We start from the raw sequence: 239,742 nt of genomic DNA, 5'->3' as shown, positions 1-239,742 counted from the left end.
TTATTAGGGGCTCATACAACTCTTATCACAATCCATACTTACATCAATTGTGTAAAGCACATTTGTACATTCATTGCCCTCATCATTCTCAAAACAGTTGCTCTCCACTTAAGCCCCTGGCATCAGGTCCTCATTTCCCCCCCTCCCTCCCCGATCCCCCCTCCCTCATGAACCCTTGATAATTTAAAAATTATTATTTTGTCATATCTTTCCCTGCCCGATGTCTCCCTTCACCCACTTTTCTCTTGTCCATTCCCCAGGGAGGAGGTCACATGCAAATCCTTGTAATCAGGTCCCCCCTTCCAACCCACCCTCCCTCTACTCTCCCAGTATCACCTCTCACACCACTGGTTATGAAGGGATCATCCGCCCTAGATTCCCTGTGTTTCCAGTTCCTATCTGTACCAATGTACATCCTCTGGTCTAGTCAGACTGGCGAGGTAGAATTGGGATCATGATAGTGAGGTGGGTGGGGGAAAGCATTTAGGAACTAGAGGAAAGTTGTATTTTTCATCATTGCTACATTGTACCCTGACTGGCTCATCTCCTCCCTGAGGCCCTTCTGTAAGGGGCTGTCTAGTGGCCTACAAATGGGCTTTGGGTCTCCACTCCGCACTTACCCCCCTCATTTACTATGGTAAGATTATTTGTTCTGATGATGCCTGATACCTGATCCCTTTGACACCTCGCGATCACACAGGCTGGTGTGCTTCTTCCATGTGGGCTTTGTTGCTTCTGAACTAGATGGCCACTTGTTTACCTTCAAGCCTTTAAGACCCCAGATGTTATATCTTTTTATAGCTGGGCACCATCAGCTTTCTTCAGCACATTTGCTTATGCACCCATTTGTCTTCAGCGGTTGTGTCGGGAAGGTGAGCATCATAGAATGCCAGTTTAATAGAACAAAGTATCCTTGCATTGAGGGAGTACTTGAGTGGAGGCCCAATGTCCTTCTACTACCTTAATACTAAACCTATAAATATATGCACATAGATCTATTTCCCCATCCTAATATATAAACATATGTACATGTCTTTATCTAGACCTCTATAAATGCCCTTTGCCTCCCAGCTATTTCCTTTGACTTTCTTCCTGTCCCACTATCATGCTCAGTACCCACCAGGCTTGCAGTGATTCCTCTTGGTTAAATTACCCTTGATCAGGCCTCCCACACCCTAAGAGGAGTTCTACAGCTATCACCACAGCCATTTTAGAACATTTCATTTGTTCTTGGACTCATCGTTGTTACTCCCCACCTCCCCCAACCTCCCCTGCTACTGTCTCTGTAAATTTCGTGTTGAGTTTTTAAAAGCAATATGGAGATGTAATTTATATACCTTACAATGCACACGGTCACAGTATACAATTCAACATTAAAAAAAATTATAGCCACGTACTTGTGCATCCACCTTCTGATCTAAATACATATTAAAACATTTTCCTCATCTCCCAGGTTAAACCCACTAGCCATTAGCTGCCACGATCCATCGCCCTGCTCTCCTCTCCCACTACACCAGAGCCGTCGCAACAGCAAGAAACGCACTCCAGCCACACCATCTCCTCCTCCCAGTGGGCTCCTGCTCATGCCACCCCATGTGTGATCGGCTCGGTTGAGTTTTCTTGGCTGTGATTTTCACAGAAGCAAATCGCCAGGCCTTTCTCTCACGGTGCTGCTGGGTGATTTCAAACTTCCAGCCAACTTGGAGCTTAGCAGTTGAGTGCAGACCTCTGGTGCCACCAATGGACCATACCCTAGCCACAGGCAACGGCTCACCTGCGGCCTGTCTCCATGGATTTGCTTTGCTGGAGATTCCATGTAAATGCAACCATACACTATTTCACCTTTTGTGTCTTTTTCCCCCCCAAAGAAACTGGTTTTTATTCATCTTCCGCCTCCTCCTCCTCATCTTCTTCATCATCATTTTCTTCAGCTTCCTTGTCCACTTTTTCCCGGGTAACTTGGGCGGACCCTGCGCACCGTCACACTTTGCCTTAGCCTTACAGTTGGTAGCTTCTTTTAAAATTCTCCGTCAGCTTCGCCGCCTTGTGGATGTAAGGCTGCTTCTCACTGTCACTCAACTTATCCCACATCTCACCCAGCCTTTTGGCCACGGCACCCATGGAGATGCCAGGGTTTGTAGATCTGACCTTGGGGTGGAATTCCGAACAGAAGAGGAAGAATCCTGACAGGGGTCGTTTGGGAGCATTGGGGTTGTCCTTGCCGCCCTTAGGTGGCCCATAATCCTTCATTTCCCGGGCCTAGCGCACTTTGTCCGTCTTTGCCATCTCATCAAATCTGGTTTTCTCCTTCCCAGACACGGCCTTCTACCGTTCAGAACACTTCTTGGAAAATTCGGCAAAATTGACAGGGACTTCCAGATTTTTCTTCTTGTGTTCCTCTCTGCACGTCTGCACAGAGAAGGTGTGAGCAGACAGCTGGCCCTTTGGCTCCATGGGGCCATCTTTCGCCATCCCACCTGTATCATTCAGGCTTTGGGCAGAGCTGACCTTTTGCATATTATTTCACTCAGCATAATGTTTTTAAGGTACATCATCCTTTTTTATGGCTGAATACGATTCCGTTCCCTGGGCATACCACGTTTTATTGATCCACTTATCCATTGCTGGATAGGCTTGGTTGAGTTTCCGAGTTTCTGGGGTTGGGTTGAATGGGGTCAGATGGGATTGGGATGGACAGAAATTGTTGGGGTGAGTGATCTCCCAGAAACAGGGACGACTCCCACTATGTCTGCCACCGAGTCTGTCAGGCCACCTGGATACTTCCACATTCCTTCGTTCTTTCGATAAATATTATTAAGAGTTATGACTTTGTGAAGGGTGTTGGTGCCCAGAGATTAATTAATTAGTCCATTCATTCATTCATCCACTCATTCAGTCCCCCCCCCCCCAAGGCACTATTCTAGATAACTTGAGATAGAAGAAAGACATGGTTTCTCCTCTCGCATCTCACTCCGGAGAGAAACACATGATATCCTGTGAGAAGAGTGAGATTCGCAGAGGAGGGAGGAGCTCTATAGATAGCCCCCCTTGTCAAGCAGGTCATTGTAAATTGCTCTGATATAAGCAGGACGCCCACTTTTCTGTTTGTTTTCATTTATGCCTTTTATCGTCAGTATCTTTATAACCTTGGTCTTTCTTCGTCCTTGTGGTTGGCATCAGCATGGTGGTGTTGGCATTGTCAGGTGCCATCGAGCTGGCTCTGACCCAGAGCAACCCTGCGCACTGCAGAAGGAAACCCTGCGTGCTCTTGCTCCATCCTCAATTGTTCCTGTGCCTGAGCCCAGTGCTGCAGCCTCTGTGACCATCTATGCTGAAAGCCTGCCTAGGTTTCCACTGCCCCTCGATCAAACATGATGGCCTTCTCCAGGGACTGGTCTCTCCTGACAGTATGTCCAAAGTCTGTAAGACGAAGTCGTGCCATCCTTACCTCTAAGGAGCACTCTGTCCGTACTTCTTACAAGAAAGTCCATGGTACTGTCAATATTTGTCTCCAGTCCCACAATTCAAATGCATCTTCTCTTCTAAGGTCTTCTTTATTCCATGTCCGACTTTTACATGCATATGATGCCATGGAGAAGACCATGACTTGGGTCAGGTGCACCTTAGTCCTCAAAGTAGCATCGTTACTCTTCAGTACTCTAAAGGGTCTCGTGCAGCGGATTGACCTAATGCAATAAATCTTGATCTTTTGCCTCCTGCATCCACGAGCATTGACTGTGGATCCAAGTAAGACGAACTCTTTGACACCTTCAGCCTTTTCTCCCCTTATCGTGACATGTCACCTATGGGTCCTGTGGTGAGGATTTTGGTCTTCCTTAGGTTGAGCTGTCATCCAGACTGAAGGCTACATTCCTCGATCTTCATCAGCAAGTGCTTCAATTCCTCCTGACTTTTCAGCAAGCCAGGTGGTGTCATTTGCATCCCACCAGTTGTTGATGATCCTTCCTCCACTCCCAATGCGGCGTTCTTCTTCAAGAAACCCAGCTTCTCGGAAGATTTGCTCAGCATACCGATTGAACAAGCATGGTGAGAGGATGCACCCCTGACACACCCCCTTCCTGATCGGAAACCATGCGGTGTATTCCCTGTCCTGGTCACCTAACTGCCTCTCGAGTTTTGAATGAGCACAATGAAGTGTTCGGAAATTCCCATTCTCTCCAAGGCTATCCATAGTTTGTTATGATCCACAGCCTTGGATGTCTTGGCCTAGTCAATGAAACACAAGCAAATATCTCTCTGGTGTTCTGTGCTTTGAGCTACGACCCATCTGACACCAGCGATGACATCCCCTGTTCCACGTCCTCTTCTGCATCCAACCAGAGAAAGCAAGTGATGGCCTGAGACATTGTATTCAGTACGTGTTACTCGTGATAAGATGTACAAGCCAACAGACACCCAAAGGACGGTCCTGAGTGTGGTTTGTTGTACCTCAAATACGTCCTACATCAGGGACAACTTGTATAGCGTCATCTCCGTTGGCAGTAGTTACTGTGAAAGACAATCAAGCTGGCGGTGGGGTACAGAGTGACGGTTGGAGAGCCAGTTTGAATACAGTGACGTGGGGAGGCTTTCCTTAGGAGGTGACATTTGAGCGGAGACACGAAGGGCATGGGTGAAGAACCATGTGGCGTTCTCAAAGAAACAGCTCACGTTTGGGGATCAAAGCCTCCCAACGCCAGCGAGAGCTCTTAAGAGCCAGGGTTCCTCTTGGTCCTCCCTGTTCCTAATTTGCTGCTTCTGCTGATTTCTTCGTCCTGTGTTCGCGTCGGTGGACCTCAATGTACACCTGGGCCTTCTTGTTCTTTAGTTTCTCCTGCAAACATCCTGAACACAAAGAATTCCCTTGACAACACCAGCGATATGTGCTCTTTCCCGAATCAGAGGGACACCTCCTTGCGAACACGTTTCCCAGCTTTCCTGACAGCTCTATGGGGACCCTGTGAGTCTTGGCCACCAGGATGTGAGTGATTATAAAGCTCCCGGTGTGACCTTTCCCCTTTTCCATGGTGATCCTAGTGATCACATGTGTAACAGGGGAGTGTCATGCTGGAACAAGAAGAGGGCCTGGCTCCCCGAGTCACAACAGGGGGCTGCCAAGGAGACCCCATCAGATGGTGATAGGTACAAAAAAGCCTGGATTATTTTTAGCCTCTGAGACTTTGTTTCCCCAACTAGTTTTATTGGCACCCAATTTACATATCACAAATCGAGTAGTTCAGTCATATCAAGGGCAATTGTACAATTACTACCCCATCTATCTTAGAGCATTTCCTCTGGGCCCCATGGTTAAATAGACTTCCAAATGAGTTGTGCAGTCATGATCGGTTCTAGTGTTCCCTCCCTGCTCCTGCCCTCATATCAATTCCTGAAATCCCCTTTCCTCCTTATTGCCTATGCTCCACCCTGCATTCCCTATCTCACCTTTGTGTTGGTCTGGGTGGACTAGAGAAACAAATTCATAGACACTCGTGTATAAGAAAGAGCTTTATAAAAAAGAGCAATTGTATATTAAGAAAATGTCCCAGCCTAATCTAGTTCAAGTCTGTAAGTCCAATATGAACCCATGTGTCCTATACCAGTCTATGAACTACTCTTCAGACTCATGCAACACATGCAATGTGGCCGAATGCAGGAAGATCACAGTGCAGTGGGTGGAAAGTCTTGTGGATCCAGTGGTGGTGGAAGTGTCTCGCGCACTGGGATGGGGCTCCATGTGGCTCCTCCAGCTCCAGGTTCTGGCTTCATTAGCATGTAGCCCCATGTGGCTTGTCAACAGGAATGTCTCGCAGGGAGACAAGCAGAGAGTGTGTGTCCCGCCTCCAGTGAGCTATTTATCTCTGTAGAACCTCCAGATAAGGTCATCAAGCAGTGACCTGATGGACAGGCTACACTCCACCCCTTCACTCTTAATAGTCTCAAGTTGGCATCAGATTATGTAACTACCACAACCTTGTATCGGTTTGCCATCATTATACATCCATTCCTCCTGTGCTTCACTGCAGGGAATCCCAAAAGAGAACAATGGAAACCAGATCGCACTAAGGAGGTAAGGATAGGATCATTTCAGTGTAAAGATCAAAATAGAAACAATGTGTGAGAGGGAGAAGACATCCCCACTGCTCCATCAACATTCAAAAAGCCAGGGAAGAAATTTCTGTCATGGAACAACTAAGAGATGCTCGCACCCAGAACAATGGCACAGCGTGTCTTTGGGGAGGTCAACTGGCAAAGTACCATGTTCGATTCAGCATAACCAGGATGGCAGTGGTCTCTGCCTGATAGTAAGGCTGATTGGGACTCTTGCCCTCAGCCAGAGCTTATCTGCCAGCGCCTCGGTCTTACGTGATACTCTGCAGATGGGTGTGGGGTCCCACTGACCTGCACAGCCTGCTACAAAAGGGATGTTCATAATTCTGGCCCTGATACTTTTCACCATACTCAAAATGTGTACTTGTCATCTTTGGATCACACAAGCCGGTGTGCTTCTTCCTTGTGGACTTAGTTGACTCCTCGTTTAGATGGCTGCTTATTTTCTGATTGGTAACCGGGCACCATCTGCTTTCTTCACCACACTTTGCGGTAGCACCCTTATCTTCAGTGATCATTTCATGAAGGTGAGTATGGAGCAGGGCCGGTTGTTCTTAAGTTGGAGCTAAAGCGTCTGAGATGTTTAATGTTGCTCGTTATAGCAGAGCCATCGTTAATTATCCTGTACGCATCCACTGCCATCCAGTCGATTCTGACTCATGGTGACCCACAGGACAAGGTACACCTGCTCTTGTGCGTTTCCAAGACTGTAACTCTTTATGGAAATAGAAAGCCTCATCTTTCCCCCATAGAGTGACTGGTGGTTTCGAACTGCTGACCTTGCAGTTAGCAGCCCAGTGTGTAACCCCCTCTGCCACTAGAGCTCTTTAATGATCCTACATAATGAATGGATCCAACTTTTACCACATGCTGGAATGTGAATGGAACAAAGTGGACCAAGTTTCAGTGTGGGAAAGTCAGCGCATTAATATTTAACATCGAATATTCAGAAGACTCCCACATGAATTTCTCATTGGAAGTGTGTTCTTCCCATGCTCTGATCTCTTATCACCACCACCCTCTTTCTCCTCCCCTTCCCTGAAATCTCTCCTTGCCTCCCCTCCTCACCCATCTTCCTCTAAGGCTCCACAAAACAAAACTCACTGCCATCGAGTGGATGCTGACTCATAGCGATCCTATAGGGCAGGGTAGACCTGCCCCTGTGAGTTTCTGAGACTGTCTAACTCTAGTACTGTCTAAAGCCTCCTCCTTGTCCCTCAGAGAGGCTGGTGGTTTCAAACTGCTGACCTTGAAGTTAGCAGCCCAGTGCATAGCCACTACCCCATCAGGGCTCAGCGTTTTCTTTATTTTGTAGGCAGCGCCATTCTCCCCACCTTTCAGTTTGCGCTTTCACTGGAGACCAGACCTTGAGTTTCATCCACATGCCCACACGACCCCTGATGAGTTCAGCTAACACCGTTGATCGTGATAATGGAGAGAGGGGATAGATCGCTGGCCAGTGGTGCCCTTTGGGCCTGTATCATCTGCATGATGGTCCGTCCGCCGCCTCACCAGGTGTTTCCCTTGACAGCCTCCTTGGCCTTTGACTACGCCCAATGGGACGGCCTCCTTTAGGGATGGGTCCTTTCGGGTGCCCGGTTGTGAGCCTTGAGACTTTCATGGTGGACTTTTCAGAAGGAGATGGCTGAGCCTCATTTCTTAGTCTGACTTAGGCTAGACGCTCCCCTGAATCCTGCCCACCAACGGCCTTCTGTCCTGCCACGCAGCAAGTCACAAACCATGAAAGCCCAACAAGCGGACAGACACACGGTGGGTCGTGATGCCAATGACCAGTTATTGAGCATCGACTCGCCGCGTGTTCGACCTGGACCGGTGGGTTGACTCCTCACTGCAACCCTTGGGGAAGGGTCTAGTCCTTGTTTCGCCACTCAGAAGGATGGACGGACAGAGAGGCAGAATAGCTTGCCCAGAGCTCGAAAGTGAGGGAGCCCATGGACAGAGTGTACTATGCGAAATGTACCAAATGCCACCCTCTTCCTTAGGGGACTTTCTGCCACTTAAAAGAGAATTTTAAAAAAATGTGTATCTAGTGAAGGCTTACACAACATGTTCGGTACCTATCCAACAGTTTCCACACAAGTTATTCGGTGACATGGGTTGATGGTTTAAAATATTACCTCCCCAGTGAATGGACACACAAGCACTTTACACACATTCTTCTCTTTCTTCATGACCACAGCCCTCTTGGTGGCTGCTTCTCTGGTCCCCATTTTACAGAGAAGGTAAGAAACCGAGGCTGGGGGCGGTGGGGGAGGCTGCCCCGCACCTGCTCCTTCCTCCCTGTAGACCTTTCAACTCCGAGCCCCCTCTCTCCCTGCCGTGGACTGGATTCCAACTAGGAGCTGCCAGAGTAGGACTGCCCGCCCGGTGGGCATCACCTCACTCTGGAGGGGGCTTTTGTTGGGGGATGGGGAAGAGACAACTAATGAATCATTTCCTGAAGATGCTTTAATTAGCCAAAAGCTGGTTAAAGAAGGCGGAGCTGGGCCGTGCTAAATGAAAGGGAAATTGACAGAGGTGTGAGGAGGGAACTTGGACCTGGCCGCCTGGACTCCCTAATGTATGGTCTCCCTCAGCTGGGCTGGCTGGAAGCTGGGAACCACCCCCCCCAGCAGATTTGCATATTCCACGGCCATAATTAATCACTGCCTGTGCTTCCGGAGCAATTACCCACTCCCAAGTGTTGGGGGATGGTGCAGGATGAGGCTGCCAGCGCCAGGACTGTGAGAGGCTCTATCCAGAGATGCGTACAGGGGGTAGGTGGAGATACTCACGCACAATGACACCCGCAGACCACGGAATCAGACCCTCATTGTGCCGCCCCCTCCCACCCCCGCAGCTGCTCAGTCATGTGTGGGCCCAAATCAGACCCACCCTTTCAGTCTCTGCCAGATTCAGGCTGGCAGACCAACAGAGACCACCGCGTACACCAGGGTCTGTGTCTGTTCCCGTGCCCCTGTCTCTCTCTCTCTCTCTCTCTCTCTCTCTCTCTCACACACACACACACACACACACAAAACGACAGTGCCGCCAACACCCCTAGCTACAGCCACAGGTCTGGATACACTCCCTTCTGATGGATCAGAGACACCCCTCACCCCACACCACTTACTCATTTGATTGGCAAATATCTACTGAGCACCTATTGTGTGCCAGGCACCGTCCTAGGCTCTGGAATTCCCACAAGTCCCTTTAAAAAAAAAAGAAAAAACAAAACCCTTACAAATTTGCTATCGAGTTGATTCTGACTCATCGTCCCGGAGATGCCCCACGGGACAGAGTCAAACTGCCTCCCAGGGTTCCCAAGGCTGAATTGCGACAGAAGCTGACGGCCACAGCTTCCGCTGCAGAGCAGAGGATGGACTCCACTGCCAACCGCTTAACCACGGAGCCACCAGGGCTCCTCTGGTGTGAGAGAGCCGAGCCGTGTTCCGTGGGGTTGCCAATGGCTGACTTTTATTTCCCTGAAGTCAGTCAGTCCTTGCTTCCAGGGTGCCCCCGGTGGACTCAAACTTCCCACCTCTCCGTGGGCAGTGAGCTTTTTATACTTTTGTACCTCCCATCTAACCCCAAACCAGACCCGTAACCACGGAGTTGACCCCAACGCCCAGTGACCCTGGAGGGCACAGGAGCACTCGTCCCACCGTGGAAGCTGATGGCTACCTCTTTCTCCCGGGGAGCTCTTGGTGGGTTTGAAATGCCTACCTGTGGGTTAGCAAGCCAAGAGCTTCATCCCTGAGCCACTGGGGCTCCCAGGCAGACGTGATATCGGGTCAATTGCAAGGGTTCCCCTCTTGTCAACGCACATGCACCTTGGAAGAAGGAGTCCGTTTCTAAAAACCCAACCCAGGAGATGAGCCAGTCAGGGTGCAGGGTAGCAACCATGAAACATACAACTTTCCTCTAGTTCTTAAATGCTTCCTCCCCTGACTACATGATCTCAATTCTACCTTACAAATCCGGCTAGAACAGAGAATGTACACTGGTACAGATAGGAACTGGAAACACAGGGAATCCAGGGCGGATGATCCCTTCAGGACCAGTGGTGTGAGTGGCGATAATGGGAGGGTAGAGGGAGAGTGGGGTAGAAATGGGGAACTGATTACAAAGATCTACATATAACCTCCTCTCTGGGGGACAGACAACAGAAAAGTGGGTGAAGGGAGACGTCAGAGTGCAAGCTGTGATAAAATAATAATAATTTATGAACTCTGAAGGATTCATGAGGGAGGGGCAGCAGGGAGGGAGGGGGAAATGAGGAGCTGACATTAAGGGCTCAAGTAGAAAGAAATGTTTTGAGAATGATGACGGCAACAAATGTACAAAGGTGCTTGACACAATGGATGGATGGATGGATTATGATAAGAGTTGTACGAGTCCCCAATAAAATGATTTTAAAAAACACCCCAAACCCAACCCAAGTCTATTCAGAGTCATGGTGACCCCCATGTGGCAGAGGCTCCAGCATCTTAGGAAGCCCCTCGGGCCTTCATCCTGCACCCTATAAGACAGAGCCCTTCTCAGATGCACTGTGGAGAGGGGCTGGCCGGGAGGTTCTAACTCATAGCAATCCTACACACAAGCGAGCGTAGCCCTGCCTGGCCCTGCCCCAGCCTCTCAATGGGCGTGTGAGCCCATGGCTGCAGCCGCTGGATCCATCCACACCCGCCGAGGGCCTTCCTCCTCGTCACTGCCCCTTTGCTTTACCAAGCAGGATGCCCTCCTTCAGGGACGGGTCTCTCCTGACAACATGTCCCTAGTCCGTGGATGAAGTCTCGCTGTCCTCGCCCCGCAGGAGTACGCAGCAGGCTGTAGTTCTGAGACAGGGGTACCGGCTCCTTTGTCAGGCTGTGATCCTTTCAACATTCTTCCTCAGCAGCAGCGTTCAGATGCACGGATTCTTCTTTGCTCTTCCTTAGTCAGGGTTCACTTTCATAGGCAGATGAGGCAATAGAGGATACCACCACTTGGGCCAGGTGCTCCCTGGTCCTGAAAGTAACATTTTTGCTTTTTCAACTCTTTAATGTGCTCTGGTGCCGCAGATTGACCCGGTGCAGTGCATCTTTTGATCTCTTGATTACTGCTTCCAGGAGTATTGATTGTGCATCCAAGCAAGAGGAAAGTCTTGTCAACTTCAATCTTGGCCTCATTTATCATAACGTGACCTATGGGTCTGAGATAATTAAAGTTCATTGTGCCAACCTGGCCGATAAGCACAGGTGGGGTTAATTGAAGGGCAGAGAGATAAATGGCTCGGTGAGCCTCGCCTTTTTAGTTCTCGGGTCTCTTGATCTCTGATGGTGGGACCAGAGTGCAGCTGCCTCAGCCAGTTTCTGCTTCAGCTGGCAAGGCTCACTTCCTGCAAGACATCCCTGAGGAGAAGCCACATGGACCTACCCTGATGCAGCCCTGGGTGTTGGAGCAGCCATGTGGAGACCCCTGTCAGCGCTCAGATGCTTACACGTTCACTGATTTGGCTTTCCTCCTGCAGTCAGTATGATTGTGTGTGTTTTGTGAGATGGAGGAGGACTTTGTGGATTGGTGTCAGATGTATGGGCTAATGTTGGACTTGTGGGCTTGGGTAGCACTGGGTTGGGATGTTTTCTTGATGTGCACTTACCCTTTATATAAAACTCTCTCTTATGCATATGAGTTTCTGTGGATTTGTTTCTCGAATGCACCCAGACTCACACAGGGTCCAGCTGTGAGGATTTGGGCCTTCCTTATATCAAATCGTAATTCACACGGGTGACATCCTTGATCTTCATCAGCAAGCACCTCAAGTCCTCCTCACTTTCAGCAAGCAAGGTTGTACCATCTGCATATCGCTGGTTGTTAGCAAGCCTTCCTCTAATCTTGAGGCCACATTCTTATTCATAGACGCCAGTGTCTCTGATGATTGGCTTGGCGTACACTTTGACTAAGTAGAGTGAGAGGATACCATCCTGACGCACCCCTTTCCTGATTTCAAGCCGTGTCAGTATTTCCTTGTTGTGTTTGCACAACTGCCTCTTGATCGATGTACAAGCTCCGAATGAGCATAATGAGGCGTCCCGGAATTCCCATTCTTCTCAAGGTCATCCATGGTTTGTTGTGATCCACACAGCCGAATGTCTTGGTCTAGTCAATGAAACACGGGCAAACATCTCCGGGGTATTCTCTGCTTTGAGTGAAGATCCACTCGACATCAGCAATTTTACTTGGATACATGTGGGGTCACCGTGAGCTGGAATTGACTCGAGGGGACTATGTTAATTATTATTATGAAAATGACACACTTTACAATGAATAATATAATAACTTTATGATGAATGTGCCCACCACCCAGCCTAAGAAGCCGAGTGATGAAGCGCACACATAATTGATGTCTCCAGCCGTGTTTCTACCAGCAAGTCGCTCATCCTTTCCCCACCTGCGGGAGGTGTGGGACTTAAAAGTCCTCAAGAGCTTTCCCTCTTTTGTTGTGCATGGGGCTGATTCCACACCACACATGGCAGGTTGTTATAACCAGTCCCGTATTGAGCGTGTCCTTTTGCGCCTTGCTCTGTCAACGCCGGTGGAAGGCTTTGTGTGTGCATGCGTGTGTGCGTGTCTGTGTGTGTGCGTGTGTGTCTTCTCTGAATGCCATCTTCCTTAGATGCAAGGAGGGTGAGATTTTCTCACACACTTTGGACATCTCACCCGAAGGAACCAGTCCCTGGAGAAGGACTTCAGGCCTGGTAAACTAGAGGGTACCGGTGTACAGGAGGAAGACACTCACAGAGCTGGACTGACAGTAGATCAGACCTGGTGGTGACTGGGACGATGGGGCAGAAGAGGGCGGCGTTTTCTCCTATGGTTCACGGGTCACTGTGAGTCCGACCTGACTCGAAGGCCCCTAACAACTCGTCGCAGTGGCCTTGCCCCCCATGGAGCTATCCATTCTCTCACGGGTGAGCTGTTAGGGGGTTCCCAGTTTCCTCCCACGATCATCCTGGCCTGCGTCTCCTTGTGCACACTGATCAGTGTCTCGGCTACACATCTAGGATGGAAAATCTGGCTGACGGGGAGGTGTGTCTTTGCTGGGTATAATCTTCAACCGTACTGCCATTGAGTCAATGCCATTTCGTAGCGACCCTATAGGACAGGGTAGGCCTGCCCCTGTGAGCGTCTGAGATGGTCACTCGTTACAGGAATTGAAAGCCCTAGTTTTGAACCACTGACCTGGTGGATCGCAGCCTAACTCGTCCCTCCTGTGCCAACAGGGCATCAAGCTGGTTGCTTAAATCTCACCCTGTCCCTGTCCTTTTCAAGAGAAAGTTCAAATCCTGGTGACTCTGGCTTCTCACGCTGGGCTCAGCTGCCCCACACCTTCTCCTTCCAGCCCTCAGCTACTGTGTCTATCTTCTCTGCCCACTGTGCTGTCTGACCAGTGCTTATCCAGCTCAAGTGTTCTTCCTCAACTCTGGGCCCCAGGCTGGCTCGGCATCCCCAGACTACCCGCATGGGCCTGTCCCACACTCTACACTCTAAGGTACGTGAGGACCGGGTTGCCGGATTGGCAGCTCTGGATCCAGTGGCAGCTGGGCCACACGGTGAGCCTGTCTCCACGACTGCTGTCTGAAAGCGGAGTTCTTGCATCTACCCAGGTCTGGGGCCAGGGACACCGCAGACCACATCTAGGCCTGGTTCCGGGACCTCTCAGTGGGAGGAACTGCCTCGCGTCTGAGTCAAGTTGTAGGCCCCTGACCTCGGGTGAGGGCCTTGCTCCTTCCCGTCTTGGCAGGGCTGGGAAGTGGTGTTGGCTCTTCCTGTCCCGCCAGCTCATCCCTCAATTCCCAGACCCCTAATGGGAACCACATGCGTTGGCCTTCCTCCCGCCCGCCCTCCTCCCCTCCTCCCCAGAGAGGCCTCCTGAGTCTTCGCCCATCTCGCCCCTCTCGCAGCCTCATTCCCACGCTGCCCAGGCCTGGAGTTAGTAGTCAGAGGCCCCTGTGGCTGTTTGCGGTGATTTTTCTGCCTGTGCTGTACATGCATGTGCACGTGTGTGTGGGAATTGGGGGGTCTGTGCGTGTGTTTCATATGCACCCCGTGTCTCCACTGTGTGTCCGTGTGTGTCTGTGAACTGGCTGCCTGTTTTGTGCAGCTGTATTGTGGGTTTGGGGTGTGATATCGTGCCTTGACTGCTTCTGTATCATGAGTCTGTGTGCGTGTATTGAATGTGTCTGTGTGACTGCGTTGTGGAAGTGTGTCTGTCTGAGGGATCTCTGTGCCTCAACTGGGTGCGAGCTTGTAGTTTGTGTGTGCCCGTGACCTGGGGGGTAGATCAGCTGTCCAGGCGAGTGCTTTCCCTCAGGCATCGGGACTATCTTGTCTCTGAGTGTCCTTCAGCCCCTGGCCATGGGCCACTCTACCTGGACTCCATTATCAGGCAGTGTGCAAGGTGTGACTGAGTGTGCTGGTTCTGTGTGATTGCTCCGACTGGACTTGACCTTGGACGAAGACAGTGTATCCTGTACATGGTCCCAGACAGCCTCTGTGCTGGTTTGGTATGTGTGTCAGCTCACTGGAGAGCATGCCTGGGTCACTGGGCAGCAGCAGATTCACATCCCCAGCTGAGTCATTCAGTGTATGTGTGCATGTGCGTATTTGTGTTTGTATGTGTGTGTATGTTTGGTGTGTGTATGTATGTGTTGTGTATTTGGTTGTATATGTGTGTGTGTTTGGTGTATGTATGTGTGTGTTGTGTAGTTGGTCTGTGTACATGTACGTATGTGTTTGGTGTGTGTTGTATATTTGGTCTGTGTATGTGTGTATGTTATATGTTTGGTGTGTGTTGTGTGTTTTGTGTGTGTTGTATGTTTGGTCTGTGTATGTGTACGTGTGTGTTTGTTGTGTGTTTTTTGTGTGTATGTGTACGTGTATGTTGTGTGTTTGGTGTGTGTTGTGTGTTTGGTGTGTGTGTGTGAGTGTGTGTGTGCTTGGTGTGTGTATGTGTGTGTGATGCCTGGAGGCAGGGACTCCCAGGGGTGGTGCAGTCAGACAGGGAGAAGTAGAGCAGGGCCCAAGCAGGAGTAAGAGAGGGCTGCATAGGGGGACCAGAGGAGAGCCAGGAAGACTGAAGGTGGAGCTGAGACCTTATTTGGGGACATTTTCTAGAACTTGGGAGAGCTTCTTTATGGGTAAGCCCTGCGGGGGAGGATGAGGAGGCCTGGACCCCGCTGCTGCTGACTCAGAGGAGCTGGGGAGGAGGAGACCTGCAGGGCCAGGCCTTCGTGAGGTACATGGAGGCCAGGGTCTGGTCTGGGAATTCCCCGGGAGCCCTGTGGCCCCACCTGCTGTGCATACTCCGGTCAGAGTAAGCCAATTACCGGGCTAGCTCTTTGTGTCACTGTGAGCCTCACCTTCTCCACCAGAAAAAAATGGGGTCAGAATAGATGCTGTTGGTTTGCTGCCTGTATCCTCTTGGCCCTGTTTCCGAGCTCGCTTCTGAGCAGCCCGAGGGCTGTCACTCACACCAGGAAAAGCCAGAGCTGCTCTGAGCCGATGACCTCAGCCTCGCCCAGGACAACATAAAACCCGAGAATAAAACCCGGCTCCCCCATCCTGCGGTGGGATGGCTCCCCAGCAGGGCAGAGCCCAGCTGTGCACATGGTCACCTGGGTGAGTCACAGGCCCACCTTGCTCCTGTCTGGATACTTCCCCATTTGGGAACTCCCTAGGGTCACCTCCCAAATAAAAACCACGCTCTGCTTCTGGGGGACCTGAGCCTACGGCAGGCTGTACCTTCTGCCCAGGAGGTTGAGAGTTCCAATGAGCTGATGGGAGCAAAGGCCCCGGTGGCTGACACGTATGTGGGACACGCTTGACGCCCTCAGTGAAAACCGTGGGCATCAGCAAGTGGCCTGGGGTGGATAGAGAAGCAAACCAAAGCCTTTGGCTCCTCTCTGGCTGCAAGCTGAGAGTGTGGCACCTCAAAGCACCGTGCTTGTGCCCAGACTGGTGGTGCTCAGTGCTCATTAGGATCGCCTGCGGCAGGGCGCTGGTCTACTCTCTACACTTGGCACAAAACTCGGGCGCTCTAGAAGAGCACTAAAGGTTTTCCTTTTCTGGCCCTTTCAGGCTGGGTTCAGCTGCACTCCATGAAATATTGACTTAAAGAGATTAAACGTTTAAATGACTGCACACTATTGACACAAAACAATGGGAGTTGGTGATGGGGCAAAGCTTCCAGGAACACTTAGTCATGGCAGAACCATGCCTGTATGATTAATACCTAGCATTTAAAAAGGCAAAGTCAATCAAACAACAACAACACTAAAAAAACTCACTGCCATCGAGTCGATGCTGACTCCTAGTGACCCTATAGGACAGGGTAGAACTGCCCCAGTGGGTTTCTGAGACGGTAACTCTTTACACATACAGGAGTAGAAAGCCTGATCTTTCTGGAGGGCATTAAAATAGTAAATATTTGCTAGTAAAATAGTAAATATTCACTGGGCACCCTCAAAGCAAGGGATCCAAACCAAAGCCCAGCGACTGCCATTTCTTTGACCTCAGGATAGCGGTCATCTGCTGCTTCCCAGAGGGGCATTTCAGTCTTAAGTTCAGGGGAGACTGTCAACTCCATAAACCTGCTACAGGTGACATTGAGGTAAAGCCCAGTTTCCTCAGTGAGGTTTCCACATTGAATCCTTCTGGGGTGAAGAATAATACATTTCAAAAATTTTAAAAACATAAAACCTTTTCCCCCCTCCATGGCTGAAATCAAGTTGAGAAATATTAAAAAGACAAGTGAAAAACTCAGAACCCACTGCCAGGGAGTAGATGCCTGCTCTTAGCCACCTTCTGAGACAAGGTAACACTGCCCCTTCTGGGTGTTCAAGACATGAAATCCCTGTGGGAGTGGACAGTCTCATCTGTCTCCCATGGAGAGGCTTGGCGGGTGCGAGGCCCTGATTTTGTGGTTAGCAGATCAATCTGTAACACACAACCCTGCCAGGGCCCCAATAACCAACGTGGGGTGTTAATGTGCAATAGTTCCATTCAGACTATAGACCAGCGGGTCTCACTCTGTGGGTCACAACCCCTTTGGGGGTCGAACGACCCTTTCACAGGGGTCGCCCGATTCATAACAGTAGTAAAAGGAGAGTGATGAAGTAGCAATGACAATAATGTTATGGTTGGGGGGGTCACCACAACATGAGGAAGTGTATGAAAGGGTCGCAGCATGAGGAAGGTTGAGAACCGCTGCCCTAGACAAAGGCTTGGTTTCTCTGGTCTATAAAGAGCTACAACAAATCAAGAATTTAAAAGGGTTTTTTAAAAGAATCTCCTTGAAACGGGCTGTTTTGCTGAAAAGGAAACACACAGGGCTGTTGATTACGGGAAGGACCCCATTGTCTCTTTCAAGAACGGAAAAGGTGTGTCCAGGTACCATTTTTCACCTATTGGATTGTCAGTCATGAAAATGTTGGATGGCCCACAAAATTAACAAAGGCTCAGGGAACCAGACACCCTGATTCATTGTGATGAATTTTGGCGTACATGTACATATCATCTGACCCAACACATCCGATTCTGGTCATGTATCTTCCCAGTATCCTTAGTCCTGTAGGAAATAGCGCACTCTTGAGGTTGTCCACCGCAGCACGGTTGTAATAACCAATGACTGGCATCACCGCAAACCCCACTGGTCGTGCTGATTACACCATGAAATACACTTTCTAATGGAATACGTTGAGGAGGACTAAGGGGCGCCTGACCATGCCACGGTATTTTCAATCACCTCATGTGCATGTGCAAATTGGACCTTAACTAAGGAAGACTGACGGAGAATCGATGCATTTGAATTGCGGTGCTGGTGAACAATATCGAAAGTCCCATGGACCAATAAACCAATCTGTCCTGGGAGAAGTACAGCCAGAATGCTCCTTAGAGGCAAGGATGGCGAGCCTTTGTTTTACATGCTTTGGACATGTTACCAGGAGAGGCCGGTCCCTGGAGAAGGACATCATGTTTGGTAAAGCAGAGGGGCAGTGACAAATGGGAAGACCTTCGAGAGGATGGATTAGCACAGTGGATTAGCATCGATGGGCTCAAGCACAAGGATGGCCCAAGACGGGGCGATGTTTTGTTCTATTGCACGTGGGATTAGGTCTCTATGGGTCAGAACCGACTCTATCACACCTAACCACCACAATGGAATGCTGGGATCAAACAGAACCATTGTGAGGCTGGCTCAGGACCAGGCCGTGCTTTGTTGTGTTGCACACAGAGTCAGACAAGTTGGAGCTGACTTGATAGTACCACCTAGCAACAACAACAACAGCAGCAGCAGCAACAACACTGGACTCCTGGAGTTCGATGATACATCTATGCAAAATAGCACATGGACGTTGTTAATGTATGGACATGAACTCATCTCTCAGATACAACGTTGAATGTTAAAAAAGAAGCTGCAGAATACACTTTATAAAATGCTACCCGATGTCAGAAAAAGGAAGGGGGGAGAACATTTGCAGCACGGGTAGACCCCAACGCAGAGGGCTAGTGGTTTGGAGAAGGAGTGGGTGGAGACTCCACGGTCTCCCCTGTTGTGCCTTTTTAAGTGTGTTACACACTCAATACACACATTTACTCGGTGAAATATTCAAGGCAGAGTTTCAGATCCACCAAACCCATAGCCATCGAGTCGATTCCGACTCTTAACAACCCTCTAGAACAGAGTAGAACCCCATTTCAGGTGTCCAAGATTTTTCACATTTATGGATGTCGACAGCCTCATCTTTCATCCTTGGAACACTGGTGGGTTTGAATCACTGACCCCTGCGGTTAGAAGCTCAATGTGTAACCCAGCACAGCACCTGAGCTCCTAATGATTCAGCCACTTGAATCTTATTCCTGGAGGTTTTAAAGAAACAAGTCTTGGAGAGGGATATTCAGGAAGCACCCCAGGAGACTGGTCTAGAGTTTGAGGGATTGCTTGGGGGAAGGGGGATCATTTCCCCCCTCAAAATGCATTTGATAAGACCTCGTGCGAAAATTTCCAGCCCAGCTTTGCTAAGCCAAAACGTTCAGGCCTTGGTCAAGAGATGAAGGCAGGGAGAGAGTGAACAAGCATAGGGCCATCAAGATCCCGCTCTGGATCTCTGTCAGAAGGGGCAGGAGCCCAGACCAGAGGCAACAGAGACCGTGGCATGGAGACTATGGGAATGTGAGACACGCAGGCTTCGTGGTCCAGGAAGGCAGAGGCCAAGGGACCACGTGACTGAGAGGTTGAGGGCCAGAGAGAGGCTTGGTTGCTGGCTGAAGAGAGATGTTTCTATGGATTAATGACTGTCTCCTTACTGTGGACTGACCCTGGATTTTGATAACCTGCTAACTTCCTTTCATCATGAAGAAGAAGGAAGAGGGAGGAAGGTAGGTCAGCGCATCTTCACTTGTCCAGTGGGTTAGTGGAATCCCCTGAATTCAGACAGATGTAGAGATGAGGCCTGTGGAGATGAGCTAGAGTTGCTTCCCATGCCTGAGAAGCTCCTGGTTTGGTGGGGAAGGAAAGCTACCCAGCAACAGCCTAGTGACCATGGAGGTTTTTCCATGGAAGGTGCTTGAGAAGCTGATCTCGGCTCTGAGATGGTCCATAATACTGAGCCCTGCACTACAGAGCCAAGATGTCATTTTGAGGACGAAGGTGGACCTTACTCAAGCCATGGTATTTTCAATCGCCTCATATGCATGTGAAAGTTGGACGATGAATAAGGAAGAATGAAGAAACACCAATGCATCCTATTGATGGTGCTGTGTTAGTCTGGGTGGACCAGAGAAACAAATTCATAGACACTCATATGTGTATAAGAAAGAGCTTTATATACAAGAGCAATTGAATGTTGAGAAAACATCCCAGCCCAGTCTAGATCAAGTCCATAAGCCCAATATTAGCCCCTATGTCTGATACTGATCTATAAGGTCCTCTTCAGACTCAGGAAACACATGCAATGATGCAGAATGCAGGAAGTCACAGACCTGTGGGTGGAAAGTCTTGTGGGTCCAGTGGCAGTGTAGGCATCTCAGCACTAACATGGGTCTCTACATGGCTCCTCCAGCTCCAGGCGTCTAGCTTAGCTCCATGTGTCTTGTCAACAGGAATGTCTCACAGGGAGCAAGCATATCCCACCTCCAGTGAGTTATTTATCGTGCCTCCAAATGAAGTCATCAAGCGGAGACTTGATTGACAGGCCAGATTCCACCCCTTCCTCAAGTTGACAGATTATGCAACTGCCCCAGTGCTGGTGGACAATCTTGAAAGTAGCATGGCCTGCCAAAGGAATAGTCAAATCTATCTTGGGAGAAGTACAGCCAGGAATGCTGATTAGAAGCAAAGATGGCGAGACTTCATCTCTAGTCCCTTAACCCCTTTATCAGGAAAGAATCGTCCCTGGAAAAGGACATCATGTTTAGTAAAGTGGAGGAAAATAAAAAAGGAGGACGATCCTTCTGGAGCTGGATTGACAGTGACTGCAGCGTTGGGCTCAAACATAACAAGCGTGTGCATGCCACAGGCCCAGGCAGTGTTTCGTGCTGTTGGACACAGGGTTGCTATGTGTGGGAGCTGACTTGACAACACCACCAACATGGACTACAGAGAAAGAATGCTGCTTACTCATTTGTGGCATTGACCACCATGCTGACCTTGAAGCTGACAAGAGTACAAATAAGACACTGACCATGACTCTGACCACAGCATGACTTGACCGTAATGTTGATCAGAGAAGGCCAGGCCATTGTCCAAAGAAAGCTCAGGACAATGACCGCAACATGACCAGGACATTGACACTGAGCTGGCACAGCCCATCCTGGAAGCTCCCCACAGTGCTGATGACCATATTGACCACAACACAACTCGGAAGGGCCAGCGGTCGCAAGACTGACCACACTGCTGTCCCCAGCTGAACCTCAATGCTGACAGCAGGGCAGATGATAGTTCAACAGGACACACACGTCAGAGGAATCAGGACACTGGTCATACCACTGACCGCATCAGTGGTCATAACCATGACCCTGATGATATTGCTCGGGATCCAGTCTGAAAAAGTGATGCACACAGGAATTTAATACGGGGACTTGGTCACAGAGGCGTAGACAGGCTTCAAGAGCAAATAAGAGAAGGTGAATTGCCGTATTTGCTTGTGTATAAGCCAAATTTTCCAGCACATTTTTAATGCAGTTTTTGTTGTAAAATTAAGTGCCTCGGCTGATATTCAGGTCAGCTTATACTCGAATATATACGGTATTTCTACAACAACCAGCCCCTGTCACCTTCCTAAGGGCTGGAGGCACAAAGGGAGGAGATTGGGAGCTGAGTCAGGGTGGGGATGGTCCAGTGGGGCCAAGACCCCAGAGAAGACACAACAGCCACTGCCAGACACATCTAAAGTGGAGTGAAACACACACACACACACACACACACACAGCTATTGAATCAATTTCAAATCATCACGACCCTAAAGGTCCAAGTAGAACTGCCCCACAGGTTTCCAAATCTTACGGCAACCTACTACCACATCTTTTTTCCCCATGGAGCAACTGGTAGAGTTGAACTGAAAGCAGCTGAGTCCTTTCAGTAAAGAAAGGGGGTTTCGTTCTCCCTCCCTTCCCCCAGTCTCCCTCTAGGCCTCTCATTAGTTGAACTGAACCAGATGCAATGGAGCTTAGAACATGGAGCCTCTATGTGCCATCTCTTTTGTGACACCGAGCTAGGAGAGGGGTGTGCATGGACCGCACGTAGCCTGACCACAACAGTGACCATCTGGATTACCCAAAGGGGATGCCGTCATGGCTTTGACACACCGCTCTGTCCAGGGTGAAGCTCTGTAATAAAGAGACAAGCAGGGTCCGCCTACTCCCTCACCCATGACATTACTGACCACAACCCTCTTGGTGGGTGTCTCAACTTGTGGATGCCTGAAACCCAAATCCTTCTGCTACCCCACACCTACTGTAGGCTTGGCCTGAGAAGTCAGCAAAGACCACCTCCCATCTGTGGAAAAGCGGTAAAAGACTGGATGGGCCGCCTTCCCAGGCTCCGACTCTGCTCCCTACATCACACATCATGTTGTTACTGGTTCCTGTTGAGTCAGTCTTGACTCATAGAGAGCTTATAAAACTCTGCCTGGTTCTGTGCCATCCTGACTGCCATTGCTGCTTTGTTTGAGACCGTGTTGTGGTCAACATTCATCTTAGCTAAGGCCTTAGTTAAATTCATCTTAGTTAACATGCCCAAAGTACCGGAGACTTAAAAGTCATTCTCACTTTTAAAACGCATTCTGGATTTATTTCTTCTGAGATCGATTTATTTGGTCTTTTGGCAGTCCACACCATATTCGGCATTTTCCCAAACACTAGTGCGTTGATTCTGCAATCTTCCCTATTCCCTGTCCGGCTTGCACTTACGTTCGAGGTGACAGACAATGCCACGTCTTGAGTCAAGCTCACCTAAGTCCTCAAAGTGACCTCTTTTGATTTCGAGCACGTTAAAGGAGTCTTTTGCGGCAGATTTGCCCAGTGCAATATGCCCTTTGATTTCTTCTTGACTGGTTGTGGATTCAAGTAAAATGAAATCATTGACAACGTCAATCTTTTCTCTGTTTATCAAGATGTTGCTGGTTGGTCCGGTTGTGAGCATCTTTATTTTCTTTATGTTGACGTGTAATTCATACTGACGACTGTTGTCTTTGATTTCACCAGCAAGCGCTCCGAGTCCTCATCGTTCAATAAGCAAGCTCGCTCCACATGTCACGTTCTTCTTCATAGAGCCTCGGAGACCAAATAAGCATGGTGAAGCGATGCCACCCTGATGTACCCCTTTCACGATTTCAAACTACATGTTATCTACTTGTTCTCTTCAAATGACTACCTATCCACAGGTCACACATGCACACAATTAGGTGTTCGAGAATTCCCATTCTGTGCAATGAAATCCTTAATTTATCATGATCCACAGAGTTGGGTGCTTTTGCAGAAGTACTGAAACACAAGTAAATGCTTCAGTCCAGCTGCAACAAGGTCCGAGGGTCCTTCAAGGTGGGTCACGGCGTCGGCGAGTGGGAGACAGAAACCTCATGACTCAAAGGTTGCTGTGACTGTTCCAATCTTGTTCATGCAAAGCTTCAACTTATATATTCTTTTTCTTCCCTTAAAGCTTACGGCCTGAGGTCATACATCAGGAAATTCTCAGGCCACAAGACCGTAACAAGTTACATCAGTCACATCATGATTCTTGGTTACAAATTAGTACATCTTGAAACTAAAACTTTCTCATACAAGGGTGATAGACATAAACCTTCTAACAATAACTGAACACACTTCATCCAACTAGAGCGCATTGTCCTAACTATGAAATCAATAAAACATTAATACATTTCATCATCACAAATTACTTGACAGGCTTTGGCTGTTCTTTCTGTTCTTTCTTGGGCTGTTCCTCTAGGGCTTTCATTTCTTGTTCTTGCTTTTCCACTAAGTTCCCATAAATTAAACCCCCATAAGTCTTTCTGTACCAAGGCATGAGTTGCCTCACAACAGGTAGCTTTGCTGCAGTGGACTTCAAACATCACGGAGGCCCTCTTCTTGCTAACCATTCCATAAAACTTAAACTACTAAAAGGAATTTGTACACCTTCTTTGTTAACTATTCTTATGTCATTTTCATTACAAGCCCCTGAATAAGGTAAATCAGGGCCAGGAACTCTATTTCTCTTTGGGTTATTTCCGGGAGGGGGTGCCATATTTTACCCCCTATGCGGTAACCAAGATAAGGGAAAGGAAAAACCGTGGGAAGAGGATGATAAACTTTTTTAGAGTCTTGCACAAAAGCTTCCAAACGAGCCTCTGAGATTTTCATGGGTTTCAGTTGCAATAGCTCAGCCTGCTCAAGATCTAACATAAATTCCTTAAGGGGGGTTCTGGCTTCCAGTTTCTAGTTTTATTATACAGTACACGTTGCATGCAGTCAGGACATAGATCTTTCAAAGCCATAGGAAGGGGAGTAACCTCAACTTCTGGGACATATTCATCAGTTGACATCAGTTGTTTCCCAAAAGGGGAAGTGATCAAAATTATCAAGAACCAGAGAGCAGCTACAATGATCAATAATGATATCAGGCCAATAATTTCAAAGGGTTCACGGAAGGGACCTTCCTTGGTGGAGCCTTCTTTGAATGCTCCTCCTCCATGCGCTGACTTTGTCAAGGCCCGTGGTTGGAAGTGGTCTCGGCAGGTAAACATCTTCCTGGCATTCTCAGCTTTCAGCCAAGACCCATCTGACGTCGGCAATAATATCCCCCATCCTATTTCTGGCTTTAATTCTGGCTGGTCCCTGTCAATCTATCACTGCAATCATTACAAAATTACCGTCAGCTAAAATGGACTTGCATCTGCTAGTAATGCTAGTGTTCGTTTCCTCGGTCTGTTGAATCACACTTTTGTGAACAGGGCAGGCACACAGAGCTTGTTGAGTTGCTTAGGGAGGTGGGTGGCTGTCTTCCAAATTTCTTGGCAGGGATGAGTGAAGGCTTCCGTCGTTGCATCTGTTTGTTGAAACATCTCAGTTGGAGTCTGTCAATTCCTGGAGCCTTGTTTTCAGCAGCGCCTTCTGTGCAGTTTGGACTTCGTCCTTCAATACCAGCCGTCCTTGATCATAGGCTATCTCCCGAAACAATTGAAGGTCAACCCTCCTCCCCAACTTCCCCACAGAGAATCCCTATGCATTGCTTCCATCTTTTTCATGCTTCCTGCCTCAGTCAATATTTTGCCTATGGAATGCTTCAACGTTGCACTTCAAGGCTTGAACGTTTTCTTCATTTCTTTTGGCTTGAAGTATGCTCAGGGTGTTCTTCTCTTTGGGTTTCTAACTCCAGGTCATTGCATATGCCTTTGCAATACCTTGTCTTCTTGAGTCACTCAGTGAAATCTTTTGTTTAACTCGTATACTTCATAATTTCTTCCATTTGCTTTAGAGATTCTGTTTCAGAACGAGTTTCAAAGTCTCTTCTGACAACGATGTTGGCCTCCCCCACCCCATTTCTTGCTCTTTTAACAGCCTTTTGCTTTCTTCATGTATGATATCTTTGTTATTATCCCACAATGCATTTAGTCGTCCATAATTAGGCCTCAGTCCCTGAGATGAACTCTAAATACCCGGGGTCTGTCAAACAAGCAAATCTGTCTTGGAGGAAGTACGGATAGAATGATCCTTAGAAATGAGGATGGCAAGGTTTATCTCATGTACTTTTGAACATGTTGTCAGGAGGTACCAGTCCCGGAACAAGGACATGATGCTTGATAAAGCAGAGGGGCAGGGAAAAAGAGGAAGGCTTTCAACGTGGATGGGCACAGGGGCTGCAGCAATGGGCTCGAACATCACAACTGTGAGGCTGGCACAGAATGGGGTAGTGTTTCAGTCCGTCGTCCCTTGGGTCTCTGTTTGTCAGTGTTGACTTGATGACACCTCATATCGTAGCAAGGTCATTGTCGGCTCTCTTGACTTGCTTTCATCTTCTTGGGCCTCCACTTGAGCTTGCATATGAGCAGCTGACGGTACCCAGTGTCTCTGTTGGCTCTTTCTCCCCACAGGTATTGTTGATTAGATTCCTATGCATGCTTCTCTTTTATCTGATTTAATTCCATTAGATTTCTGTCTACCCCACTGGGCAAGGTCCACATGTATAGTTGCCATCTCTGTTGCTGAAAAAAAAGAGGGGAAAAAAGGTATTTGCAATGAATAAGTTGTTGGTCTTGCAAAATTCTATCATGTCATCCTCCTCCTGGTTTGTACCACCGAGGCATATTTCCCAACTACCAATCCTTCTTCCTTTCCAGTGTTTACATTCTAGTCACTATTAATTACCAACGTATCCTGATGGCATGCTTGATAATTTCTGAATACAGAAATTGGTACAAGCTTTCAATTTCTTGATTTTTGGCGTTCAAGGTTGGGGCATCACTTTGAGTAACAGTCGTAAGAGCTGCTTTTCCCTGCTGGCATAGGAATGTTACCCTGGCACCGGTAGCGTTGTTCTCCCACGTGGATCTTGAAGTGTTCTTTTGTACCCTGGATGAAATGCCACTCCTTTAAAAAAATTTTTTTTATTGGGGGCTCATACAACTCTTATCACCATCCATCCATTGTGTCAAGCCCATTTGTACATTTGTTGCCATCATCATTCTGAAAACATTTGCTTTCTACTTGAGCCCTTGGTATCAGCTCCTCATTTTCCCCCTCCCTCCCCGCTCCCCTGCCACTCCCCTTTGATGTCTCATTCTTGACCATTAAACCCTATGACTATGAGTTGAAAACTGCTAATACTGTTTGTTGCACTTCACAGAAGGGCCTAGAGAAATGCCACTGGATCTCCCTCTTCTAAGAGTGTGATCACCTGACACTCACTTTTTATTGTTTTTAAAAAATAAGTAATCAGATGTTTTTGCATTTCCCTTTTGAAGGGTGGGGGTGCTGGTTTCTATTTCTTGATGTTTTGGGTTAACTTCTTTACCACTCATCCTTCTGTTTTATGTTCAGTGTTTCAAATCCAGTTTGTATTTAAAGCTTTTTAAAGTATCCAAACTGTGAGTGAGTCCAGTGAGCTGTTTCTAGTATGATGTTAATATAACCCCATGAAGTGTATCGAAATTTCAATTTGATGATTGACAAACATAACATGTTTACAAATAAACTGTACTGTTGATAAAAAATCAACAACAACAACAGCAAAACCTGCTGATACCAGTCCCTTTGAGCTCACTAATGCCTTGGATATTGATCTTTACATGTTCCAATTAATTTTTGATGACTTCTCTTTTTTTTAATTAATTTATTTTTTTTAATTAATTTAAAAAAACATTTTATTAGGGACTCATACAACTCTTATTACAATCCATACATAGATCAATTGTGTAAAGCACATCTGTACATTCTTTGCCCTCATCATTTTCAAAGCATTTGCTCTCCACTTAAGTCCTTTGCATCAGGTCCTCTTATTTTCCCCTCCCTCCCCACTCCCCCCTCCCTCATGAGCCCTTTATAATTTATAAATTATTATTTTGTCATATCTTTCCCTGTCCGATGTCTCCTTTCACCCCTTTTCTACTGTCCGTCTCCCAGGGAGGAGGTCACATGTAGATCCTTGTAATCGGTTCCGTCTTTCCAACCCACTCACCCTCTACCCTTCCAGTATCACCCCTCACACTCCTGGTCCTGAAGGTATCATCTGCCCTGGATTCCCTGTGCTTCTAGCTCCTATCTGTGCCAGTGTACATCCTCTGCTCTATCCAGACTTGCAAGGTAGAATTCGGATCATGATAGTTGGGGCGGGGAGGAAGCATTTAGGAATTGGAGGAAAGTTGTATTCTTCATCGGTGCTACATCGCCCCCTAACTGACACATCTCCTTCCTGAGACCCCTCTGCCAGGGGATCTCCAGTGGCCGAAAAATGGACTTTGGGTCTCCACTCTGCACTTCCCCCTTCATTCACTATGGTAAGATTCCCCCCCCCCATGATGCCTTATACCTGATCCATTCGACACCTCGTGATCACACAGGCTGGTGTGCTTTTCCACGTGGGCTTTGTTGCTTATGAGCTAGATGGTCGCTTGTTTACCTTCAAGCCTTTAAGACCCCAGACGCTATCTCTTTTGATAGCCGGGCACCATCAGCTTTCTTCGCCACATTTGCTTATGCACCCGTTTGTCCTCAGCAATCGTATCATGGAGGTGTGCACCCAATGATATGATTTTTTTGTTCTTTGATGCCTGATAACTGATCCCTTCGGAACCACGTGATCACGCAGGCTGGCGTGTTCTTCCATGTGGGCTTTGTTGCTTCTGAGCTAGATGGCCCCTTGTTTATCTTTCAGCCTTTAAGACCCCAGACGCTATCTCTTTTGATAGCCGGGCACCATTAGCTTTCTTCACCACATTTGCTTCTTCACCCACTTTGTCTTCAGCGGTTGTGTTGGGTGAGCATCATAGAATGCCAATTTAATAGAAGAAAGTATTCATGCATTGAGGGAGTACTTGAGTAGAGACCCAATATCCTTCCGCCACCTTAATACTAAACCTATAAATATAAGCACATAGATCTTATTCTTTTTTATAAATCATTTTATTGGGGGCTCGTACAACTCTTATAACAATTCATACATACATCCATTGTGTCAAGCACATTTGTACATTTGTTGCTATCATCATTCTCAAAACATTCTCTTTCTACTTGAGCCCTTGGTATCAGCTCATTTTTCCCTTCCCTCCCTCCCTCCCTCTCACGAACCCTTGATAATTTATAAATTGGGATTATTTTTCCATGTCTTACACTGTCCGACGTCTCCCTTCACCCACTTTTCTGTTGTCCATCCCCCAGGGAGGGGGTTATATGTAGATTCTTGTAATAGATTCTCTTTTTCTACCCCACCTTCTCTCCACCCTCCCGGTATCACCACTCTCACCACTGGTCCTGAAGGGATCATCTGTCCTAGATTCCCTGTGTTTCCAGCTCCTGTCTGTACCAGTGTACATCCTTTGGTCTAGCCGGGGATCATGATAGTGGATGGGGAGGAAGCATTTAGGAACTAGAGGAAAGTCGTGTGCTTCATCGTTGCTATACTGCATGATTGATTTTTTTGTTCTTTGATGCCTGATCCTGTGGACACTTCATGATCACACAGGCAGGTGTGCTTCTTCCATGTGGGCTCTGTTGCTTCTCAGCTAGATGGCCACTTGTTTACCTTGCCCCTTTTTCTTAACTGCAGGCTCCATCCATCCACATTCCAGTTTAAATGGATCTCTGCAGCTGCTGCTTCTCTTTCTGAGCCATGCCACACCAGCACAGGGAGGTCCAGAAAACCTCAGCCCATCGGCACCGTGCAGGCAGAGATGGAGACGCTACCTTCTCATCTGAGAGGCTCCTCTGCTGGCACTGTATCCGACAATGGTCCGCTGCTCTTCATGAGGCTTCACTGGCCAATTCGTTAAGAAGTAAACCACCAGGTCCTTCTTCCTAGTCTGTCTCAGTGTGGAAGCTTCACTGAGACCTGGCCCCATATGGGTGAGCCTCCTGGGATTGGAAATACAGGAGGCATAGCGACCCTGCAGGACAAGGTAGAACTGCCCCTGTGGGTTTCCAAGGCTGTATGTAACGCCTAGTGGGAGTAGAGAGCCTCATCTTGCTCCAGCATGGCAGCTGGTGGTTTCAAACACACAACTCACCACAGCACGGAAAACTCCTGAACGCTCCCTCCCCTCAAAAAACGTTGTGGGGGAAACTCCATTATCTCTGCATTCCAATTTTCCCACGAACTTTTGGAAGCTCCCTTGCCCAGTGGCCCTGTCTCTTCAACTGTTCCCAAGCCGCCATTGAGGGGCTATGTGCAGAGGAGGGAAGGGGGGGGACCTGATGGATGATTGAGACATGGGGGAGACAGGCAGGGAGGTGGGTGGTGGGGCTGGGCCAGGCCCTTCTTCATATGCAAATGGTTTGTGGAGGTTGAGTTCCTATTGGTTCTCTGGGGATCTGGTCTTTCATTTGGGGCTATTGAAACCAAAGCAATGAGAGATTACCCAGGTGTGGAGGGAGAGGAGAGGCTTTTAGTCCCAAATCGGTGGGCCTGAGATGCGTCCGTTGGGGGCTGAGCCCACCCACCTGGCCTAGGTCTTTCTCTGCCCTACCCTGCTGTCCTGGTAGCGACCCTGCCCTTCAACTCCAGTTTGTCAGCCTGCCTCCGTTTCCTTGTTGTTTCTTTACAGAAGGGGGGGTCCCTCAATTTCTTTTCTTGGCTACCAGACTTTTCTCCTACTCTCCCCTGCCCGCCCCCCGGCCTTCCCCACAGGGTAAAATTGACCAGCACGTGATGGGCACCCCCCCCCTCCCCGACCCACCCGCAGAACGTCCGGGGAGGCTGTCGGAGCCCATCGCCTCGCCTGGGTCCCACGTCTCACCTTCCCCGCCCCGCACAGCACCCCGCGCGGTCGGTGGGTCCCCGAGACGAGCTGGGGGCGGGGCCGGGGGCGGAGCCCGCAACAAAGGCAGGGAGCGACCGAGCGAGGGGGCTGGGGTGGGTGGAATCCCGGCCGCCGGCGAGGCGGGGGAGGTGGCGGCGCCGGGTCGCCCGGCCGGGAGGGCGGGGTCGCGCATGGTCGCGGGCCGGGCGCCAAGGCGCCTCTAGGGCGGGCGGGGGGCCGGGCGCGGGCCGGGGGCGCGTCATGTGGCGGCTCACGGTCCCGCCGCTGCTGCTGCCGCTGCTGCTGTGCCCAGGCCTCGCCGGACAGGTAGGGGGCCCGGGGCAGGTGTGGGCTGGGGGTGTCGGGAGCAGAGCGGGGCTGGGGTGCAGGGGGTGAGGGTGTTCCTGGAGAGACTGCAGGGCTTGCTCCGGGAGGGGGGTCGCAGCGGGGGAGAGGCGGGGATGGCCTCCCCGGATGGAAGGGGGTGAACGAGGTGGAGGTGGGGGCGCCTCCAAATCCTACCTGAAACCTGAGCTTGACTTGGGGGCCGCCTGACCTCGGCTTCTGGGGTTCTCAACCCCTCAGTGACCCGGAGCCCACCCCACACCCCGCCATGTCGCTGGGGGGGGCAGAGTTAGGGGAGAAACTTCAGTGTCACTTAACCCTTCACTGCCCCTCCATCATGGCGGGAGGTGTCAGACGGGGGGGACCCATCCTCGCGCCGCCTGCACCCCCAGTGTAGGCAAGGGGGTGGGACTCACGTGTGAGTGACTGACGGGGCTGGGTGTGAAGGGGTGCGGTGCGGAGGGAGCCAGTGTGGCTGGTGTGCCTGGTGGGGATTTTGGGTGTGTGGCTGAGAGGTGTCTGGCGGCCGGTTGTGAATTGGCGTGTGATGGGCAGAGCGTGTTTGTGCCCCCCTCCCGGCGCGTGTCTGTGCGTAACAAGGGGGTGACCATGGGGAGGCCTGATGTGACACTGTGAGACTTAGCCCCCTGCGACGGGAGTTGTGTGTCGGTGCGTGACAGGCCGGGTGACTGGAGATCTTTCCGTGGCCGTCACCGCGTGTGGAGGGCTGTGGGGGACAGGGTCCCCCCGCGGCCGTGCCTGGCTGTTGTACAAAATGTCTGTGACCGGGTGTGTGGCGGTGCGGGAGCTTGGGAGCGACCCTGTGTCACACTTGCGCCCAGAGACAAATCGTGCTGAAAAGGGGTGTGAAAAATGAAGGCTGGGCGTGTCAGCGTGTGCCTGGTGGTGCACGTGTGCGCGCGCGCGTGTGCACCCACTGAGCATTGAGATTGGTGCCTCGTACCGCGCCCCCACACCCCGCCATGCATGTTCTCACGGAAGCAAGTCTTCCGGGGTACTCCACCCCCTTGGGCGCTTGCCATCGTATGTGATATATGGGGGAGGGGAGAGGGCAGGGGGGTCCAAGTTTTCTTCAGCAATTGGGAGTCCTTTCTGGTCTCCTCCATCTTGGGGACCGGAGCCCCTTCATGATCGCTGACCTGTAGGTGAAAGGGAAGCTGGGATCACACATCAGCAAAGGTATTGAGCGTCCCTGCGTGGTGCCTTCCGCACGGGTGGTGCGTGCATTTATTCCACCCGCACCGACGATGGACGCTGTTGTCAGTCAGCCTCATTTGACAGACGCAGAAACGGGCGCAGGACTGTTCGGGTCACTGCTTGGGCTCGGGCTCAGGCGCGGCAGAGCTGGGGTGGAAGGGAGGCGCTCTGGCTCCTGAGCCTGTGTGTTTACATTTGCGAAAAAAGAAACCACCTCCCTGGGTCTGGCGCACGGGGTAGGATCCTTAGGTGCCCTGGTGAAGTAGAGTACCAGGTCAGCGGTTGGACTCCACCAGCAGCTCCCTGGAGAAAGACTTGGCTTTCTACTCCGGCAAAGACTCCCAGTCTGGGGAACCCACAGGGGCGGTCACTGAGTTGGAATCCACTTGATGGCAGGGAGTTTGATTGGGGTCATGCCAAGGGCTACAGTGCCTCCAAGTGGCCGCTATGGGGATTATAGGATCACAATCACTTCTGCCCCTACATTTGCCCAACCTGGCATCCCAGGAAAGCAAGGGGCAGGAGCAAGGGTGAGGTAGGATGCTCTGCCCCCCTTTCACCTCCTCCATCACTTCCCAGAGCTCCTTCTCTCAGCCCTTCAAGGCTCCCCCAGAGGTCCCTTCCTTCTACAAGTCCCTCATTGGCCCATCATCACATATTATTAAGCTCTGGGGCTATAGCTGAACCAAGGGGTCAATAGTTTTGTTACCCGTAAGCTGACCTTCTGGTAAGGGATAATGGCAGTCACTTCATAAATACATCCTACACTACAAGTGGCATGTAGGATAGTGGACAGGACAAAGGGACGAGACAGAGAAGTATTTACTAGTCTACGCTAAGGTATTTGGAGGGCAGCTCCCTGGCGAACCACTTGGGAGAGATCCATCTTCGTAGCGACTCCAAAGAAAGGCGGTCCAACCCAATGCAGAACTTACGCAACGATACCACTGATATCACACGCAGGTAAAAATTGGCTGACTACATTTCAAAGATGGTTGTAGTACTCTTAACAACACAACTGGCAGGAATGCACAGCTGGATTCAGGGGAGGATGTGCAATGAGGGATGTCTGTCATTCCAAGGCCAGGAGGATCTCAGCTGCGAGCAAGGAACAGCAGAAAGCTGTTTACTTATGTGTTCGCGACTGAGCCAAGGCATTTGACTGTGTGGCTCATGGCCACTGGTGGGCAGCCTTGAGAAGAGTGGGCATTACAGAACCCTTCATGGTGCTCCTGGGGAACCCATTCACAAGCTCAGAGGCAGCTGTCTGATTGTGTGGTTTCAACTCAAGAAAGGTGTGCGTCAGGAGGGCTCTATGCGTCCACCATCCTTGTTCAATCTGGACGCTGAGCAAATAGTCTGAGAAGCGGGAGTGTAGGAAGAAAACCGCAACATGAAGGCTGGACGGAGACTCCTTACCCACCTGCATGATGCGGAGGACACAACCTTGCTGGCTGAGAGAGGGTTGAAGGCCCTTACTGATGAAGATCAAAGCCGGCCGTCTGCAGTTTGAAGGGCACCGGACGGCATCAAGAAAACACCATCCTCCCAGCTGGGCCAATAGGCAGCGACCTGGATACACGGAGAAAAGATTGATGTTGTCAAGGAGTTCATTTTCCTTGGCCGTCAAGAACTCAAAAGACGGATTTGCATTGGGTCCAGCCGCTGTCCCCGGGGTCTCTTTCAAAGCGCTGAAAAGCAGAGATGTTACTTTGAAACTCCGATGCTGCTGACCCGAGCCCTGGCATTTTCAATCACACCTCATCTGCGTGTGAAAGCGGAACCCTAAGTAAGGAAGATGAAAGAAGAATTTGGTGTATTTGAATTATGGCCTTGCCGCAAGGACTGTCCCACCACCAGCCAGAAGAACAGACTCTGTCCTGGAAGAAGTACAGGCAGAATACTCCCGGGAAGGGAGGCCAGCTAGGCTTCCTGGCCCATATTTTGGCCATGGTCTCAAGAGGGACCAGTTTCTGGAGATGGATGTCCCATGGGAAAGAGGAAGAATCTCCATAAAAGGGGGTGCCCAGTGGCTTACGTGTAGCCGTCATGGCCAGGATGGTGCAGGATCCGGCCATTGCGTTCTGTGGGCTGTGGGGTCAGGAGTCAGAACCGATTCAATGGCACTTAAGGATAACAACGACAAAGGGGAATTCGAGAATGGTGGACGGTAGTGCTCAGACCAGGTGTGTTTAAGGAGGTGGCATCTGAGGGGACACCCGAAGGAGGGGAGGGAGAAAGCCTTGTGGCTCAACCGATGCAAAAATCCTATTGTGGGAATGGATTTGGTGTGTTTCAGGAGCAGTGGGGAGGCCAGTGGGAGTGGAGGGGAGTGAGAGAGGCGGTGGGCAGAGATGAAGGCAGGGGAGGCAGGAGGAGCCAGACCCCACCTATGCGCTGTGCGCTGGAGTTTAGATTTGTCTCTGAAAGGACTTATCCAAGGCATTGTCCACCTACCTGCCCATCTATCTAGAGTCTGTCCAACGTGTTCTGCAATCTGGCCCCAACGTGACCTGCGAGCTGCCCCAGGACTTGATAGCTTACAGTCCCACCCACTGACCCTTGGGAAGTTTTTCTGAAGATCTAGCTACATACATCTGAGCACTCGTAGGGTTTGAGGGTCCTCCCCTTCCTTGGGTCCCCACAGAGTGAAGAGGAATTCAGTTGGGAGTCAAGGTCTTAGGGCCTTTGTACTTGACATTCCTTCTGCCCGGGATGGGGCACTGTTCTCCCAGGCTAGCTATGCCTGTGTGTGTGTGTGTGTGTGTGTGTGTGTGTTTCCTCCAGCAGGTCTCTGACCTGACCAGTCTTCTTGAATATCTGCTCCTCTCCCCCACATCACCACTCTCTGCCCTCTTGTCCTAGGTTCTTTTTCTCCATAGTGTTGGCTACAACCCCTCCATGACTTGATTGTTAATCCATTGTCTGTCTCCTCTCCAGAGGTTTTTGATGTGTCCCAGTGCCTAGAACACAGCCTGGCACACGCTCCCACTCAAACTCACTGTCATTGAGTCGATCCTGACTCATCCCCACCCTGTAGGACAGGGTAGAGCTGCCCCTGTGGGCTTCTGCGATTGTCATTCTTGATGGAAGTAAAAAGCTTCGTCTTTCTCCCAAGGAGTGGATGGTGGTTTTGAACTGCTGACCTTGTGGTTAGCAGCCCAACATGTAACCACAATGCCGCTAGTGCTCCTTGGCACACACTTGTTTGACTAAATGAACGCATTGCTAGTTACCATTAAGTTGTCTGTGTGCCGACATGTACAACCGGTTGAACTGCTGGCCTAGCATGGCACCGTCTCTGGGCACAGTGCATACCATCTGTAGTCATGGCCTCTGTGTAGTTTGAATGTCTTCCCCCTTGGGATCCATCTTCCCATGTGTGCCACACAGCATTCTGCTGTGATCCACAAGGTTCTCATTGGCGGAATTTTGGAAGTAGATCACCCGGCCTTTCTTCCTCGTCTGCCTTAATCTGGAAGCTCTGCTGAAACCTGCCCACCACAGGTTGACTCTGCTGGTATTTGAAATACCAGTTGCATAGCTTCCAGAATCTTAGCAATGCAAAGGCACCATTGTACAATGCACTGACAGGCTGTGGAATACACACAGGTACACCCATGTACACCTGTGTAGACACAGGTACACACACACATGTATGCGTGCATGCACACACACAGAGGCATACAGAGTTGTTATCTGCCCAGCATCTTCTTTCTCAAACTGCTGTGATCTTGTGCCCAAAGGTCGGAGGAACAGCCCTTCCCTCGGACAAGGCTAACTTTCTGTGTGCTTCAAGCCTGCTGCCACTCCTGGGTTGGAAACATCAGGAAAACCCATTTCCCCCACCTGCACCTGACATGCCACCATTACTTAGAAGCAAAGACCAAACTCATTGCCATCATAGCCATTCAGACTCAGAACCAGCCTGTGCGTTTCAGAAACTGTTAATCTTTTATAAATATTTTAAAGCAGCCTTACTGGCATCTAGTCTGCAAACCATATAATTCAATAGTTCAGTCACATCAAGAAGAGTTGTACAATCGTCACCACCATCAGCTTTAGAACATTTCACTCATTCTTGTATGTGTCAATCTAGACTACAGAAACAAACCCATGGACCCACACGTGTATAAGAAAGAGATTTATGTACAAGAGCAATTAAACATTGAGAAAATATCCCAGCCCAGTTCAGAGCAAGTCCATAAGTCTGATATTGCTCATATGTCTGATACCACTCTATAAAGTCCTCTTTAGACTCATGAAACACATGTAATGACACTGAATGCAGGAAGATCACAGGCCAGTGGGTGGGAAGTCTTGTGGATCCAGTGGTGTTGTAAGCATCTCAGTGCTGGCAGGGGCCTCTCTGGCATCTCCAGCTTCAGAAGTCTGGTTGCAGCATTGTAGCTTGTCTAAGCTCAGAGAACTAGAGAGACTCTCCTGTCTCCAAAGAGGAAATACTGGATATCCCAGAATTCTCAGGAGAAGGCCATGCCCATTGGTTACTATCTGATTGACAGGCTAGACTCCACCCTACACTCTTAATCCTCAAATTGACAAATGATTGTACTTATCGTCATTAACTCCCTACTTCCCCCGGCCTCTCCTGCCATACCCCCAAGGAACCATTAATCCAGGTACTGTCTCTGTAGAGTTACCTATCCTGGATTTTACAGACAGGGGAAACGAAAAGAAGCTAACAAGAATAACAAAGCGAAATGGATTAAAACCTCAATAGAAAAGATAGCAGAAAATATTAAAAAATTTAACACATTTGAATGGATCATAAGGGAGATCAAATTATAGAGTGAGGCTGTCATATTTTTATCATTATTATTATTGTTGTTATTAACTCTTTACGGGAGCAGAAAGCCTCGTCTTTCTCCCCCAGAGCAGCTGGTGGATTCAAACGGGTGACGTCGTGGTTGGGAGCCCACGACGTCAATGCCCCAGGTGGAAGGAAATGAACGAACATCTGAAGGACCGGAGGGAATACATACATAGGGAGGAAGACGAGGCTCTCTGCTCCCCTATAGACTCACCCTTTGGAAGCCCCCAGGGGCGCAGGCCCGGGACGCGGACTTGACCGCAGCGGGCCTTTGAGCTCCGTTCCCGGGCAGAGCCGCGCCGGCCGGAAACCGGGGCTGCAGCGCCACCTGGTGGAGGAGCGGGCTCCGCGCAGGGGCCGTGTGTCCCGCGGCGCGGGCGCCGTGCGTGCGTGCGTGCGTGCGTGCGTGCGGGGTCACGTGTCTGGTCATGTGTCGGGCCTGGCCCGGGTGACACGAGGAGGAGCTGCTCGTCCCGGGCGGGATCCGTAAGAACACTCGGCCGATGGAGAAACGTGCAGCCAAGAAAGGAGCAAGCGATCCCAATGGCCACGCGAGACAACGAGGAGCGCGCACAGGAGGGCGGGAGGGGCCATCGAGTGCCTCTGACCTCCGGCCGCTGCGTCAGTCCATCTGGGAGCGGGGTCTTTGCATTTCCCCCTGTCCCCTCGACTGGACAAGCGCGATGTCCTCGTCCAAGAAGGGGCCCCTCCTGGTCACAGGTGCAAGGACAGGAGGTGTGTGTTTGAGCTCGGCTTCTCCCTAGACGGCGCACCCACACCACCATTCAAACGCACCGCATGTGCCTGGACCCTTGTTTCTCCCAGATGTGTGTTTGCATGTGTGTGTCGTCGTTGCTAGCTGCTGTGGAGTTAGGCCTCGAATCACGGTGACCCCACAGATGGTTGTGATCCGTTGAGTTTCTATGAGGTTTTTTTTGCAAGGGGATTGCCTGGCCTTTCTTCCGCCTGCGTCCGAGTCTGAAGCTCTGCTGAAACACGGTCAGCATTATGGCAGCCTGCACTGACAGATCTGCATACACTGGCTGCAAATGAAACCCAGAGCTCTCTCACGGAACCACCGCCGCCTCTTAACGGTGGTAAAATCTGCAGAGCAAGTGCGTGTCGTTTCAACCCTTTTGAAGAGTAAAGCTAAGTGAGTTGATGGATATGCCCTGTATGCAAAATGATGGCGCTATTTTAGGTTCGTTCCCACTTGCTAAAAAACTATTGCATTAAAGTGTTATTTATCTTGAGTACGGAGGGGCTCTTGTTCCCCAACCCCTTACATCGTGACCCCCAGGCAACTGCCTCGCTAGACACCCTGGTCCCAGCTGGGTGTGGTGAGACGTGTGGGGCACATGTGAGCAGAGCCTACCTCTCCGTGTGCAAGTAGTGCTCTAGGGAGGGTGTGTGTGTGTGTGTGTGTGTGTGTGTGTGTCTCCAAGTTGAGCAGAGTGTGAAATCACCCCTTGTGTCTGTGCACATGGAGGCTCTGTGTCCGTGCATGCAGACCAGATAGGGGTATGTGGATGTCCCGCAGCCCCACAGCTATGTGTGGGCGATGACAGGGCCACCCAAGTTCCGCGAAGGGCCCGGGAGGAAGTGACTGGCATGCTGCCTTGCTCATATGTGTAAGCTTCCATCTAACCCAGTGCGGGTGGAGAGGAGTCCCACTCGAGATGGCCTGTGTGTGTTGGAGGAGAGCCGTGTTCTGTTCTGTTGGGTTTGGGGTGGCTGCTTTGATTTCAGGAAGAAATCGCCAGGCCTTTCTTCCGAGGTGCCTCTGATGTCCTCGGACCTCCCCCAACCTTCCTGTTAGCCACTGAGCCTGTTCCCCATTCCCACCAGTTCAGGATTCCAGGGAGTCATCTAGACAACATGTACTGGGAGTCCTCCTCTGTGCCTCATTCCAGAAACCAAGGTCTAGGTGACAGCCCACCCTTCCAAGGGGGGTTGGATGGGAGTGTCATTTCTCTGGAGGAGTTGAGCCTGGGCATCTTGGGGAGAGGGGGTTTGTGAAGGGAGCGGGAGACTTTGGCCCCACTCTTAGGGGACCCCTGTCTGAGAACACCAACATGATGTCTTCCTCCCTAGGCTGGAGGCCCAATCTGTCTCACCACTTCATCCACCCAGAACGTAGCCACAAGCCAAGGAGACACCAGGAACCAGTGGAGAGTCATTAGACTCTGTTTCTTTCCTAAAGTCTGTAGGCAGAAAAGCTTGTCCCCATCTGTTTTGGGACCCACCCCCCCAACCCAATGGGATCTTGGTGCCTGCAGACACTTACTGCACACCCAGTTCTAACGTCCTGGCAGGGGTGGGGCGGGGGCACGGAAGCCGTGCTCGGCAGAGGACACTACATGAGAAACCAAAAACCAAAGTGGGGGTGCGTGGCTGTTGACGGGAATGGCAGGTAGCTCCTCACCTTCTAGACCCCAGAGGGTCACGTTCTTCCCAGGAAACATGCCTCGTGAGCGCACGATAAGCCAGATCCAAGCCATTCCTGATTTGTCTGATAATTTAGTGGAAGATATGGATCGAGGCCCTGGAAGTGTGGAGAGATGCAGCAGAGCCCAGCTAGGGAGCGGCCCTCAAGGCTAAGCCCAGGAGGTTCAGCTGGGAGACAGTGCAGCAGGGTCCCAGGACTCTGCGCGGGATGTCAAGAATCACCCAGGCTACAGGCATACGATGGGATCTGATGCTTCAGTCAAGAACGGTGACGACTTTCTAAAACACAGCAACACAGGGACAAACCCGGACAACATTATGCTTAGCAACACTCGTCCGTCTTCTAACTGGAGTCATCTCATAACACCCCCATTCGAAGGAAGAACAAAGAATAAGAAAAGTGGTTTTTCACACCAAAAGACCCCGAGGAGGCTTGGGATGGGGGTGGGCTTAGGGAGAGGGCAAGGATAGGAAATTATAGTGTTAGGAAGGGCCGAATAAAACAGAACCACATTTATGGGAATTTAAAGAGATTGTATGACTAATTTCATTTGTTTAGACGTAGACTATGCTACCTTAAGTGTAATCCACTAAATATATATTTTTTAAATGAGAGTGAAAGCTCACAGCCTTAAAGCCCCTCCGGATTCCTCGACCCTGGGACGTACATCCTGATCCGAGTGGCTGAAAAAGGAGGAAAGTAAAGCCGCAGTGCCCTTGGAGTCTTCAGTGACATGCAAGTTCATTCCAAACATGAGAGAAGGAAGAGAGTCAATCAGGCTTCCTAGAGGAGGCGCATTTGTGTTGGCCTTGAAGGACGAGCGAGTGGAGATTTGGGAGTGGATTTTCCAAGTAGAAGGCAATCACTGGCTAAGCAACAAGACCCGAAAGGCCAAACAGAGCCTGGCCTGGATGGAGGGCGGCCGGTGTGTCTGGGAGGTGAGACAGGAGATGGGCTTGGGAAGGTAGGTTGTCACCTAACTGTTACAGTCTTGGAAGATGTGTTGCAGATGTTAGACTTTATCGAGCTGGCCATACGGAGTCATAGAAGGGTGTGTGTGTGTGTTTGTGTATGTGTGTGTGTGTGTGTATGTTGTAGAATATTCTAAGCCACACACAAAATGTGGTTGGGCTTGAATGTATGTGTGTTCTGTAGAATACTCTTTTTATTTTTTAAGTCCCATTAAAAAATCATTTTATTGGGGCCTCTTACAGCTCTTATCACACTCCCTCCATCCGTCATCCATCCATTGTGTCAAGCACTTTTGTACATATGTTGCCATCATCATTTTCAAAATATTTTCTTTCTACATGAGCCCTTGGTATCAGCTTCTCATTTTCCCTTCCCTTCCCACCCTCCCTCCCTCCCTCATGAAACCTTGATAAATGATAAATTATTGTTTTAATTTTTTACATTGTCTGATGTCTCCCCTCACCCACTTTACTGTTGTTGGTCCCCCTGGGGGTGGGGGGTTATATGTCAATCATGGTGATCAGTTCCCTCTTTCTTCCCTGTCCTTGCCCCTACCCTCCTGGTATCGCTACTCTCATTATTGGTCCGGGGGTGGGGGGGTTCTGTCCTGGATTCCCTGTGTTGCAAGCTCTTACCTATATCAGTGTACATGCTCTGAATTAGCTAGATTTGTAAAGTAGAATTGGGGTCATGATGGGTGGGTGGGGTGCAGGAGGAAGCATTAAAGAACTGAGGAAAGTTGTATGTTTTGTTGGTGCTATACTGCACCCTGAATGGTGACTCTTCTGTAAGGGTATGTTTACTTGTCTGCAGATGGGCTTTGGGTCTCCACTCCACACTCCCCCTCATTCACATGAATGTGATTTTTTGTTCCGGGTCTTTGAGGCCTGGCACCAGATCCCATCGACACCTCATGATCACACAGGCTGGTGTGCTTCTTCCATGTGGGCTTTGTTGCTTCTCAGCTAGATTGCCACTTGTTTATCTTCAAGCCTTTAAGACCCCAGATGCTATATCTTTTGATAGCCAGGCACCATCAGCTTTCTTCACCATGTTTACTTATCCGCCTACTTTGTCTTCAGCGATCGTCTCAGGAAGGTGAGCATGACAGAATCCCAGGTTATTAGAACACAGTGTTCTTGTGTTGAGGGAGTACTTAAGTAGAGGCCCAATGTCTGTCTGCTGCTGCCTTAATACTTAACATATTAGTATATGCACATAGATCTATTTCCCTATCATTATATATAAATATATTTACATCTGTACACGTATAGAAGTATTTAGACCTCTATAAATGCCCATTTGCCTCCTACTTGTTTCCTCTATTTCCTTTTATTTTCCTCTTGTCCCACTATCATGTTCGACCTTCGTTCGGGTTTCAGTAATTCCTCTCGGCTACATTGCTGTTGATCAAGCCCCACCAGGCATCCTCCGCCTTCCTTGCCATCGATTTTAGATCACTTGTTGCTCCCTTGTCTCTGAGTTTATTGACACCCCCTTTCCTTCCCCCACCTCCCTCTCTCCTGTGCCCCTGTCCTAGAACCATCGGTCCCATTGTTTTCTCCTCTAGGTTGTTTATCATTGTAGAATATTCTAAGGCATACACAAAATGTGGTTGGACTTGAATGTGCATGTGTGTGTGAAAGAGAGGAATGTATGTGTGCATGTGCGTGTGTGCGTGTGTGTGTGTGTGTGTGAGAGAGAGAGAATATCCCTTTGGCCATACATCAAGGGCAGACTAAACATATAAAGGCAGAATTATTTCAGGAGCTAACCAGACTGGAGGCAAGCGAGTGGCCGGCAGAGAGAGTGGGGCAAACACGTGAGGGTTCCTGGCGGGAGTGGGTGAAAGATGCATCTCTCATTGTCCATGTCTGAGGTCCTCAACAATACCTGCGACCTCCTTTCCAACCTCCAGGAATGCGGAACCAAGCGGGGAAAAAATAAGATGTCAAGAGAGCCAAGGGGCTAAGAGACTTCCCTGGGGTGAGGGTTGGGGGCAGGGGGCAGAAAGGGAGTGGTGGCCATGCCGCAACACCACTTTCACCAACTAGCTATAATGGAGAACGCAAGTAAGCCCAGGCACAGGCTCGAAGGCTAGCAGTGTGTGTTGGCTGTTTGGTGTGCCCGCACAGGACCCCCTGCCTTGCTGGGGGTCAGAGGGAAAGATGGCCCCGCTTGACAGAGGGAAGTAAGACTTACTGCACTCAGCTCTTAGTTTTGCTTGGCTTGTGCTTTCTAGTTGATTGCAGAGCCCGATCATCTTTACCTGCTGGAAAGCAAACCGGAGATGTGATTTAGGCTTTGTAATTGACACCCTAACTCTCACTTTCAAGTGAGCGTTTTTATTGATGCGAAACATCTGTGGGAACCACAAGGCTGCGTGGCTTGGAGAAACAGGGTCAGGAAGCGATCGTGCGCTTCCAGCACCAGATCAACAACAAAGAGTCCAGAAGCCCCTCGCTGACCCACCGAGTTGCTCCCCACCTACCTCCACCCCCGAGACATCTCCCACCATGGATTGGTTTAGCCTGCTTCTTAGCTTAGTTCTCAGGGACACTTTGGTACCTGGTTTCTTTGGCTCCGCCTTAGGCTTGTGAGGCTCCTCATATTATTGAACCATGGCAGAGTGTGTGTTTTCTGTGCTGTACAGCGTGCTACCATATGTCCTTTTTACTGTTTGGGGGCACCGAGTTGGCTTGCACTTGTGGCTGATAGCAACAGTGCTGATAAACGCTCTCGGACGTGCCTTGTAATGAATTTGGATTTGCATTTCTGTCGGGTGTGTGCAAAAATACCCCGGCATGGAGTTGGTGGGCTTCATTGCTGTTGCTGAGCCCTGGTGGTGTAGCGGTTATGCATCGGGCTGCTTACCACAGGCCCAGCAGTTTGAAACCAGCTGTTCCAAGGACGAAAGATGAGGCTGTCTGTTCCCATAAAGGTGTTTAGTCTGGGGAGCCCACAGGGGCAGCTCTACTCTGTGATGTGGAATTGACTCGATGGCGGTGAGGTTTTCTGTCTGTCTGTCTGTTTATTGGTGGCGGTGGTGGTACCTTACAATCCTTGCTATGTTTGAGCCCATGGTTGCAGCTACTGTGTCGATCCATTTCGGTGAAGGGTGTCCTCTCTTTTGTTCACCTTCTACCTCATCAAGCATGCCAGCCTTCCCCAGACGGCGTCCCTCCTGATAACATGTCCAAAGGCTCGCCCGTCTCCCTTTTAAGGAGCCTTCTGGTTGTATTCGCCCAAGGCAGATTTATTGTTCTTCGCCAGAACCATGATCAAAGGTGGTGATTCTTCTTCATTCAGTGTTCAGCTTTCACATGCGTACAGAGCAATGGGAAACCGGGCCATAGTTTGGTCCCAGTGCCTCTGGGTCCCCAAGGTGCTGCCTATACTTTTCAGCAGGTTAAAGGGTCTCTTGCAGCAGACTAGCTTATCTTGGGTTTCTTGGCCGGCACTTCCGTGGGTGTGGATTATGGATCCACAGGAAATGCTGTCCTTGACCCTCAATCTTTTCGTCCCTTGTCATGGTGGTAGCTTATGGGTCCAGTTGTGAGCATTCGGGGTTTCTTCTGGTTAAACTATTCATACTGAAAGCTGTCCTTAGACGCTGATCATCCTTGATCTTCCTCAGTAAGTGCTGCGAGTCCTCTGTTTTTTTTTTTTTTTCCAGCAATTACGCCTGCATCGTCTGCACATTGCAGCTTGTTAATGAGTCTTCTTTCAATTCTGTTTGCCTCGTTTTCCATCTAGTCCACCTTTGCAAAGTATTGGCTCAGCATCCAGACTGAATAGGTGTGATGATGATGACAGGATGCCACCCTGATGCCCACCTTTCCTGGTTGAAACCCCCCAGTGTCCCTTGTTTTGTTGGAGTGTCAGCCTCTTGGTCTAGGTCAAAGTCCCACTTCAGTTCAATGAGGTGTTCTGGACTTTCCATTCTTTGCAGTGGTACCCGTAATTTGTTATGATCCACGCAGTCAAATGTCTTTCATAATCAATGCAGTCTGGGCAAACTTTTTATGGGGTTCTCTGCTTTGTGCCCAGCTCTATTTGTCAGCAGTGATAACCCTGGTTCCATGTCTTCTTCTGAAGCTGACTTGAATTCCAGGCAGTTCTCTGCCAATGCAACTATTTGTAAATGATCTTCAGCAAAACTTTACTTGTATGTGACATTAATGATGATGATCTCATGGATAATTTCCGCATTCTGTTGGAATGGACACAATATGGAACTCTTCCTGTTGGTCGGCCAAATAGCTGTTATCCAAACTTCTTCACAAAGACAAACATGCCCTCCCGGTATTACATCTGGATGGTGAAATATTTCAATTATTATTCTGTCCTTTCCTGGAGTTTTGTTTTTTGGCCAATGTCTTCATTGCAGCTTGGGCTTAGCTCCCTCCTGAAATGTTTGAACACCAGCTAAATCTTTGGCTCTGTGTATTCCTTCCATCTTCCCTTGATGCTTCCTGGATTGTTCAATAACTTGTCCCTAGAATCCTTCAGCACTGTAAATCAAGACTTGATTTTTTTCTTCAGTTCTTTTCGTTTGAAAAATGCGGGGGGTGTTCTTCCCATTGGGTTATCTAGCTCCAGGTTTTTGTATAGTTCGTTATAATATTTTGCCTTCTTGAGTCACCCTTGGAAACCTGTTTAGGTCTTGTACTTTACCTTTCCTCCCTTCATGTTAGCTACATTACATGCCAGGCAAGTTTCAGAGTCTCTTCTGACATTCATTGTGTCACATCTATTGTGGAGATCGTCTCGAGATTCAGGTGAGATATGCTCAAGGCCCTGCTTTCATTCTCACGGATTTGCTTTCATTTTGTTCAGCATCAACATGAGCTTGCATATTGCATCTGACGGTCTGTGTCCCAGTCAGTGCCTGTCCCTGTTTGGGTGATGAGATTGAGCTTTGCCGTCACCTCTTCCCGTAGGTGTCGTCCACTGAATCTCTGTGTACCTGTCGCTGTGAGTTGGAATAGATTAGAGGGTTCCCAACAAGAAAGCATTGCTAACTTTGCAAAATTCTATCATGTGATCGCTGGCATTGTTCTCTTTTTCTTTTTTAATCTTTTATTGGGGCCTCCTACAACTCTCATCACAATCCATACGTCCACCCATGGCGTCAAGCACATTTATACATGTGTTGTCCTCATCATTCTCAAAACATTTGCTTTCTACTTGAGCCTTTGGTATCACCTCCACATTTTTCCCCCTCCCTCCAAACCCTTGATAATTTATAAATTATTATTATTTTTTCTTGTCTTACACAAACCAATGTCTTCCTTCACCCGCTTTTCTGTTGTTCATCCCCAGGAAGGAGGTTATAGGTAGATCATTGTGATCGGTTCCCCTTTTCTACCCCACCTTCCCCCGCCACCCTCCCAGTATTGCCACTCTCACTGCTGGTCCTGAAGAGATCATCTGTCCTGGATTCCTTGTGTTTCCAGTTCATATCTGTACCAGTGTACATCCTCTGGTCTAGCCAGATTTGTAAGGAAGAATTGGGATCATGATAGTTGGGCGGGGGGCAGGGAGGAGGAAGGAAGCATTAAAGAACTAGAGGAAAATTATATGTATTCATTGGTGCTATACTGCACCCTGACTGGCTCTTCTCCTCCCCATGGCCCTTCTGTAAGGGGATGTCCAGCTGCCTACGGATGGGCTTTGGGTCTCCACTCCACACTCCCCCTCATTCACAATGATATGATTTTTTGTTCTTTGATGCCTGATACCGGATCCTGTGAACACCTCGTGATCGCACAGGCTGGTGTGCTTCTTCCATGTGGGCTTTGTTGCTTCTCAGCTAGATGGCCACTTGTTTATCTTCAAGCCTTTAAGACCCTGGATGCTATCTCTTCTGATGGCCGGGCACCATCAGCTTTCTTCATCACATTTGCTTATGCACCCACTTTGTCTTCAGCAATTGCATCAAGAACGTGAGCATCACGGAATGCCAGTTTAATAGAGCAAAGTGTTCTTGCGTTGAGGGAGTACTTGAGTATAGGCCCAATGTCCATGTGATACCTTAATACTAAACCTATAAATATATGCATATAGATCTATTTCCCCATCGTCATGTAAAAATATACTTACATATGTACATGCCTGTATTTAGAGCTCTATAAATGCCCTTTGCCTCCTAGTTCTTTCCTCTATTTCCTTTTACTTTCCTCTTGTCCCACTATCTTGCTCAACCTTCATTTGGGTTTCAGTAATTCCTCTCAGTTACATTGTCCTTGATCACGTCCTACCAGGCCTCCTACACTCTCCTTGTCATCGATTTTAGATCACTTGTTGTTCCCTTGTCCCTGTTTGTTAACACCCACTTCCTTTCCCCCACCTGTCTCTCTCATGTCCCCCCAGAACCGTCAGTCCCATTGTTTTCTCCTCCAGATTGTTTATCCCACCTATCTTATCTAGATAGACTTGCAGAGATAATAATGTGCACAAAAAACAAGACAGAGAAAAACAAAACAACAACAAAAGGCCTGCAAATAATTCAAGGTCTCTTTGTTTACCTTCAGGAGTGTTTTCCAGTCGAGTCTGTTGGGGCGCCAAGCCCTGGCCCCAAAGTCTATTTTTGGTATGTCCTGGGGACTTCATTGCTCTGCTCCCCTTGCTGTTCTGTTGCATGACCTTAGTGTTTCACCTCGGTGTGGTGGGGTCACATCGGGCACAATTCTCATACTGGTCTCCATTGTTGTCCCCTGTAGCATTATGGGGACAGTTTGTATTTTGTGGTGGGGCCAGCCCTATAGTCCTCTCTGTGCATTGGTTGCTCTGAACAGGGATATCATCCTCAGGGCTTGGTGGGCCAGGATGTGCTCCACTCTCTTTTCCTCCCACTTCATTTGCTCCTGTGTGCTCTGATCAGATGTGTCCCTCTCCCTGAGCTGTAGCTTCAATGCTGTCCTCTGAGGTGAATTCTTCTCGGGGGAGGGGTGGCTGTCCACGTAGTGTGGATTGGGGCTGGCCTCTCAGACCTCTGTATTGGTTCCCTGCTTCATGCCAGTCTGCTGTATTCATGTCTTGGAGCACTGGTTGAAATCTGGTCCTTCTTTCCCTGTGGAGATATAAACAATACCCTCCCCTTGGGTGGGTTAGTGTATGGCATTGTTCTACATGCTGTTGTTAGATGCCATCAAGTCAGCTCTGACACATAGCAACCCTCTTCACAAGAGACGGAGACACTGCTTGGCCCTGCACCATCCTCACAATTGCTCCTATGTCTGCGCCCATTGATGCTGCCACATGTCAATCCATCTCTTTGAGGGCCTTCCTCTTTTTCACCGCTCCTCTACTTTATCAAACATGATGTCCTTCTCCAGGGACTGGTCTCTCCTGAGAATATGTTAAAGTACGTGAGGTGAAGTCTTGCCATCCTTGCCTCTAAGGAGCACTCTGGCCTTACTTCTTCCAACTCAGATCTGTTTGTCCTTTTTACAGTCCACGGTACTTTCAATATTCTTCTCCAGGACCAAAATTCACATGCATCCATTCTTTTTCGGTCTACCTCATTCAGTGTCCAACTTTCACATGCATATGAGGCAACAGAGGATACCGTGGCTTGGGTCAGGCGCATCTTAGTCCTGAAAGAAACGTCCTTGCTCTTCACTACTCTACAGAGGTCTTGAGCTAAGTAGAGTCAGCTATACTGATGCAGCTGGAGTAAAGCCTTTGGGACCTTCATTTGTTGATGGAGCATAATTCAAAATAAGAAGAAACAGCTGCAACCACCAATTATTAATCGGAACTTAGAAAGTACGAGGTATGAATCTAGGAAAATTGAGTCATTCAAAATGAAAGTGAACATATAAAGATCGAGATCCTAGACATTACTGAGCTGACATGGACTGGTCTTGGCCATTTTGAGTCAGAAAATCATAATGGGAATGTCATAATCAAGAGGAACGGTGTTGCATTGATAGCCAAAGTGGACATGTCAAGAACTATCTTGAAGTGCAGTTTGGTCTGTTGTAGGATAATATCAGTGGACATACAAAGAAATTCAATCAGTACAATGATTACTCAAATTTGTACACCAACCACTAAAGCTAGTGAACCAGAAATTAAAGAATTCCACCAGTGACACCAGTAAGAATTAGATCACCCACGCAATCAAGATGCATTGATAATTGTTGACAATTGAAATGCAAATGTTGGAAACCAAGGGGGAGGAAGAGGAGCTGGACAATATGGACTTGGTGATAAAGTGACGCTAGAGGCCAAATGATAGACTCTTGCAAGACCCATGGCTTGTTCACCTTTTCCAGCAACACAGAAGGCATGTGGATTTCCCCAGATGGGATACACGGAAATCAAATTGACTGCATCTGTGGGAAGAGACGATGGAGAAGTTCCATATCAGCAGCTAAAAGCAAGCCAGAGACTGACAGTGGAACCGACCATCCATTGCTCACCTGTGAGTTCCGGTTGAAGCTGAAAAAAATGAAAACAAGTGCACAAGGGCCGCAATCCAACGTTGACGCTCTCCCACCTGAATTTCCAGAACAGCTCAAGAATAGATTTGATGCCTTAAATACTAACGAGAGAAGACCCGACGAGCTGTGGGAGGACATCCAGAACATCATCTAAGGAAGGCAAGATCAAAGTGAATGTCAGACGAGACTCTGAAACTTGCTCTTCACCATAGAGCAGGTAAGGTAGAAATGATGCAGTCAAAAAGCTGAGCAGCCACAGAAGACAAAGTACCGTGTATACTCGTGTATGAGCTGAGTTTTTCAGCACATTTTAAATGTCGTTTTGTGGTAAAAGTAGGTGCCTCGGCTGATATTCAGGACGGCTTATACTCGAGTATATACGGTAAACTAATATCATGAAATGTGCAAAGACCTAGTGTCAGAAATCCAGAAAAGGAAGAACACACTCAGCATATCTTCAACTGGAAGGACACAAAAAATATTCAAGCCTCGAGTTGCAATATGGAATGATGCTATGAGCAAAATATTGAATGATGCCAGTAGCATCGGAAAGAACTCACTCAGTCACTGTACCAAAATGAACCAGTCGACATTCTTCCATTTGAAGAAGCAACATAAGCAAGAAAGAATCGATGATATTGAAGGAAGAAGTTCAAGCTGCAGCTGCGCTGAAAGCATTAGCCAAAATCAAGACTCTAGGAATTGGTGGAGTACTAATTGAAGTGTTTCAACAAGCTGATGAATCACTGGGAGCGCTCACTCACCTAGGCCAGGAAATTTGGGAGATAGGTGCTTTGCCAACTGCCTGGAAGAGATCCATATTTGTGTCCATTCCCAAGAAAAGGTGACCCGACAGAATATCGAACAATATCATCGATATCACATGCAAGTAAATTTTGCTGAAGATCATCCAACAACCATTGCAGCAGTACATTGACAGGGAGCTGCCAGAGGTTCACGCCAGGTTCAGAAGAGGATGCAAAACAAGGGATATCATAACTGATGTCAGATGGATCTTGGCTCAAAGCAGAAAATACCAGAAATATATTTACTTGTGTTTTGTTAACTATGCAAAGGCATTCAGCTGTATGGATCATAATAAACTATGGATAGCCTTGAGAAGAATGGGAATTCCAGAACATTTCATTGTGCCCATGACGACCCTATACATTGATCGAGAGGTAGCTCTGTTAACAGAACAAAGGAATAATAAATCATTTAAAACCAGGAAGTGTGCATCAGAGTTGTAACTTCTCACTCGACGTAGTCCATCTGTATGCTGAGCAAATAATAAAAGAAGCTGCATTATATGAAGAAGAATGTGGAATCAGGATTGGAGGAAGGCTTATTAACAATCTGCGATAAGCAGGTCTCACAACTTGCTGACTGAAAGTGAGGAGGAATTGAAGCACTTGCTGATGGAGATCAAGGATTGCAGCCTTCAATATAAATTATAACACACTGTAAAGAAAACCAAAATCCTCACAACTGGACCAGTGGGTAACATCATGATAAATGGAGAAAAGGTTGAAGTTGTCTAGGATTTTGTCTTGCTTGGATCAACAATCAATGCATATGAGAATAGCAGTCAGGACATCCAAAGACATGATGCACAAGACCTCTTTAAAGTGTTTAAAGTTAAAGTTTGACGACTAAGGTGCACAAGACCCAAGCAGGGCATTCTCCATTGCATCATATGCGTGTGAAAGTTGGACATTGAATAAGAAAGACCGAAGAACTGATACATTTGAAGTGTGGAGCTGGAGAAAAATATTGAAAGTACCATGGACTGTTATGAGAATAAACAGATCTGTCTTGGAAGAAGTACAGCCAGAATGCTCCTTTGAAGCAAGGACGGTGAGACTTCATCTCAAGTAGTTGGGACATGTTACCAGGAGGGACCAGTCCCTAGAGAAGGACGTGTCATGCTTGATAAAGTGGAGGGGCAGTGATGAAGAGGAAGGCCCTCAATGAGACGGATGGACACAGTGGCTGCCTCAGTGGGCTCAGGCACAGGAACAGTTGTGAGGATGGCATAAGATGGCATAGTATGATGTGGTGTTTCATTCTGTTGTTCAGAGGGTCGCTACGAGTTGGAATGGTTTAGATGGCGCCTAACAATAATAACGATGAATAAGTTGCCAGCTTTGCAAAATTCTATCATGCGATCTCTGGCATGGCTCTATATGTTGTTCTTAGGGCCATCAAGTCAGCTCTGACCCATGCACGGCCCTGCGCCGTCCTCACAATTGCTCCTGTGCCTGAGCCCATTGATGCAGCCACTCCTACTCGGAGGAGTGCGTTCCTGAAGGGCTCATTGTCTGGCACTGGATCAGGCAGTGATCCACTGTTATTCATAAGATTTTCACTGGTTACATTTTTTTTATCAGCAGACCGCCAGGTCCCTTTTTCATATCTGTTTGAGTGTGGAAGCTCTGCTGAAATCTGTCCCTTCCTGGCATTTGAAATACTGGTGGCGTAGCTTCTAGCATCACAGCAATGTGTAAGCTACCACAGAATGGTAAAGAATGACTTCTCTTTTCTTAAAAAACAATTTTGCAGGGAACCCGTAGAGAGGTCTGAGGGGCGGGCCCCAATCCCAACTATGTGGACAGCCGCCCCTCTCCAGAAGAATTGAATTCAGAGCTACAGTTTAGGGAGAGGGGCAGGTCTGATCAGAGCACACAGGAGCAAATGAAGGGGGACAAAGACAGAGTGGAGCATATCCTAGCCCACCAATCCTTGAGGATGATATCCCTGCTCAGAACAGCCAATGCAAAGAGTGGACCATATGGCCGGCCCCACTATGGGGCACAACATCCCTCACTGACCCATAGCACTACAGGGGACAACACTGGAGACACAGTGTGGGAATGGCACCCGATCTGACCCCACCACACTGAGACAAAATACTAAGGGTGTGCAACAGAACAGCAAGGGGAGCAGAGCACTGAAATCCCCAGGGAATACCAAAAATAGACTTTAAGGCAAGGTGTGGCACCCCATCAGACTCAACTGGAAAACACTGCTAAAGGTCAACAAACAGATGTCATTGAGGTTTTTGTTGTTGTTGTGTTTTCTTTTGTAGCTTTGTTTTGCTCTGTCTTGTTTTTGTGCATATTATTATCTCTGCAGGTCTGTCTAATAGGTGGGATAAACAATCTGGAGGAGAAAACAAGAGGACCGATGGTTCTGGGGGGACCTGGGAGAGAGGGAGGCAGGGGCGGGGGTGAGGGAAGCAAGTGGTTGTTAACAAACCCAGGGACAAGGGTACAACAAGTGATCTAAAATTGGTGGCGAGGAGAGTGTAGGAGGCCTAGTAGGGCTTGATCAGGGCAATGAAACCGAGAGGAATTACTGAAACTCAAATGAAGGCTGAGCATGATAGTGGGACAAAACAAAAGTAAAAGGAAATAGAGGAAAGAGCTAGGAGGCAAAGAGCATTTATAGAGGTCTAAATGCAGGCATGTACATACGTGAATATATTTATATATGACGATGGGGAAATTGATCTGTGTACATATATTTGTAGGTTTAGTATTAAGGTAGCAGATGGACATTAGGCCTAGACTCAAGTACTCCTTCAATGCAAGAATGTTTTGTTCTATTAAACTGACATTCCATGATGCTCACCTTCCCAACATGATCGCTGAAGACAAAGTGGGTGTATAAGCAAATGTGTTGAAGAAAGCTGATGGTGCCTGGTTATCAAAAGATATGGCGTCTGAGGTCTTAAAGGCTTGATGATAAACAAGCAGCCATTTAGCTGAGAAGCAACAAAGCCCACATGGAAGAAGCACACCAGCCTGTGTGATCATGAGGTGTTGATGGGATCAGGTATCCGGTGTCAAAGAACAAAAAATCACATCATTGTGAATGAAGGGGATTGCGAACTGGAGACCCAAAGCCCATCTGTAGGCAACTTGACATCATCCCCTTACAGAAGGGTCGCAGGGAGGAGATGAGCCAGCTGAGGTGCAGTGTAGCAATGATGAAACATACAACTTTCCTCTAGTTCTTTAATGCTTCCCCCTGCCACTATCATGATCCCAATTCTACCTTACAAATCCGGCTAGACCAGAGGATGTACACTGGTACAGATAGGACCTGGAAACACAGGGAATCCGGGACAGATGAATGCCTCAGGAACAGTGGTGAGAGTGGCGATATTGGGAGAGTGGAGGGAAGGTGGGGTAGAAAGGGAGAACCGATTAACGAGATCTTCATATAACGCCCCCCTGGGGGACGGACAACAGAAAAGTGGGTGAAAAGAGATGTTGGACAGTGTAAGACACGACAAAATAAAAATGAAGAGCTGATACCAAGGGCTCAAGCAGAAAGCAAATGCTTTGAGAATGATGACGGCAACAAATATACAAATGTGCTTGGCACAATGGATGGATGTATGGATTGTGATAAGAGTTGTATGAGCCCCCCATATAAAAACAAAACAAAAAACATTTTTGTTGGAGTCTAAGTTATATAACATTCACACATTTCAACGTAGATTCCAATGACTTTTGGTAACTATAGAGGGTTGTGTAACCATCATCGCAACCTATTTTTAGGCTATTTCCACCACCCAAAAAGCATCCATCATTCTCACTATCATTCAATCCCTACTTCCTCCCCCAGATCCAGGCAATCAATAATCTACTTTCTGTCTGTATTGATTTGCCTTTTCTGAGCAATTCACACAAATGACTCATAAGCTGTGTGGCCTTTGGGCCTGATGTCCTTCATTTAGCGAACTACTCCGGAATGCCATTCACAGAGCATGTCTCGGTTGTTGTCGTTGTTAGCCACTGTCAAGTCGATTTTTGATGCTTACTGACTCCGTGTCCCAGGAGAACTGCCTCGCAGGGTTTCCTCGCTACAATCTCTGTGGAAGCAGGTTGTCAGATCTTTCTCCCACAGAGATGCTGGGTGGGGTTGAACCACTGACCTTCTGGTATCAGGAGTGCTTCATGCACCGGTAGTTCAGTCCTTTAAAAAAATTATTCAGCTACGACAGAGGAAAAAGTGGTTTATTGTGCAGGTTGCAGTGAATCATAATTGAGAAGAGAACTAGTCCAGAATGTCACAGGTCCAGGACAAAGGACCGAACTCGGGCTGATTAGGTCTGAGCAAAGTGGGCCTCTCAGATGCTCGGGTGGCAGAGGAAGTTCTAGACCCATAGACATTCTAGACAGTAACTTGCAGTCAACAACTTGTACCAGAGGCCTGGCCACAGCCATTCAAAACGTCTGCTGCTGTGGCTTCCAGGGGCGCACACACGACTTTACTTAGACCCGTCTTCTCTGGAGCTTCAGCCTGCACATCTGCTTGACTCTCATCGTTTGGAGGTTTCTGCCAAGGTGGCACTAGGGCTGGGAGGGAGCCAGCTCCTTTTTATTGACGAAGGGCATTTCACTGTATGTGTGTGCCACAATTTCTTTCCTCATTCACCCACGGGTGGGCATTTGGATTATGGAAAATCCTCCTATTCATGGTCACATGGCAGTCTTTTGGGGACCTGTGCTTTCAGTTCTTCTCGGAGGTAGATGGAATGGCTGGATCTTATGGTAAACGGATGAACTTTTTAAGAAACTGCTTAACAGTTTCTCAAGGTGAGAATTTTATATTCTCACCAACGGTGTAGGTGTTTTTTATTTTTTTCCCCCTTCCTCGCCCACACTTGATATTGTCTGTCTTTCATTGAGGCTGTTCTAGTAGATATGACATACTGTTGGCGGTGATGGTGGTGATGACCGTCGATAGCTAACTCGTTTCAGGTGACCCCATGCACCATGCAATTAGACTACTGTGACCCAGAGGATCTTCACTGGCAGAATTTCAGGAGTAGATTGTCAGGCCTGTCTTCCAAGGTCTGGCAAAGTCTGGAAACTCCATTGAAACCTGTTCATGGGCGTACGCAGCTTTCACTTGACAGATGGGTGTTGGCTGAGCCTGAGGGGCATTGGGTTAGGATTAGAACTCAGGTCTCACACAATAGTCGTCGTTGTTAGGTACCATTGAGCCAGCTCTGACCCATAGGGGCCCTCTGCACAACAGAAGGAAACCCTGCATGGTCCTTGCCATCCTCACATTTGTTCCTCTGCCTCAGCCCATTTGAAGCAGCCGCTTGTTAATCCAGCTTGCTGAGGGTGGTCCTCCTTTTTGGCCACCCCTCCACTTTACCAAACATGTTGCCCCTTCCCCGAGTCTGGTATCTTCTCACAATACGTTCAAGGTATGTAAGACAAAGTCTTGCCCTCCTTCCCTCTAAGGAGCACTTTGGCCTTGCTTCTTCCAATACAGATCGGGTTGACCTTTGGACAGCCCATGGTATTTCCAATATTCTTCTCCAGCTCCACAATTCAAATGCATCGATTCTTCTACAATCTTCCTTAGTCGATGTCCACTTTTCACGTGGCATATGATGCAGTGGAGAATATCCTGAATTGGATCAGATGCACCTTAGTCCTAAAAGAAGCATCTTACTCTTTAACACCGTGAAGAGGTCTTGTGCAGCAGATTTACCTAATGCACTACATCTTTTCATCTCTTGACCGCTGCTTCCATGAGCACTGATTGTCGATCCAAGTAAGATGAAATCCTTGACAACTTCAACCTTTTCTCCATCTGTCTTGATGTCATCCATTGGCCCAGTTGGGGGGATATTGATCTTCTTTATATTGAGCTGTAACCCATTTCGAAGACGGCAATACTTGATCTCCATAATCAAGTGCTTCCATTCCCACTGGAAGGTGTGAATTCTGCAGTCTACCTTGAGCCACCACGACCCTCAACATACCATTAGGAATAATCCTTTCAGGGTCTTGAGTTGACGTTTCCTATGACACTCACAAGCGGAGAGCAGGAAAGAGATGAACGCGGGGTCTGAGTTCAAGGTGGGGAGCTGGGGACATCAGCACAACATTGAGAAATCTCATTTCAAGATTCACGCAGTCAGTAAAAATGTCTTGAGCGCCTACTATGCACCAAGCGCTGTAACAGACCCTAAGGATACCGCTGTGGGTACCCTCGTGGAGCTGACAGTCTGCTGGGGAGACAGAGCAGACATAACTAAAAGTGTAGGATGGGGTCATATCGCGAGAAACGGAGCTGTTAGCTGCCATTGAGTTGCCTCCAATTCATAGATGCCCTGTGACCAACAGAAGGAAACGCTGCCCTGTCCCCGCGCCATCCTCACGATTGCTGTTTGAACCCGTGGTGAGAAATACAATTTTAAAATAATGTAGGGTAATGAGAATGATGGGCACTGCTATTTTCCATGAGGTGGTCAAGGAAGATCTTTCAAATAAGATGACCGTATCATACAGAGGTTAGTCTAGGGGGAAACACACACACACACACACACACACACACACATATACACGGAAAAGTTAATACAGGGAATTGATTAAGAGGGAGATGGAAGAGTCAAGAAGCCACGTAAGATGATAAGAAAAGCTAGCAGTAAGCCAGATCAGAAAGGTGCTGGAGGGACACAGGGCAGAGACAGTCTGCTGAGGGTCCATATGGGAGCTGGGACATGGGGAATTGCAGTCACTGTCTGAGAACACCCTCCCCGCCTCCTAGCAGAAAAAGGAGAAATACCTTAACTTCTTCCTTCGTCCCCACTCTCCAACCTCCCTTCAGTGCTTCCCATGGGGTGGCCCTAAGAGGAAGCCAGGGTGCAAAGATTCCTGGGAAAAGTGGTTTTCCAGAAGAAAACGGGACATGATTCCGACATGCACACTGGCTAAGCAGAGAAATAAATGAGTCAAGTAAGAAGCCATTTGGGCATCGAGTAGTAAGAGGGAATGGGCAGTGCAAAGGTCCCAAGGTGGGAATGTGGCAAAACCTTGGGAACGGGTCCAAGTAGTGAAGAATTAGTGGGGGGGAGGGGGCGTAGGGGGGACGGTGACCTAGGCCAAAGCCCCAGACAATACATTTAGGGAGTTGGCAGGAAACGGACACCCAGAGGGAGGCAGTGATGAAGGAGCCAGAGAAGTAGGAGCAGAACTAGGAAATGATAAAGTGTCACATCAAAGCAGAAAGTACCTACAAGAACGAGGGGCGGGGGCAGACAGGGGACGGACAACATAACTAATGTAATTAATACTAGGAAGTTGTACATGTGGAATGTGTTACCTTGATATATACATATACCGTATATACTCGAATATAAGCTGACCCGAGTATAAGCTGAGGTACCTAATTATTACATGGGAAACCAGAAAAACTGATTTACTCGAGTATAAGCCTAGGGTGGAAAATGCAGAAGCTATTGGTGAGTTTCAATAATCAAAACAAATGAAAATAAAATTACTAAAAATTGAGACATCAGTGGGGTAATGCATTTAAATATTTATTTTAAATAAAAAACATAAATAATAGGGCAACAAGTCATTTAACATTAGTAAACCAGCACAGTAAGTGGAAAATAGGTTCAACAAAAACAATAAGGTATCCACAAAGAGACTTTAAGAGTACTATTCCCTGAGCTTAATCAGCAACCAAGCTAAAATGTAAAGAGTTAAAATCCTTCAAAACTGGATTCCTCATCATCATCCGTATCCCAATGCAGAGCTTCAGCTGGTGTGAGGTCATCATAGACGCTGTCCTCACTGAGATCGCCATCATCACCATCACTGCTATCGTTTTCATACAAAGCGCAGTCTTCACTGACCCGTGTATAAGCTGAACCCCAGTTTTTCAGCACATTTTTTGTGCTGAAAAACTCGGCTTATACACAAGTATATATGGTATATCATGCATACACACACACACACACACACACACACACACACATATTCCTCCAACTAAAACTAAACTCACTGCCATCTAGTCGATGCTGACTCATAGCGACCCTGCAGGACAGGGTAGACCTGCCCCCTCTGAATTTCTGAGACTGTAACTATTTACTGGAGTAGAAAGCCCCGTCTTTCTCCTCCACAGGGCCTGGTGGTTTCAAACTGCTGACCTGGCAGTTAGCAACCACTATGCCACCATGGCGCCTGTATGTATTCTTGCAACAATGAAAATTTATACAGGAGATCCATGGAGATTAACCCATTCCCAGAAAGACTGGAATGAGGGCTGGGATGAGGCCGTGCACGTAGCAAATCGGAAAGCCTTTCACACCAGGGTCAGTAAGTGTCCATGCGGAGTGTTGGCTCATCCCAGGAGAAGCTTGGCTGTAAAGACTAGAGACGTTTTGTGCAGTACCAATGGCAAGAGGAAGAAGAAAAAGAATATAATTGGGTTCTAAGTTCTCTCCACCTGGGGACCACAGAGCCCAGGGGTCGTATGGTCTGAAATCACACAGACCTGGGTTCCAATCCTGGGTCTCCACTTAATGGCCCCATCTCCTTGAGCTGCTCCTAGCTCCTGTTTCCTCACCTGCACATAGCATCTTCACCACACGTTTCAGGTAGCAACGGCAGCAAAGGAGAAAATAATTTGCCAAGTGTCCAGCACTCCCAAATGCAAGCTTTAGTGCAATTAGGCCAGGGAACATCGATTTTGAAGGCTCATTTATCAGTTGCAAATAATAATAGCAATAATAATAATAATGACAGGAACTATTTATAAAACACTTACTATGTCCCAGACACCCCCGCAAAGTGCTTTGCAAGCTGTACCTCCTTCTTCTTTCCCTTTTGGCCCACTCTACTCTAACCACACTGGCCTCCTTCCTGGCTCCTTGGAATGTCACTCACGCTCCTGCCCCCGGGCCTTTGCAGGGCTGTGCTCTTCTGCCTGGAATTCTCTCTCCGAATAACCTCCATCACTCCTTCACATCTTTGCGGAAATATCACCTTCCCCAACCACACTGTTTAGAGTTAACTCTCCCTTAAGTCTGCTTCTCGACTCTTTCATCCAAGTTAGCCTTCAGCTCCAGAGAGGCGGGCATAGGGACAGCGACTCGACCGGGCAGAGCGGAGGTGCCCCTGGGGGCTCCCAAGACTCTCACTCTCCAGGGAAGTAGAAAGCCTCCTCACGATGGTTTCGAACTGCGGACCTTGCGGTTAGCAGCTCAACGCGTAACCACGGCGCCGCCACCAGGGCCTCTTACGGAGGCGCTCAGCCCTTTCGCGGTCGGGAGGCCGTGGTTTCTCCTCAGCCCACTTCGCAGGTGGGGAGACTGAGGCAGAGCAGGGCAGCGCTGGCCGGAAAGAGAGGCCCCGCGGGGGCGGCGGCACCTGGGGTCCCGCAGACCAGACGCCGCCGGCGGAAGCCCCCTCCGGCGACCCGCGCTGCCCCAGGGAGCCCTCCGCGGGGGCCGCCGCCGCCGCCGCCGGGAAAGCCCTGAGTCATCGCTGCCTCCAGACGGCGGCGCCCGGGACCGGCGGGCGCGCGAGGTGACGCGGGGACGCCAGGAGGGGGCGCGAGTGCAGGGGAGCCGGACCCGGAGCCCGCCGGCGCCCTGGCGCCCCCTGCCGGCCGCCGCCCGCCAAGGCCCCGCGCCCCTTCGCTCCCCCGAGGGGGCGGCGCCCGAGCGGGTCCCTGGGGAAGGGGCCCCTGGCGGACGTGCCCCCCCACCTCGAGTTCCAGCGGCGAGCGCAGACCCATCTGGGACTTTCCGCCGCAGGCCGGCCGTCCCGCGCTGCCCGGGGCCGTGCGAGCGCCGCCTCGGCCCCAGCGACCCCAGTGCCGCACCGGGGACGCCGCCCCACACCGCGGGCCGTCCCGGGTCCCCAGCCACCCTGGGGTGCCCTGAGGAGTCCTGGCCCCGGGGAAGCCCCTAACCCAGGGAAGGAGCTCCCTGGCTGCGCCCGGGGTCCCGGCGGGAGAGCGCGGGGGGCGGGGTGTCGCTGCCCTCACCGCAGGGAGCCGGGACCCGCAAGCCCTGGCGCTCTGGGGGGTCGGCGTGCGGCCAGGGCGCCTTTAAGCGCGGGCGGGCGGCGGGGTGCGGAGGGGCTGCGCGCCGGGGTGGCCCGGGAACACCCGGGGGGCGGGGCCGGGAATGCCGCGGGGGTGGGGGTGGGGATGGAGGGGTCCCCCCGCGCCCCGGGGGGCGGCCCCAGACGGAGGGGGGGCAGTGCGGTCCGGGTGCCCCCCGCCCCCCGCGGGGCCCAGGCCGGAGCCGTGACGTCAACGGCGGCTGGAAGTGCCCGGCGCGGGAGGGGGCGGGGGCCGAGCGGCGCTTTATAAGCCGAGCCCGCCAGCGCCGAGCCGCAGCCGCGTCCCCGAGCCCCCGCGTCCCCGCGCCCCGCCGGCCGGGCCCGGCCCCCCGCTCGCGCTCGCGCCCCGGGCGCCTGGGTGGCGAGGGAGCGGAGCAGGGACGCGCGGCGGGCGGCCGCGGGGCATGAGGCGGCAGCGCGATGTCGGTGCCGCTGCTCAAGATCGGGGCCGTGCTCAGCACCATGGCCATGGTCACCAACTGGATGTCGCAGACGCTGCCCTCGCTCGTGGGGCTCAACAGCACCGTGTCCCGCGCCGGCACCTCCGAGAAAATCGTGAGTGGCTGCCGCGCGGGGGGGTGGGGGCGCTCCCGGGGGGCGTGGTGGCCGCGCCGCCGCAGCCCGCGCCCCGCGCCCGGCCCCAACTTCCCCGCGCCCCCCGGGACCCCGCGGTGCCCTCGCCCGGGTGGCTTTGGTGCGCTCGCTGTGCCGGGCAAGGCAGGTGCGGCGAGGCTCACGCCCGCCGGGAGCGGAGGCGGCCGGGGCTGCGGAATTGAGCCGCGTCCGAGCCGAGCCTGGGCAGAGCGGGAGCCTGATGTCGGGGTGCCGGGTGGCAGCTCTGACAGCGAGTGTCTCAGGCTCCCCGCCTGTAGGTGTCTCGTCTTGGAGAGTTCGGCGCCGCTCCCTCTGATTTTTTTCTTTTTCTTTTTTTCCCCCCGCGCTTGCTTCTCCAGGTCTCTATGTGCGTCTCTGGCTCAGCTCTGTTGAGCTGATCTTTCGCTTACCTTTCCTCGCCCCCTGCGCCACCCCTGGGGCCAACCGCCACCCCACCCCTGCTGGGAGGCCCTAGGGTTTCAGACAGGGCCAGCAGCTGCCGCTGTCTCCGGGGATCAGAGATGAACCACCCACCGCCCAGTCCCCTCCATCACCTTCCTCTGGGCTTAATTAAGGAGGGTGGGTTTGGTGAGGGGAGAGGTGGAGGGGGCTAGCAAACTTCTCCAGGCCTCCACCAACCCCTGCCCCTCTGGTGACACTTCCCTGTCACCAATGTTTTGGGAACCTCTTCCTACTACCTCCATCTGGGATGGAATCAGCTTTCTCTCTTCTGGGGTGGTGGCATTTTTCCCAACTTTGCTTGCCCCCCTTTCACACCTGATGGACACTTTTGACACTGCTTCTGTCCCTTCCATTGCTGGAAGGGACAGCCAGGCTTTGCTCCCAAGGGTTGCAGGCGTGTGTGTGTGTGTGTGTGTGTGTGTGTGTCTAGAGCTGAGTCCAGTCCATGTGCGGCACAAGTGAGTGCCTTCCAGCCAGTGTTTCACACTTGAACTCCATGTATGTGACGGTGTCTACCTGTGCGTCCCTCACACCGTTTGGCCAGGTCCTGGGGTGTCACATCTGTGCGTGTGTTTCTGCATGTGTGTGAGGGGGGGTGGAAGGAGAAAGTAATCGTGTTTTGCCATGGTGGGGAGCCCCTGGGTGCGAGGGTGTGTCCCTGAGTGAGTGTGCATCTGCAGGTTGGTGGGCATCACATGAGTGTGTGCACATGAGGGTGACACTAAGGAGGGGTAGCTCTGGCCCTTTGCCTTCTGAGGCTGGGTGGTGCGGGGAAGATGGAGTCTCCTGAAAATCAGAGGCCAGGCCCCCCTCCTCCCTCCATCCAAGAAGTGTGAGCCTCCGCAACGGTGTGCACCCGCCGTGTGCAAGTGTGTGCGACCGTTAGAGTGTGTGATGTCTCATATCTGGGGCTGAGAGTGCTTTCACGGGTGTGGTTTTTCATGGGTGCTTGTGTTTCTGGGCAAGCAAATACAGGTGTGTGGATGAGCACTTCCAGTGTGCGTTAAAGTGTGCACGTGTGTGCCTTGGCAAGGCCATGAGTGTGTGTGTGTTTGCCGTGTGTGTGTATGTGTGTGTGTGTGTGTGTGTGTGTGTGTGTGTACACACTGAGACCTGGTTGCCACTGTAGTATACCTCACTAACAGCACCTTGATCCCTTGCTTCCTTGAAATCCCCTACTGAAAAGCTAAGGGTTCCCCTGGACAATGATCCCATCCAATCCCTCAATCTCACCAGGCATAGCCAAAGAGCGTGACCTATAAGAGGAGAGTGACCATCCCTACCTCACAGACTGCTGTGGGCAACGGAAATCTGCCAGCCAGCTCTCCCATCACTCATTCTTCTTTTGTCTTCCATCATGCGTTCACCCATCCAACCATCTCCCCACCTGGCCTTCCACACACCCATGCTTCTAGCCAGCCAGCCAGCCTTTCATCTCCTGTATGAATCCCACAGATGATCAAGTGTCTCCCTTCCACCAAGCATGTCTTTCCCTGGAAACCCCCAGCATGGTGCTTGACATAGTAGATGCTCAACTAGACCTGAGTCACACGTAGCTGGGTATGAATTCAGGCCTCTCATGGACTGGTTGTGTGCCCTTGGGGAGATGACTTAATCTCTCTCGACTCAGTTTCCCCTGCTATCCATTCATGGTTAGGGGGTCAATTCTGGCTCCTAGTGGCCCCTATGGGACAAAGTAGAACTGCCCCCATTTGGTTTCCAAAGACCGTTCATCTGGTCAGGAGGACCCTGTCTCATCTTTCTCCCGTGGAGCAGCTGGTGGGCTGGAACCACCAGCCTTCTGGTGAGCAGCCGAGTGCTTTAACCACTGTGCCACCAGGGCTCCTGTCCCCTCATGCGTCTGAAGGAGACTCGAGAGTCCCCATTAGACGCATAATCCATGAGTCTATCTCCGTGTCCTACAACAGCATTGAACCCTAAGGCTTGATGCATAGTAGGCGCACCATAAATATTTGTCAAGCAACTGAATCAACAACTACACCTTCATAGGGATTTGTGGATTCTACCTTCCGATGAAAGTAAATGGCTGGGCGCAGAGTAGGTCTTCCATACGAAGGGACCCACCCCCAAACTTACCATGGTGGCCAAGCACATAGTAGTCTCGGAATAAACATTTCTCAAGTGTCTAAATCAAGGATTGAGGAGAGCACATGGAGCAGGCAGGTGCGTAGTAGGTGCTCAGTGAGGAGGAACTGTAGGAAAATGGTGAGTGCCGACATAAGGAGGTTGAGGAGTTCAGCAAATCCAGTGCTGTGGATTCCCAACGTCCAGGCCTCAGCAGGTCGGCTACACAGGCCCTAATGGTGGGGTGGGGGTGGGCCCAGACTCTCTGGCTTTCTCTTCCCAATCCAGAGAAACAATTTAGCATTCTTGTGGTTACAGATCATCTCTGGGAAGGAGGTGGGGAGGGGGAAGCTGCCACCACGAATACCTTCAGCCAGTTCCCCCCATAAACCATCTCTGTGGGAGGGAGCCTTCACAGAATGGCCCCTCACCTGGGGATCATCAATCCAGGTCCAGACTAAGAGCTGTCAGCCCCCTTGCCAGTGGCTGCCCTCATTACGGAGCCTGATGTGATTTACCTGCACGCTGTCGCTTACCTCCTTGCTGCCCCCACCCGCTCCTTGAGGATGAGGAGGGAGAGAAGGGGCTTGGGTGTTCTGTTTTAGAGAGGATCCTGCCTCTCATGACAAGGGTCTGAGCCGCTGTCATGTTCTCATCGAGAACTAAAGCTCAGGCTCCTGTTCTGGATGTGCTTCTGGGGGAGATTCTCCGCATCTGTCACGAGCAGCTGAGTTAGCCTGTGGTGAGGATGCGCCTCAGCTCCCAGTGGTCTAAGACAGTCCAGGTTTAGTTCTGACTTGCCCTGTGGTGTCTCTGTCATTGGTGGGTGGGCGGGCAGGTGGGAGAGGAGAGCTCTGTCCATGGAAGCTGCTCGGGAGCCCCCACAGGATCCAGGCTCCTTCAGGACAGAAGGGAGACATCATCAGTCACACGGCAGGTGCCACATGGTCCGCCTCACGTTGCCGGGCCATACTTAACTTCAAAGATGGGGAGCAGTGTGGCTGGATAGAGACACCAAACAAAACACCAAACGTTTCGTCATGGAACCCCTTGGGCTCCCAGCAGCGCTGGCGGGCATAGTGGAACTGCACCCCCTGCGTTTCCGAAGCTGTAAATCTTAACGGCAGTAGAAAACCTCCGTCTTTCTCCTGGGGAGTGACTATGTGTTTGAACCGCCACCCTCGTGGTGCTCAGTACCCTGGGGCATAACCGCTACACTAGCGGAGCCCCAAAGGATGGAAAGCAATGGCCAAGTGTTTGTGCACAGTTCACTCAGCTATCTCGCTGCTTTCCGAAGCACCAAGAATTCCCAGGAAGGTCGCCTCCATTCGTTCACTTACTCGTTTACTTCCTGAGACCCGTGCCTGGAGAAGAACATCAGGGGGGCTTGGCGGACTAGAGAAGGCAGTGACAAAGAGCAAAGACGCTGGACAAGATGGCAGGACCCAGGGCGACGGTGCAGCACGGGGCTCAAATATAACAGCCACTGCGAGGCCGGCATGGGGGCAGGCGGGGCTCTGTTCTGTCGTGTATCAAGCTGTTATGAGTTGGAACCCACTCAGTGACACCTAACTGCCGCCGCCACCACCAGAAAAGGGTCAGGACCCCTGGTGGTGCCATGGGTTAAGCAAAGGCTGCTCACCATGAGGTCAGCCATTCAAACCCATTAGATTAGAAGGCAGAGGAATGAGACTGTGTGCTCGCCTAAAGATGTAGGGGTCTCGGGAACCTGCCAGGGCAGCTCTGTTCCGTCCTATGCGGTGACACGAGGCGCCGGCATCAACTCGACGACAGTGGGGAAGAGGAAGGTAAGTAAGGAAACCACACAACCTGCTAAAAGACCGCAGACACCCGTATGAAACCAACAAACAAGAAGGCGAAGTGATTGCTTCTCAACACATCCTCCATCCAGGTCCACGGGCTTCTGAAGGCTGCGTCTCCGTCCGTCTGTCCCTCTAGCCCTTCCCCCGAAGGATCCTGCACGCTTCGCTTTAAATCACATCCCCAAAAGGCCGCTTGGGGATCTTCAGTGACTCACACCATGTTGCCTTTAAATGTTCTTTGAACTCTGGGGGGATATCAAGTCTGAAGGGGCAAGAGCCGGGCAGTCGGGTGGATGGGGTAAAGTTTCCCAAGGAAACTCTTATGGAACAGCCCCCACTACCTTCCAAGCAGGAACGGTAGCATTGCTGTGATTGGGGGGAGTGGGGGAGGGAGAAATCCCCTGACACAGATTTTCCAGTCTTTTCCTCCCTGATACAGGTTTCAATTTTCTTAAAACTTCTTCCCTGTGATTGACCCGAAAATCTCTCACTATGGAGTCTCCAGAACCTTCTGTGCCCACCTCACGGCTTTGAATGTGACTGGCCCAGCAGAACCCCTCAGAAGCCATTGTTTGGGATATATATATATACACATACACACATATATACCTTTACGAGACTAAGCCAAGTGCATTACCGAGAGAATGACAGTGACCGGTTTGAACCTGTTTGGTCTGGAACAAACCCGGTGCATCTGTGAACTGGAACCGGTGTAGCAGTGCTTTTTTTTTTTTGACTCACCATCAATTCTACCACGGACGGTTCTGGGGACGAGGGATGGCGCCGCGAACAGAACAGTCAGCAAGCCTGTCCTCATGGAGCTGGCGTGCTAAGGCATGGGGGGGGCATCAATAGTATGATCTAGATAAGAGTATCATGTGTCCAGTGGCAAGAAGTGCTGTAAAGAAACTGAAAGCCATCAGGGAGACGGAGAACAGCGGAGGACCACTTAAGATTGAGTGGCAGCAGGCGGTGACATTGGCACAGACACCTCAAAGAATTGAAGCAGGGGTGGGGTGGGCCTGGGTGTCTTCTGGATAGCCGGGGAACAACAGCAGCCCCAATAGAGGGAACAGCCCAGAGGTGAGCATCTGCTTGGTACATTGGAGGCCAGTGAGGAGGCCAGGGTGGCTGAAGCAGAAGGAGGGGCAACATAGGAAGAGACAAGGAGAGGGACAGGAGCCACGTCGTGCCTGGAGACCTGTAGGGACTATGGATTTAAGTGGCAGCTCCTTCTGCACCCCCTTTTCACCGTTGATTTTTCTCCACCCCACTTTTCACTTTTTAATAGATTCTATAGGAGTCTGAGGGGGCACTGCCATGGTGCATTGGATAGCTAGCCATGAGGTCAGTGGTTCGAACCCACCAGATGCTCCCGGGGAGCAAGATGAGGCTGTCTGCTCCAATAAAGGTTTCCCGTCTCTCGGAAACCCTGTACAGAGCTGCTGTGAGTTGGAATCAACCCCCCAAAAAAACATTCTGAAAGCAACACGATTTGAATCCTTGAAGATGCCCAAACAGCCGCCTTGATGTGTCCATCAAGGAGCACAGAATTGTTCAGGGGGGAAGGGCTGAGGGAAGAGAGAGGGAAACAACCGTCAGTGCGTTTGGTCTGGGGTTTGTACGCAATACAGACAAGTTACTGTCTCTGTTGTCTGATGCTCTCCGCCACTGTGTCAGCTCTGGGAGGTCAAGGTCACTTGAAAGTCTGTTTCTATTGACTGTGGTAACCCAAGTGCCCAGCCCATGGTCGGTGCTTCTTTAATACATCCTTGCTAAATGCATACCTTGGCGGCGAATAAATGTGAAGGGATGCAGGGGCCTGAACGGACAACGTCAAGACTCGACCCAGGCATTCACAGTCTCCTTCCGACTGCGTGAGAGGAGGGGAAGATTGTGGGTGAAGAGAGGAAAGGCAACTGCCCTGGCCCACGTGAGCCGTGATGGCGCTGGACCATGGGGGGCGGGGGGAGGGGACAAGGGGAGAGAGAGAAGTAAGTGTGTTCTAGATCCGTACCTGCTTTCAGTCCTGGACTTCCAACTTGAGAGGTAAGGAAACATTTATTGTGCACCAGCCTTATACTGAGCAAGATACTAAAAAAAAAAAAAAGAAAGAAAGAAAGAAAAAAAAGTTGCCATTGAGTGGACTCCAATGACCAGCTTTTTCTTTGGTAGAAGAGCCCTGGAAGAGGAGGCTGCTAACCGCAAGGTCAGTGCTTCAACACCACCAGCCGCTCTGAGGGCGAAAGGGGAGGCTTCCTATTTCCATAAAGAGCTGCAATCTCAGGAACCCACAAGGGCAATTCTACCCTGTCCTATAGGGTCTCTATGAGTCCCCTGGGGTCTCTGTGTGTCGGGATCGACTCGTTGGGAGGGAGTTGTCCAGTTTCGTGGGTGGCTGAGTGCTTACCAGGCATTCTCCTGGTAAAGAGCCAGACTACAGGATGTAAAGACATATACGGTCCTGACTTCGCTTTGGTCACAGTCTCTGCAGCAGCACGCGTGACACCACACGGTGGGTGGGATGATGGAGATATTTCTATGGGGTCGGAGGGGGCATAGAGGAGGGGCTCCCCAGCTGGGAGTGGCGGAGGTCTCCTGGTGACAGTGAGGCCCAAACTGAGTATCAGAGTTGAGAAGGAAGTGGCCCAGGGAAGGGGGGAGCAAAGACATCCAGGCAGAAAGAACAGTGGATAAAGGTTCAGAGACGAGAAACATTCTGGAGGGCAGGAAGGCAGGGGCAGGTTCCTCCATGAGCAAGGCAAGCAGAGGCTTGCATATGCTTACTTACTAGCTGGGGGAGCCAGCCCCCATCCAGATGGATCCTAAGGAACGGTTGTGTCATGGAAGGGAAGAAATACAAAGACAGACAAAAGTTTTGGGGTGCTCACCTCCTCCCTGTAGCCAGGTCTGAGCAGGAGAGAGAGAGAGAGCATGTATTCTTCCACCAACATATAGTCTCAGAGCACGCAAACCCCCAACTACCCATGTAACAGGTGGGCAATACCTTTACCTTGAAGTCCCTGAGTTCATTGGGGCAGTAAGCTAACACCAGTGCTGGGGGAAGGTAGAGGGGAGTGCCTATTCTCTGGGGAGAACAGGAGCAGCATGTCTGCTCCTATCGATAAAGCTGCCGGCCAGATAGTAACCAGCCATGAGACTAGCAGAGGTAGCACTATTATGGGGGACACTGTGGGGATTCTTGTTATTTAGGAGAGCGTGGCTGAGACGCTTTGCCAACTCACAGACCTGAAGGCCTCCTTCCACTCAGAACCCAGGACTCCCGGGCTTCCTCAATCACGAGAATGGAGAATCTGCCTGCAGACACTCTTCCCGGCGCTCAGTTGCCCACAACTAGCCTGCAGTGAACAACTGCACACCCCCCTCCCTGCAAACGCCCCCTTCCCCCTGCTCTGCACCTGTCTCTCTCCCGAGCCCACAGCACCTTCCTGCAGGATCAGAGCCTCTTTTCAGACGGACAGTCCCTGGCAGGGACGGAGTGCCCACTGAGCAAGGTAAGCCTTGCGTCTACTTAGTTGTCTGCCGGGAAGGGGCACATGCTTCCCACCACCCTGATGCGGCCGGATCCAGGTGAGACGTTCCCTAAGGAGGAGCAGGCAAGCACAAGTAAGCCCTTGCCTACTGGTCCGCTGCCCCTGCTGGAGAGACCTCAGGCAGGGCTAGGTTGGGAGGAGAGGGGAGGGGCCGAGGCGGCCAGGAGGATCCAGGCCACAGAGGAAATTGGTCTGAGATGATTGTCCTTCATCCGGGGCTGGAGAGCGGACGCTTTGAAAAGGCTTGGAACAAGGAACGAGTACCAGCCGTCCGTGCGTTTCTCAAAAGAACCCGATTGTCAGAAAGCCCTTCTGGACCGAGAGTTTGAAACATGACCCTTTTAACCGGTGCTCGCCTCACTCCGACCCAATCCGAGTCTCCCTCGGGCCCATCGTGTTGCACCTCTCCTTCTTGATCCCTAAGGTGGAGCGACGAGCAGGCTCCGTGCCTGTAGAGGTTCACTGTAAGCGAACAGACAGACCCATCTTGGAAGAAGAACTGCCAGGATGCTCCTTCGAAGCGAGGATGGGGAGGCTTTGCCTCTTCCTGTGGGCCCGTTATCAGGGGAGACCAGTCCCTGGGGAAGGACATCTCGCTTGGGAAAATAGCGCGTCAGCAGCAGCAACGAGAACAGGAAGTCCCTGAAGGAGGTGGCTGGACACAGTGGCTGCAACCAGGGGCCCAAACACAAGAATACTTGTGAGGAGAGGGCAGGGCCAGGCAGTGCTCCGCTGTGGTACACAGAGGGTCGCTATGGGCCGGGACCGACTCCATGGCACCTAACAACCACCTAGCTAAAAGGCTGGCGGTTTGCACCCCCTCCCTGCTCGTTGGGAGAAAAGAGCTGGTCATCGGGTCCCATAGAGATGGTGAGCCTAGGAAACCCTGTGGGGCAGCCCTCCTCTGTCCCATCGGCTTGCTGGGGGCCACAACCACAGCGCGGTGCTTCAGCGGTACAAGGCTCCCCTTCCATTCAGGAGCGCCAGGTTCACTTCCTGACCAGCGAACTTCCTGTAAAACCATCCGCGCCCCTCCGTGGAAGCTTGTAGGTTGCTGTGCAGCTAAGCGGGTGTCCCTGGCGCCCCTAGAAACGCAGCCAGCGAGGAACGCGGAGGATCACAGTGGTTGGGTGTGCCAATCACCATGAGGCTGGTTTCCATTGCGGGGGGTCACCGTGAATTGGGGGGCTGACTCTATGGCAACTAGCCACAACACCATGGCTGTCGCTGTCACGGCTGTGATCCTGGGCATCTCTGCTCTCGAACCGATCTTCCACCTGGAGAAACAGGGCCTTGCTTCCCCCACCCTGCCTTCAGCTCACCCTCGCCACCCAGCTCATTCTCATCCTCCAAGCCCCAGCCCAAATGTCACCTCCTCCTAGAGCCCTCCCCTGGCCACTGCAGCGAAAGGGACTCGCCCCTATGACAGGAACCTGCTGTTCCACTTCCGCTCAGTGCTCACCACCAGGTGAAACCGTCCTGAGGATGACAGTGCCGGGCCATCGGGGGCCTTGTCTCTCTTGTGCTTCCCTGGTGGCCTTCCCGTGCTGTTGAGGTTGTTAGTTTCCAGCACGTTCACTCCTACTCATGGCGCCCCAGGGGTGCAGCCTCAAACTCAGGGTCTCCTGCACTGTCGCTTTCTCCCGAAAGCAGCGTGCCGGACCTGTCTTTCAAGGTACTTCTGGGGGTGTTTAACCCCCAATCTTTTCTTTTTTGGCTCATAGTTGAACACTTAACCATTCGCAGCATCCAAGGATGCCTTTCCTCTTTCTCGGGTAGACATTTCCTGAGCGGTCTCCGCTCTGCCCTACACGTCCTCTGCCCCTTCACCTTTGAACCTGACTGAGACTCTCTGTGCCCACTGAGTCATCTCCCAGGGCCCCGAAACACCCCTTCATATGGTTTTCCCTATCCTGGCTGGTTCATCCTTCCGTGGTTGAATTGCTCTACAATGGTCGTACGTGCTGTCAACGACCTCTATAAAGGTGCCGACCCAAGTGGTGTTGCCACTGAAGGATAGAGTCCCCTCCCTAGCTGTCACAGAGTGGCCTCTGCTGCCACCGCCTGTGCTGGGGGCTGGAAGGTGGTGGCGAACAGACACACGTGCCGCTTCACGTGAAGACACGGTGAATATATATATTATATATATACTCATGCAAATGACTACCTACAATGTTAGTGTGAAGGCCACGGAGGAGAAGCAACGAGAGCATTTGGAAGCAAGCGAGCGTGTGGACGGGAGAGCTTCCTTGAGGGGTGACGGTGCAGCTGAGGCAGGAAGGATGAGTCAGAGGAAAAACCGAAAGAAGCCAACCTCATGGCCGCCTGATCCATCCGTCCTCCTGACGGTCCCCTGAGCTCCCGAGCAGGACTGCTCCGTTTTCTTTGCTGTGAACGCTTCCAGGTGAACTCAAATCGCCAACCCCTAGCTAGTTGTTGTTGTTGTTAGCTGCCGCTGAGTCAGTGCTGCCACCGCACCACAAAACAAAACCCTGCCTGGTCCTGCGCCCTCCTGACCATCCTTCCTGTGCTTGAGCCCATTGCTGCAGCCGCTGTGTCCACCCAGCTCCAGAAGGGCCTTCCTCTTGGTCGCCGCCCCTCTCCTTTACCAACCGCCATGTCCTTCTCCAGGGACCGGACTCTCCTGACAACGTGTCCAAAGTATGGGAGACAAAGTCTTGCCATCCTTGCCCCTAAGGGGCACTCTGGCCGCACTTCTTCCAAGACAGATTTATTTGCCCTCTTGGCAGTCCAAACGCATCGATTCTTCTCCGGTCTTCCTGATTCAATGTCCAACTTTCACATGCACAGGAGGCCGTTGAGAATACCCTGACTCGGGTCAGGGGCACCTGGCTCCTCACAGTGACACCCCTGCTTTTCAACGCTTTAAAGAGGTCTTGTGCAGCGATTCACCCCATGCCGCTCGTCGTTGCAGCTCTGGGATGCTGCTGCCAGGAACACTGATTGTGGATCCCAGCCGTTGAGTGCAAACCCTTTCTACCACTCGGGGACCTTGGGTAAGGCAAAAGCAAAGGCAGTGAGAGCAAGAGGTCCAGAGAACAGGTGTGTGAAGGTGTTGGGGTCGAAAGCAGGGGTTGTGTTTGTGGGTCTGGTGAGATAGGCTTTTGCCTATCGGCCTGGTGCTGACCATTTCCCTGGACCCGGCCCACAACGCCACAGCCTGCTGCCTCGGTGAGTGGTCTGGGCCATGGACCATGCCGGCACTGGCTGTCTCCCCTTCTTTCTGGATCTTGCCGGAGCCTTTCAGGGCCCCAGCATCCTTCTCACCTCTGGCCCTGGGCACTGGCCCCTTTGTGGAGGAAGGCAGGGAAGCGGGGCAAGAAAGAGGAGCAGCTGTGTTGTAGGGTCGGTGTTTGTGCAAGGGAGCGGAGGGGCTGTCATGGGAGACTGAGGAGTCAGAGTGGAGAGGGGACTGAGGCCATGCATGGGGCAGGGGGCTGGGGTCTGCCTCGGTTTCCAGTCTTCATCCATCTGTCTCATCCTTTATGTCTCTGTCTTTGAAGTGGCCCTTGGAATTCCTCGGCTTTGCTGCCTCCTCTTGGTCTCATCAGCTAACCTTAATCCTTCTCCGTGGCTTCGCTGTATCCGCAGCACAGCGAATGTTTGTTGAATGAATATCCAGGGCTCTCTCTGCTTGTGTCTTGATGCCTGCCTCGCTTGCGTACCATTCTCTCGATCTTACCTCTGCCTCTCTCTTTCTCTCTCTCTCTCTGCTCCACCCTCTGTATCGGAATTGGTTTCATCTCCTCTTTGTGTGTGTGTGTCTGTCTGGTTCTCTGTCTGTGTGCATCTCCTTTGTCGCTAACGCAGTCGCCTCTCTCCTGATATTTCTGTTCTATCTCATTTTCATCTTTGTCTGGGACTCAGTCTCCAGATGGCCCAGATGGCCCATCGTGTCACAGTTAGGGCCCTGATGACAGGGGAGGGGTGTGGGGAGCGCACAGAGCCGGAGCAGGGGCTGGTGGTAGGAAGGATTCAATGAGGGAAAGATGTGCCAGACCGGCATGAGCCTTCGAAGGTCCCAGAGAAGACTGGGTGTCTGCACCCTTGGTGATGCTGGGGCTGGGAGCCAGCACCCAGGCTCCAGGCAGACACCCTCCTCTTCCACTTTTCCCTGCCACCCAGGAGGGCATCCCTCTAGGACCCAGCCGTCAGGCCCCATTGCCAGTCCAGGATGGAACAGCTGTCTGGGCTGCAGCTGCAGAAGCTCATTTCGAACAAGGGAGATGATTGCGGGGGTGATCGGGGGAGGGAGAGGGAAGGGAGGGGAGCTGGGGCCAAAGAGGAATCAGGCCTGATTGTTGCTGCTGCTGCTGCTGCTGCTGCTGTTGCTGCAGTGGGTGGTTTGCCCAGGAGATGGGGAGGCCAGGGTGAGGTGGGGAAAAGGCAGAGGGAAGTCTGTCTGCCCAGCCGTCAGTCCATCTGTCCCTACTTCTGGCCCTTCCTATCATGAAGTTTCTGTCTCTCTCAGAACTGGTCTCCGGTGTGTCTTGTCTATCTAGCTGTCTCTGGGCCTCCCTGCCCGTGTCTCTCTGTGCCTGTCACAACGTCTGGATCGCAGAGTCTTCCTGCCCGCACACCCCCCACCCCACCCCCCAGTGCCCCTGTCATTGTCAGAAGCGCACAGTGAAGGTTCAGCGGCCTTTGGAGAGCTCTCTTTTCTTGTCATTTCTATAACACTCAAGGGCTGGAGACAGATTGAGGCGGCAAATTCCCAGGAAACGGACGGGATCGTGTCCTTCAATAAAATGATATTTACAAAGATCTCTCCATTAGGACTAATTAATTAAGCGAGCCACTTTCTCTGCCCTCTCCCCCACCCTGCGGTCCCACGGCCTTCTGGGAGAGGACCAGCCAATGAGTGGATGGCAGAGCCCTGTGCTCAGATGGTGGCTCCATGTTTAATTTATAACTTCTTCTCCCCGCCGCCCCATCAATCCATCCAGAAGGGCAAGGTGGCCACGGCGGGTGTGCAGGCTCGGGCTGAGCTGGAGGGCTGCCTGCCTCCCAGAGTGTGCCGGGGTGAACGCGGGTGGGCTGGAGGCTGGCCCAGAGTGATCTTCGCGGGAGCAGGGATGTGCCCCTGGGCACGTCCCAGCCACACGGCATGTTGAGGCAGTCAGAGAGCTTTCCTAGTGGGAGGAATGGCTGAGCACAGGGAGGCATGCCTGTGTCCAGGTATGATGGGGCATGCATGCAGGACACACGCCAGGGCCTGGCATGGTGTGACTCCTTCCGATTTAAGACCTGCTCAGGCAGGAGAAGCTTCTTCTCAAGGTATGTCTTGGCAGAGGCCCCTGGCAGAGAGCGGAGAGGTGTGATAGCAGCTACTGTTTCCAGGAGGAACTGGTAAGACTCCCAGCTCCAGGCATCTCGTCTCCCCCAACACTTCAGCAGTGGTGCATCCAGAGGGAGGGGTTCCAAATCATGATCCACAGTTTCCTGCTCTGTGGTCACCCTCCCCCCAGGGCATGGCTCCAGCCCCATCCCCACCCCCGGTTTCCCATCACTGGCATCTCACCAAGACCCTTAGGATCACTTCCCACCTGTGCCTCCTCCAGCATTCGCCACACAGGAGTGGCGACTGCCGGCCAAGGAAGACATATTGTCCTCAAATTTTACTTTCCAGCCTCAATAATAGAGTGTCCAGCCACCGTTTGGGGCCGCCCTGATGATTCAGCCTTTGTGCAGACAGGTCTGGTGAGGCAGCCGTCAGGATAAGGCAAGTCTGGCGATGCCGGGCGATGCCTCCCTCGCTGTAATGCCCACGAGAGTGATGCTGCCTTCAGGACTTCAGGGTAATGACCAGTCTGGGGGTGCTGCCTTTGTGTTATGGCAGGGTGGTGCCGGGGTCCCACACCTATCTCAAAATGTGACTTAGAGTTGGAAGACAGGCCCTGGCGGGGATACTTGGTGCAGTGAGGAGGAGGGAGCTTGTCTATCTGGTCAGTACACTCCAGGATTCCCTGGCCGCACTGGCTGGCACTGGTTCCATTATCCCTGATAAGTGCCAGGTGACCTCAGATGGACCTCAGCCTTATGAGCAAAGCGTCAGTTCTGCAGGAACATTTCAGGACCGACTGCAATGCTAATTAGTCAGTCGGGGAGACCTCAAAGGGCAGCTGCAGAGCATCCCCAGACGTCAGTTGCTACTGCGGGCAGCGTAGCAGTGTCCACAGATACGGGCAGTGGACACGATGGACAATTACATGGGGCAGGGCATGGGTGTTCTCGAGTGCACCCAGACGTGTCACCTGTATGCAGCGTCTGCATAGACACATGCCTGAATCCGTGGCTGTTCAGAAAGGCAGATCGACAGCCATGGATGTTTGGAGAGAGGTGTGCACCTGGGCTTTGGGTTGTGGATCTAGGCCATGTGTACTTGCAAACACAGCTCTAGAATGGCAGACGGTGCAGATGGCTAAGGTCAGAGGCAGACAGACGCAGAGGTAGGCAGTGCGATACAGAGTGGCTTGTGGGCTCACAGACTCTATGCAGAATATACGGAAATAGAGTGCTAGTGAAACTGTCTGGATCAAGATACACACACATGCCCTTGTCCACTGGCACACAGATGTACTTGGATACACACGGACATGCACACAGGTGCATGTCTAGTCATAGATGCTTCCAGGTGTTCACAGGAACCCGCAGCTAAGCCGGGCTATCCACGGTCATAAAGCCCCTGGATCCCCCAATCTCATCGGCTGGCATTTGGAGGCATGAGTGACCAAATCCCCAGAAATTCCTGGACTTCTGACAAAGCGCGCTCTCAAGGCTAACAAGGATGGCCTCGTAACTGGCCCCAGCTGCTTTCGGAGGACCACAGAGGCCAAGGGCAGAGCCGCATGGACTCCTGGCTTCCCCAGAAACGCCGTTCAGGATTACACAGCCTTGCTCACCTGGGTACTTAGTGAGAGTGTCCTGTTTACTATCCCCACTCCCTTCCATACGGATGACAATGCAATGTACGGAAGACCCATCTCCTCACCCGTGGTCCAGTAGGTAACATCATGAGCTATGGAGACAGGGTCGAAGTTGTCAAGGATTTTGTCTTCACTTGGATCCCCAATCAATCAGCGCTCATGGAAGCAGCAGGCAAGAGATCAAAAAGGTATTGCATTAGGTCAATCTGTGGCATGAGACCTCTTTAGAGTATTGAAGAGCCAGGAGGACTAAGGTGCGCCTGACCCAAGCCACGGTGTCCTCCCTTCCATCATATGCACGTGAAAGTTGGACACTGAATCCAGGAGACCAAAGAAAAATCGGTGCATTTGAGTTGTGGAGCTGGGGAAGAATATCGAGAGTGCTACGGACTGCTAAAAGGACAAACCAAATAACAACAATAATATGTAATTGATCAAGGATTCACGAGGGTGGGAGGAGGGGGCTGGGAAAGAGGAGTGGATACCCCAGAGCTCAAGTAGAAAGAAAATGGCAAATGTTGATGGCAACATATGTACAAGCGTGCTTAATACAATTGAATGATGGATTGTCATAAGATTTGTAAGAGCCCCCCCAATAAAATGATTAAACAACAAACAAAAAAGGCAAACCGATCTGTATTGGAAGAAGTTAGGCCAGACTGCTCCTTCGAGGCAAGGATGGCAAGACTCCTTTTTTTGTTGTTGTTTTATCATTTTATTGGGGCTCATACAACTCTTATCACAATCCATACAGACATCAATTGTGTAAAGCGCAGTTGTACATTCATTACCGTCATCATTCTCAAAACAGTTGCTCTCCACGTAAGCCCCTGGCATCAGCTCCTAATTTTTCCCCTTCCCTCATGAAGCCTTGATAACTTATAAATTATTATTTTGTCATGTCTTACACTGACTGATGTCTCCTTTCACCCACTTTTTGGTTGTCTGTCCCCCAGGGAGGAGGTTATATGTAGATCCTTATAATCGGTTCCCCCTCTCTACCTCACCTTCCCTCCACCCTCCCGGCATCGCCACTCTCACCACTGGTCCTGAAGGGATGATCTGTCCTGGATTCCCTGTGTTTCTAGTTCCCATCTGTTACAGTGTACATCCTCTGGTCTAGCCAGATTTGTAAGGTAGAATTGGGATCATGATAGTGGCGGGGGTGGGAGGAGGAAGCATTTAGGAACTAGAAGAAAGTTGTATGTTTCATCGTTGCTACACTGCACCCTGACTGGCTTGTCTCCTCCCTGATACCCTTCTGTAAGGGGATTTCCAGTTGCCTACAGATGGGCTTTGGGTCCCCACTCTGCACTCTCCCTCATTCACAGTGACATGAGTTTTTTGTTCTTTGATGCCTAATACCTCATCCCTTCGACACCTCATGATCACACAGGCTGGTGTGCTTCCATGTGGGCTTTGTTGCTTCTGAGCTAGATGGCTGCTTGTTTACCTTCAAGCCTTTAAGACCCCAGATGCTATATCTTTTGATAGCTAAGCACCATCAGCTTTCTTCACCACATTTGCTTATGCACCCATTTGGGCAAGACTTCTTATATACTTTGGCCCTATTGTCAGTAGAGACCAGTCCCTGGAGAAGGACGTCATGCTCGGTACAATGGAAATGCAGAGAAAAAGAGGAAGGCAGTCAAGGAGACGGATGGACACAGTGGCTGCATCAGAAGGCTCAGGCACAGGAACCATGGTGTGGATGGCACAGTGTTTCGTTCTGTTGTGCATGGGGTCGCTATCGGTCGGAGCACACTTGATGGCCCCCAACAACATCCCCCCTCTCATCAAAGCTCATCACAGAGGTTAAGCTCATTGAAAGGAGTCCTGGTCACTGCTGACCAAAAGCTTAGTGGTTCAAGTCCACCAGACGCTCTACCAGAGGACAATGAGGCCATCTGCTTCCCTATGGTTTGCAGCCTTGGAAACCCGGTGGGACCGTTCTCTGCCCCATGGGGTTCCCGAGTGGGAGTCAAAGGGCATACCATCTCACTAGCCATGCATGGGAAGGTGTCAAAGTGGTACCTGGAGCAGGGACGTGCCCCGGGAGTGCCAGGCACCTTGGTTATGATTGAGTGGACTCGTTGCCGTCACTCTGAGCACGGTGCTGCACAGCTGAGATCCTGGTCCTTCCTGTCTGCTCTCCCAGCCGTGTTTTCCTCACTCCAGCCTGTCCTTGCCCCCACCCTGGCGCCTCCGTCGTCTTCCCGCCTCCTCCGTTTCTCTCCCGCTCTCACTGGGGAGAGTCAGCCCTTCAAAGTCATCACTCCCCTCCCTACCCCAAGTTTCTTCTCCCACCAGTTGGCTCTTCCCCGACACCTCTCTATTCCCATTGCCTTCAAACATCACAGCTCCCGCTGTCTGCCTGGGGGGTAGGTGTGCTTGTCAAAGCGTCTGTTAGGAATAGAAAAGCTGCCTAAACCGGCCCAGGGAAAGCAGGGTTTTATGTAAGAAACACAGGGACTCAAAACCCCAGTAGCTGGGGCTCCAGGGACTTGGAAAGCATCCGTACTCATTCAGTGATCGATTCAAGGAGCAGATACATTGTTTTCACCTACTCCGTGCCTGGTAAGGTCCTTGGGTGGTGGGAATGGTTTGCTCTCCTCTACTAACCGAAACATTGGCAGTTCGAGCCCACGTGCCTCTACTTCCCGAAGAGGTTACAGGTGAGCCAACCCCATGCATCAGTTCTCCTCTGTTACCCCTCGGGTCTTTGTGAATCAGAACGGGCTCAACAGCAGCGGGCTTGACTCTGGGTTTTATGTGCCAGCTAGGGGACCGGGGCTGGGTGGGGGTTGGGGGGAGCACCTTCAGCTGCCAAACTGAGTGTTGGAGGTGTGAGTCCATGCAGCTGCACCTTCGAAGAATGGCTGGGTGATCTGTGTCTGGAAATCTTACCTGTTGAAAACCCTGCGGAGTCCAGTTCTGTATTGACCCCTATGGAGTCACCATGCATGGGGATCCATTGGTGGTGCGTGCCAGGTGGACAAGACAGACAGGCCCTGGCCTTCATGGAGCTGACACTTGAGTGAGAAGAAACAAAACACAAACACACAAGAGCTTAATCCACTGTGATTGTGCTAGGCTGGGTTGGCTAGAGAAAAAAATCCAGGGACGCCATTGTGTGTGTAAGAGAGAGCTTGACATCAAGAAGTAATTGTATATCAAGCAAGCATCCCAGACCAGACCAGATCAAGTCCATAAGTCCGATACAAAACCATAGCTCCCTCTTTCAGACTCACACTGCCACATGCAATGATGCAGAATGCAGGAAGGTCACAGGCCAGTGGGTGCAAAGTCTTGCAGATCTAATGGCGGTGGACGCATCTGCAGGGCCCTGGCTGCAATCCGCATGGCTCTTCAACAGGAAGATGATGCTAAGAGAGGGCAGGGGAAGTTCTCAGGACCCTCCTTATGAGGAGGTCATGCCCACAAAGAGGCAACATCAGGCTGTGGCCTGATTCACAGGCTAGACTCCACCCACGTCTTCTTATGGTGCCATCTTGGAATAAAGAAGCTAACTGTCACAGTCATGAGTTGGTCCCAAGTCCTCGTGATTGCACTATAAGAGAGAGTAGAGCTAGTCCGTGGGGCTTTCGAAGCTGTAAGTCGTCATGGAAGGAGACTGCCTCTGCCAGCTCCCACCGCATCACTAGGGCTCCCGCACAAGAAACTGTCAGCCAGCAATAGCACTGGGTGGGGAATTCGACCCTGGGGAGGGCTGGTGGTGAAGGCTGGGCAAGTTTGATTTAGAGCCTCCAGCTCCTGCATCTCCCACTGACCTGTCCCCGTGGGCTCCTTCCTGGGTCCCCTGGGAAAATGTGGTCATGGAAGGCTGATATTTGGTAGGAGCGTTCTCTTAGCAGGGGCACTAGGAGAGGAGGCACTGATAGACTCAGTCACTGATGGACCCATCAGCCATTTGTTCACTCACTCACTCACTCACTCACAAACGCTGACTGAACACTGAACGTCTACCAGGTAGGTGTCAGGACACGGCTTCAACGGCCTCAATCTTGCAGTGCACAGATTATACTGAAGACACAAAAGAAACACGTGATCACACGAATACACATTCATAGGTGGGTCCAGAGACAACAGGGAGATGTGAGAGGGCCAACTTGCAGTGGAAGAGTATCATGACTTGATTTCTCTTTTAAAAGGCCTCTCTAACTGTTGTGTTAGTGAATGGCTACCAGGGGGAAATGGTGGAAGCAGGGAAACAAAGGAGGTGGTGATTGCAGCCGTCCGTCCAAGGCAGAGTCTGGGCCAAGGTAGAAGCAGCCAGAAAAGGGAGCCCTGGCAGAGTCAGCACTTAGAGGTGGCAGGACTGACCGGACGGCAGAGGTGAAGGCTTAGAGAACAGGGGCATGAGGCCGAGGGAGGACTTTTTAAAAGGCAGAGGAACCAAAGTAGACTCAATATCAGCTGGCCACCTGACCCCTTACTAGCCAGAAGAGAAAATGACCTGAACTCTCATCTCTGCCTCCAACCTCTTTCTTTGGCCTAGCTCTATATTTCCACTCAGACACGTGGGCCCTTTATTCTCTGCTCAGATGTTTACCTGAATGGAGAGCTCAGTCACAACCATGAGTCCCCATCAGGGAGGTCCTTGAATGCCAAGCCAGGTCCCTTGTACTTGAGCGTGAAGGCTGTGGGGTCATCCATGTATTTGTTAAGCAAACATCACTGAGGACCTATTATGTGTCCACGATCACTGTGCTCTTCGTGGGAAAGGAGCTGGGGAGCCAAGCAGGTGTGGTTGTACAGGGCTCCCTGCAAAATGGGGAGGAAATGATCCAATCATCCCAAAGGCAGGCAAATGGCAGATGCGATATCTGATCCTTCGTGCTATGTGATGTTCTAATAAGAGGATTTCATCTGGAAGGTTGGAGGAAGCAACACATAAGCTGGGATTGGGGTGGTCTGAGCAGAGGGAATTGCTTATGCAAAGGCCCTGGGGTAGAAGTGTTGAAAGTAGGAAGGGAATAAAAAAGAAAATAGGACCAATAAGCGAGGAAAGGATGCTGGATGAAAGTGGAGAGGTAAGTGTGTGTTAGTCTGGGTAAACTAGGGAAACAAATCTACAGAGACTCATTTGTATAAGAGAGAGTTTTATATAAAGGGTAAGTGCACATCAGAAAATATCCCAACCCGGTGCTGCCCAAGCCCACAAATCCAACATTAGCCCATATGTCTGACACCAATCCACAAAGTCCTCCCAAATTTCACAAAACACACACAATGACACACAAATTTCACAAAACACATGCAATGACACTGACTGCAGGAGGAAAGCCGAATCAGTGAGCATGTAAGCATCTCAGCACTGGCAGGGGTCTCCACACAGTTGCTCCAGCATCCAGGGCTGCATCGGGGCAGGTCCATGTGGCTTCTCCTCAGGGATGTTTTGCAGGAAGTCAGCCTTGCCAGCTGAAGCAGGGAACTGGCTAAGGCAGTTGCACCCTGGTCCCACCATCACAAAGCAAGAGACCGGAGAACTAGAAAGGCAAGGCTCACCGAGCCATTTATCTCTCCGCCCTTTAATTAATCCCACATGTGTTTATTGACCAGGTTGGCACAGTAAACCTTAACTATCTCAAGGTGAAAGACAGAACCTGGACTCACATTAGGGAGTTTAAATGATGCCCCAAGAATGATAGGGATCCACCAGTAGGGTTTAGTCCAATGGATGATGTAATCCAATGTCTTGACAAAATCCCTGGTGAACGGAGAGCAAAAGATGGACCGGGCGGAAAACCCCGGGAACTGTCCAGGTGAAAGGTGAGGGCAGCTTGGGCCAGCTGGTGATGATAAAGGGTTAGAGCCATGCATACATTCTAAAGGTAGCTAGGAGGTGGCTTCAAAAGACACCCTGGTTAAAAGAAACAACCAAAAAACCCCAACATCGTTGCTATTGAGTTCATCCCAATTGGCAGTGACCCTGGCTTTTCCAAGGCTGTCATCTTGACAGAAATAGACTTCCACACCGTTCTCCCACTTAGAGGCTGGTGAGTTCAAACTGATGACCTTGAGGGAATGGAAATGGAATGAGGATCGTGCCTGGGTGTCTGATGCACTGACGTAGATGGATGGAGATGGTGGCAGGGAGTGCTGGACGACAGCCGATCAGAAGAGAAGATCTTACTTCTCATTTTGCATATGTTGGGACTGAGATGATCTGGAGACATTCACGCGGGGGGTCAAGGAGGCCAAGGAAGACACTGACTTGGAGTTCTGAGGACGTAGGTGCATACCAGTCATGGTGGAGCTTTGGGCAAGGCTTAGAACTCCAGAGAAAGCATGAGGTCAAGAGGTAGCTCGAAGCTGAGTCTAGAGCAATGCCTCTCAACCAGAAGCAACTTTGCTCCCACCATCCCTGGGTGGTGCAAACAGTTAACGTGCCCAGCTGCTAACAAAAGGCGCCCGACCAGGGACAGCTCAGAAGGAAGGGTAGGCGATCTCATGCTGACGACTCAGTCATTGCAAACGTCGGTGGAGCCCAGTTCTGCTGTGACACATGTGAGGTCACTGTGAGTCAGAGTCCACTCAACATCACCTGGATCTGGAACTGTGTGGCTGTCACAACTGAGGGAAGGGGTGCTGTTGCTATCAAGGGAGCAGAGGTCAAGGGTTCTGTTTAACAGCCCACAGCACACAGAACTGAATTATAATTAGCCTTAAACATCAGGGGTGCCGAGGTTGAGAAACCGTGGTCTAGAGAAACATCCACTGGCCCAGTGGAGGAAGATGAATCTTCAAATTAGGTAGAGACAGGTTGGAGGAGGGAACTAGGCAGGCGTGGGTCACAGGGGCCAAGGAGAGAAAACTTATTAAGAAAGAGGGGTCAGTCAATGGTTGAATTCCCTGGGAGGTGAAGAAAGATATGGAGAGCTGAAACACACCCACTGAGTTTAGAAGCCTGGAGGCCACTGGTGGACTTGGCAGGCGCTGGGCTGGTGACCCAGGGAGGTCGGAGACCAGCTGGGAGATGGTGGAGGGGGAGCTCAGAAAGCGAGGAAGTGGAAGCCGTTCGTGTGGGCAACTAAGAAGCCGAGAAGGAGAAGACAGATGGAAGGAGTCAAGTCAGGTGTTTTGTTTTATAATAAGAGAGACTTGAGCTTATTTTTAAAAAGTTCTACCGTAGAGAAGGAGGTTGAACATGCAAGAGAACGAGAGGGTGTGGATTGTGTAAGAGTACTGAGAAGGCACAAGGGGACAGAGGCAACGATGGGCTCAGGAGCTTTAGGAAGAGAGATCCCTTCTCCACTGGAACAGGAGGGAGGGGCCTGGATGGGTCAGAGATGGGTGAGCTGCTATGGGCGAGAATGCCGCTTGGAGGCAAGGATGGCGGGCGTTTGTCTCACGCACTGTGGACATATCAGGAGAGATCGGTCCCTGGAGAAGGCGTTTGGTAAAGCAGAGGGGCAGTGAAAAAGAGGACGGCCCTCAAGGAGGTGAGCTGACACAGTGGCTATACTAATGGCCTCAGACACGGGCATCATTGTGAAGATATCGCAGGACTGGGCAGTGCTTCGTTCTGTCATCCAGGGTCGCTCTGAGTGGGAACTGATTCCAGCACCTAGCGACAGCAACATGGGGAGAAGAGGGATTCCATTGTATGGAAGCTTGGAAGTGAGGCGGGGAAGGTTGGGGAAGAATAGGGGCTCTCCTTTTCCCTGTTTCGCTCCAGCCACCCCACAACACACTACACTGGCTCCCCGGCTCCCCCCCATAAAGCATGCTGTTCTTCAAAGCCCCCTCTTGAACTCCTGGCCTGAGGTTTGGCATCTGAGCCCGGGAAGCTCAGTTGTGGGGTGCCCAAGAGCAGTATTGATGAGATAAGACTCATGACCAGTTCTCATAAAGTCCCCAATTCTTGAAGATTTAACGTTGTTTGAAATAGCCCACCCAGATAGCCGTATAGCCCATACAATTCACTTTAATGAATTTTAGATAATGACATTGAAAAAGAAAGAAAGAAATCCCATGACTCTCATTAACCCTGGAATTTATTAGTCATTTGCGGTGGATGTTCACCCTCGAGGATCTTTCCACTTTGGGGGATGTGGCTCTGCACATACGGAGATGCTCGGGGAAAGGAAACCTCAGTCATTGACTTCTCTTCCTTCTGATTGTGAAAGCTGAGCTGGGACAAGGTGGACCCCGGCCTGGCTGGTGGGGAAGTGGATTCCGAGATAGACCAAGCTCAGCTCAGGTTCTGAGTTGGGGGACCTGGGACCATAACAGGGACACACCCCTGACTTCATAGATGACTCAGACAGATTAGAGTCAGTCTCAAGATGGAATGGACCAAGACTAAACTTGAGACGACCCTGGTCCTAGGCAAGCCAAATCCAAGTTCAAGGTAGATCCGTACAATTATAAAAGGCGTGAGATAGACAAGGCCATCCCTGGACCAGGGAGGCATGTGGGCATTGGCATAGACCAGAGTTGGACTTGGGTCTTGGGACGGTCCAGGACTTGATTCACATCCTTTGATACACCAAAGCAAGCCCCTGAGCATAGAACCAGAAACCGGGCTTATCTTGGGGGAAGTTGAGCGGAAACAGGTTTGCTCTGTGGAGGTCTCCATAGTAGTTGGGTCTTCTCTCAAGCTGTGGGGTGTCTCTGGGACTGATAGCCATCACAATGACTTTCCATGTCCCGGGATCAAGGAAGGGAAGAGAATTTTATTTTCCAGTCCAAGATCATCTAGAGTTGGGCCCAGGGACCCATGGGCCTGAAATACACTCACCTGAGTCCATAGTGCAGGCGTATGTAGGAAGGATGGCTGGCTGTCCATCCTGCCCACATTGTCTGAGACTGCTCTGATCCAGACGTGAGTGGTGTCTGCATCACGCCTCATGTAGGGAATCACACCTTCCCCCAGCAACAGATACAGAACGTATAAATCCACACGCCTGGACGTGCACTCTGACACAGCAGTCGCACACAGACCTTGTCACATCATAACCTCCCAAACTGTGATGCCTCCGTACTCATGGTTGTGAGGTGCCATCAAGTCACGGTGCCCGTCTGCACACCGGAACGAAACACTGCGCGGCCCTGCGGCAGCCTCACGGTGGCTCTTATGCCTGAGCCCACGGATGCAGCCGCTGTGTCCGTCCATCTTGTCCAGGGCCTTCCTCTTTTTTGCTGCCCTGTCACTTTACCAAACATGATGTCCTTCTCCAACGACTCGTCTCTCCTGACAATATGTCCAAAGTCTGTAAGAGACAGTCTCGCCATCCTTGCCTCTGAGGAACACCCTGGCCGCCCTTCTTCTGAGACAGACCGTTTGTCCCTTTAGCAGTCCGTGACACTCTCAGTAGTCTTCTCCAGCCCCACGATTCACATGTGTCGATTCTTCCACGATCCTCCTTCATCAATATCCAACTTTCACATGCATCGAAGGCAATGGCGAATATCATGGCTTGGGTCAGGTGCACCTTAGTCCCCACAGTACATCCTTGCTCTTCGTTACTCTAAAGAGGCCGGTGCAGCAGACTGACCATACTTATTACTGGGTTACAGCTGTGAGGCACCTGGTCTCCTCTGAGAACAGTGCCCTGACCCTCATGTCCATGTTCGCACATGCATGTACACGTGGGTACACATGTGTGTACCCATGCGCTGTCTTACCCACACACACACACACACACACACACGCCACTTCCCACATCTCAGATGCTGGCATGCTTAGCCCTAGCAACAGCCATACATTCATGTGTGTTCTTGGCACACGGACACGAGTGCCCTGCTGTGCCTCCCACCAATCTCACCCATCCCCAGGCTCACTGCCAGTCAGCACAGGCGAGGCTCTGCTGCCTAACACGCAGCCCCCTCGCCCCAGCGGAATATCACCACCAGAGTGCGGCTTTTGCTCACGCTCCCTGCAGGTTGGCAGGAGCCTCTCACGCTCCAGCTGGCAGAGGCAAGGCGTCAGCACACGTTTCCAGGACTGCTGAGGCAAGAACGTGGCCAATTGCCACTGGCCCTTAAAACTTTCGCCCAGAAGTCGCTTCAACTCACACGGCACTGGCTAAGGGAAGTCACGTGGCCACGCCCAGTGGACTTAGTTGGGACTGGGTAAACCCAGGCCTAATCTGTGCCCAAGAGAGCTGAACTTGAAAAGTTATGAACAGCGCTATGGACCCTCCCGGCCCTTACACATTTGAAGAGTTACACACACCTCCATAGTTCTAGACATAAGCACATCGGCATTTTGATTTCTTCCCCTTTGGACCGGGTCCCTTCCGGGATGGGGGGCATCCCTGCCCTAGGCTCTGCCTCCCGAACCCTTTACATCTGGCTACATCGGAGGGGCTTCTCCTTCCCTCCAGAGCGGGGGTCCCAGGGAACTGGGTTTCCCGGCCAGAGCTGGAGCAGGAGCTGAGAAGACAGCGCCGACATCTTCTCTGCCCCCGGAGTGGGCAGTATTTCTCCATAGCCACCGGGAAGAAGAGTAGGCTCTGGTAGAACTCCTCATCTTGCCAGCTGCAGCGGGTCCGACAGGATGGGGCAGCTCCAGAGAGAGCCCCTTCTTCCCACCTGCGCCCGCCACCGGGGACCCTCTCCTTTCTCCTCTTGCCTAGTCCCACTGCTCCTTCTGACTACTTAAACATTCCAAGGCGGGAAACTCATGAATATTTATAAGGGCCTGGCAGTGAGGGAGATAAAAAAAAAGCATTCGGAATTTATGAACCGGGATCGTCTATAAATAACAGGCCTAGGGCTGACAGGGTTCTTCCTCACCCACTACAGCCCTTCAACTTCAGCTCCAGTGGCACTCAGCCCCCCCCCCTACACACAAACACACACACACACATAAACACACACCGTGCACACGGTCACTGAGAGAAGCTTTCACACCTGTCTGCAGTCTGGCCCCCGCCTCCTTCTTGCACCCAGACACACACACACTGAGTCCCCTTGAACAGGGTGACACAGGTCGTGTGTGACATTTGGGCACACACGGAGCCGCTCGCAGTCACACCCAGGCAGACACTCCGGGTCCCAACTCCGGGTACCACCTCAGGAAGGACGATTCCCCTTCGCCGAGCCTCAGCTTCCCTATCTGCATAAGGGAGGGTGCACACCTCAGAGTGCTTTGGGGAGGATTTACACACACACACACACACACACACACACACACACACATGGATAGTGAGTACCTGCTGTGGGCAAGGTGCTATTCTAGGTACTGGCGACGCAGCAGCGAACAGAAGCTGTTATAAACCCCCACCTGCCTGGCATTCTAGAAGGGAAGAACAATAGTCCACAATATTAATGTACAAATGATGTAGCGCACTGGAAGCTGCCGAAGCAGGGGAGGGGGTGGAGAGTGCTGGTCAGGGTGGTCAGGAGAGGCCTCTTGGAAGTGACATTTGAGTAAAGACTCCTAGGAGGTGGAGGAACATTCTAGAAGTCCCCGGGCGGTGCAGATGCTCAGGACACTCTGCTAGCTGAACGGCCGACAGTCCGAGTCCATCCGGAATTAGCTCCGAAGAAATGCCTGGGAGCCTGCTTCCAAACACTGAGCCACGGACAACCCTGTGGACCACAGTTCTACTCTGACAACATGCAGGGGTTGCCATGAGTCGGCGTCCACCAGATAACAACCGGAAGAACATTCCAGGCCGAGGGAGCAACCGGTGCAAAGACCCGATGCAGTGGCCTGCTAAGATGTTGTAAGACCAAAGGGGAGGCCCGGTATGCCTGAAGCAGAGATCGAGGAGGAGGAGTGAGAGGAGATGAGGGGTGGGTAGGGGTGGGGTGGGTAGATTCTGAAGGCCAAGCTACTGGTATTTTCTGATGAAACCATGTAAAGAAAAGAAGAGTCACGCTATCTCTAAGTGATGGGATAAAGGATTAAGTGTTCAATGCCAGAAACGTTCCTTGAGCACTGACTAAGCAGTATTAGTGTGGGTGACCCCCTGTTGGTCTGACTCCTAGTGGTTCCATGAGTCACAGAAGAAAACACTGCCCAGTCCCATTCTCGGGATTCATGTCATGGTTGAGCCGCTGTGTGGTCCATCTTAGTGAAAGTCTTCCTCTTTTTTGACTGAACCTCTCCCTGAGCAAGCAGGATGCCCTTCTGAAAAGGCTGGCCCCTCCTGATACACACGCCCAAGGTAAAATTAAGTCTCTCCATCCATGCTTCTAAGGAGGATCCTAACTGTACTTCTTCAGAGACAGATCTATCCATTTGCAGGTGGTATAGTCAGACGTTTCTGTCAACACCATCATTCAAAGGCATCGGTTCCTCGTTGGCTTTCCTTATTCATGGTCCCTTTGAGACCGCCAAAAATATGATGACTTGGGCCAGGAGCCCCATGTCTTGAGGTCACATCTTTGCTGTTCAATACTTTAAAAGAGATCTCGTCAGCAGATATGCTGAGGGCAGCACAGCCTTGGGTTCTTGACCGATGCTTCCAGGGGTGTTGGTTGTGGGCTAAAGTAAAGCGAAACCCTTGGTAACTTCAATATTGTTTTCATAATGTTGCTTATTGGCACAGTTATGAAGATCATTGTTTCCTTTATGTTGAGGCGCAAACCCCACTGAGGGCGCAAACCCTCCTGAAGGGCTGTAAACCCTACTGAAGGCTGCCTTCTTTTACCTTTGTTAGGAATTGCTTCCCATATCCTCTCGGCTTTCACCACATAAGTTGTATCATCTGCATATCACAGGTTGTTAATGAGTCTCCCTCCAACCCTGATGTAACGTTCTTCTCAAATGATGTGATCATCGAACACATTGCGCAAGGATGGTGGTAGAACACAACCCTGATGCACACCTCATTTTAAACCACAAAATCCCCTCCGCCTGCAAATCATACCAGCGAATCCAACTATTACTCAAATATATGCCACTAATTTATGCCAACCACTAATGGAAAAGATGAAGTTTTTTTTGTCAGCCTCTGTAGCCTGAAAGTGATCAAACATGCAATCAGAAAGCACTGATAATTACTGGTGTCTGGAATATGCAAGTTGGAATCACAGAAGGATCAGCAATAGGAAGATGTGGCCTTGGTGACAGTAATGACACTAGAAATCACGTGATAGAATTTTGGGGAATACCATTTTTATCAACAGCATAAATGTTGACTCACCAGGTAGAATACATCCGAACCCAATAGACTATATTTGTGGAAAGAGACAATGGAGAAGCCCAATATCAACAGCTGCCAAACTAACTGCTAACAGACCATGCATGTTCATATGTAGCTCCGAGGGAGAAAGACAAAGCTTTCTACCTTTGTAGAGTTACAGGCTCAGAAAGTCACTGTACTAGTTTGCATCTGTCTGATAGCATCAAGGAGTCAGAACTGACTTGACGGCAGTGAGTTTGGTTGGAGAGTTTGGTTGGAGAGTGCTATGTAGCACCCTGACTGACTTGTATCCTCCCTACAACTTTCTGTAAGGGGATGTCCAATTGCCTACAGATGGGCTTTGGGTTTCCACTCTTCACTACCCCTCATTCACAATGATGTGATTTTTTGTTCTGGGTCTTTGGTGCCTGGTACCTGATCCCATTGACACCTCATGATCACACAGGCTGGTGTGCTTCTTCCATGTGGACTTAGTTGCTTCTCAGCTAGATAGCCGCTTATTTATTTTCAAGCCTTTAAGACCCCAGATTCTATATCTTTTGATAGCCAGGCATCATCAGCGTTCTTCACCATATTTGCTTATGCATCCGCTTTGCAAGACAGTAAATCTTGACAGGAGCAGACAGCCTCATTTTTCTCCCTGGACGTGGCTGAGGGTTTTGAACCACTGACCTTTCGCTTAGCAACCCGATGCTTATCTCACAGAGCTGCCAGAGCGCCTTTCGAATGACATGGGAAACATTCAAAAGAAGATGGAAGAACCATCTAGAGTCCCTGGACCAAAGAGAACTGGTCGGAAGTCCAATCTATACTGAAGGCATTGAGATGTGCAACAAATAGGTGGAATGGTAGGAGCCCTCACTTTGCCTATGCCAAGAAATTTGGAAGACAGTTAACTGGCCAACCTCCTAGTACCAGGCACAGTAATCAACAAGGAAGTAACAACCCGACCCCTTGGGGATCTGACCGCGTAATGGGGGAGAGAGACAAGAAAGAAGATCAATTTCCACGCAGAGAGCGATGAGGGCTGTGCATGTAGATCTCGCGGACCAGGCAGAATCTGGGATGCATTTGGAAGCTGGCACAGCTCTCGGGATTGCCTGATGGATTGGAGGCTTAGGTGGAAGTGACAAAACGCAGCGCCTGTCTGTGAACGTGAGCTTGAAGGGACAGCCGCATAAATCCTCTCTTACACGGAGTGTTCATCGTTTCCCCTCTCTTAGGTTGGGTTCCCAAGAAGCAGAACCTGAGACAGAGATTCAGAACACATTATTGATGGGAGGAAGTGGCAATGGAGAGGGAAACAGGACTGCGATGAAGGACAGATAGGTCAAGATGGGCCGCCTTAGGTCAGATCTAGCCTTGGCTTCATCCACAGGGGCGGTGGCCCTCTGGAGTGCAAACTGCACCATGAGACAAGGGGGCAGGCTTCTGTCCTCCCCCATCCATCTGTAACTGGATAGCAGACACCTCCCAGACTTCTCCAAAAGCCAAGGGCAGTTCTCTGAGAGTCACAGGTGTCAGCTGTGAGCCTCTGAGCTCTGCAGCTGGGAGCGGAGGACAATGTTAGTCAAGGGGTGTGGTCAGGGCCCCAACAGCAGCTCCTACCTTCCACCCTAGCCCTGATAGGGGGGACTTGCAGGATTGCCAGGTGTTTCTGCCAATCACAATACGGATGTCTGACACCAGAACCTGTGCTCGACTCTCTTGGGAAGAAAACCAGGCCAACTTGGCCCAGAGCTCGGTCGACACAGCTGAGCTCCTTTCCGGATCCTTTAATTGCCAGAGCCACCGTCCTCTGCAGCCGGGCTGGCCTGGGGATTGCAGACGGGACCCTGGGTGAGGAGGTGCTGCCCCTGAGCCATTAGAAACGGCTCGTTTAATTAGTCTACAGCATGAGGAAGACTTGCATTCCCGTTTTGCAGTTGAGGAAACTGAGGCTCAGAGAATTTCAGTCACTTGTCCAAACCACAAGGCTGGAAAAATGGAGGAGCTAGGGTTTGAACTCAGGTAGTCAGGCACTATGGTTCATACACTTCAGTTACACTCAAATGCCCATGGCCCCAGAACCTCTTCAAAACACAGAGCACCCCACTGCCCCCCCTCCCCATGTCCTTTGAGAGGGGAGAGGAAGAAGGGAGGGGAAGCAGGCTGAGAGAACAGGTCCAACTATGTGGGCAGAATGGGGGAGAAAGAGTGACAGAGAGAACTCGGAGTGGGAAGGAAGCATTCATTCATATCTTGATGCCTCCTTAGTCCAGCGCGTGCTGGAGCTGTGGCCACAGCAGGAAATGACACAGACCCAACGCCTGCCTTTTGGGTGCTCTCAGTCACTGCGCACCCAGGTAAGGAGAGGAACTAAATGTAAGAGCCTCTGGGATGGGGAGAGGCTAGTAACTCTGAAGACACACACAGGGGGAAACACCGACATGGCTTCAGGATGAGGAAGGCTTCCTAGAGGCAGCGATGTTTTCTCTGAGCCCTGAGGGATGCATGGGATTTGGAAAGCCCTTGGGCAAATTGGGAAGAGCTCCGGCGCCTTAGAGATTATGGCGTTGGGCTGCTAATCTCAGGGTCTCCAGTTCAAACCCCCAGCTGCTCCTCAGCAGGAAGACTGGGCTTTCTACTCCTGTAAGGGGTTATGATCTCAGAAACTCACAGGAGCAGTTTTATCCTGTCCTACAGGGTCTCCATGAGATGGCGTTGACTCGGCAGAGAGGTGGGTTGGGTTGGGTTTTGGTTTGGGGGTAAGTGGTAGGAGAGAGGCAGAGAAGTAACGCCAGCATTGTCTAAAACCAGGGGTCTGGACTCCAGTCCTAACTCCACATATCTGACTCTGAAAGCAAGCAGCATCGCCTCTAGGACACACGCACACGCACACACACACGTGCAGCTCACTGAGGCTAAAGGAACCCTCGAATCTGTGGCCCTGGGAAAATGTTTGATCCTTGAGCCAAAAGCATCCTGTGAAGTCGTCTTCAGACTCAACAGAGGTTTTGCTGAATGAGGAAAGAAAGTTCGCCTGGCACCTGGCCCTCTGAGGCATGATCTCGCTGCGCTCAGCTTGGTAGCAGTAAAGCTCAGACGCAGCTCGGTGGGGCGGTGAGCTGACGTTCATCGTGGTGAAATAAGATGGGGAAAGATGGTGAGGCTGGGGACACAGTAACCATGTCATGGAAATGGTCTGTGGAGAAATTATTGAACGGATGTGTGATCCGCTGGATACGTTGCCACCAGAAAAGAAAACAAACTTATAAACACGCATGGAGCACCTACTGTGTGCCGAGCGCTATTCTGGGTGTTTGGGATATGGCAGGGGGGAGACCTGAGGTCCTTGTCCTGGTAAGCGTCCTGTCTAGTGGGTCCTACTCATACACCTGCCCATGAATGTGTGGCTTCTGTCCAGAGAAGGATCGGGTGGAGAGGTGGGGCCTGAGAAGGATTTGCTAAAAGGGGCTCCTGCGGTCACTTTCAAACTGAGTTCTTACCTGGAGACAAGGACCCGGCGTTGTCATCATCTTCTCAGAGCCTGTTGTGTGCATGAAGTGGGCTAATCGTTGGCTGAGCAAAGGCTGCATTGTGTGTAGCTTGGTGGTTAAGACAACGTTGAGAAGCAGCCACGACGGTGAGCCGTTTGTTCTTTATTTGCGCCCCTCAGATCAATTCCCTGTCCCGACCCCCACCCCACCCCCCTACACACTCTGCTCTGAGTACAGGCGGATCAGTCCTTCTGTGGGAACTACATTTCCCAGCCTCCCTTGCCCACTAACTTCCGTTCTAGGGTCAACCAATAGGAGGCTGCAGTGAGAGTTTTGGGGGGTGGGAGGCAAGGAGAAACCAGAAGTTGTCTCCCTCTCTGCCTTGCCTCAGATTCTCCAGGAGGATAAGTGGCTTAGGTTCAAATCTAGGGGCGCTCACTCCTGGACCCTGGTAACATCCTCTCCTCTCCTTGCACCCCAACTCCAGGATGATGGTGGCTTCTCTCTTCACGGTGTTCCCTCTGCACTTCCGGTGCCATACCCTCCACAGACCCATCTGGCATGGCTCCTGTTTCCTTAATGAACCCTGATGGCTCACCAGGCTCTGCCCCTTGACCTTTCCTCCCTGACATCACACTGAATTACGATGACCAGCAGTCATCCCATCAGTAGTTGACTTTGTGGCTGTCGTTGCCTTTAATGCTTAAATTTGTTTCATTGTTTCACACTGTGAGTTGGGTGAAGGTTCACAGAGCAGATTTGCTTTCCCTGGAACAATGCAGACCCATTTAGTTTTCTCTCATCCACGGTCATCTCCACCATGTGCCACCGCTTATCCCAGGGCCCCTTGTATTTTCTGTTTACATTCTTTCTCCTTTCCTGACCCTTTGGAACTTTGACCTTACGTAAATGCTGCCCTTCTGATAGCAAATGGTTAAGTACATACACCTCTAGTATGATTGTTCTCCTGTCGACCTGCCTGTTGTTGGGCTGACCATTGAGCTATGGGGGCGATTTCATTTCCAGACTTGAGGGGTGACTAAAGACTGTAACTTCAGGGGTCCCACCCGCCTGGTCTCTTTTGTGATTTTGAGTTTTATTCCACATTTGTCTCCCACTCTATCTGGGATCTTCTAATGCGAGCCTTTTCATTGCAGTGGCTCGCGGTAGCCGGGCACCCTCTAGTCCTTTCTGGTCTCAGGAGCCTGGAAACAGATGTTCACATGGCCCCTTAGTCCGTTGGATAAATTTTATCTATGCACCTTTGCGTTCCTTTACTCTTATTTCCACCGAGCTCGGAGAGACCAGTGTGCATTAGATGGCCACTCGCAGGCCTTTGAGGCCCCTGTCACTTCAGTAGCTGGCTCGTACACAGTATTTGCGATGTATTTTCAGCACTGCCAGGAGGGCAAGCACCTCTGTCTTGGGGAAGAAGTCCAGTCAGATGCTCTTTAGCAGGGCGGAGGGCTAAGACTTCCTCTCCCCTGGTTTGGACATGTTGTCAGGAGAGACCAGTCCCTGGAGAAGGACATTATTTGGTAAAGTAGAGGGGCGGCAAAAATAGAGGATGCTCTTCCAGGAGATGGATCCCCACAGTGGCTGCAGCAGTGGGCTCAGGCCTAACCATGGTGAGGATGGTGCCGGGACGGGCAGGGTCTTCTTCTGTTGCCTGCACGGTTGCTATGAGTCGGAACTGATGTGCCAGCCCCTCACAGCAGCAGCAGCAACTCAGGCCTCTCTCATTTAACCTCCACAGCAACCCTAGGAGGTGGTGAACTGCAGATGGGAAACTGAGCCCCAGTGACATTGAAGTCACTCGCTCAAGGCCATACTGAGAGGCGGCAGCACCATGAGACTTCTCATACATACATCACCCATGCCATAGGCCTGGCACACGAGCTGCTGCTGCTGCTGACAGCTGTTCTACGCGGTGATGCCCACCCCCACCCCACCCCCAGGCCAGCAGTAATGTCTATGTCCCTCCTCAGCTCCACTCAGGCGCCGGTGGCCACAATGCACATCGATTGGAGGCCCTCTGTGCCCCGGCACCTGGCAGAACAATCCCCCCCATTGGCCGCTGCTGGCTCCACTCCTGGTTCTGGAGGGATCAGCTGCTCTGTGCTCAGCCAGGATCGATTTCCCTTCAAGTGGCCCATATTCTCACTAACAAAGGCTCTGGTGGCCCAGGTGACAGTCATTGTCCCCTCCCCTCTGAGCCTCCCGGCAGGAGCTGCTTTCTGTCTTTGAGAAGTCTTTCCTGGAAAACTGCAAAGGAAGAGAGGACTGGCGGGGAGCCCCCATCGGGCGGTCGGCTTTCTCTGCCTCTTCCCATCTTGCTCCTCGCCATAACCTTCCCAGCGGGCTCTTTCTTGGCTTTGTGCGGCTTCCTGCTCCACCTGACACCTTTCAAGACCCTGCGTGCGGAAGGGGGTCCTGCCTGACATCTGAGCATCCCTGGCTCGGGCAGGGTCCCACAGCAAGGCACGTGGCATTCCCAGAGAGAGGAGGGAACAATTTTCAAAGGTTAGGGGCAGCTGAGGGAGGCTGCGAGCCGCAAGGCTTTAGGCTCGAGTCCGTCCATCCAGAGGTGCCTCAGAGGAGAGTGGGGGCCAACACCTTCCAGACAACCTCGGCCCCTGAATATCTGAGGGTTCTATTCTGACACCCACAGGGGGTCTCCGTGAGTCACAACCGGCTGGGGCGGGGCTGGGAGAATGGGCAAAGGTGTTTTGAAAACTCTGGGGTCAGCGACCCAGCGTACAGTGACCCCCCTCAGGCCAGAGAGGGAGACAAAGCTGTTGATGGGGATGCCTGAGGAGCTACCCGCTTCAGGAGAGGGCCACCACTGCTGCTGCCACAACCACCACCTCGACCACCATCTCTACCACCAGCTCCTTCTTCACCACCACCTCCTCCTCCTCGACCACCACCCCTCCTCCTCCACCTTGACCACCTCTACCTCCACCATCACCACTGCCCCAACCACCAGCTCCTCCACCTCCACCACCTCCACCACCACCACCACCTCCACCACCACCACCACCTCGACCTCCTCTACCACCACCACCTTCAACACCAAAACACTGCCTGGCAGGAAGAAAAGCTGTGGATTAATCTCCCAGATGGTCTCTCCTATCCTTGGTGGCACTGTACTTAGGCCCTCAGCTGCCAACCAGAAGGTTGGTGGTTCCAACCCACCCAGCATCTCCGCAGCAGAAAGAACTGGCTGTGTGCAGCTCTTCTCCATCGCCGTGAGTGGACAGAAGCCCAGGCCACAGTGCCCACCACCACCGCCATTTTTGCCCTCCAATCCCTTGGCTGCTCTCATTGGTCTGATTCATCTGGAAGCCCGAGGGCAGGGGTAGTGGTGCAGTCCACGGGGATCTGTCTCTGGGGCACTGAGGGAACAGAGATGTAGGGCGAGAAGACCTGGAGGACACTCGGACTCAGCTCACCTCCCTGCTTCCCACAAACCCACAGCTCCCACCACAGCCTAACTGCTACGGGGACGGGGATCCTTGCCCATCATAGCATCTCCACTGACCCCAGTGCCCAGGACAGTGGCTTGTAGTACACTCAAAACCCAAGCTTGCCATCACCATGCCGTCTCAGGATGACCGTCCAGGACAGGGTAGCAGTGCCCCTTGGGTTTCTGAGACTGGGACGCTTCCCGGGAACAGAGAGCCTTGTCGTTCTCCCCGGGAGCAGCTGGTTTGCAATTGCTCACCCTGCAGTTAGCAACCCGACACATTGCCACAGTGCCACCAGGGCTCCTCTGGTCGAGTGGGCACTCAGTAGGGCTCTGAGGGGCACATGGGTGCTCTCTTCCTCTGGGCCTTCACCACGGCTCTTCCCTCTGCCTGGAGCACCCTCCACCCCACCCTGCTGGCCCCTGCTCAGCCTTCAAGCCTACTTAGCTAGTGCTCCTACCAGGCAGCTGTCCCTCCCCCGCCCCCCCCCCCCAAGCCAGCCAGCCTCTGCACCCACAGTGCCCTGAGCACGTGTCACACCGGCTCTTCCTTGGTAATCTATGAGCCCTGGGGTGGCCAGGGTGGCGCTGTCCTACTTGGAGAAGACAGCAGCTGACATTTCGCGATGCTGGCATGAGCTGCTACTTTGAGTGCGTCAAGTATATTCACTCATTTGACACTCACGACAGGCCCCAGGAGGTGGCTGCTGGCACGGTCATCACAGCCGTTTGAGAGACGAGGCACCAACTCACTCACTCGCTGCCATCCGGTTGGTTCTGCCTCATGATGGCCCCGTAGGGCAGAGTTAGAACGGCCCCTGTGGGTTTCCACGATGGAAACTCCTTATGGAAGCAGCATGCTTTCTCTTTCTCCGGTGGAGCAGCTGGTGGCTTCGAATTGCTGACCTTGGCAGGTAGCAGCCCAGCATGTCACCTACTAGGCCACCAGGGCTTCTAGAATAAGAAACCCAGAGCCAAGATCTAAACTGACCGCGCCCACCTGCCAGACAGGCCCCTGGCTGCCTTTTTTGTGTTCGCACCGGCAAATCTTCACCTACTTTTAATCCATATTGAGTCACCTCACGCTAACTTGCACAAGGGGGCTTTAGAAATGAAGAAATGTAATGGGAGGCCCGGTGGACAAAAGGAAGGGAAAGATAATGGCATTTTCCCATGAACTCTCTGAAGCTCCCCAGGTGTGTTAGGCTGGTTTGTCTAGAGAGAAAGCAACAACAAAACAGTGGCATTCATCTATGTACAAGAAAGAACTTTTTTATTAAGAAGCAATTTTATGCCAAGAAGGCGCCCCAGCCCAGTCCACCTCAAGTCCACTAAGTCTGATGCTAGCCGGGGCCTCTCCAGACTCACAGGGGATCACAGAGGCCTTGGATCCAAGGTCCGTGGAAGCATGGCAGGGTGTAGACAGCCCTCAGGGTTAGGTGATCCATGCAGGGCCACCCCTGGAGGCCAACATATTCCCCTTGAAAGTCCCAGAGAGGAGGCAGGTTAAATGGCAGCGAGAACAATAGGAGGTCCCAGTTTCATCCTTATACACAGGCCACGCCCCCAAGGAGGCGTCTCCAAAGCTGTGATTGGCAGGTTGAATTCTGCCCCTAGCCAGAGGTGCCTCACTGACATCACCTCTCACTACCACACTTGATATGTTCGGGTGCGTGCGAGAAGTTGGATTAGGAATCGCCCCAGTGACTGACGTTGGTATCATCAGCCATCTATTACAGTTGGGAGGGGGCCTGGTGGTGCCATGAGTTAAGCATGGGGCTGCTAGCCGCTGGTCACCCACCAGCCACTCCACAAGAGAAAGACGAGACTGTCAGCTCCCCAAACATGTGCGGTCCCAGAAAACCGCTGGAGCAGTTACTGCTACTCCATCCTATAAGGTTGCTGTGCTCGGGGGACTGAGGCTCCAAGTCATTCAGACCTTGTGCAGCAGAGCGGGGTTTGAAGCCCGGCACCCTGGTTTTGCAGCCTGCGCTGGAGGCCACTGTACACTGCTGCCCCACCGCACGGGAGAAAGCGCTGCCTTTGAGGCATCTCTGAGCCCTGGAAAAGCCAAGCCCTGCTGCCTCCGAGTCTTTGATTGTGCCGGAAGTTGACCGCTGGCCTTTCTTCCACGTGAACTTCAATTTCCCAGTCCTCCTCTAGTGGCCAAGGGCCAAGTTCACTGTTGGCACCACGCAGGGATTCCCACTGAGCCAAAGGAACAAAAAGCTCGTGGCAGCGCCTCCTGTGTGCCATAGTGGAACTGTGTGCCCCACCCCGGGTGCTCAGCGTGGGCTTTTCAGAAGCAGACAGCCAGGCCTTTCTTCTGAGGCACCTCGGGAAGGACCTGACCCACCAGCAGCCAGTGCACCAACTGATTGTGCACAAGGTGACAAGCCAGTGATGTAAGGCAGGAAGGACGTGGGTCTCCAGGCAGCTCCGGAGCCCGGCTGTCTGCCTGTGGATGAGTTATTAGCTAGCAGGTTAGTCCCCTGCCATCTCATGGCCAACAGAACCTCTGTTCTCCCCGCACCCACCCGGGAGCCCGAGGCAGAGACACCTTCAATTTGGTGCAGGGGTGTTTCTGGCCACCGAAGCGAAATGCTTCCGCCAACCCCGGATGACAAATTTCCCCCATGACCACCTTTGCCTCGCACCGATGCATGGATTTCTGAAATCTATCCCCAGCCAATACGCCCAGCCCCCTCCCCCGCCCCGGCACGGATGGCTTCGGATTTATGCCTGAGCCAGAAATTGGATTCCTGCAAGTCGCGGAAAGTGTCTCAAAGGCTCACCCCGGCTCATTTTCACTCCTGACAGACTTCAGGGGAGAGATTAAACCTGGGTCACTGTCTTCCAGCTACGGGGCCGTCGCGGTTGGGAAATTACCTCGAGCTGGGCATTTTGCTGACATTCCCTGCCCTGTGCTTGGCCTTGTGGGGCTGGCCTGTGCCAGCATGGAAGGGAATCCCCCCTTCTGAGCAGCTACTTTAGCTCCGCGAGGTTGACTCTGTTGTTGACTGAATTCCCCATCCACTATGCTGGAGAGAGAGGAGGGTGTCTGCTTCCGTGAAATGGCTGCTAACCGCCAGGTCAGCAGTTCAAAACCACCAGGCTTTCCTCTTCCTAAAAAGAGGTGCAGTGCAGACATCCCCAGGGGCCATTCTACTCTGTCCTCTAGGGTCGCTAGGAGTCAGCATGGACCGGATGGCAGCGAGAGAGACTGAGCTTCCATAAAGGAGCCTTGGGGCACCATGGGCAGGCATGTGCTGCATTATACCATCAGGTTGGTAGGTTCTAAACCCACCAGCCTCTCACTGGGAGAGAGAAGAGGCTTTTTGCCCCTGTAAAGATTTACAGTCCTGGAAATGGAAAGAAGCCGTTCCACTCTGTCCTGCGGGGTGACTATGCATCAGAATCAACTAAATCGCAGAGGGCTCTCTGCTTGTCTGATTGACCACCTGGAAAGCCCTGCTCTACCCTGTCCCTTTGGGTCACTTTGATGGCGGAATGCACTTGATGGCGGCGGGTGAGGTCCGAAAGGAGGCGCACCAGAAGCCTGACTCTTAGCCCCTTGTGGCAAATACTGAGCTGTTCCGAGGGCCAGCGAAGAAAGCAAGCTTTTAATTCATCTCCATCGCCAGCCAGGGGTCTCCGTAACTTTCCGAGATTCTAATTAATTTGGCTGTGGCAGCGAGGGCCTCCCAGTGTGAGGGTAATTCCAGACAACTCACCCCCCCTTCCTGGCCCCCTGCCAGGAACTCAAAGACTGGGGAGGGGGAGGGCAAGTGACAGCTCCCGGATTAAAGAAGCCCTCATCTTGCAGGGGAGATCGCTCTCGCTCGCCCTGAAAAATGAGACGTCTGATGCAAATGTGGCTGCTTCTCTTTGGCACAAAAGCCCCTAAATATTAAAGAAATGAATCCTTGATGTCTACAAAGAAAAGATTAGAACCGGGACTTTCTGAAAGGAGACAGGCTTTTATGTGAACTTCTCTCCGGTCTAGCCTGTGGCGAGGATGTCTGCAGAACATAGGGTGGGGGATGGTAACCGGGGTGGGGGGCAGATAAAGGAGTCAGCCAGCTCAGGGTTCCTTCACTCAGGAAGAAGCTTCTCGGGGAGGTGCCACTGCACGGCAGATGCTGGGGGAAGGGAGAAGACACAGGGTGGGAGATGCAGGCCCCCTTCGTAACCTTAAAAGCCAACCAGACATTTGAAAAGATATCTGGCCAATAGTCTGAAAGTGTCAAGGTCATGCCATCACAGGCCAAGGGCAAACGGAGCAGGCAGATGATGACTGAACGCAGGGAGAGGTCCTGGGCCAGAAAAAAAATCTCATCGATGGGGAAAAAACAGGTGACATCTGAATAAAATCGGGCATTCAGATCTTAGAATTGTACCAAATGTTGGCTTCTTTGTTGTTCTTCTCAACTGCCATTGAGCCTCACCCTCTACCCCCTCCGTCAACTCAAGGGGGGGGGGGGACTCAGCAGATCAGAGCAGACTGCTGGGATCCAGAGGGTTTTCATGGGCAGGGTTTTCTAGAAGTAGACCACCAGGTCTTTCTTCTGAGTCTACCTTAGCCTGGGAGCTCCTCTGAAACCTGTTCCACGTCGCAGCCACATGCAAGGCTCCGCTGACAGATGTTGGTGGTAGCTGTGCTGGAGGTGAACTGGTTGGGAACTGAGCCCGTGTCTCCTGCCTGGAGGACGAGGATCTGACCACTGAGCCACCGCTGCCCTCTTCAGTGGTGCCAAGTGTGCCGTGGGTATGTGCGCTGTCAATAGCAGGGGAAGCTGGGTGAGGGGGTGTTAAAGAAATGCATGGAGGTGGGCAGCTTCTGACCTCCTCCAGCTTCACCAGGAGAAAGGAGAACCCGCATCGACATCAACCCAAAGCAGACTCCTAGGAGGTATGCCGGGATGCTCCAACTTTCTTTAGTCTGACACCAACCACCCCTCCCAAGGTCTTCTCTGCGTCTCTGCTGGCTTCCAAAGTTCATTGCAATGGCTACACAGCAGATACACAAGTGTATACTCACAATTATCGAGTTTCTTCAGGAGGCTAACAAGTTACAAATGTTTAAGAGGGTGAGGGGAAGTACTGATAGGGTTAAATGATTCAGTCAGGAGCGACTATTAACATGGTTAATTGTGAGGGCCATCCTGCTGGGTATAAAATGAGCCCTATCAGAAACAGGAATTGTATTACCCCCAAGAGAGAAGTACAGGTAGATGGGACCCCTAGGTTACAGTGCGCTGAATCTAGTACAGGAAGCAGCTGTGACTCCAATGGCGGAAAAGAGGACTGGCAAGGACCAAACAGCAGACGAGCCAAGAGCCAGAGCATTAGACAGAGTAGTAGACCTCCCAGCGCACAGAGCAGGTAAAACTGCGTGCCTTCCAGCAGGAGTCAAACTGTTATCTGTGGAGTGTGAAGACTTGAAGAACTGAATTTGGGGGAACTAGAGTTGAGTGCCTTCAGGAGGAGGCTTCTGGGGGAGTGGTGTTCCCTGTGGGTATTAATTGGCAGTTCTACAAACATTGTAATGCTGCCCAAGCAGGACAGAGGCCAGGGGGATGCATGACTGAGACCAAGGATGAGAGAGCGGCTTGCCTCTTGCCTGTGGGCATAGCTGAGAAGAAGCTGTCCTGCCCAAATAACCGTATCTTAAACGTTTGGTGGGAGTAAGACGTCTATGGCCTGAAGACACACAGCAAGTGCATTTCGTACCACAGGATTAGAAGGTGATTCTGCACTACTACCTTTGAAACATTTTAAAAGCCAGGTCTGATGGGTGGGCAATGAACAGTTCCAGAACAGTGTCTGTTCTATGTGTTGACCATAAGCCCCCCCACACACACACGTTTAACTGTAGGTGAGGAAGCTGGGACGCTAAGAGAAACCCAGAAAGATGCCGGCCCATGCCTCGGGTCACACAGAATGCAGCAGACCCGAATTTAGACAGACGCAGCTTGCGCTCGGAAACTCTATAGCTGCCTCTTTAGTCACAGGGCTTTTCGTAGGGCTACTATGTCCCTCAGGGTCTGGCCAGGGAAACACAAGATTTTCTCCTCCTGAGCTTTAATTGGGGTGGGGGGCAGTGGTCACACAGATGATGGAGGACTGAGTCTAAACAGAGACTAGAAACAGAAGCCAGCAACAGCAGAGAGCCTCTATCCCCCTAAGACTGGGGAAGGGAGGGGTTTCAGAAGGAAGAGGTGAATAAGTGGAGGCCAGTTACCAGGACCACCAATGGGAGCTGAGCCACATAGGAGATGCAGCCACTGCCAGAGTCCAGGAGGTAGAGAAGCGGGGTATTGACCCTTGCTTCTCTCTTGGTCCTGCCCTCTGATCTGCCATTAGCACCTCCCATTGGTAGAATCTTCCTAGATGTCAGAGAGCAAGGAGTTGTGGGCAATGTAGTTCTCCATCATATGGCTCGGGTTGGGGGAGGAAATGTGAGTGTGCTGGCAGGGGAGTATCCCTGTTCTTGTGTACCGGACGCTGCAGCAGTGGATGGAGCAGACGTCTCTGCCACCATGCATCTTAGCCATCAGTGTGTGTGCACCTTGTGGTGATGGTTGGGGAACAGCTTTTATCCCTCTTTTACAAGGGGAAGGTGGGAGTAGAAAGGGGGAACCGATCACAATGATCTACATATAACCCCTTCCCAGGGGGACAGACAACAGAAAAGTGGGAGAAGGGAGACAGCGGTCGGTGTAAGACATGGAGATAAAAATGTATATATATAAACAAGGGTTAACGAGGGAGGGAGGGAGGGAGAGGAGGAAGGACAATGAGCTGACACTAAGGGCTCGAGTAGAAAGAATATGTTTTAAAAACGATGATGGCAACATATGTACAAATGTGCTTGACACAATGGACATATTGTATGTATGGATTGTAATAAGAGCTATAAGAGCCCCTAATAAAATGATTAAAAAAACAACCGCCACCACCACCATATCAGAAGTCACAGAATTTCCCAGGAGAAAAGCGGCAAGTTCACCGTACATGGTTCAACCTCACGGGGTACTTGTGAAAGTGGGGGAGCAATCAGCTGCAAACCACTTAGCACAGCACCTGGCTCAGAGGAGGGGCTCAAGAAAGGTCAGCTGTCATTGCTTACGATGCTTATGCTGCTGTGCTGAGGAAACCCTGTGCTCCGCAGTGCCCCCTCCTGCTGCCATACGAGTGCATGTGTGCGTGCGTGCGTGTGTGTGTGTGTGTGTGTGTGTTGGGGAGAGTGTTACAAATTCAGGACAGTAAGCCCTCTCCACACTGTGTGTGTGTGTGTGTGTGTGTGTGTGTGTGTTGGGGAGAGTGTTTCAAATTCAGGACAGTAAGCCCTCTCCACCCCATCCCTGTACTGACAACTCCTGGGTAAAAGTCCATGAGACATGGAAGCCAGTTGCTTCCCTCCCCCATCTCTGGGGGAAAAAAAACAACAAAACAACCCTTGAATTGATTTGAGCCATGCGGGTGCTGTGATGTCAGAGCACAAAAGGCCATCGGCTGCCTGGAGAGGGGCTCAGTGGGCGATGGGGTGGTCTTGAACGTTTAGGCTCTGGCGGCTTCCAAGAGCAAGGTTTGTACTAAGCTGCCTGCCTCTTGGAGCAAAATGGGTTTGTTGTGTTGGGAGGGAGAAAGGAAGGGGATGAATGAATGAATGAATGATCCAGGACTCCTTTTGAGGACTGGTAGTCACCCCACTTCCCCTCCCACCTATCCCTCCCTGACCACAAGGCTCTCAGCAGGCGAAGACCAACTGCTCGTGCTTTGGGAGGCGCCTGATGACTCCCAGCCGTCGCGCTCGGCCCAGGCGAGCTGATACCTTCTTAAAGGCCTGTCAAGTTTCTCACTCGGGGGATTTGCCCAATATCTCGAGGCTTGACAAGGGCAACCTGCTATTATCTCAATGCTCCAAAGGGACACGGACCCATCACAGCTCCGGCATGGCAGACAAGCACATCCCTGCTCGTCCATCATGGTCCTGAGGCCATCTCCAAAGTCAGAGCGCCACTTGGGGTATCTGAGAAGATGTTTGTTGATAGACACTCGTTGTGCCCAGTCATGGGGACTCCACGGTGAACAGAACACCCAGCCCTCACGCCGTCTCGGATCAAGTTGTGGAGGCAGGTCTTGAACCAGCGGTCCTTCCAATGAGATTCTAGTGGCCACTGTGGTCAGGGATTGAAGGAGTAGGATGGGAGAATAGGATTTAACATGGTAATGTATGCCTTGTAGCCAGACCACCAGTGGCCCAGTTCCAGCTCCATCTCTGCAGGCTGTGAGCCTTGGCCTCTCTGTGCCCGAATTACTCCTTATTGTAATGTGACTATGACAATGAAGTAAGTGACTTGGCTCAGAAAACTGCTTGACACGCAGTAAGAAGCTGTGGTGCACTGCCATGAACTTGGCCCCGGACTCACGTTGGCCTGGTGCACGCCCGAACCTGCAGACGTGTTCCTGAGGCTGTAGGTTGATTGCCGATTGGGTCTTTGTGATCCAGGGAGTGTTCATCGGCTGACCCTCCGAAAGGAGACTGAGGGGGGTTCTTTTCTTCCTAGTCCATCTTAGTCTGGCAGCTCTGCAGAAATCTGGTCAGTATCACAGCGACACACAGCCTTCACAGACAGACAGACAGACAGACAGACCGTGGCTGTGCGAGAGGTCCTTTGGCCGGGAATCAAATCGGAATCTCTCAAAGGGAAGGTGCACATCCTACACCTATGTCTTAAGAAATGTGAAGTGTTCCTCTCTTGTTAGATCCACCCATCTTGCCTTCCATATACAGAAAAACATACAAAACAGAGACAAAAAGGGGATGGGGAACCCAGCAACCATGGTCACAGAAAACAGAGAAAACCCTTAAGAGAAAAGAAAGCAGAAGATATTAAATCAGTAGAATAAATTCGAGTGGGTCAAGACTTACTACCCTCTCCCTGCAGCTGCTAAACTACTTTTTGCAATGTTCTAAGTCTGGTATGTGTTAGGGCTATTCACATTCCTAGACTACGTACGGTCAGAGGGGCTTCGCCGGGGACTCAATCCACGTAGGTTCCCTGAAAAAGAATTGGGGGGCTTCTACCATCATCCATTGGTTCCACAAACCAGGTGCTTAGAATCACCTGGGGACACGGAAGGGGAGGTTATGGGGCAATGGGGGAGCCAACAGCAAAGCGTACCAGAAGAAAGAAAATGTCCCGAAGTCGATTGTGGTGATGGCTGCATCACCCTTCTTCCTATGATTGGACTAAGCCCTGGTGGCGTAGTGATGGCGAGTTGGGCTGCTAACTACAAGGTCAGCAGTTCGAAACCACCAGCCGCTCCTTGGGAGAAAGATGAGGCTTTCTACTCCTGTAAAGAGTTAGTCTCAGAAACCCACAGGGGCAGTTCTACCCCATCCTGTAAGGTTGCTATGAGTTGGATTTGACTCCATAGTAATGAGTTTTTTAAATTGAATTGAATGATAGGCTAACTATATCTCAATTAAAAATAGATCTATTTTAATGTAAGCATTCAGGGAAAGTTCAGGATGCCTCAAGAGCTTCTGGGACAGAAGTAGCGTAACTTAGGGCAGGGACATTGAAGGCTGCATTTGGACGAGATGATGCTGGAGCCCAAAAGGGGGAAGACAGGAGAGTGTTGATGGTGGAGGCTCCAGTGAGTACAAAGACCTAGAGGTGAGGAAGGTGCCGACTTACTCCGGGAAGACAAGGATGCTTAGCTGGGATGAGAGCCCGAGACAATGTCAACCTGACCCCAACATGACATCCTGAAGATGTGAGCATCGTGCAAGAGATAGAACCTCCCCAGGCCATGTTCCATCCAGGAGATTCTGTAGGACAGGAAGCTGTTTGGCCTGTGTGAACCTAGGGTAGAGTGAGTGCCTTAGACCCTGTCCTCGGGGGTCAACGCAGGCATGTCTTGTCCCCCTGCCTCCATAACTGTGCTTCCTCTACGTCCTCATTGTCTGGCCACCTCAGCCCCACCTCCACGGAACATTGAAGCATGAGAGGTTCACCCCCTCTGTCTCAGTTTTGACCCCCAGGAAGAGTTAGTGGCTGACTTGCTTGTTAGGGTTTTATGAGGGTTCTCTGACCACGACCAGTGAGCGACATGAGTGTAATGGCCCTTGTGAGGTGTCATGGGGCCAGCTGTGACTCAAGTCCATCTCACGGAGGGCGCCCCTGGTTTCCTCCGACCCTCTGCTTGACCAACCAGGATGGGATGTCCTGTCCTAATGATTGGCCTTTGCTGAGGCCACGTCCAAAGTAAGGAAGGTCACGCTGGCTTCTGAGGGGCATTCCGATCATGTCTGCTCTCGGCTGATGTGTTCGTGTCTTGGCAGCGGGTGTGGTGTGTTCGATGTTCTTCACCAGCCTCACCGTGCGAGTGCATCAGCCGTTCCTTGTCTTTGGTTTCCGTTGTCAGAGGTGACGGAGACCATCGCTTGCATCAGCTGCACCTCAGCTGTCAAGGTCGGAGCTTTGGCCTTCGATTAGTCATCGTGGCGCGCGTGGGGGCAGGGCATCCTCCGTGCTCACGGCGGTGTGAACTGCGCACGATGCTCATTCGGTCACTCGCAAGGCGGATGCAGGAATTGACTCCACTTTACCCAGGAGGAGACAGGGACCCAGAGAGGCTAGCCCGTTGGGACCCACAAACCCATGGTCTGATCCCGGGCTCTGCTCTCCATCCTCTCGCTCTACTCTGCTATCCCAAGTAGGGGTAAGAAGTAGAGAAAAAACAAAAACCACCCAAGCTGCTTCTATCGTAAGGATGCTGTCCGTAAGACGCTGGTGACGTCACACAGAAGCCTTTTTGGGAGGGCCGTGGGAGAAATCCCTGCCTGTTCTTGGTACCCGAAATAGTTCCTCTTTCTCCTGAGCATCTGGCCTGCTTTTGTTTTCGGACTCCAGGGATCGCATCAATGACCAGCTTTCCCTTTTTGAGTTGGCTGCTAAGGAGCGGGGAGCCAAATTTATGGCCCAGCCATATGCTGGTGGGCTCGGGGTTTGGAGGAAAGAGTTTTTCTTAGCCTCGTTTTTGGCTCTGTCTTCGGTCTTTACTTTGTTTTTCTTCTTTGCCTCCCTTGCATATGGAGAAAAATGTTTTGGAAGGATCTTTCAGAACAATCTTTATAAGGGACAATAAGTGCTGACTGTAAGAAAGCTCGATCTAAGGTCCACTTAAAGACCGCTGTGGAAACCCCTGCCATGGTTCGGTGCCTTCCGGTCAGAGCCCACTCCTGGACAACAGAATGAATGACCCGAGGCCTGGGCCTTGGCCACCCTGACAATGGTGACCTTTGACCCCTTGGTTGCAGCCCCAGTGTGTTGGAGCCTAGCCCATTGAGAGTCCTGGTCTTTTTAGCATGAAGCCCATTCTCCAGGGACGAGTCCCCCCTGAGGCTAGGCCCAAATTATTCAGCCGTATACACCGACCCCTAATGTCAAAGATGAAGAAACGGAAGTTTTTTGGTTTTTTTTGTACACATCTGCAGCCTGACCTGGATCAAGCATGCAGTGGACATGCATGGACGGTCACTGGGGAATGCAAAACAAAGTGCAAATGTTGGAAAGGAAGAAGGATCGGTAGTTGGAGAGGATGGCCTCCGTGACAGAAATGACAGCAGCGAACCAAGGGCAGGGTTTTGCAAGGCCGATGATGGATGCATCAGAAATGCCTTTTCTTTCCCAACACAAAAATCCTTGCCAACCTCCCTGTTTGAGTGGCTGCATACCCCCCGATTATTGGACAGCTAGGGAGAGAATTTCAGTTGTCCAATTTGTTTTAACATCCTTGTAGTCAACGGTTTCCCTAGGCCAAATTCTGGGACTCAGATTGGCTGAGTTAAATGCCAATGCAGAGACCTATTTGGCTATGGCTTGGCAAGCTGCCAGTCCAGAGACGTCTAATTCCTGCTCTTGTATTTAATTGGAGCTATCTCATGATGTTTTGCATATCCTTGTAAGCCACTTGGAATCCTCTCTGGAACATGGCAGGGGACAAAGAAATATATAAGCCCTGAGACAACTCTGCTTCCTGATTGAATTATCCCGCCTCAAGCACACTGATAGCCTCACTTATTAAGAGGCAGGCTCTTTTGCTCTAATCCCCGATAGCCAATGCTTAATGGGTGGCTGCCCCAGGATCCTGCAGAAATCCCTCTGTCCCCGGGAAGCACCCGGACTTGTTTTTCTGAACCAAGACGTTAGGGGGGCAGTGAAGCTGGAGGCTGAACTGGTGATCACGGGCATGGCAGCGAGAGAAGCTTCTCCTGTGTGGCTCATCTTCCGTTAATCCTGGACCTCTAACGGAGCCTGATGCTTAATTGGGGCAGCAGCCTCGGCGAAAGTATTTTAAAAACCCCAGCCAGGAAAGACGGCTTAAGGAACAGCTACTTGAGCAGAGAATTTACCCTCTTAGAGCTCATTAGCAGGAATATTAAACTCGGAGCCAAAAGCTCAGCCAAGAGTGTGGCTGCATCTCTAGCACACAAGACACAGACCACCTGATGGGGAACTTGTGTATCTGAAGAGCTGGGTGGGGGAGGGCAGGCATGGAGGGGGCTCACGTCTGCCCTTCTGTTCATCTCCCTTAGGTTAAGCCATTCTCTGTCGTGGGGGCTCTCACCTGCCAAGGGTTCGAGACCCATGATTCCAGTCTGGGTGAGCTGACATTTGGACTCGCCCAATGTCAAACCTCTGGGGACATCCCAATGGCTCCTTGGGGACATGAACTTGACTGTCTGTTTGAACTTGAACCCGCCGGGCAAAACTCAGGAGCTCCGTGAGCCGAGATCTGGCAGCCAAACCCCAGGCATTTAATGACCCTGCTGCAGGGAACACTCCTGTGATGTGCTTCCAACGCCGACGATTAGTTTAGGAAAGCCACGGAGGCCTTCGCTCCGCGCCGCTTAAATCTCGCTTCTCTTTTACAATTCAATATTTTATATGTGGAGAGAAAATGGCTTGTTTGCTTCAAAAGAAACGCTAGGACATGTAGGAAAGAGGCGGTTAATTATGTTTAAAGGGGCTGCTTCGTCTCTGCACAAAGGAGGATTTTCCAAGAGGGCGGGGGCCGGTCCAAATTGTCTGGGGCTCACAGCCAGGAGCGCACCGGCAGGGCTGCTTGGGCACCTGCTCATTTATTCATTTCAAAGACCTGGATTTTGTCCCGAAAAAGAGGCAGCATGCATTCTGCATTCTTCCAGAACTGATGGGGAGAGGGTTTGGGGGGTTTTTTTTGGTGGGGGGAGTCACAGTTCTCATCTAGGTCAGGCTGCCTTAGAAAGGTTCATCTGGGAGGGATTCCACGGAGCACCAGTGGGGCCAGGGCTGACACAGGACGAAAAGGAAGTCCCTGAAGGGTAAGTTATTGAGCAAGCTGACGTATTGAGCAGACTGCTGTGGGGCTGCCTGAGAGACGGCAGAACCCAACCCTCACTGGTCTCCAATGAAGGCTGGTGGGTTTGACTATCTCCTGTGAGTCGCTGGGAGGACTTCCTGTCTACCAAGGCAGGGTGGGTTCCGACCCCAGAGCAAGCTCTCCAGCACAGGGAATCCTGGGCACTTCACAGTGAGGCAGCTGGGTCACATCTGGGTGCAAGGAAGGCAGGGACAGTGAAGTGAGTTACTGCCATTTGTGCATGGAGGAGGAAGTACGGAGTCTTAAAGAAGGGATTGTCTCTGATTTAGGGAATGGTTTATAAAAGTCAGAGAATGACTATTTACACTGGTTTCCAGTATTGAAACATTGAATTCTTTCGGTCTGATCTTGACTATTTTCCCACTTGAATTTAGAGACCATCTGGAGAATCGATCTGACACCCTGAACCCCAATGACCACAGAGTAGATGAGTTGTAGGATATCAGGTACATCAGACATGAAGAAAACTAGTTATTAAAAGCACATGGGGGAAAAAAGACCAAAATGGATGTCAGAAGAGTCTCTGAAAGTTGCTCTTGAACACAGAGTAGCTACCGAGAAAGGAAGCAGAAGAGCTGAACAGGAGACTTCAAAGGGCAGCCTAAGAAGACAAAGGAAAGAATTACAGTGACATATGCAAAGAACTGGGGTTAGGAAACCAAAAGGAGAGAAGATACTCATCATTCCTCCAGCTGAAAGAATTGAGGATAAAATTCAAGCCCTGAGATGCAATAATGAAGGATTCTACGAGCAAAAGATTGAGCAACACAGGAAGTATCAAAAGAAGCTGGAGGGAATATATTGAATCGTTGCACCATAAACAACGGATCAACGTTCTCTGTTTTGCATGGCAGCCATGTGTATTGGAGCCAGAGGTACTCAAGGAAGAAGTTCAAGCTGCACTGAAGTTACTGGAAAAAACCAAGCTCTAGGAAGCGATGTTTCAATGAACCAGTGCGATGCTGGAAGCACTCACTCACCGAGATCAAGAAGTTGGAATGCAGCTCCCTGATCAACCAACTGGAAGACATCCATATTCATGCCCATTCCCAAGAAAGGCGATCCAACAGATTGCAGAAAGAATCAAACATCATTAACATCACACACGAATACAACGCTGCTGAAAAACAATTTAAAAACGGTTGCAGCATACCAACAGGGGACGGTCAGAAATTCAGGCTAAACTCAGAAGAGGGTGTGGAACAAAGGATATCATTGCGGATGTTAGAGGGATCTTGGCTGAAGCAGAAAATACCAGAAAGATGTTTACTTGTGTTTCGTTGACTATGCAAAAGCATTTGACTGAGGGGATCATGACAATTTACGGACAACGTTGCAAAGAATGGGAATCCCAGAACGCTTCCCTGTGCTCATGAAGCACATAGACCGAGAGGCAGTCGTTGGAACAAAACCACAGGGAACTGCGTCAAAGTTAGGAAAGGTGTGAGTCAAAGTTGGACCGCCTCACCACACGTATTCAATGTGTACGCGAGCAAGTCACCTGAGCTACTAGTCTGTGGCATCAGGACTGGAAGGAGGCTCATCAACCATCCACAACAGGCAGATGACGCAACCTTGGGTGCTGAAAGTGAAGCGGGCTTGCAGTCCTCAGTGACTAAGATCGAAGCCGACAACCTTCTATGTGAATTATCCTTAGCAGAAAGGAAACTATCCTCACAACCAGACCAATAAGCTGAGAAAAGATTGAGGTTGTCATGGGCTTCATTTGAGCTGGATCCATACACAACACACTGGTGCGGCACTGGGCGGGCTTCCGGTCTGCTGTACACCAGGTCGCTATGAGTTAGAACCGACTCAATGGCACCTAACAATAATCAGTACCCGTGGGTGTAGCAGTCAGGAAGTCAAAGGACATAGTGTACTGGGAAAATCTGCTGCAAAAGACCTCTTCGTTAAAGTGTTAAAAAATAAGTACATAGAAAGCAAATGTGTTGAGGATGATGATGGCAACAAATGTACAAATGTGCTTGACACAGTGGACGGATGGATGGATTGTGATCAGAGTTGGACGAGCCCCCAATAAAATGATTCAATAAATAATTTTTAAAAAGATTCATAAGAGCCCTCAATAAAAATTTTTTTTAAAGTAAGTACGTCCCCATGGTATTTTCAAATCCTCCTCTGTATGGGAAAGCTGGACAATGAATAGGAAGCATGAAGAAGTGATGCTTTCGGGTTGTGGTGTTGGTGAGGAATTCTGCATATACCAGAAGAACCAGCTGGCAGAAGGAACAAAGAAACCTGTCTTGAAAGTACAGCTAGAACGCTCCTTAGAAGCAACGATGGCGAGAGTTGGTCTCAAGTACTCCGGGCATGGTATCAGGAGGGGACGCGGCCCTGAAGGGCATCAAGCGCTTGGTAAAGACTCTCAGCCAGGTGACTGACACCGTGGCTCCAACAAGAAACTCAGACACAGCAAGGACTGGGAATAGGGCGCAGGGTGGGGCAGTAATCAGAGCAGGAGGTGGTTGTGAGGCGGCTCGATAGCACTCAGCATCAACAACAAATCTTGACAGGAGTAGATCGCCAAAGCTTTTCTTCTGTGCCACTGCTTGAGAAGTATTTGTTGAACAAATGAAATCATGATGTGCTGTTAAAAAACGTTCTGGAGGAACCGATGACAAGAATCTACGTGCAGCCTCCTCCTGGCGGATGGACAGCAGAGAAGAGGGGGAGGGGGAGACGTCGGACAGTGTAACATGTGACAAAATAATAATAATTTATGAATTAGGAAGGGTTCATGAGGGAGGGAGCCGTGGAGAGGGAGGGGGGGAAATGAGCAACCGATATTAAGGGCTGAAGTAGAAGGCAGATGTTTTGAGAATAATGATGGCAACAAATGTCCATATGTGCTTGACACCATGGATGGATGGATGGATTGTGATAAAGATTGTACGAGCCCCCAATAAAATGATTAAGAAAAAAAAAACCTTCTGTTCGGAGGAAGCTCAAGGGCGCCTGAGCTGAGGGCCAGCAGCTCCATCCAGGGAGTAACCAACCCCATGCTTCCCTAAAAGGGTTCCTCAGATCCCTCCAGAAGCTGGTCCGACTTTTCGGTGACAAGTGTCCCTTTCTCTCCCCTTGTGACTCACTCGGCTCTCCAGTGAAGCTCTAATGTCCCTTCCCTGAAATGTCCAGCCTGGATAAGACTACGGCACTCCAGCAGCCTGTGGTTCTGGACGCATTCGTGGGATATGTGTTTGAAGTCTGTCTCCACCGTGAGCTCCATGGGGCGAGTTTCCTTCATTCCCTCTTCGTGACCTCTGCCGCAGGCCTACGCCTGGCCCAGAATAGTCACTCGCTGGATATTTTTAAATACGTCGGGAGAAAGGAAGGCTCTCTGGAGTTCTCCATAGATGTCAGCATTTCAAAGTCTCTAGTAAGTGCTGTCGAAAAGAAACTTTTTTTATCCCACCCACAAAGCGTGAATCCACTTGACCAGCAGAAATGTTTGCAAACACGCCGGTTAGGCTCATCCGTGCTTCAAGGAGAATGGCTTGGGAACCACAGCCGTTGAGTGTTATAAACAGACCGGAGGTTTACTGTACGAGTCTGAAGGTAGTGCCTTGTAGTCCAGGGTCCAGAAAGTTCCAGGAGCTTTCTGTCATCCTTTAACTGTCACTTTACCTGGGCTTCTTGGAGGTGAGAGGAGACGAAGGTCATGCTAGCTGTTATTCGGTCAGGTGTGAGCCTATTGCTAGAGCCACTCGGTCAAGCCATCTCGTTGAGGGTTTTCCTCGCTTTCGCTGCCTATTTCTGCAAGCACGCGATCCTTTTCCAGGGACTGGTCTCCCAAAAGGTCAAAAGTACGTGGGACCAAGTCTCACCATCCTTGCTTCTCAGGAGCGTCCTGGCTGTATGTCTTCCGAGACAGATTTGGTTGGTCTTCTGGAAGTCCAGGATTCTTCTCCAACACCATCGTTCTCATGCCTCAGTTCCTCTGTCTGAACTGTCACCTGCTTATCCAACCACTGAAAATACCATGGCTGGGGTCAGCTGTACCTTAATCTTCAAAATGACAGCCTGCTCTTCAAGACCTTACAGAGCTCTTGTGCAGCAGATCTGTCCAATGTAACCCATCCATGGGATTCTCCACTGCTGTTTCCATGAACAGCAATTGTGGGTCCTAGCAAAGGGAAATCCTTGATAATTCATTCTCCTCCTCCATTTATCATGATGATGTCTATTGGTCCCTTAGATACAGCCACAGCCTATCTTGTCACCATGGGCGTGGGAAGTCGAGAAGGAAGTCCAACTTGGGGGTCGTTTTGAGTGGGGGATTGTGGAGGCGGGGTTGTGCGGTGTATAAGAGAATGAATTTCCGTCTTGTGGAAGGGCTCCGATTCCTTAATTCCCTGGAATGGGAGGGTGAGTTTCAATTCCCTCCATTGCTGCCTCATCATCCTTCTTGAACCCTTGGCCTTTCCATCGGAAAAACGGCGCTGCATGAGGATGGACTGAGCTCAGCCCAGGGCCTGGCACACTCCGCTGGCCAAAAAGGGCATCTGTCGTGACCCTAGGGGGTGGTTCGAACCCCCTGTTGGGTGGTTGCTCTCTGACCCCAGCCTGACCTCTCCACAGACCCTGTTCCAGAGCCCAGAGGAGGGCTGGCAGCTGTACACCTCAGCGCAGGCCCCGGATGGAAAATGCATCTGCACCGCAGTTATCCCTGCACAGAGCACCTGCTCCCGAGACGGCCGCAGTCGAGAGCTTCGGCAGCTGATGGAGAAGGTAGGAGCCTTCCAGGGCCTGAGGGACTGAGACCGTTCCTTGTTCCACTGTACCCTCCCTCCACCCCATGCAGGTCAGAGGGGACCAGGAGGGCTGTTGGAAGCTGGCTGAGAATCCAACTCCGCTCCCCTGGCTATATCTTTCAACATCTGTTCATTGTATCTTTCAAGGAGGAGCTAAGCACTATTGAAGGGGTTGGGGTGGGGAAGAGGACCCCAAGTGCATCATCAGAGCCTCCTGGGTATGAACTCAAGGCTCGCCATGGGTGCCCCACTCATAAGACGCACCATGATGGAGAAGGGGCTTTGTGTCCAGACCTTGCGGGGGTGAGGTCTCCCCTGCACACCAAGACTCACCTGTAGGAGCTGGCCCCTCGTGCTGATGGATACGAAAGCTCCCCACCTGGTACATTCCAAAGAAGGGTCAGTCTCCCTTACAGTCTCACCTCTAACCTCATTGCTGCCCAGGCCAGTCCACTAGTCAGCTCTGAGGTTGCTGCCCACAGGACTGTCCAGCCTCCCATCTTCAGGCTACAGAGGAGGTGGCTGAGGCCCAGCATAGACAAGAAATTTGGTGGTCCCATCCACCAGCTCCTGCCCTGCCCACAGCACTGGGACTGCTCTCTCCAGCAATTTGCCCCTGGTGGTTAACAGTGACTTTCAGTGGCCACAAGGAACCCTGGGGGTGTTGAGGGGCTTAAGAGCCGGCCTGCCAACAGCAAGCTCAGTGGTTCCAACCCACAGAAGGACGTTGAGGTTGTCTGCTCCTGTAAAGATTTACAGTCTGGTACCAGGCATCATCAGAACAAAAAATCATATCATTTTGAATGAGGGGGAGTGCGGAGTGGAGACCCCAAGCCCATCTGTAGGCCACTGGAGATCCCCTGGCAGAGGGGTCTCGGGGAGGAGACGAGCCAATCAGGGTGTGATGTAGCAATGATGAAACATACAACTTTCCTCTAGTTCCCAAATGTTTCCTCCTCCCCACCCCCCACCGCCACTATCATGATCTGAATTCTCCCTTGCAAGTCTGGCTAGACCAGAGGATGTACATTGGTACAGATAGGAACTGGAAACACAGGGAATCCAGGGTGGATGATTCCTTCAGGACCAGTGGTGAGAGTGGCGATACTGGAAGCAAAGAGGGAGGGTGGGTTGAAAAGGGAGAACCGATTACAAGGATCTACATGTGACCTCCTCCCTGGGGGGCAGACAACAGAAAAGTGGGTGAAGGGAGACGTCGGACAGGGCAAGATATGACAAAATAATAATTTATAAATTATCAAGGGTTTCAGCAAATGATCCCTGAACTAACTACAAGCTTTTCTCTTGTGAAAAAAAAAAATTATCAAGGGTTCATGAGAGAGAGGGGAGTGGGGAGGGAGGGGGGAAATGAGGAACTGATGCCAGGGGCTTAAGTGGAGAGCAATTGGTTTGAGAATGATGAAGGCAACGATTGTACAAATGTGCTTGACACAAGTGATGTATGTATGGATTGTGATAAGGGTTGTATGAGCCCCTCATAAAATGATTTTTTAAAAAGATTTACATTCTGGGAACCCCCCAGGAGTGGTTCTGCTCTGTTGGTTAGGGTCTCTAGGCGTTGGAATGACTGGGTTATTGGCGCCCACGGTCCGTCTCGGGCTGTTGTGTTTCTGACAGCTTACAAGCTCTCACAACAGGAAGCACTGTTCAGGAAGGTCTGCGTGTTTCGAGAAGCATCCTCAGTGGTGTCTTTGATGGAGTTCACCTCAGCAGGGTAGAGGTAGGAGGAAGGGGACCCCACAGAAGACAGAGGGTTGTTGGGGGGGATTTGCGTTCCTGCGTTCAGCTGCAAAGTCATTTGTGGAGCGGCTTCGTTGAGCCGGGCTACACAATGGGGGTGTCAAGGTGGATAAGATGCAGCTGATCCACTCACCTGCCGGAAGCAGACGAGTGAGACCATTCCAGAGGATAGCTAACCTGGGCAAGAGGAGAGTACAAGGTGGTCAGGAAAGGCCCGAGAAGGTGAGACACGAAGGATGGCAGAGAGTCAAGGGGGCAGCCGTAGAAAGATGGAGGAGGCTCAGCGTCCCAGGTCGAGGGGCCAGCAAGCACAAAGAGGTGGAGTAGAGCAGCTCAGAGCCCGAGGACGAGTGTCATGAGGACAGAGAGGGTGAGGGCGCAGGACCTGCAGGTCTCGGTGAGCAGGGGAAAGAGGTGAGCTCTCTCTCTGAGAGCTCTCTCTAGCTGCTCTGAGGACTACTGACCGCAGGTCTTGCGGAAAGCAGGGAGGAGGTGCTTGGTTGCCGTGGCTTGCCCAGGTAGGAGTCTGGAGGGGGTGGATGGATTGAGGATGGCACATGGAGGTTCCTAGTAGGATCAGGGAGGAGAAGGTGCCCGGCCCGTTCAGTATTGGGCCTTGTCTGTAGCTTCCCTGAGAAGGGGTGTGAGAAAGGAGTCTCTGCTCCCTAGCTGTCCCCCTCCCCAGGTCCAGAATGTGTCCCAGTCCATGGAAGTCCTTGAGTTGCGGACGTATCGGGACCTTCAGTATGTGCGTGGCATGGAGACCCTGATGCGGAGCCTGGATGCACGGCTCCGGGGGGCCGATGGGTCCCTCTCCACCAAGAGCTTCCAGGTGGGTTTCTCAAGATTTGGGTCAGAGTTCGGGGAAATCGTTCGGGGTGGGGGTGGGAGGGGGTTAATTATTTCCAAGAGTGGGGTCATATCCTGGAATAGCCAAAGGTTGGCTGCGATCTAGAACCCATCGAGAGAGGTCCGGCGTGAGTCAAAATATCAAGGGCCAGATAGGCATCAAAGATGATAGAGTGGCCCCACCGGGAGGGTGGAGGGAGGGTGGGTGGAAAGGGGGAACTGATTACAAGGATCTACATATAACCTCCTCCCTGAGAGATGGACAGCAGAAAAGTGGGTGAAAGGAGATGTCGGACAGTGTAAGATATAACAAAATAATAATTTATAAATTATCAAGGGTTCATGAGGGAGGGGGAGCAGGGAGGGAGGGGAAAATGAGGAGCTGATGCCAGGGAGAGCAAATGTTTTGAGAATGATGAGGGCAACACATGTACAAATGTACACAAGTGATGGATGTATGGACTGTGATGAGTTGTACAAGCCCGCAATAAAATAACTAAAACAAAAAAAAAGATAAGAGATGAAGTGAGGGTCAAAGGTGGAAGCTGGGCATAGGTCAAATGTCAGCATTCAAGATCAGTGATGGTGTCACCTGGGTGGGCAGGAACTGAAGGACAGGATGACAGAACTGCTGCCCCTGAGCCTAGTGCTGGAGCAGTACAAGGCAGACACACGGACCATCGTGCGCCTTCGGGAGGAGGTGAGGAACCTCTCCGGCAGCCTGGCAGCCATCCAGGAAGAGATGGGTGCCTATGGGTACGAGGACCTGCAGCAGCGAGTCATGGCTCTGGAGGCCCGGCTCCATGCCTGCGCTCAGAAGCTGGGTATGCTTCCCTCCTGTCTCTGACCCCTGACCTTCACGCCCAACCTCAATACCACCCGGGTGCCCAGAGCCTGAGCATGATTTAGATCTCTAACCTCTAAGCTTTGACCCCCGACCTCCCGACACAGGCCGAACCTGTCCTCAGAAGGTGTGCTCGGAATGGTCCCCGATCCTTCACTTCCAACTCCCTACTTCCCCAACTCGATTCCATATTGGGGCCAGATATCTGTCTCCTTCTTCACCCCGGATCCAAGCTCTTCCCATCTAGATCCCCAATACCTCACCCTTGCCCTGCCCCCCTTGAACGCTTCTCACCCCACGCTCACTCCTGTTCCGGCCCTCAGGCTGTGGGAAGCTGACTGGGGTCAGTAACCCCATCACCATTCGGGCCATGGGGTCTCGCTTTGGCTCCTGGATGACTGACACGATGTCCCCCAGTGCGGATAGCCGGGTGAGTGACCGGGCCAACCCATGGGGAGGGGGAGGGATGTAGCCCATGGCTGCCCAGCGATGCCACACTGGTGACTCCTGTGGTCCACAGTGTGGCGGTGTGTGGACCTCCCCTTGATGGTTTAGTGACCACCAATGACCAAGGGCTTTGCCATCCGGTGAACTCACAGAGCCTGTTAACCTCCCATCATGACTGTATAAGGACTAGTGGTTACTGAGTGCCACCGACCAGCTCCCAATGACCATTCATCGCTAAGTTACCCAGTGACCAGTCCTTTCCCAAGGGTTACAGATTGGCCCCCTCTGGCCCCATTGAGTGACATCTGGACTTAGAGTTGTGACTGCCATGTGACCCCCTGCCTAGAACTATCTATCAACAATGACCTTCCTAGTGACTAATGGGGCCACCAGGTGGCCGTGGCACGTCATAGGTTACAGGGAGTGGCTAACCGCCAATCCATTATGATCATTAGGTTCTCGGGGATTATGAGAAACGAGTGGCTAACAGCTTGGGTTTAGCATCAGATTCCTATGCCAGTCCCACTACTGCTTCGGGGGGTCCCTTAGTGCCTCCGAGCTACAATTTCCTGACCTTCAAAATGACCGTGATTCTATCAGCGCAGTGGAGTATGAACCACTTAGCCCAACAGGCAGTCCTAACAAGGGTGCTCGAAAGTGCTGATGAGCACGATGGTGATGGCCCTAGGTCAGGGTTACAGGTGTGACCCCCATGGCGATGAATTCAAATGAGCTTTAATCAGGCCGTGCCTTCCCAGGGTCCACTGACTGTCCAGTGCCCAGGGACCGGTGACTTTCTGGGCCACGTGAATCCCCAGGACTGCAATTCCCCATGCTCCTTATGGACCGGGCACCGACCACTTAGTGTCTGTCTCCAGGCATTCCCTGACCAAATGATCTCAGTCATTGAGACGGGGATTGGGCATGAGTGGTCAGACGACCTGTTGACCTCAAGTGACCCTGGCTGACCCCTCCCTCGCTGCTGGGAACCCCGGGGTCACACCAGTGACCAACGACTGCTCTTGCAGGTCTGGTACATGGATGGCTACTACAAAGGCCGGCGGGTCCTGGAGTTCCGCACCCTGGGCGACTTCATCAAAGGCCAGAACTTTATCCAGCACCTGCTGCCCCAGCCGTGGGCAGGCACGGGCCACGTGGTGTACAACGGCTCGCTCTTCTACAACAAGTACCAGAGCAACGTGGTGGTCAAGTACCACTTCCGCTCCCGCTCCGTGCTCGTGCAGAGGAGCCTCCCGGGCGCAGGCTACAACAACACCTTCCCCTACTCCTGGGGTGGCTTCTCCGACATGGACTTCATGGTGGACGAGAGCGGGCTCTGGGCCGTGTACACCACCAACCAGAACGCAGGCAACATCGTGGTCAGCCGGCTGGACCCACACACCCTCGAGGTCATGCGGTCCTGGGACACCGGCTACCCCAAGCGCAGTGCCGGCGAGGCCTTCATGATCTGCGGCGTGCTTTACGTGACCAACTCCCACCTGGCTGGGGCCAAGGTGTACTTCGCCTACTTCACCAACACGTCCAGCTACGAGTACACGGACGTGCCCTTCCACAACCAGTACTCCCACATCTCCATGCTGGATTACAACCCGCGCGAGCGCGCGCTCTACACCTGGAACAATGGCCACCAGGTGCTCTACAACGTCACGCTCTTCCACGTCATCAGCACGGCAGGGGACCCCTAGGGGCTGCCACACCGGGGCCCCCGGGGGCCCTTCCCACGCTGCCTGTCTCCCTTGTGAATTCTCTGCTGTCTCTCGTGGCTCCTCTCCCCGCGCCCCACTTCTTTTGCGCCCCCTGCCTTTCTGCCAAGCTTCTGTTCGGGCCCCTGTATTTCTGCCAAGACCTCTCTTTTTTCCCTCCCCTCTCCTTTTGATACTTCATTTCTATATCTTACTGCCCTCTCCTTGCCATGCCCCCCCCCCTTTTTTTGGGATGTCCCTGTTTCTTTCTACCTCTTTTCATCAATGACTTTCCGGTCTCTGTTCCCATCTGTTTCTCTTTGATCTCTCGCCTCCCTCTCTGCTTCCCACCCCCTCCCCTCCCCACCCCCCTGCCCTTCTTCCAAAGGAGTTGAGTGCATGCATCTGTTCCTTTTTTTATTTACACGTTTTCTTTCTGGGATTGCTGGAATAAACGGGACCTTTGACACTAGGGCACTTGGGTCGTTCTTTTGCGTCCAGTGGGGCTGAGAAGGGGTCAGGTGGACGCCGGCTCCTGGTGGGGCTGGGGACCCCTGGTCCCACGACTTGAGCTTAAGTGACCTAAGGAGAGTGGGGCTAACATCGGGGTGCGGCTGGCCACTCACCACTCCCTGAAGCAAAACCCAACGCAGAAATGGTTCCGATCGAAAACAATTTGTTTAAAAGCAGTGTGATCCAAACAACCAAGGAGATGCTCGAAACGATGAAAACTGGCCTCAAATGAATATGCCCATCAGGGGTTTTCGCTGATCGATCACGCTGGCGCATTCGCAGAGTAGTCTGGCAACTTTTTCAGTTTTTAACAATTTGGCCGCTCTTAAGAATTTAGATGTTTTTTTTTTCTCTTTAAAAAAATACTCCATTTACTTTCGGCATTTCAAAATCATTTTAAGCAAATCTTATCTGGTCTAACAGGACACCAGGAGCACACTGTGCTCAATGCCTTTGGTGAATACGCTACCTGCCACCCCGTGCCCCTGTCCTGGAGCCCACTGTTCTGGCCGGGACTGCCAGGGACAGGCAAGGGCAGGGGATCTAGATGGCAGGAAGGTAAAACAGGGCGTCTAGAAGGGATTGACCCAAACTCAGGACCACTCTCTGGCATTGTCGGTTCTAACTCATAGCGACCCTATAGGAAAGGGTTACAACTGCCCGGTGGGTTTCTGAGACTGTACTTCTTGATGGGAGTAGAAAGCCTCATCTTGCTTCCGAGGAGCAGCTGGTGGTTTCAAACGGATTTTCGTCTACAGTCCAGCCTGTGAGCACTACGCCATAAGGGCTGGAAGAAGGGGCAGACTAAACCCCAAATCTTAGAGAGAAGACTAAAAGGAAGCTGGGAGCCACAGAGGGGGCCCAAGATGAGGGTGTGCATCAGCCAGATCTCCTGGCGCTCTCGGTGACGTGACTGTGGGGCTGGGGACCATCTGAGTGTCATGGGGTGTGACAGCGTGGAGGACAGCAAGAGGGTGGGGATTTGTCTTTGAGGTCAAGTTCTCCTAAATCCAGGAGAGGATGGAGGAGGTGGTGGTGCAGAGGACCCCTGTGCTCCCCCAACTTATAGCCCCCACTGAGTCTGGATCAGGAACCTTATGAAAAGTACCCTCGTGGGGTAGTTATGATGGAGGCCAGAGTGGAAGAGCAGCCCCACCCCCACCCGGTCCCACCCCATCTCTAATTAATGGCCTCCCTGATTAAATCATCTCCGCTCCGTGCTGGGATCTCCGGGAAGGCGGGCACCAAGGCCATATTGGGAATGAAACCAATGAATAAAAAATGCGACTGCCTAATGCGCTCATTTAAAACCAATTTCTACAGGAATCTTCAAGAAAAGCAATTAATTTCCATTTAAATTAACAAACTTGACATCAAGAGGGAATCGATCCCTGAGTTAGCACATTGCCAGGCTCTTCCCTCCATACTCAGACGAGGGTGACAGGGGATTAGAACTGCTGCGCCCTATCCCCCAACTTATTCTTGTTTGGAGGCAAACCCCACAGCAGGGGGAAGTGGGATGTGGGCGGCAGCCCAGGTTTCCCTCAGTCAGGATCCTCCGTACATAGATCAGGCACCTGACACGGCAGAAGTCCAAAAGCCACATAGACCTGGAGACCCACTTCCTCACCCAGAAAACAGGACCAGGTGGGGTATGGCCGCCGCTGTGGCTGCTGAGTCCCTCAGACTCACAGGTGCCCAGCATCCTCTTCTGCGTGCCCTCAGGCACACCACACACAGTTGTTTGGGGCCAGCATTCACCCCCTGCGAGTCAGACTCAGACTCCTCTCTCTCATTCTGAGCGTGCTTGGCCATGAATGGAAGCCAAGATTCGGGGCCAAGGTGGTGACTGTGTTACCCCAAGTGTGAGGTGCCCCACTAGCCCTGCCCGAGGCCACAAAGGCCTGGGTGAGTGTATGTGGCCCCAGAATCCACTCATGACCTCTGGGTACCAGAATAGAACTGTGCCCACCGGGCTTTTCAGTGGCAGATTTGGGGGGAGCTGATGGCCAGGCCTCTCCCCAGGCCCCTCGGGGCAGACTCGAGTGTGCTCACTGCACCTTGAAGTTTGCCGGGAACCAGCCCTGTGGGGAGGTGTCTGAGACAGGACCACACTGTCCCTGTCCTAAGGGCCTGGGATTTACAGCCTCAATTTCAAGGTGGGCAGGAGTGGCTGGGAGCACGGAGCAGGTGAGAGAAACCACAGCTACTTAATAATGCGTCACCTGGACACTGAGTGGGCTCTGGGGGCATGCTTATCCAACAGCAACTTTCCTTATTAATATTTTGGCACTGCGGACATACAGAGGGAGGGGGTGGGCAGCTACATGGTGACACTACCCCCAGGAGGGCACTCACGCCCAGTCTCATTGGCTGAGGACATCTTTCCTGGCCACTCATCTCTGATCTTCCTCAGGGTCCCCCAGGCAAGGAGAGAAAATCCTGCTTGGGGGCATAGCCAAGCCCCCAGTTCTTCCCACCAGATGGCCAGTCAGTCCACAGAGAGGAAACTCATTAAACCTTCCTAAAGACAGACAAGTCCCCTGCAGGCAGCAGGCAGGCGGGTCACTGGCCAAGGTGAGTGTTTATAAGGATGTGCAAATAGCTGGGGCAGGGGAGGGGGGTCAGGGCGTGGGGATGTGTGTCATTTGCTTAAACCCCCAAACTAGATTTGCATCAAATGGAGTAGGGACTGGGAGTAGACTGATCCCTCCCAGCCCCCACCCCTGGTCACTAGTCCCCCACACCCAGGGGCCCACTCTGCTCCTTGTTAACCCAACCGCCATACTCCCAGAATAGGGCTCCTCTCCACTCCCAAAAGGGCTGGGCCAGAGCCCTATCAGAGATGCTGCACTTGCAGGGCCCCCCTGGTGCCATGGTAACAGCATCCGCGGAGGATGCTGGGTCTGGCAGCTGGACCCATGAACTGCCTGCCAGAAGCATTTGCGGTGATGGGAGCAGGCCCCAGGGTGCTGGGTGTGAAGCCTTCTAATTAGAGAGCAGCCTGGGGTGTGGGGAGCAGGGGAGCGCAGTGAAGATGAGCACCCGGCGCTGGCTCTCAAGACCCCTGGCAGAGCCTCCTCCCCTCCCCTCTGCACAGGGAGCTATGGGAGGGGCCCAGGTGGTTATACCTTTGAAATGTGTCCTGGGGGACGCTTGGCATGCCCGGGGTGGGGGTGACACAAGGACTGGTGGGCCCTGGGAACCCCCTGGGACTGAGCAGCTGGTCATTCCTAGCAGGATGTTTCCAGACCAAAGACAAGTGTGGCTTCTCAGGGGAGAGAGCTGCAGCATGGAAGCTCCGGTGGGGGGAGATGGCACCCAGACCCCAGGGTGGGAAGGAGACACAGACAGAGGAGCAGTGGTTCCGGTTCCGAGGTTTAATGTAGAGCAGGGTAGGGTGCTGCCCTGCCCCTCAGAGAGGGTCCTGCAGCCAGGCCCCCTCTGCCTCCAAGTCAAGCATCTGCTTTTTGCAGCTGAATAGAGGAACTAAAGCTAACCAGTCCTGGCCCTCCTGCCCCTCCCGGGCCTGGGGGAGGGGCAGCTAAGAACCAGGCCTCCTGTGAGATAGGTCATTGCCTTCAGGTGCTTCTGGAAGCCCCCTCCCCCCTTCATGGCCCTTCTGAAGTCAATTCCTTAAGATGCAGAGGGAGGGAGGTCTAGCAGGGATCACCCCAACAGGGGGTGGGCAGGGGCCCTGGAGCCCCAGGTCCTGAAGAGCCCCCTCTGAGCCAGTGTAGGAAGAATAAATACTGAGTGCCCTACGCAGACTGGAGCGCCAGCCGACACACCGGAAGCCCTGGTGGCCCGCAGCTCACTCGGTGCGCAGGATGATGTGGATGCCGGAGTCCGTGAACACTGGTCCGCTCATCTCCCCCGTCCGCAGTGCAAATGAGGCGTCTTCGAATGGCTTCTGCATCTGGCCTGGGGGGACCATGTGGACAGACGGTGGGTGGGGGCTGAGGTCCGGCCAGCCAGCCAGCCAGCCAGCCAGCAGGCCAGGCCAGGGCAGGCAGAGGGAGCAGATGGGGCCCCACTGGTGCCCGAGCTCCAGCCTCATCCATCATGCCGTTTATGGCCGTCACGGTGCTGAGCCGTGGCGCAGCCGGGCAGCAGGGCCATTAGCAGGCCCTAGGAAGCCTCGGACAGCATGAGGGATGGCAGGCCGGGCTGTCGCTGCTGCGCTTAGAGACGCATTTTGGTGATGAACTTGTCTCCCTGGGCCGGTTCCCTGCCCCTGTCAGATCATCTGTCATGCCTGCCTCCTGGGCGGTGGCCCACAGCCCTGGCCAGCTCCCGCCACCCAAGGATGCTGCGCCCAATTCCCCAGGCTTCTACTTGGATGGAGGACCAGGAGCAGAGCAGTAGCAGGTGCGTCTGCCCCCCACCCCTTGTGCTCTGGGCTGTCCTCTGGACCCCCTCCCATCCCTCACCCCTACTGAGATGTGTGGAGGGGACAGGTCGGGGGGACGGATCCCCTATGGGACCTCTCGAGGCTCTAGCCTTACCCTCCCGACATGGCAGGCAAATGACAGGATGAGCCTCGATGGGCCCATATCAGGGACAAATTGAACAGAGGCGGTGACACCCCTGAAGGGAATAACCCTAGAGGGAAAGCGGGATGCACTCACCAGGGACCCTGGTGTAGGGCAGTCTCCACGCCTGGAGAAAGGGACTGCTGCCACCTGGTGGACCCAGGAGGCTCGAGCACTGTGGCTACCCCCCAAAGGAGCCCTCCCCACTTCCACGTCCCCTGGTGGGTGGAGAAAGGCGGGGGTCCCCCAGGGGTGGCAGTGCCCATTCCTCGCACACCTCTGCTGAAGGCACCCAGGTCTCCCCGGGCCTTGGCCGAGCTGCAGTCGCTGAACTGAGAGGCTAGCGACTCAAAGTCCTCCTCTCCGGATTTGATCTTCTGGATGTAGCCTACAGACAAGAGAGAAGCTGCTCGAGGGCCGGCCCCACGGGGGGGGGGAGACAGCGGTGCAGCCCCCACCCCAATGAGTCCAGGGCTCACACATTCACCCACTACAAAGCACCCAAACACATAATACACATCCACCAACACCTTCTCCCTGCACGTGCGACCGACACATACCCACCACCACCACCACCACCCCTCCACCACCACCCCTCCACGGAGGAGAGAGGGAAGCAGGGCCGGGAAATAGAAGGGGGAGGCTGAACCCACAGCAGTGGGCTGGGACCCAAGGCCCCCAAGGCAGTTGAGGGCAAGTTTTCAGGGGGTGTCTAAAAGAAAGGCAGGTCAGGACTGTGGGCCGCAGTTGTCCCACCTGTTCAAGTTGAAGGAGGCCCAGGTGGCTGGCTGGGGGGTTTGAGGCCATGCTGAGGTACCCCACATGTCACTGGAGCAAACACCAGGCCATTCCCATAGATCAGTGTCTCCCAAAATGGGTAATACCGCCCGCGGGAGGCACCTGAACGACAGGGGGTGGGGTGTATGTAAAGCAGATAACCTACCTACACTTTATCCTGGGCACAAGGTTGTCATTGCCGGAGGGGGGGCGCCGAGTATTTTTTTTTAAAGGGCAGTAGGTCAAATGTGTTTGGGAAGCTATGCAATAGACGATGTCCTGGGGTCCCTGAGTCAGGGCCGTCTCCCTGGGCAGGGAGGGCAAGAACAGTGAGGAAGCGGGCTCTCAGCAGAGGGCGCCAGGCGACACTCCAGGCAAGCATCTCCTGTGGTGTGTGGGAGGGTGTTGGGCGCTCCTGTCAGCCACTGCCCCCCTCCCCACCAACCCAGCCTCAAGCAGCACCTCTGCCACACAGACACAGTCACAAAGGAGACCGGTTGTCCAGCCAGTCTCCAACTTGTTCCCACAGCACAGCCATTGCGCAGGCTCCAGGACCCAGGAGGGGCCTCCCAGTCTCTCTGAGGTTCTTCTGTGCAGGACTCCACCCTAGACTGTGCGGCTCCTTTCCACCAGTGAGGCTCAGCCTGGAGGGATCTTTGTATCACCTGAGGCACTTCCACTGGGGGCTCCTGGCACCCACCTACTGGACAACTCAGTAACCCAGTGGAAGTGCCACTCACATATCAGCCTGGCACCGGCAAGGGCCAGAAGGCTACACCACTGGTTATGCCCATTTACTTGTGCTGAGAGACTGGGGGTGGGTCTGTCTAACACTGACCTGGCCTAAATATCACCGTGAACGAAATGTCACCTCGGTCCATCTTCCAGGGCCTGTGGTGGAGCCGGCGCCCATCCTGGAATCTGATCCATGTAGTCAGAAAACAGGGCCTACCTATCACCCCCCTCTGACCCATGTGCTTGTCATCCCTACCTTTCTTTGACCATTCCTTTGCTTCCGGCCAGCAGGCCCCTCAGGCACACCCACCAAAGGTCTGTTGGCAGCACAGTGAGCCCCTGACAAACATCACTTGCAGTTACCACTCCCCTCCTACACGGACTTCTCCGTCTGGTCAGCTCATCATGGGGTCGGCTTGCTGCAGTGCCTTCCGCCTGCAATGCTGCACTGGGCAAACCCCCCTGCCCCACCCTGACTCCCTGGGCTGCGCTCTCTGTGCCAGAGAGGCCCAACTGATGGTCCACTTGGCCAGTGAGGGAGTCCTGCCCAGCCCCTAGCCCTATCCTCCTGACGCCCGGAAATGATTTGTAACAAACATCTCCTGGCTTCTTGCCAACGCCGGCACACCCCTGTGCGTCCCCTCAGCAAATTCTCCACCCCTCCCAGTCCCTGCATCCACCTCTCTTCCTGCCTGGCAGGGCTGGATGGCCTCTGACCAGAGCCTTCCCAAAAAACCCCAACTGCCAAGGGCCTCCTATGGATGCTGCTGCCTCCGTGGCGAGGGCAGGCCTGGCCGGGCTCAGTCGGCTTTGTTCCTGAGGGACTGCACAGGCACTCTTTGCCATCGGCGGGGCTCATGAGCGAAGGAGACAGAAAAATGCCACAGACATGCCAGAGCCGCACGGCTTCCGGCATGACCCTCAAATCCCAATGCTATGGGGAGAGGACAGAGGGAACACCTACAGTCCTTTTGGGAGCTACAGGCTGTGCTCGGAGGAAACCCCAGAACCACATGGACCCAGGGCAGTCTCTCGAGGGTTCTCAGCCTGGAGTGCCGGGACATTTCACAGCCCGTCTGCCTTTGCCGGCAGACCCCAAGCCAACCTGTTCAGTGACCCTTGGAGGCTGAGGGGCAGCCTCAGGCCGCCAACTCCTGGGCTCAGACAGCACCGATGCCACTCCTGTGCTGTGTGCCTCTGAGCCTCACTTGCCAAGCTTGTAAAACGAGGCAATAACAAGTCTGACCTTAGAGTCAATGAGTTGCTGCCTGGAGCCATGCCTAGTATAGAGCAGGCCCTGCCCAGCACCAGTGTCAGCGGCAGGGAGGAGCCAGGGTGCAAACGGGTGGCCCTGGACCCCAAGTAAGGATCAAGTCCCAGCCCTGCTCACCGGGTCAGCACAGGTACTTCCAGCCCATAGCCACCCGAGCATCACTGGCGGAGGTGACTCTCCAGGAAAAGAGGTGTCCCAAGAAGCCCCACACCAGAAGCAGCCCAGAAGGACTGTCGAGCCAGCCAGCCTGGAGGCCAGCAGATAAGGGGCACCCCTAACCCAGGACACCAGGCCGGAGGAGCTCTTTGCTCCTGAAGTGCAGGGCATGTTGGAGAGGGTGGGGAGGAGGAAGAAGGGGGACCAAGGATGGGAAATGGAGCTTCTCAACAGCCTGGCCTTCTTAGACAAGGACATCGGCAATGACACCCAGTCAGCCCTAGGATCCTGGCAGCCTCTGGCCGAGGCCCAGCAGCTGCAGAGGAAGCGCGGTTGGGAACAGGAGTCTCAGCAGAAAGCGGGAGGCGCTGGCACTCGCTGCTGTGGGCAGTCTGTCCCCTGGGGGCACAGGGGAGCAGCAGCTAACTGATGGTGGGGAGTGTCAAGCCCAGGCTGTCGCTGGGGAGTCCACTGCCCATGCCACCATGTCCTGACCACCTGGAAGGAGCCCAGTGGACTGTCCCAGACCACTTCTGGAGAAGGGAGAACAAGGTCCAGAGGCCCGGAGCTTGCTGACATCACACGTGGGTACCTGGTACTGAGTACACCTGGTGGGGGCATCTCAAGACTGGAAGGTCGAAAGACCCAGGGAGGGAGGTCAGGGGCCCAAGGTCAACAGAGGGGCTGCATGCTGAGCCTGTCATCCCTGGCTCTGCCTAGAGCTCTCCCTGTGGGCAGAGAATACAGCCAGGGGTGGCCTTAAGCCTCCGCCTTGCCCTGGCCTTGCCCTGTCGGCAGCTCCCTCGGCCACACACACCTGAGGTCTGGGTGAGGCCAGAGCAGTGTTGCACCGGATACTGTACCCATCGCCCTGCTGAGCACCCTGCTCTTGGCACCCCAGCCTCCGTTTCTACAGAGGGGCCAACTGAGGCACCAAGACAGACCCACTCACTGGAGGTCACACAGCAGACAGGCACTGAAATCCAGCTGGTGACCTAACCTACTATCTCTGAGTTAGGTGCCCCTGTCCACCTAACCCATTACTTAGTCCTTTTGAGCCTGCCTGCTAAACCTGTCCCCTTCCCCATCCCACAACCCCACCCAGTTTGAGCCTCAGCCACTCTAGCTGTAACTACCAGGTCCTTGCCCTGGGTCCTGCTGCCACTCTGAGTCGGCACAGCCTCAAGCTCAGCCCAAAGGCCCAGCTGTCCCTCTCTAAGAACCTCCAGGTCCTTTGGTGCCATCACCCGCACTGGTCACTCCTTGGCCATCCCACGGCTCACTCTGTCCCCTCCTCTCCACCCGTCTCTGCCAGTGAGAGCACCGCCGGCAGCTGAACTACCAATGAGTGCCCTTTGTGCACTCCTACAAGGGCCACAGGTCTCAGCACAGGGCACCTCAGAACGGGGAGCACCCCGAGGTCATCTTGTGACTCCCTCTGGGCTTTCTCCACCTGCTCCCTCCTCTCACCCAGACAGAGGCTCGGCTGTCTGACACCACCAGCCAGAGTTTTCATCCTGCCGGCACAGCACCAGCACCGCAGGGACGCTCTCCAGGTCCCTGAGGCCTGTGGGAAATGACCTGAAGGCCTCTTTACTGTGGCCGTTGCTGGTCTTGAGGGTGGCTGGTGGGACTGAGGAGCTGAAATTTCGGGGTTATTTGATTGGAATTAATTTAATTGAATGAGACATATATAGGCTTCCGTTTCCTTCTGTCAGGAACCCTGGGCTTGCTACTGGGGTGTGTTCTGGGAGCTGACTGCAAGCCAGGCGGCAGGGTGGGCGCTGGGAATACAGAGAGGCGAGAGCCGGGACCTGCGCGTCCAGAGCCGAGCTCTTTCATGTGCCTTTAAGGTTTTCTCCAAGAACTGGGCTCCTCTCCACACCCTGGCTTAAGCCCTAAGAAGCGCCCAGGCACCCATACGCTGCACTCGGTGGGCACATGCACGTGAGCAGGTGACAGAAAGCCCTGGACTGGGCCCGCACTGATGCTTTGCCAATGGCGGTGATGACGCCTGCTGGTGAGGATGGAGTAGCCACTAGAGGCCAGAAGCTGTTCGTGCTTCATTGTATGAGGGCAGCCAGTTTGGTTTTGGAGCTGGTGTGGAGGGCAACTGGTGAAATGCAGGGACCGATTTTTGAGTACTGCTTGCAGTACATGAATTTAAATGGTGACAGCCACATCGCGACAGAAACAGCTATCGCGGACTACTCTAGCTCAGGGTTCCACAAACTATGGCTCTGAGTCCAATCTAGGACAGGGGGCTGAAAATTGGCTTGAATTCTGCAGGCAAGCGCTGTGGGGTTAGGAGGAAGACAAAAACAGAATCTCCGATGTGGTGCAAAAACCAAAGTGGAATCAGTCTCTACAGATGCCTCGGTAAGCACAAGTAAGCCTGTGCTTGCCTCGCTTATTGAGTCATCTGACAGGAACTGAGAAACACTGCCCCTCGGATACAAGGTGTTCTGATGCCCATTTCACAGAGGGAAAAACAGCGAGTCTCAGGAAGCGAACCCAAGTCCTCAAGGTCGCAGAGCTGGCAGCCTACAGCTACTCAATCAGCATAGACCTGCCAGCCTCCGGGCTTGGGTCCTCCAACCCTAACCTGGACTCACCCAGGGAATGCCGGACAAAGAGAGGCGGCTGTGACGTGGGCCAAGTTCCTGTTACCCACCTGGCCCTCCACGCCGGCTGACACCCTGCAGGATGACGCAGGGTCATCTGAGGACCCCACCCTGAGCCCCTTGCCCCAGCACTGCTTACCATTGATCAGCTCCAGGGCCTCCTCCTTGCTGCGAGTGATCTTCTCCTGCCGCCAGGACGAGGGCCGCCTCGACTGGCTGTGCTTGACCAGCAAGTGGGAGCAGCGGACCCTGGTGGGCTCCCCCTGCCCGTTCTTGCTGCCACCGCTGCTGTTGCCACTGGGCCGCTCCCACTGGCTAGCATTGGTGATGTGATTGAAGTAGTACACCCGGCCTGGAGGGGCAGAGGAGGCGGGAACCATTCAACTGGTGCTCTGGGGTCCTTCTCCAGATAGGACAAGGTTTCAATGGACTCATCCTGCCTTGTGCCCATAGGCCCTGCCCTTAGGGAGCCAGCTCTGCAGTGGAGCAGCCAGGCACTACACCAGCAAATGAGAAGGTTTCCGGGTTTCACTCACTGAGAACTGCAAGGAGAAAGATCACTGGAGCCAAGCCAGGATGTGCAGAGCACACCTAGGGACAAATCCGGCTCTGCCTCACTCAAGTACCAAACACAAACTCACTGCCAGCGAATCAACTGACTCATGGCAACCCAATAGGACGGGGAAGAACTACGCTGTGGGTTCACAAGCCTGTCACTCTGGAAGCCCGTCTTTCTCCCCTGGAGCCGCTGGTGGTTTTGGACTGCTGACCTTGGGGATCGCAGCCCCACTTGTAACCACTACACGGTCACGGCTCTTTTTTCTGGCAGGGACTCTGTGCTGGAGAGGGAACAAACAGAACACAATGGAAGAGAATCCTGATACAGTGTAGCAAATACAACTGATGCCATCAAACACTTTGGGTGGAAGTTGTCCACTGGGAACCTCACTGACTGACTTCCACCAAAAGCTCAATGAAGTTATTGCCATCACTTTTTTGTTCAAGTGTGTGACCGCAATCTTTCCCTTTTCTGGAGGGCAAAATTGAGGCCTTGGCTTCCCCATCTTTGGGAACAGCAGTGATGTTTCCTGTTTCCTCGGCCCAGGCACACACTGAGGTCCAGCTGGGTGTCTGGCCCGTGGAGCGGTCCAGTGGGTAGAAAGTGCCAGAATGAGGTGGCAGAGGTGGGCAGGGCAAGAGTTTTCTGCAGCAGGTTCAGGTGAAAGGCTGGAGTCGCCAAAAACTTGGGTCAAGGGTGAATCTGGTTAGACACTGTGGCAATGGGGGCTGGCTCCCTGAACCTCAGCTTTCTGCTCTCAAAAGTTGGGGTGAAAGAATAAGCACCCGTGGGATTCACGAGGAGCGCTGAGGACCCATGCAGAATGCTCCCCAGGGTGCCAGACACATAGTAAGGTCGCAGCCAACAGGAATGATTACTGAGCAGTGCTAGATGAGGTGACTCCCTGGGGAGCTTGCTACTAAGGGGCGTGGGCAGGGAGCTCTGTCCCCAATCCCTGAAGTCAACCTCAGAGGAGCCCCCAGAAGTTTTGTGGGAAGGTTCAGTTTCCCCATCTGCAATATGAGGGGGTCATGATTCACTCCCTCCCACGACTGTGGCCACTCGAACACATTCAGGCGCTTGGCACTGCGCCGGACGCGGACACAGACATGGCCTATTGTTGGGGGACACCTTCAAATCCAGCCCAGGACACAGGGGTCAGGACAGCCTAATGCGGGGTAACTGGGTCCCAGACGCAGTCTCAGATATGGACGCCGGGGCTTGAAGACTCTGAGTCACGGAACACTTCGGGGCCACACTCCGAACAGGAGGGTGGGCTGTTCCTTCAGGGATGCGCCCGGGCCCGGCGGGGTGCAGGGGCGTCCCCAAGAGGCCTGAGCCGCATAAGGCAGGGAGGATCTGCCGGGCGGGCAAGGCCAGGGGCATCCGGCCAGAGGCTGCGCACTCATCCGTCTCTCACCCGCCCTGCAGACACTGAGCCTCCCTGAAACCGCCGCGCATCAGTGCCCCCCGCGCCCCCGCTCCAGAGGCTCGGAGCTCCCACGCGGTGGGCCGGGCCGTTTCTCGGGAACGACACGGAGACGCCGGCACCCCCGCGGGAAAGAGGCGACGGCGCTTCCCCCCAAAGGCGAGCTCGAGCCCTGCTTCTCTGGGCCCGCGAGACCCCACTCCAGCCCCGACCCCCGCGACACCTGAGCTGCGGCTCATGCGCTTCTCCCAGCCGGGCGGCAGCTTCTCCTCGTCCGCCATCTTCCCTCCTGCCGCAGCGCCCGCTCCGCCCAGGCTCCCGCTCCCGCCCGCCGTCGTCACTGATTGGCTCGGTGCGCCCCGCCCCGGAACCGAGCGGCAACAGTGATTGGGCGTCCCAACCGTCGGCACTCGCTCCTTTGCTTTCTATTGGTCCAAAGTGAAGGTGGGCGGGTCCGCGCACATTTTACCTGGGCCCCGCCCATGGTTGGCCTCGCCCGTTCCCGCCCCTTCGGCTCCTAAGAGGCGGAGAAGGGACGAAAGCCCGCCTTTCTCAACGCCCAGAGGCGAGCTCCGAAGACGTCCCGACGCCTCCTGGGCGTCCTTTGCCGCACCACACACCCCGGCAGGAAAGAGCTTACTGTTTGGCTGCCGCAGTGTCAATTCCCGCCTTCCTAAGCCAATCCTGAAGCTGCGCCACCGCTCGGTGCCTCCCCATGCGGAAGTGTCTGGCGGGTGCGGGGCTGACGGTGGCCGACGAGGTACTCGGGAGAGGCGGGGCTGCCTCTCCGTTGCCATAGCAACGGCGTTGCCACGGTGAGTAGTCGCTAGCATCCTGGAGCCTAAATTTGGTTCCTTCATCCTCCCTCTCTCCACCTGTCTCCTCCAGCTGTTCAAAAGCGAACTCATCCCCTATTATTCGGTCAAAGCTGAGCCTTCCCGAAGCTACTCAACCCACACACCTACTCCCAAAGGAAGCGTTCATTGACAGTTCATCTACAGGCATGTATGACCATTAAAAAAAAATGCTGAACAACGACATGAGCACATGCGGACAACAAACGAGAGGCAAGATGTGGGAGGTTAAGAGCACGCCGGGTTCAAAGCTTTACTGCAGCACTTGCTACGGCATTTCAGCTTCCCCACCTGCAAAATGGGGCTAAGAAATACTGCATACCAAAAAAAAAAATACTGCATACCTCACCCGTTTGAAGTGACGTTTAAATGATGCCGGAGGGCGGGGGGTGGGGCGGCGAGGGGGCAAGTACAGCAGAGCATATATAGTGTCAAGCAAAAGCAGCCTATAGACAACACCAAGTAAAAAGACCTGATACAGAGCTCTTGTATGGAAAGATGCCAATGATATAAAGCAAAAGAAAAAAGGGAAAAAATGCTGAACAATAGAGTATTAGAATATGCAGCCCGGTAAGCACTCACTGGTCTATGCCAAGAAAGAAGTGTGGGATACAGAAAGGTCTTCCCCAGGTTTTCTCCCCACCCCCAAACCTAGGAAGCTGCTTACAACACAAGGGAGATCAGCTGCTTGAGGGTTAGCTCCCTGAGGCATCAGCCATCTACAGCAGGGATGTCAAACTGGAAGCCCCCCACCCCAGGTAGTTTTTTTTTGCAGCCGAGATGCTCTGAAATAAAATGAAAAGAGAAAACATTGTAATGAAGAAAACAGCACTGAAGGGAGGTTGAGGCAATACCGTACACACTATTCCCTGGTTACATTTTACTTCAGAGCATCGTGGACCACAAAAAAATTACCTTGGGGGCCTCATGCAGCCCCCAGGCGGCCAGCTTGACACCCCTGATCTAAAGCAATCAGACACTATTGTCTGTCCCACCCTAGGTGGGGCCCATTTCCTGCTGATAAGGATAGTGGATTGCTTCTCTGAAGGAGAGCCCAGAGGCAAGGTGAAACCAATTCAATGAGGACCAAGGTTAGGCTGCCATCTGAACATAGGGCCCACCCAACTTGTCTCTTGTGTACTTATTTTTTTTAACATTTTATTAGGGGCTCATCACAATCCATACATATACATACATCATCTCTTGTGTACTTCTAGTCCAGTGGTTCTCAACCTTCTTAATGCCGCGGCCCTTTAATACAGTTCCTCATGTTGTGGTGACCCCCAATCATAACAAATGATTTTTGTTGCTACTTCATAACTGTCATTTTGCTACTGGTATGAATCATAATGTAAATATCTGATATGCAGGATGCATTTTCATTGTTACAAATTGAGCATCATTAAAGCATAGTGATGAATCACAAAAACATGTCATTATATATTGTGAAATACTTCTAATGACAAATCAATGACACTTTGTCTTGAAGCATGGTGCAGCATGGATAACAGTCTTCCCAGGTAACAATATTTGTATGTATATCTGCATGTGGGTGGGCCACCTGGAGACAGAGGAGCAGTATCTCGGTTCCTAAGACCATCAGAAATAGGTGTTTTCCGATGGTCTTAGGTGACCCCTATGAAAGGGTCGTTGGACCCCAGGTCGTTGCGACCCACAGGTTGAGAACCGCTGCTCTAGTCCCTCCCTTTTCTATTATGTGTACACTCTAGCTAATCCCCTTTCTGTCACCTGTATGCCTATTGGACAGCCTCTTCTGTTACGTATGTGGTTACCTGTAATTGGGGGGGGGTGTTGTATACCCCCTAAATATACATAAGCCTTAATTAGAAATATTCTCTCTCTGTGTGTGTGTGTGTGTGTGTGTGTGTGTGTGTGTGTACCTGGCTGCTGAGATCATGGCCGGCCTGGAGGTGAGCATGCTACTATGAAATGTGTCTGACTCCTTCATTTTACTTTCTCTCCTATCCCTCCTATCATCTATGACTTTACTTATAACATTTGCATATTATCACTGCACAATTGAGCCCACGGACCCCACGGTTGTCAGAGGCTGGATTACTCTGACAAATAAGAAAGCTATTTGGCTACTAGAAGAGATGTCTGTGCGCATTCCAGGGGAAGGTGATTCAATGCAATATGGGAAAAATTTAATGTCATTGACTGTGGGATACAGAAAGGTTTTTCCCCAGGTTGCCCCCCATATTATATGCCATACCTAATATACTGCTTGCTAACCCATGGTCAGTGTCTTACACTTGGAGGTCAGCTGCTTAAAGGTTATCTCTCTGAGGGCATCAGACATCATCAGACTCTATAGTCTATCCTACCCTAAGTAGGGCCTACTCCCTGCCAATAAGGGTAGTGGATTGTTCCCCTAAAGGAGAGCCCAAAGACAAGGTCAAGCCAACTCAAGGAGACCAAGGTGAGGCTGCCATCTTGAATCTAGGGTCTACCCATCTTGTCACATGTGTACCTTTAGTGCCTCTCCTACCTATTTCGTGTACACCCCTAGCTCGTCCCCCTCCTATTGCATGTATGCCTATAGTAACAACCCCTTCCTGTTACACATGTGGTTAACGGTAATTAGGGGGCCTTGCATACCCCCTCAGGGTATAAAAACTTTGGTTAGGAATATATTCACTCTCTCTGCTTGGACCTGGCTCCTGGCTGTCCCATCCGGGATGTGAGCAATTGCATGCCCTATCTTGTCTGATATCTCTTTAATTTTACCCCTCAATTACAAAACCGCCCTTTGGACCCATTCCATTGTGGGAGCTGGTACCCCACAATTAATATCATATGTAAGTAATATTGTGCAAAGGATAATTTAAATTTTATTTATTTTAATTTTTTAAGGATAAATTTTTAATCATTTTATTGGGGGCTCAAACAACTCTTATCACAATCCATACATCCATCCATTGTGTCAAGCACATTTGTACATTTGTTGCCATCATCATTCTCAAAACATTTGCTTTCTACTTGAGCCCTTGGTATGAGCTCCTCGTTTCCCCCCTCCCGACTCCCCCCTCCCTCATGAACCCTTGATAATTTATAAACTATTATTATTTTCTCATATATTGCACTGTTTGATGTCTCCCTTCATCTATTCGGTTGTCTGTCCCCCAGGAAGGAGGTTATATGGAGATCCTTGTAATCAGTTCCTCCTTTCTAACTTCCCTTCCCTCCACCCTCCTGGTATCCCCACTCTCACCACTGGTCCTGAAGGGATCATCTGCCCTGGATTCCCTGTGTTTCCAGTTCCTATCTGTACCAGTGTATATGCTCTGGTCTAGCCAGAATTGTAAGGCAGAATTGGGATCATGATAGTGGGGGCGTGGGGGGGAAGGAAGCATTTAAGAACTAGAGGAAAGTTGTATGTTTCTTTTTTTTATTTTATTAAAAAAATTTAAGTTGTATATTTCATTGTTGCTACCCTGCACCCTAACTGGCTTGTCTCCTCCCCTCTACCCTTCTGTAAGGGATTGTCCAATTGCCTACAGATGGGCTTTGGGTATCCACTCTGCACCCCCCCCCCCATTCACAATGATATGATTTTTTTGTTCTGATGATGCCTGATATCTGATCTCTTTGACACCTTGTGGGCACACAAGCTGGTATGCTTCTTCCATGTGGACTTTGTTGCTTCTCAGCTAGATGGCCGCTTGTTTATCTTCAAGCCTATAAGACCCCAGATGCTATATCTTTTGATAGCCGGGCACCATCAGCTTTCTTCATCACATTTGCTTATGCACCCAATTTGTCTTCAGCGATTATGTTGGGAAGGTGCGCATCATGAAATGCCAGTTTAATAGAACAAAGTATTCTTGCATTGAGGAGTACTTGAGTGGAGGCCTAATGTCCATCTGCTACCTCAATACTAAAGAGATACATATATGCACAAAGATCTATTTCCATACCCTCATATATAAATATATTTACATATGTACATGCCTTTATTTAGATCTCTATAAATGCCTTTTGCCTCCTAGCTCTTTCCTCTATTTTAAGAATAATTTTTTAATGGCTTCAGCAGTACATCAAAAAAGAACTCCCTTTTCTCTTTCTCCAGCTTTTAGCAAGTCTTGCTTTTTGTCTAGTGTATTCAGAAACAAAAGAACTTTTACCCCCCTAAACAAAGAGAAATAAAAGGAACTGCTGAAAGTTCCTGGAATCGGAAGAGGATACGGAAGAAGATATGGAATGACGGATATCATTGCTGAAGTCAGATGGATCTTGGCTGAAAGTAGAGAACACCAAAAAGGCGATTGTACTTTATGACTCTGAAAGGGTATTTGACTTCATGGATCATAAATTATGGATAATATTGCCGAAAAATTGGAATTCTAGAACACTTGATTACATAAACCAAGAATCATTCTGGACAAAAATAAGGGGATACTGCTTGGTTTACGATCAGGAAAGGTGTGGGCTAGGGTTGTACCCTTTCACCATACTTCGGTGTTCTGTGTGCTGAGCACGTCATCTGAGAAGTTGCACTAGATGAAAAAGAATGTGGTATCGTAATTTAAGAACTATTCATTAACAGCATGTGCGATACAGATGACACAAGCTTCCTCGTGGGGAGAGAAGAGGTCTTGAAGCACCTACCGATGAAGAGCAAGCACTACAGCCTTCAGTGTGGATTTACACTGCAAAGAGCCTCACTACTGGACCAAAAATCACCTCATGACTGATGGAGAAAAGATGCACGTTGTCATGGAGAAAAGATGCACGTTGTCACAGAGTGCCTTTTACTTGGATCCACAAGGAATGCTCATGGAAGCAGCAGTCACTGAATCAAATGACACCGCCATCGGGCAAATCTGCACAAGACCTCTTTAAAGTTTTACAACGCAGAGATGTTCCTTGAAATATAAGGTGCACCTGATCCAGACTTTGGTCATTTCAGTCACTTCTTGTGCGTGCAAGCACTAGACGATGAATAAAGATTACAGACGTGATGCCTTTGACTTACAGTGTTAGCAAAGGCTGTCATTGAAGGTTCCACGGACTGCCGGAAGAATAAGGAAACCTTCACTGGATGAAGTACAGCCCTTCCTCTCTAGAAGTGAGGATGGACAGACTTTTTCTCCTGTACTTTTGGACATGTCATCAGGATAGACCAGACCCTAGGGGACATCATGTTTGGTTACATAGAGGTCAAGCATACCAGAGGATGTCCCTTAATGAGATGGACTGACCCAGTTGCTGTGACCATGGACCCATACAGCAACAATTGTGAGGACAGTGTACAGCTGGGCAGCATGTCCTTCTCGTGTCCATAGGATCGCGGAGCCAGAACCGACTTGACAGCACCTAACCATATCTCGATTGTGCAAAAACTCTTAAGTTCCTATCACAGAAAAGGTATGGATTCATTCAAATATGTTAATGACTGCCACCAGTGATGGTGGTGAAGGAAGATATAAGGGACTTAATTTTCAATATATCATTTGGGTTTTTGTAAGTACATGCTCAAACTTGAAAAGTTCGAACACTGCCATCAGGTTGATGTCAACTCATGGTGACTGGGTAGGACAGGGGAGAAGTGGCCCTGTGAGTTTCCCAAACAATAACCGTTTATGGGAGTAGAAAGCCCCATCTTTCTCCTGTGGAACAGTCGGTGGTTTCAAACTGTCGATCTTGAGGATTGCAGCCCACTGTGTAACCACTATGCCACCAGGTCTAGCATAGTAAATATGTGTTGCATTGTTTTTGTGTTAGGATTGTAGATTTGGGGTGGAGTTTTATTAATAGTACAGAGTGCCCATATTTACCTTCACCTGGCTTTCCCTTCTGTTGGTATTTTACATAATAAAATGTCTTTCAACCAGAGCAATTAAAAAAATTCTTAATCATTTTATTGGGAGCTCTTACAGATATTATAACATTCCATAATTCAATTAGATCAAGCATAATTGTACAATTATTATCACAGTTTCCAAACCTTTTTCTTTCTTCTTGAACACTTTGATATCAGCTCCCCTTTATCCCTCTCTCCCCACCCCTCAGGAACCCTTATTAATCTTATTATATATTGTTGTTGTTGCTTTGCCAATATATATATATCCAATATATCCATTCACTACAATTCTGTTATTCATTCCCCTTGAGTGGGGTTATATGGTCATCTTTGCTATCAGCTCCCATTGTCCTCCCACCTTCCCCCCACTCTCCATATCCTCAGGGAATCATTACTCCCATTACTGTTTCTGAAGGGTTACTATCTTGGCTTTCATGCATCATATTTATACACATTAACAAGATTAATGAGGTAAAACAAAGACCAAAATAGTAAGGGGAGGAAATATTAAAGAACCAGAGGACAGTTATGTGTTTCATCAGTACTATAGTGAACCCCTTCCATGTGGCCCTTCTGTGAGGGACTGCCCAATTATCTTTCTTTTTATTTTTTTACATTTTATTAGGGGCTCATACAACTCTTATCACAATCCACACATATACGTACATCAATTGTATAAAGCAAGTGGGTTTTGGGTCTTCACTTTGTCCATGTTCTTTCTCATCAATTTGATTGCTTGCTTTTGAACTTCTGATACCTATTTCCCTTCATCACTTCATGATCACATAGGCTGGTATGCTTCTTCCCTGTAGGCTTTGTTACTTCCTTGCTAAATGGCCACTTGTTTAACTAAAGCCTTTAAGAGCCCAGATGCTATATCTTTTAATAGCCAGGCACCATCAGTTTTCTTCACCACCTTTGCCACCCATTTAGCCTTCAGTGATCATGTCTGGAAGGTGAGTATCCTACAGTGCCATGTTATTAGAACAGACCATTGTGTTTAGGTAAGATTTAAGTAGTGACCCAAAGTCCATTTGCTTCCTTGTTGCATTTACGTATATATATTTGCATGTATATAATTTTTATTCTTTTTCTTTCCACTGTTTCTTTTTTCTTTCCTCCTGCCCCACTATCATATTTACCCATTGTTCACCTCCCAGTAATTCCTCTTAGATACATTTTAATTGATCAAACACTACCAGGAACATTACGCTCTCAAGTTTAGACCCCTTGCTCTTCCCCTGTCCCTGTTACTGGCTCACCACTCACCTCCCCTTTCCACACCTCCTCCCCTCCTGTGCCAGCCCCTCCAGAACTGTCAGTCCTGTCACTGTCTCCTTGGGATTGCTTATCCTGTCTATCTTACAAAGACACCAAAAAGAAGAAAGAAGAGAAAAACCATACTATAGAGCAGCCACGGTTCTCAACTTGTGGGTTATGACCCCTTTGGGGGACGAACGACTCTTTCACAGGGGTCGCCTGCTTCATAACAGGGCCAAAATTACAGTTATGAAGTAGTAACGAAAAAAACAACATGAGGCACTGTATGAAAGGGTCGCGGCATTAGAAAGGTTGAGAACCACTGCAGAGAGTCACTGAGTTCTTGGTGTCTCTCTAGGGTGCTTGGGGACACTGAAACCTGGAACGCTGATCATGTTTTCCCACATTCCAAGATGCCCTGAGACCACAACTGCACTTGTTTTTTCTTTTTAAAATAATTTTCTTGGGAGCTCTTACAGTTCTTATACATCCCATAGTCAATCACATCAGGCAGTATTGTACAATTTCTACCACAATCAGTTCCAAAACATTTTCTTTCTTTTTGAACTCCTGATAATAGCTCCCCTTTATCCCCTTCCTCCCCCATCCTACTTCCCAGGAACCCTTATTTATTTATTTAGTCATCTCTTACATCATCCATTATATCCATCCACATGGAATTATTTTTTATTTTAAGCTAATGATAGTTTATTGTCTAATTCTTTTAAAAATCATTTTATTGGGGGCTCTTACAACTCTTATCACAATCCATATATATATCCATTTTGTCAAGCACATTTGTACATTTGTTGCCATCTCCATTCTCAAAATATTTGCTTTCCATTTGACCCCCTGGTGTCAGCTCATTTTTCCTTCCCTTCCCATTGTCCCCTCCCTCATGAACCCTTGATAATTAAATTATTTTGTCATATCTTACACTGTCCGATGTCTCCCTTCACCACTTTTCTACTGTCCATCCCCCAGGGAGGAGGTTATATGTAGGTCCTTGTAATCAGTTCCCCCTTTCTACCCCACCTTCCCGGTATCGCCACTCTCACCACTGGTCCTGATGGGATCATCTGCTCTGGATTCCCTGTATTTCCAGTTCCTATCTGTACCTGTGTACATCCTCTGGTCTAGCTGAATTTGTAAAGTATCATGATAGCAGGGGTGGGGTGGAGGGGTAGGGAGCAGGAAGCATTTAAGAACTAGAGGAAAGTTGTACGTTTCATCAGCTGCACTTACAATTAGTCCCTAGGAACTGTTTGTGCTTAGAGCAATTTCATCACGATGTTATTGTTACACCACATGCTATGCACCCTTGCCTTTTTGTATATAAAGCTGTACTTTGGAAATATAATTTGCCTTTGGATCATCAGTCCACTGGCCACTTTTTTCTTCAGGTCCCTACCACTGGACGGTAACACCATACAAATAGTTCCAAATGTAGCTTCAACCAGAGCAATTCTGACCCCCAGGAGTCATTTGGTAATGTCTTTATACATTTCTGTTTTCACAAATTGGGGTTGGGGTGATGCTACTGGAATCTAAGGGGTAGGAGACAAAGATGCCGGGTAAACAACCCAGACTACCTGGCACCACACACAAAAGTATTGATATTGCCCCAAATTTCCAGTGCCAAGGATGAGAAACCCTGCCAAAGAATAAGAATCAAAACTAAGAAGTCAACATTGGTATATGTATTTTTTAATTGCCATTGAGTTGATTCCAACTCAGAGACCCGAAAGAAGGATCGAGTGGAACTGGTCCTTTAGGTTTCTGAAACTGTCCATCTTCCTAGGAGTAGACAGCTTCATCGTTCTTCTGCCTTGCTAGAATATTATTAGCTAAATGACATACTCCCCCCATCCCCACCCCCCGCCACCTCCCGATTTTCTTTCCCCTGATGTTCTTTTTAGCTTCTGATGTTTTTCCTAAGATTTCCCCGATGTTCTTTTTAGGTTCTCGAATTCACTGTGTTGCAGAGCCCCCTTGGGACGATCCAGGGGTGCTGCAACAGCAGCTACCTACATTTTATCACGGATTGGTGTCTTTTGTTTTTTCTCCTGAAAAGGACGTGTTCAGTCAAATAAGTTTGGGGACCTGTGCTAGAGTCTAGAACCTGTGCTAGAGTCTAGAACAGAAGTGAGGTACTTTTTTTTCTCTTTTCTGTCAAGGGCCATTTTTAAGAGTTGTTCTATTATTATTTTTTATCATTTTATTGAGAGCTCATACAACTCTTATCACAATCCATCCTTACATCAATTGTATAAAGCACTTTTGTACATCCGTTACCCTCATCATTCTCAAAACACTTGATCTCCACATAAGACCCTGGCATCAGCTCATTAACCCCCACTTCCCTCTCCCTCATGAACTCTTGATAAATTGTATATTATTATTTCGTCATATCTTACACTGTCTGACGTCTCCCTTCACCTACTTTTCTGTTGTCCATCCCCCAGGGAGGAGGTCATATGTAAATCCCTGTAATTGGTTCCTCTTCTCTACCTACCCCCCCCTCCCCGCTGTAATCACCACTCTCATCACTGGTCCTGAAGCAATCGTGTCTTGGATTCCCTGTGTTTCCAGTTCCTATCTGTACCAGTGTACATCCTCTGGTCTAGCCAGACTTGTAAGGTAGAGTTGGGATCATGATAGTGGGTGGGGAGGAAGCATTTAGGAACTAGAGGAAGGTTGTATGTTTCATCGTTGCTACATTGTACCCTGACTGGCTTCTCTCTTCCCTGAGACCCTTCCGTAAGGGGATGTCCAGTTGCCTACAGATGGGCTTTGGGTCCCCGCCTCCTGGAGTCCCCCTCATTCACGATATGATTTTTCTTACTTTGATGCCTGATACCTCATCCTTTTGACAACTTGTGGTCACACAGCTGGTGTGCTTCTTCCATGTGGGCTTTGTTGCTTCTGAGCTAGATGGCCGCTTGTTTACCTGTAAGCCTTTAAGACCCCAGATGCTATATCTTTTGATAGCTGGACACCATCAGTTTTCTTCACCATATTTGCTTATGCACCCATTTTTGTCTTCAGTGATTTGTGTGAGAAGGTGAACATCATGGAATGCCAGTTTAATAAAATAAAGTGTTCTTGCATTGAGGGAGTACTTGAGTGTAGGCCCAATGTCCATCTGCTACCTTAATACTAAACCTATAAAAATATGCACATAGATCTATTTCCCCATCCTCATATCTATTTACATATGCACCTGCCTTTATAAATGCCCTCTGCCTCCTAGCTCCTCTTGTCCCACTGTCACGCTCAGCCTTCATTTGGGTTTCAGTCTTTCCTCTCGGTTACACTGTCCTACCAGGCCTCCTAAACCCTCCTCACCACTGATTTGGATCACGTGTTGTTCCTTTGTCCCTGGGTTTGTTACCACTACTACCTTTCCCCGCACCAACCCCCTCTCCCATGTACCCCGGAAATGTCAGTCCATTTTTTTCTCCTCCATATTGTTCATCCAGCCTCTCTTATTTAGACAGACCTGCGGAGATAATAACATGCACAAAAACACGACAGTGCAAAACCAAGCAACAAAATAAAACAAAAAGCTAATGACAAAAGCAAAAGAAAAAACACAACACAACAACAAAAAAGAAAAGCTTGTAGGTAGTTCAAGGACTGTTTGTTGGCCTTTAGGAGTGTTTTCTGGTCAAGTCTGATGGGACACCAAGCTCTGGCCCCAAAGTCTAATTTTGGTATTCTCTGGGGACTTCGTTGCTTTGTTCTCCTTGCTGTTCTGGTGCACACCCTTAGTGTTGTGCCTTGGTGTGGGGGGATCAGATCAGGTGTAATTCCCACACTGTGTCCCCAGTGTTGTCCCTTGTAGGACTATGGGTCAGTGAGGAATGTCAGGTCTCATAGGGGGGCCGGCCATATGGTCTTCTCTGTGGATTGGCTGCTCTGAGCGGGAACATTGTCCTCAAGGTTTGGTGGGCCAGGATGTGCTCCTATCTCTCATCCTCCCCTTTCATTTGCTCCTATATGCTCTGATCAGACATGTCCCTCTCCCTGAGCTGCAGCTTCAGTGCTGTCCTCTGAAATAAATTCTTCTGGGGGAAGGGGCAGCTGTCCACATAGTTGGGATTGGGGTCAGCCCCTCAGGCCCCTCCACTGGTTCCCTACTCCATGCATTTTGGCATTTCTACCATCATGCAGGCCACACTGGTGAAACATTTCATGAATTCACCCCTAAGGTCTTGGCGTGAGGGTCGCTGATGGTGGTTTCGAAGATCCCCACCGTTCTAGACACTGTGAAGTCTCTGTGTGCCAGTATGTGTCTATTCTTTGTCTTTCGTGTCTATGGAACTTTTGCAGAGTGTCTGCTGTCATCTCCATGTGTTTGTTTAGTTATGCATCATTGGGAAGGATATCCAAGGCTACATGTCTCTCTGGGTGCATCCTATTGTTGTAGGTGCAAATAAATGACTGCCACTATAGTGTCTTTAAATTCAGAAGAGTCTTTGTTCAGCTAGCTGGGCTACTGAGAAACTAAAGACGTTTCCCCTCATAGCAGCCCTGAGTGGATTCCCATTCCATTTTAAAAGGCCCCAAACTCATTTATGACCCGTCAAAGATTCAAGCAAGTGTGAACAGAAGCAGAAAGTAAAATCCGTGGATTAATTGTAACTTTAAGAAGATCAAGCATGCATTACAAAGTACATTCCTTATCCTGAAAGAAGCAAAATTGATTATAACATCCTGGTTGCCCCAGCAAGATTATCATAAAAGAAACAATACTAAAATTGATGAGAACATCCTAGTTATCATGACAAGATCTAACCACACCACTCAGATGACAGCATCAAAAGGAACAATATTGAAGAATAGTCTAAATTCATTGTAGTGTCCTGAACCTGGGGACATGGGCATATATTCTAAAAATAATCTCCTGCCGAGACTTTCCCATAAGAGGGAGAATGTACAGATCAACTTTCTGAGCTGGGAGGGAGGAATGGGCAAGTCACTTAGCAGCTAACAAAAGGGCCTGGCATCTACTCCTGAAAAGCGAGTCACCGAAAACCCTATGGAACACAGGTCGACCTGGGGGCATTGCTGGTAAGAGTCAGTTCCTTGTGAGATGCTGGACCGAGTGGCTGTCCCCTACTGGCTGCTGGCTAGAGACTTCTCCCTAAGGCAGCGGACAACATGACTGCCAGTCTTCACCAGGACAGAAGCCACAGACTCGTTGCAATCTATTCTCCGAAGTTGTATCCCACCACCTGACTTCATGGGGTGGGGAAATTATAAAAGACGTGAACCCCAGGATGTGGGGCTCATTAGGTGCCATCTCGGAGGCTGTGGACCACATGTGACATTAACCTTCATTTGCTGAAGGCGGTGTCTGTACAAACGATTACAGATCCCCCCCCCCTTTTAAATGAGGAAGTACTTACGGCAGAGATACTCTGCGATGATGCAAATGTCCCACTTGTCTTCAAACTGCACCATCTCTCAGTGGATCGTGCAGGTGGCGAGGATGACTGATGTTCCAGGGTGATTTCGTATCTGTCCTACATTAACTGGAACCCTGGAAGTGCCCTTTCTCCGCATTTACGATTCATCCTTGACGGTGGAGTCCTGTGTGGTTGGTTCAGTCACAGGGACCCCTTGGTGGCCTGATGGCTCCCCGTCAGGCTGCTCATCTCGAGGGGGGCAATGTGAGACCAGGAGCTCCTTAGAAGAAAGATGAGGCTTTTTACTCCTGTCACGAGCGACAGTCTCCGAAACCCACGAGAGCAGGTCCACTCTGTCCGGGAGGGCTGCTGTGAGCGGGAATGGACTCGATGGGAGTGATGGACGCACACAGGGTCTGCATCAATGGGTTCCGGCCCTAGGAACAACTGTGAGATGGCCCAGGGCTGTGCGTAGGGGTGTACAGAGGGTCGAAAGGGTCGGAGCTGACTCTGTAGGCACCTGCCAACAACCTTCCCCTGGGCATGTTAGCACACTTCATGTGCTTATTTCACCCCATCACACCCCCATCCCCTGCAGTTTGGAACACTGCAGCAGCCTGCCGGTTTCTCGTTTTGCTAAATATTCTTACTGTTCAGTGAAATACAGATTTCATCTCTCACAACGAAACACAAACTCACTGCCATCGGAGTCGTTGCAGACGCACAGCGACCCCTCTGGACAGGGAAGAACTGGCCCTGTGCGTTTGATGGCACCTAACAGCCAAGAGTTCCAGTCCTCGCAGAAACCCACAGGGACAGGTCGCCGGGAGCCAGCTTGGGCTCGGTGGCAGCGAGGTTGGAGTTTCTGAGCGTGGTGCAAATGGTTAGCGGCTTGGCTGCCAGCCAAAAGGTGGGTGCTCTGTTGCCAGAGGCAGCATGGTCCTCAGCCTGAACCTACAAAGGAGGATTTTTGCCCTCTCTGGACCAAGAACAACCAGGAGGGGGCAGAGTTACCACAAGAGCAAATTTTATTAGAGAAGCCAGCTGACGGGACAAGGGGTTAAGTCAACGCTTCTCAACCTGTGGGTCTCGACCCCGATTCATCAGTAGCAAAATGACAGTTATGAAGTAGCAATGAAAGTAATTTTATGGTTGGGGGTCACCACACCATGAGGAACCATATTAAAGGGTCGTGGCATTAGGAAGATTGAGAACCACTGGTTTAAGCCATCTTTACCATCATCTTACCAAAGCTAGAGGGTTCAGTTTTTATCTCAATGTACAAAATGGAGGCTATACATATTCATTACAATTGGAGAGGGTGGAGTTTTCTTGGGATGGGCGGGGCTATGCTAATAGCATGTGAACAAGTTGTTCTCCGCCATGCATCCTGCTGCTTATGGGATGTCATCCTTGTTTAAGGTGGTCCTTCCTGGGCAAGACACCTTAGCGCTCTCAGCAGGGTGGCACAGTGAGGACTGGTGGCAACCATCCTTCAGCTGTTGAACAGTTAGCTTGGTTTTAATCTTTATCCACTAGCATTACATACTGGAGGGCACATCCATCCAGGTAGATTTTGTGCCCGTGTGTAATATGCTACCCAGACTCCCAGCATACACCCCTCAGTCCTTTGCCACCCACATTTGTTTGTGGATGGAACCACTGTGAGGCACAGGGCTCTTCACCGAGTGACATTCAGATGTAGATCGCCTGGCTTGCCTTCCTCACCTATCACAGCGCCACTTTTCAGAATTGTAGCCATTCCCAAGTCCCCACTGATAGGCGTGCATGAGATCATTGGCTGGGAATCTCACCTGTCCTCCCGCATGGAAGGCAAGATTTTTATCACCGACTCTAATCTGGAGGCCAGGTTGCTAGGAATGAAATGGCTGGGCTGGAAGTGTGGGCTAAGGTATAATAGGAAGACCCTTGGAGGGATGAAGTGACCCAGTGGTTGCAACAATGGGCCCAAACAGCAACGGTTATGAGAATGGTGCAGAACCGGGGCAGTGCTTCTCCCTGTGCACAGGGTGGCCCAGTCAGAACCGACTTGCCGGCCCTGAACCACTTCCAAATAGCCACGCCCCGCCACTCCCCACAGAGGCCTTACCAACCTCTCCTACTTCCTAGCACCCTTGGGAGTCTACATTTTCTTACACCTTGATAATGGGCTGCAGGGACCATTAGCCAGCTTTTAGTTTTGCCAATTTGAGGGGCAAAAGGAGTTATCAAATTCTTTTTCATGTTTCCCCACTTTGAGGGTTTTTAATGAGATGAATGACTGCTGTTCTTATGTCTGTTCATAACTTGATAGAATCTACTGATATTAGTTGATCTCTTTGCATTTTGTGACAGGATTTGTTTTAAATAAGCCTTCTTTTAAGGGCACTTACAAAAAAAGTTTTAGGCAGTTCACACACCGAATTTGTTTAGCACTCCACAATGCACACATGAATTGCTCTGACATCGGTTGCAGTTCTGTAAGGTTCTCCCTCCCCCCAATTTCTGCCCTCCCTCCCCTTGCCCCACCCTTTTGCCTTCTCTTCTTCCTCAGAGTTGTTCTAAGGAGCACTTCCTCATGTGTTATAATATTATTGGTTGACCTATTATTCAGCTGAAGGGTGACCTCTATGAGTGGCTTCAGTTCCAGGTCAAAAGGATGTCTTAGGGTGACAGTCACAGGGTGCCACTGATTGCTACCTGTCCAGTACATTTAGTCTTTTTCAGGAACTTGTGTTTTCTTGTACATTTGTTTTCCATTCTGACGGGGACCTTCTCCCTGTGGCTGCTCCCAGAAGTGTGTAGTGGGAGCCAGGCACCACCTAGGACCTGGGTCTTCTAGTCTAGGCTCTAGGAGGCTGTGGTCTGTGTGTCATCAGTCCTGCTGCTTCGAGGTTGGTTTCTTCTGCTTGCCTTTGCTCCACACAGGAACAAGGCAATGTTTACGCCCTGAAGCGTTTAGGACCCCAGCTGCACCTCTCCAAACTCGAATGTAGAAGATGAGCTTCATGAGCAGTCATGTCAACTGGCTTGCATGAGAGGACTTCACGGTTTATGTAAAATGGTCTTAAGTGATAATGGAATTCTTCCACAAAGTTTTTGAAGACCCCTCCCTCATATGTCTCCAAAGATTATGTCCTTTGGCTTTCGAGTCTGGTAATTCAGCCCCAGGAGATGTTTGGGAATGTCTAAAAAGTTTCCATTAACTGGGCCTCCTCATGTGTTCTTATATACATGCCCACATACCACTATCTCCAACTAAGGAGTCCCAGTGGCATGATGGGTTAGGCCTTGGACTGCTTAACAGGATTGGAAGTTCAAGCCCACCAGGCATCCCTCAGGACAAAGATGAGGCAGCTTCAGAAACCCTGTATAAGGTTGCTGTGAATTGAAATCAATTAGATGGTAATGCTTGGTTTGGGTTTATACCTATATGTGCTTGTGCACGTCTTTGTCTCACCTACCCTCCCACACTTACGTAGCAATTTTATTTAACTCAATCATCACTCAAAATGTTGGCCATTACTTGCAGGGGCAGTGAATTATTTAATGTGGCTGTTCCAGCTAAAGTCTCGAACTCTCACCTAATGCCCTAGTCCTGCAGGGGTCTGGTAAGAAGGAGGGAGGAAGATACTGATAGGACTCACCTATGAGTAACTGCAGACAGGATTCCCTCAGCTGTCATACAACTGCAGGACACAGCAAGTGCCAGGAGTGGAACATGTCCTCTGGACCTAAGATCCTTGCACCGTGAACCTCCTGGATCCAGAAGAGAGCTAGAACATCTGAGGAGCAGCAGCAGAACCGGGAGCCAGAGCGTGGGGCAGAATGGACTTCCCGACCCTCAGAGAAAGCAGGGATGAGTGCTTTTGTGCAGGAGGCTGATCTCCAGAGTAGGGCTGCTCTGGGCACTTAATTGAGGTAATGGGTTTGCTGACCCACTGAAGTGCAGCTGAGTGCCTTCTGGAGGAAGCTTACCGAGGCAGCGTGCCTCTGGGGATTTAAGTCACAGAGCTGGATTGGCTGACCCACTTTACCCGAATGCTTTCAGACTGAGGCTTACAAAGGAGTGGTATGCCCCCTCGGACATTTATTGGCAGACCTGAAAGAACATGTCTTGAAAATTACTCTATCCCAAGCATTTCTCGCTGGCATTACAACTTGTTAACCTTCATAATAAACCCTTCATCATGCATTTTGTCTGGGCTCTGTGTAGCCACAGCAAGGGCTAGCAGATCCTAGATAACATTAATGAAGAAAATACTCGTGTGCTTTAGAATTGGGGATGTTATAACATTTACCCTCCAAACCCACTGCATCCCAACTCCTCTCAAAGAACTCCACTGCCACCAAGTTGATTCTGACTCATTGACCCTATACAGGGTTTCGGAGGCTGTAAATCGACAGGGTGGACAGTCTCATCTTTCTCTCTTGTAGTGGCTGGTGGATTCAAACTGCTGACCTTGAAGCCAACAGCCCAATGCACCCCCCCTTCCCACCCCCGAGAGTCATTTATCTGGGGCTTGTTGACTTCTCCACGATGTGAATGGCCTTTCCCTTCACCAGAATCAGAGTGCCTGCACTGCTCTGTTAAAAAGCAAACAAAAGAGTAATTAGCTATAGGAGTACAGGGAGTCCCCGACTTATGCCAAGGGTCCACTCCCAAGACTCCATCATAAGCTCAATACCCCACGTTTAAATTTAATTTTCATCTTGATTGCTTTCATTATCAGTCTTTTCATAAAAACAATCCTTGTCAGTAGCTCCATCATTAAGCCAGGGGCACACTAAAGTATGTGTAATTTACCCTAATCATTAAAACAAATTACCTATCTCTGAAAATGTCTGGGTTGATCAAATGCTGGTTACTGGTGGTATGAGAAATTAACAATTTTTAACAAATGCTCGATCTAACATGGATGCATTAGCATAGTCATCCTTTAAAATTAAAATGGAAGCTTATGTTTATGTATTATTCCAAGGCACTTTTTCCAGTGCCTTGAGAAGGGAGCTGACCTCATGAAAGAGAACAGAAGGAAGGGGAAGCAGAGGCAGGAAGAAAAGGGTAGGTAGGTTGTAGCTGTTTCAAGTGTTCCCGTCTCTGCTTCCGGAGGAAAACAAGGAGTCACCTCAGTAAGCCTGTTTTGAAAGAGCCAGTTAAGGGGAAGGCTTGAGCAGGAAGAGCCAGGATCCCAGGAGTTCCCAGAAACAGGGGAGAAGCCATGGAAGGGAGTGGGAAGAGGGACACAGAGATCATCTTCTACAAGTCACAGGGCAGCAGCATCCCTGTGGCAGTTAAGTCCCTCTCCCAAGAACCCTGGTGGTGAAATGAAGGAAAGGGCTTGGGCACATGGGCAAGTGAAGGGGAGGATCATCAGGGGTCATGAGGGGAGTACTGGTGCATCATGGTCCTGGTGGTTTCCAAGGAAGGGCTCCAGTGTGGGCTGTGGGCCTATGGTCCGAGGTGGGGTGTTTGGTGCCTTGCTGTGCACACATGGAGGACAAGGGCAGTCAATAGCTCTCTGTGCCAGGTGATGAGCTGGGATGTAGATACCATCATGGTGATGTTTTCTGGGAGGAAACTGATGATCAGACTTTGATTCTCTGAGTCTGAGTCCCATGCTAATGGTCAGAACTCACACTTGATTGGTCTGGTTCGCGAGGCCTGGCTCTTATAGCCTAGGCCATACTACCTACCCACTGTCCACTACACGCATTTTATTGTTTGTTTGTTTAAATCACCAGGAACTATAGATATTTAGATACACTTTTTCTTACCTAGGAGCAACCATGGTGTAGTGGGTTACACAGTGGGCTGCTAACAAGGTCAGCAGTCAGAATCCACCAGCTACTCAGAGGTTAAGGGGAGAAGCAGCCAGGGATCACCCAAGAGAGGGGAGTACTGATGAAGATGAGGCTGTCTGCTCCCATAAAGAATGATAGCCTTGGACACCCTGGGAGCAGTTCTAGGATTCTGACGCAGTGACTCTATAGGGCAGGGTAGAACTGCCCTTATGGGTTGCCCAAGCTGTAACTCTTTATGGGAATAGACAGCTTCACCTTTCTCCCTAGGAACTGCTGGTGGTTTCAAACCTATGACCTTTTGGTTAACAGCCCAATGAATAATCACTACACCACCAGGGTTCTGCTGGACACACTAAATCAGACTGATTTGATGGCAGTGGGTTATCTCATCTGTGCTTCACAACATATATGTTGTATATTAGTATATTACATACTAATATATGTAAGCACTTAGTTCTAATTTTCAGATAAGAAAATACTGATGGAAGTTAAGTAATTTGCCATGGACACTCAGCGGTTGGTGTCAGAACTGGGATTTCACGCAGTACTTCTGAATCCAGAGCATGTTATTCTACGCACTACCTCTACTGTCCCCACTCAGAGGCTGTCCTTGGTCGCTTGGGTGACAAGAATCCCAACCCTGGGCCCTTATACACTCACCCAATCTCCTGTTCTGCTTACTGTTTCCCCATCGACCAGTCCACAATGTTTACTGAGCGAAGGGCCGCGATGATGACCAGACAGGGACTGACCTTCCCCTCCTCTGCCAGTCTCCAGTGAACATGACCACACCGAAGGAGCATCTTAATTTTTATTAATGTTGAGTTATTAAAAACAAGCATCCATACGAGTGTGGGTAGGGGGGAGCAGGGCAGGGGCAGGGCAGAGAAGGAGGAAGGAATTTTGCCTTATTGGTAATAAAGCTCCAAGTTCATCCCATCATGGATTTCATCTGAGGTGAAGGTGTTAAGGAATACTCTCCTGTCCTCCATACCCACCCCACCCCTTTCATCTATTCCCAGCTGGGTCCATGATGTAGGCCCAGCCCAGGAGTTAGAACACCACTGTCTTGGACTGACCTGTGTTGATTTGGGGCAGAATCCAAAACAGGAGAGCCGTTCATGCTCCAGTGCTTTGCACATCAAACCTGCCTGAGTCCCGTCCACCCCCACCACCTCCTGCTCATGTTTACCAAACCCAGTGCGCCACTCCAACCCCTCCCCTCCCCCCAAACCATTTCCATGGCTCCCTCTGAGTGCTCAGCACGTGCCATATACTAACTTAAACGCCCTCTTCCAGACGCTGGTATTTAACAACGCGCAAGGGGGCAAGGATAGGCAGACCCATCCTCCTCATGACACCCCACAAAGGATACAATCACCCAGACACACGTGGTCCTTAAAGATGGTGTACCTACGGAATAAAGACCTATTTAGAGAGGGGTCCAACCGTTGGTCCTTGCGGAGGGGAGAAAGCCTTGCCTAAGAAATGGTCCCGGGCAGCGGGCAGCACTCCCCTAACCCACACCTTCCGGCCTCTAGCTCTAGCCCCTGCACTCACCACTTCTTAAGGACGATCTTGTTCCAACGGGTGCCAGTTTGGGCTGCGATCAGCTTCTTGAGATCCCCGATGGTGTCATCCGTGCTGGGCGCAAGGCGTCAAGGAAAACGCAAGGGAAGGGGCATTCCAAGGCTGAAAGCGCTTTGCCAAGACCCCATCCTCCCGACGCCCTTCGGGGGTGGGGGTGGTGTGTGTGTTCATTAAAACCTCCCTACGACACCGACCGAGCGCCTGCGCTCTCAGGGGACACTGTCTCGCGGCCTGCCAAAAGGATACTTGCACTTGACGCGGACCTTCTTCCCCAGACGGTCGTTGCAAACCACCTCGATCATCCTGGCTGGAGCTATACGGGCCGGGAGAAGGGAGGCGGTGGGGTCACGAGTTCAGGGATGTCCCAGACCTCGACGTCGCCAGCCTCCCAGGTCCTCAAGCCCCTCAGCCACTGGGACTTCCTCTCACCGTCTCCCTAGCCGCAAACCTGCCCTAAACCCGGCCTCCCGCCATCTCGTCTCCGCCCCGACTCGTCAGAACGTCCGATTCCAGGGTTCGGCTCCGGCCTCGCCCCCCGCCGACACGGCGACCGAGAGCCGTCGGTTCTCCCCCGCCCCGGGCCCCCCACTGGCCCCCTCACCTCGAATCCCCTCGAAGTTACCAACGCCACAACCTTCGCGGCAGGAACACTACGCCCGGACGCGGCCGTCGCGCTGAACCGGAAGCGGAAGTGCGCGTCTATGGCACCGCCCCTCACCTCGACGCAGCGGCGTGGGGGCGTTCCTTCCGGTCTGGGCCCTGGCTCGAGCTTCTCAGTCGCGGGCGTGGGGTTCCAAGCCCGCCCTGGGGGGACCCCAAAGTCAGCGCGTGAGTGGAGCGGGGGTCCAGGCCCGTGAGGAAGGGGCATAGAGGCGCCTTCGCTGTGGACGAGCATCATCAGTCGCTGGGGAAACGCGAGGGCCCAAGAAACATCCCCGGAGGACCTGCCGTTCCGGAACCCAACGAAGCCTCGCGCCGCAGTTTCGGGGTGCAAGGAGCAGGGCATGCCGTCCAGCCCCCGGCTTTCCTTCAGGGCTGGGCTCGGACGTGAATTGTTCACACCTCCCTCCCGACTAGGCGGGCTGCCTCTCCCTTCCCGCCCTCCTGGGACGCCTGACATGTAGATGACAGTTAACCTAGTAAAGAAGGAGCCCCCATGACCCCCGTCTCCTAACCGCACCTTTGGGACCAGGGTGACTGCCAGTCAGTCACCCAACTGCCACGGCTGGCCGCAAGGAGGCCTGGTCCTGAGTTTTTTAAGAGCGGTTATTCTTGCCCTATGGGAAGCATTCCGTGCCTGACCCTAGTCTTCACTTTGACCCCAAAGCACCCCTTAGACTGCTTCTGTGGCCGTGGCCCTACCCCGGCTCGTCAACCAACCTGTCAATGGAATTGAGCCGATCTTCTTCAGCTGGTAGAATGCTTCCAGTTTGGTGAACTTACTAGGTTCCCTGGGGGTGGTGTGGTTACAGGTTGGGCTGCGATCGATCCACATGGTGGGTGGTTTGAAACTGAGAGGTAGCTACAGAGACGCAAAACGAAGACAGAATTCAGTCGGGAATATGAAGTTAAGAAAGGTTTTATTAAGGCAAGGAAAACCCCCTGGGAGAATTCCACACCTAAAGAGCTAGGTTAAGGAAGTCGCAGCTCGGTGGTGAGATTTATATAGGGCCCGAATCAAGAAAGTATGCGCTGATAAGAGGAAGGGAGGTGTTTAGTGCTGCAGCTGCAGGGTCTGAGTCAGAATGTGGTCTGTAAGAAACCTTGTTTTCTCAGACCCATTTCCTGGAATGCTGGGGGAAGGGGCTGCACAGACCCAGCCTGGAGAGATGTGCTCCTTGGAATGCTGGGGGCAGGGATTGCTTAGTCCAGCTGTTCACCGGTCTTCCTGAGAGGCTGAGGAGGAGGGGCTGCCTAGTGTGGCCCCTGCCCAAACATCAGCTGCAGCACCTCTGGAAAAAGACTGGGCTTTCTACTCCTGTAAATAGTTAGCCTTAGAAACCCAACTTGAGTCACCATTGACTTGGTGGCAGTCAAGTTTTGTGTTTTATTTTTAATTTTTTTTGGTGAGCCTATGGGCTTTACTGAAAAGGGGCTACCATTTCTGATCTACCTGAATCACTTCCTCAAACTAGAATGTGAGATGAGGGGGAAGGCAAGAGCCTGCCTACCTTAGGGAGTTGACTTAAGGTGCCATCACAGAAAAAGGGCTCTGGGGATTACCTGCCACAGAACTTGGATCCTTTGTCCTTCTAGCTCTTGCAGAGGCTCTCTGAGGTGGCAGAGGTGTGAAATGAATACAAAAAATTCAGGCTTTGGATCCAGATGGATGAGTCTAATCCCAACCTCAAACTGTAATATTAAGGTGCATGGCCTGAGGCAAGACACTTCCCATCCCTGAATCTTATTTCCCTCTTCAATGGAAAAGGAATAGCAGTGCCTTATAGTGCCCTCAGAGGAGCCCTGGTGGCAGAGGGGATACCAGTTAGGCTGCTAACTGCAAGAGTCAGTAGTTCAAAACCACCAGCTACTCCACAGGCAAAAGACTCAACTTTCTACTCCCGTAAAGAGTTACAGTGTCTGAAATTCACAGGGGCAGTTCTACCCTGTCCTATAGTGTTGCTTGGAATTGGCATCAACTCGGTGGCGGTGAGTGAGTGAGTGATAGTTGGCCTTTTGTATAAATGTCATCGGATGCTGCACTATCTGTACAGTCTCGGATGTTTGAGCCCCTGTTGCAGCCACCGCTCTTTGGGGACCTTTCTCTTTTTCACTGACCCGCTACCGAGCATGATGTCCTTCTCCAGGGACTGGCCCTTCCTCATGGTAGGTGAGATGAACCTTGCCATCTCTGTTTCAGAGGAGCTTTCTGGCTCTCCTGCTTCCAAGGCAGATTTGTTTGTTCTTCTAACATGCAATCTATTTCATCAATATTATTGTCAAAGCCCCTGGCACAGCCCAGCTCTAAGAGTTTGGAGTAGAACAGGTTGGGGCCAAGAAGATTAGGAAGGTCAGTGGTACCCGAGGAGACTCGTATGCCTAAGGGAGCTGGAAGGAGCACATTTTTATATTTACACAGAAATACTGGGTCATACCTATTGTTGAGGATGGTGGGATTGCAGAATCCCATTTTCCTCTTTGGTGCTTTGTGATGTAGCCCCGGATTTCCTATATGGAATATTTGTTATTTTTGTTACGGGAGTAAAAGTAAATGTTAGGTTTTTCATGTATTTTTAAAATTTTCTAATTTCACAATGCAAGGATGTTGTTGGGTGCTGTCGAACCAAGTCTGACTCATGGTGACCCTCCGTACAACAGAAAGGAACACCCCCAGTCCTCTGCCCGCCTCGTGATTGTTACGCTTGAGCCCACTCGTACAGCCAGTGTCAGTCCATCTTGTCCAGGGTCTTCCTCTTTTTCGCTACCCTTCAACTTTACTGAGCATGATGTCCTTTTTCCGGGGACTGATCAACATGTCCACAGTATAGGAGATGAAGTCTCACCATCTTTGCTTCTAAGGAGCATTCTGACTGTACTTCTCCCAAGACAGATTCACTGGTTCTTTCGGTAGTCAAGGTACTTTCAGTAGTCCTTACCAGCACCACAATTCCAATTCATCACTTCTAGAGTCTTCCTTATTCCATTAAAAAAAAATGCAGGAATCCCTAGATTGCACTTCACAGATCCTGCAAATTTTGCAAATGGAAAGTATGTGGCAGCCCTGTATGGAGCAAGTTGACTGGCACCATTTCCCCAACAGCGTGGGCTCACTTTGGGTCAGTGCCACATGTTGGTCACAAAACAAGGACTTCCAACTTCTGCACAGAGCTATTGCATACTGAAGTTATAGGCACTGGAAATCAAAGCCTTCATTTGACTCAAATTATCCAGTTACTCGTTTATTGCAGTGGTCTGCAACGGCAGTGACCATGGGGAGTTGCATATAGATCAGGCTTTGCGTTCAGTTGCACATATGGTCGCTATGAGTTGTAACAGATTCGATGACGCCTAGCAACTACTTGACTAAGGATGATGTCCTTTTCCAGGGACTGGGTGCTGTTAGTTGCTTTTGAATTGGTGATGACCTATAGCAACCCTGCTCACAACAATGAAACACTGCGCCATCCTTAAGATTGTTCCTATGCCTGAGCCCATTGTTGCGGCCACTGTGTCAATCCAGGGACTGTCCTTTACAAATCATTACATATCCAAAGTCCTGGAGACAAAGTCTCACCACCCTTGCTTCTAAGGAGAATTGTGGCCATACCTCCTTCCTTTGTTCTTCTGGCAGTCCAGGTACTTCCAATATTTCTTCACCCACACTGTAATCCAAATGCATCAATTCACTTGTCTCACATGCATTTAAAAGTAGGACAGTGAACAAGCTTCCTTGTCTCGTATGTATTTAAAAGCTTCCTTGTCGCATATGCATTTAAAAGTTGGATAGTGAACACTGTCCAACTTTTCAATGCATATGCGACGCTTGAAAATACCATGGCTTGGGTTTAGGTGCACCTTACTTGCTTGATTTCTGCTTGACTGCTGCTTCTTCAAGCATTAATTGTACATCGAGGCAAAACAAAATCTTTGACGAGAAGCCTATCACAGACAGCATTGTGCTTTATTGACAGATATTGAAATCTTCTTTAGGAAGATAACCATGAGGCCATTCTTGAATTTGTCAATCCTGATAGAGGAAACCATAGGCTCGTCTGATTAAAAATTCCCCATAGTAGTCCATTTCAGCTCCCTCATACTAAGGATATCAGTCTTCACGCATTCCATTCCATTTCCCCCCCCTTTTTTTTCTTTTTTTACATTTTATTAGGGACTCATACAACTCTTATCACAATCCATACATATACATGCATCAATTGTATAAAGCACATCCATACATTCCCTGCCCCAATCATTCTCAAAGCCTTTGCTCTCCACTTAAGCCCTTTGCATCAGGTCCTCTTTTTATTTTTCCCTCCCTCCCCTCTCCCTTCTCCCTCATGTGCCCTTGGTAATTTATACATCGTTATTTTGTCATATCTTGCCCTATCCGGAGTCTCCCCTCCCCCCTTCTCTGCTGTCCCTCTCCCAGGGAAGAGGTCACATGTGGATCCTTGTAATCAGTTCCCCCTTTCCAACCCACTCACCCTCCACTCTCCCAGCATCGTCCCTCACACCCTTGGTCCTGAAGGTATCATCCACCCTGGATTCCCTGTACCTCCAGCCTTCATATGTACCAGTGTACATCCTCTGCCCTATCCAGCCCTGCAAGGTAGAATTCGGATCATGGTAGTTGGGGGGAGGAAGCATCCAGGATCTGGGGGGAAAGCTGTGTTCTTCATCGGTACTACCTCGCACCCTAATTAACACATCTCTCCTAAACCCCTCTATGAGGGGATCTTCATTGGCCGACACTTGGGCCTTGGGTCTCCACTTTGCACTTCCCCCTTCATTTAATTCCATTTTATTTTTTGATGACTTCCAACTGCCCTAGGTTCACACTTTGTACATTCCATTGTCAGATTACGAACGGACCTTCTCATTCTTCTCATCGTTGAGTTGGTCCATATCAGCACAAGGTCTCAAAACTCTACCCCACCTACATTGCTCTGACTCACTGTACTCTGAAGCAACCCGTCCCTACTCATATTTTGAGTGCCTTTCAACCCAGGAGCTCATTATGTGGCGTTCTCTGACTGCTGCTCTGCTGTTCACAAGGGTTTCAGTGGCTAGTCCTTCAGATGTGGACACCTGATTCCTTCCCCCTAGTCTGCTGTTGGTGCGGAAGCTCTCCTGAAATCTGTTCACCTTGGGTGACCCTGCTAGTATTTCAAAATCTGGTGGCATTGCTTCCAGCATCGCAAGCAACACGGGAGCCATCACACCAGGACAAACTGACAGGCGAGAGTGGGGTGACAGCCTGGCACACTCTAAGCCGAACAATAGGGACTGTACTTTTTATGATTTTTATCTTACAGCAAGACGAGAAAGGAGTTAATGAACCATCAGAATTTTCCGAGTAGATGGAAGAGCCATTGTGTCCAGTTAGGAATGCTCTTGGCCGCAAGTCAGAGTTGCTTAAGCAATTGGCTTTTTTTTTTTTTTTCAGTAATGAAATTTGGGATGCACGAAACACTGGATCAGGAGCTCAGTGATACCAGACTTCTGTTTATGACCCAAATTCAAATAAAAATAAAAGCTTTCATGGGACAAAGAAAAAAAAAGTACAACTTACAATCTTGGAAACTCTCTACCCCACGGTGTCCCTCTGAGTCGAAATCTTTTCCAAGGCAGGAGGGTTTGTTCTTGTTTTTTGGTATATAGACCACAATTTAAAACAAACATAACCACGTAGGAGGGTCAACACAGACTTAGGGAGAACAATTTGGCAGTAACCACCCAAATGAATTCAATATGCCCTTTGAACATGGAAACCCACTTCTGCAACTTTATCCTCGTGCGTGCAAGTACATAAGTATAAGCATGAAGTACACAAAAAAGCCTTAAGTTTCACAAAAAAGTGGAGACTTTGCCTTCCGCCACGTCCTCCGATCCTGGTTCCGCCTTCCTCCCACTCAACCTAGTTTCCATCCCAATCCCTCCTTCGCAGCGCGGAGACCCTCTCAAGTCCCGCCTGCAGCCTGCCCTCCGCTCCCGACCCCTCCTCCGCCACACCTACTGGGGATGGTCAAACTCCCCGCCCCGCCCCTCGAGCCCCGCCCCTGCTTCTCGCCCCGCCCCGCGAGCCCCGCCCCTGCTTCTCACACCGCCCCTCGAGCCTCGCCCCGCCTCTAGCCCCGCCTCCGCGCCCAAGAACGCCGTCGTCACACGTGCTGGGATTGGTCGCCCGCTCAAGCCCCGCCCCCGGGTCTCGTCTCCGCCTCTTTCCCCTCACTTAACCCCGGCCTGAGACTCAGCCCTAGTCAGAGCGTCTGGTGTTCGGCGCCGGTGCCGACCTGGGGCGGAGCTGGCCGGGGCCTAGCCGAGTCACCGCGAGAAGACCGGAGAGGCGAGGCTCCCCGCTGGGTCCTGGAAGCCGCTCCTCGCTCCTCCCCTGCCTTCGTCTCGGGCTCCCCGAAGCGCTAGCCCACCCCACCCGGCCCGCGCCCCCTTAGCCGGAAGCGGAAGTGCCCGCAGTGGGACCATGGCGTCTTTGCACGACCTCCCCGACTCGGTCCTGCTGGAGATTTTTTCCTACCTGCCGGTCCGGGACCGGATCCGCATCTCCAGGTGCCGCCGCGCCCCGCCCCGCGGGGGGGACGGCCGGTTGGGGGGTGTATGCGGAGAGGCAGACCGGGGCCGGGGGCGTTCTAACGGCGGCTCCCCTCCCCCAGGGTCTGTCACAGCTGGAAGAGGCTGGTGGACGACCAGTGGCTGTGGCGACACGTGGACCTGACACTCTACACGGTACGTGGGGTCGGGTGGGCCACCCCTGCTGCCTTGGGACTGTAGGGTGGGATTCCGGCTGCGGTCTGTGAGATGGGCCCCTCCCTGCTCCTCTGGGACCTCGCACAGGCTCCCTAGCCTCTCTGAGCCTCAGTTTCTCCAGCTCCACAATGGGCCTCAAGAACAGACCCTGGGGTCACGAGGGTCACGGAGCGCGTACAGGCAAAAGGCTTAGAGCAGCGCCTAAGGGCGGGCAGCATTACAATAAGTGACCCGAGGGCAGACCTGCCAGCGGAAAGGGCGGAAGGTTCCTGTCTACCCGGAAGCATCTGCCTGGGAAGAAAGGCCGACTGTGGGTGAATCAGCCATTGAGAACCCAACGGATCCCGGTTCTGCTGAGACCAAATGGGGTCTCCCTAATCAAGTCCAGACCAAGTGCTGTCTGTGTTCACGCCAGCAAGCATTGTCCCTACTGATGGAGGATGCGCCATGGGTAAATACTTGTTCGGAGTCAACTGAGTTTCCAGAATTCCTGGTCAGACTAGAGCAATCTAACCATTTTCCTCGTCTTCCATTAGCATTGTTTATTTTTTTTTCTGTTTTTCTTAAGAAATAGCTCAAATGCCCAGAAGTACACGGAGGATGCTATCACAAACAGCCATGTAGCTCACAACCTAAATCAAGCTTATTTTAACCTTTGGCCATAGCTGTGTATGTGTTAGAGACATACATAGGTGCGTGGATGCACACGCCAGGGGGCTTCCCTGATCTTTTCACTCGGTTTTCACTCGGTTTTCTGTAAACTTTTTGAAGCTCCTCTGTCCACAGTGAATCCTGTGACAGCCAGCACGCAATGAGGCAGCCTTATTTTTCTGCATCTTGAACGTTTCCTGACTTGACAAGGTGCAGTCTTTCCACTTTTCTCCTGTCTCTTTTCGTGGAAGATCTGAGCGTGTTTCTTTTCTGAAAGGCTTCCAGCATTTGCAGGCTCTTGCTGTACACATAAAACATACATCTCCTTGCTCTCTTTCAAACCCCTCAGAGGCAGCCTCGGTTATTAAGTGGGTTCTTAGCCTTCCTTTCCTATTTTGATTGATTTCATCTGTGTCCATAGGTAACACATAGCGTTCTGAGCACATTTTTTCAAGTTCATGTAATGCCACTGTGCCGTTTAGCTGATGTTTTCTTGACGGAGAAGGGTGTTGAGCGGGTGTGGTGTTGCGCTCGGCAGAGTCGACAGCCATCATTGAACAGATGGACTGCTGTGGGTCGGGCCTTCAACAGTGGGCTCACATGTGGCAGTGATTGTGAGGGCGGTGCAGGACCGGCCAGTGTTTCATTCTGTTGAGGGGGTGGTGGTGGGTTATTCTGAGTTGGAGTCCACTGGATGGGACCCACCCCAAGGAACACCATCATCCTATTGTGTCTTTATGTGCAACTAGCTTTATTCACCCAGGAGCCCTCTGGTGGCGCAGTGGTTACGCATTGGGCTGTGAACCATCAGGTCAGCCATTCAAAACCATCACCCAGCTCCACGGGGGAGAGAAGGTGCTATTCAGCAGTTTGAAGCTACTAGGCCTTCCACAAGAGAGAAAGATGGGGCTTTCTACTCCTGTAAGAAATCTCAGTCTCGGAAATTCCCAGGGAACAGTTCCACCTTGTCCTGTAGGGTCGCTACTGGTCAGAATGGAGCCGATGGCAGTGAGTGAGAACTTTAGTCACACAAGATTGCTTTCAGGAGTTTATTTCCCTCATGGGCATGTGCCATTTAACTTCATTCTTTTTGTGCTATGTAATGGATATACCACCATTTGATGATCCATTTTTCTATTGTGCTTGTTGTGGATTGACTTGTGGGTCGTCTACCCCCCCCACGCCCATAATGTTTTTTTTTAAAAACCATTTTATTGGGGGTTCATACAACTCGTATCACAATCCATCCATCCATCCATTGTGTCAAGCACACTTGCACATTGTTGCCGTCATCATTCTCAAAACATTTGCCTTCCACTTGAGCCCTTGGTATCAGCTCCTCATTTTTTCCCCTCCTTCCCCGCTGCCCCTCCCTCGCAAACCCTTGATAATTTATAAATTATTATGATTTTGTCATGTTTTACACTGTCTCCCTGCACCCTCTTTTCTGCTGTCCATCTCCCAGGGAGGGGTTGTATGTAGATCCTTGTAATCGGTTCCCCCTTTCCACCCCACCCTCCTGGTATCACCACTCAGCATTGGTCCTGAGGGGATCATCTGTCCTGGATTCCCTATGTTTCCAGTTCCTATCTGTACCAGAGTACTTCCTCTGGTCTAGCTAGATTTGTAAGGTAGAATTGAGATCATGATAGTGGGGGGAGAGGACAAAATATATGTTTTTGTTGCAAATTCTAAACCCTGTGCCTGAGGTTATGATCTCATTTGGGAATGGATTGTCTGGTGGTGGTCTTGAGAAAGGGTCCCTGAGGGCATACCTTGCACCAATCTCTCTTGAGATCGGAAAGGGGCGGATTAGGCAAGGGATTAAAGAAGCTGAGATGGGAGAAGACAGATGCCATAAGGTCACCAAGGAGCCCAGGGATCAAAGCTGAGGAGACAAAGGCACCGCCCCTCCTCCCCAGTCAGTCAGTACCTTGAGTTCATCCTCTTAGTCTTCTAAACTGTGACAATTTAACAACATCCCTGATTGTGAAAGCCACCTGGGCTTGTGGAATTTCTGTTAAGGAACCAGATAAGTAAGACGGCTGTTAGGACAGAGAGCTCTCAAGCCACTCCCTCCCCTCTTGGATGGTTTCCCCTCTGCGGAGGCACGGAGGAGGGCAGTTGGTGTGGTTTTTAAGCCCTGGGGAGCTAGCTGTTCAGTTGTGTCCTATATGGCCTGAGCTGTGAGTTGAGCGTGGGTGTTTTTCGGTGGAGAATGCATCAGAGACAGTACACAGTGTGAAGAATCCTCCTTGTGAGAACAGGGGCCTTATCACCACAGAGGAGGGCAGACGCCCTGACAGTCACTCCCTGGTGCCCTCTCCCTTCGGTAGGCTCATCCCCGTGACCAGCTGGGACTCTTCCTGGCAGGGCTGTGCATTTGCAGCCAGGTAGCTGGACAGGGCCGTGGAGTGCAGGGGACACCTTGAGCGTGAGTGAGATGGGGCTTTGAAGTTGGCCTGCGTTTCAGTCTTGGCTCGGATGCTTACTAGCACATGAGCTGCCCAAGAATTTTCCTGCGACATGCCTGCAGCATGGCCTGGCCCTGCGTGAGCTCCAGTCTAATGCTAGGCACGGTGCCTGGCAAAAACAATAGCTGTTGGGTTATGCTTTGGGCTGCTCACCAAAAGGGTGGCAGTTCAAAACCACCAACCGCTGTGCCAGAAGAAGATGAGACATTTTACTCCTGTAAAGGCTTACAGCCCCGGAAACTCACGGGGGCAGTTCTGCCCTGTTGTGACGGGTTGCTGTAAGTCGGAATTGACTTGACAGTACGTTTAGTGATCTGAGGTGTCCTGTTGGCGTAATGAGTGATGAGCTGGGCTGCTAGCCGCAAAGGTGGCTGCTCCATGGGGTAACGAGATTCACAGCCTCAGAAAGTCAGCTCTGGGGAGCAGTTGCACTCTGTTGATTTGGTGTCTGGTTTAGGGACTCTGTTGATTTGGTGTCTGGTTTAGGGATCTAGGGCTGCTACAACAGGAATTTTAACAAAACATCTCTTCCCTCCATCTCGGAGACTGGAAGTCAGATTCAAGGCGTGGGATGGACAGGACTCTGTCGGCGCTGGGAGAAAGTCCTTGTCTGCTTACAGCTTCTCTTCCTAAGATCCCTGGCGGTCCTGTGGTGGGTCTCTCCCCCTCTGCTTTCTTGTGAAATCTTCTATATGAGGGGACTCTGAAGCATTTGTGGGTAAATGCCATGATCTTTCCATTCCATGACCTTTTCGAAGCCCCCTTGTATCACGAGATGGATTACACACACAGCCATTACCCTCAGTTGTCAAGCCAACCCAAGGAAACCCAACATGAGAGTGTAGACCTTCCCCTCAAAGCCTTTCCCCGTGGGTCATCTTTACGCAGTCCGACCACCAGGCCTCTCTCGCAGGGCGCTCCTGGTAGGCGCAAACCACTGACCTCGGCTTCAGCAGCCCAGCTCTCACCCAGGGCTGCATGTTTAGGACCAACTCCAGGAGCCCTGGGGGCACTGTGGGGAAACTGCTGCCCTGCCAACCACAAGGTTGACGGTTCAAGCCCACCAGCCACAGCTGGGAAGAAAGATGAGGCTCTCTGCTCTGATAAAGAGGTAGAGCCTTGGAAACCCCTTCTAGGGTGGCGACCAGTTGGAATTGACTCGGTGCCCCTGGTTTCTTTTTTCCCAGCAGGATCCTGCCTCTTTAACAAAAGAGAAGGCCTGTTCCCACATGGGATGAGAAACGGGGAAACAGGGTTAGGATCTGGGGCCAGGTGGTGGGGGGAGGGGGCACAACTCAGCCCCTGACACCAGGTAAGCTAGAGATGAGGGCGGGAGTTCCTGGCTTTCATTTTCCCACTAACTGTGTGAAGCCCCTCCCTCCTGGTTCCATGGTACCATGGCGCTTTGCTTTCGTGGGCTAAGTCTATTGGTGACATAACAACGGGCCTTTCAACCTTCTTCACACGGATCGGTCAAAGCCGGGGACTCTGCTGGTCGTGTTGTTGAACCATCACCAGGCTGGCTTCCTTGCCTGGTTTTCCCCTTGCCAGAGTATTGGGTTAACCTCTCCCCTGCAAGCCCTGCACGCTTTGGGGACTTACCCAGGGAACTGGCCGTCGGTACACTTGGTTTTGGGTTGCTACTAAGGTGGCTATTGTCTTACCAGGGGAGAGTTTATCCTCCCCCACACACCAGTTTTGCTGGTAAAACCTTGGTACCAGAGACTAGTGCTTCTCCAGTGACTCCCCCAGCAGAGGTATTGCTGGGTCAGGCACTGTGGACATTCAGACGGATCAAAACAAGGAGTGGTAATTCCACAGGTTTCAAAATGTGAAAGATGTGAATAAAAACCACTTCACCAGCCCTCCCAGTCAGGTGGTCTTCTGAGGCAGCAGATGTGCACACTTCCTGTCTACCCTTCCAGAGAGACCCCGGGCATCTGAAGCAGGTGTCCTGTAAGTTCGTTAGAAACCACCAGATGGCTGGCCAGGGCAGCCCCCCTCCCCGCCCCCCTGCACACCGGCAAGCTCAGGGAGAGGTGCTGCTTCACTTCGCGGCCAGCGTTGACTCCATCAGCCTGGAAGAGTGTCCTTTCCTTTTTTGTTTCCCACGAGAGGTGATTCGCCCATTGACATAGAGTCCATTGACAGTTTTACCAGCCCTGGCTCCTACTGTTTTGAGTTAGCTGTTGGTGGCCAGGATCCCCTGGTGGCATCATTGATTACATGCTGCGCTGCTCACCGCAAAGTCAGCAGTTTGAAGCCACCAGCTGCTCTTGAGAGACCACAAAGAGACTTCCCACTGCCTTCAAGAGTCACAGTCTCAGAAACCCGCTGGCAGTTTCACCTGCCCTATTGAGTGGCTGTGAGTCGGAATTGACCCAAAAGCAGTGAGCTGGTGGTTTTTTTTTGGGGGGGAGTGATGTTTATAAGAACCCACACAAGATAACACCCAACATGCCCTACACTAACCCTGTCTGATGAACATCACAAAGACAACCCATTCCTAAATGGGATTATGGGCACTAGAGGTTAGGATTCACAACACATATACTTTTGGGGGATAAAATTCAGACTATGCTTTTAAAATGTTAGGGGGGAAAGGGTTTTTTTTTTTAAATTAAGTGTAGGCTTAATTTTACCCTAGGTGCTTTCCCCCCCTTTTTGTGTGATTTTGCCTGACTTTGTTTCCACTAGAGGTGGTCATTTGAGAAGGAGAGGACTGGTGGGGAGCTCTGTTTTCATGCTTCCTGTGGTTCTCCCTGCTGTCCTCTCCGTGCCCACTCAGAGTGACCTTGTAGGACAGCCGTGAACCTGCACCATGGGGGTTCGGAGTTGACCTTGCGGTTTGCCTCCTCACTCCCCACGTTGCTTACGTTTGAAGTCCTAAAACTCAAAAGGGTGGGGGCACATGATCTTGTTGCCCCTGGGAGGGGTCATGGATTGCTTGGGGCCTTGGGAGCCTTGCTCCTCTGGCCCCCTCACCCCGCTTTCTGGCTCTTACAGATGCGGCCTAAGGTCATGTGGCACCTCCTGCGCCGGTACATGGCGACCCGGCTCCACTCCCTGCGGATGGGCGGCTATCTGTTCTCTGGCTCCCAGGCTCCGCAGCTGTCCCCCGCCCTGATGAGGGCGCTGGGCCACAAGTGCCCCAACCTGAGGCGCCTGTGCCTGCATGTGGCCGACCTGACCATGGTGCCCATCACCAGCCTGCCCTGCACCCTGCGGACCCTGGAGCTGCACAGCTGCGAGATCTCCATGGTCTGGCTCCTCAAGGAGCAGGACCCCACAGTGCTGCCCCTGCTTGAGTGCATCGTGCTGGACCGCGTGCCCGCCTTCCGGGACGAGCACCTGCAGGGCCTGACGCGCTTCCGTGCCCTGCGCTCGCTGGTGCTGGGCGGCACCTACCGAGTGACCGAGACGGGCCTGGACGCCAGCCTGCAGGAGATGAGCTACTTGCAGAGACTGGAGGTGCTGGGCTGCACGCTCTCGGCTGACAGCACCCTGCTGGCCATCAGCCGCCACCTCCGAGATGTGCGCAAGATCCGGCTGACCGTCCGGGGCCTCTCTGCCCCGGGCCTGTCGGTCTTGGAGGGCATGCCGTCCCTGGAAAGCCTGTGCCTGCTGGGCCCGCTCATCACCCCGGAAATGCCCTCGCCGGCGGAAATCCTCTCCTCCTGCCTCGCCATGCCCAAGCTCAGGGTGCTGGAGCTGCAGGGGCTGGGCTGGGAGGGCCAGGAGGCCGAGAAGCTCCTGTGTAAGGGGCTGCCCCACTGTATGGTCATCGTTAGGGCCTGCCCCAAAGAGTCCATGGACTGGTGGATGTGACGGGGCTGCTGCTCCTCAGACCTGGCGCCCCTGCCCTTCACAGCCTTGACCATTGCTCAGAGCAGCACCTTGAAGAGGGCGGGCCCCCTGACGGAGCCCAGAGGCGCCATGGCAGCAGAGAGAGAAGTGGAGCTTCCAGACTGCGGGCCCGCCTTCGTGTTTGCCAGCTGTGTGGCCTCCGTCACACCGGTCAGCCTCTCTGAGGCCCCGTCCCCGCAGCCACCACCGGGGACCGCAGCTACCTCATGGCAGTGTCACAAAACCTTACTCTTTACCGGCCTCTGGTCCTGACATGGTCCTTCCCAAAGGGACAGGGTGGATGCAGAAGTGTTGGGCAAGAGTCAGGGACCCCCTCTCGCCCTTCCTGGGAGGCACTAAAGACTGCGCCTGTGCTCCCACTTGCCCACTTTTGAATTTTATACCTACACGCAGGCGCGGGTACGGAGAGAAGGTGCAACTGAGACCTGTGGTTTGATGATCAGTGTTAAAGTTCAGAGTTGTATTTTCTATGCTGTATTTTCCACTACACAGGTTATTTTGCTATTAAAGGAAACTCATCTTTTTTTTCCTTCTTCTTCTTTCCCAAAGTAGTCTTTAGTGTATTCACACTAAGCACTGGCTCTTTTCCACATTCTGCTCTGGGCCACAGACCGCACCAGACCTGGTCCTGGGGCAGTTCAAAGGCACTGGCCCTGGAGTCGTTTCAGAGCCTTTGAGATGAGGAAGAGGGTGATGCTGATGAGGGAGGGAGGGAGGGAGACAGGGCAGGCCTCTGAGCTGAGTGGCCAGGGAACGGCTGGGCAGGAAGAAGACAAAGGTCCCCGAGGTGGGAGCGTACTTGGCATTTTCTGGAAGCAGGTAGGAAGCCCATGTGGCAAAGTGAGTGGGGTGGGGTTGGGGGTGAAACAAGGTCAGACGGGCTCCCAGATGGCACAGGTTTCCTGTTTGTGAAGCCTGAACAATTTGAAAGACTCAGGTGACCAGTAATCCTCAACGTGCTACTTGTGAGCTGGCTGTGGAGGGGCATGTGCACCCCAGCCGTGGAGCTCTCTGTCCTGCGTGGGCAGGCGGTGGGTGGGGGTGGTTCCTTTCATGGCCATGGCTTGGGTGGAATGCCCAGTGTTATCAAATCAGCAGTTCCAGCATGGGGCATGGGGGTGGGGTACATGGGGGGCCATTCTGCGGGGAGAGACTGGAGAAACTTGGGGTCACGAGGGAAAGAGAAAACACCTCTGCATTTTCGGGTAAGCATTGGACTGCTAATCCTAGGTTGGAAATTCAAATCCACCAGCTGCCTCCAGGGAGGAAGATGGAGCTATCTGTCCCTATAAAGATTTACAGCCTTGGAAACCTTGTGTTGGGTTTGCTATGAGTCAAGAGTCCAAAGTTTTTGGTTTGGGGGCTCGGAGAGGGAGGGGCCATAGTGTAGTGGGATGCTCATTGGGCTGCTAACCACAAGGTCAGCCTTTTGAACCTGCTAGCTGTTCTGTGGGAGAAAGAGGAGGCTGCTCCCATAAAGATTTAGTCTTAGAAACCCAAAGGGGACATTGGGGGTCTTTGGTTTGTTTGGGGACAGGGAGGACTGATGTGGGCGACCAGCCTTCAGGACTGAATGGGTCTGAGGGGAAGTTGTGTAATTGAGAGGTAATTAAAGAGACATCAGACAAGATAAAGCTTACAAGGGCTCACCTCTGCAATCATGACTTCAGGAGCCAGGCCCGAGCAGAGAGTTTATTCTCACGAGTGTTAGGTAATCAGGCACACAGGCCACTGTAAGCACATACGGAGCAGGAGGGGTTGTGTAAGAGGCATACACATAACAGGAGGGGGACGAGCCAGGGGTGGACACCTAACAGGAAAGGGAGGCACTAGAGCAGTGGTTCTCAACCTGTGGGTCTCCATCCCTTTGGGGGTCGAATGACCCTTTCACAGGGTTCGCCCAATTCATAACAGTCGCAAAATTACAGTTATGAAGTAGCAACAAAAATAATTTTTATGGTTGGGGGCGTGGTCACCACAACACAAGGAACTGTATTCAAGGGTGGCGGCATTAGGAAGGTTGAGAACCACTGCTCTAGTCTGCCCGCCTTGTTAGGTGCCCTCCTGTCCCATGTATGCCTCTGGTGCATACCAACAACGGCTGGTTCCACGCCTCTAACAGTTGAACAACTCGTCTGTAAAAACTTGGTGCTTGGCTCTCCCTAGCTGGCAGGAGTCAACGAGGTGTCTGCCTTCCAGGCTCACCCTGGTGGGGGACTAACAGCCTTAGGGACGCTCCATGGGCATTTGCCCTTAAGGGTCATGGGGTCACGACCTCAGGCAGAGCTGATCCCTGCCCTGTCACCCCCAGCCATGGCCTTCTGCCAGAACTGAATGGAAGGCCTCAGAGCTGCCCTATCAAGGACATGCAGGACAGTCACGAGCTGACATGGACCGAGTGCTTTGTTAGACTCCGAGCTTCATCCTATGTGTGTGAAATCCTAGTCATCCGGTGAGCCAGACGTCGCACTCACCTATGTGGGACCTCCCAGCTCTTTGCCTTCTGGTTTCATCCACCGACAGCTGTCTGGAGTCTCGGACCCCTGGATTTGAGTTGGATCTGGCTGGGTCACTTTCTCAGTTCAGAATTCTTTCTGGCACATACATGAGCGTCACTGGTTTCGATTCTTTAGAAAACTTAGCCCAACACAGGCAGCAAAGACGGCATATTCTCCTGGGATTTGGGTCCCAACTATGGGAGTGGAGACTAGGTACAGTCCTACAGGAAAACCAACCGTAGGACCATCTACAATCATTTGCAACTGGTATATGATGTCGCCAAAGGAGCCTGGTGATCATGCCCTTGTCAGGTGCCATCGAGTTGGTTCCGACCCATAGCAAGCCTCTGCCCTACACCAGTGGTTCTTAGACTTGAGCCCATTGCTGGGTCCATCCGTCTTGTCCAAGATCTTCCTCTTTTTGGCTGCCCCACTGTTTTACCAAACCCCATGGCCTCCCGGGACGCATCTCTCCTGACAGCACTCTGGCGGTACTTCTTCCGAGACAGATTGGCTGGTTCTTTTGGCAGTCCATGGTACTTTTAATACTCTTCGCCACACCACAATTCACATGAGGCAGATCAGGCGGTCCATGCCGCTGAAGTGGCCGTACAGCAGGTACAGGTTTTAGGGACTAGAATCGCAGGGCAGAAATGTGAATCGGATGTCTCCAGCTACCCTAAGGGTCTAGTGGCCATTCCAGTGACGATGCACATACTATTCCATAGAAAGCTGAGTTTTCTTCCCCCAACCACTGGCAGGGGTGGCACACGTACCTGCAGCAGAGAAACTCCCTATCAGCTTGTCCCGAGTGCTGAGCTACACCAGCTCCTTGGGCCAGTAACGTATGTACATCACCAAGGAAGACAATCCACAAAGCTCAGGACCACCCAGGTTGGAAAGCCCCAAATGCAAGGGCACCAGAAGAGGCTCAGGACACAGGCAGCTCAGCTTGAGGTAACCCTTGTGGTATGTGGGTCAATGGCCGTCAAGCTAAATGCTCGGCCTGAATCCAGCCCTATAATCCTATGCACAGACAGCTGGGTGGCATACAGTGGACTCACATCTTGCTTCGCACACTTGAGAAAACAGGACTGGCTTGTGGACCAGCGGGCTTTGTGGGGGATGGATTTCTGGAAAGACACCTGGCCCACGGCTACAGGCATGTTTCACATACTTGGCCTACAGCTTGCTTACCCCACCGGGAGATACTCCGGCAAATGACCCAGCCAGCTCTGCACCATAGAGCAGGCTCCTGCCAAACAGGTGGCTGAGGAGCTCCGTTGGAAAACGGCATCACGATGGCAGGGCCTTTGGGCTATTGACGAGCGAGGAGACTCAGGACAGAGCAGAGTCTAAAGAAAGGCTTGCAGGGGTTGCCACAGCTGCTTGCTGCAAAGGTGCAGACCTGTCCCCTGGCGGTTGGGCAGTAAAACCCTGTCCAGGCCCCCTGCCAAATGGTAGCAAGTGGATTGCATGGGCCTCCCTCCTGATGACAATTACTGTTTTGCTTTAACGCGGATGGGCACTGGGCACTGCCACTGGCCTGTGGCAAGCCCCTATGCATGCAAGTGAGCAAACCCATACTCTCCCCTCCATGGCTTCTCCCCACGGAGCACCACCTTGGCACCCAAGGAACATGGACAGCAACTGAGAAATCCACGTCACCAGCCAGGAGGGGCAGGACGGGGGCAGGGCTGACAGCATGGCTATACCTTCCATTGCCCGTCCGCTCCCCTGCTGCACGAATGGCGTCCTGAAGCAAGGGGTGTGATGTGACAGCCATTCTTTGCAACAGTGGACTGAGCCCCCGCCAGAGGCCCTGCAACACATCAACAAATGGTGGCAAATCTGGCCTGCACCCCCCAAAACAAACAAACAAACAAACAAAAAAACAAACCCTCACTGCTATGGAGTCCTCGTTGCCCCATAGCGACCCTAGAGGACAGGGTAGAACTGCCCCTGTGGATTTCGGAGATGCTAACTCCCGTCCAGAGCAGAAAACCCTATAAGCCTCCACAGAGCACCTGGTGGTTTCAAACTACTGACCTGGATGTTACTAGCGCAACTTGTAACCACTATGCCACCAGGGCAGTACACATGGCCCAGTGCCGACTGATGACTGCTCCAAGGGCCGGGAAGGCCACGCGGACTGCAATATCTGGCAAACACAAGCACGCCCGCTGCCTCTCCCAGGAAGCTCTCACAACCTCCTTCTTTGTCTTTTTTAAAAAATACGTTTACTGGGGACTCTTACATCTCTTATCACTATCCATACATTCATCCAGTGTGTCAAGCGCATGTGCACATATGCCGCCATCATCCTTTTCTTTTTTAAACAAATCTTATTTATTTACTTTTAAAACAATTTATTAGGGGCTCATACAACTCTTATCACAGTTCATACATATACATACATCAATTGTATAAAGCACATCTGTACATTCTTTGCCCTAATAAATTTCTTTTTTTTCCTCCTCTTTTCTTTTTTTACATTTTATTAGGGGCTCATACAACTTTTATCACAATCCATACATATACATACATCAATTGTATAAAGCACATCCGTACATTCTTTGCCCTAATCATTTTCAAAGCATTTGCTCTCCACTTAAGCCCTTTGCATCAGGTCCTCTTTTTTTCCCCCTCCCTTCCCGCTCCCCCCTCCCTCATGTGCCCTTGGTAATTTATACATCATTATTTTGTCATATCTTGCCCTATCCGGAGTCTCCCTTCCCCCCCTTCTCTGCCGTCCCTCTCCCAGGGAGGAGGTCACATGTGGATCCTTGTAATCAGTTCCCCCTTTCCAACCCACTCACCCTCCACTCTCCCAGCATCGCCCCTCACACCCTTGGTCCTGAAGGTTATCATCTACCCTGGATTCCCTGTGCCTCCAGCCCTCATATGTACCAGCCCTGCAAGGTAGAATTTGGATCATGGTAGTTGGGGGGAGGAAGCATCCAGGATCTGGGGGAAAGCTGTGTTCTTTCATCGGTACTACCTCGCACCCTAATTAACCCATCTCCTCTCCTAAACCCCTCTATGAGGGGATCTCCATTGGCCGACACTTGGGCCTTGGGTCTCCACTCTGCACTCCCCCCTTCATTCACTATGGTATATATACATACATACACATATATACACATACATACACACATATATATACATACACACACATATCTTTTTTTTTTTGTGCATGATGCCTTATACCTGGTCCCTTGGCACCTCATGATCACACTGGCCGGTGTGCTTCTTCCATGTGGGCTTTTTTGCTTCTGAGCTAGATGCAAGATTCAAAAGAATCTTAAGGAAGTCATAAATAACTGAGTTATCTCTCAATGTTTTTAGCTGCAAGGTCATAAATAACTGAGTTATTTTGCAATGCTTTTTGTCTGCAAAGACACAGAGGCACAGGGGACTAATTGGTCACCTACCAAGAAACACCTGGACCAGCGGACCGCCTCCTACACTCCCCCTGCTCATTCACTATGGTAAGATTTTTTGTTCTGATGATGCCTGATACCTTGACACCGTGTGATCACACAGCTGGTGTGCTTCTTCCATGTGGGCTTTGTTGCTCCAGAAGCTATATCTTTTGAGAGTCGGTCACCATCAATTTTCTTCACCACATTTCCTTATGGACCCATTTTGTCTTCAGCAATAGCGTTGGGAAGGTGAGCATCACAGAATGCCGGGGATTGTTAGAACAAAGTGTTCTTGTGTTGAGGGAGAGCTTGTCCAATAATCTTCTTTTGTCATTGTCCCAGTATGTAGTCCTTGGGAGGAAGAGTGTCTCTCTTTCAGGGACTGGACAAACCAGCCCAACTGTGGTTTTCGGCCCCTAGGGCTAGACTTGAGTTTACAGGTATTGCGGTGAATGACTTCCCGGTGAGATCAACCACCCTGCTTGATTAATAATCAGAGGCTTTATAAACAGCTGGTTCCAGAGTAGCCTAGAGCCTGGAAAACTCTTGACCCAGGATAAAGAAAATCCAGGATTTTTATACTTCCAAGCAGTGGGGAGAGAAATTCCTAACAGGCTGGCAGGGTAAAAGAGGAGGGAGGGGGCTGGGCAGGGGGAACAGCCCAGCTGCAGGTCATCGTTCAAGGTCTAACAGGAGAGTTTACATTTCTAGCCCTTTGGGCAGGCAGATCGCGGAGACATCTCCAGAGAGTCAAGGTCTGTCAGGAGAGCAGGGAGGGGGGAGAGGGGGCTAGCTGCTAGCAGGGGGTGGAAGGCCGTTTAAAATAAAATGGAGTTCTTGGTCTTAAGCTGGGTTACTACACTTGAACGCAACCTCAAAGCCTGTCCCTGAGTAATTCCGAGCTTGCTTCTTGCACTGGCTTGCACTGGCCTTGTGTCCCCACAGGGACACCCCATACGGAACTGCAAACTGGGAACTGCCTGGACAGCATCCCCCAACGACTGCTTGCATTTTACTGGATGGACCTGATGTGGGCGCTTCTCACCACTTGCCCTTCCCAGCCCCAGTGCTTCCAGGAACGGCCAGTGTCTCCAGTGGGGTGGCCATGATTGCCACGGTGAAGAATGTGTGGAGAGCGTCCAGCATCTTCAGTTGTCCGCAGCTTCGGAAGAATGCCCTGGCTAACACCTGGGTGTGTCTGCGGAACTGGTGGAAACAGTCTGGCCAAGGGACAGCCCCCCTCCCTTTTCCAGGCTAATTGTTCTGTAGAGCTCACCACAGGGAATTTCAGCCACTCCCAGTTGCCCTGGGGGTGTTCTTGGAGGTGTTGGGCCAGTTAGTGTAGAAGGGCCCCTGGTGTATAGAATGAGTCCCGACTAGCCACAGGCACCCCGGGGTGGTTCTCCACACCACCTTGCCCTATACCAGGGTAGCATCTCAAGCCCTGCAGCAAACGCAGGGCCGTGGTTGCTGCCATTCAGTAATGACCTACTGACCCCTTTTCTGAAGGCCTAGGTCCTTATCCTCTACCTGGCAAATCGCATCAATGTCAGCAGTGAGGTTTCTCTGCTTTGGGGTTCCCCTTTGCTGTGGAATATCCTGTTGTTGGGGCGGCTGCATGGAAGATTGGTGGTAGGAGTGTAAGCCATTCAGGGGCGCTGGGGTGGAGTGGAGGGAGCATGGCTAACACTCCCCAAGGGTCGCACTTGAGCTAAGCAGGCATCCGCAGCCAGCCGCCCTGGAATGTTCTCCCCTTTCTCATCACAAGGAACAATCTGGTGCCCACAGTATCCGCCACCCAGCAAATCCTTTCGAGCAACCAATGCCCCGGTGCAAATAATTTCAGAAACCCACAGGTGGGGGGTGTCAAACCTGGTGTAAAAGGAGCTCCCACAGCGCCCCCTGCAGGAGAGCCTTTCCTGTCCAGCTGGGTCACCCTGGGGTGCAGTCCTGTTTTCCAGTCTGTAAGCCCCCTGATGTTTCCATGCCATTCCTAAGGTTAATGCCCCTGACGTGGGCAGCCTGTTCCTTCTACTCAGGAACAATTGCGGGGACCAGGCAGTGATGCATCTGGTTGCACATGGGGTCGACGTGGGTCAAACACCTAACAACAAGAACAAGCCCCCAATGCAAATAAATAACAACCCCCCTAATATAATAAACAAGTCTCCCAATATCATAAACAACAGCCCCCACTTCAAATAAACGGATGCCTCTCAGATTGGCTGCAAGTCAATGTGTTTGATCTCTTGGCCTCTATACGCAGGACGTCTCGCTCTCTCTTTTGGACTTGAGCCCAAACAAGCCTCATGAATCAATTTAAGGGCCTAAAACACTTAGTTCCGGCACCCCAAAACTCCGGGGGAAGTCAGTAGGTTGCTAGAGAAATGCAAACTTCCTTCCTGTGGGCCGGCTGGAGCGCTTCTATGAGCCTCCTACCTATGAGCGCATGTGAGAACCCGCCTCCGGTTCTCACGTGAATCTGGCCTGGAGTGCCTGGCCAAAGACAATATCGTTGTCCCCCTGACATTAGTGGAGATTGACCCCAGTCCTGGTAGGGTTATTGGGACATCCCCAGAGGGACCAAGAAAAAAACAACAACACGCAGCCACCTCTGAACAGGGCCATGAAAGGCCACTAGGAATCTCTTGTAAATACCTGGGAGCAAGGATAGGGACAAGCAAGTGCTTGACATTCTTACTGGCTTAAAGATACCGAATAGGGGCGGGGAAGGAGGGGGAAAATGAGGAGCTGATACCAAGGGCTCAAGTAGAAAGAAACTGTTTTGAGAATGATGATGGCAACGAATGTACAAATGTGATTGACACAATGGATGGATGGATTGTGATAAGATAAAATGATTAAAAAAAAGAAACAAAACAGACAAACAAAAAGATACCGAATATTGGTTCAAAGGGGGCTCATGAAAACTCTGCCTCCAGCAGGCTGCCCCTGGAGAAAAAGCCAATCCTGAGAGCGGAGGAGCCCTGACAAGCACCCAAACCGTAAGTCCAGCGGCAGCCTGAGGTCTATGAAGGAGAGTTCTGATTTGGTGTTTCTTCAAGTCTCCAGGGGCGCTGGAACGAATGAATCAAAGCCCAAACCAAACTCCCTGCAACTCAGTCAATTCTGACTCATGGCCACCCTCTGAGCAGGGTAGAAGTGCCCCTGTGGGTTTCCAGGACTGGAACTCTTGATGGGAATAGAAAGCCTCCTCTTTCTCTGAGTAGCTGGTGGTTCCGAACCGTTAACCTGGTGGTTAGCAGCCCAGTGCCGGAACCCACTATGCCACCAGGGCTTCTTTGGAATGGTCCGTGGGGTTGCAAAAGCAGATGATGGCTACATTTAATCCTGGATTATGGACTGTAGGGCAAAAATATGTAATTGCCAGGGAAACTCTGAGTACCTTTTTTTTTTTTGGTTGTTTTTTTTTTTCCTGGAAAGGGGTGGTAGGCTCCTATTATAGATCGACTCCCTTCATCCTGCCCACTCAGCGAGGCCTGGCCCTGTCCTAACAAGAAAGCTTACTTCTCAGGTGTGTTAGTCTGGGTACTTTAGAGAAACAAATCCACATAGACTCATGTGTAAGAGAGGTTTTTTGTATAAAGGTTGAGTGCATATCTAGAAAACATCCCAACCCAGTGCTGCCCAAGCCCACAAGTCCAACATTAACAGATACGTACGACACCAATCCACAAAGTTCTCTTCCATTTCACAAAACACACACAAAGACACCTACTACAGGAGGAAAGCCGAATCAGTGAATGTGTAAGCATCTGAGCGCTGGCAGGGGTCTCCACACGGCTGCTCCAGCACCCAGGGCTGCATCAGGATAGGTTCATGTGGCTGCTTCTTGGGGATGTCTTTCAGGAACTGAGCCTTGTCAGTTGAAGCAGGGAACTGGGTAAGGCAGCTGCGCCCTGGTCCACAATCAGAAAGCAAGAGACTTGAGAACTAGAAAGGTGAGGCTCATGGAGCCATTTATCCCTCCGCCCTTCAATTAACCCCATGTGTTTATCAGCAGGTTGGCACAATAAACTAATTACCTCATCAGGGTTGTATAGGAAAATACCCTTTTGTGACGTAGCAAAATAATTCATTCAATGCTGACCACTTTGTGTGTGTGTGTGTGTGTGTGTGTATGTTCTTCAACTGTAAACCACTGTGATGGGAGAAATCTTAATCCTGACTTATATGATCTGAGATTCTCTAGCACAAAAGAGAATTGCAAATAGCATACTGGTATTGCCAGTAATCAACACAAAGTAGATGTGTCAAAGAACCTGAAAATAATGGGGGAAATAAAAATGAAAACTCTAAAATGATCACATTAAAACAAAGGCTTATAATCTGATCCCATTAGAAATACGAAGATGATTAAGATGGTTTTATTATTAAATTACTGTTATTAATAAAGCAGTTCCATTTTAATGACTATCATTAAATGATCTTGATGAGAAAAGGGTACTTTTGTGCCCTCTAACTTGTTCTAAATCGACTTTAATATCCGCTCAGATACACGGAGGTCCGTGACATTAATGCCAGAACTCCAATTGCAATTATTCTTGGGACCCCTTTAAGATCAGGGAGCACACACACACACACACACACACACAGCCACCATTCTATTCATGGGAACCCCAATTGTTGCACACTAGAACCGCATCATAGGGTTTTTGGTTACGCGTGTGTACGGTCATGCACGCTCACGCATGCGCACGTGCACACACACGCCCCTTAGAGTCAAATCTTTTAATTATTTTCAAAATTCTTTTCTGGGGTCCAGTATTTATTTTTTTCCATTTTATTGGTACACAATCCACATATCATGCAACCCAGCCTTTATTTATTTATCCACACACCATACAATCATTGTTCAATGATATTCTGGAGAATTGTGCTGGTATCACCACAATCATTTCCACATCTCCCCCTGCCACACCCTGGGTCCTTATTATTATTCGTTTTCCCTAGGCCGTTATGAATCCAGTTACTGTCTCGATAGATTTACCTATGCTGGATTTCGTGTATGGAAACTCTTACAAAACATGAACAGGGAGCAGGCAAGTAAATGAAAACTTCTGATCTTTCTTTAACTAGACTGAGTCAGGGTGATAGGGCTGCTGTCTTCCTGGGTGCATTTCAAAGAGACGGCTCTGAGAGTGTTTAAGAAAGACATTTAACATCGGAAAACTACCAGGAGCTCTGTGTGTGTGTGTGTGTGTGCAAGCTTAATATATTTACGTACATATTTGTTAACTGACCTGAGCAAACTTAAACTAAACTTAACTTGAATACATCCTCTGCTGGAGTCAAACCCACAATCAGAGTGGGATCCTCTAAACAATGGGGCTCTTTCTGCAAAATACGGTGTTTGTTTGTCTTCATCGCCTGACCTTTGAGACCATTGCATGGTCAGGCGGATACTCTGATTCACAGCTTCGAGTTCCCTGGGGCAGAAGTGATGGTGTCTCTACTGCAATGTCTCCCTCCTCTTGTTGCAAATAAGTACCTTCCCCCATCTCACGGGAACCATTTTCCACAACGCTCTCTGCATTAATGTCTGGAGACATGACACAAATAAACACAAATGCCACCTGGGCCCAAGCTGCTTTCATGTCTTATCAGGATTATTGCCTCAACTTTCTGATTGCCTTCCTTGATTCTACCCTGGTCTGCTAGAGTCACAGAAAAGTGTACTTGGGGGAGGGGGTTTGGGTCAGGTCAAGTACTAGCACTCCCGTAGCTTAAATCCCTTTTGTGGCTCTTCATTACATCAGGAATGATACCCCAAATCCATAAAAATATGCTCGACATAATGGATGTATGGCTCGTTCTAAGAGCTGTAGGAGCCCCTGTGGTGGCAGTTACATAATCTGTTGTCAATTTGAGACATAGAGTGAAGGGGTGGACTTTAACCCGTCAATCAGGTCGCAGCTTGCAGGCCAGACACCTGACTCCCTATGAGACGCTGCTAATGACAAGACACATGGTGCTATGCTAAAGCCTTGGAGCAGAAGGAGCCACGTGGAGACCCTGCCAGCACTGAGATGCTTACAATGCCACTAGATCCAAAGACTTTCTACCCACTTGCCTGTGATCTTCCTGAATTCACTGTCATTGCATGTGTTTCGTGAGTCTGAAGATGACTTTATAGATTGGGATCAGACATATATGCTAATATCAGACTTATGGACTTGATCTGGACTGGGCTGGGATGTTTTCTCAATATACAATTGCTCTTCTGTATGAAGCTCTTTCTTATACCCATATGAATGTTTATGAATTTGTTTCTCAAGTCTACCCGGACTAACACAGCCCCCCATAAAATGACTAAAAGAAAAGAAACCTCCAAATTGTCTGCACAGTGCCCAGGTGCTCCTGTACGATCTGGCCAATTTTTAACCTCCTGCTGCTCTCCATCCTACCCAACTCACCAACTCACTGACCTTCTGCTGTTGGTCAAATCCTCCTGCCTTTTCAAGTGCTGTTCATTCTTCCCGCAGAAATCCAGACCTTTCCTAAAATTCCTTCTGCCCCTTTAGCTGGAGGTGACAGGTGGCATTGTAATACTGTGTGTGCAGCTGACGCCTGGCCTCGATTTTCTCATCTGTCAAATTGTCTACATTGTCACCCTTAGCCCAAACATCAAACAGATGTCAGAACCAAATGTATAGTGGAAACGAGAAAACACTTTCTTTTTAAAAAAGAAGAGCTTTTGAGTAGGGAGCAAAGATTTTACAGTTGATTTCACGAACAGTTTGCTTGACGTGGATTGTAATCTCCATGGTCACCAGAAGATGGCAGCATGTCAATAGACCATGTAAGATTTTTATTTTATTTTATAAATTTTATTAGGGGCTCATACAACTCTTATCACAATCCATACATATATACATAAATTGTATAAAGCACATCTGTACATTCTTTGCCCTAATCATTTTCAAAGCATTTGCTCTCCACTTAAGCCCTTTGCACCAGGTCCTCTTTTTTTCCCATTCCCCGCTCCTCCCTCCCTCATGACCCCTTGATAATTTGTAGATTATTATTTTGTCATATCTTGCCCTATCCGGCGTCTCCCTTCACCCCCTTCTCTGTTGTCTATCCCCCAGGGAGGAGGTCACATGTAGATCCTTGTAATCCGTTCCCCCCTTTCCAAATCACTCACCCTCTATCTCCCAGTATCGCCCCTCACCCCCTGTTTCTGAAGGTATCATCCACCCTGGATTCCCTGTGCCTCCAGCTCCTATATGCACCAGTGTACAACCTCTGCTCTATCCAGACTTGCAAGGTAGAATTCGGATCATAGTAGTTGGGGAGGAGGAAGCATCCAGGATCTGGGGGAAAGCTGTATTCTTCATCGGTGCTACATCGCACCCTGACTGACCCATCTCCTCCCCTAGACCCCTCTGTGAGGGGATCTCCAGTGACCGACAAATGGGCTTTGGGTCTTCACTCTGCACTTCCCCCTTCATTCACTATGGTAAGTCCTGGAATTCCTAAATCTACTCCTTGTTCTGTTGTTAAAGCTACAGTTTGTTGTAAGGCCAATTTTGGGGACTCAAAACCTTTCCTAAAGGGAAACTCTTTTGTTTTCCTGTAACTAATTGTGATATAGATTCTTGTAAAGCATTTAAAGTCTGTCACATTTTTTTCCTCTCCTTTTTCCTTGTTTGCTTCACTCCCCTCTTCTTGTGTCATAAACTGGGCAGAAGTAACAGACGTTCGTGAATACCTTTTCACCATTTATACATGGGAAAGTGAGGAGAGCTCATATTTGTTGGGCTTCTATATGATCAGCTGGATATTCTGATTTGATTTTTTGATACAATATCTGTAAGAGACATCGGCTGGTCAAGGTGGTTATTGGTGGGTGACTAATTAGTCCCCTGTGCCTCTCTTCATCTTGTAGCTAAAAGCATTGCGAGATAGCTCAGTTGTTTATGACCTCTTTAAGATTCTTTTGAACCCTGCATGACATTGTGCTTATCTTAGAATATAGTGCTTTTAGTATTCAAGTGTTTAGACAGTGGGCCTAATGAAGTAAAGTTTTACATAGGTAAGAGGTTCAGAATGTTTTTTAGAGCAAGTGCTTTAATATTTCTTTTGTAGCCATTCCCTTATAAAAAGAGTATAAAAACCAAACTTCTAATATACTTGGGACTTCAGTCTATCAGATTGATGTCCTCCCAATCCCATACTTTGTACTTGTCTCTTTTTTCTTTTCCTTTCATCCGCACGCCTCATTTCAGATGCAGCTTGATGCAGGACAGCTGGTCTATTACCCGCATTTTTGGTGCCCAACGTGGGGCACGAAAACCGAGGATCCTGTGAAGGACACCACTGAATAGCATGGCCGTGAATCTTTACAGAGAAAATTAAGGGGAAGTGGTGAAAAGTTGGGAGTAGTAAATAATGGGACAGACTTCTAGTAAACGTATGTATGTAAATATACTATATCATATATTAAAAAATAGAGGAACTAATGTTAGTAAAGAACAGTTGAACAATTTATTTGCTTTATACAACAGGTGTGTCCTTGGTTTCCTGATGATGATTCAGTTGATTTAAAGACTTGGAAAGGGGTTGGAAAAAGGTTGCAGGATATTTACTCTTGTCAATGGTCTGGCCAAGGTTCCTGTTTTTGCTCTTACTTTATGGGGCTTAATAAAAGACTGTATAGATCCTCGGCATGAGGTTGATAAATTGACTATAAAAATAATATTGATGAAAATAAACCTTCAGCCCTGGATATAAGAAGTTAGTAAAAACAGATGAATTAGATTCATCTGATGAACAAACCTTAGAAGAGGTGGCAGCAGAATATGAGAGAGATAAGTATGATCAAGTGTTTATGACACAAGAAGAGGGGAGTGAAGCAAACAAGGAAAAAGGAGAGGAAAAAATGTGGCAGATTTTAAATGCTTTACAAGAATCTATATCATAATTAATTATAGGAAAACAAAAGGGTTTCCCTTTAGGAAAGGTTTTTAGCCCCCAAAATCAGCCTTACAACAAACTGTAGCTTTAGCAGCAGAACAGGGAGTAGATTTAGGAATTCCAGGATGTTACCCAATTAGGGCACAAAATACTCAAGGACAGGGGCAAATGTTCGCCCCCATTCCATTCAAAACTATAAAAGATTTAAAACTGCTTGTTCTCAATATGGTCCAGTGGCTCCTTATACTATGGAGTTATTAGAAGCCATGATAGGAGATGATGTGTTTTGTGCAGGAGACTGGCAACAGCTGGCTCGAGCGTGTTTATCAAGGGCGACTACTTGCTTCGGAAGTCTGAGTTTTCTGAACACTGTATGATGACAGCTAAATTAAATGCGGATAATGGTCAACAACAAATGAATTATCAGATGTTAGCAGGTGAGGGAAATTATAGTGACATACCAAATCAATTAAACAATCCTTTAGGAGCCTACGCTCAAACAGCAGTTGCTGCTTGTAGGGCTTGGAGAAAACTGCCATCAGGAGGAAGAAACACAGAAGAAGTGTTCAAAGTTATACAGGACCCTAATGAACCTTTTTCAGAATTTGTTAATCGGCTTTTGCAGGCTACTGGATGAATTTTAGGACAGTCAGAAGACACCAATATGACTGTAAAACATTTGGCTTTTGAGAATGCTAATAGCCCATGTAAAGCTGCCATACACCCTTATAAAAACAAGGCTAGCCTGAATGACATGATTAGGCTTTGCGCTGACATTGGCCAATTACACATTCAGGGATTGGCTATGGCTGCCGCTCTACAGGGAAAAACGTTACACCAACCTTTAGATTTCCAGGGAAGGTCTAGCAGTGGAGGAATGGGACCTTGCTTTGCCTGTGGTAGACAAGGGCACCTTGCAAAAAAAAAAAATCTCCCGACAAAAATGGAAATAATAGAGGGAATGCTTCCCTAAAAAGAGGCCCAAATCTTTGTCCTAAGTGCCGTAGGGGACCACATTGGGCAATCGAGTGCAAATCTAAGACAGATATAGATGGGAAACCGTTAAGTGGGCTGTCAGGAAACTGCCAGCTGGGCCAGTCAGAGGCCAGACAAAATGTTTCGGGGCACTGCAGAGCGGCAAAAACAATCCATTCACGACCTCTATCGGGCAACAGCGGGAAGTGCGGGACTCGACCTCAGTCCCTCCACCGGCTTCCTATTAGCAGGAGATATGGGAATACAAGCCATTCCTACTGGTGTATGTGGGCCTTTACCTCCAGGCACGGTAGGGCTCATTTTCGGCAGAAGTAGCACCACTATGAAGGGATTGCAAGTTTCTCCCGGGGTGATAGATCAGGATTACATGGGAGAAATTAAGGTCATGGCTTCATCACCTACTAAAGTTAGTGTTTTGTCTCCAGAAAATAGAATTGCACAATTGATTCAATTGCCTCTTCATAAAGTAGGAAGGAAACATAATAAAGAACAACGAGACCAAGGTTTTGGCTCTTCGGATGCCTACTGGATCAGAACCTTTAAGGAAGGAAGGCCTGAATTAATCCTATTCATAAAAGGAAAACAATTTAAGGGACTATTAGACACTGGAGCAGATGTATCTTGTATAGCAAAAATACATTGGCCCCTAGAATGGCCCCTTTCTACTGCAGATACATATTTAGAGGGCATAGGAGGGCAGGCTCAACAGCCCTGTAAAAGCTCTGATAATTTAGAATGGAAAGACGCAGAAGGCCATAAAGGTATCTTTAAACCTTTTAAAGTTAGTGACTTTCCCATAAACTTATGGGGCAGGGATGTATTGAGTCAAATGAATGTAATGCTGTTTTCGCCTAACAAACAAGTCACAAATATGATGTTTGACCAAGGATATGTTCCTGGTACTGGGCTGGGAAGTAAAGGACAAGGCATTACTGAGCCTGTACAAGCCCAGGGAAACTCAAACAGATTGGGGTTAGGAAATTTTTAATAGCGGCCACTGACAAGTCTGCACCCCATGCAGATGCTATTACTTGGAAGTCTGATGAGCCTGTGTGGGTTGATCAATGGCTGCTTAATGAAGAAAAGTTAGGGGCGGGGGGTGGGAAGTGGGGAGGGAGGGAGAAAATGAGCAGCAGATATTAAGGGCTCAAGTAGAAGGCAAATGTTTTGAGAATGATGATGGCAACAAATGTACATATGTTCTTGACACAATGGATGTATGTATGGACTGTGATAAGAATTGTACAAGCCCCCAATAAAATGATTTAAAAAAAAAGTTAAAAGCTGCCAAACTGTTAGTGCAGGAACAGTTAGAAAAGGGACAGATAGAACCATCCAATTCACCTTGGAGTTCTCCGATTTTTGTGATCAAGGAAAAATCAGGTAATTGGCAATTAGTACAAGATTTTCGGAAAGTTAATTGTACCATGGAAACTGTGGGAGCTTTACAACCTGGCCTGCCTATCCCCTCTGCTAGTCCCAGTAACACTTATAACATTATAGATTTAAAAGATTGTTTTTATACCTTTCCCTTGGATCCCAAAGATTATAAAAGATTGGCTTTTAGTGTTCCTAGTGTTAATTTTAAAGAACCTATGGAGTGTTATCGGTGGAGAGTTTTACCTCAGGGAATGTCTAATAGCGCCACCTTGTGACAAAGGTTTGTAGCTGCAGCTATAAAGTCAGTAAGAATCTGAACTATCGGTGTGTCATTCACTCCATGGATGATATTTTGATGGCTCATAGGGATCAAAGGGTGGCTCTCTTTATTTTTGACTTATTATGAGAAGCATTAAAAAGGCATGGATGATTATAGTGGAAGAAAAAGTACAAGTTATTTACAAATATTTAGGACATATTTTACACAAAGATTTTATTAAACCCCAGAAGATAGAAATAAGAAAAGATTACTTACAAACTTTAATTTTTTCAAAAAATTTAGGAGATATTAATTGGCTTAGATCATATTTAAAAATAAGTACTGGAGAACTTAAGCCTTTATTTGATATTTTAAAAGGAGATCCTGATCCAAATTCGACTCGGGAAATTTCCCCTTAAGCAGAACAAACTTTAAATGTAGCAAAGTTATGTATTCAGGAACAACAAACTATGTATATTAATTATAGTAAACCTTGGTACTTTTATATCTTGCCCACTCATCACACACCTACTGGTGTGTTATGGCAGGAAGGACCATTATTGTGGGTATATTTAGTTTCTTCCAGAAAAAGAGTTCTAAAACCTTATTTTGAAGAAATAGCTGAATTAGTGATGAAAGGTAGGTCCGAGTCTGTTAAATATTTTGGAAAAGACCCTAATTCTATGGTCACACCCTATGACAGACCCCAGACTTCTTGGTTATGGGAAAGTTGTGATTCATGGAGATTAGCATTTTCTGGGTTTTGTGGATTGGTGAACAATATTTATCTTCCAGATAAATTGTTACAATTTGCTAAAAAGCATTCATTTATTTCCCCCAGCATTTGTAAAAATAAACCCATACCTCATGCCCTTACAATATTTACTGATGGTTCCTCCAATGGAACTGCAGCTATTTTTTTTTACATTTTATTAGGGGCTCATACAACTCTTATCACAATCCATACATATACATACATCAATTGTATAAAGCATATCCGTACATTCTTTGCCCTAATCATTTTCAAAGCAGTTGCTCTCCACTTAAGCCCTTTGCATCAGGTCCTCTTTTTTCCCCCTCCCTCCCCGCCCCCCCTTCCCTCATGAGCCCTTGATAATTTATAGATTGCTATTTTGTCACATCTTGCCCTATCCGGAGTCTCCCTTCCCCCCCTTCTCTGCCGTCCATCTCCCAGGGAGGAGGTCACATGTGGATCCTTGTAATCAGTTCCTCCTTTCCAACCCACTCACCCTCCACTCTCCCAGCCTCACCCCTCACACCCTTGGTCCTGAAGGTATCATCTACCCTGGATTCCCTGTGTCTCCAGCCCTCATATGTACCAGTGTACAACCTCTGCCCTATCCAGCCCTGCAAGGTAGAATTCGGATCATGGTAGTTGGGGGGAGGAAGCATCCAGGATCTGGGGGAAAGCTGTGTTCTTCATATACATCGCACCCTGACTGACCCATCTCCTCTTCTAAACCGCTCTATGAGGGGATCTCCAGTGGCTGACAAATGGGCCTTGGGTCTCCACTCTGCACTTCCCCCTTCATTCACTATGGTATATATATATATATATATATATATATATATATATATATATATATATATATATATATATATATTCTTTTTTTGTTGTTGCATGATGCCTTATCCCTGATCCCTTTGGCACCTCGTGATTGCACAGGCTGGTGTGCTTCTTCCATGTGGGCTTTATTGCTTCTGAGCTAGATGGCCGCTTGTTCACCTTCAAGCCTTTAAGACCCCAGACACTATCTCTTTCGATAGCTGGGCACCATCAGCTTTCTTCGCCACATTTGCTTATGCATCCATTTGTCTTCGGCGATCATATTATAGAGGTGTGCAGCCAATGATATGATTTTTTGTTCTTTGATGCCTGATAACTGATCCCTTCGGGACCACCCGATCACACAGGCTGGTGTGTTCTTCCATGTGGACTTTGTTGCTTCTGAGCTAGATGGCCGCTTGTTTATCTTCAAGCCTTTAAGACCCCAGACACTATCTCTTTTGATAACCGGGCACCATCAGCTTTCTTCACCACATTTACTTGTTCATCCGCTTTGGCTTCAGCAGTTGTGTCGGGAGGGTGAGCATCGCAGAGTGCCAATTTAATAAAAGAAAGTATTCATGCATTGAGGGAGTGTTTGAGTAGAGGCCCAAGGTCCTTCCGCCACCTTAATACTAAACCTATAAATATAGACACATAGATCTATTTCCCCATCCTCATATATATATATTTGCATGTACATGTCTTTGTCTAGACCTCCATAAATGCCCCTTGACTCCTAGCTCTTTCCTCCATCTCCCTTGACTTTCCTCCTGCCCCACTACCATGCTCCATCCCCACCTGGGCTACAACTATACCTCTTCTCTGCACAACCTTACCCTCGCTCATTCCCCACCAGGCCTGCCACTCCCCCCTCACTACCATTTTGGGTCCCACGTTGTTCCCTTGTCCCTGTGTTTGTTACACCACTTCCTTACCCTCTTACCTCCCCCTGCACCCCAAGTCCCCTCGGAACTGTCGGTCTCATTGTTTTTCCTCCAGATAGTTCATCCAGCCTGTCCTATTCAGACAGACCTGTGGAGACACTAACATGCACGAAAACAAGACAGAGGAAAACAAAGCAACAGTATACAACCAGACAACAAAACAACAACAACAAACCACTGACAAAGAACAAAGCAAAACACTTCACAAAAGAAAAGCTTGTAGTTAGTTCAAGGATCATTTGCTGGCCCTTAGGAGCGTTTTCCAGTCCAGTCTGTTGGGGCACCACGCCCTGGCCCCAAAGTCCACTTTCAGCATTCCCTGGGGACCGTGCCACTCCATTCCCTTGCTGTTCCGCTGCACTCCCCCAGTGCTTTGCCTCGGTGTGGTGGGATCAGGTCAGGTGCAATTCCCACACTATGTCTTCGGTGCAGTCCCCTGTACCGCCCTTAGTCACTGAGGGGCATCATGTCTCATAGTGGGGCCAGCCATGTTGTTCTCTCTGAGCATTCCCATTCTTCTCAAAGGTATCCAGAGTCTGTGTTCTTCTACACAGTCAAATGCATTTTCATAGTCAATGAACACAAGTAAACATCTTCCTGGTATTCTTTGATATCAGCAATAATAGTCCCTCTTCCATGTCCTCTTCTGAATCCAGCCTGAACCTCTGATGGCTCCCTGTTAATGTACTGCTACATCTGTTGTGGAATAAACTTTTGCAAAGTTTTACTTGCATGTGAGGGCAATGAATGTACAAATGTGCTTTACACAATTGATGTTTGTATGGATTATGATAAGAGTTGTATGAGCCCCTAATAAATGATTAAAAAATTTTTTCACTTGCATGGCTTAACAACAATATTGTTCTAGAATTTGTGCATTCTGTTCAGTTACCTTTCTTTGGAATGAATATCCATATAAATCTTTTAATTGGTTTTCCAAGTAGCTGTTCTCCAAATTTCATGATGTGGAGCAGTGAGGACTTTCAGTGTCTCTTCCACTTGTTGAAACATTTCAGTGGATTTTCCATCGATTCCTGGAAACTTGTGTTTGGCTAATGCTTTCGGTATAGCTTGGACTCACTTCAATACTATTGGTTCTTGCTTATATGCTTCCTCTTGAAATGATTAAATGTCCACTAGCTATTTTTGGTACAATATTCTGTATTCTTTCCTTCTTCTTTTGTTTCTCCCTGCATCATTGAATATTTTGTCCATATATTCTTTAAATATTGCAACTCAAGGTTTGAATTTTTTCTTGAGCTCTTTCAGTTTAAGACAGCTGAGCATGCTCTTCCATTTTGGTTTTCTAACTCTGGGTCTTTGCACATTTCATTATAACATGTTACTTAGTCTTTTTGACCTGTTCTTTGAAAATTTCTGTTTGATCTCATCAGTTTTCCATTTGCCTTAGCTAAGCGATGATTAATAGCACATTTCAAAGTCTTTTCTGACATCCACTTCTTTCTTACTTTTTTAATGGCCTTTTGCTTTCATGAATGATGTTCTTGATGCCCTACCTCAGCTCCTCAGGTCTTCCGTCATTCGTGTTTAATGCATCAAATCTGTTTTTTCCTCCCCCCGGATATGTTCTTGAGATGTTCTTGGGATAGCCTCAAGTTCATCTTGTGGTTCCCATGGACTTGTTTCCAGTCTCTTCTACTTCAAGCTGAACTTGCATGTGAGCAATTGATAGCCCGTTCTACAGCCAGCCCCTCTCTTGGTTTTAGCTGCTGATATTGACTGCTTCTTTGTCTCTTCCCAAAGATGCAATCAATTTTATTTCCGTATATTCCATCTGGAGAAGTCCACATGTATAGTCACCTTTTGTTTTGTTGAAAAATGATAATTGTGATAAAGATGTCCTTGGTCTTACAAAATTCTATCAAGAGATCTCCAGATTCATAGATCTCATGAAGACCATCTTTTCCAACTCCTGTTCCTCTTTGTTTCCAACCTTTGCATTCCAATAGCCAATCTTTATCAAGCCATCTTGACTGGGGGCTTCTTTCCTACTCCACAAAGTTACTGTTGTCAGTTTGGTTCCATAGAGATTCTTCAAAGAACACAGTGCTCAAGGCAACACACTTTCCCAATTAAGTGGAGCTGTTGAAAACATGTTTTTCCCTGTCTCAGGTGTGGAGCCCTAGGGCAGGAGGGGTCCTATGGGTCATTACCTACAGAATTGTCCAGATGGGGCCTGCCTGAGGCAGTGAGGGGAAGAGCAGAGCAGAGCCCCTGTAGTCCAGGTGGTATCCAGGGAAGACCACGATATATGTATAAATGGAGCTCCTCCTTGCCGCCAGCATTCTTGTCTTGTAGCAACTCCGTCTTGTTGCAACTCCCTCGTTCTCTCCAGAGCCTTCTGAGACAGAGAGCAATCTCACACACCATCTGTGCTCTGCATAGATGCCGCTTTTCCCAGCATAAGGCTGACTCTTCCTGTCTCCTGATTCATCTCTCCATTTTCCACGGGTACAGGACCTTGCCTCAGCTGCGTCAGTCACAGCTAGGATGCTCTCTTTGCTCTTTCTTTCTCTGCTCTGGCAGCTTCCAGCTGCAGTGCTCACAATGAATCTTTCTCAATGCTACGCTCTCACGCAGCCCAGTGTCTACAGGGATGGGGACCTGGTGCTCGGGGGATTTTTCCCCCTCTACATGCTGACACATGAGTTGGAACTACACTGGAAATTTTTCATGACCCATTCAAGAGAAGATATAAACTATGACTGGTAAGTACTGTGTGTGTGTGTCTGTGTGCATGTGTGTGCATGCACATGTGTGCATGAGAGAGAGCGGGAGAGAAAAACAGAGAGAGAAACTATGTAGTGACTTTCCCCTGAAGGATGACTGTACATGTCCCTTTCTTTCCCTTGATTATAGGCTGTCTTTAAATCTGTTCTGATTCTTGGTGACCTTTGGTGCAGCAGAATAAAATTCTACCCAGATCTGCACCATCTTCATGGTCATTGCTAGGTCTGTGCCTATTGTTTTCGCCACTGTCTCAGCCAAGGGGGATTCTTGATTGTCACTGACCCTGCACTTCACTAACCCTGATGTTCCTGTTGTTTTGTTTTAATCACCACTACTGTACCCTTTCCCTCCTTTTTGGGTATATTTCTCTTGTGAGTGAAAAAGGGAATAAACACTTTTTACTTTTACTGCCTTGCACTAAGAGGGATTAGTGATTTTCTTCAGGAAGGCTTATGTTGCCATAGTCTATGGAAAATGTCATAAGATTTCCCTGGCCAAACCCGAAATCATTGCCTTTAATCTATAGTGATACCAGGTGGCCCAGTGTGTTATAGCATCCAACTGAGCTCTTGAAGAGTCCCTTAGTGGTGCTTTCTGCAGAAGCTTATCACTAGACCTTTCTGACAGGACACTGTTGGGTTAGTTTGAACCTCTCATCTTTTTTAGTTGCCAAGTAAGACTATTTGTCCACCCAGAGACTGACGCTTCCACAGCAAGGACCCAAAATTTGTCTTATTCCTGACTCAGGACGTGGAAGATGATAGACATTTTTAAACATCAGGCTGGGATTTAGTGCTGAAGGAAAGTCTCATGAAAAAATATAGCTTCCAAAAGGAAGTCTTGTTTTAATTTCTCTTTTAAAGAGAACAGTCATTAAAGTCCCTTCTCAGAAAGACCACTGCATCTGTCTCACCAATTAGCTCTTAATGGCCCTTTGAGCGTTGTCAGAAATTAAAAAGCATAAGGAAGGACAGCTCATAGTGCCCATTGGACTCGCTCCTCTGGATGCCTGCAGAGGGCATTTCTGTTTCTAAAACCTATTGTCTCATCCATGGCAGAAAACATGGACAATGTTAGCATGAATAAAGCATACAGCCTTCCCTTTCTGATATGATCTACTCAATATATGAAGAATACTCAAGAAATTCCAAAGGTTTAGAGTTGTTTACTTAGGACATAAGGGCAGAGTCTAGCTTACTTTTGAGAAGTGATTTTTTTTTTTGTTTCTCAACGCAAACTTTAAATAAAGTTATGGAGAACAGATGTCCTCTGACAGGGAGTCATTCCAGCAAATTGTCAAACCAAAAGGGGAAGATGTTGTTGGGTATAATGTAATGAGTGCCACAGACTGTATATATAGAACTTGAAATGGTGTGTGGCCGTGTCCATTTTGACCCAGAAAAGTCTGAGGATACAATTGTCTTCTCAAATTGGTCTACCTGCAAGCTTTGCTTTCCTCCCCTCCATGGCTGCGTTGAATGCAACACAATTGTTTGATTCATCTAACTGTACCTTCCATGGCCCTCACCTACTGTATGTTGGGGTCAGTCATCAATCAGAGTTTGACATATGGCTACATATGTAAGTGAGTTATTTCATTTTAAGGGAACTTTGTAAACCATCCTCCCCATGGAGCTAATGAACATCTTCTCACCAATAACCCACTTTAAGAAATTCAACCCTCCTCCCAATCTAGGTTGGTAGACCTAGAATTTCTGGGGCTTGGGGAATATCATACACACAGCTTCAGATCTCAAATAGTGGCGGCAACAAGTCATCTTCACGGAATTAGTTTTCTGAACCAAAATGCCCTTTATACTCTCCTTGGCTTGGGACAGGCATTCGTTGGAGACCTTGTATGTTCGGGTTTAGAACAGCTCAATAAAATGAGTCACGCAGACATTTTGACATCCAAGTACATATGAAAGTTAAGTTGACACTAGACTCCTATTACAATACCACTAGGAAAAGGCAAGAATGTGTTATGAGAATTACCAAAGTATGCCACAAAGAAAGACACATTTGAACATGTTATTGGAAAATTGTTGCAGACAGACTTGTCCAACACAGGATTTCTGCAAACCTTCAATCCGTAAACAGTACAATATCTGTGAAGCACAATAAAGGGAAGAATGTATATAATCTGGAGTGTACAACTTGATTTTCCTCCTAAGAGTTATTTATGTCTTGTCCTTGCACAGGTTTAACTACAGAGGCTATAATTATGTGCTGGGCTTTCTGTTTGCCATTGAGGAGATTAATAGGAGTCCCCACCTGCTACCCAACATGTCCCTGGGTTTCCGGCTCTACAACGCTTACCCCAGCGATGTTAGCACCTTAAAGAGCGCCCTGGGCTGGCTCTCAGAACGTGAGCCCCCCATACCTAATTTCACCTGCCAGAAACACACAAAGAGCATGGCTGTCATTGTCATCCTCACCTCCGTGTTCTCAATGCAGATTGGGGCCCTGCTGGAGCTCTACAGGACACCACAGGTATGGTCATGGGGGATGGACTTTTCCTTTTTCAGTGCTGTTCTTCCACCACATCAGTGAAAGAGCAAAGGGAGACAGCTCCATCAGGTTGCTCCTGCATGTGTGGGATGTTTTATTTTGGGTGGGAAACTGGGCAGGATGAATCAGCCAGAAATTATTGTTGCGTTAGGACCTATGCCAAAATAGCTTCCAGAAATTCTGTTCCTCTAGTGCTTCCCAAAGGTGGACACTATTCTGGAAGAGGCAAACCTAAAGCTTTCACAAAGCTCGGCGAAGAATTCCATGATGATATAATGAAGTTCTCTGAATTTGGGATCTCACTTATAGTATCTTCAATTTTAAGCAGTTATATCTAAACATGTGTTCATGGAATTCGACCGTCATCTCCGCTCCCTAGGGCTGCTCCAACAAATCCTAAAAGGGGAGGGATGGTTTTCAAGAAAAAAATATTTGTTTTCTCACAGTAGACACTGGAAGTCTGAATTCAACACACTGACTTGAGAAAGCAGTTGCCTCTGTCAGCTTTGGGGGGAATTCCTTTATTCTTTTCAGCTTCTGTTCCTTAATTCTTTGGCAATCTTTATATGACATCAATTACCCCCTTTCCCCCCATAGACATTTGCTTATATCTCTGTCTATGATGTTCCTTATAGGGCTCAAAAATGATCAAGTTGAGGACTACACCCTACACAGATGATCTCATTAATGTAACAAAGACAATCTTATTTCCAAAAGTGATTTCATCCACAGGTATTGGGATCAGGACACTAGCACAAATTTGGGGATATATTTTTGCCCATATCAGACTAAACAGTTATGTATTTAAAATTCCATAGAGTTTAGGGCCCCAGGAAGCAGAATTTTAAATGTATTTTTGTGTCTTAGTATCTATATATCTTTAAAAATAATAAAACTGTATTTATTAATTTTTCTCCCACTCCCTGAGTTTCACTGTCCCTTCTCCCAATCTTCTCTAACTATCAAAGCAGGCTTCTTTTGATGTAAAAATCATTTTCTCATTTTATAATAATTGTCTCAATAGAAAAGTGAGTGAAGGGAGACATCAGACAGTGTAAGATATGACAAAATAATAATTTATAAATTATCAAGGGTTCATGAGGGAGAGGAGTATTGGGAGGGAGGGGAAAAATGAGGAGCTGATGCCAGGGGCTCAAGTGGAGAGCAAATGTTTTGAGAATGATGAGGGCAATGAATGTACAGATGTGCTTTACACAATTGATGTAAGTATGGACTATGATAAGAGTTGTATGAACCCCCAATAAAATGATTAAAAAAAATAATAGTCTCACAGTGTTCTTCTCTATTGGATGGGCTAACTTCTCTCAGCATTCTGTCTTACAAATTTGTCCATGTCATCAGATGCTTGACAGTTTTATCATTGTTCTTGAATGATGCATATATTCCATTGCATGTAGGTATTAAATATGTTTATCCATTCCTAGCCTAAATGGAATTTTAGTTATTTTTCAATTTCCTTGCCATTATGGACTATACTGTACATGTGTACATGTTCACATGACGGTACATGTGTACATGTTTTTGTGTTTTTTCCCCTTATTTATCTAGTTCAAATACTAAAGAGCGAGAGAGATGAGACTTTCTATTCCCATAAGGAGTTACTGTGTTGGCAATCCACAGAGGTACTTCTAGGCTGTCCTACAAGGTTGTTGTGAATCAGAGTTGACTCCATGGCTGTGAGTTTGGCTTTTGAGTAAGATTGCTTGGTCCTACAGTGTATCTATCTCAATTTGTTTGAGGAAGCTTCCTACCATTTTCCACAGCAGTTGTGCAGTTTTACAGTCCAATGAGCAATATGTAATTATTCCTTATTTCCCCATCTTCTCCAGCATTTGTTGTTATTATTACTATTTTAAAATTTGCTATCAGTGCCAGGTAAAGCGGTACCTAATACTGTTTTGAAATAAATTTCTTAAGTGGCTTGCTATCTGAAGTTTTCCTTCATATATTTTTCTTGCAACCTAGGTGTCAAATCTGGTGAATTGTTTATTCAGGTTTTCTGCCTGTTTAAAAATTTATCTATTCAAATCTATTATAATATTAATATAAATATAATGAGTATATCCATATATATTCATTACTAATAATATTAATTTCCACGACCTGTCTGTCAGTATGTTGTACTGTGGTGGCTTGTGTGTTGCTGTGATGCTTGAAGGTATGTCACTTGTAGGTCAAATGCCGTCAAGGTCACCCAAAGTGAACAGATTTCAGTGGAGCTTCCAGATGGAGAACACACAATGAAACAGACTCGATTCCTCCCTTCAGAGGAAGAAGCCACTGAAAACCATATGCATAACTTTGAAGCATTTTCATATACTGAAAGCCTAAACAAAGGAAGCAGAAAATTGTTGGACATACTGCCAGTAGATGGGCCCCTCAAGTCTGAGGGCACTCAAAATGTGACTGAACAGGAGCTGATTTCATTGGGAAAGTCAACCATGTTGATGTGAGTTGGGAAAAGTCTATGGAATTGGAGCCTCAAGATCTTCATTTGCTGATGGGGAACACCTGAAGATAAGGAGAAAACGGATGAATATATTTTAATGATTGTAAATTTGGATGTGTGAAGTATGAATTTAGGAAAATTGGCAGTGGTAGAATTATTCTACCAACCACTTCAGTCAGAAATTGATCAAACATGCAATCAAGAAGCATTGATGGTCGTGGTGATTGGAATGTAAAAGTTAGAAATAACGAGGAAGGAATAGTTGTTGGGAGAATAGGGACGTTGTGACAGAAATGAACCTGGAGATAGAATTTTGCCAAACCAAGGGCTTGTTAATAGCAAATACCCTTTTGCACAACATAGAAGGTAACTATAGACATGGATTTCCCAAGATGAAATACACAGAAATGAAATTGACTACATATGTGGGAACACACAATGGAGAAGCTCAATATTAGCATCTAAAAACAGACCAGGGGTCAAATGTGGAACAGACCATCAATTGCTCCTATGTAAGTTCAGAATAAAGCTGAAGAAAATTAAAGCAAGCCCATGAGAGTAAAAAAATCACCTTGAGATTATTCCATCTGCATTTCAAGAATAGATTAGATACATTAAATAGTAATGACAGAAGACCTGATGTGTACATCAAGAACATCATTCGTGAAGAAAGCAAAAGGTCATTAAAAAGACTGTGGAGAAAGAAAAGATCAAAGGGGATGTCAGAAGAGACTCTGAAACTTGCTCTTAATCATAGAGCAGTGAATGCTAATGGAAAGCAGGATGAAGTTATGGAGCTGAATAGAAATTGTCAAAGGGCAGCTTAATAAGACACAAGCAAATCTTATAACAAAATATACAGGGACTAGAATTAGAAAGCCAAAAAGGAAAGAACACACTCAGCGGATCTGAAACTGAAAGAACTCAAAAAAATATCAATCTTTGAATTGCCATTTTAAAATATTTTATAGCAAAATATTGAAAATTGCCAGAAACATCAAGAGAAGATGGAAAGAATACACAAGAGTCACTGCACCAAAAAGAACTGCTGTATACACTCAAGTGTAAGCCGAGTTTTCAGCACATTTTAAAAGAAAATCATTTTATTGGAGGCTCATACACCTCATCACAATTCATACAAACATCCACTGTGTCAAGCACTTTTGTACATTTGTTTCCCTCATCATTCTCAAAACATGCTTTCTACTTGAGCCCTTGGTATCAGCTCCTCAATTTCCCACTCCCTCCTTGCCCCTCCTCCCCCATGAACCCTTGATAATTTATAAATTATTATTATTTTGGCATGTCTTACACTGCCTGATGTCTCTCTTCACCCACTTTTCTGTTGTCCACCCCCCAGGGAGGAGGTTATGTGTAGATCCTTGTAATCCATTCCCCCTTTCTACTCCACCTTCCCTCCACCCTCTCAGTATGGCCACTCTTAGCACTGGTCCTGAAGGGATCATCTGACCTGGATGCCCTGTGTTTCCAGTTCCTATCTGTACCAGTGTACATCCCATCCTCTGGTCTAGCCAGATTTGTAAGGTAGACTTCGGATCATGATAGTGGGGGGTGGGGAATGGGTAAGGAAACATTTAAGAACTAGAGGAAAGTTGTGTGTTTCATCGTTGCAACACTGCACCCTGACTGGCTTGTCTCCCTCCTCCCTGCGGCCCCTCTGAAAAGGGATGTCCAGTTGCCTACAGATGAGCCTTGGGGCCCCATTATGCACTCTCCCTCATTCACAATATGATTTTTTGTTCTTTGATGTCTGATACCTGGTCTCTTTGACACCTTGTGATCACATAGGCAGGTGTGCTTCTTCCATGTGGACTTTGTTGCTTCTGGGCTAGATGGCTGCTTCTTACCTTCAAGCCTTTAAGACCCCAGATGCTAAACCTTTTGGTAGCCGGGCACCATCAGCTTTCTTTAACACATTTCCTTATGCACACATTTGTCTTCAGCAATGGTATCAGGAAGGTGATCATCATGGAATGCCAGTTTAATAGAACTTGTATTGAGGGGCACTTGAGTGGAGGCCCAATGCCAATCTGCTACCTTAATACTAAACCTATATATATATATATATATATATATATATATATATATATATATACACATAGATCTATTTTCCCATCTTCATATATAAATATATTTATATATGTACATGCCTGTATTTAGATCTCTATAAATGCCCTTGGCCTCCTAGTTCTTTCCTCTATTTCATTTTACTTTTGTCTTGTCCCACTACCATGCTCAGCCTTCTTTTGAGTTTCAGTAATTCCTCTCAGTTACATTACCCTTGATCATTCCCTACCAGGCCTCTTACACCCTCCTTGCCACTGATTTTGAATCACTTGTTCTTCACTTGTGCCTGGGTTGGTTAACACCACTTCCTTTCCCTCACCTCCCCCTCTCCTATGTCCTCCCCAGAACCACTGGTCCCATTGTTTTCTCCTGCAGATTGTTTATCCAGCCTATCTTATCTAGATAGACCTGCAGAGATAATAATATGCACATAAAAACAAGACAGCACCAAACAAAGTGACACAAGAAAACAAAACAAGGACAGCAATAAAAACAAACAAATAAACAAAAAACCATAAACGGAAACCAAAAAGAAAAGCCCGTAAATAATTCAAGGTCTGTTTGTTGACCATTAGCAGTGTTATGGTCGGGCCTGATGCGGTGCCACACCCTGGCTCCAAAGTCTTTTTTTTGTCCTTGCTGTTCTGTTACACTCCCTTAGTGTTTTGCCTCAGTGTAGTGTGGTCGGACAGGGCACAAATCCCACACGGTGTCTCCAGTGTTGTCCCCCGTAGGGCTATGTGTCAGTGCGGATGCCATGTCTCATAGTGGAGCTGGCTCTGAGCGGGGCTATCGTCCTCAGGGCTTGGTGGGCCAGGATGTGTTCCCCTCTCTTCCTCCTCCTTCATTTGCTTCCTCTTCTGTCTAGATATGATATGTTGGTTCCTTCCCCCCACCCGAAGGTCTAGTGTCCTTCTCTGTGGCACACACTTCCAGGGTGGGGGCAACTAGTGTATGAGCATGCTTGATCTAATTGAATTGCAAACTGTTACATATCTGTAAGAGCTGCCAATAAAGTGATGAAAAAAAAAAGAGTTGATAAAGGGCATCTTTATCATCTGGTCCCTGTTCAAGGGGAAGTGCTTTCAGTTTCCCCCCATTGAGTGAAAAGATGACCATTGGCTAATGCATATGGCCCTTCTTATGCTGCGGGGCTACCTTTCTATTCCTACTTGATTGTGCATTGTTATAAAAAATCAGCATTGAGTTTGGTTGAATGTCTTTTCTGCATTGAGTGTTTTGCTTATATGTTTCCTTTTTGTTTGTTTTATGGTGATAAATATGGTTTGTTTTTCTAGCACTGGATCAAACTTACATACCTGGAATAAATCACACTGGATTATGATGTATTCTTTTTTTATGTTTTGTTCAACTCTGTTGGCTAGAATCTTGTTGGAAATCTTGTATCTGTGTTCGTTAAGGATATTGGTCTGTAGTATATTCTTTTATTTTTAAAACATTTTATTAGGGGCTCATACAACCCTTATCACAATCCATACATATACATACATCAATTGTATAGAGCGCATCTGTACATTCTTTGCCCTAATCATTTTCTTTTTTCTTTTTACATTTTATTAGGGGCTCATGCAACTCTTATCACAAGCCATACATATACATACATCAATTGTATAGAGCGCATCTGTACATTCTTTGCCCTAATCATTTTCAAAGCATTTGCTCTCCACTTAAGCCCTTTGCATCAGGTCCTCTTTTTTTCCCCTCCGTCCCCGCTCCCCCCTCCCTCACGAGCCCTTGATAATTTACAGATTGTTATTTTGTCATATCTTTCCCTATCTGGAGTCTCCGGTCTGTAGTATATTCTTCTGATAAGAATTTTTCCTGGTTTTTATACCAGAGTTCTACTCACTTCATAAAATGAGTTCAGGAGTTGGCTTTTTCAATTCCACTACTTTGCCCGTCAAAGCATTATCTAGCCCCAATATATTAATGCTTATATTTTGAATTTCTATTTTAAGGTTAATGTGTAATTTCCATTTTTTCATTGTTTCCTGTTTTGTCGATTGCTCTTGTAGTGTTTTCTATTTTCTCTTGTTTTTCTTTCTTGTTTTTCTTTTTTGTAATTCTCTCAGTCTTTTCATCCATTGTTGAAAGCAGCTGAACATCATTGTTCTGAACTTCTTCTTTTTTAAAAATCATTTTATCGGGGGCTCATACAATTCTTACCGCAATCCATACATACATCCATTGTGTCAAGAACACCCATACACTTCTTGCCATCATCATTCTCAAAACATTTGCCTTCTACTTGAGCCCTTAATATCTGCTGCTCATTTTCCCCTCCCTCCCAACCATCCCCTACCTCATGAACCCTTCATCATCCATAAATTATTATTATTTTGTCATATATTACACTGTCCGACGTCCCCCCCCCCCGCCTTCTTCTCTGCTGTCCCTCCCCCAGAGAGGAGGCTATACATAGATTCCTGTAATCAGTTCCTTCTTTCTACCCCACATTCTCTCCACCCTCCAGACATGGCCACTCTCACCACTGCTCCTGAAGGAGTCATCTGTCCTGGATTCTCTGTGTTTCCAGTTGCTATCTGTACCCATGTACATCCTCTGGTCTAGCCAGAGTTGTAAGGTAGAATTGGGATCATTGGGGGGTAGACTGGGGGTGGGGGTTGGAAGGAAGCATTTAAGAACTAGAGGAAAGTTATATGTTTCATCGTTGCTACCCTGCACCCTGACTGGCTCATCTCTTCCCCACAACCCTTCAGTAAGGGGTGTCCGGTTGGCTACCAATGGGCTTTGAGTCTCCACTCTGCCCTCAACCATATTTTCAAGGATATGATTTTTTGTTCCTTGATGTTTGATACCTGATCCCTTTGACTGCTCGTGGTCACACAGGCTGGTGTGTTTCTTCCATGTGGGCTTTGTTGCTTCTGAGGTAGATAGCCACTTGTTTATCTTTGAGCCTTTAAGACCCCAGACGCTATATCTTTTGATAGCTGGGCATCATCAGCTTTCTTCACCACATTTGCTTATGTACATGTTTGTCTTCAGTGATCGTATCAGGAAGGTGGGCACCCACTGATGTGATTTATAGTTCTTTGATGTCTGATAACTGGTCCCTTCTACACCTCGTGGTCAGACAGACTGGTGTGCTTCTTCCATGTGGGCTTTTATTCTCAGCTAGATGGCTGCTTGTTTATCTTCAAGCCTTTAAGACCCCAGACACTATATCTTTTGATAGCCGGGCACCGTCAGCTTTCTTCACCACATTTGCTTATGCACACATTCAGCAATCGTGTAGGGAAGATGTGAATCCTGGAATGCCAATTTACTAGAACAAAGTGTTCTTGCATTGAGTAATTGCTTGAGTGGAGGCCCAATGTCCATCTGCTGCCTTAGTACTAAACCTATAAATATATGCACATAGATCTGTTTCCCTACACTCATATAAATATATTTACCTTTGTACATTGCAGTCTTTAGAACTCTATAAATACCCGTTTTCACCTAGTTCTTTTCTCTATTTCCTTTTACTTTCCTCTTGTCCCACTATCATGCTCGGCCTTCATTTGGGTTTCAGTAATTTCTCTCGGTTACTTTGCCCTTGCTGAATCCCTACCAGGTCACTCACACCCTTCTTGCTACTGATTTTGGATCAATTATTGCTCTCCTGTCCCTGGGTTGGACAGCACCACCTCCTTCCCCCCTTCTCCCCCTCCCCTGTGTCCCCCAGAACCATTGGTCCCATTGTTTTCTCCTCCAGACTATTCATCCAGTCTATCTTATCTAGATAGATCTGTAGAGATAATAATATGCACCAAAAATCAAGTCATAGCAAGATAGGCAATGAGTGAGAGCACAGCTATGACAACAAAAAAGGAAACAATTACCCATAGAAGAATAAATTAATTAAAAGAAAACAATTTTAAAAAGAAAGAAAAACCTGTAAATAGATCAAGGTCTGATTTTTGATCTCTAGGCGTGTCCTTCAGTCAGGTCCAAAGGGGTACCATGCTTTGGCCCCAGAGTTTGTCCTTTATACTCCCTCGGGGGCTCCCTGCTCTGATCCCATGGTTGCTCTTCCGCATGCTTTTAGTGGTTTGCCTCTATCACAGGGTCACAGCCTCTATCACAGCCTCTATCACAGTATCACAGGGTCAGTCCGGGCCAGTCCCGGCCCTGAGTCTCCAGTGTTGTTCCCCTTAGGGCCCTGGGCTATCAAGGGATGGTGTGTCTCGTAGTGGGATCAGCCATATTGTCCACTCTATCCATTGGCTGTTCAAAGCGGGGCTATCGTCCTCCAGGCCCGATGGGCCAGGATGTGCTCCACTCTCTCTTCTTCCCACTTTCTCTCCCATTTACTCTGATCAGACAATCCCCTCTCCCCTAGCTGGAGCTTCAGTGCTGTCCTCTCCAGTAAATTCTTCTGGGGTGAAGGGCAGTTGTCCCCGTAGCTGGTATGGGGGCTGAGCCCTCAGGCCTCTCCACTGGCTCCCCACTCCTTGCCGGCACACTGCATTCGTTTGGCACTGGCTTTATATCTGGTCCCTCTTTCCGTGTGGAGACAAGCAATACCCTCCCCTTGGGTGGGTCAGTGCCCTATTCCCCCATCACACCTCCATTTCTTCTCCCTTTCCCCTTTCCTCCCTCCACCCCCATTTTAGTTGGCTACCATATGTACCCCTGGATTTGGTCTGGCCCCTTCCATACTACCTGGACCTCACCCCTGGAGTGTTTGTATACAGTAGCTTTTTCCTTGTGCCCGTTCTGAACTTCTTCATGGGTGGCTTAAATGCCTTTTAATCCCCAGGAAGAGCCCATGAGTCTGTGCTTTGGCCACTTCCTTGTGTGTGCTATCTTTGTGTGTGTGTGTTATCTTACTTCTAATTTCTATTGAGATTACCTGATGTTTACAAGATGTAATTTTTGTATTTTGGGGTTTCTGTTTGTTGATCCAGTGGTGTTGGAGTGGATAATATTCTCTGACCAGTAGGTGTAGCTTTTGAAGATTTGGGGGTAGCTGGAGCAGGTGTTGATAGCCAATTTCAAGAAGAGATTAATGATGAATAACAACAATGCCAGCAATGACAACAAATCAAGAACACAAAGACTCACACAGGATACAGAATCAAACACACACATACTCAAAGGTGAAAAAGAAAAACCATCAATAACTACAGAAATCAAACAGAAAAATCCTGGAAAACACCAAATCTTCTAAAACTGGAGCTGGCTGGCACTTTTTGTTGGGGCCATAGTGCCTAAGTCATTAGAGATTTTCGGCCAGCGATAGAAGTAGCCTCCTCTCAAAATACAATGACGAAGGAGGAAGAAAACCAACACAAGACAACCCCCGTCCGTTCTCTTGTCCTCAGGATGCTTTTGTCCCCCTGCAGGTTTCGGAGTTCATGTCTCTGTTTGAACTGAATGTCAAAGCTGGGCTGAATGCCATATTGCAGCACCCATAGCTGCCAACAAGCAAACATGTACCAGGGGAAGAGGGTAGTCAGTGAATTTCAGCCTCTCATTCTCTAAATCCCTCTGTGCGCTCCCATCAGTTCTTCCCTCCCTCCGCGTGCACTTGCCTCCCAGATACGTAAAGGTGGGTACAGCTGTCCTCTGTGGGATCAGAGGGGTTCTCAAGTGGTACCTGTTTAAATGACTCCTATGGGAAGCAAGGCAATGGTGAAAACTCTCTCCCGGTGCCCTGATTGGAGGCTTCTGTGCAGGAGGAGGGGCTGGTTGGGGGTAGTTGGCCCACTGAGAATTTGCCACCTTTCTCTGTTTCCTTGCATGGGATTCTCCCTTCAATTTCTGTGTGGGTGTCTGGGCATTGAACTCTTTTACCTGTCCAATTGAGAATTCTATGTTTAACTTCCCTCCTCCTGCTCTTCCTCTTCTTCCTCCTCCTCCTCCTCCTCTCTCTCTCTCTCTTTTAGTTTGCTGCTAGTGGTGGATGTAAGCATTTGCCTAAGCTGCCATGTTTTAACTGAAGATCTTAAAATTCTTTACAAATATTAACATGAATAGTCCTTCTAATGAGACAATAAAATGATGCCATTAGAGGTGAGAACTAAAGTGAACAGAGGTTATTGAACATGCCAAAATCATTTAACAACTCACACCAAAGTGAAGAATTGAAATTAGTTTATCTGACTCTGAATATTCTTTCCTACCCATTGTGCTATTTTTGAGATGTAAATGGTAGCTAAAGGAGCTCAGTGAGGCGCTGGTTCAGCGTCAGCAGGTGGATCTCACAGCTGCTCCAGCAGAGAAAGACTGGGAGATCTGCTCCTGGCGACCATCAGCCTGGAGAACCCTCGAGGGGGTTTCACTCTGTCCTGCTGGGTCACTGTGAGTCAGAGTCCACTCAAAGGCACCTTAGCACAACACCTGTTCATGTGAAATCCCTGCTCAGTCTGCTTCCAGAAAGTTTCAACCATGAAAACCCTGTGGAGTGCGGTTCTGCTCTGCACACTGGGGGTCTGATCATGCTCTCTGCGATTATCTTTTAAACTTTGCTTTGAAGAACCCATACAGAACATTTCTCTTTCTTAACTCAGGTCTTCTGTGGCACTTTTGATCCTTTGTTGAGAAACAAGGACCAGTTCTCTTCACTCTATCAGATGGCCCCCAGCAACATGTATCTGGCTTCCGGGATGGTCTCCTTATTGATCCATTTTGAATGGACCTGGGTCAGTACTTTAGTGTCAGATGATGAAAAAGGTGTTCGTTTTCTTTGGGACCTTAGAACTGAAATGACCATGAAAGGAGTCTGCATGGCACTTACGGAAAAGATTTCTGTGACAGACAGAGTGACTAAACTGGAATATTTGACCTTCATCCTCAGAATATTAGACTCATCTGCAAATGTAGTCATTGTTTATGGTGATGAGATTACATTAATTGTTCTGACACATGTAGGAAGCCGTCACCTAACAACCCACAAGGTATGGATCACTGCATGCCAGTGGGAAGCGTTTGACTTATCACTTAACCTCTTCTTAAGTACTTTCCATGGGGCTCTTTTCTTTGTATCCAAGAGTTCAGAGATACCTGGCTTCACGCACTTTGTCAGGACAGTGAATCCCTCCAACTACCCAGAAGATTTTTTCCTTGAGCAATTATGGCTCCACCATTTCAACTGCTCCTTTGCAAGCACTGTGTGTGGGGACATTTCTGAGTGTTCACGCAATGTCTCCTTGACATCTCTACCTAAGTTTTTTATGGACATTAAAATGATGAAATCCATCAAGTGTATCTATAACGTTGTACATCTGGTGGCCCAAGCTCTCCATGAAATGATATTTATGGGAGGAGAAGAAACAGTGTCCCTGATGGAAGCCAAACTCCCCGTGTTTCTCCCCTGGCAGGTAATGCTTGTTCTTACATTTGGTTTACATTACCAGTTTATTCGCTTCTGAAAGTTAATGTATTGAACTATAAATTTTTTTAAAACAATTTATTGGGGCTCATACAATTCTTATCACAGTTCATACATATACATACATCAATTGTATAAAGCACATCTGTACAGTCTTTGCCCTAATCATTTTTTTTCTCCTCTTTTTTTTTTTTTACATTTTATTAGGGACTCATACAACTCTTATCCCAATCCATACATAAACATACATCAATTGTGAAAAGCACATCCATACATTCCCTGCCCCAATCATTCTCAAAGCATTTGCTCTCCACTTAAGCCCCTTGCATCAGGTCCTCTTTTTTTTTTTCCCTCCCTCCCCTTTCCCCCCTCCCTCATGTGCCCTTGGTAATTTATACATCGTTATTTTGTTAAATCTTGCCCTATCCGGAGTCTCCCTTCCCCCTGAACTATAAAATTATAATCAGGCTTTTAATAGCCATCTTAATCTTGAAGAATAGGGTGGAACTCATACTTCCTAAGATAATAAAACACACTAATTTCAAACCTGCCTAACATTTTAAAACATATTAAAAAGCTAGAGTCATTAAAATATTAGTGGCTCAAAAATAGAAAAAAAAAAGGCTACCTGCGCCAACAAAGATTTAGAGTATCCGACTCTGTGTAGGGTTGCTATGATTTTGAATTGATGTCATGGTACTGGGCTTGCTTTCTGGTTTGCTCTTGTTTGGGGCGGGGAGAGGACGGGCACTGGTGTAATAATGGACATATGGACAAATGGAATAGCGTTGAAACACCCCCAATAAATGCATGCATCTATGGTCGACTGATTTTTGACAAAGCATCCCTTTTTACATTTGAAGACGCTCTCCATGAGCCCTAAAGAAAACCAATGGTCAAGCTTTTGGGACCATTAAAAAAAAAGTCATCAGAAATATATTTTAGGGGATAGTTTAAACTAAAGTGGCAGAAATGATTTGATACGTTTTAGCTTACTCGCCTAGAGTGTGGTGGTTCAAAATCAACCAGTGACATCATGACAAGGGACAAGGAAACAACAAGAGATCTAAAATTGATGGCGAGGAGGGCACAGAACGCCTGGTGGGGTTTGATCAAGTGCAGTGTAGTTGAGAGGAAGTACAGAAAGCTGAATGAAGGTTGAACATGATGGTGGGACAGGAGGAAAGTAAAAGGAGATAGAGGAAAAAACTGGTTGGCAAATGGTCATTTACAGAGGTCTAAATACAGGCATGTACATATTTATAAAGACAGGGAAATAGATCTATGTGTATATATTTATATGTTAAGTATTAAGGCAGTAGACAGACATTTGGACCTCTATTCAAGTACTCCTTCAATGCAAGAACACTGTGTTCTAATAACCTGGCATTCTGTGATGCTTAGCTTCCCGACACAATTGCTGAACACAAAATGGGTGAAGAAAGCTGATGGTGCCCAGCTATAAAAAGATATAGTGTCTGGGTCTTAAAGGCTTGAAGCTAACCAAGCAGCCATCTAGCAGTAAAGCAATAAAACTCACATGGAAAAAGCACACCAACCCATGTGATCACGGAGGTTTCCATGGGACCAGGTATCAGGCATCAGAAGACCCAAAACAAACAACCATTTTTATGCGAATGAAGGGGGATGGAAAGGAGATGCAAAGCCCATCTGTAGACAATTGGACACCCCATCACAGAAGGGTCACAAGGAAGGGACAAACCAGTCAGGGTGCAGTATAGCACCGGGGAAACACACAACATTCTTCTCGTTCTTTAATGGTTCCCACACTGGCTCACTCTCATGACCCCAGTTCTATCTTACAAATCTGGCTAGACCAGAGCATGTACACTGGTACAGAGAAGAGCTCTCGACACACTAAATCCAGGACAGATAACCCCCTCAGGGTCAATAATGAGAGTAGCAATACAATGAAGGTAGGGGGGAGAAGGGAGAGAAAGGGGAAACCGATCACAATGATCGACATACAACCCCCCCCCCTACCCCGACCCAGGGGAACGAATAGCAGAAATGTGGGTGCAGGGAGACAGCAGATGGTGTAAAATAGGAAAATAAAAATAATTTATAAATTATCAAGGTTCACGAAGGTGGGTGGTTTGGGGAGGGAGGGGGAAAAAGAGTTGATACCAAGGGCTCAAGTAGAAAGAAAATGTTTTGGAAATGATGATAACATCATATGTACAAATGGATTTAGTACAATTGATGTGTGTATTTTTATGAGACCCCAATAAAACAACTTATTAAAATAAAAAATGAAAAAAATGTCTGGTGATTACAGACAAGAAAACCCCATTGTTGTTGTTAGGTGCTGTGGAGTTGTACAGACTCATAGCAACCGTATGTATGACAGAATGAAACACTGCGCAGTTCTTTGCTATCCCCACAATAGTTTCTCTGTTTGAGCCCTCTGATGCAGCTACTGTGTCAGTTCATCTTGTTGAAGGTCTTCTTCTTGTTCACTGCCATGCTACTTTATTAAGCATGATGTCCTTCTCTAGGACTGGTTTCTCCTGACAACATGTCCAAAGTATGTGACAGGAAACTCATCCTTGGCTCTAAGGAGCATTCTGGCCATATTTCCTCCAGACAAATCTGTTTGCTCCTTTGCAGATCCATGGTATTGTCAATATTCTTTACCAGTATCATAATTTAAATTAAAAAGTCAAATTGATATTGAAGACTATAGGACTCATACTTCCTAAGATAATTCTTCTTTGGCTTTGCTTTTAATTTATTTATTTTAAAAATTCATTTTTTTGGAAACTCGTACAGTTCTTATCACAATTCACCCATCCATGCATCCATTCATTATGTCAAGTACATTTGTACATATGTTGCCATCATCATTTTCAAAACATTTTCTTTCTCCTTGAGCCTTTGGTATCAGCTCCTCGTTTTTCCCTTCCTTCCCGACCCTCCCACCTGGCTTTGCTTTTAATGTCCAAGTTTCACATGCGTATCAGGTGATTTAACATATCATCACTTGGATTAGGCACACTTTAGTCCTCAAGATTTTGCTTTTCAAAACTTTGAAGAGGTCTTGTGCAGAAGAGTAAAACAATACAGGACAACATCTGTTCTCTTGGCTGCTGCTGAAACCTATCCACCTTGGTGACCCTGCTGGCATTTGAAATACTGGTGGCATATCGCTTCCAGCATCACAGCAACACACAAGTCACCACATTATGAAAAACTAACGGGTGACTGGTGGAGAAACCCCATGCAGTGTCTCAAATGTGTTATAGTTAGGGTTATCATGCCTCAGAATTGCTTGATGGTTGTAAATCTGAGTTTGGGTTTTTCCTGGGGCAGCTTAGAGTATCTCATTCTTTGACAATCAGAATAGGCAGCATATTCTGTAACTGGAGAGAGGGGGAGAGAATCTGTCTGGGTATTGTGTCTCCAATGTCCATGTTCCTCTCATTTATCATAATGCTTTTCCTTCAGCTCCATCAAGTCCTACAACGCACTCAACTGGAAAACAGCGCTGGAGAACATGTCTCCCTGGGTGAAAACAGAAGTGAGATGTCACGATATGAGATTTTTAATTATTTGAATTTTCCTGAAGGTTTTGAACTTCAAGTGAAAGTAGGAGAGCTTGTTTCCAAGGGCCTACATGGTCACAGTTTGATGATCCAGGAGGAGCTGATAGAATGGGCTACTGGATTTGAAGAGGTTAGATGAACTCATCAACTACATCCCCCAAAAGAGACAAGATATGAGAATAATAGTATAACCAAGTAACTCACTACAAAAATCTGTGTTAGTAATATATTGTTAATTTATTTGTTGGTACCAAAGGATTTGTTGGTACCAAAGGATTTTAATCTGAGGTCTCATGTTTTCCAGAGTAGAATTGGTCCCTAGTGGTTTCTTGGCTGTAATCTTTACAGAAGTTGGTGGTCAGGTCTTTTTTTTCTGGCTTCACTGGGTGGATGAGGACTGACTGCATGGGACCAACATGGGTAAGAATCAATTTGAGGGAGATATATTTGTATCTATCTCCTGGAAGTAGATTCTGACCTATGAACTGATTTTAAAAAGTAATTTAGTAACTGCTCAGATAAGCAGAAAGAGTATTTATTGAAAAGAAAGCGAAAAATACTAAAAACTAGAACAAATAGAAATGGATCTTAAGGAGAGCAGATGATACGGTGCCGCATTGTACTCTAACCGCATCCACAATAATCCACTCCTCAATTGAGGGATTTTAAAAATCTGTTTTGTTATTCTACTAGTCTTCTTTGTTGCTGTTGTGGTTTGTGTTGTAATATTTTTCTGTACATGAAATCCAGGATAGGAAAATCTATAGAAGCGGTACCTGGGTGAATGGCTTCTTGGTATGGCAGGCGTGGTTGGGGGTAAATGCGGAGCTAAGAACAATGAGGACAATAATGAAGGAAATAGTCTAAAACTAATGGTGGTGATGATTGTACAACTCTTCTGGATGTGACTGAACAATTTGTATCGCACAGTTTGGGAATAATATGCTAATTAAAAGTGTTTAAAAAAAGAAAAGAAAACTCCATGAAGAAAAACAAAACGCATATTTACTGAGTGTGGTTGAACGTTTCCTGTGTGAGAGATGGACAACAAATAAGACAAAACTCTAAACTTATTATTGTCAAGGTAATTCCGACTCAGGGCTGTCCCATGTGACAGAGCAGAACTGGGACCAATAGGGTTTCATTGACTTGAATCGATATAGAATCAGATTCCCCACAGCAGGTGGTGCTTCTAGGTGGGTTCAGACAGCCAAACGTTCAGTTAGTAGCTGAGCACACCCCCCTGCCCCCACCGAGGGACGTCTGTGCACAGAAACCAGCAAGGACATAATTTGGTGACCTAGATTTTTTAAAATTTTAGCTCATTTTATTATCATTTTATTAGGGGCTCATACAACTCTTATCACAATCCTTGCATACATCAGTTGTGTAAAGCACAGCTGTACATTCATTGCCCTCATCATTCTCAAAACATTTGCTCTCCACTTAAGCCCCTGGCATCAGCTCCTCATTTTTGCCTCTCCCTCCCCGTTCCCTCCTCCCCCATGAACCCTTGATAATTTATAAATTATTATTTTGTCATATCTTACACTGTCTGACATCTCCTTTCACCCACTTTTCTGTTGTCTGTACCCCAGGGAGGAGGTTATATGTAGATCCTTGTAATCGGTTCCCCCTTTCCACCTACCTTCCTGGTATCGCCACTCTCACCACTGGTCCTGAAGGGATCATCTGCCCTGGATTCCCTGTTTACAATTCCAATCTGTACTAGTGTACATCCTCTGGTCCAGCCAGATTTGTAAGGTAGAATTGGGATCATGATAGTGGGTGGGGAGGATGCATTTAGGAAGTAGAGGAAAGTTGTATGTTTCATTATTGCTACCCTGCACCCTGACTGGCTCGTCTTCTCCCTGTGTGGTGACCTAGAATTTTAATGACTCATACACATGATTGAAATTAGCTTTATCATTTTTTCCCTAGCACGTAAAATGTATTCTATTTGACTTGCATCAGCAGGATGGATCCTCATAGTGTTTTGAGCCCCTTGTGTGCAGCCATTATGGAAAAATTTCAAAAATAAGTTTTGAGGCACGGAAAGCAATCTCGAGGAGCTCTGGGGTGCAAAAGTTAAACACTTGGCGGCTACCTGAAAGGTTCGTAGTTGGAACCTATAGGAGCTGTAAGAGAAGAGAGGCTGTCAATTTGCTTCTGTAAAGATTTGCTTCTATCTTTGGATCCAAATGGGGAATGTGACTTTGTCTTATGGGGCCAATGAGTCAGGATCAGTGTAGGGCCGTTATGAGTCAGGATCCCTTGACAACAAGATACTACTCAATACCACATAATAACAACATTATGTTTGTCAATATTATTACATTATCAGACAGTATTCCTTCATGCAGCATTATTGAACGATTATCAATTATTCTTTTCTTTTCAGACTCCCCATTCTCTGTGTAGCAAGAGCTGTGGCCCAGGATCCATGAAAATCCCTCAGGAAGGAATGCCTGTCTGCTGCTTTTATTGTATTTTATGTCCAGAAAGAGGAATATCTAATCAAACAGGTATGAACTGATGAAATTCCACAATCAATTTCATTAAACGTTTTATGAGCTTTTAAGAGGCCCCGAGTAGCACAAAGTGTGAAACACTCAACTATATGCTCAACTCACCCAGAGGTGCCTCAGACACAAGGCCTGTGGATCAGCTTCTGGAGATCAAAGAACAGAACAGCCAATGGAGTACAGTCCCTCTGCACTTCAGGGTACGGATGCCGTTAGTCAAGTTGACTCAAAGGCAACAAACACCTTTTCTGACAGGTCACATAACATCATGGACAGATGATATGTGAATTTTAAAAGACCAGATAATATGTGGATTTTAAAAGACCAGGTGGATATAGAAAAGCAAAAATTAAAACAAAACTTAAAAACCTTTCATGTGAGCACTCTGAGCTTTGAAAGAGGTCACTCTTTCCTCTGTCTCATACTCCCTCTCACTTTTCTCTCTAGATAGTGATCAATGTACGGCGTGCCCCCAAAGTCAGTACCCCGACACTGAGAGGACTCGCTGTCTACCCAAGAGTGTGACCTTCCTGGCTTATCAAGACCCACTGGGGATGGCTCTGGCCTGCACAGCTCTGTGCTTCTCTGTCGTCACGGCCATGGTTTTGGGGGTGTTTGTGAAGTACCGAGACTCTCCCATGGTCAAGGCCAACAACCGCACCCTCAGCTATGTCCTCCTCCTCTCCCTCCTCCTCTGCTTCCTCTGCTCCTTACTCTTCATCGGCCGTCCAAACGCAGTCACCTGCATCCTCAGCAACATCTCCTTCGCAGTGATATTCACTGTGGCTGTTTCCACTGTTTTGGCCAAAACCATCACTGTGATTCTGGCCTTCAAGGTCGTGAGACCTGGAGGAATTCTGAGGCAGTTACTGGTGTCCGGGGTTGTCAACTCTGTGGTTCCCTTCTGTTCCCTTATCCAAATGATTATCTGTGGCATCTGGCTGGGAACCTCTCCCCCTTTCATTGACATTGACACATCCTCTGACCCCAGGAGCATCATCATCGTGTGCAACAAGGGCTCAGTCACTGCCTTCTATTGTGTCCTGGGATACCTGGGGTTCTTGGCCCTGGGAACCTTTTCCTTGGCTTACCAGGCCAGGAACCTGCCTGACACCTTCAATGAGGCCAAGTTCCTGACCTTCAGCATGCTGGTGTTCTGCAGTGTCTGGGTCACCTTCCTCCCTGTCTACCACAGCACCCAGGGCAAGGTCATGGTGGCTGTGGAGATCTTCTCCATCTTAGCCTCCAGTGTGGGGCTTCTAGGCTGCATCTTTGCCCCAAAGTGCTATGTCATCTTCCTAAGGCCAGATAGAAACACATCAAAAGGGTTGAAGAATAAGACATATAAGAGGAGACAATGATCAGAATCTCCTTTGTTTGTTTTTCTCATATATTATTGTAAGTCACTACTCCCTTTCCTGATATGTCTTGAATTAAAAAGAAATATTGTTGTTTGGTGCTTTGGTGTGATAAAAAATGAGGCTTTCTTCTCTGATAAATGGTTACACTCACAGAAACCCACAGGGGCAATTCTACTCTGTTCTATAAGGTCTCTATGGCTCAGAATTCTCTAGATGGGAGTGAGTTAGTTGCTTTGGGATCAGTTCCTACTCAGAGCAACCCTGTGTATGGCAGAACAAATAAGACTAACTGGTGCTGTACCATCCTCATTTTTGTTGCCATATTGGGGCTCATTTCATAGCCACTGCTTTAGTCCATCTCCTTAAGGAGCTCTCTCTTTTTTCCAGACCCGTTGTTTTTCAAGCATAATGTCCTTCTCCAAAAGATGGGTCCCTCGTGATAACAGGTCCAAAATACACGAGATGAAGACTTACCATCCTCACAGATCCTTTTGAGTGTAATAATTGAAATGTAGATTTACTAGTTCTGACAGTGCATGGTTTAGTCAGTATTTTTCTCCAACACCATCATTCAAATGCATGAACTTATTTATAAAACTTTTAATTGTGAATCTGATGTTAAACAGTGGACCAAATCTCTCATAGCTTGCACTATTCCCCTCCTCCCCCTTTCCCTCTACCTCTCTCTTTAAGTATATTATCTTTCACTTCAATCAGTTTCCACCTGTCTATCCTCTAGCCCACTACGTCACCTCCTATCTTTAAAAAAAAATCATTTTACTGGTGGCTCATACAACTCTTATCACAATCCATCCATCCATCCATTGTGTCAAGCACATCTGTACAATTGCTGCCATTATCATTTGCAAAACATTCTCTTTCTACTTGAGTCTTTGGCATCAGCCCTTCATTTTTTCCCTCTCTCACTCTTCCTCCCTCATGAACCCTTGATAATTTATAAATTACTATTAGTTTTTCATGTCTTACACTGAACAATGTCTCCCTTCACTCACTTTTCTGTTGTCTGTCCCCCCTGGGAGTCAGTTATATGTAGATCACTGGGATTAGTTTCCCCTTTCTCCCCTCAACTTCCCCTTCCCCTTCTGGTGTCACTACTCTCATTATTGGTCCTGAGGGGTTTATCTGTCCTGGATTCTCTGTTTTCAGCTCTTATTTATATCTTCATACATGCTCTGGTCTAGCTGGATTTATAAGGTAGAATTTGCATCATGATAGTGAGGGAAAGCATTAAGGAACTAGAGGAAATTTGTATGTTTCATTGATTCTATACTGCACCCTGACTGGCTCATCCCTTCCTTGTGACCCTTCTGTAAGGGGATGTCCAGTTGCCTACAGATGGGCTTTGGGTCTCCACTCCACAATCCCCCTCATTCACCGTGATATGATTTTTGATGCCTGATACCTGGATCCCTTTAACACCTCATGATCACACAGGCGGGTGTGCTTCTTCCATGTGGACTTTGTTGCTTCTCAGCTAGATGGCCGCTAGTTAATCTTTAAGCCTTTAAGACCCCAGATGTTCTATCTTTTGATAGCCGGTGTGTTAGACAGGGTTCTCTAGAGAGATAAAACCAGGTTGCTGATAATTTTATGTATATATATTTAGAAAGATAGATATAGAACACAAGAAATGAACAGTTAAATGATAAACAGAAATATAATACAAGAAATGAACAGTTAAATTATAAAGCAGTACAAATGGCTCAGTGCGACTCACTCCTGTGAGAGAGTTGTGAGACACTGGCAGTCCTTCAAGTCTTGAGGGCCCTCAGGTAGTCCTCTGTAGAGAGAGTGAGCTAGGCTCTCCCAGCACAGGCAACAAACAGCAAGGCAGGTCACCAACTGTCAGTCCTCAGCTCTGGAGATGTAAATTTCATTTGTGTGGTCTTAAAGGGACCTCAACTTACAGCGACACAGTCCACAGGCTAGGCGTCCCACAGGTAGTGTGCCCTTTAAATTGAGGCACAGCCCAAGCAAGGCAGCTGCACACTGGTCCGATGATTAAAGAGCGAGAGACAAAAAAGGTAAGGCTTACTGAGCCACTTATCTCTCTGCCCTTCAATTAATCCCACTGTGCTTATTGGCCAGGCTGGAACAATAAACTATCTCAGCCGGGCACCATCAGCTTTCTTCGCCACATTTGTTTATGCACCCACTTTGTCTTCAGCGATTGTGTAAGGAAGCTAAGCATCACGGAATGCTAGGTTATCAGAACAAAGTATTTTTGTGTTGAGGGAGTACGTGATTAGAGGCCCAATGTCTGTCTGTTACCTTAATACTTATCATTTAAACATATGTACCTAGCTCTATTTCTCTATCGCAGTATATAAATATATTTACAGACATACATGCCTGTATTTAGATTCTCTATAAGTGCATTTCACCCCCTAATTCTTTCCACTATTTATTTTTACTTGTTTTCAAAGTAAAATATATTGAAGTGTACACAGACTTAGCTTTAGAAAATCAAAAAAGAACACACTTAACATATCTTAAACTGGAAGAACTCAGAAAAGAATTTAAGCCTTGATTTGCTATATTGGAAGCACTTACTCATTTAAGCCGGAAAATTGGAAGACAGTTACTTGGCCAACTGACTGGAAGAGATCCATATTTGTACTCATTCCAAAAATGACACAGCTGAATGCTCAAATTAAGTAATATCATTAATATCACATGCAAGTAAAATTTTCCTGAAGATCATCCCCAAACAGTTACAGCAACACATTACCAGGGAGCTACCAGAGGCTCAGGATAGATTCAGAAGAGGACATGAGACAACACTGCTGATATCAAATGGATTTTGAGAGTAAACATATTAGAGAGGTTTACTTGTGTTTTAATGACTATGCCAAGTCATTCAACTGAGTGGGTTATAAAAAACTGTGGGTACCCCTGAGAAGAATGGTAATTTCAGAACACCTCATTGTGCTCATGTAAAACTTGTACACGGATCAAGAGGCAGTTGTGCAAACAGATCAAGGGAACACTGCATGGTTTAAAATCAGGAAGGTGTATGTCAGGGTTGTATTCCCTTACTTATTCAATCTGTATGATCAGAAAATCATCAGAAGCTGGATTATATGAAGAAGAATTCTGCATCAGGATCAGAGGAAGGCTTATGAGCAACAATTCAGATGACACACCTTGGCTTGCTGAAATTGAGGACTTGAAGCACTTGCTAATGAGGATCAAGATTATATATAGCTTTAAGTATGGATCACAATGCAATGTCAAGAAGTCCAAAGGTCTCACAACTTGATCAGTATGTAGCATCATGGTAAATGGAGAAAAGATTGAAGTTGCCAAGGATTTTGTCTTGCATGAATTGACAATTAATACTCATTGAAGCAGCAGTCAAGCAATCAAAATATGCACTGCATTGGAAAAATCTGCGGCAAAAGACCCCTTAAAATATTGAAGAGCACTAGGGTGTGCCTGACCCAAGCCACGTTATTTTCAATCGCCTCATATACATGTGAAATTTGGACATTGAATAAGGAAGACAGAAGAAGAACCAATGTATTTGAATTGCTGTGGTGGAGAAGAAGGTACCATAAACTGACAACAGGACAATTTTATCTTGTAGGAAGTATGGGCAGAGTGCTCCTTTGAGGCAAAGATAGTGAAACTTAGTGTAACATACTTTGGACATGTTGTAAGGAGAGACCAATTACTGGCAGAACATTATGCTTAGTCAAGAGAGGGACAGGAAACCCCTTCATAAAATGGATTGAAAAGGTGGCTGCAACAATTGGCTGAATCATAGAATCAAAGATGGCACAGGACCAATTTCATTTTGTTGTGCATAAGGTCACTCGGTTGGAAGTGACTCGATATCACCTAATAACAATAATATGATCTTATAGCCATCATTTTCATTTTAAAATTTATAATAATAAAACAGAATCCATTAACTAAGACAATGGGCTCAAGGAGGAAACAAGGACAGGGCTTTATTCACTGGTTGAAAGACAGGCAATAATACTACTGGAGCCCTAGTGGCCCAAAGCCAGCTGGCTTCCTTTCTTATTGCTTTATTATGAGTAGCTTGGCCAGCCTGAGTATTCAGTTCCTAAACATGAGGCTTACCGACTCCTCTCCTTTACTTTCAAAACAGCTCTCTCCAAGGTTTATCATGGGTACTCCTAGGTAACAGATTACCTTTCTGTGTCATTTGAAAGGAATTCTTTCAAAAGGATACATTAAACAGAAACAACTTTCTTTCCAATTCATGAATAGATACCTAGAAGCCTTTTCCACCACGGTATTGGTAAATATGTGTTTCCCTAATGCTGGATATTTTTCAACAATACTAGAAATCCAAAAACCTGCTTCATATAACTCTTACCTTTCCCCTTAGTAAAAAGAAAACATAATCAGTTATAATCTGAAACTTCCCACCAGAAAGGGGATACCAGTGGCTGATCCTTATAAGAAAGCCCATATCTATCCAGGTATATTCTCTCGTGATTGTTTACAAACTTTCAGAAACTTTAATCAGAAATATAAAATGATCATTTTCAAGTGCATTTTAACTTTAGTTTTGGTGCTTGTGCCCTTTTTGGCATTAAAAGTGATATCACCAAGTTGAGATGTCTTGTGACAAACTGGACTCATTGGCATGTTCTGAGAAAGCATCTATTTTCAGTAGTATCTTTTTCCTCAAATTTTTGTCTGCTGCTGTCATTGTTAGATATCATCGAGTCATCTCCCACCCATTGCTACCCTCTGCACAGCAGAATGAAACACTGCCTGGTCCTGCACCACCCTCACAATTGTTTCCATGCTTGAACCCATTGATGCAGGCACTGCGTCAAACCATCCCATTGGGGGCCTTTGTTGAGGGATATATTAAACTACAATTAAATAGAGTTCACAGTAAAAACGATCATGAAAGACTCACCTTCACTTTACCAATTATGATGGCCCTCTCCAGGGACTGGTTTCTCCTGTCAACACACCGAAAGTATGAAAGACGAAGTCTTACCTCTAAAGAGCACTCTGGTCTGACGTTTTCCATTACATATCAGTCTGTCCTTTTATCAGTCCATGACACTTTCAATATTCTTCTCCAGCACCACAATTCAAATGCATCGATTCTTCTTTGGTGTACCTTTTTCGATGTCCAACTTTCACATGCATATAATGCAATGAAGAATACCATTGCTTGGGCCAGGAGCACCTTAGTCTTCAAAATAATATCCTCGTTTTTTAATCCTCTAAAGAGGTCCTGTACAGCAGATTTACTTGAAGCAATACCTCTTTCGATCTCTTGATTGCTGTTTCCAATGTGCACTGACTGTGGATCCAAGTAACACAAAATCCTTGACAAATTCAACCTTTGAAAAATGTAATGTGTCTTCTTTACATTGAAAGTTGTAATTCATACTGATATCAATAGTCCTTGATCTTCATCAGCAAGTGCTTCAATTTGTCCTTACTTTCAGCAAGCAAGGTTGTGTCATTTTGATCCCACAGGTTGTTAGTAAGCCTTCCTCCAATCCTGATGTCGCACTATTCTTTATATAATCCAGCTCCTCTGATAATTTGATCAGCATATAGATTGAACAATGATGGTGAGAGGATACAACCTTGAGGCACCTTTCCTGGTGTTAAACCATGCAGCATTCCCTCGCTCTGTTTGTACAACTGCTTCTTGATCCACGTACAAGTTCCAAATGCGCACAAGGAAGTGTTCGAGAACTACCATTAGTCTCATGGTTATCCCTAGTTTATTATCTGAAACACAAGGGATAGCCAGGTCACTTGACAGCAAATAGTCTGTGATTTACATTTAAAAAAAATTGCTGTATCCTCTCCCTATGGCCAGGTCCCACTCCACAAGTCTAGCAAATCAAATCCCTTGACCACCCTGTTCAGGGTTCTGACTCTTCCTCCTCCAGAGTGCCTTAGCCCAGGATGAACCACGTCTAGCAGGTTTTTTGGACGTGCGGTAGAAGGGGCCACCACGTGGCCCCGCCCCGCCCCGCCCCTGGCGGCCCGCCCCCTGGCGGCCCAGCCCGGATCCCGGAAGCGGAAGTAGGCGTCTGAGCCTGCGCGAAGTCGGCGGCCATCTTGCCCCTGCTCCCTCCCGCGGCTGAGGTAAATTTCCTCCCTAGTCGGCAGCTCTGCCTGACCCTGTTTAAGTCCGCTTCGCGGCAGGCGCGCGGAGCGCTCGGCTTTGGGGTCGTTGGTCGGCCTGGGGGTCGTTGGTCGTCTTGGGGACGGTCGCCCGGGGCCCGCGTACAGCCCTGCGGCCGCGGCAGCGCCCGAGCCGAGACCTGCCTCCGCTGGGGCCGACTCACCGGAGCGGGTCCTCTGGGGCGGGTCCTGCCGTCCGGGCGGTGGAGGTGCAGGGAGAGGGGGCGGACGGAGCCCTTACGGGGCGGGTCTCCAAAAGCAGCCTTTTCTCTCTTCCCAGACGCGGGAAGCGCCTCTGCCCACTCGGGAGTGGGGCCGCATCCTCTCCTCACGGTGTTCGGTGGGACGCCGGGGTGGGGGTGGGGGAGTCCGCCACAGTTTGGCCCCTCCCCCCCTTGATGATGCAGGAGGAAATAGGTAATACGTGCATTTTGCCCTGCCTGTAGGCCATCAGGTCGATGCATTCCTTGTATTCAGGTGCATCAGTGTGAGCTGCTTTCTCTCTATGTATTTGTTTATTTTTAACCCACCCCCTTGGACCAGGCTCGCTGGGAGTCGGGATGGCATGTGTGGTTTTGGCTTCCCATCCAGTGCCCTTGACTATTTCACTCATACAGATTCTTTGAACTTCACACCGAAAACCGGTCACCTGCCAGTAGTAACCTTTCAACGACCACATTTGCATTCCTTTAATTTATTTTGAATCGGAGCAAACAAACACACCCACATTGGACTGGACCTTGCTTTCTTGCCTTGTTCTTGATCCCCCAAGGACTTGCCTTAAGGTGAAATCCGGTGTTTTTGTTCTGTGTCTTGTAGGTTACACAAGTTTCTGTTCCTAGTCCAGCCTGTTCCCTTGTAGCCCTAGGGAGTGGGAGTATTATCACCAGCAGATACTGGAATAGATGAGTCCCTGTTTTTCACCTAAAGGAGATATCTTAAAAAAAACCAACCTGTCAGTAATATTAATTGATTAAAAAGTTAACATCGTGTATTGCTAGGATGAAACAAACCATTCAGAATATTCATCTACTTATTTTCCTAGTGTACTGGCATTTTTATATATGTGAGTAGTATATTTTGTTTTGCATTTCCCACCAGCCTGCTGGGGAGAAAAATGAAGCTCTTTGCTCTTGTAAAGATTTATAACCCCAGAAACCATATATGTGGCTTATATGTAAATCCCCATATAGGTAGATATAGAGGCTTGGACTTGCCCTTCTTTTTATTCCCTTAACTCAAAGAACATTGGAGGGGGACATGATTTGAGCCCTTTCCAGGATGTCGAAACTGTCATTTTGACTTGGAGTAAATCCAAGAGTGCAGAATTCTTGAGGGGCAGGGTTCGAAACATGGAAACAACCCCTGTTATCACTGTTTACACTAGATGGAGGCTCTCAAACAACACTTCGCTTCACATTTTGAGATCTTTAAAAATCAGAGACTGTCATTTTGTAGCAATACTTTATGACCTAGCCTTATATACAATTACCCAGCCGCGTATTGATTTCCAGTATTGGCTGAAGCAGTGCTTTATGCTTTTGCCTGCTACCCAGCTTCCCTAGATTCTGTAAAGGTAAGTGTGCCCTTTCTAATGTGTTGCATTTTTATGTGCTACACATAATACCACCTGATACATAATTTTACTTACTCCTATTGTAGCATCCATGTGTAAGTAAATCGCAAGGAGACCGTGTCTGACCTCTGGCTACACCAGGGAGAAAGAATCCAATTCTATGGGATTGCCATAAGGCAAAGGTCAGACAGCTCCACCCTGACTCTACTTTTCTGTTGGGTTCCTGTGATCCCATCCAGTGGCCGCCCAGAACTCATTGACAATACTCCTCTATTAAGGGGCTTGTTGAGGAAGTTAATAGGTTATGACAAGTCTGGTTCCGGAAGCCAGCCCTCAGCTCTGTTTCACAGTTCATTGTCTTGGTGCTGCTCTTCCCTTTTGTGTCATGGTCTCTTTCCCCCTGGGCACAGTCTGCCTCCTTTGCTCTCTCCTGCAGCCTCTGGTGCCTCAGATCTTCAGTTCTGCTACCTCAGACAGAGATCTCAGACACGCTTCACTGCTGACTCTTTTGATGGTCCTGGGATTTATATGGAGTGTTTAAAAAATTTTTTTTTTTAAATTTAAGCAGACCATACCCCCAAGGAAGCAAAAGGTGGTGAGTTTAGTCAGCCGTCTACTAAGGTGATGACTTGGAATACCTCCCACTTTAATCCTGTAACAGATAACTACCTCTAAATTTGGATTATAATGATAGGCATAGAGGCCAGAATTTACATACAATACATCACAAAAAGGATTATGTCTAGAAGGGCCATAGTCAGTAATTTGTTCAGTGCTATATCCCTTGTGTTTATATGTAGGAAGGTGCGGTTAAATATTGCCTGAAAGAATTTGTCAAAGCAAGGGAGTAGGAGATAAGGCCTTAAAGGTGGAGTGTGCAAAGACATGGCATTTAACACAGTAAATTCTTCATTTGTTTGTGCTCCATAGTGCCCAACGGGCTTCTAAATAAGTCTTAGTAATAACCTGGCCCTTAAGACAAACTTAATGTCTAGGGCCTTAATAATAGCTAAATTGCAGGGGGGGGGATCGGGGAGGGAGGGGGATGGGGGAAAAAAAAGGGAAACCGAGCTGATTCCAGGAACCCAAGTGGAAGGTGAATTATGAGAGTGACGAGTGCAACGAATGTATAAGGGTGCTTTGCTCATTTGATGTATGCACAGATTGTGATAAGAGCCTTATGAGCCCCAATAAAAAGATTAAAAAAAAAAAGAAAGAAAATGATTAGGGCAAAGAATGTACGGATGTGCTTTATACAATTGATGTATGTATATGTATATGTATGGATTGTGATAAGAGTTGTATGAGCCCCTAATAAAATGTAAAAAAAAAAAATAGCTAAATTGTGCAGCATCTGTTCAGAAATATAGTAGGTAGGAATTTAGGGTTTGAAGATAAAATAGATCTGCCTTCATAATTGGGTAATGTTGAATATGTGGTTAATTGACTTCTAAGGTTCTCATCTATGAACTGATCATAATATTTGATTTTTAGAGTTTCTATAACAAGTTAAAGTATCTCTTTGCAGCATTTAAAGAAGTAATATGGTCTGTTAATATAGGAAAAGTATTACCAGTTTCATTGACTTAAAATACACTGCTTGATCTAGTGCAGTGGAAGAAACTATTGAGTTGTTTGAAATTTGTGAATCAGCCTTACAATGCTCACAGAACCAGATGATAGAAGATGGCAACTTCTCAAGTCGACTTAAGTATTTTTGTTCTGCTTCTGCTGTCCTTCCTTCACAGGCAGATTTTAACTTAAGAATCAGTATGGCTATCTCTTCTCTGCCTCTTGCATGTGAAATTCAGTGACAATGCTTTTTCTCAGAGGCCATCTTTTTGGTACCTTAATAACACCTCAAGTTTCCAGTGAGTAAGTGCTGGCCTTGGCCAGCAATGCCTACTTGCCAAGGGGTGCAGAATCCTTAGAATGGAGTCCCTAGAAATTTGGTGCATCAGACACTGCTTTCTTGGATTTGACACAAAACCAAATCCACCACCGTCGAGTCGATGCCAACTTATAGAGCTCTGTAGGACAGGGTGGCACTGCCCCCGGGAGTTTCTAAGACTGTAACTCTTTACTGGAGTAGAAAGCCGCGGCCTTCTTCCAAGGAGCGGCTGACGGTTGGGGTTAGCAGCCCTCCTCGTAACCACTACAACATCAGGGTGAATAGTCTCATATTTGAAGGTGCTGCCTAATAACTTGTGTTTTATTGTTGTGGGCACATTCGTGCCTGAACTTGTTTAGACTTCAGTAAACTTACAAATTGTGACTCATGGCCTCTTTATTTTTTTTAAAATGAATAGTTACTGAATTTTCGGTGAAAGTTTACACAGCAAGCTAGGTTCTTATTTGACAATTTCCACACATTGTTCAGTGATATTAGTTACTATACTTACACTAGGTTCCCTGATCCCTTACATTCTCATCTTTAGTTTTGAGTACTTTCTGAGTTCGGTCTCATACTGAGAATTTCTAAGTAGAACAAACACTAATCTTACAAGTGATCACTTTTAGTTTATCTGTTAATTTGGTGTCTGTTAAAATATGGGGTTGAGATTGTTTCAGTTCTAGGTGTAACAAGTGATTCAGGATGACAGTCTCAGTGAGTTTCTGCCCTCTATGGTTTGTTGTTTTAATCTGAAATATGGAGAATTTGAGTTCTCCATGTTTTTCTCCATTTTAATCCAGGATCATCTATTACAACTCCAGTCAGAATGGTCAGTGGTGGTAGCCAGGCACCATCTAGTTATTCTGGTCTTGGGAGAGGAGGTTATAGTTTGTGTAAACATGTTTCTTTGAGCTTTTGGTTGTCTTCTTACTGTCTTGCTTCTAGCCAGTAGAGACTTATCTATAGTGGTGACTTAGATAACTGCTTGCAAGTTTTTTAAGACCCCAGATGTTAACGTTTTACAGTTTTCTGTAGATTTTTAAAGATTAAATCCGCATTGGGTGAGTTGCTTCTGAAGATTTTTCTCACAGTCTGTAGGTTTGTCTGTTTATACTGAATCTTTTGATGAGCATTGTTAAAAAATTCAAAACATTTTATTGTTAACTTGGCAAAAGTTTATAGAGCAGATGATCAATTTTACATTAAAAAATTAATACTCATTTTGTTTCCGCTCATCCACTGCATTCATCTCGCTTACCCTGTCACTTATTCTACTTCTTTTCTGTGTTTCCTGTTTCCATTTCTCCTTTTCCCCCTAACACCCTGTACTGTTTTTGGGTAAATGCTGCCCTGTTGATCTTAGTTAATTATTCCACCACAAGGGTGAGTTCAGTTCTTGACCATGGGCCGTAATGATGTTGGGGATTCCACCAGTCTGCATCTGACCAGTAGTTCAGGTCTCTCTGATAATTTTGAGTTTTGCTCTGTGTTTTTCTCCTACTCTATGTGGAGCCCTTTAGTCCTTTCTGTAACAACTGGTAGTGGTAGCTGAGCACCATCTCGTTCTGGTCTTGGGATTGTTGAAACTGATGAGCCATTAGTCCACTGAACTGTGTCCATGTGTCTTTCCACTTTTATCATTGACCTTTCCTCCAGATGGGGAGTAAGCAGCGGCTGCACCTTAAATGGCTTGTGCCTAAGTTTTAAGTTTTTATAAATTTTATTTATCTACTTTGTCATTTTCTTTTTGTACATTTGTTGTAATGTTTTTACATAAAATTTAATCTCATAGTAAAATTTAATCACTTTAACATTTAGGTCTTTGATTCATTTTTAATAGTTTTTGTTTATGATGTGAGGTATGGGTCTTGTTTCATTTTTCTGTAGGAATATACCGTGTTGTTATTAGATTGTTTTGGCTCCAGTGAAATGGACATTAATCCCTTGTTGAAGATCAGTTGTCTCTAGATGACTGGGTTTAATTTTGACTTCTTGCTTGTACCCCATTGGTTTGTTTGTAGCTTAGTAGGCGGTACATTGAGCTGCTAACCGTAAGAACTGTGGTTGGAACCCACAAGTTGCTCTGGAGGAAAACAGTGAGGCTATTTGTGCTAATAAAAGTTGAAGGTCTTGGAAACCCCAAGTGCACTGTTTCTCTTTGCTACAGTGTCACTGTGAATTGGAATTGAGTTGGTGGCGGTGGTTTTTTGTTTGTTTATGTTTTTGTGTGTGTGTCTGTTGAACCAGTACTAGGTTATTTTCATTACAATGGTTGTATAGTACATTTTGATATTGGGGAGTATGAGGTCTCCTTCCTGCTTTGATTATTTTCTCCAATGCTTTGGCTATTTGGGGTTTTACTTTTTTATGAAGTTAGTCAATTTTTCCATTTCAGTAAATAATTATATTGCGTTTTCTTGTAGCTGTAGATCTCTTCAGGTTGAATTTTAACTGTATTAAGCCTTCCGATCCATGAGTATAAACGTTTTTCCACTTTTGTAGGTGTCTTAGTGTCTTGTAAGGAGCCCTGGCGATGCTGTTAGAAAGAGTTCTAATAACTTGAAGGTCAGGGCTTCAAACCTACCAGCTGCTCTGCTCCAGAAAGATGAGACTTGTCTGTTCCTGTAAACATTTCTGAAGCCAAGGAAACTATATAGGATTACTGTGAGTTGAAATGAATTCAATGGTAGTAGGCTTTATTTTATTTAATCTTTAGTTATTGTTGTTAGTTATTGTCAAGCAGTTCCCGCCCACAGCAGCCCTATGAACAACAGAATGAAACACTGCCTGGTCCTGTAGCTTCTTCACAATTGCTGTTGTGTTTGAGCCCATTATTGCTGCCACTGTGACATTCTCTCTTGTGGGCCTTCTTCTTTTTGCTGCCCATCTACCAAGCATGATTCCTTTTCCAAGGACTGGTCTCTCCTGATTAACATGTCCAAACCAAAGTACATGAGATGAAATCTTGCCATTCATGCATCTAAGGAACATTCTGTTCGTACTTCTTCCAAGATAGATTTTGTTGGGCGCTTTTTTTGCAGTCCATGACACTTTGAACCCCCATTTCCAGCACCATAAGTCAAATGCATAGATTCTTCTTTGATCTTGTGTATTCAGTCTCCAACTTTTACATACATACGAGGTGATTGAAAATGCCATGACTTGAATCAGGCATATTGTAGTCCTCAAAGTAACATCCTTTCTTTACCCAATGCCATGCATCATTTGATCTCTTTTGACTTTTGCTTCCCTGAGCATTGATTGTGGATCCAAGCAAGATGAAGCAACTTCAGTCTTTTCTCCTTTTAATCCCTACTAGTCCAGCTGTGAAGATTTTGTTTTTCTTTACTGTGAGTTGTAATCCATACTGAAGCCTGCAATCCTTGATCTTCATCAGCAAGTGTTTCAAGCCATCTTCACTTTCAGCAAGCAAGGTTGTGCCATCTGCTTTTTGTGATTTTGAACCCTACAGTATTTTCTTATTCGTCTTGAACCATTGCCTCCTGATCTTTGTACAGGTTCTTCATGAACACATTGAAGTGCTCTGGAATTCCCATTTTTCTCAAGACTGTCCCTAGTTGGTTATGATCCACACGGTTGAATGTCTTTGCATAGTTAGTAAGACACAATCATCTTACTCTAGTCTTCTCTGCTTTCAGCCCAAATCATTTGATATCAGCAATGATAGTAGTGTTTTATAATTTTCTTTGTCTCTTAAAAAAATCTTATTGGGGGCTTATACAGCTCTTATCACAATCCACATCCATTGTGTCAAGCACATTTGTACATGTCATCATTTCCAACACATTTTCTTAATACTTGAGCCCTTGGCTCGTGTTTTATAATTTTCATTGTATAAGCCTTTTATGTTCCTGGTTAGGTTAATGCTTAGATATTTTATCAATTTGAGAGCTACTGTAAATGGAATTTAAAAAAAATTCTTTTTCATGTAGTTTTTTTAGTATAAAGGAACCCATTCATTCTTGGTTCTTTGAGGTGTATACCCTACAACTATGTAAAATGCTGCTATTTGTTTCAAATTTTTATTTTAGAATTTTTAGGCTCGTCTATGCATAGGACTATGTCATCTGTAAATATAGTTTTGCTTCTTTCTGATTTGGCTCTCTATTATTTACTCTTTTTGTGTTATTGCTCTGGCTGGGACTTCAAATACAATGTTGAATAAGAATGGTGACAATGGACATCCTTTCATTTCTATTCTCAGAAGGAAGGCTCTCAGCCTTTCTCTGTTGAGTGTAGTATTGGCTGTTGGTTTTGAAAATACGTATTTCCCTTCTATTCCTAATTTGCTGATAATTTTTTATCAGTAAAGGGAAGGGTGTTAAATTTTTCTTAAATATCTTTTGCATTAATTGATATGATTATATGGATCTTTTTTGTATTTGTATGGTAGATTATAGTGATTACTTTTCTAATGTTGAACTAACTTTTTAATCCTGGTATGAATCCTTCTTGATCATGGTGATGATTAAAAAAATATATGTTGCTGAGGTCTGTTGGCTAGAATTTAGCTGTTTGTTTTTTGAGTATTTTTTATTCTAAATTTTCTCCTTTTGTTTGGGTGCGATTTTGTAATGAGCCTTTTGCTAACTTTTTATCTTATAAATGTTTTGTCATGACAATTTTTTAATGGCAAGACTAAAAATAATATAATATAAAAATTAAAATATAAAGAGTATGAAAGGAAAGACTACCATCAATATTTAAAAAGCCAGGGAAGAAATTTTTTGTCATGGAACAAGCAAGAAATAGTTGAGGTTAGATCAATTTCAGGTTGGATCAAGATGGAGGTGGCCAAGTGTCAAAGTTTTCCATATTAGATCTACTGTAATCAAGTTTACAGTAATCCCTGTCTGATGATAAAGCTGTTTGAGTTTCTTGCCTGTGGTTAGAAGGGATCTGCCAGAGGCTTAATCAAACTGGATACTCTGTAGATGGATTTTGGGCTCTCATTGTCGCCCACAGCCTTTTACAAATCATGTGTTCACAATTTAAGCTCTGATAGTTTTCCTTTTGTCATATTTGGATTTTGTTATTTTCATCTTTGGATGACATAGGCTGGTGTGCTTTGTCCATATGGACTTAGTTGACACTTCACTTAGATGGCTGCTTATTTGAATATAAGCCTTTGAGAACTCAGACACTATTCCATTTGATAACTGGGCACCATCTGCTTTCTTCACACTTTGTGGTATATCACCCTTATTTCAGTGATCCTTTCATGAGTATCAGCAGGACCATGTTATCAGAATTAACTGTTCTTGGATTGGGGCAAGGTTAAGTCGGAGCCCAGAATCCATCTGCTTGTCCATGGATTATATTGGACTCTGGTTTACTTTGGTGGTCATAATTATGGCCAAACAGCCCCCCTTCCCCCAAGATCAACAACAATGACAGCAAAAAGCCAGCAAACAACGGAAAAACAATTGCATAGATACCATCAACAGTTTTTCCAATGACACAGAACTCAAGCCACTGTTTATATTAGTGTATACGAGTACAGTTCTGCCTCCAGCTGCACCCCATGAGTTGTTGCCCAGCACAGTCCAAATGCCCCATGGATCTTGAGCTCTGTTTATACTGAGCATGGGATTGGTGCCAGGAGAAAACTTCCTGTATCAATTCTTTCAAGTGTAGATTCCTGCCCAACAGTTCAAAACCTGTCATATCAATGCAAGGGGAACATTAAGGTACTAATTATATGGTAATTGAGTCCCTTTCCATTGGACACATGCTCAGCCAGGGGTTACACCCAATGTTCAGTGACTGCCGCTTCCACATTCCCAGGGTGGCCCCTCTCTGTTTTCTCTCCGATTAGAGTATCCTAGTCCTCAGTTGAAGGGTACAGGGGTTGGTTCATTCAGTCATGCCTCTGTGTTGAGTCCTTCTTGTGTGGCTTCTGCGGGACATACTATACAACTTAGAGTTACAATAATGTTTAACAATAGTAGTTAATGTATAAACAACATAACCTGTACCTGATAGGCTCCTCTAGGTCTATCGTTGTGTCTCTATTTACATCAATATGTAACTATATTTGATGCTTATTTATTTTATTTTTATTTTTCTAAACCTAAACCCTAACCCTCACCTTAAATCTAACACCAACCCTAACCCTTACCCTAACCCTACGTCTAACTGATGCTTATTTATTTTATACATATTTATTCCAAATTTGATGGGAGCTTCCACTCACCATGTTGTTTTGTCTCACCATAATTTGTATATGATCAGCAAGGGCCAGATGACTTTACCCCTGAAGACCCGATTGCTTTAGATTTTGTATGTATGTGTATGATTATTTTGTAGTCATTATGTATTTAGAGTCAGTCTTGGTGGCATAGTAGTTACCCATTGGGCTGTGTGGTAGTCACCTAATCTGGCGTCAATTTTAGGATTAAGAGTGTAGGGATGGAGTCTAGGCCACCAATCTAGAGATAACCAATGAGACTTCTATGTGAGCATGGGCTTCTCCTGACAATTTTGGGAAGTCTGGGACTTCCTCCTTGGAGGCGAAAGACACTTCTCTCTCTTTCTCTCTCTCTGCTACTCCCTGGGAGACATTGCAGAAGAGAAGCCACATGGATGCAACCAGACCTCTGAAGCAGGAGAAGCCACAGAGACCCCTGCCAGCACTGAGATGCTTACAAAGCCACTGGATCCAAAGACTGTACCCCACTGGCTCGTGATGGTCCTGCATATGGCTTCATTGCATGTGTTTTGTGAGTCTGAAGAGGACTTTATAGATTGGTATCGGACATATGGGCTACTATCGGACTTATAGCCTTCGACTGGACTGATTTGGGACGTTTTCACAATGTTCAATTCCTCTTGTGTATATAAATCTCTCCTTTATATACTTATGCGTGTTTATGAATTTGTTTCTCTAGTCTACCCAGACTAATACAGGCTGCTAACTGCAAGGGCAGCGGTTTGAAATCACCACTATTCAGTGGGAAAAAGGCCAGGCTTTCTACACCCATAAAGAGTTACAGTCTTGGAAACACACAGGGCCAGTTGTGCCCTGCTCTATAGGGTTGCTGCTAGTCAAAATCAAGTTGATGGCAATGAGTTTTTTGGAGTGTGTTTTGCTTGGAGGGTCCATAATAGTTGATGTGGTGCACTATCTTAAACTCGTGAATATGGTAATTGTGGGGAGGCCTGAATTCTGTGCTTTTGTGACCCAATGTTAACTTCTTAATGTCTTGCCTTTCTTTATAAAGGGGGCATGGAGGAAGAAAGAATAGCTGCTGACTTAACAAAAAACATGACCCGGGTAAGTGAAAATTTAAAATCTCCAAAAGTTTTTTCATTCTACCAGGTCATTTAGTACATCCTTCTAATTGTGTAGAGCCTGTATAAGATAATTAAGTTTTTCAGTCTTTGAAGACTTTACTATTTCTGTTATAATTCAATTCTGTAATTTTAATGTAAAAGTCAGACAATATGTAAGCAAATCTTTTATTGTGTTAAAATAAAACTTACAGAAACAGGCTTATGGGTGGATTTAGCCCATGCAACAAACTCTCGGGTTTGATGAGGAAGAAAGGAAAAGTTCCCAGTTATTTATCGATTTTATTTACAGGGTCTAGATTCGACCCTGTGTCATAGGTGCTGATTGCTATGGTAATTTAAACTTAGTATTGTGGTAACAGAAATACCACGAGTGAGTGGTTTTGAAGAACCACGCTGTGTTTTCTCTGAATTAAGGAGGTTAGACGTACAGATTGAGGATATCAGCTCTGGAAAAATTTCTTGTCTTTTCTAGCCTCAGTGTGTTTCTTCTTTCCTTTGTGATCTCTGAATGACAGCCCTCTTTTCCTAGTTTCTCTGTGCTCTTTCTCTCTCGAAAGTTATTAGGTTTGTGGCATACCCTGCACTTATCTGGTGTTAACATAACAAGGCCTTATCAGAAGTGCAGGGATTAGGATTCCAACCCATATTTTGGGGTGTGGAGTGAATCTGGAGGGACACAGTTCAATCTATAATTGTGAACCATAAGGTGAAAATTTCGTTTGTAACAGGGAATTAGATGGTATCAATTTGGAAAGTTATATGGCATTTCTCATTTCTGCCACGTATTCTGTATTGTTCTAGACCAGGGGTTGGCAAGCTTTTGAAATGGAAGAGCCAATCCTATGCCTCACAACAATTTAAAAATTATTCAAGAGCTGTAAACATATTTTTGCAAGCAAATGAAATCACCATTATCTGAATAATATCCTTTAAAATATTTCAAGTTTATTTACTTCAGAGTCACCTGTGCACACCACACACAGCATATGGCTCTAAAGCCAATTTGTCGACCTGTGTTCTAGACCATGAAAGTAGAAAGAAATAAGACTGGAATTGGTCACTATCAGACTGTTATTACTCTAAAGATAAGATTTGTTCAGTCAGAGCATATGTGAATTAAAAAAACAAACTCACTGCCATCAAGCCAATGCTGGTTCATAGTAATCCTATAAGACTGCCCTTGTGTGTTTCTGAGACTGTAACTCTTTACAAGAGTAGAAATCCCTGTCTTTTTCCCATGGGGCAGTTGGTGGTTTGAACTGCTGACCAATGGGTAACCACTGTGATATTAGGACTTCTGTATATGTGACTTGAAAAAGAAAATCATTTGATGCTTGAGTCGTAGAATAAAAGTTGAGAGAGCACAGAACCTTCTGAACTTCCTGTGAATTGATTCTCATTTCTTCAGTGCTGTCAGCCACACCTATTCTCCTGCACACATTAGGGGAGTTGGTACCTTGCTGAACCAGAATATATGGAATATTTTAGGACTCAGTGGTCTTCGAAGATGTGGTTGTGGACTTTACTCAAGAGGAGTGGGCTTTGTTGAATCTTGCTCAGAGGAAACTCTACAGAGATGTGATGCTGGAAAACTTCCAGAACCTGGCCTCATTAGGTAAGAATAGCAATAAATAATCCTGTATTTTGTCGTATAGAAAACAATTTTATCTTAAATTCAACAGTTTTTCACGATTTTAGTTAAGGAATGGGACTGCATTGATAAATAAGACAGACGTGGTCCCTGACCTTAGAGAATTTAAAGAGTCTAGTGATTTTTCACCATAAAAATATACATGTATCAATTAAACTATAAATTCTATGATTGGTGCCTTTCGTATTCCTAAAACAAAATGATAAAATATGTGTTCCTTTGCTTTATTTTACCATCACGTTGGGGACATCTTGTTGGAGGTAGATATTCTGTGAGGTTGTTTATGGAAAACATAGTGTTCTGTCTGTGAGTGTCTGATCAATTTATAATATTGAAAAATAGTTGTGAATACCATGTCAGTTTTGATATTAACAGGCTGCTTTTTATTTTTTCGCACTGTGCTCTTTATAAATTGGACAAATATTTTACTTCATTTAAACTGAGGTTTATTATCTTACATCTTGAAGACTAAAGTTTTGGCCTTGTCTCATGGAAATGTTTGTGGTTATTGTTTTTCCTCATAATATGCCTTTTTCTGTTGTCAGGTTATTTACTATATATACCTCATCTGATCTCCCAATTGAAAGAAGAGAAGGACCTGGAGATAGTAGAGTGGGGATTTATTCAGGGCCCTTTTATAGAAGAGCACAAGGAAGGTAGGAATACTTGGGGAAGAAAGTGCCCTGATTGGGGGTTTGTAAATTAAACCTGCTGCAAATTAAAAAAAAAATCGGTTTTTTCTTTTGTCTAAGGAGACTTATCTTTTATGGATACTTTAGCTACTTTTGTCTTTGTCAGTCATCTCACATTTTCCAGCTTTGGATAAAACCTTCCATATTATGTTTTTGAAAGTTAGTATTTGGTCATATGCATGTATCCAATTCTTTTTTACTTTGTTCTCCAAATTATGTCCGGTTTTTGTTTTTTTCAGTCCCAATCTTCATGGGATTCTTAGCTAGTTGATTACCATTTTTACTTTTGTGTAATTTGTTACTAGTCATGAAACAACCAAACTCGTAAAAATCTTTCTGTTTCAGGCATTAAAGTTCAACTTAAAATCAATGAATCAGTTGCTCAGCAAGATATTTTCAGAGAAAAAATATCCAATGAACAGGAAATAGTACAGTTCAAAAGAAGTGATTCCTGGTCATCCAATTTACATGCAAATCAAGAGTACCATAGTATTGACAGTCAGAACAGTAATCATGAGAGACATTTAAGGTGAGTGGCACTCATGTAAAAGAAAACAATATATTCTCTTTCACTGCCACCAAGTTGATGCCAACTTATAGTGACCTTATAGAAGAGGGTACACCTGCCCCATGACCTTCTAAGAAGGTTTACAGGAGTAGAAAGCCCTAACTTTCTCTTGCTGCTGGTGATTTTGAGCTGCTGACCTTGTGGTGAGCAGCCCAATGGGTAACCACTATGCCATGAAGGCTCACTCCTTGGGAGAGAATTTTAAAATGTCATGCAATTTAAAAGACTTGGGCATATAAATCTAGGTTTAAAAAGTGATTTCTCAAAGAATTTTCACAAGGTAGCATTTCCACAAATGTGATTGAAATATTGAAGGTGTGACACTTAATTTACTTGCAAACTATTATAAAAATTCCTTAAGTCAGAAACTTGGTGGCATTACTGGCTGTGGTATTGGCTGTATGAGAATGTTCATCATATGACTTGACAAGCAGCACAATTTATGTATTTCATGAAAATTGTGAAAAATTATTAATTATGTGCCTTTTATTTTCATAAGTTGTGTGGCGAAGAACATCCCTGAATATAATGAGGGAAATCAATGTGAGAAATCCTGCAGCCAAATTCCAAACCTTGATGTGGTCAAGAGAACTACTGGAGTAAAGCCCTACGAATGCCATGTATGTGGAGAGGCCTTCATCAATCATTCATCCTTTAAGAATCACTTTAGATCTCACACTGGAAGCAAACCCTATCAATGTAAGGAATGTAGAAAATCCTTCCATTTTCTTGCTTCTTTTAAAAAGCATGTAAAAACCCTCATTGATGAGAAGCCTTATGAATGTGAGGAATGCCACAAAACCTTTAATTGTTCTTCATCCTATAAGACACATATAAAGAGTCATACAGCAAAGAAAAAGTGTGAATGTAAGGAATGTGGGAAAACTTTTAGTTGTTCCTCATCCCTCACAGAACATAAAAGAATTCATAGTGGAGAAAAGCCTTATGAATGTAAGGAATGTGGGAAAGCTTTTAGTTGTTCTTCTTCCCTCTCAAAACATAAACGAATTCATAGTGGAGATAAGCCATATGAATGTAAGGAATGTGGGAAAGCTTTTAGTTCTTCTTCCCACCTTATAATACATATAAGAATCCATACTGGAGAGAAGCCTTACGAATGTAAAGAGTGTGGGAAGGCCTTCAGTGAGTCCTCAAAACTTAATGTTCATGTGAGAACACATACTGGAGAAAAACCTTATAAATGTAAAGACTGTGGAAAAGCCTACAATTGTCCTTCGTCCTTGAGTATCCATATGAGAAAACACACTGGAGAGAAACCTTATGAATGTCTGGAATGTGGGAAAGCCTTCTATCTTCCTACTTCTCTTAATACACATGTGAAAAATCAAAGTAGAGAGAAACCCTATGAATGTAAAGAATGTGGGAAAGCCTTTAGTTGCCCTTCATCCTTTAGAGCACATATGAAAGACCATACTGGAAAAGTACAGTATGAATGTAAGGAATGTGGGAAAAAATTTGGCCGTTCTTCATCCCTCACTGAACACTTAAGAACCCACAGTGGAGAGAAGCCGTATGAATGTAAGGAATGTGGGAAAGGCTTTATTAGCTCTTCTCATCTCACGGTACATGTAAGAACTCATACTGGAGAGAAACCTTACCAATGTAAGAAATGTGGGAAGGGCTTTATTTACCCCTCAGCTCTTAGGATTCATATGCGAACACACACTGGGGAGAAACCTTATGAATGTACGGAATGTGGGAAAGCATTTCGTCATTCTTCATACCTTATTGTACATACAAGAATGCACACTGGAGAGAAACCGTTTGATTGTCTCGAATGTGGAAAAGCTTTCAGTTGTCCTTCATCCTTTCGAAGACATGTGAGAAGCCACACTGGAGAGAAACCGTATAAATGCAAGGAATGTGGAAAAGCCTTTGTTTGTCCAGCCTACTTTCGAAGACATGTGAAAACTCACACTAAAGAAAACTTATGATGGTAGGGAATATAGGAATATCTATATGAATTTTTTTCAACTCTTAATGCAATATATGCCATATAGAAAAGCCATGCAAAAATAAAGAAAGACTTCAGTTGTCACTCATCTATTGAAGCTTTTGGGTTTCAGTTACCTTTTTTTAAAGGTATGTGTACAGACTACGAGTGTGCTAAACTTAAATGACTAGTTTGATGAAATTTTGCATGTGTTCTTTAATAAACAGCATATTTCTAGGACTCTAGAAAATTCATCCATGCCTGTTCTCAATAATTGTCCCACAAAGGCAACCACAATTTTGACTCATCCAAGGGGATTTCAGAAAGTAAGTTGACAAATTTTATTCTTCAGTTCCATTTTTACCTGATATGTAAAGATGGTGGGTACTCTTTTCATATGCTTATTGTCTATTTGGATGTATTTTGAGTGCAACTGTCAAGCCTTTTGTCATTTTTTGGGTTTTATTGATTTGAAGGCCTTTCTGTTTTTTATCATTTATTTTATGTACATAAGTATCTATATAAAGACACATTGTTTTTCAGAATTGACTCAATGCCAGTGGATTATGTATGTATATTATTACTTATGCATATATATATATATATATATATATATAAAATCATGTATTTGTTGTTAGGTACTGTTGAGTTATTTTCAACTTGTAGCAACCCTATGTACAATAGAATGAAGTACTGTCATCCCTACTCATTCTGATGTTAGAGTCCTTGATGTCTCATTGTGCCTTGTTGAGGGTCTTTAACTTTTTCACTGATCGCTACTTTACCAAGCATGATACCCTTCTCAAGGGGCAAGTCCCACCAGATGAAATGCCCAAAGTACATGAAACTTAAGTGTCACTATTCTTTTTTCTAGGGACCATTCTGACTGTACCTCTCAATACAGACTTTTTTGTTCTTCTGGCAATTCATGGTACATTTAATATTCTTGCCAGCACTGTAACTCAAGGGTACCAATTCTTTTTAATTGTTTAGCTTTCTTTTTAAAAACAATCATTTTATTGGGGGCTCATACAGCTCTTATCACAGTACATACATTGTGTCAAGCACACTTGTACATTTGTCGCCATCATCATTTTCAAAATATTTTCTTTCCACTTGAGCCCTTGGTATTAGCTCCTCTTCCCCCCCCCCCTCTCTCCCTCATGCACCCTTAATAATTTATTGATGAGTTTTTTTCATGTCTTACAATGGCTGATGTGCCCCTTCACTCACTTTTCTGTTTCCCATGCCCCTGGGAGGGGGTTATATGAGATCATTGTGATTGATTCTCCCTTCTTTCCCCCAACCTACCCTGCCCCTCCTGGTATGATTGCTCTCAATATTTGTAATGAGGGGTTTTCTGTCCTGGATTCCCTGTGTTTCCAGCTCTTGTCTGTACCCATGTACATGCTCTTGTCTAGGCAGATTTTCAAGGTAGAATGGGAGTCATGATAGTTGTAGGGAGGAAGCATTAAAGGACTAGAGCAGTCGTTCTGAACTTGTGGGCCACAACCCCTGTGGTTATGTACCTACTTTTACTTCAGTGAACATGTTGGGAAGGTGAGCATCATGGAATGCCAGTTTAATAGAGCTAAGTGTTCTTGCCTTGAGGGAGTTCTTGAGTAGAGGCCCAATGTCAATCTGCTGCCTTAATACTAAACCTATAAATATACCCCAAATACCAGTGGAAGCACCAATTTTACCAGAAAAACTGTATAAAAATGTGCTGAAAAACTTGGTTTATACACGAGTATATACGGTAAATATAGTTATGTATGTACATACCTGTATTTAGACTTCTATAAATGCCCTTTGCCTCCTAGTTCTTTCCTCTATTTCCTTTTACTTGCCTCTTATCCCATTATAATGTTTAGCCTTCATATGGATTTCAGTAATTCCTCTCAGTTACATTGCCCTTGATCAACTCTACCAGGCCTCCTACACCCTCCCTGCTGCCAATTTTAGATCATTTGTTGTTCTCTTGTCTCTGGGTTTGTTAACACCAACTTCCTTTCTCTGGCCTTCCCTTTTCCCATGTCCTCTGGGAGCCGCGGGTCCCGTTGTTTTCTCCTCCAGAGTATTTATTGTGCCTGTCTTATCTAACTAGACATGCAGAGACAATAATATACACAAAATAAGACAGCAAAACAAAGCAACAAGAGAAAACAAAACAACAAAAAGCCAAGGACAAAAAAAGTTTAAGATCTATAAATAGTTTAAGGTCCATTTGTTGATCCGTAGGAGTGTTTTCTGGTTGTGTCTGATGGGGTGCTACACCCTGGCCCTAGTCTAATTTTGGTGTTCCCTGGGACTTCATTGCTTTAATTGTTTAGCTTTTTTATGCATATAAGGTGATAGAAAATACCAGTGACTTGAGTCAAGTGCACTTTGACTCAAGTGTTCTTTAGTCCTCAAAGTGACATCTACATCTGTAATCTTTAACACTTTAAACGGATCTTTTGCAGCAGATATGCCTAACAAGTATGTTGTTTGTTTTCTGATTGCTTCTTTCTTGGGCTTTTTTGTTCATCATGATGTTGTATATTCCCCCAATTGTAGAGATGTTTGCTGTCTTGATGTTGATGTGCAATCCATATGGAAGGTTTTAGTCTTTGATCTCCATTGGTATGTTCTTCCAAGCTCAGGGTTGTTCCGCTTGCATATCACAGGTTGTTAATGAGTCTTCCTCCAATCCTGATGTCAGATTCTTCTTTTAGCCTAGTTTCTTCGATTTCCTCAGCATGTAGATAGAGTAATGTAACATTGTCCAGTGACACTTTGGTTGTCTTAATTTATTCCAGATTCGTGTTGAAGCACCTAAGAGTTGAGAACTGAACATATTTTACCCATAAGATAATGGAATGCCAAATAATTGGTTTTGAGGACCAACAATTACACTTATAAATCAATTTTTCCAAGACTTTAGCACAAAGCTAACAGCCCTAGATTGTAGACATGCCCCTATGAAGCACCTAAACAGAATAATACATTAAATATCTAAACACAGTATATAAAATTAAAAAACATTCACAGATACTTTGACTCATAGGCTTCCTGGCAATACTAGGAGCTGGAGGGAAATTGCAGGAGGAGAAATGTCCTATTTTGCAAGGAGAGTCTCTTTCCATAATGACTGCTGGCAGTGCTTTCTGAGGCTCTTTGTTTTGTGGTTATCAATTTCACACCTTTTACTACATCAGGCGCCTTTTCCCCCCATAAAAATGTTGATAATGTCGACTTTGAGATGTTTTATTCCGGCACCAAATTAGAAAAGCGGTGACTTGGTTCAAATTTCACAATGATTTTTCTTTAACTATTGTCATTCTCACACTTTTCCTCTTAGGTTTGTTGCTAGTATCACTAACTTTTTTTGGAGTCATTGTTATGATATTTTATGCAAATACAATGCAAAAAATGAAGAAAAACCCAACAAAACAAAAGCCCCAAACACTGGCAAATGTTTTAACACAACACAAGCTTGTCTCAGGGAAAGTGGCTCTTGGACTAAAGTGTCACCCCTTTGTGTCTGATGTGAAGTATGATGCATGAGTTATCACATGGATTTCAAGTTGATTTCCAGTTGGACTATAGAGCAACGTTATGAACACCAATCTGTTTGAGCAGTGGAAAGTTCGAGCTTGAAGTAATTTAACAACTGAGGTATCACTGTATATAATCTATAGACAAAAATATATTTATATTGCAAATCATCTCCTTGTCTCTGCCTTGTTTTTCTACTCCTTTGATTTTTCTAAACTCTCCAAGGAATCTCCTGGTTTGGTTACTGAAAAGTCTTTGGGCATAACTCCAGGTATGACTGGATGCTGGGGTTAAAAAGATGTTTGGATGGGGTTTGTCTCCATATCCTAGCTGTTCATTATCCTACCTGATTTTCTTCCTATTGAGCCCCTGACGCTCTAGGTGCCTCTCTTTTCTTGAGGAGAAAGAAAATGAACTTCTGAACAGTTGCAGCATAATTATCATCGAATCATAATGACAGTGATTAGCTCATTTGCAACCACAATCCAGTCACTGTCTTTGAAAGTACTGGAATGCTCTAATTGGCTTAGGGCTGACACCACACTTATCTAGAAACAAGAATTAGAGTTTGTGTCAGGGTCCAGGTACTTGTGATGCATATCCAAAGGGCAAGAGTCAACCTGAGCTGTTAAGTACTGACTAGCCAGTTCTGACTCAGTGACCGAATATATAATAGAACTGAACCCTTTCACATTCTGCACCACCCTCACAAATCAGTGTTAGGTATGACCCCATTGTTGTAGCCACAGTGTCATCCATCTTATTAAGGTTCTTCCTTTTATTCACTGCCCTTCTATTTTACCAAGAAGATAGCCTTTTCTAGAGACTGCTCTCCTGATAATATGACTGCACTGGCCTGGGATGAATTGTCAGCTTTCATGTTGTGCTAGCTGGTCTTGGCTGTGGGAGAGATCTAGGAAGTCAGGAAGAAATGCCCTTAAAAATCTTCTCAGGTCAGGTGTTACAGCTTTTCCATTTTGAATGAGCATAAAAATCAACTGATTGTTGCTTAACAAGTATTTGCTTGGACCAAGAAATGACTATATTTTGAACCCCCCCCCCAGACTTTATCACTGCATTTTATATTTAGATCTATGATCCAGTTTGAATTATTGTATGATATGAGATGGGATTAGTGTTTGTGTGTGCGTCTGTCTACTTTTATCAGAATGATTTATCAAATAGACCATGCTTCTATAGAATTTCTGTTCCTTGGTCCATTGTCCTTACACCAATACCACACTATCTTAATTTATGTTGCTGTATTTTTGGGAATCAGATAATGAGAGTCTTCCAACTTTATTATTAAAAAATTTTTATACTTTCTATTTTCCCGTTACTATTCATTTTAGAATCTCATCACAAATCTTTTGTTTGGAAATGCATTGACTTGAAACAATAACTTTGTTTAATTTATTTCTGGTATGTAGTATGTTTTACTTTGTATTAATTTTCTTTTCAAACTGTTTTAGCTAATATGTAGAATTAAAATTTGATTTTGCACATTAACCGTACAGTTAGTGACATTTGCAAATTCAATGAATTGTTCAAGAATGTGGATTGGTTTATTTTCTATGTATATAATGCCAATAGCAATAAAATGTTTTATTTCATTTCTAAACTATTATTATTTTTGTATTTGTTCTATTAATTTACACGGAGGGGTATAGCTTAATGGTTAATTTATTGAGCCAAGTGGTTTGGCACATTTGACCAGTTGCTTTTGTTCAAACACTAGATGGTGCCAGAAAAGTATTTCTATATGATTAGCTTTTAAATCAGTCTAGTAAAGGCAATGCACTCCATCATGAGGATAAGGCCGCCTCTGATCACTTGAAGATCCTAAGAGGGAAAACAAGTTTCCCAAGGGAGGAAGAATTCTGCTTCAGGAAATAAATACATTTCATGACAATGTTTCCAACCCACTGTCTCTCTGAACTCACTGCTCTCCAGTCAGTAGTGACTCTTAGTTACTACTGTGGGATATGGTAGAACTGTTCCTGTGAGTTTCTGAGACGGTAAGTGATATGGGAGTAGAAAAGCCCACCTTTCTCCCAAGGAGCTGCTGGTAGTTTTGAACTGCCAACCTTGTGGATTACAGCCCAGTGAGTAACCACTGTTCCACCAGAGCTCCAATATCACACTGTCTGACCTGGCAATTATGGCCACTTTTCAGCCTCTTGTGTAACCTATGTTTTGAACGTAAGATTACTATCTGACCAACTGATTGTGGTATTGCCAGCTGATTGTGGTATTAACTCATTTCTTAAGCGAGCCCTGGTGGCAGAGTCAGACACAAATTGGGCTGCTAGTACAAGATTGGCAGTTCAAACTACCAGCCTCTCCATGGGAGAAGGATGAGGCTCTCTACACCTGTAAAGATTTATAGTCTTAGAAACCCTCAAGGGCACTTCTACCTGTCCTGTAGAATTATTAGAACCAACTTAAAGTCAGTGAATAATTTTCTTAAATCAGTCCATCTCTCCCCTTCTGTATATACCTTGTCTATCTGGTCTTTCTCCCTTTGGTTCTTTTACTTGGGATAATCCTGACTAATATGAATTAAAATGGGAATCTTTTCCTTGATCCCAGTCTTGGGAAAGTGTTTAGTATTTCATCAATATATATAATGCCATTGTTTGGTGCTGAACAATCAGTTCTGACTTATAGTGACCCTGTGTACCACAGAACGAAACACTGCCCAGTATTGCACCATCCTTATAATTGTTCTTATTTTTGAGGCCATTATTGCAACTATTGTCTCAAACCTACTACTAGGTATATGTTTTAATAAATACCTTTATCAGATCAAGGACATAACCAGTTCCTAGGATTTTAAAAATCATGAATGAATATTTTTATTCAGTACCTGTCCTACAGTTACGCATGTTTTTGGAAACTTTTTTTTTGGTAGGCCACTGTAATTCTTGATAAAACAACCTGCGTCCTGGAATAGGACCACAGTCAGACACTAGTGTATTCTTTATATATGGGAGAAAGACTAACTCAAATTTTACGTAATGTTTTCCAAAATGGTACCGACATAAAATTCATGATCCCTTTACAGAAGGGTCTCGGGGAGATGAGCCAGTCAGGGTGCGATGTAGCAATGATGAAACATACAACTTTCCTCTAATTCTTAAATGCTTCCTTCCCCCAACCCTACTGTCATGATCCCAATTCTACCTTGCAAATCTGGCTAGACCAGAGGATGTCCACTGGTACAGATAGGAACTGGAAATGGAATCCAGGGTGGATGATCCCTTCAGGACCAGTGGTGTGAGTGGTGATATTGGGGGGATGGAAGGAGGGGGGGGGTTGGAAAGGGGGAACCGATGAAAAGGTTCTACACG

The 239,742-nt window shown here is 48.4% G+C and overlaps 6 protein-coding genes and 1 pseudogene across 12 annotated transcripts; 4 read left to right on the top strand and 3 right to left on the bottom strand.

Annotated features, from left to right (window-relative positions):
- Window positions 1-1,878: 1,878 nt before the first annotated feature.
- Window positions 1,879-2,541, bottom strand: LOC142445063 (high mobility group protein B3 pseudogene; annotated as a pseudogene).
- Window positions 2,542-30,308: 27,767 nt separating this feature from the next.
- OLFM2 (olfactomedin 2) lies at window positions 30,309-119,092 on the top strand. Of its 2 annotated transcripts, none has more exons than XM_075546555.1 (6): window positions 30,309-30,425; window positions 112,844-112,993; window positions 115,463-115,609; window positions 116,231-116,450; window positions 116,794-116,900; window positions 117,946-119,092. In XM_075546555.1, the coding sequence occupies exons 1-6, from the start codon at window positions 30,360-30,362 to the stop codon at window positions 118,621-118,623; spliced, it is 1,368 nt and encodes a 455-aa protein (XP_075402670.1). In that variant the 5' UTR covers window positions 30,309-30,359; the 3' UTR covers window positions 118,624-119,092. The 2 variants fall into 2 exon arrangements, with proteins under 2 accessions (XP_075402670.1, XP_075402662.1); XM_075546547.1 differs by lacking the exon at window positions 30,309-30,425 and adding an exon at window positions 59,532-59,816.
- Window positions 119,093-122,498: 3,406 nt separating this feature from the next.
- PIN1 (peptidylprolyl cis/trans isomerase, NIMA-interacting 1) lies at window positions 122,499-131,527 on the bottom strand. The gene is made up of 4 exons (XM_075546536.1): window positions 131,445-131,527; window positions 129,373-129,585; window positions 123,946-124,056; window positions 122,499-123,057 (listed from the first exon to the last, which is right to left on the bottom strand). Exons 1-4 carry the CDS (start codon window positions 131,500-131,502, stop codon window positions 122,948-122,950), a joined length of 492 nt encoding a protein of 163 aa, XP_075402651.1. The 5' UTR covers window positions 131,503-131,527; the 3' UTR covers window positions 122,499-122,947.
- A 19,647-nt stretch (window positions 131,528-151,174) lies between these two features.
- UBL5 (ubiquitin like 5) lies at window positions 151,175-152,731 on the bottom strand. The gene is made up of 5 exons (XM_075546525.1): window positions 152,573-152,731; window positions 152,218-152,284; window positions 151,942-152,025; window positions 151,757-151,794; window positions 151,175-151,333 (listed from the first exon to the last, which is right to left on the bottom strand). The coding sequence occupies exons 2-5, from the start codon at window positions 152,271-152,273 to the stop codon at window positions 151,290-151,292; spliced, it is 222 nt and encodes a 73-aa protein (XP_075402640.1). The 5' UTR covers window positions 152,274-152,284; window positions 152,573-152,731; the 3' UTR covers window positions 151,175-151,289.
- A 6,125-nt stretch (window positions 152,732-158,856) lies between these two features.
- Window positions 158,857-166,912, top strand: FBXL12 (F-box and leucine rich repeat protein 12). Its single transcript, XM_075546513.1, has 3 exons — window positions 158,857-159,198; window positions 159,303-159,375; window positions 165,528-166,912. The coding sequence occupies exons 1-3, from the start codon at window positions 159,113-159,115 to the stop codon at window positions 166,347-166,349; spliced, it is 981 nt and encodes a 326-aa protein (XP_075402628.1). The 5' UTR covers window positions 158,857-159,112; the 3' UTR covers window positions 166,350-166,912.
- LOC142442701 (vomeronasal type-2 receptor 116-like) lies at window positions 166,458-211,032 on the top strand. The gene is made up of 6 exons (XM_075543961.1): window positions 166,458-166,538; window positions 189,002-189,129; window positions 191,353-191,644; window positions 207,049-207,276; window positions 209,548-209,671; window positions 210,119-211,032. Exons 1-6 carry the CDS (start codon window positions 166,458-166,460, stop codon window positions 211,030-211,032), a joined length of 1,767 nt encoding a protein of 588 aa, XP_075400076.1.
- A 6,070-nt stretch (window positions 211,033-217,102) lies between these two features.
- On the top strand, window positions 217,103-237,199 carry LOC142444998 (uncharacterized). Of its 6 annotated transcripts, none has more exons than XM_075546477.1 (6): window positions 217,103-217,158; window positions 227,912-227,964; window positions 229,473-229,599; window positions 230,181-230,291; window positions 230,673-230,856; window positions 231,395-237,199. In XM_075546477.1, the coding sequence occupies exons 2-6, from the start codon at window positions 227,917-227,919 to the stop codon at window positions 232,848-232,850; spliced, it is 1,926 nt and encodes a 641-aa protein (XP_075402592.1). In that variant the 5' UTR covers window positions 217,103-217,158; window positions 227,912-227,916; the 3' UTR covers window positions 232,851-237,199. The 6 variants fall into 6 exon arrangements, with proteins under 6 accessions (XP_075402592.1, XP_075402608.1, XP_075402583.1 ...); XM_075546493.1 differs by having other exon boundaries at window positions 217,106-217,158; window positions 229,393-229,599; XM_075546468.1 differs by lacking the exon at window positions 217,103-217,158 and adding an exon at window positions 217,465-217,614.
- Window positions 237,200-239,742: the final 2,543 nt, after the last annotated feature.

The sequence above is a fragment of the Tenrec ecaudatus genome, chromosome 1 (assembly GCF_050624435.1).
Source record: "Tenrec ecaudatus isolate mTenEca1 chromosome 1, mTenEca1.hap1, whole genome shotgun sequence".
In the NCBI taxonomy this organism is placed as follows: Eukaryota; Metazoa; Chordata; class Mammalia; order Afrosoricida; family Tenrecidae; genus Tenrec; species Tenrec ecaudatus.
The sequence above is the reverse complement of the archived record's forward strand: the minus strand, read 5'-3'. Positions and strand labels throughout refer to the sequence as shown.

What these genes read in the sequence shown, in the direction of transcription:
- LOC142442701 (XM_075543961.1), top strand. Translation starts at nt 166,458, where the DNA reads ATGGCAGCAGAGAGAGAAGTGGAGCTTCCAGACTGCGGGCCCGCCTTC. An exon ending in GAAGATATAAACTATGACTG is followed by an intron (nt 189,130 to 191,352) that starts GTAAGTACTGTG and finishes GTCCTTGCACAG; the next exon opens with GTTTAACTACAGAGGCTATA. An exon ending in AGCTCTACAGGACACCACAG is followed by an intron (nt 191,645 to 207,048) that starts GTATGGTCATGG and finishes CTTTTCCTTCAG; the next exon opens with CTCCATCAAGTCCTACAACG.
- UBL5 (XM_075546525.1), bottom strand. Translation starts at nt 152,273, where the DNA reads ATGATCGAGGTGGTTTGCAACGACCGTCTGGGGAAGAAGGTCCGCGTC. An exon ending in AAGGTCCGCGTCAAGTGCAA is followed by an intron (nt 152,026 to 152,217) that starts GTATCCTTTTGG and finishes CCTTGCGCCCAG; the next exon opens with CACGGATGACACCATCGGGG. An exon ending in AAGATCGTCCTTAAGAAGTG is followed by an intron (nt 151,795 to 151,941) that starts GTGAGTGCAGGG and finishes TTTATTCCGTAG; the next exon opens with GTACACCATCTTTAAGGACC.
- LOC142444998 (XM_075546461.1), top strand. Translation starts at nt 227,329, where the DNA reads ATGCTTACAAAGCCACTGGATCCAAAGACTGTACCCCACTGGCTCGTG. An exon ending in GGCTTCATTGCATGTGTTTT is followed by an intron (nt 227,411 to 227,911) that starts GTGAGTCTGAAG and finishes TTCTTTATAAAG; the next exon opens with GGGGCATGGAGGAAGAAAGA. An exon ending in TATAGAAGAGCACAAGGAAG is followed by an intron (nt 230,292 to 230,672) that starts GTAGGAATACTT and finishes TTTCTGTTTCAG; the next exon opens with GCATTAAAGTTCAACTTAAA.
- OLFM2 (XM_075546547.1), top strand. Translation starts at nt 59,682, where the DNA reads ATGTCGGTGCCGCTGCTCAAGATCGGGGCCGTGCTCAGCACCATGGCC. An exon ending in TTCGGCAGCTGATGGAGAAG is followed by an intron (nt 112,994 to 115,462) that starts GTAGGAGCCTTC and finishes CCCCCTCCCCAG; the next exon opens with GTCCAGAATGTGTCCCAGTC. An exon ending in TCTCCACCAAGAGCTTCCAG is followed by an intron (nt 115,610 to 116,230) that starts GTGGGTTTCTCA and finishes CTGGGTGGGCAG; the next exon opens with GAACTGAAGGACAGGATGAC.
- PIN1 (XM_075546536.1), bottom strand. Translation starts at nt 131,502, where the DNA reads ATGGCGGACGAGGAGAAGCTGCCGCCCGGCTGGGAGAAGCGCATGAGC. An exon ending in GCGCATGAGCCGCAGCTCAG is followed by an intron (nt 129,586 to 131,444) that starts GTGTCGCGGGGG and finishes CTGCCCCTCCAG; the next exon opens with GCCGGGTGTACTACTTCAAT. An exon ending in GGCCCTGGAGCTGATCAATG is followed by an intron (nt 124,057 to 129,372) that starts GTAAGCAGTGCT and finishes TCTTGTCTGTAG; the next exon opens with GCTACATCCAGAAGATCAAA.
- FBXL12 (XM_075546513.1), top strand. Translation starts at nt 159,113, where the DNA reads ATGGCGTCTTTGCACGACCTCCCCGACTCGGTCCTGCTGGAGATTTTT. An exon ending in GACCGGATCCGCATCTCCAG is followed by an intron (nt 159,199 to 159,302) that starts GTGCCGCCGCGC and finishes CCCCTCCCCCAG; the next exon opens with GGTCTGTCACAGCTGGAAGA. An exon ending in TGGACCTGACACTCTACACG is followed by an intron (nt 159,376 to 165,527) that starts GTACGTGGGGTC and finishes TGGCTCTTACAG; the next exon opens with ATGCGGCCTAAGGTCATGTG.